General features: G+C 41.4%; 2 protein-coding genes, 2 long non-coding RNA genes and 1 pseudogene across 8 annotated transcripts; 3 read left to right on the forward strand and 2 right to left on the reverse strand.

Moving 5' to 3' along the window:
* The first annotated feature begins 11,874 nt into the window (after window positions 1-11,874).
* On the forward strand, window positions 11,875-80,531 carry ATL2 (atlastin GTPase 2). 4 transcript variants are annotated; one of them, XM_082356085.1, is made up of 14 exons: window positions 11,875-12,060; window positions 47,171-47,415; window positions 63,471-63,605; window positions 63,852-63,956; window positions 67,316-67,366; window positions 67,666-67,722; window positions 69,200-69,292; window positions 71,412-71,550; window positions 72,332-72,459; window positions 73,588-73,644; window positions 74,570-74,641; window positions 76,134-76,565; window positions 78,110-78,124; window positions 78,222-78,704. In XM_082356085.1, exons 1-14 carry the CDS (start codon window positions 11,943-11,945, stop codon window positions 78,327-78,329), a joined length of 1,755 nt encoding a protein of 584 aa, XP_082212211.1. In that variant the 5' UTR covers window positions 11,875-11,942; the 3' UTR covers window positions 78,330-78,704. The 4 variants fall into 4 exon arrangements, with proteins under 4 accessions (XP_082212211.1, XP_082212208.1, XP_082212210.1 ...); XM_082356082.1 differs by lacking the exons at window positions 78,110-78,124; window positions 78,222-78,704 and adding an exon at window positions 78,711-80,531 and having other exon boundaries at window positions 11,880-12,060; XM_082356083.1 differs by lacking the exons at window positions 11,875-12,060; window positions 78,110-78,124; window positions 78,222-78,704 and adding exons at window positions 12,067-12,594; window positions 78,711-80,531.
* LOC309611538 lies at window positions 34,987-141,365 on the reverse strand. Its single transcript, XR_014234581.1, has 2 exons — window positions 135,539-141,365; window positions 34,987-38,124 (listed from the first exon to the last, which is right to left on the reverse strand). It is a non-coding gene; the product is annotated as an uncharacterized lncRNA (long non-coding RNA).
* On the forward strand, window positions 38,112-43,017 carry LOC309611537. Its single transcript, XR_014234580.1, has 2 exons — window positions 38,112-38,347; window positions 39,288-43,017. It is a non-coding gene; the product is annotated as an uncharacterized lncRNA (long non-coding RNA).
* Window positions 82,423-234,361, reverse strand: LOC309611518 (DNA polymerase subunit gamma-1 pseudogene; annotated as a pseudogene). Its single transcript, XR_014249772.1, has 2 exons — window positions 231,070-234,361; window positions 82,423-97,644 (listed from the first exon to the last, which is right to left on the reverse strand). The product of XR_014249772.1 is annotated as a DNA polymerase subunit gamma-1 pseudogene (transcript).
* Window positions 234,362-243,260: 8,899 nt separating this feature from the next.
* On the forward strand, window positions 243,261-252,629 carry CYP1B1 (cytochrome P450 family 1 subfamily B member 1). The gene is made up of 3 exons (XM_082356091.1): window positions 243,261-244,482; window positions 244,907-245,950; window positions 248,821-252,629. The coding sequence occupies exons 2-3, from the start codon at window positions 244,908-244,910 to the stop codon at window positions 249,407-249,409; spliced, it is 1,632 nt and encodes a 543-aa protein (XP_082212217.1). The 5' UTR covers window positions 243,261-244,482; window position 244,907; the 3' UTR covers window positions 249,410-252,629.
* The last annotated feature ends 11,081 nt before the right edge of the window (window positions 252,630-263,710 follow it).

Here is a 263,710-nt window from a genome sequence, read left to right on the forward strand (position 1 = left end):
AGGAGGTGGGAGGAAAAAACTGCAAAGTCTCCTTTCAGGAAAGACTTTGGGAATCTTCAGGCACACGCAGAACTGCTTAGAGCAAAGCATGGCAGGGCTGGTTGGAGCCTGATCTCGCTGTGTCTGTATGGAATCTTTCAGCCATGGTACCCAGTAGACCAGAGGCTCTAGGAGCATCAGCAGTCTGCAGGCTTGGCACAGATCCTAGCTCTCTCTGCCAGCAAGGATATGGCTTTGTCCTCAAGAGCTCTGAAGAAAGCAGATGCTGATGGAGTGTTGGAGGAGGTGGCAAGGCTGGGCAGAGAAGAACCCTGAACACGAATACTTGCTCAAGAAAAAACAAATCAAGCAGCCTATAAATGATAGTAGTATGTTGCACCCCCTTCAGTTTGGTGGAAATGAAAGTCCATAAAGGTTAAATATGTTTTCAACTGTTCTTATCACGGAGTCAGAATTGCAATCTAGACCCCTTGCTGCTCCAGTTTCTGGGTTATCCTTAGCAAGTGTGGTTATTTTTAAGGATGAATTTCCATGGATTAAAACATGGTTGTGCTGGAAGTGAGCGTGTCTTTAAAATGCACCATTGGCTTCTGGAATGGAAGGCGTGGTCAGCCACTGCCAGCATGCCCCAGTGTGGTATCCACAGGGTGGTGACAGCTGCTGTGTAGTTCTTCTCCAGCAACAGGGGACCCTCCTCTGAAGCAGTCTGGGCTCTGGATTTGAGAAGCAGACTACACCTGATACATTGGAGCAGCAATCTTATATTCTGAGATCTGCCATTGATGTCACGTGGTGACAAGGAAGGGACATGTAGTGGGGGATAGTCAGGCCAACCCCAAGGAGCTAGTGGTATCATACACCTGGAGTTCGTCAAGTTGCTACAGGAGAACAGAATTTAGTAGTTCCAAGTGTGAACTTCTGAGTTCTACCAGTGGGTTCAAAGCCTAGCTCCACTATTTTATAAGCTGGATAACCTTGGGCAAATTATTTAATTTCTCTTGGCTTCAGGCTTCTTGGTATAAAATGGAAATAGTAATAGTACCTCTGCTTTGGAGTTATTGTGAAACTTAACTGAAAATGAAAAGTAATATAATATAAATATATTTATTATGGTAACATGAATTACCAGACACATACAAGTACCTGATAAATGTTACTTTTTTGTGTGTGCTGTGTACAAGAAATGCACTTTATTTTTTTCCTTCCAATTTTATTGAGATATAATTGACATACAGCGCTGTATAAGTTTAAGGTGTACAGCATAATGATTTGACTTACAGACATCATGAAATGATTGTCACAATAAGTTTAGTGAACATCTATCATCTCATATAGATACAAAATTAAAGAAATTGAAAAAAATTTTTTTTCCTTGTGCTCTTATAAGTCTTAGTAGAGGATTCCAGGGATCTTCCCCTGTGACTTGAAAATCTAATTCTAGTATGTTAGGTTCCATTGTTTCTACTTGCTCCTAAGGCACTAAAGGAACAAACAGGGCTGCAGACAGAGTGGAGAGCTTATTCGGTCGACCACTTGGCAAGGGGAGGGTCCCAGATACACGTCTGGGTCCCAGTGCTCTTGTTCGGGGCCTTGCTGGACTCTGCTGTGAGGTGGCTTGGCTAGTCTGGTCCCTAGGCACCTTGCACTCATCTGCGGAGCTGGAACTGACCTGCCTGTGCTTTGTTCTTTGGTGTGTCCTGGACCCAGTGCTCTTTTTTTGCTGGTTCAGGTCACCTTGGAGTGGCATACCTGTCTGAATCTCGCCTATAACCTCCATCTGATTCCTAGCTTAGGGTGAACCCTCTGTACTCACAACGATGACCTCTGGTTTCCAAATCGGCTACCTTCCTAGTCCTCCGTGGTGTATGTGGTGGCCTCTAGGCCCCAGCCAAGGGGAGCTCAGAAGGGATAAATAAGACCTGTTTCCACTTAACCTCCGTGCACCATCGTTTTTATTTTTATTATTTATTTTTTTGGCCGTACCACTTGGTATGCAGGATCTTCTTCTCTGACCAGGGATCAAACCTGAGCCCCCTGCAATGGAAGTGTGGAGTCTTAATCACTGGACCCCCAGGGAAGTTCCGCACCATCGTTTTTAATCTGCTATGACCATTTCTTGAAGGAGCAAGGACGCTCAGTGGAGCAGTTTGCTCCCTGAGTACTAAATGGGGGAGAGGGCACAAACTCTCTCTGCTTTCTGTTTAACATCGACTTCCTGATATAAGCCCTAACAGGGCAGACAGGATCACATGTCCCCTTTGTCTCTCTTCCTGCTCTCAGACTCAAAGGAGATAGGAACATGTGCAAGGTCAGGAGTAAAAGTGTCGCACATGCCCAGCACCAACAGTGTATATGTGGGGAGTGGAGGGAAAATAATGTTTGAAAAGTAGGGAGCCAGAAACTAGCCTCTGGAAAATTCTTCCAACCGCTAGATGGGTAAAAATGTAAAAAGAGGATTTTGTACTCATCAATGATGATGAAAAATGGAATTTCTCTCCTGTTAAGCCTCTACTGCGAAATGCAGCACATACAATTATAAATGCCCCATGCATTTTCAATTCAAAGAGTATGTGAGATTAGTCACTGAAAAGAAAACTTGATATGCCCTGAAATCTGAAGCTCCTACATGAAAGAGACCTGATAGAGATTTTCCCAAATTTGACAATAATCCTAAAAGTTTACAAATCAATAATAAAATGTTATGAAGCTAAAAGAGACTTTTCTAAGCTATCAATAAATGAAAATTTTATTAACTATGTTGGAGAAAAAACTAAATTGTCTTTATTTTCTCTTCAGAAAATGATATCCCAATTCATATAATATGAAAAGCCAATCAAAGACCATGCAGCCAAAAAAGTCAGAAAAAAAGTATGAGATGTATGCCATGAGGTTAATCAATAAAAATATAAATTTTCTGTACATTTGTGGAATGTTAACTTTATAAAATTTGTGATTTCTTGGGATTTCTTTTCTTATTCTAAATATTTACTTTCAAATCTACTTTTGATTCATAATTTGTTTTCTTAAAGAAGTTCCCCAAATTTGTAGATGCTTTAGACCCCACAAATCCTGGATCTGCTCCTGATGGGAGCTGCACAGCCAGTAGTCTAATTGACAGTGGCCAACAGTGGATATTTGTGCATGCCTACGGGAACACGACCTGTAAGTGAATGCCATTTATTATCTGTATCACTGTCAAATAAAACAAAACAACAACAACAAATTAAGAACCACTGCTCTAACCTAAATGTCCATGGACGGATGAATGGATAAAGAAGATGTGGCACATATATACAATGGAATATTACTCAGCCATAAAAAGAAACGAAATTGAGTTATTTGTAGTGAGGTGGATGGACCTAGAGTCTGTCATACAGAGTGAAGTAAGTTGGAAAGAGAAAAACAAATACCGTATGCTAACACATATATAAGGAATATAAAAAAAAAAATGGTACTGATGAACCTAGTGGCAGGGCAGAAATAAAGACGTAGACATAGAGAATGGACGTGAGGACACCGTGGAGGGGGAGGAAGCTGGGGCAAAGTGAGAGTAGCATCGACATATATACACTACCGAATGTAAAATAGATAGCTAGTGGGAAGCAGCCGCATAGCACAGGGAGATCAGCTCAGTGCTCTGTGACGACCTAGAGGGGTGGGATAGGGAAGGTGGGAGGGAGGCTCAAGATGGAGGGGTTATGGGGATATATGTATGCATATGGCTGATTCACTTTGTTGTACGACAGAAACTAACACAGTATTGTGAAGCAATTATACTCCAATAAAGATCTATTTAAAAAAAAAACCCCAGTGCTCTAGACAGCAAAAGCAAACAAGTAACTATACCAGAGTGATAACCACTATCCTGAGTTCAATGTTTATTATTGTTATGTATTGATATTAGTTTATACTCTTCTATGTATATATGTTCATGTTCACACATCGGTAGTACACTCTGTGCATGTGGTCTGGTTATCTATTGCTGTATAACACATTACCCCAACACTGAATGTTAAAATAACAATCATTTCATTATGTCTTATAATAGCTCACCTTCTTAGAGGGTGATCAGGACAAGCTTGAAAGATAAATATTCGTCAGTCAGATCAGGTGGCAGTGGTACCACCTGCAGATATCTCAGCTTGATCAAGGAACTGTTATGGGAAAAGAAAGAAGGAACTCACTTTCTGAGTGTTTATACCTGAAGACAGACCTCAAGAAGATTGGGGGTGTGGAGAAGTGGCACTGGGCTGCGGGGAAGTGTTTCAGGTGAGGTGCAGCTTTAACAGTCAAAATATGATGATGAAACTACACTGGTAGCAGTGAATCCAAAGATTAAGTAGGTTACAACAGGGACAATTAATTCTAAGGGTATCGTCAAGGTGGAGTGTTTTGCCTGCCAACTAGCCAGCCAGTTTTGGGGAGTTTGGAATTAAGCTTGGGTGTGAGATAGAAAGAAAGATTTCGTTGCTCTCCAGTTACAAATACAATATGTTGATTGTAATAAGGCCAATGTGGATATTGTCTTAATCTTAAGAGGCTAAGTAAGATGTGTAGTTCCTTCTGTGAAGCATGGTTTTCCCACTGACTTCAAAGGCATTCCTGAGGGCGGGAGTGATGCGGGGCGCTGGTTAAGTGTGTCTGGATGGGCTGTCTGGGGTGGATATCATTCACTGCCCTGTTCTCAGAGGAGTTGAAAGCACATGGCAGTGTTTGCTTCAAGCTTCTAGCACACTTTCGGTATCCTGGTGGCTGCATTCACTCCATCATCGTTATTTTTGAAAAGATGTTATTGAATATAGTATAGTTCCTAAAGAGTTCTCGCCAGTGTTCTTTTGTATGCTGATCTTAATTTAAAAACCAGTCACTATCTACTTCTCAAAATGTTCTCAAGCAAGTCCAGTTCACGAATTGGGATTTTTGTTACTCCCACTACTAGACTATTTTAGTGACCACAAGATACCCTTGAATTCCATAGAAGTCAATCACGCAAGTAATGTTTCCATTGTGTCAAGGAGAGTGCTTGTCACGGTGCTCATGGGTGCCCTTGTGTAGGACTTGTCTTAAAATAAATTTATTTATTTACGTTATTTATGTATTTATTTTTGGCTGCGTTGGGTCTTCGTTGCTGTGCGTGGGCTTTCTCTAGTTGCAGACAGTGGGGGCTACTCTTCGTTGCAGTGCACGGGCTTCTCATTGTGGTGGCTTCTCTTGTTGCGGAGCACGGGCTCTAGGTGCACGGGCTTCAGTAGTTGTGGCACACGGGCTCAGTAGTTGTGGCGCGTGGGCTCTAGAGCACAGGCTCAGTAGTTGTGGCGCACGGGCCTAGTTGCTCTGTGGCATGTGGGATCTTCCTGGACCAGGGCTCGAACCCGTGTCCTCTGCATTGGCAGGCAGATTCTTAACCACTGCACCACCAGAGAAGTCCTTTGGGCTGGACTTTGAGTGGTGTTTACCTCCACTCCAGCTACCTGAAACAGTTTCCTGGACATCCAGAAGCTATTTCTAGCTTCTTAGTGGTCGGCATAAATGGTTCTTATGATTATAGCGTTTCCAGCATCTAGCCCCTAGACCATGTGTTATCCGGAGATAGACAGTTAAGAACATAGACTCTGGAGGCAGACAGAGCTGCATTTAGATCTGAACTCCTCAATTTACTAATCATGTGGGCTTGAACAAATTATGCCACCTTTTAAAGCCCCAGTTTCTTGTTCTGTAAAAGGCTGATGGTACCAATAATGCTTGCCTTATAGAGGTATTTTATAGATTAAGTGAAATTATGAATAGGTATTATCATTTTTAATTATGCTCCCGTCCTTCAATTTCTTCTTAGACTTGATTGGAGTAATAATCATGATGGTTATCATTTATTGCCATGTGCCAGCCACTGGGCTAAATACTTTATCTATATTATCTGTGATCATCATGAAAAAATGCTAGGAAGAGACCTTTACTTTACAGGAGAGGAAACTGAGGATCAAAGAGGTTACTTAACTTTCTCAAGGTCATTAAACCAAGTGGCATAGCTGGGGTTTGAACTCCAGAGTTGGTGTTCTTTTCACTAAGTGACACTGATGCTCATGTACCCAGTTCAAATCATTACGTCTGAGGATGAATATGGATTGGAAGGGTCATTATTTCCCTCTCACATTCATGAGGGACAGCTGTCCCTTGCTTCAGAGAACAATGGACACCTAATATTAAGCAGCAAGCTGGATGGAAACCCATCTGCCCACAGTGTTCCATATGGAGCAAGTGCCTTTCAAGATGTCCACAATTCTCAACATGAGTTCAGCACGGCTGTGTCAGAGAGGCGTGCACCCATGTCCAGGGTGCTACTAGTATTAGCCTCAAGGAACCCTTGATGTTCTTGATTTGATCTCCTTTATAAGATGTAAGTCAATGACCCTGGCATATCAGCTTTGTATATAAATAAAATTTCCCTGCCAATCAATAATTCAGAGTCCCTCTTCTTGTTCACAACTACTCCAGCAAGAACTTTGATTTCCCTCCTTCCTTGCAAAAAATTTCCTCTTTGGCCCCTCCCTCAAAATGGTAATCCCAAAGAAAGCCAAAGCCAATGTGGCAAATCGGTTTGTTAGGCACAGTCACTGTACAACTTCTGGGATCAATCAGTGGCCACCGCCCCCGAGGTCAATGAGAGGAGCCTGCAAAGTCCACCAAGAGATGCCAGTGATTGGGTCAAGCTCACTAGTGCTCCCAGCGCTGCCAGGGAATTTCCCAGCCTTGTTCTTCTTTTTGTCTACTGGCCCCTGAAGCAGTCCTGCCTGTGCCCAGATCTGGTCTCACATAGCCTCCGGGAAATGGCTCATTCATCTTCTGTCAACCATTCTTGGACAAAAGAGCACATCTCTTCACACGAAGGAGCAATGGTATGCAAACATGGTGGGTACCTTAAATTATACATCTAGTAAACACATCACTGAAAGGATAAGGTCTACAAAGATGCAGTTTGCCCCTAACACAACCTTTTCTATTCTGAGAGAGCAATTTATCTTTTAGCCGCAGCAATATTCAGCATCTCTTCTATGGTGGACACTGTTTTATAATTGTTCACCTGTTCCCCTACTCTAACCCTGCCCTATCCATCTGATGCCCCTAAATCAAGGTAATAGTTTCCATTAATAGATACCCAAATCTGTACCTCTTACAGGGAGGAAGATTCCTTCTGTCTTACACCATTTCCATGAACGTGAAAAATATCCTAGGGTTGGTTCCAGTCACATCTCATATCCCCAGTACCCTGTGCTTTCCTTCCCTAGAAGACTCAGAAAGAAAGTCTCTCTGAGATAGGCTCCATCATATTTTTGACTACCTCCTTAATTTCTGCTACAAAGATGATGCTCATGGTTCACCTTGTACCCACACTACCCCAGCTCTGGAACCAGCCGTTTCTCCAATGACTCCACTTCTTTTTAGAAGGGAATAGTATTAGAGATCAAGAGTGGGCACTAGGTATGATCATTACTACCCGGGTGTCTCTGCTTAGGCCTTTTCTGTGGACAGAGCTAGGAAATATTTGCATGTATATACACATCTGTACATATGCAACACATATATATGAATGTTTACACTTGCATACACACACATATTCATACACATATTTTAGAAACCTTTGGTTGGTATCAATACCTCCAATTTAATCCATCCCATAGAGTCTATCTTACCTCCACCTTTTGTTATTTGTATGTCCCTTCTTTCCCACCAAGAACCCTGGCTCTCAACAATAAAACACACTTACTCATTTGTTTACTTCTATAAAACGTTGAAAATAGGTTCAGAATTGCTTTGCCCATACCTCTACAAAAACAAGCCTACTAAAAAGAGTTCAGGACTTGTTTGCTGTTCTCCCTCCACCCTGACCAGGACCAAGAAATATTTGTAGTTCAATACTATGTTTGTAGGTTACTTGGATTAGTTGGCTTTCTTTTCCTCCCTCTTCAGTTTGGTTCTGTTATTCATTTAAATACTGTTAACATTTATTTGGTTTGCTTTCAGTTTTAGAACCCCCTTCCCTTTCTTTTTTTTTTTTTTTAAATTTTATTTATTTATTTATATTTATTTATGGCTGTGTTCGGTCTTCGTTTCTGTGCAAGGGCTTTCTCCAGTTGTGGCAAGTGGGGGCCACTCTTCATCGCAGTGCACGGGCCTCTCACTATCGCGGCCTCTCTTGTTGCGGAGCACAGGCTCCAGACGCGCAGGCTCAGTAATTGTGGCTCACCGGCCCAGCTGCTCCGTGGCATGTGGGATCTTCCGGGACCAGGGCTCGAACCCATGTCCCCTGCATTGGGAGGCGGATTCTTAACCACTGCGCCACCAGGGAAGCCCCCCCTTCCCTTTCCTGTTGATTTAATTTTATTTTTTTTATCATGTAGAACATGTTTCCAAAAGTCAACACTAGATAAAAAGGCGTACTGTGTTCTGTGTTACTTCTATCTTATTCCCCCCACTCCCAACTCCTTGGAGGCCACTAACTTTATTATTTAACCTCGCCGAGTTTCTTTTTGGATAGGCAAGTAGATATTGTATGTTTTCTTATTCCTCTCACACAAAAGGTAGGCTCTACATAGGCTCTTTTGCAGTTTGGCTTTTTCACTTAAGAATGTCTCTTGGAAATCGCTCTATATCAGTTCATAGAGATCTTCCTCTTTCTTTACAGTTAAAAAGTGCTCATCATGAGTAATTATCATAGTTTACTAACCAATCACCTACACTTAGATATTTAGATAGTTTCCAATATTTTGCAACTGCAAATAATGCTGCAGTGAATAATCTGCTGCAAAAAAAATTTTTTTTTGATTATTGGAGTTGTATCTTCAGGGTTAATGCCCAGAAGTGAGATTGGCATGTCGAAGTGTAAATGGGAATGAAATTTGTTGGATATTGCCAAGTTCTTCTCCATAGGGGTTATACCATTTTGCATTCCCAGCGAGAATGCAATGTAGGAGAGTGCCTGCATTCCCCCATATCCTTGCCAACAGAGTGTAATCGTAAGCTTTTGAATTTTTGCCAAGCTGACACCTGACGGGTGAGAAATGGTGTCTCAGTGTTGTTTTAATTTGCATTTCTCTTATTATGAGTAAAACGGAACCATTTTTCATATGTTTAAGGTCCACTTCGATAATTCTTTTTGGTGAATTGTCTGTGGATGTCTTTGCCCATTTATTAATAGGATTTTAAAAATTTAAAAGTTGTTTATTTGGTAGAAATAGCTTTTAATACAATTTACATTAACTGAAAGCAGAATCCCAAAGACCTGGCTGTGGATAAGCTATGGATTCTGCCTTCCAGGAATTCACAGTCTATAAGCTGAACACTATTACAGTGGATATGAGCATAATCTCTGGACCCAGATTGCCTGCCTTCAAATGCCAGTCCTGCCACTTAGGCAAGTTTTTCACCACTTGGTGCCTCAGTTTCTCCATCTGTAAAATGAGAATAGCATTAGCATTTACCACTTAGGATTACTGTTAGGATTAAATGACTTACCATATGTAAAGTACTTTGAGCAGTAAACATTCCATAAATGTTGGCTATTTTAGAGTCAAGAAAATGCTCTCAATACGTTGATTTGATCCCATAAGAATCCTGTTATATAGTTAGTTATAAAAATGAGGACCTGGAAGTTTAGAAACATTAGGTGAATCAGTGGTAGAATCAGGTGGTAACCCATTCATTCATTCGTTTATTCATTCATTTATTCCACAACTATTTTTTGAGACCCTGTTATGTACTAGGCACTGGCTTAGGTGCTGGAGCTATAGCCTGAACAAGACAGATCTTTGAGCTCTTGGATGCTCACTTTTTTGTGGTGGGGTGGCCTGTGTGGGTGTGGAAAGAAACAAAAACCAAGGAAACCAATTTTGTCTGTCTTGTTTATCCTTGTCTGTTCAGCACACACAACAGTGTCAAAATTCATTTGTTAAATGAAAGAATAAAGGAATGACAGAGTAGTGAAAAACGAGGCTTGATGCATAGGTAGGGCACAAATCATGAAAAGTCTTGTCAACTATTTTGAAGAGCTTGGACTTTATCCTGAGCAGAGAAATCACATGAATAGATTTGCATCTAAGAAAACTCAAGCCAGTCTGTGTGGAGGACCCACAGGAGAAGGGGGAACAGCAGGGAGGTTGTTATAATAAGTCCAGTGGGAGGTAATGGGGTCTGAATCAAGAGGGAAGCTGAGGGGATGGAGAGGAGAAGAGCTGGAGGGAAATTTAGAAGTCAGAATTGACTTCACTGGGACTTGATAGGTGTAGAGGGAGGGAGAAGTCTGCAGTAACACTGAGGTTTCACTGTGATAAGAAATTGAAGAGGGATGGCTGACGGGGGAAAATGGAGGAAGGCCTTTTAAACATATGGATTTGAGGTGACCATGGGACAACGCTCAATCTCTTGACTGTATTTGCGTTTGGCTTCTTTACACTCCTTGGAGTCAGGAGATTTGGACCTGTCAGGGCACTGTAGTAGCATATGGGATAAACTGCCTAACAGTGGAAAGGACACTGGCTAGGAGGTCACTTGACTAGTAGTGCAGCCTTAACCCTCACCTCCCTAATGGGGTGAGCTCAGGGCTAAGTTAACCGCTAATTTGTAATTGGAAGTTTATTCTTTGATGGCAAAAAATACTCATCTTTGCATCTTGTCTCACACCTTAGATGATACCCTGCATAAAGCAGACTGTGGCAATATTAAATAGATGCCTCATAGGGAGATTATGAAAGGAAATCCATCATCAAGCAGGGCTTATTATGGCTTGGGGCTTAGGTTGTCCCAGGGCATCAAACCAGGATGCAGGGAGTTAGGAAGTCCAGGAGGAGCTCCAAATCCCTTTCCATTAATACAGAAAACAGATGAATAAACAGCCCCCAAAACCCCTCTAGAATGGCACCTTGCAAGCTTTGGTGACACACAGTGCTTTTCTAGAGGTCATGCTGGATGAAAGTCTGTGAGAAGACCTGCACAAGGCAGCGATTTGGACACCTGGACACATGCGTTTACCAGAGAGAAGGAATTTCTAGTGCAGCTGGTGATAATGGAAAAAATCCAAAAGAATAGGGACCAGGTTTCACAGACGCTTCCACAGGCAGATATTTATTTTTAAAAGTGACCTGAACTTTCTATAAGATGTCACTGGATTCCCCACAAGAAGGTTCATCACAGTTAGGAAAGGACCTGCTACAATTCATTTTCTGATTAGAGTGCTTTCTGGTTTGCACCTGTAAGGGGCTAGGAGCAGGAGGGTAAGGGTATGCACCGTTAAGAAGATAGGAGGAGGGCCTCATAAGTAGAAGGAAGCTATGCCAAACAAAGCATAGGATGGTCTCTAGATGGGAAACAATATTAGAGACCTGTGCGAAGAAAGATCAAAAGGAAAAGCAGGGCACCAGCAATAGCTTGGGAGTGCGGGGCGGGGGGAGCGAAGGAGGGAGGGGGGAGAATAGCAGTGGAGGAGGAGATAAAAAGGAGAGAAGGAAAGGAGCATGAAAGCACCCTCACGTGCAGTGCACGAGTCAACGATTATGGAGAAGAGCTGCAAAGAGAATTGGGTTACTCGATTGGGAAGGAGGGACTTGGTTCTCTGGAGAGCCCCTTCGGCTTTTACACAGACCCGCTCAGCGCTAAGGGGGTGTGGTCCTGGGCTTAGGGCGGTGGGAGTGTGAGACGATTGCGGTGGGGGCACCGCCCAATTTCTCCCCAAGGTGGAAGCCTGGGAAAACCGAGCGGCAGGCTGCAAGGCAAGCAGGGCGGAGGCGGAGCGAGGGCGCCGAGGGGCGGGACGAAGGAGGGCGTGGGGAGGACATGGAGGCGCAGTTGAGGGCGGCGCTAGGACCCGCCGGCGCTCCGCCGGCTCCCGGGAGGTTGATAAAGCGGCGGCGGCGTTTGACGTCAGTGGGGAGTTAATTTTAAATCGGTACAAGATGGCGGAGGGGGACGAGGCAGCGCGGAGGCAGCAGTCGCACGAGGGGCTGCGGCGCCGGAGGCGAACCAGCGACCCAAACACCGGCGTTAACCACGTCTCGTCCACAACCCTCCTAGGTACGGGCTGGCGAGGCGTAGGCTGCAGGGCCCGGGTGGGCAGAGGGCGCCGGCCGCTCGGGCTCGCTGGCACCGGCCGCAGGGTGTGGGGTCGTCGTCCGCCGCTGGCTCGGCTCTCCTCCCGCCGCCGCGTCTGGCCGCAGGGCCTAGCCCCCGCCGCGCCCCCGAGCTCCCGCGGCGCGCGGCCTGAAAGGGCGGTCCTCCGGCCGCGGCTCCCGCAGCTGTCGGTTGCACGGGCGGCGCGCGCGTCTGCGCCCGGCCCGGCCCCCTGCCTTCCCGCCCGCCGCGTGGCTGTAGCGGCGTCCTCCCCCCCAGAGGGGGCGGCCTGGAGCAGGGGCCGCAGACCCGGGGCGCTGGGAGGTCGGCGGCGGCGCGGGGAGGTCCTAGGGAGCTCCGGGCGACCTGTCACCCGGCCGGCACTCGCTGTCCTCTGTCCTTCGCGCGGAAAGGGAGGAAGGGTTAACCAGGTCGTGATGGGCCCAGCAGAGGAGGAGGACGCGCAGCTCGCGGGGGGAGCAGACACCTCGCTGCCAGGTTGGAAGGTTCTCCAGACACCTTTCCAGGAGGGAACCGCGGTCCGCAGGCCAGGGCTGTGTCCGGGGGCTCGGGTTCCGGGGACCCTCTGTTCCCGAACCCATTCATGCGGATAGCGCGTGGCTAGGATGCAAGTTCAGATTTAATTGTCAAAACTGGGGTTATGAGCTGTTTACTAATATTGAGGTCACAGTAAGGCCCGATCGGACTGAAAGTGTCGGTGGTGTGAAGTCACCTGATCCTTCGCTCCCCGGTTTTGCTGAATGTGAGCTCCTACTGTACGTGTACAAGGAGCGCCCCTGCCCCCTGGAAGACGCATTTGCCTTGGCGGCGGAGTGTTGTGTGTCCCTCTCACTCATAACGCCCTATTTTTAGGAGTTTAGCATTTGATCTTTCACTGTGGTGTGAATTGAACGCCTGAAATCCTGATTGAGAATTTTGGTGTTACTTAAAGGCATAAAGTTTTTCCAAGGCTTATAAATAGTAAAAGCCTACGGTTAGGTAAGTATGGCCATGGCATAGATAAGAGTTTATTAACTACACTAAGTATGAGCTGTGTTTTTCAAATTTCTCTCCACAATCTGATAAAGGTTTTGTGAGGTAAAATGTAAAACATTTTGATAAAAGACTCACTTTAAAAGAAAAGTTTATGTGAAATATACTTCGTCATTCATGGTAGACCTTGGACGTGTGGAATGTATGTCAGAGGTGATGACAAACTATAAGTTTTGCTAAGGGGAAAAGAACAGGAAATAAAGCTGATTTTATTATTGTTTGCCAACCAAAGCACTTGACAGAACTGTTTACATAGAAGAAAATGCTGCCAGAGGAGAGAGTTTTGCCTTAGACCTATTCTGGTTGGAATTCTCAAGTAATAAGTTGTTCTGGAATGCTGATGGATGATTAATTTAGCTCTTTTGGACCCTGGAGAGGGGGGTGGTGCGTATTTATTTACTTACCTACTATGCCGTTTTAGATGTAGTTTCAAAGCGTTTTATGTGTTTTCCTTACTAGGAGAAGCATTGCTTTATGACTCAGGGTTATGAACATCGTTTTTGGGCTGTGGCACAGTGAGAAGGGATGCTATTCTTTTTTTTTTTTAATTAATTAATTTATTGGCTGAGTTGGGTCTTTGTTGCTGCGTGTGGGCTTTCTCTAGTCGCGGCGAGGGGGGCTACTCTTCACTGTGGTGGTGGGCTTCTCATTGCGGTGGCGTCTCTCGTTGCGGAGCACGGGCTCTAGAGCGCAGGCTCAGTAGTTGTGGCGCACAGGCTTAGTTGCTCCGCGGCATGTGGGATCTTCCCGGACCAGGACTCAAACCCATGTCCCCTGCATTGGCAGGCTAATTCTTAACTACTGCGCCACCAGGGAAGCCCCGAGATGCTATTCTTAAGACTTGATCAATAGGGGTCATCATTTATTAAATGCTCCGTCTGCTACTCACAGGTTTTTGTCTTTGTGTGTGTGTGGAGTCAGTCCTTCACTTGATAGCCATTCCTATCAAATGACTGCCTAAAATAGTCCCTCTCCCTGCTAATTTGCTCTGAGTCACCCATTAATACATTAAAAACCAAGTAAACTTTTTGAGATTTGTGTTTAAAGTAAGAGCAAACAGGCTGTGAATGAGTAGGGACTCATCTGATTTTGGCTGTAGAAACTCTTTGTCTCCCTCTGCTTTCTGGATAAAGTCATAAGAGTTGAGTTGGGGTGAGTCAGGTGCCACTCTAGTAGTTTAGTCTTAGGAAGATGCTTTGTGTCTCTTAAAGAGAAGTGCTTACTCTTTCTAGGGTTATATTGTAAGACCTTTATAAAGCCCTTATGAACTCTTCTATTTTAATGACTTTGTTGGATGCTAAGAATCTGTGGATGTGATTATTTAGTGAAGTGTTTTGAAATCCTTTGAAATTCTTTATTTGGGGAAGAAAGAGCTTCCTTACAGTAAAGAGGTATTTATTATAGGGCAAATAAACCATGAGTTAAAATGAGATTCTGGCCTTAAGTCCAAGGCACCTATTTTCGGTGCCTTCATTTTTAGTTTACCTCTGTGTTTTAACTTTAGGATAAAGTTTTTGAGTATTCACAAGTGAAAGTAAATTTCTTGAAATTGTTAGACTGTTTCCGAAATTGTGTCTTTTCCATTCATCTGCTATTAAGCAGCTGCTAAGAGTATACCTGGAGGACTGTCATGTAGTTTGATGCTGGAGTTCAAGACATATTTAAAATTGTGCGACCTAGTAGTAAGATGCATTTTAAAAAGTTATTTATGCTCAATTGGAAGACCTTTTTGACACACAGGATTGTAAGCAAAGCTGTTTGGCAGGCTGTCAAAGAGCCAGAAATGTAAGGGATGGGAATAGAAGTTAAACTTTTTTGTAATAGTGATTTATAGCGTTACAGAAGGAGTTTTTTCCAGAGTGGGTGCAGGGAAACAGTTTTTTTTTTTTTTTTCTTTCTTTTTTAAAGTGTAATCGTATTCTGATTGCCTAGCCATTTTGGGGTTGTATTGTTTACTCTCTTGGGTATTATTTAACTTAAGGAAGAGAGATGTGAATATAGAATAACTAAACTTGATCCCCCAATTAATTCATTACTCATGTAAGTTTCTTCCTATCCTTTACTCTTTTTCACCACCCATAATACAGAAGAACTATTGAGGGTTTTCTCCATAGCTTTAAAAGTGGATATCCAGAAAAAAAGAGCAACCTGAAAATATGTCAGTAGGATAATACTTGATACTTTATAAAGCACTTTAAATACCTTGCTTTGATTTTATTCTTAAAACCTTCCTGTGAGGGAATTAAGTTGTTCCCATTGGAGGGAGTGATTGTGCCTGGTCTACAGCCACAGAAACTACTCAGAGCTACTCTTAGTGCTCCTCACCAGACTTGGAGGAGGGTAGGGGCCTTTCTTCATTGCAGATTATTACATATCATTAGAGATGACTGGGTAAAACTTTGTTGAATGAAGTCTGAAATCATACTAATGAGAAGATGGGACAGTTAAAAAGTAAAGATAGGGCAGGTCACTAAGTGGAGTGGGAAATTTTAAAGTAGGAAGGCAAAAGATGGATACTGTAGAAAGAAGTAGAAGAATTAATAAAGTAGGCTTTGGAGTTAGTCTTCTGGGCAATACAAGTAGAATCTAGGGGATTCCCTTGCTAAGGTACCAGGTTAATAAAATTATTTGTATAACTTGTATTTCTATGATTGGCATCAAAATAAGCAGTGACTAATAACTTGGGGAAATGTGTAACTGATGATGTTTATCTAGGCTCTGTAGCACATTTTACCTGTTTATTGTGTAATACTCTGATTGTGAGGGCAGTGTTTCTTTAATCACAGGGAATCAAGATCGTGTAGTGGAAAAAGAATGAGGAATCAAAAGCTGAGTGACTTGGTTTAAACTCTTTGAGCTTGAAACCCCTCACATACAGTAGTGATAATAATCCCATAAGGGCTGTAGTGGGAAACAAATGAGGTGATAGGGTACAAGTGTTTTGTAAATTGTAGAGCTGTGTGTAAGACAGTAATATTTATGTAAGAATGTGCCAGTTTGACTACTTGTTCTATTATATATGTGTATACTTGCAATCACAAAGTCTCTTCTAATTTTTTTTCCCTATAATGTGGACAAAGGTTTAATGTGGGTAAGGATGGTGGGTAAATTTTTAACTTTATCTGTAAAATGCTGATAATGTGTTCATGATTAGAGTTATTGTATTAAATGTGATTAAAGTGCTTAACCCAATGGCAAACATTCTATTTGATGGTACTTATTACTATAATATGTGGTTATTTAAGAGATTTTGAACTAAACATTTAATTTTTAAAATAGGTGATTTAAAAGGTCTTTGTTGGGCTTCCCTGGTGGCGCAGTGGTTAAGAATCTGCCTGCCAATGCAGGGGACATGGGTTCGAGCCCTGGTCTGGGAAGATCCCACATGCTGCGGAGCAACTAAGCCTGTGAGCCACAACTACTGAGCCTGCGCGTCTGGAGCCTGTGCTCCGCAACAAGAGAGGCCGCGACAGTGAGAGGCCCGCGCACTGCGATGAAGAGTGGCCCCCGCTAGCCGCAACTGGAGAAAGCCCTCGCACAGAAAGGAAGACACAACACAGCCAAAAATAAATAAATTAAAAAAAAAAAAGGTCTTTGTTCAGTTTTTATAAGATAAAAATAAGCATTCATGCTTCTCAGCTATCTCTATTTTAATAAACTTGCATTTTAGAGAATCATTTAATCATGTGGCAAAATATTCTTCTGAAATTGTTTATTTCAGTTACAGGATTCAATGTGAATTAATTTCGTGGTTAAGATCATGGCAGTTTTCCAGTAGAGTACATTGGGTTTTCAAACAGTAAAGGTACAAAATCTAATTTATGTCTCTTATGCACAAGAATGCCTAAAAAAGTGATTGACTTGAAACCACACTAATCATGAATCCCATGAAAAGCTTTTTTTCCCCTTCATGTAATAGTCATTTATAGAAGAGTCATGGGTAGTGATAAGAACATACTTATTTTAACTAAAGACTTAATTTTGAGTACTGTAAACTTCCTGTGGCCTTCAGAATGGAATAACATTTTTTCCTTCCTGATGGTTAATATCTACCCTAGCAAGGTTGTAGGTCTTTTTTTGGGTTATTAAATAGATAATAATCTATGAAGGCACTTTAGAAACTTTAAAGCCTTCTACAAAGAAACTCTGTAAAGGGGGTGAAATTGGCACATTCAGCGAGCTGCTCTTTTTGTATTTGAATGAATGGGTTTATGAGATATTAAAAGCTGGATTAAGTTCACCTTTATTGGAATGGTGGGGGGAAGTTGAATTTTGAATGATAAGTTGGAGAGAAATTTTGACACGAAAATCACCCTTCTTACTAGTTTTTTTGACAAAAACAGTTATTAATCATGAGAAATTGCTGTTTTACAGCCCTTTAATTTTAAGATAGATTTGACAATATGAGCAGGCTATGTGGAATTTTTGTTTAGAGTCAAGAAGCTTTTTATTGCATACACTTGGGTATTTCTCAAAAAATTCTGAAGTAGGCTAAAAGTCCTTGGGAAGGTTGAGCAATGTACCAGATACCATGTCTTACAACTGGATATTAAGACAGAAATTTACTGCCTTTTAAGTTACAGCTAAACTTGTGATTGAACAGGACTTGTGATCACAGCTCTTAACCTAATTGAGTAATATGGTAATTTATGCTTTGTTATAAAAGTTTAAAATTTAATTCCAAAAACAGTAAATCTTTGTAGACACTTTGGAAAATACAAATAAAGGAAAAAAGAAGAAAGTAGAAATCATACCAACTAGTGGTAACCACTGCTAACATTTTAGTATACATCCTTTTTAAAATGCATAGTTTCATTTTTCCTAGATTAGGATCTTACTGTAATTTTGTAACTTACTTTTTCATTTCATATTGTATTTCTCTATATGATTAAATCTGTACAATGTGATTTTTTAAATGGCATTATTTTACTACTTAACTAATCTTCCTTTTGGTTATGGAGTTGTTTCTTGTGAATAATGCTAACTAAGCATCTTTATAGATAAACCTTGACCTATAGGGTAAGGTCTTAAAAGTAGATTTCTGGGTCAAATGGCCTGTACATTTTCAAAATTGAAGACACGCATCAGCAAATCCATTCAAAAAGGTTGTATCCATTTATTCTGTCTCCATTAAGGTTAGATTTGTGCTTGTTCACAAGTGGGTGTTAATTAAAAATAAATGCCAACACATAGGAAAAATGGGGATCTCACTGTTTGTTTCATTTGCATTTCTTCAATTACAGTTGATGTTGAAATTTTAATATGGTAGTTGAACGTGAATTCTTTTTTTAATTGCATTTTTGTATTCTTTGACCAGCTCTCAGTGTTTCTCTTATCTTTGTGAAAGCTCTTTTGTATACAAATTCTTCTTCATGTCTGTTTTTTAACAAACATATGAATAGTATGTTTTAAAAATGGTATATTTATTATTTATTATTATATTTATTATTTGTATGTTATTATTTATTATTTTAAAAATAGTATACTAGTATATAAAAAATAGAATAGTTTGTTTTAAAAAATATTTAAAATGGTTCCATATGGGTGTTTTTCTTAAATGGCAACTCTCAACTTATTAAGTTAGTGCTAGTCTCTTTTGAATATTTAGGTATGCTGCTGGAGTTTTTTTTTTTTTCTCTTTTTCTGTTTTTATTGTTTTAAATTCTTTGTGAGATATTAGTTGTTTATTCCTGTCTCTTTATAATGCCAGAGTATGGGCATCTGCTTCAGTGCCCAGTAGTGTGGTAGAAGCTTCCAAGCTGAGGAGCTGGGTTCAAATCACCACCACCACCAAGCTTTGGCTTCCTTAACAAAAAAATCTACTTTAGAAATTTAAGGTTAAAAGATAATGTCTTAAAACACCTGACGTGTATTGAATGTACAAAGAAAGTGATTCCTTCTCAAGGGTAAAGGAGAACGTGAAGGGGCTGAGATTAGTTTTCTTTTGGGAGTAAAGAGATGGAGTAGGACAGGCAGATAGAGGACCATACTTGGACAAAGAACTACCTTTTCTGTCCCCTTGATGTTATGTTGCTGTATTGAGCACCTGCCTTATAAAAGGGCTTCTCTGTTGCTTGTAATTAATACTTACATAGAAAAGTGTAGAACAGATCCCAGTTTCTAAGCTTTTATGTAGATGGGAGATCAGATAGACCTTATGCATATTTGTGAATAAAGTTTATCATTAAGTTTATAATTTCAGAAGTAGAAATTAATGTGTGTTAATATTGTTGAGCAAGACTTCATGGGGGAGGTTGGGCTTATCAGTCCTTGAAGAATGGGTGGGTCTTAGAGTTGTAGGATATATCACTTGTTTGAAGATAGAAAGATAGGCAGTATGTTGGAAAGCTTTAGTTAAAGCCCTTTTTCTGCTTTCTAAGAATATTTCTAAAAAGGATGCTTAAAAAGTATTTAAAAGCTATTAGATAGAAGCAATTGAAAGATCAAATGTGTTAGAGCATGTTTACTAAAAAAAGGAATATGAGTTTTCCTGTAGCCAAGTAGAGCAAAGAATTGATTTAAATAACTGAATAATTCCTAGAAAAACTGAATAGTCCCCCAAATGTGACTAAAAACTGTAAAGATGTGTGCTCCCTGCCCCTATTTTTGAGCATGTGTATTTCTCTGCCACAAGGAATCCTGACACATACTCTAAAATTGCCAAACTTAGGGAAAGGACAAAAGGAGAGTATAGGGAGAACCTCTGACTCTTATCCCATTTGTTTTTTTCAAATTAGTCACATTTTATCTAGCTGGACGGATGTTTATTTTTCTCTTTTTGGCACTATTTCTTTTTTACAACGGCTCTCTTAGTAGGAATTTTGCCTGTATTGAGCCAAGGTTGGGATTTGAGTATATACTCTACTTTTCTTTCCTTTTTTTTAAACTGCAACTATAACAAGTCATCTGAGGTTCAGAGCTGGAGCAAAGTGGAACTTAGTGTCTTATTTCCAGAGTCTTGGCAGATACGTATTTGAGATTTGTCATGAAAACACTATTCTAAATTTAAGCTTGTATGTATTTTTTTTAAAATAACTCCTTTGTTAACTGGGTATCCCAAATTTCAATGGCTCTTCTATGAGTTTAATATCTTTTAACTTACTACAAAGTTAATTTGGGGGCTACAAAGAGAATGGTTAAACTATTTGCCTAAATTGAGGCAACGTATGTACTCTGGTTTTGTTGGATTCCTGATTGCTGTGTTACAAAACCTTGGAGTCACTGTACCAACAGTACTTTTGGAAATGGAAATTTAGTACATTGTCGCTTTATAAAGGGCTATAGAAAAGAGAATGTATACGGAATAATTTAGTGTTATCTGTTGCCTACTCCAAAGAAGGATGTTGAAGAACTAACTAGCTCTTGCATGCATCGCTTTCTATTTTTACTGTCACATCTTGACTTTGCGCTTTTCACCTTACATTCAGGCTCTTCCATTTGCCTTATATCTGATTTCCCTGTTTTTAGACTCTCATTATACTTCTTACTCACTCATCACTTTCAGTTTATCTCTGCAGTACAGCTTTGATCCTATCACTCTGCTTCAGAATTTTCCATGGCTCTCCTCAGGATAATGCCTAGCATTCTTAGCCTAAACTTTTACGGTTAGCTTAATCTGAGTCTCATGGGTACAGCCTTCCCCAGGGTGTCTTCACTGATAACCCTAGTTTAAATGATCCAATATAGCTCTTTTTCTTTGTACTGTCCTTTTATACTTGTTTGTGTCAGAACTTTGAGAGTAAGGACTGTTAGTAGCAAATTGCACTTCTTTAGTATCTAGCATAGTGCCTTGCTCTCTCATTACTAGTTTGAAGTAGGTAGGGTGGGAGAACCTTCCTCAATTCATGACACATTGTATAGGTGTGCTGAGCCTTGTTGGAATCAGTGAGTATGAAACAATGAGTTGCACATTTATTTACATATATATGCATATCTTACTAAATATGGGAAAGTATAATTTTATTGCATCTTATGTTTTAAAAGTCTGCAATTTAAAACCTGCCCTTCTACATAGCTTATGAAGAAAAAATTGTTTCCCAAATGTTGGGGGACTGTATAAATGATTTGCTGACTATAAGTCATTAAGTTTTGACAAGGAGATTTTTGGAAAAAATAAAGAGAAAAATAGCTGTTGCCAAGATTTGTTATAAAGATGAGAAATAAACTTCTCTGCTTTTAAACAAACTGTATTTTTGATAACTTTTTAAAGCTTTCTAAAAATCTTGAGCACATAAGAATTCACTTCTGAGTTTGTTTAACGAATGTGCATAGTTGGAAAATGATGGATCTGACGATTAAAAAGACCTGGGTGTACATCGTGATCTGATTACTTACAAAATGTTAAATTTTGTTTAAGCAAACTGCTTAATCTAAACCTCAGTGTCCTCCTTTATACAAACAAGGAAACTCTTAGCTAATCCCGCAAAGTGATTTTGAGGATTATGTAGTCATTAGTATAGAGTAAGCACTCTTAAGTGTTTTTCTCTCTTCTATAGTAAAAGGAACAACACCTAAAATTATTTCGTACAGTAAATTATTTCAAGGAATGAGAAAGTTCCTAATAATGTTTTCACCTCTTCTCCCAGATAGCCACTTGTTTCAGTTCTCTGCTCAAATGTCTCCTCATTAGAGAAGGCTTGCCTGACTGTTCTTTTGTAAAATGGCAACCCCAGCTTTCATTTCCCTTAACCTGTTTTATCTTTCTCTATAGCACTTAACACCAGCTGATGTCATATATTTGTTTTCTATCTCCTCACCTTTTGGATGTAATAAATTCCTAAAGGAAGGATTTTCTTTGTTGTATATTTTGTTTGGTCCTGAATCTGCAGTTCTTAGAACCATGTTGTAGGTGTTCAGAGAATATTGAAGGAATAAAGGCTTATGCATCCCCACTTCTAGTCCTTTCACCCCTGCATCAGAATTGCCTTGGTGGTTGTTAGTGGGGTGCTTGTTACAGATGTAGATTCTTGGACCCCATATCTGAGCTAAATCAACTTTGGAGATGAGAATCAAGAGTCTGTAGTCCAAACAAGCCACCCAGGTGGTTCTTTTAAGCTTTAGTGTGCATGGGACTCACTGTTTTACAGTGTGGCTGGGGCTTATTAAATATTGACAGTATAACTTGGTTTCAGACCCATGTATAATTAAATTTCAGATGAATCGGCTATTCTGTAGCAAACATTTTTTTTTTTTTCCTGTTGCTATGTCAAGGAATAGTTATGTGTTTTTGTAGTTTTGATTATTTTGGTTACTCTAGTTTTTGTCCAGAAATCCAGTTTAATCCAGACCTTAAAATCTCAAATACAGGATGCTTATCAGTCCACCTTTCCCAAATAAAACCAAACCCTTTAAGCCCATACATAATCTGTACTTGTTATTTTTTACTCATAAGAATAGATGAGCTAATATCAGGGATTTACTTTAAGTGATAAGCATCATTTAAAAGTATGGGCTGATTTGAATCTTCTTTCTATGGCTATACCACTGGGGGACAAAGATTGATCTTTATAAGAACTATCCTGTAACGTTGAAAGGCAGTTTGGTATAGAGGAAACAGCATGGGCTTAATAAAAAGACTTAAATAGAAATCTTGATTCCTATACTACTTTTTAGCTGTAGAATCTTGGAAGAATTTTTTTTTTTTTTTAAACTTCTTTGAATGTCCACATTTCTTCTATGAAATGGGGATAATTGCTAAGTCACAGGGTTGTTGAGAGGATTCCTCTCACAGTGCCCAGCATAAAGTTACAGTCATTCAATAAATAAGTTCCTTTCCCTATGGAAGTAAATTCTTAAGCAACTTAAAATACTTCATTAGAAACAATTGTAATGTATTTCAAACTTACAAAAATGACAGAGGAAAATATAATAGATGCCCAAGTGCCCATTGCATAGATCTAATACATAATATTTGCCATATTTGTTTTGAATCCTTTTTTTAAAGAAATAAAATGTTACTGTACAGTTAGTGTTCTCCTGACATCTTTCTTTTTTCCTCTTCCCTCCCTCCCTCCCTCCCTAGATATACACCTATCTTGAAGTTAGTATGTATGTTTCCTGGTTTTTTAATAGTCCTATAATATATATTTTTATTTTTTTCCATAAACAATATATGGTATAGTGCTATATTTAAAAATTTTTAGTAAGTGGCTTGAACTATGTATTTGTGGCTTGATTTGTTTTTTCATTCAACATTGGTTTTGAGTTTTATCTATGTGTACACATTTAATTGTATTCATTAATTTTAATTCTCTATTTCATGGTTTATTTATCCGTGGATATTTAGATTCCAGTTTTTTTTTTCTGCAGTTACAAACAATACTTCAGTGAACAAGGAACCTTGTCTCTTCTGTGCATTTGTGTAAGAATTCCTCTAGCATATAAGTAACTTATCTAAAAATTAAATTCAAAAAGTTTCAGTATTGTGTACTCTTAATTCTTTAAAAATCTGGACCACAGAACAAGAGTGTATCTCCCCACCCTTTGAAAAAAGGTACAAAAGATGCCAGACCCTTTGGGTGACTTGGGTGAGATTTTCTGCAAGACTTTCCTTTAGAAGAAAATAGAGAAGAACCTTACTGAGGATTCTAAGTTGCGGAACCTAAATAGAATTTTTCTGAATTTTTGTCTTGTTGCTTAGCGTCTCCTGAACCATTATTTATTCTATGGAGTATACTTACTTCTTATTTAAATGTATGCTTTAAGAGCTGGTTAATATTTGATGATAAACTTTGGGAAAAATATTTTGTAATCTATTTTACAATTTTCTTCATCTGTTTAGATAAATGCATAAAAGCATTTTTATCTTCAGTATTTTTTAAATGGGAACAGCAAAGATTCTGTGACGTCAGTGCTGGTTACTGTGGAAACAGTAGATTTTAAGTGAAAAATGTTTGAATCTTATAGGAAAACAACTTTTTGTTTATCTCCTGATTTGATAGTAATGAAGGAAGGAAATATGAACTACATTATATGCTCTTTAAAAGTATTTTTAAAGCTTGGTTATTTAGGATGGTCTTGTTGGTCAAGTGGGCAAAGCTGATGGGGGAAAGTATCTGATATCTGACATTATTAGTAGGTCTTCTGGAGTCTTTATAGTTTTTATTTTTGCAGTTTGCATCATAGTTCCAGTTTTATATGAGAGAAATTTAACTTTATAAGTTATTAATAACATTATTTTATAGGAGCAAATAGTTAAACCCTTTCTTGTAGTAGCTGCTTCTCTCCTTAAATTTTTTTGAAGTCCAAGTCTGTGTCTTTGTCAGTATTCTTATTCCAGGCGGCATCTTTTTGGGCAGGGAGAGGGAAGCCTGCTATTAAAAGCTCACCCTGGTGACTGATGATGACTCCAGACCAAATTTGTACATTTATATTCTTAAAGTAGGGATGTCTAAGTACACTGCCTCTTTTCACTTTATACAGAATCCACAGTACTTCGACTGGAGTGTTTAGTTTTATCAGAGTATTAGCAGTCTCCCAGGAAAAATGGAGGATTATAGTTTAGCTTGAAAACTTTTTTTTCCTTCAGTGAAAACAGTAGCATCACTAGAAACTACATGAAGTAAAATAAACTGAACGATCTTTACGTACTAAATACCTCTAAAATATCATGATCCTTGGTACTCTGTTCTGTTCAGAGGAGCATTGATGTTGCCATCACCAAGAAGTTATTTAGAAATGCAGTTTCAGGCTCCATCCCAGATTTCCTGAATCAGAATATTCATTTTAACAAGATCCCCAGGTGATTCATATGCATTTTAAAAGTTTGAGAAGCACTGATATAGAGGAAATAACGTTAAATTAATAAGACCACGCCCAGTTCTCCCTCCAAACAGTGGTCTAGTCTTGTGTTTTCCTTATCTTTAAAAAGAGTGAATTTGGCTGCATAATCTCTGAAGCCCCTGTGAGTGATATATTAGATTTAATTTTAAGTATTGAGGCTAATTTTATTTTTGATAAACACTTTACTATGGAGAATTTCAAACACATACAGAAGTAGAGAGAATAGTGTAATGAACCCATTTCCCACATTCAACAATTACGAACTTCAGCAATTATTAATTTATGGCCTATTGTTTTTTTTTTTTTAATTTATTTTTGGCTGTGTTGGGTCTTCGTTGCTGTGCGCAGGCTTTCTCTAGTTGTGGTGAGCGGGGGCTACTCTTTGTTGTGGTGCACGGGCTTCTCATTCCGGTGGCTTCTCTTGTTGCGGAGCACGGGCTCCAGGCGCGCGGGCTTCAGTAGTTGCGGCACGCATGCTCAGTAGTTGTGGCTCACGGGCTCTAGAGCACAGGCTCAGTAGTTGTGGCTCACGGGCTTAGTTGCTCCGCGGCATGTGGGATCTTCCCGGACCAGGGCTCAAACCCATGGCCCCTGCGTTGGCAGGCGGATTCTTAACCACTGCACCACCAGGGAAGCCCTTTAGAATTCACCTTTTATATTGTTTTGCCTTTTTTTTGTTGTTTATTTTGGTCGCACCGTGTGGCACGTAGGATCTTAGTTCCCGATGAGGGATCAAACCTGCTCCCCGTGCAGTGGAAGTGTGGAGTCTTAACCACTGGACCACCAGGGAAGTCCCTATGGCCTATTGTGTTTCATGTTTACTCCCTTTCTTCCCTGGCACTTCCTTCTTTCCCTTTTTATTTTGAAGCAAATCCTACACATCATGTCTTTTCCTCCACAAAGAGTTCAGTATGTATCTCTAAAAAATAAGTATTGTAAAACTTCATACATTTAGAACTAACATACAGGTATGCACAACGATCAAAGATCATGTTTATTGGTTGAATTTTCTATACTCAGTTCTTTTAAATTAAAAAATAAGAAGAAGGTAGATCTTAGAGTCAGGACATAATGGAGTTGGAAAGCAATTTAGAGATATCATCAAAATGTCCTTAATTAGCCAGTGCAATATCTTAAGTCAAGTTGTTTAAGTGACTTCCTAAAGTTGACATGCTGGTTGGAGGTAAAGTCTAAATTAGTGCCCAGGTTTATCTGGAATCAGTGAGCTTCAAAGAAATATACATTTATGACTGTATGGATTATAGGATTTTGTAACATCTGCTACTTACTATGGTGACTTGGGGTTGTGTGAGATCAGCTGAGCCAGAAACATGTTTCCTTGAATGATTTGAGCTGGAATTGGCTGAAAGAGAAATGTATTCGAGATTTAGAAGGTGGAAAGGGAAGCAGCAGCCGTGTTTACACTGGGAAGATTGGCTGAGACTCAAGTACTATTGTGGCTCACAGCATGCACATTGTCACAGATCTGCTGGGTCACCTTGGCGGCGTGGGGCAATATCCAGGCCTCAGTTCTTCCAGCTCTATTGAAGCTAATTTTCAAGCATCTGTACTAGAACTTGAATGTCCTAAAATTTCTTGACATTCTAGGGAGTGTATGCATAGTCTCTTGATGCTTAAAACTTAAAACACTTGTAGGAGTTAAACAATGTCCGCTTCTCCAATATACAAACATTTGTGTTTGAGTTATTTGTTGTCATATGTTTAATTTCTCTTTTAAGTACCTAGGAGCGTGATTGCTGGTTGTATGGTATGTGCTTAACTTTATATAATGTATTGCCAGAAAGTTTTTTAAAGTGGTTATATCGTTTTATACTCTCACCAGAAATATATATGAGTGCTAGTTGTTTCCCACCAACTCTATTTTTGTCAGTCTTGTAAATTTTAGCTATTTCAGTGAGTATGTAGTGGTATATCATTGTGGTGTTAATTTGTATTTCCTTAGCATCTGATGGTGTGAGTATATTTTCATGTGCTTATTGATCATTCATATATCTTCTTTGAAGCGTCTCTTGCCCATTTAAAAATTGTTCTTATTGAGTTGTAAGAGTTCTTTATGTATTCTGAATACTGGATTTTGATTAAGGGTTTTTATGACTGTTCATGAGGGATGTTGGTCGGTAGTTTTGTTTTCTTGTAATGTCTTTGTCTGGTTTTGATATTGGCATAATTATATTGGCTTCATAAAATGAGTTGGAAAATGTTCCTTTCCTTTTTTTTCTGTAAAAGTCTGTGTAGAATTTGTATAATTTCATTCATAAATGGTTGGTAGTTCACCACATTTCCAGTGAAGCCATCTGGGCCTAAAGTTTTCTTTTTAGGGGTTTAATGCATTTGATTTTAAACCTGATTCTTTACAGTTCTCCCTTCTAAAGACTGAGTATATTCTTTTAGTTAGCCAACTAGTAATACATTTCTTAGAACAGGGTTTTTTCTTCCAGCTTTTAGGAGGCAAGAATTGATATGTGTTTAGAACTGTATTTCTGGAGAAGTGGGGTGAGGGGAGTGATGGGGTAGGTTCAGAATTTTATAGTCACTTTACCTTGTGTATTTTGAAAACATTTTGTTTTGATCCTTCACACCACCCTCCTGCCCCTCCCAATCACTAAAATGCTGTGGAAGCAGAAGAAAGATTGAGAAGTAGTGTTCTAGAATATTTGAGAGACTTTTTCTCGCTTCTAATAGCTGTAGCCTGTATCTCTATCTTTCGTACTTAGATCTACTTCATTTCCTAATAAAGCCTTTGTTAGCTTCACCACTTAAAAAAAAAAACAACTATTATGGAATTTCCAAATATGTACAGAAGTAAAGAGAACAACACAAGGAACCTGTGTATATACATCTCCCAAATTAAACAATTATCAATATAATGGCCACTTTGTTTTATCTATTTTCTATAGCCAGTCTCCCTACCAGACTATTTTGAAGCAAATAACAGATTGTATGAATGTTTTGTGTCTTTAAAAGGTTAAAGATTTTTAAAAAACATAGCTGTGGTACTATTATCATGCTAGAAAAATAATTCCTTAATACCAAATATCCAGACTTCATATTTCCCTGATTGTTTCAAATTTGTTATAGTTGATTTGCTTGAACAAGGCCCACATACTGCATTTGGTTGATACGGCTCTTAAGTCTCTTTCCCCCCTTTTTTCCCCACTTTTCCCCCTTTGCTCTTGCAATTTATTTGTCCAGGTTTGTTTGTCCAGTGGAATTTCCTGTGTTCTAGAGTTTTCTGACTCCATCTCTGTGGTGGTGGTGGTGATGAACGTGTCTCTTATCTTTCCTTTCCCATAGTTAGATCTAGAGGCTTGATCAGTTTCATGTTTTAAAAAATTTTTCCTCAGACATACATCTTTGACGGTGTCTTGTGCTTCCTGATGCTTCGCATCAGAAGCCACAAAACTTTTGATCATCTCTTTGTAATGTTAAGACTGATTCAGGAGGTTAGGCGTTAATCTAGCCATTATAATCTATCCCATCAGCTTTTCGCTCAGTAGTCTTAGTAGTCATTGTGCATTGCTGCCTTTTTGAAGTCCCCATTTCTAGGGAGTGAAGACCACCTGGATTCTCTTTATGCATGACCTTAGACCTTACTACTTAATTGGTTCCTGGGTAAACAGTGTTAAGTCAGATCATTAGTTCTGTAAGTTTGCATTGTTTCTAATTGAGTTTTGTTTTAGGGAATCTATTTCATTCTATATCATGCTTGATCTTGAAAATAGATGAAAAGAAAATTGGACGAGAAAATTTCAGGCATTTATTAAGAGCATAAATTAGATATCTAGCATAAATATAAATATATTATTACTTAGTAATGATTATATACTTAATAGTAACACAACCTTTTAAGGGCTTTTTTTTTTCTTGAACTAGATTGGCTGAATTAATTGATTGACTTTTTTTTTTTTTTTTTTTTTTTGGCCGTGCCACAGGGCTTGTGGGATCTTGGTTCCCTGACCAGGTTGAACCCGTGCCCCCTGCAATGGAAGCTCAGAGTCCTAACCACTGAACCGCCAGGGAATTCCCTAGGGCCTTTTCTTAAGAGCAAGATAAAAATGCAAGTCAGGAGACCCTCTTTCCCTGGTAGAATTTGCTTTAGCAAGTTTAGGAGGTCTGCATTATTCCAAAGACCTTATAATTATATACAAAGTTATTATCATCTGGTTCATATTTTGCTTGGTAATGCTTTAAAACTTTGAATAGCAAATGCTGTCTTCAGTGATTCCTTGCTTTTTCCACTTTGAAAGTGCTTTGTTGCTGAACTATTTTGAGTGAGATTCTAACAATTAGGTCAAGTTTGCCTTGAAACTATGCATTGCTGTCTCTTGCTTGACTTTACTTATGCATTCACTTCCTGAAAAACTTTGTTTTGTTGATAGTGATTTCAAATAGTGAATTCGTTCTTAACTTCTAGGTAACATTACTGGAAAATCCTTCAGTCCATCTGTAATGGCATTTAACAGTTCCCACTGAATTTTCAGTGCTGATCAATTTTCTTTCTAAACATCTCAAATCATCTTTGAAGCTAAAAACCTATTCCTTTGATAGCTCACTTACCCAGTTTTTAAGCATTTTGAAGACTGTACATAGTGCCTTTAAGAAAATGGTCTCTTTGGTTCAAAGTTTTATGAATTTGCTGATACATACATTCTATCAAAGTTTTCCCACATTGTTAATCAGTCTGTCCCTTTTAACAAAAATGACTGGTAATTGTATTGACCTAGAGATTTATGTTTCTTCAGTTATATTTTTTGTCTTTCACAACTGTACTTTGTTGAACATGATAGTTTGAACCTGGAATATAACTCGTACTCTTTTATTCCTCACTTCTGTAGATTTAAAATGCCATGCTTTATTTCTAGAGTGATAATTTTTTTACTTAAAATTTTTTTTGACTTTTGATGATATACTTTTTTTTTTTGAGGTCTTAGTTAAAGGAAAAAAGTTCCAAAATTTGAAGAAAATATAAAAAAAGTAGAGAGCAGAGTACATTTTTTTGTGCTAAGCACTGACTCCAGATTTTTTTGCTGGATTATTAACGTCAGTTCATTAGCCAATGATCCTTAATTTCGAGTTGGTCATAGTGTTTATAGTTATAAATTTGAATTTTGACCTTTATTGTGGGAATCTTAATTGTAATAAAGGTCATGAAAGCCGGGTAGGGTTATTGAAAGTAAAGCCATTTCAATTTGAGGCTTTGCCTGTTTGTGCTTATAAGAGAGGCAGCGATGGGGCTTTAACCAGTTTTGCTATCTGTTGTGTGTTTATAGGCAGTTCCAGCTTTTTACCCCCCTTCAGTTGAGGGAACCACATTATTCCTATGGGAAAAACACAATTTGCTTTATAATGTTAAACTGAAGCAAAATGTTCCTGACTGAGCATTCTGTAAGAAGTAAATCATAGATATATTATGTAAGCAAATATATAGGAACTATAAACCTTTCTGATTAGTTTCCAACATTAATTATGTATTGTATACAAGGTACCCCACTGTACTCTAAAATATGCAAGCAGCACATCATTTTTTTTGAAAACTATCTGCAAAATACACTGTTTAAGCATTTAATAATTTGCTACTATAGAATTAAAGGGACTTCTGGGTTGTAATTTACACTCTTTGTTTTCTTAAAGCTGCCTAGATTATGAATAGACAGTTCATACAAGAGGAAACAAACATTAGGCATGGAAAAATGGTCAGCCTCGGTCAATTATATGCATGTTAAAGCAAAATGGGGACTTCCCTGGTGGCGCAGTGGTTAAGAATCCATCCGCCAATGCAGGGGACACAGGTTCGATCCCTGGTCCAGGAAGATCCCACATGCCACGGAGCAGCTAAGCCCGTGCGCCATAACTACTGAAGCCGGTGTGCCTAGAGCCCGTGCTCCGCAGCAAGAGAAGCCACTGCAGTGAGAAGCCCACGCACCGCAATGAAGAGTAGGCCCCGCTCGCCACAACAAGCCCGTGCGCAGCAACGAAGACCCGATGCAGCCAAAAATAAATAAATAAATAAATAAATAAATTTAAAGGGGAAAAAAAAAGCAAAATGGGTACTGTGATTAAGAAATGAATTTTAAATTTAATTTTAGTTTATATTTTAAAAACAAGTAATTTTGTCAGTATGGATGTACATATCAATGGAAAATGATTTTTAGGTGTTTGATTCAGTTATTGGAAAACTTTAAGTGTGTTGGGAACAACTTGTGTATGTGAATCTACCTCTTCAGTTGTAAATTTTATGAAATCTAAGTGATCATGTGTTTTTGATAAGCATTTAGTGTCTGAATTGAAAGGTGCTGTAAGTGTAAATACACAGTAGATTTCAAAGACAGTATGAAAGAAGAATGTAAATATCTTAATGTTAAAATATTGATTTTGAGTCCAAATAAGAGTATGTTGGGTATATTGGGTTAATAAAGTAATATTAAAATTGTTTTCTTCTTTTTACTTTTTAATATGACTAAAGAAAACTAAAAATTACACGTGGCTCATCTACCATGTGGACAGGGCTATCTGTTCTATAGTCTTTTTTTTTTTAACAACTTTATTTGAGTATAATTGCTTTACAATGGTGTGTTAGTTTCTGCTTTATAACAAAGTGAATCAGTTATACATATACATATGTTCCCATATCTCTTCCCTCTTGCGTCTCCCTCCCTCCCACCCTCCCTATCCCACCCCTCTAGGTGGTCACAAAGCACTGAGCTGATCTCCCTGTGCTATGCGGCTGCTTCCCACTAGCTAGCTGTTTTACGTTTGGTAGTGTATATATGTCCATGCCACTCTCTCACTTTGTCACAGCTTACCCTTCACCCTCCCCATATCCTCAAGTCCATTCTCTAGTAGGTCTGTGTCTTTATTCCCGTCTTGCCCCTAGGTTCTTCATGACCTTTTTAAAATTTTTCTTAGATTCCATATATATGTGTTAGCATACAGTATTTGTTTGTTTTTCTCTTTCTGACTTACTTCACTCGGTATGACAGACTCTAGGTCCATCCACCTCACTACAAATAACTCAATTTCGTTTCTTTTTATGGCTGAGTAATATTCCATTGTGTATATGTGCCACATCTTCTTTATCCGTTCATCTGTTGATGGACACTTAGGTTGCTTCCATGTCCTGGCTACTGTCAATAGAGCTGCAATGAACATTTTGGTACATGACTCTTTTTGAATTATGGTTTTCTCAGGGTATATGCCCAGTAGTGGGATATATGGGTCATATGGTAGTTCTATTTTTAGTTGTTTTTTTTTTTTTTAATGTTACTTTTTTAAAGATTTATTGATTGATTGCTATGTTGGGTCTTAGTTTCTGTGCTAGGGCTTTCTCTAGTTGTGGCAAGCGGGGGCCACTTCTTCATCGCGGTGTGCGGGCCTCTCACTATCGTGACCTCTCTTGTTGGGGAGCACAGGCTCCAGACGTGCAGGCTCAGTAGTTGTGGTTCACGGGCCTAGTTGCTCCGTGGCATGTGGGATCTTCCCAGACCAGGGCTCGAACCCATGTCCCCTGCATTAACAGGCAGATTCTCAACCACTGCGCCACCAGGGAAGCCATATTTGTAGTTTTTTAAGGAACCTCCATACTGTTCTCCATAGTGGCTGTATCAATTTACATTCCCACCAACAGTGCAAGAGTGTTCCCTTTTCTCCACACCCTCTCCAGCATTTATTGTTTCTAGATTTTTTGATGATGGCCATTCTGACCGGTGTGAGTTGATATCTCATTGTAGTTTTGACTTGCATTTCTCTAATGATTAATGATGTTGAGCATTCTTTCATATGTTTCTTGGCCATCTGTATATCTTCTTTGGAGAAATGTCTATTTAGGTCTTCTGCCCATTTTTGGACTAGATTGTTTGTTTTTTTGATATTGAGCTGCATGAGCTGCTTGTAAATTTTGGAGATTAATCATTTGTCAGTTGCTTCATTTGCAAATATTTTCTCCCATTCTGAGGGTTGTCTTTTGGTCTTGTTTATGGTTTCCTTTGCTGTGCAAAAGCTTTTAAGTTTCAATAGGTCCCATTTGTTTATTTTTGTTTTTATTTCCATTTCTCTAGGAGGTGGGTCAAAAAGGATCTTGCTGTGATTTATGTCATAGAGTGTTCTGCCGATGTTTTCCTCTAAGAGTTTGATAGTGTCTGGCCTTACATTTAGGTCTTTAATCCATTTTGAGTTTATTTTTGTGTATGGTGTTAGGGAGTGTTCTAATTTCATACTTTTACATGTACCTGTCCAGTTTTCCCAGCACCACTTATTGAAGAGGCTGTCTTTTCTCCATTGTATATTCTTGCCTCCTTTATCAAAGTTAAGGTGACCATATGTGTGTGGGTTTATCTCTGGGCTTTCTATCCTATTTTATTGATCTATATTTCTGTTTTTGTGCCAGTACCATATTGTCTTGATTACTGTAGCTTTGTAGTATAGTCTGAAGTCTGGGAGCCTGATTCCTCCAGCTCCATTTTTCGTTCTCAAGATTGCTTTGGCTATTCGGGGTCTTTTGTGTTTCCATACAAATTGTGAAACTTTTTGTTCTAGTTCTGTGAAAAATGCCAGTGGTAGTTTGATAGGAATTGCATTGAATCTGTAGATTGCTTTGGGTAGTAGAGTCATTTTCACAGTGTTGATTCTTCCAATCCAAGAACATGGTATATCTCTCCGTCTATTTGTATCATCTTTAATTTCTTTCATCAGTGTCTTATAATTTTTTGCATACAGGTCTTTTGTCTCCTTAGGTAGGTTTATTCCTAGATATTTTATTCTTTTTGTTGCAATGGTAAATGGGAGTGTTTTCTTAATTTCACTTTCAGAGTTTTCATCATTAGTGTATAGGAATGCCAGAGATTTCTGTGTATTAATTTTGTATCCTGCTACTTTACCAAATTCATTGATTAGCTCTAGTAGTTTTCTGGTGGCATCTTTAGGATTCTCTATGTATAGTGTCATGTCATCTGTAAACAGTGACAGCTTTACTTCTTCTTTTCCAATTTGTATTCCTTTTATTTCTTTTTCTTCTCTGATTGCTGTGGCTAAAACTTCCAAAACTATGTTGAATAATAGTGGTGAGAGTGAGCAACCTTGTCTTGTTCCTGATCTTAGTGGAAATGGTTTCAGTTTTTCACCATTGAGGACGATGTTGGCTGTGGGTTTGTCATATATGGCCTTTATTATGTTGAGGAAAGTTCCCTCTATGCCTACTTTCTGCAGGGTTTTTATCATAAATGGGTGTTGAATTTTGTCAAAAGCTTTCTCTGCATCGATTGAGATGATCATATGGTTTTTCTCCTTCAATTTGTTAATGTGGTGTATCATATTGATTGATTTGCATATATTGAAGAATCCTTGCATTCCTGGAATAAACCCCACTTGATCGTGGTGTATGATCCTTTTAATGTGCTGTTGGATTCTGTTTGCTAGTATTTTGTTGAGGATTTTTGCATCTATGTTCATCAGTGATATTGGCCTGTAGTTTTCTTACTTTGTGACATCTTTGTCTGGTTTTGGTATCAGGGTGATGGTGGCCTCGTAGAATGAGTTTGGGAATGTTCCTCCCTCTGCAATATTTTGGAAGAGTTTGAGAAGGATAGGTGTTGGCTCTTCTCTAAATGTTTGATAGAATTCGCCTGTGAAGCCATCTGGTCCTGGGCTTTTGTTTGTTGGAAGATTTTTAATCACAGTTTCAATTTCAGTGCTTGTGATTGTTCATATTTTCTGGTTCAGTCTCGGCAGGTTGTGCATTTCTAAGAATTTGTCCATTTCTTCCAGGTTGTCCAATTTATTGGCATAGAGTTGCTTGTAGTAATCTCTCATGATCCTTTGTATTTCTGCAGTGTGAGTTGTTACTTCTCCTTTTTCATTTCTAATTCTGTTGATTTGAGTCTTCTCCCTTTTTTTCTTGTTGAGTCTGGCTAATGGTTTATCAATTTTGCTTATCTTCTCAAAGAACCAGCTTTTAGTTTTGTTGATCTTTGCTATCGTTTCCTTCATTTCTTTTTCATTTATTTCTGATCTGATCTTTATGATTTCTTTCCTTTTGCTAACTTTGGGGTTTTTTTGTTCTTCTTTCTCTAATTGCTTTAGGTGCAAGGTTAGGTTGTTCATTTGAGATGTTTCCTGTTTCTTAAGGTAGGATTGTATTGCTATAAACTTCCCTCTTAGAACTCCTTTTGCTGCATCCCATAGGTTTTGGGTCGTCATGTCTCCACTGTCATTTGTTTCTAGGTATTTTTTGATTTCCTCTGATTTCTTCAGTGATCACTTGGTTATTAAGTAGTGTATTGTTTAGCCTTCATGTGTTTGTAGTTTTTACAGATCTTTTCCTGTAATTGGTATCTAGTCTCATAGCATTGTGGTCGGAAAAGATACTTGATATGATTTCAATTTTCTTAAATTTACCAAGGCTTGATTTGTGACCCAAGATATGATCTATCCTGGAGAATGTTCCATGAGCACTTGAGAAGAATGTGTATTCTGTTGTTTTTGGATGGAATGTCCTATAAATATCAATTAAGTCCATCTTGTTTAACGTATCATTTAAAGCTTGTGTTTCCTTATTTATTTTCATTTTGGATGATCTGTCCATTGGTGAAAGTGGGGTGTTAAAGTCCCCTACTATGATTGTGTTACTGTCGATTTCCCCTTTTATGGCTGTTAGTATTTGCCTTATGTATTGAGGTGCTCCTATGTTGGGTGCATAAATATTTACAATTGTTATACCTTCCTCTTGGATCGATCCCTTGATCATTATATAGTGTCCTTCTTTGTCTCTTGTAATAGTCTTTATTTTAAAGTCTATTTTGTCTGATATGAGAATTGCTACTCCAGCTTTCTTCTGATTTCCATTTGCATGGAATATCTTTTTCCATCCCCTCACTTTCAGTCTGTATGTGTCCCTAGGTCTGAAATGGGTCTCTTGTAGACAGTGTATATACGGGTCTTGTTTTTGTATCCATTCAGCGAGTCTGTGTCTTTTGGTGGGAGCATTTAATCCATTTACATTTAAGGTAATTATCTATATGTATGTTCCTATTCCCATTTTCTTAATTGTTTTGGGTTTCTTATTGTAGGTCTTTTCCTTCTCTTGTGTTTCCTGCCTAGAGAAGTTCCTTTAGCATTTGTTGTAAAGCTGGTTTGGTGGTGCTGAACTCTCTCAGCTTTTGCTTGTCTGTAAAGGTTTTAATTTCTCCATCAAACCTGAATGAGATCCTTGCTGGGTAGAGTAATCTTGGTTGTAGGTTTTTCTCCTTCATCACTTTAAATATGTCCTGCCACTCCCTTCTGGCTTGCAGAGTTTCTGCTGAAAGATCAGCTGTTAACCTTATGGGGATTCCCTTGTGTGTTATTTATTGTTTTTCCCTTGCTGCTTTTAATATGTTTTCTTTGAATTTAATTTTTGATAGTTTGATTAATATGTGTCTTGGCTCGTTTATCCTTGGATTTATCCTGTATGGGACTCTTTGTGCTTCCTGGACTTGACTGACTATTTCCTTTCCCATATTAGGGAAGTTTTCAACTATAATCTCTTCAAATGTTTTCTCAGTCCCTTTGTTTTTCTCTTCTTCTTCTGGGACCCCTATAATTCGAATGTTGGTGTGTTTAATGTCCCAGAGGTCTCTGAGACTGTCCTCAGTTCTTTTCATTCTTTTTTCTTTATTCTGCTCTGCAGTACTTATTTCCACTATTTTATCTTCCAGGTCACTTATCCGTTCTTCTGCCTCAGTTATTCTGCTATTGATCCTTTCTAGAGAATTTTTAATTTCATTTATTGTGGTGTTCATCATTGTTTGTTTGCTCCTTAGTTCTTCTAGGTCCTTGTTAAACGTTTCTTGTATTTTCTCTATTTCCAAGATTTTGGATCATCTTTACTATCATTATTCTGAATTCTTTTTCAGGTAGACTGCCTATTTCCTCTTCATTTATTAGGTCTGGTGGGTTTTTACCTTGCTCCTTCATCTGCTGTGTGTTTTTCTGTCTTCTCATTTTGCTTAACTTACTGTGTTTGGCTCAGTACAGGCTGCAGGTTCGTAGTTCCCGTTGTTTTTGGTGTCTGTCCCCATGTTCTATAGTCTTAGTGGTAATTTTTTGTCTCCTTATAGCAGTTATTTAGAGAAGGTTGTTAATATCTCCAAGTGTGATTATGCATTTGTCTATTTTTCTCTTTAATTGTCTAAATTTTTGCTTCATGTATTTTAAATCTCTTATTTAGGGTTTTTATGTTTTTCTGATGTTGACCCATTTTCTATCTAAAAATACTTTTACTCTTGAAGTCTACTTTAACATTCATATAGCAGCACCATTTTTCCTATGGTTATTTGCATGTGTATCTTTTTTCCTACCTTTTACTTTCAACCTATCTCTGTCTCTTTATATTAAAAGTGCCCCTACTATACACAGTATATAGTTTTGCTTCTATTATCCAGTCTGACAATCTCTGTCTTTTTTGAATGTTTAGTATATTTACATTTAATTTAGTCATTGATTTAGTTGGGTTTAAGTTTGTCATCTTCCTATTTCTTTTCCATTTGTTCATTTTGTCTTGTTTTTTCTTTGGTTTAATTGGATATTTTTTAATATTTCATTTTGGTTCCTCACTGGCTTATTTAGCTATACCTCTTTATTTTTTTCGTCATTGCTCTATAGCTAACAATATGCATCTTTAATGTATCAAAGTCCATTTAGAATCAGTGTTTTTACCAGTTTCCCCTTCAAAATCATAATAACCTTAGAATGAATTTAATTATTTGTCCCCACAACATTTGTCTTAATTTTTAAAACCCCACCTTACAGTCTATTATTTTTCTTCTAAATGATCAGTTATCTTTTAAGGAAATTACTTGGGGGAAACAACCAGTCTTTTATTTTTGTACCCATTTATTTACTGCTTTGGATACTATAGGAGGGAATGAAGAGGCTTTCCATTTGGTATCATTTCTTTTGAGCCTGAAGAATCATTTAGCATCTCATGTAGTGCACATCTGCTGGTGACAAATTTGCTTAGCTCTTTTGCTCATTGTCTTTATTTGCTTTTATTTTTCAATAATACTTTCACTGAATATACAAGTCTGAGTTGACATTCTTTTTTTTCTTTAAGCACTCTAAGGATATCATTTTATTGTCTTCTGGCTTCCATTGCTTCTGATGAGAAGCAGTCATTTGAATTATTCGCTCCACCACACCACTCTTTTTTTTTTATATAAATTTATTTATTTATTTTTGGCTGCATTGGATCTTTGTTGCTGTGCCTGAGCTTTCTCTAGTTGCAGCGAGTGGGGGCTACTCTTCGTTGTGGTGTGCAGGCTTCTCATTGCGGTGGCTTCTCTTGTTGTGGAGCACAGGCTCTAGGTGCGCGGGCTTCAGTAGTTGCAGCACGTGGGCTCAGTAGTTGTGGCTCGCGGGCTCTAGAGTGCAGCCTCAATAGTTGTGCACGGGCTTAGTTGCTCCGCGGCATGTGGGATCTTCCCAGACCAGGGCTTGAACCCATGTCTCCGCATTGGCAGGCGGATTCTTAACCACTGCGCCACCAGGGAAGTCCCCACCACACCGCTTCTTTAAAAATTTTCCCTTTCCCTTTGGTTTTTAGCAGTCTGACTGATGTGGTTTTCTTTGTGTTTACCCTACTTGAGGTTTGCTGAGCTTCTTGGATCTGTAAGTCTCTGTCACCAAATTTAGTAACATTTTGACTATTATATCTTCAAATATTTTTTCAATGTTTTTTCTCTTTGTTCTCCTTCTGGGACTCTAACTGCATATTGGATGTAGCTCTACAGGTCCCTGAGACTCCGTTAGTTTTTCTTCATTCTTTTTTCTTTTTCTTCTTTGAATTAGAGAACTTTGGTCTGATTTCAAGTTCACTGACCCTTTGTTCTGCTGTTTGCAATCTGCTGTTAAGTCTATTCAGTGAATATTTCATTTTAATTATTGTACTTATCAGTTCTAGAATATTCATTTGTTTTTTAATAGCCTATTTATTGGCTGAGACTCCCTAAGTATTCACTTATTAAGAACTTATTTTCCTTTAAATCCTTGAACATATTTACAATGTCTTCTTGAAAGCTTTTATCTGCTAAGTTGAACATCTGGGCCATTGCAGGATTGCATTTATTTATTTATGTATCTATCTATCTATTTATATATTTATTTATGGCTGTGTTGTGTCTTTGTTGCTGTGCTCGGGCTTTTCTCTAGTTGCGGTGAATGGGGGCAACTCTTTGTTGCAGTGCGCGGGCTTCTCACTGAGGTGGCTTCTCTTGTTGTGGAGCACGAGCTCTAGGCACGCAGGCTCAGTAGTTGTGGCTCACAGGCTCTAGAGCTCGGGCTCAGTAGTTGTGGCTCGCAGGCTCTAGAGCTCAGGCTCAGTAGTTGTGGTGCACGGGCTTAGTTGCTCCGCAGCATGTGGGATCTTCCCAGATCAGGGATTGAACCCTTGTCCCCTGCGTTGGCAGGCGGATTCTTAACGACTGCACCACCAGGGAAGTCCCAGGATTGCTTTCTATCAACTGCTTTTTTTTCTTGACTGTGGGCCACATTTTCTTCTTTCTTTGCATTTCTAATAATTTCTGATCATATACTTTACGTTACACATTGTGGAGATTCTGGATTCTGTTATCTAGTTTTTGTTGTTACTTGCAGTTCAGTTACTAATTGCTCTTGAGCTTTTGGAGGCTTGGCTTTGTACTTTTTAGTGTAGATCTGTGGAAAGCTTAGAGGCAATCCTCCTAACTTGAGGGTGACTAAATCTCCAAACTGTCTCCCCTCTTTTCAAGTCTTAGTATTAGGCTTTGTTTGGGTGTATCTTCAGTAGGCCTTACTCTAGAACAGGGTCTTTGATTCGAAGATGTGGCCTTTCTGGTGTTTCAGCTTGATGCCTGAAGTGTTCATCTGTTCATCATGGCTGGGCCAAAATGCCACAGTGTCCCAGTACTGTTTGACTTCTGGTATCTCTGTTCTTCTTACAACCCTGTAGTTGCTGCTTTTTGGTAAGCCTTGCATAGTGTGTTCCCCTGCACCTGTGAAGCTTATCACCCTTGGCCAAGGACTTCTGGGCTCTACCTCTGCATAGTTCCTTTTTCTCCGTCCTGCTGCACAGCTTCCAACTGCTTTTAGTAGTCCTGAACTCAGATCTTTGCTTGTGCTTTGGTTCCCCACGCTGTGTTTAGGAAATTGTTCTTAGCAGAGTGTGGCAGTGGATGGGAGGGGTGTGTGTGTGTGGCCTTTTCTCGAGGATTACTCTTTTCTGCTTGTTGTCCAGTGCTTGAAAAAAGGTGCCTCATATATTTTGTTTAGATTTATAGTTTGTGGCAGAGGGCCAGTCTGGTAGCAGTTACTCTAATGACTGGAAGAAGAAGCCTCAAATGTTGTTTCTCTCTCCCCTGCAACTCCCAAGTAAGTGTCCCTGTGTTTTTAAAAACAAGGCAAAACAGAATTGGGGAAGATTTGTACTACTTTGTGATTTGCCTTTTCCCCACTTATTTTATACTGATTTGAAGACTATCTTTGATTTTTTTAAAATGTGTGTATGTGGTTTAAAGCTGCATAATATGTCAACATGTAGTTAAGATATTAGGCCGGGACTTCCCTGGTGGTGCAGTGGTTAAGAATCCGCCTGCTAATGCAGGGGACACGGGTTTGAGCCTTGCTCCGGGAAGATCCCTCATGCCGCGGAGCAACTAAGCCCGTGCGCCACAACTACGGAGCCTGCGCTCTAGAGCCCGAGTGTCACAACTACTGAGCCCGTGGACCACAACTACTGAAGCCCGCGCACCTAGAGCCCATGCTCTGCAACGAGAAGCCACCGCAGTGAGAGGCCCATGTGCCACAATGAAGAGTAGCCCCCACTTGCTGCAACTAAGGAAAGCTCAGGCACAGCAACGAAGACCCAACGCAGCCAAAAATAAATAAATTTATTAAAAAAAAAAATAGGCCAATTTCCAGTTTTAAGACGTTTAACATTAGGGACTTCCCAGGTGGTCCAGTGATTAAGACTCCGCACTCCCAATGCAGGGGGCCTGGGTTCTATTCCTGGTCAGGGAACTAGATCCTGCATGCTACAGCTAAAAAAAAAAGATCCCACATGCTGCAATGAAGATCCCACATGCCACAACTGAGACCCGGCGCAGCCAAATAAATAAATAAATAAATAAATAAATAAATAAATAAATATTAAAAAAAACATTTAACGTTAATTTTCACTACCATAAATAACACTGATAAACCAACTTATATATCTGTGTTAGCATCTTTGTTTCTTATAATAAATATCTACAAATAGGTTTACCATGGTATAACCTTTTTAAGGCTTTTTAAAATATGTGCTGGGGGCTTCCCTGGTGGCGCAGTGGTTGAGAATCTGCCTGCCAATGCAGGGGACACGGGTTCGTAGCCCTGGTCTGGGAAGATCCCACATGCCGCGGAGCAACTGGGCCCGTGAGCTATGATTACTGAGCCTGCGCGTCTGGAGCCTGTGCTCCTCAACAAGAGAGGCCGCGATGGTGAGAGGCCCGTGCCCCGCGATGAAGAGTGGCCCCCGCTTGCCACAACTAGAGAAAGCCCTCGCACAGAAACGAAGACCCAACACAGCCATAAATAAATAAAAATAAATAAATTTTAAAAAATGTGCTGGATTAAACTTTTGAATACTTAGATACTATTTTCATTTTGTTATGGAGTATAAATGTTGAGGTCCAAGTACCAGACATCGAAATATCACTTTGCTTTTGTTGAATAGCTAATTTTTATAGATAGACTGAGTGCACTGAGTCCAGGCTACTCTCCATAAAAATTTGTTACAAGTTTTTATTTGGAATGTGAATAATAACTTAAAATATACTTTCACTGCTTTTGAAAAATGAAATACTTTTTACTTGTTTCTCTTCCTACAAGTTTAGTTTTCGGTTGATGTAATCTAATGTTAGGAACATTGTAATGCAGATTTGTAGCACCTTTTTATTGTCGTAGTTTATGATTAAGATTGAAGTTTGCAAATGTACCTAGGTCAGTCCTGAAGTGTAAATTTTCCTATTGGAATATGTGCTGAATGTATGAATTTGGCAAATTTAAGGTAAAGTATGATTAAATAGCAATAAAAAAAGACAGGTGTCTTTTTATTTTAATAGACTTTTATTTTTTAGAGCAGTTTTAGGTTCACAGCAAAATTGAGCACAAAGTAGAGTCTGGCCACACGCATGCGCACCCCCCAACCCCTGACCTCCCACCCCCGGTCCTCACACACGTGCAGCCTCTCGCCCTATCAGCGTCCCTCACCAGAGTGGTACACTTGTCACAATCAGTGAACTTTCATTGACACATGATTATCACCCAAAGTCCGTAGTTTACATTAGGGTTCACTTTGGGGGTTGTATATTCTATGGGTTTTGACAGATGTATGATGATATAGCTCTACCATTAGCTTCGTAGAGAATAGTTTCATGGCCCTAAAAATCCTCTTGTGTTCCACCTAGTCATCTCTCTTTCCCCACTTTTTTACTAAGACAGTGTATTTTTGTAGGCCTTGTGGTAAATAGGTTAGGTATGCTTAGTGTTAAGGTATGGAGAAATATTTGAGAAACAGTTGATTGTCTGTAGGTGTCTTTCAGCTTTGACCCTGAAAGATCTACGTCGGGGAGAACTGACTTGGAACAGTGAATTAGGAAAATCTATTGGAGGGCTGAAATCTTTTCCCAGCAATCTCTTGGCATTAAAGAGTGGAGATAAAATCACTATTCTCTACATAGATTTTAACTTCAGTTTAAAATCTTAAGTAATGCTAAATTTAAGAAGACTTCTAATTGTAGGTGAACACAGAGTATTAATATTTATAGGTATTCTAAAGAAATTTGTATATAATTCTCTTTTATATGGTGGCCTATATCAGTGTTTGAAGAATGAAGTACTTTATCTGTAGTTAGTCCAAATTTAGTAGAGGAATTATGATGGGGGAGTAAATGTAGCTGAATCATGTCGTACTCCATGATACCTGTGAAACATATTCGCTACACTTCCCTTTAGAGGTCTGTTGACTAGAAATAGTGACAAATATGCTGCCTGTATATCTGCAATATCTATCTTTATTCGTGCTAATAAAAGAAAACTGGCCACTGTAGTCAATTAATTTAGGTGAAATTTTAGGGTAACAAAGATTTCCTGCCAAATGGTTTGTTTTTATTTTTATTTTTAAGAAACCAACTAATGCTTTCTTTACATTAAGAATAAGACTACTTGTTGGTTTTAACAAAATCAGCAATCTCCAAATTTGGTCATTACGATACTTTAGCACTTATTAATTTTGAGTTCTTTTTAATTAAAATGTGTTACTTGGTAGAACTTCATACTTTTAATTGTAATTTTGTGATAAATATACTACTCTTGAGTTGCTAGAAGTATTTCCCCAAACTAATTATGTGATTGTCAAATTTGCTTATAAAATAGGTAGGGACATGTGTAAAACTCCTGAGTAAAATATGTAAATTTCATTCATTCAAGAAATATTTATTAAGCACCTGCTAGGTGCCAAGCGTGTTCTAAGAGAGTGGTCAGTAGGGTGATTGGGATCCTTATTTTTGTGGCACATGTTTTCTATGGAGGGGGAGATATAAGGCACACATGTAAACAAATGAAAAAAGTTATTTTAAATACTGAAAAGGGCTGTGGAAAAAACCCTGTTTTGTTAAAGTGATGGAGAGGGGTCTGTAATTTAGACTGAGTGGTTGAGGAAAGCCACACGGAGGAGATAACATTCGCACTGAGACCTAGATGATGGAGAAGCAAGCCACGTAAATTTCTAGGGACAGAGCGTTCCAGACGGGGGAGAACACAGGACAAAGATTCTGGGGTGGGAAACAGGTTTGGCCTGTTCAAGGAATAGCAAGAGGGCCGGATTGCAGGGGCCAGATCACACAGAACTGTGGAGGCTATGGTAAGGAATTTAGAAGATTTTTTTTCCCTCTATTTTCTGGTTATGGTGGGGAACTAAGTGAGGGTTTTAAGCAGAGGATTGGCAATCTAGGAGGGGAGACATGTAATAAGTACTTACATAAATAGTCAAATGATGGGTGGATTAAGATTGGGAGAGTGTAGGAGGACTAAATTTGGTTAGGAACCTTGGGGGAAGATATTCCTGAGAAAATGACATTTAAACTGAAACTTAAGGAATTAATTAGGGTAACAACATGGGAAAGAGTATTCCAGGCAGAGGAATATCATGGGTGAAATAAGAGTCTAGAAAGAGCTTAATAGCATAAGGATCTGAAAAAAGGTTAGTTTGTCTATTTGTAGTTTACACAGGGGAAAATAGCACCAAATGGGGCAGGAGAGATTTGGCAGTGAGTACAGGATTTTATGAGGCACGTGTAGGATTTTAGTTGTTAATGCTCTGTATCAGTGATTTTAAGGAGAGTAACTTAATCACATTTACATTTATATATATATATATATATTTTTTTTAAAGTTTTGGCTATGTTGGGTCTTCGTTTCTGTGCGAGGGCTTCCTCTAGTTGCGTCAAGTGGAGGCCGCTCTTCATCGCGGTGCGCGGGCCTCTCACTGTCGTGGCCTCTCTTGTTGCGGAGCACAGGCTCCAGACGCGCAGGCTCAGTAATTGTGACTCACGGGCCTAGTTGCTCCGCGGCATGTGGGATCTTCCCAGACCAGGGCTGGAACCCGTGTCCCCTGCATTAGCAGGCAGATTATCAACCACTGCGCCACCAGGGAAGCCCAATCACATTTACATTTAACCGTATTATTCAGTTGCTACTCTTGAGGATTGGTTTGGAGGAGGGGGCAAGAAGGGAGACCAGTTCGATACCACTTTAAGTGAGATAAGATGGTGGTGATGAGAATAGGGATGGTATCAGATTTTGAATGAAGACAAATTTAAGACCTTCGTTATTGGTTAAATTTAGGGGAAAGGAAAAAGAGGGATGTATCATGGACAGCCCTCAGGTTTGTGCCTGCAAATGGGTAGATGGTGATGTTGTTACACAGCTACACTGGTCAATTGAAGGTCACTGTAGAGTTTTAGCACTTTAAGGCGTAAATAAAAGCTTTTCTGTAGGATTGATTATTTTAAAATTACTGTTACCCTAATGACAAGCACCTGTAATGCTTACGATGTATCAAGCGTATTTCAAATCATTTAATCCTGATGACAACTTAATGTGGTAGGTGCCATTATTATCCCCATGTTACAGATGAGGAAGCAGGCATAGAGAAGTTAAATGACACACATCTAGGCAGTTTTGCTTCTTGGTTCATTCTTTTTTTTTTTTTAATTTATTTATTTTATTTATTTATTGCTTCTGGCAGCGTTGGGTCTCATTGTTGCACGTGGGCTTTTCTCTGGTTGCGGCGAGCGGGGGCTGCTCTTCGTTGCGGTGCGCAGGCTTCTCATTGTGGTGGCTACTCTTGTTGCGGAGCACGGGCTCTAGGCCCGCGGGCTTCAGTAGTTGTGACACGTGGGCTCAGTAGTTGTGGCTCATGGGCTCTAGAGCACAGGTGGGATTTTCCCGGACCAGGGATCAAACCCATGTCCCCTGCACTGGCAGGCGGATTCTCAACCACTGTGCCACCAGGGAAGTCCCTCCTGGTTCATTCTTAACCACTAATTAGGCTTGGAAGGTTTTAATCACACAATTTGCATACTGTTTGGTAATATATTAAATTGGAATTTAACTATGTTGTACTTTTCCTGGAAGGTTTACTTTTTGTGCATTCAAATAGCATACCCGGCTATATCTGTATAGCACTGAAACAAGCAGTGATAATATCCTTTTTAATTACATACTGATTGCTTTTACTTTCAAAAATTCTCCTTTGAAATTGACTGCTCTTTATATTACATTATATTGTTACTGTTTGCAACACCTTTTGAAATAGTGTTGATTTTGCTTTGTACAGTTAAATGTGCCTTGTGATGTGAAGGTAAAGGCTCTAATAGTCTTTGCAAATCAAATAAGCTAGATGTTTCTTTCTGTAAAGAAATTAAAAATTCATTAATGTAAGCATATAATCTTTGCCCTGAGAATAGTGTTTGTGTGGATAAGGTATTGGTGCACTAATAATGTGCCACTCCTCAGTGGACTGGCTGTCTCCTCGGTGAGGAGGGGCTGTCATTGCATCGAACACAGTAGATACTGTATGTCTCCTTAGATTGGAAACTGGCACTTAGTAGACAATCTCAAGGGGAGAGTCTCTTAAAAATGTTGATGTGGGAGAGGATAAGGTCCCCAGGAGTGTTGCTAGTGGGATCAAGCAATTGATAGGGAAGAAAGGCAGACAAGGTACATAGTCTCTGAAACTAGCTATTATGTGGGTTTAAAAACAAACAAAAAACAGAAAACAAAACAGAAACCTAAACTTTAAAAAACTCTCTCTCCTGTTACATATTCTATAGTTATTTCTTCATCACTATTCAGTAAAGTTCTTCTGCAAAGGTTAACTTCTTTTGGTGTGCTGAGTGAACAAAAGAGTTTGTATAGCTGTTTTTCAAGAGCTGTATAATTTTGAAGGGGTGTCTGTGGTGTTTGGTGAAAAAGGGCCCTAGAGACAGATGAAACTCTGCACCTCATTGACTGTTCTTCTTATGCTTCACTCTGCACCTCATTGACTGTTCTTCTTATGTCTTCCACTAAAACATTAATCCTGTGCTTTGTTTTAATAAGGAATGCTATACTTTTAGGTAACTCTTATTAAATTAGGGAACCATTAGCTTTATTGTGTCATTTTTGGAAATTTCTTAGGACCTTAACCCTTTAAGTTTCAGAATGGAAAATAATGTTTACAATTTATATGTATATTTTAATCTTTGTAACTTGGAGTAATTTCCAGGTGATGCCTATAGGGAAATTGGAATCTGAATTATTAGGTGAAATTGATTTTCCACTCACTATATCTAGTTTCTGTGTGCATACAGTAGCAAAAGTTGTTTACAGAATAATACAGTGTTCAAGAACAGCTGCTGCTCACATTTAGCTGTTAAGACCTGATTGAGATAGAGGTCTTACTTAGTATTCCTGCTTAACTCTATATATAGTAGGAAACTGACTGGTATTCTTGGTCCTATTATAGAGGGAGTGAGAAATCCAGTGTGTGTTTGAGCATCACTTTTTGTAACTATTTCCAAATGACCTATAATGGAGGAGAAGTTATTTGAAATTTTGCTTTAGTTGTGATCCTTTAGGAAAAGTTTAGAATGCAGGAATTAAGGTAACCTGTTTCTCTCTTTTTTAACTCTAGGTGAGAATTATGAAGATGATGACCTAGTAAACTCTGATGAGGTTATGAAGAAACCATGTCCAGTACAGATTGTTCTTGCTCATGAAGATGACCATAACTTTGAGCTTGATGAAGAAGCTTTGGAGCAGATATTGCTACAGGAGCACATACGAGATCTTAACATAGTAGTGGTATCCGTGGCAGGAGCTTTTCGTAAAGGGAAATCATTTCTACTGGACTTCATGCTTAGATATATGTATAACAAGGTGAATAGTGTCTTTTAAATTGAACTGAGTTAAAAACAAAAATTACCAACCAATATTGTTTAAAAATAATAGACAAAAAACAGAGCTGTATCTTTAATTTTACGAAAATACAGTTCTTGATAAGATTTCTCAGTTAAGACAGTAATGTAAGTTTGTTTGAGCTCTTGATTCTTCTTCATCTCCATAATTCCTTTTTGCATGTAGTACATATTGAGGCATATGATTGAGCACCCGTGTTCCAAGCATTGTAGCTTTAACCTAAGATGTCTGAGTATACTCTAAAGTCTCTGAAGCACTGTTCAGTCTCTCGCTTTTTGTTATTTCCTCACACCTTCCCCTTCTCAATCGCCTTTACAGCAGTGGGTGAAGTAGGCTGATAGAGACTTCTGTAAAGGTATACTTATGCTCCTTAAATAAGTCTCCTTCAGAGACTTACTTTTTGAGATAAGGTTCAGTTCCTTAAAGTGACTTCCATGATCTCTGAGCCTCCTCCCTTGTCTCTGTATGTCAGGTATACTATAGTTTTTGCAGTTCCTCGAGTATGTCGTGTTATCTCTCAAATGTTGCTGTACTGTTGGCTAATCTTTTTTCATAGGAAGCCTTCCTTGGTTTCTAAGACTATGTTATGACCATATGGCACAGGTCCTATGTCTCATTGATACTACTTTAGTTATTTATTTTTCCTGGCTAGTTTACTGTCAGGAGTGGGCCTTATCTTGATTACCATATCTCCCATGCCTGGTACAATAATTGGCCCATAGTAAGAACTTATTTTCTATTTTGACTGATGAATCACCCTTTCTCTATACATTTTCACTTTTTGATGGTACCAGACAATTATTTCCCTCCCCGTCCTTGACTTTGACTTTGACTTTCTCCCCTGAACAAAAGCAAAAAAAAAAAAATTTTTTTTTCCGCTTGAGTCAGAGTAGTTTTCTAACAGTTGAAAGTTGGGCTGAGGGAATGAGAGTTTGATAGGAACCAAGAGAGAGGAATTGGAAATTTGTAGTGGAGCACGTAGGGGGAAGGGCTTTATAGGAGGAGGCTTTAGACATTCAGAAGGCCACATGAATGTGCTAGAAATAACACTTTGACAGAATTATGTAATTGTCTAAACATCTGTCAGGATGTTCACCTTTACGAGTTCTGTGTAAATCTGTAACTGGATATGCATCCTACTTGAGATAAGTAATAAAGCAAACATTCCTAGTTGATTTTCAGGAAGCTTTTCAATATTCTTTCCATAGGGAGCTCTTCAGGCATGTTCAAGCATGCCTGAGTATCAAGAATGTAGTTCATGATAAAGAACACTATTTTACACAAGTTGGAAATTGAGAAAGATATAGTATTTTAAGGTTTTTCCACTTAGACTTGATTATTTTCCAGAATTTTACATCTGAAATAGAGAAATGTATAAATAGTGACTTATTCTTTTAAAAAAAGTCTGTACATTTAAAGGTGATAAAGAATTTCTGTATTTTGAGGCTCTAACTCCTTAAGTTAGCTTGTGTATATTGTTTCTATCTGTGTCTGAGCTGTTCACTGCAAATGTATTTGATTCCAAGTAGGTCACAGACAGAATGTTAGAAGGGGAAGGAAGCTTAGATCACTTGTCTAGCAAGTTTCACCTTAGGTGCCATTTCTTATTTGATCTCTGATCGATTAGTAGTGGCTGTTCAGAGGGGGGAGTAGCAGCCCACACGTGTCATATATTTGTAATCTCTGAACTCATAGAATTTCCTCCTTTGTGGGGAAGATACTGAAGCCACAGAATGGTAAGGAGGGCGTGAGGCTACACACCTAGTTAGTGGTTTCTAAGCTAAATGTCTGTTAATTTTCATTCATAAGGTTTCCATATAGGATTGCTGATGTAAATAATCTTATTCTGTCAGTTGAAAATCACATTAAACAGTGTTTGATTTGGAGGAATAACAGGCTTCTACTTATACTGACTTAGTGGTGGGTCATGCTTTTCCTAGGAGATGAAAGTAAAGGAGAAAAAACAGTGGGATAGTTTTGGAATATTTCATTAACCTATATGCCTGCAAAGATGGGATGGTAGTTGAAGAAGGTAGGAGATGAACAGTGGCTTTATACAGTCGTCCCTAGGTATCCCAGAGTGGGGGCGGGATTGGGGGGGGTATTGATTCCAAGACCTCCAGTGGATGCCAAAATCCCTGGATGTTTAGGTTCCTTATATAAAATGGCGTAGTACAGTCAGCCCACTGTATCTGTGGGTTTCACATCTGGAGGACCTACTGTACTGATTTTGTATGTCTTCGGTATTGACCTGAGTCAGTTTATGTAAAGGGGCAGTTCACTAAAGGAGCCAAATGTAAATATTTTACTTCATGATTTAAAAATAGATATGTGTTTTAATTTTGATTAGTTAGTAAAGAAATCATAACAAAGCTGAATGTGAGCTCTTTTCTGTTGGATAAAAACAAAAACTTCAGTAGCTAAGTTCTTAAAACCAAGAATATTCTGAGATTGTTACCAAACATTTCCAAATTACAGGGGAAATTCTGATTTTTAGGTCTCATTTTCTTGCGAAGTAAACAGCTTCCTACACAGTTTTTTTTTTTTTTTAAGCTGCCACTTGTATTATGAAAATAGGTTGTTTTTGCTTGAAATACAGAAGGAAAGAAATCAGTCTTTTTTAAACTTGAGAAGTGAATTAAAAGTTTTTCTAGAATAAAATTCCTTCATGTCATGTTGGAATTAATTGGTTATTTATTTATTTTTAAAATAAATTTATTTATTTTATTTATTTATTTTTGGCTGCGTTGGGTCTTCATTGCTGCGTGCGGGCTTTCTCTAGTTGTGGCGAGCGGGGGCTACTCTTTGTTGTGGTGCATGAGCTTCTCATGGAAGTGGCTCCTCTTGTTGTGGAGCACGGGCTCTAGGCACGTGGGCTTCAGTAGTTGTGGCACATGGGCTCAGTAGTTGTGGCTCACGGGCTCTAGAGCGCAGGCTCAGTAGTTGTGGCGCACGGACTTAGTTGCTCCGTGGCATGTGGGATCTTCCCCGGACCAGGGCTCGAACCTGTGTCCCCTGCATTGGCAGGCGGATTCTTAACCACTGTGCCACCAGGAAGCCCAAGACTGAATAATATTCTATTGTATACATATATCACATTTTATTTATCCATTCATCGTTAGTGGGCATTTGGGTTGTTTCCACCTTTTGGCTTATGAATAATGCTATAATTCTATGAATATGTTAATATAACATATATTCACTAATTATATATAATACATTAATATATAATAATGAATGATAATGGTATGAGGTAAGGGTTCAGCTTCATTTTTTTTGTATGTGCCTATCCAGTTGTCCCAGCACCATTTGTTGGAAAGGCTATTCTTTCCCCATTGAATAGTCTTGGCACCCTTGTTGACAACTAGTTGGCCATAGACATGTGGCTTTATTTCTGAACTCTCAGTTCTGTTGCATTGGTCTGTACGTCTGTTCTCATGCCAGTACTAGACTGTCTTGATTACCTTTGCTTTGTAGTAAGTTTTCAAAACAGGAAATTAGATCTCTTATTTTGTTCTTTTTTCAAGATTGTCTATTCTTGGTCCCTTGCAATTCCATATGATTTTTGGACTTAGTCTATCAGTTTCTATGGGAGGTTAGCTGAGATTCTGTTGGTGATTGGATTGAATCTAAAAGGTCAGTTTGGGTATGTTGCCATCTTAATATTAAGCATTTCAATCTTTGAACGTGGGATGTTTTTCCATTTATGTGGATCTTCTTTAATTTCTTCCAAAAATGTTTTGTAGTTTGCAGAGTATGTTTTACACTTCTTTTGTTAAATTTATTCATTTTTTGTTGATGTTATAAACAGAATTGTTTCTTAATTTCATTTTCAGATTGTTGCAAGTTTACAGAAATACAATTGATTGTTTTATATTGATCTTGTATCCTGCAACCTTGTTCAACTCATTTATTCATTCCAATAGTTTTTTTTTAAATTGTTTTAAGTGGACAATTTATTTTTATTTATTTATTTATTTATTTATTTTTGGCTGCGTTTTGTCTTCGTTGCTGTGCACGGGCTTTCTCTAGTTGCCTCGAGCAGGAGCTTCTCTTTGTTGTGGTGCATGGGTTTCTCATGGGTTTCTCATTGCAGTGGCTTCTCTTGTTGCCGAGCACAAGCTCTAGGCGCGCGGGCTTAGTTGCTCCGCGGCATGTAGGATCTTCCTCGACCAGAGCTCAAACCTGTGTCCCCTGCATTGGCAGGTGGATTCTTAACCACTGCACCACCAGGGAAGTACCCATTCCAATAGTTTTTTAGTGGACTTTTTAATGTTTTCTATATATAAGATCATGTCACCTGTAAATACAGTTTTCCTTTTTCCTTTCCAATCTGAGCACCTCTTATCTGTCTCTTTCTTAGCTAATTGTCCTGGCTAGAATCTCCAGTACAATGTTGAGTACAAAGTGATAAGAGCAAATATCCTTATCTCTTTCCTAATCTTTAGGGAGAAGCATCTAGGTTTTCACACTATGTATGTTGTTAGCTGTAGAATATTTTTGTAGATGTTTTCAAATCAAGTTCAGGAAGTTCCCTATTTCTAGCATGCTGAGAGGGTTTTTGTTTTCTTAATCATGAATGGATGTTGGCTTTTGTCAAATGCTTTTTCTGCATCTATTGATGTGATCATATGATTTTTCTTTAGCCTGTTGATGTGTTAGATCACATTATTAATTTTTTGAATGTTGAGTTAGCCTTGTGTCCCTGGAATAGTTAGTTGTGGTGTATAATTATTTTTATACAATGTTGGATTCAATTTGCTAATATTTTGTTGAGTATTTTTATATCTATGTTCATGAGATATATTGATGTTTAGTTTTCCTTTCTTGTTATGTCTCTATTTGGTTTTGGTATTAAGATAACACTGGCCTCATAGAATGAGTTAGGAAGTGTTCCCTCTGCTTCTATTTCCTGGAAGAGCTTAGAGAGAACTGGTATCATTTCTTCCTTAAATGTTTGGTAGAACTTACCAGTGAAACTGTCTAAATTTGGTTCATTCTTTTTTGAAGGTTATTAATTATTGATTAAATTTCTTTAGTAGATACAGGTCTATTCAGATGATCTATTTTTTTCTCATGTGGGTTTGGTAGGTTGTGTGTTTCAAATAATTGGTCCATTTCAACTAAGCTATCAAAATTGTGGGCATAGAATTGTTCTTAATATTCTTTTACTATCTTTCTAATGTCCATGAAATTAGTACTTTTGACTCCTCTTTGATTTCTGATATTATTTGTCTTTTCTCTCTCAAATTGATTTTATTGATCTTTTCAAAGGACCAGCTTTGGTTCCATTAATTTCTTTTCCCTGTTGTGTTGTTATCCTGTTTTCTTGTGTTCAGCTTTATTGGTGTCTGCGGTATTTTTTATTCTGCTTCTTTAGTTATATTACTCTTCTAGTTTCCTAAGGTGGAAGTTTAGATGATTGATATTAGATCTTTTTTCCTAATATATACACCCAATGCTATAAATTCTCCTCTAACTATTGCTTTCACTGCATTTTACATATTTTCATGGGTTGTATTTTCATTTTCATTTAGTTCAAAATATTTGATCCATGTGTTATTTAGAAATGTGTTGGCCCATGTGTTACTTAGAAGTGTGTTGTGTAAACTCCAAGTATTATGGGGTTTTCCAGCTATGTTTCTATTACTGGTTTCTAGTTTAATTCAATTGTGGTCTGAGAGCATACTTTGTATGATCTTTTCTTTAAAATTTATTTTAAGGTGTGTTTTAAGGCCCAGTATATGTCCTATTTTGGGGAATGTTCTGTATGAGTTTGAGAGGAATGTGTATTCTGTTGTTGTTGGATGAAGGATTCTATTGGGTTGGCCAAAAAGCTCCTTCGGTTTTTAAGTAAAAAATAAAGGACACATTTTTCATTTTCACCAAGAACTTTATTGAACAACGTATTCCCCGTTTTGTTCCACTACCTTCTGCCATTTTTCAGGCAACTTCACAATTCCATCCACTCAAAACTTCTTATCTTTTTGAGCAAAGAACTGTTCCAGGTGCCTTTTACAGTCTTCCAGGGAATTGAAATTTTTTCCATTAAGAGAATTTTGTAAAGACCGAAATAAATGGAAATCCGAAGGTGCAATGTCTGGTGAATACGGCGGATGAATCAGAACCTCCCAGCCAAGCTGTAACAGTTTTTGCCTGGTCATCAAAGAAACATGCGGTCTTGCGTTATCCTGATGGAAGAGTATGCATTTTCTGTTGACTAATTCCGGATGCTTTTCGTTGAGTGCTGCTTTCATTTGGTCTAATTGGGAGCAGTACTTTTTGGAATTTTCGTTTGGTTTTCCGGAAGTAGCTCATAATAGAGGACTCCCTTCCAATCCCACCATATACATAACATCACCTTCTTTGGATGAAGAATGGTGTTTGGTGTGGTTCGTGGTGGTTCATTTCGCTTGCCCCACAATCTCTTCTGTTCCACATTATTGTACAGTATCTACTTTTCATCACCTGTCACAATTTGTTTTAAAAACGGAACATTTTCCTTATGTTTAAGTAGAGAATCACGTCAGAAATATGGTCAAGAAGGTTTTTTTTGCTTAACTTACGTGGAACCTAAACATCAAAGAGGTGAACATAACTAAGGTTGTGCAAATGATTTTCATCGCTTGATTTGGATATTTTGAGTATGTCAGCTATCTCCTGCATGGTATAACGTTGATGGTTCTCAATTAATGTCTCGTTTTGATCACTATCAACTTCAGCTGGTCTACCCGAACGTGGAGCATCGTCCAGAGAGAAATCTCCAGCACGAAACTTCGCAAACCACTTTTGACACGTCGGATCAGTCACAGCACCTTCTCCATACACTGCACATATCTTTTTTTGTGTTTCAGCTGCATTTTTATGTTTCTTGAAATAATAAAGCATAATATGCCAAAAATGTGGCTTTTTTTCTTCCGTCTTCAGGATTAAAATGGGTACACAAAAATTCACCAACTTTGATAAGTTTTTTTTTTTAAAGGCGTGCTGGTATGACAGCTGTCACAATACAGTCTAACAAAATTGTTTCGAATGAAGTTAAAGACAACTAAGCGCTACTAGAGCCATCTTATGGAAGAAACCAAATGAACCTTTTGGCCAACCCAATATAATGTCAATTAGATCCACTTGATTGTTGGTGCTGTTCAGTTCAACTATATCCTTACTGATACTCTGTCTTCTGGGTCTGTCAGTTACTGATTGAAGGGTGTTGAAGTCTCCAAGTATAATAGTGGATTTGTCTTGTTTCTTCTTGCAGTTCAGTTCTTGCCTCATGTATTTTGATGCTTTGTTGTTAAGTGCATACACATTAAAGATAACTGTTAAGTTTTTCTGGAGAATTGACCCCTTTATTATTATGTAATACCACTCTTTATCCTGATAATTTCCTGTTCTTAAGTCAGCTCGGTCGGAAATTAGTATAACTACTCTAGCTTTTGTTTGATCAGTGTCAATATGGTATATCTTCCTCCATTCCTTTTCTTTATGTTTAAACTGGGTTTTTTGTGGACAACAAATATTTGGGTCTTTTTTTTAATCCACAGTGACAGTTTCTGTCATTTAATTGGTTTATTTCAATCATGCACATCTAAATGATTTTTGATAGGATTGGATTGTTATTTCTTATGTTTGTAATTTTCTATTTGTTGTACTTGTTTGTTCTTTTTTAATTTTTTCTGCCTTCTCTAGCTTTAATTGACTATTTTATATGATTCCACATTCTATTCTTTCTTAGTATATCTATTATACTTATTTAAACATTTTTAAAAAAAACTGGTTGCCTGGAGTTTGCAATATACATTTACTACTAGTCTAAGTCTGCTTTAGAATATTACTATACTGCTTCATGGGTAGAGCAGGTACATTATGACAGAGTATTCCCAATGCCTCCCTCCTATGCCTTATGATGTTGTTGTTAATTTCCTCTGTGTTATGTACCATAATCACCCAATACATTGTTGCTATTAGCACTTCATACACATAGTTGTCTATTAGATGAATTAAGAGAAAAAAGAATAAAAGATTTACTTTCTTGTCTTTCTTTGACATTCATTTATATATATGTCTGAGTTTCTGACCTATATTATTTTCTTTCCCTTGGGAGAACTTTTAACATTTCTTTCAAGGCAGGTGTGCTGGTGACAATCTCCCTCAGTTTTTGTCTAAGGAAGACTATTTCTCCTTCACTTTTGTAGGATAACTTTGCTGGATACAGAATTCTAGGTTGGTGGCTTTTTTCTTTCAGCACTTGAAATATTTCACTCCATTCTCTTCCTGTTTGTGTGTGAGAAGTCCAAAGTGATTCTTATCCTTTCTTGTTCCTCTACAGGTAACGTGTTTTTTGTCTCTGTTTTCTTTCAGGATTTCCTTTTTGTCTTTGTTCTTTTGCAGTTAGACTGTGATATGCCTGGTATAGATCTTTTGGTATTTATCCTATTTGGTGTTCTCTGACTTTCTTGGATCTGTTTTTTAGTATCTGTCATTAATTTTATAAAATTCTCAGCCATTATTACTTCTGATGTTTCTTTTACGCTTTTCTGCCTTCTCCTTCTGGTATTTCCATTACACCTATATTACACCTTTTGCAATTGTCCCACAGTCCTTGAGTGGTCTGTTCTGTTATTCTTATCCTTTTTTGTCTATGCATTTCAATTTGTGAGGTTTCTATTGATATATGTTCATGTTCACTGATTCTTTCCTTGGCTGTGTCCAGTCTGTGGATAAGTATATTAAAGGCATTCTTTATTTCTATTACAGTGTTTTTTATATCTAGCATTTTCTTTTAATTCTTTGAGTTTCCATCTCTCTGCTTACGTTACTTGTTTTTGCACATTTTCTACTTTTCTCATTAGAGCCCTTAAGATATTAATCCTAGTTATTTTAAATTTACTATCTCATATTTCAAAATCTGCATCATATCTGAGTTTGGTTCTGATGGTTGCTTTGTCTCGTCAGTCTGTTTTTCCTTACCTTTTGGCATGGCTTGTAATTTTTTTGTTGAAAGTCAGGCATGAAATATCAGAAAATAGGACTGATAGTTAAGTTTTTAGTGTGAGGAGTTATGTTAATCTAGCTCTAGCTCAGAGATGTGTTTAATGTTTTCTGCTGCTTTAGGTCCCAGAGACTTCAGTTTTCTCTCCCTCCCCCATTATCCTTGGGTTTCTCTAAGAACTCCTTAAATAGAATGTGTCTTGCAGCTCTCTCAGTTGTAATCCACTGTCATCGTAGTGGAGCCTGGTTGATGTGGTGATAAGGTGTGGGTGAGGAAAGCTATATCATTTTATGATTAAATCTCAGTTTTGTAAGTGGGCCTGAGTCCCTGGGCTGTGACCTTCAGCAGTGTTTCTTAGCCTTAACAATTTTTTTTCTCCCCTTACTTGAGACAGGAAGGAAAGAGGGGGCTGGAGTTGATGAATTGCCCTCTTTCCCAGGCTTAGATAAAGCTCTGATAAGGTAGTTTGTCTTGGAGGGCAGGCCTTTGTTAATGGGGACTGCTGTCAGTGCTTACTTTCCTGAGTGTATTTGAAAATGGTTGCAGGGAATTCCCTGGCAGTCCAGTGGTTAGGACTCAGTGCTTTCACCGCTGTGGCCCAGGTTCAGTCCCTGGTCAGGGAACTAAGATCCTGCAAGCTGTGCGGCACGGCCAAAAACAAAAAAACAAAAAAAAAACCTCAGGGAGCTCCTTGAGGTAAAACCCAAGAAAGTGGGGGCCTATGAAGCCTGAACCTCCACGAGAGGTCTTAGGTCTCAAGCTAGCCTACTCTTAGCTTCCAGCAGTTTGTCCAAATTACCATTTAAATGTTTCTTCCAGTTGCTCCAGTAGCTTCTGCTCCTTGGTAACTGACCTCAGCTTGTGATTCTTTGTATTTGCCTGTCTCTCAGATTTTGGTTTGCAATTTTCCATGTGACCTCAATTCTCTGGTCTAAGAAAGAAAGTTTGTTGATTTTCGTATTGAGCTTTTTTCTTGTTGTGAGGCTGGTGTGCTTTTTACATTAGCTTTATATATGGGAGCACTGAGGCTGGAAGTCCAGTGGAAGACTGTGAAGTCAAATCTCCATGCCAAACCTTAATTTAATAAATAGAGGTGTTTCGCCTTTCTGTTCTAGTAGCACTCAAGTACACTTAAAAAAAACTGTGGTTAAAAATGCATAGCAAAATTTACCATTTTAATCATTTTTAAGTGTACAGTTTAGTGGCATTAAGTATATTCATATTATTGTGCGATCATCATCACCAGTGCATCTCCAGAACTTTTTCCTTCCCAAACTGAAACTCTGTACACATTAAACTACTCATTCCTCCCCTTCCTCCAGCCCCTGATAACCACTTTTCTACTTTCTGTATGAGTTTGACTACTCTAGGTACCTCATATAAGTAGAATCATACAATTTTGTTATTTTGTATCTGGCTTATTTTACTTAGCATAATGTCTTCCAGGTCAAAGTCAGCTTTTAATCAGAACCTTAAAAAAAAGGTTATTTAAACTTCTTTGGTGTGTACCTAAGTTGATATAGTTGTCCTTGTTTGAGCTAGTGCCTTGGGTCAGTCATAATGTCATCTGTTTGTCCAGCCCCAAAAGGGAGGAGTTGCACATGGGGGTGGTTCAGATGTTAGACAGTTTTAAAACTGTTTTAAGAGTCTAATGTTGCTTAATTTGTTCCAGGACTTGCAGAGTATTCTTACATATTCAAATGAAAACTAAATTATGTTTGGTGGTCAGAATGTTTATATTAACTCATTCTATCCACTGATTTGTGTGTTTAGTGTTAATAACCTACCTCCAGAATTAGGCATTAGTTTTATACAGATTAAGATTTTCATCTGTTATGTTTTTTAAATTTATTTATTTTATTTTTGGCTGTGTTGGGTCTTTGGTGCTGTGCGCGGGCTTTCTCTAGTTGCGTTGAGCAGGGGCTACTCTTCGTTGTGGTGCGTGGACTTCTCATTGCGGTGTCTTCTCTTGTTGTGGAGCACGGGCTCTAGGCACACAGCCTTCAGTAGTTGTGGCTCATGGGCTCTAGAGCGCAGGCTCAATAGTTGTGGCACACGGGCTTAGTTGCTCCGCGGCATGTGGGATCTTCCCAGACCAGGACTTGAATCTGTGTGCCCTGCGTTGGCAGGCGGATTCTTAACCATTGAGCCACCAGGGAAGTCCCATCTGTTATGTTTTTATGGGGAATACTTCATAACTAGGAAGGATCTGCTCTTTTATTGTACAGTTACTTGGGTCTTTAATTTCATCCTTTTTATCCCTTTTCCTCCTCGCTGTGATGAGTTACTGTGGCTTTTGAATGGGCCTTTATTCTTCTGGCCTGCCCATTGTTGGAGTCAGTAAGACTGGGAACAGGGTGTATGGTCTGATACATATAGACCTGGTTGGATCACCAAGTCTGTGTTTCAAGTTTACCAGCTATTGTTTCACTTTGTTGCTAGAGAATGTTATCTTTCCTATGGTGAAGTAAGAATTTGTTTCTTATTATTTAGAGTAGGTAGGGGTTCTTTATTGGTTTTTTTTTTTTTTTTTTTTAAATTTGTTTATTTTATTTTTGGCTGTGTTGGGTCTTCGTTGTCTTCGTTGATGCACGCGGGCTTTCTCTAGTTGCGGCGAGTGGGGACTACTCTTCGTTGCAGTGTGCAGGCTTCTCATTGTGGTGGCTTCCCTTGTTGTGGAGCACGGGCTTTAGGTGCGCAGGCTTCAGTAGTTGCAGCATGCGGGTTCAGTAGTTGTGGCTCACAGGCTTAGTTGCTCCGTGGCATGTGGGATCTTCCCGGACCAGGGCTCGAACCTGTGTCCCCTGCATTGGTAGGTGGATTCTTAACCACTGTGCCACCAGGGAAGCCTGGGTTCTTTATTGTTGATAATTATATTACACTGGTAAGTCTTCTTGGCAAGGGTTTATGTTTATTCACTGTAATATTTGACTACATTTAAAGTTCAGGTGTTTTCATATTGCCTTTTGCAACTGAGATTTATTCAATAAGATTTTTTAATTTTACTGGAGGATTAAAATCATTTTAGAAATTTCGAGTTTTAAGGCCTTTTTTGTCCCTACAGTAGTAAATGGTATCAGATTACTGTTTTTCAAGTTCTTAAGTTTGCTTTTACTAACTTATGACAGCAAATAGTATCTGTTATCAGCAAGACTGCTTCTAGAATTCATTAGAATGCTCCTTGAGGGCAGGAATGTTTGTTCTTTTTCAGTGCTGTGTCCCTAGAACCTAAAACAGTGGCTGGCACATGGTAGGGGTGCAATAAATATTTGTTGAATGAGTATATATGAATATATTAAATTTATCAGTATTCAGTATGTTAGAGAAATAGCAGGACTTCTTAATTTCATGTTTTGAAATATCAAAACTTAGTGGTTTTAATTAGCTAGGTTCTCTGACTTACCTTTTCTTTCGTCCTTTTATTGACTAATCAGTTTAATAAACATTTCCATTACAGGGTAAACTAAGAAGAGATGATATATAGTCAATAGATTTTTTAAATGAGACACCAGTTCTTTTTAAAGTTTCTTTGGAGAGGGTAAGGTTAACAAACATCTTAGCCTATGATATCAGTCATCTTTACTTTTTAAAATTTATTTTTACTCTCTTGTTCGTGTAATTGTTTCTAGGAATAATTAAAAGGATCATATTTCTTTTTTTTTAGTAAACTTATTTATGTATGTATGGCTGCATTGGGTCTTTGTTGCTGCACACGGGCTAGTTGTGGCGCACGGGCTTAGTTGCTCTGAGGCATGTGGGATCTTCCCGGACCAGGGCTCGAACCCGCGTCCCCTGCATTGGCAGGCGGATTCTTAACCACTGCACCACCAGGGAAGTCCCTAAAAGGATCATATTTCTTAGGTATCTCTTACACATGCTCAAAAGGGAACACATTGAAGCTTAATAATTAAAAATTTTAATGTATTTATTTATTGAGCAAATATTTTGAGTGCCTACTGCAAGCCAGGCACTATTCTCTCTTCTGGGAGTACTATTCTATGTTTTGAGAGAAAAAAAAGACAAAACTTTCTTTCTTCATGGAACTTACATTCTCATAGGAGAGATAGGGAAACAAGATGTAGAATAAAAACAGATTTCTCTAATAGGGTAGATTCTTTTAAGTTACTTGTGTAGGTTGGACCTTTTAAAAATAATCAGTTCATTAAATACCTACCACTTTGACATTGTTGGGGAATGAGATGCCACATGTGAGAGCCTAGAATAGGGCAAGGCGCTTTGGTAGGAAGTTTTGTCAACAAAAATGAAGTTTACAGCTCGTGCTCTCAGTATTGACACAAGAACTGCATTGCAAAGCTATTTAAAGATAACCACCTGCAGTGTCGGTAATATGCTTTAAGAGTTCACAAAAGTCAGAGTTTCTTGACAGCTGGCTCAGTCTTGGCAGACAGCAGGTGGAACAAAGGTATAGAGATGCTAAACAACATACGTTTTTGGGAATAGTGACCTTTTTGGAGTGGTAGAAACTGGAAGAGGGGTGTGTGTGTGTGTGTGTGTGTGTGTGTGTGTGTGTGTGTGTGTGTTTGGGGAACTTATGAGTACTATCAGGAGCAGAGATAGAAAAAGTAAATTAAAGGTGGATTGTATGCAACAGGTCTCTAGATGGTCCTGTAAATAAATGGGGAGCCACAGATGACTTTTTAGTAGGACAATGGCAAGATTACGTTTCTTGTTGAGAAAATTAAGTGACTATGGGAAGGATGGGTTGGAGAGTACGACAGGGAGGTTCCAGGCTATTTGGGGCATCTAAAGTATAGCCCAGGGGCAAGACCATTGTTGGGCTTGTCCATAGTATATAATGTGAATAGAATTGTGCCATGTGACAGGCAGCCTTGTGACCAACAGAGGGATGAGGGTCAAAAGTTGAAGATACTGAAAGTGAAGAAGAGAATCCAAGAGAATTTTGTAGTTAATAGGATTGGTAACTTGCTGGGGATGGGAGTTTTGTGGGATAATAATAATTATAGATGGTTTGAAGTTTAAGACGGATCTTCACATTAGGTAGTGATAGTCTGGACAACACTTTTTTTCCCCACCTTGTATCTCATTTTCATAAATTGCTTCATCCCTCATTGAGCCTACCATACCCATCTTTTTTCCACCCCTAATTTGAGCTTTGATATCTGTTTTGGACTATATAGTGAAGCTTATTAGAAGTATTTCTGAAACAAAGGAATTTTTCCTGTGGGGGGAGGTACTTTGAGAAAAGGGTATATGGGCTTTAAGTATACTTAAAGTATAGGGCTCTTTTTAAAAAAAAATTATTTATTTTATTTATTTATTTTTGGCTGTGTTGGGTCTTTGTTGCTGCACGCAGGCTTTCTCTAGTTGTGACGAGCAGGGGCTACTCTTCGTTGTGGTGCACGGGCTTCTCGTTGCGGTGGCTTCTCTTGTTGCGGAACACGGGTTCTAGGCGTGCAGACTTCAGAAGTTGCGGCTCGCTGGCTCTAGAGCACAGGCTCAGTAGTTGTGGCACACGGGCTTAGTTGCTCCGCGGCATGTGGGATCTTCCCAGACCAGGGCTCAAACCCATGTCCCTTGCATTGGCAGGCAGATTCTTAACCACTGTGCCACCAGGGAAATCCCTAGGGCTCTTAATATATGTCAAAGTTAACTCATTTATTATATTCCAGATTTAATTTTCTAGATAAATTACCTTATGGTATAGTAACTTTTATATAATTTTATAATATTTAATTATAACAGTCTAGCCCTGTGAGGTACGTTAAAACATTTTATTATGGAAAAATTTAAATATACCCCAAAATAGTAGAGTATTATGAACCCCAGTATACCTATCGACATTTTGCTGGTCTTGTTTCATCTGTTTTTCCCTCTGCCCTTTTATTCTTTTTTTTTTTTGCTGAAATATTTTAAAGCAAATGCTAGGCCTATTCTTTCACCATAAATACTTGAATATTTAACAGTTAAGGACTTTATTATTATTATTAATACAACCACAAAACCACTATCACACCAAGCAATCATCTTTACCCCAACTTAACACCATCTAATATACCCAGTCTGGATTCAGATTTCCCTTTTGGTTTCAAAAAAGAGTTTTATAGCTGGATTGTTTGAATCAGGTTTCAAACAAGTCTTGTGGTTATTTTTAAAGTTGATATTTTTTTTTAAATAAATTTATTTATTTATTTATTTTTGGTTGCGTTGGGTCTCTGTTGCTGCACACAGGCTTTCTCTAGTTGTGGCGAGCAGGGGCTACTCTTTGCTGTGGTGCGTGGTCTTCTCATTGGGGTGGCTTGTTGCGGAGCGTGGGCTCTAGGCGCGCAGGCTTCAGTAGTTGTGGCACGCGGGCTCAGTAGTTGTGGCTCCTAGGCTCTAGAGCGCAGGCTCAGTAGTTGTGGTGCATGGGCTTAGTTGCTCTGCGGCATGTGGGATCTTCCCGGACCAGGGCTTGAACCCGTGTCCCCTGCATTGCCAGGCGGATTCTTAACCACTGCGCCACCAGGGAAGCCCAAAAGTTGATATTTTTTAAAGAGAAATTAAGGCAGTGTGAAAACATTTTAGTATAAGCTATTCTAAGAGAGCAACGCTGTTTTGACAGCCATTCTGTCTGGAACTTAGTTTTGTACAAGGAGGTATCGAAATAGCTAGTATCTATTTTTTATGATTTTTAAACATAGGAAATCTTTCCAAAATGGAGGAAGTGGGTGTGACCCCACTTATCTAGAAGCCTAGAGTATGAAAATGTGAGCTATTCAAGAAGGTTCAGGTTTAGAGGAAGACCACATCTCTCTTAGTCAAAACACCCTAGATGGGATTTGGGACTGTTTTTGTAACTACTTGTGTAATGTTACGGTATATTTTATCTCCCTGGATGTACCTTCCTCATCTATAAAATGAGTGGACCATTTCTTTTTTTTTTTTTAATTTTTATTGAAGTGTAGTTGATTTACAATGTTGTGAAGAGTGGGTGATTTCTTATATTCCTTTTGAGTTCTTATTTTTGTGTGTTTTATTTTCTATTTATGCTTGACTTTAACAGGATTCTCAAAGTTGGATTGGTGGAAACAATGAACCATTGACTGGCTTTACATGGCGAGGTGGTTGTGAAAGAGAAACAACAGGCATACAAGTCTGGAATGAAGTGTTTGTGATCGACAGACCTAATGGAACAAAAGTAAGATTGTCTTTATAGTTTTTTACTATTTTTTTTCTTCCATATTCTTTCTTGAGCAAAACAACACAGAACTATTAATATCTGATAACTTTAACATATGTGGATTATTATGTCAAAATGTGTGAGATACTTAGAGTACTTTTCTTGACTTAGTTACTGATTTTGATATTAACCATTTTATATTTGACTTTTATAGTCACTATTGGTGAATTTTTTACTTAGTATTTTAAACTTTTAAATTCCTAGGTGGCTGTGCTGCTAATGGATACCCAGGGTGCCTTTGATAGCCAGTCAACTATCAAAGATTGTGCAACAGTGTTTGCTCTGAGCACTATGACTAGCTCTGTCCAGGTGAGATACAGAGATGCTGTGGTATGATCAGGTCGGACAATCCTAATACCTTTGCTCCTCCTCAAAAGGCCTTTTGGTTGAAGAAAAAAAAGGATTAAAATTAGAGAAACTATTTACATTTAGTATTGGTCATTTACATTTCTATGCTTGCTGTTCTGGCTTACAATGTGAAATTTCATACTTTTAGTGCTTACCAGGGAAGCAGTGAACCAATAGCCAATCCCTTTGGTATTTCATCATAGCATCTATGCTTTTTTCTTTTTAAAGGAATATATATTATTGCATGTTATCCTTAATTGAATTCAAGGATATTCAGTTGATATTGAATTCAATTGAATTCAGTCATATACAGTAAAATATAGAGTGTTTCTTTATTTTTTGGCTAAACCACCCAAACAAACAACAAAACCAAGTAATTAAATTTAGTTTTCTACTCGATATGTATGACAACTAGTACATGATTATTTGAACTAATGGAGGTAGAGACATAATAATTAATTCGTATTGAGGAAACCTTAATGATGTTTATATAATAAACTAAGGACTGAAAGTACCTGTTTCATTTAGAAAGGGGTAAAATCCTTTCTGTTTTTTCACTTATGCTGTACCCTAGTTATGTTTGGTGTTCTATCAAGTTCTAGCCTCTTCAAGCTAGGCCATCTCTTTTCTGTATAATTTAGACTAATTGCACTGAATTAAACCACCACAGGTCATTTTTTATTTCTTTACTTTCTGTTTCCTGAGCTCATCTGTGGTTGATACTTCTCTGGCTGAAAAATGAATTATTGAAGTATGGTGGTTAGGTCCAGCTGGTGATATATCAAGATGTATATTTGCAGATATTTTAAAAAGTATGTGCTTCTCCTGAGATAAGAAATATTTCTTATGGATGGTAGATTATAGGTGATACCGTCACAGTGTCTTGGAATTTTTGTGCTTTCCATTAATATCTGGAATGTATGACCAGTTTCTATTAAAGTTCCCATTTCCTTTCTTCTTCAATTCGAAGTATCTAGCTGTCAGAGTGGAAACAAGTTTTGGAATTATTATGAGATAAAAGAGAAGTGGCTTCTTTTTATTATAGGGATGGGGATATCTGTCACTACAAACTAAGTGATGTTATTGGGGACCCTCAGGGTCTCTTTTTCTCAGTTTGTCCTACCTCTTTTTCTCTGATCTTGCAGGGCAGCACAACTGCCATTTTCTTGAGGCAAGCAGGAGCCACATCTTTGTGTTTATATTATCACATTATAGCCCTTCAGATTAGCTGGCTCTGTGGCTTGCATTAAATTATAAGTTCTCTGTCCTAAAACTTATACCATGGTGTTCTCTTGTTTATTCAACTTTATGATAGCAAGAGAACTGGTTTTGGACAACCACATAAAGCCATTCAGCCACTTCCTTATCGTAAAACAAAGATTTTGCCCATCTTACCTATCTCACATGTGGTTTTGTGTGCAGTCAGAAATGAGGTCCAAATGAGATAATGCATAAGAAAGCGGTTTGTAAACTAAATAATCAAGAAGATAATTTTTTTCTCTTTTTTAAGGCCGCACCGTGCGGCATATGGGATCTTAGTTCCCCAACCAGGGATCGAACCCGTGCCCGCATGCATTGGAAGTGCGGAGTCTTTTTTTTTTTTTTTTTTTTTTTAAATAAATAAATGTATGTATGTGGCATCTTCCCGGACCAGGGCTCGAACCTGTGTCCCCTGCGTTGGCAGGCGGATTCTTAACCACTGCGCCACCAGGGAAGCCCCAGGAGTGCAGAGTCTTAACCACTGGACCACCAGGGAAGTCCCTAAAATTAGTTTTTATTATTGCTTCTTTCCTGATTCTTGAGGCTAGATTTCTCTCCTTCCTTATGTAAGTTATCTGGCTGATAGATCAATGACAAATTGATCCCTTTGTCATTTATTCTTTCAAAAAATAATTACTGAGCATCTATTAAGTACAACACAGTATGCTAAGTAGTAATGATCCACAATAAACAAATCTTCTTTTCTGTTTGCTATTTACAACCTGGCCCTGACAATGAAAGGATCTGGTCCTATTTTCTAAAAGCTAAGGCCCATATGGGTGAGAATAGGTTGGTTATGCTTTCAGTTTTTAAGTTTAAATCTAGAGTTTAATCACCTCATCATTAATTACTTTTTAAGAACCTGTTTGGAATTAGTCAACTGAGAATATCATTTTAGGTTTGCTGGGCTATATTGGCTGTTTATATTCTTGACCTCCAAGTGATTAAGTTAGATTATCACTTATTTGCTGTTAGAACAAATTGTTCTATATTTGGAGTAACCCTGTTTTCTTAGATATAAGTTATTTCCTAGCAGAGGCGACAACTGTGGACACCCACTTTTCTCCTTTGGTGGTCTAGGTCATCTTTTAAAGACCTGACTCAGAAGGATTGGACCTAGTGAATCTTTTCTCCAATTGCTGTTTCTTGAGAGTACTTAAGTTTCCGTTATCAGCTCTGGTCTATGGGCCTTGGAAAGTGGAAGAGTGCTACCTATGGGGGATGTGTGTGTGTGTGTGTGTGTGTGTGTGTGTGTGTGTGTGTGTGTGTGTGTGTGTGTGTGTGTGTGTGTTTTAGCTACCACAGTCTGGTAAAATTTTCATGTTAAGTTATCTGGTCTATGGGCCTTGGAAAGTGGAAGAGTGCTACCTACGGGGGATGTGTGTGTGTGTGTGTGTGTGTGTGTGTGTGTGTGTGTGTGTGTGTGTTTTAGCTACCACAGTCTGGTAAAATTTTCATGTTAAGTTATTTAGATTGAGTTTGCTTAAGTAAAACGATAACCATAATATTAGAGTCAAGTTAGTTGAGGCACCCACTGAACAAACCATAAACTATATACTATGAATGCTCCAAGGAGGAATTTATCTTTGTATTGTGTTGGCCAAAAAGTTCGTTTGGGTTTTCTGTAACATCTTAACAGAGAAAAACCCGAACGAACTTTTGGGCCAAACCAATAGAACTATGCCCTTCACATTCATTGACTTAGAAAAACAGTTGGGTAGTTGGGGAAAGTCTTCACTTAAAAAAAAAAATCATGTCATAACATTAAAAAAACTTACTATGTGATATACTTTTTTTTTTTTTAATGTCTGCTGCCTTCTTGGCCCCATATGCGTATGTTCATGATTTTTACATAGTTTACCACCACTGCTTCCCCCTTAATGTTTTATCCTGACTGTTAGGAAAAAAGAAAATTCTTTTCATGGACCACTGGTTAAGATATTGACTGAGTCATTCATTCGTGCTCAGGTGTAAAATAGCCTTCATTTCCACAAGTAAAGTTATACACAGCTGGGTATTCAAAGTAAAACACTAATAAAAACAAAAATTTGTTTTAACAGGTGTATAATTTGTCTCAAAATATTCAAGAAGATGATCTTCAACACTTGCAAGTATGTATGTCTCAAAGAATGTATGCCAAAGTATTGAAAATTTAATTCCCACTTTGTTGTGACTTTACACCAAGAACCTGTAATGTTGTAAGAAGATTGACTATTAGATGGTTTTAAACAGATGTACGACTTCTTAACTAGAAGAAATTTTAAAGTATACGCAGTCTTAAAAAATTAAATGCTTGGCTTTCAAATGATTTTAAAGACTCTGACATTTAGTCGTCTGATACAGAATAGCTTTACAGATGTCTTCTTTCAACCTCTTCGGGGGCATTATTTTAAATAATTTGATTTAATAGTTGTTTACAGAATACGGCAGACTTGCTATGGAAGAAATCTACCAGAAGCCATTTCAGGTAAATAAATATTTTATCATTAAAAAAAAATTTATCTATGAAAAGCTATCATCTTGTATCTCTGGAGATATGAGGACATTATGTGAAACTAATTTTTGACAACAGATCTAGTGGAATTGAAACTAACTTACGGTAATGTCATCACCATCTTATCAGTAGCAGCTTACAGGATAGGAAATAGAGCAAATGAATCTAGACTGGTTCTTAATACTTTTACTTAAAGAGGTTAATAATATTTCTCTTAACTGGATATTACTTCCAAAACTTGAGACAGTCATGTAAATTTCTTTTATATGTGATAAACTACTAGAAAATGTTATTGGTTGTACATGTGCGTGTGTGTGTGTGTGTGTGTGTGTGTGTGTGGTATATTACAAGTTGAGGTTAGACCTGTTATTCTTTATTTTTGTTTCAAATAGAAAAATTTCAGAACTTATTGTATCTCTCCCCCGTGTGTTTTTTCATTACTTTTAAATGCTAGGTACAGAACATGAAGTCAGAAATTAACCTTGATTTGAGAAGCATATGCTCTGCTTCCTTCTGTGGAGTCTTATCATTAGACATTAAAAAAAAAAAAACAGAGCTAATTTCAGATCGATTCTTTTTTGAAATAAGTGTAATTTGTAAGTAGGCATTGTACTATTTGGCTAGTTGTGTTCTAGTAGGTGAGAGTGACTCCACCCCGTCTGCTCATCAGTGTGTGAAGTGCTTCCTGTGTGATAGCATCACTGGTGATTCTGTTAGTGGGTTACATTGATTCTGCCTCCGTCCTGTCTGGCTCAGGTGATCACTTCTGCGAAATATTTGGGCAGGTTATGGTGTCATTTTGTGTATATGATGAAATGTACTCTATTTGGCCTATATCAGTTTTTCTGAACTGGGGTCATTTTGCCACCCAGAGGGCATTTGCCAGTGTCTGGAGACATTTTTGGTTGTCACAGTTTTGGGGAGGAAGTTCATGCCATTGGCATCTAGTTTATAGAGGCCAGACATGCTGTTCAGCATCCTACAAAATGTAGGACAGCCGTGATAATAAGAATTATCTGACCCAAAGTGTTAGTAGTGCTGAGTTGAGGAACTTAAGCGTATGGGAATAAAAAAGTCTGTGAAAAGAACTAATTGGTCTAGAATTAGGTTAGTTGGTCTTCTAGTTACACAATCTTGACTTAAAATTATGATCTGTATACCGTGATATGTCTTTTGTTTCTTTTTTAAATATCCTGTATTATTGCTTGTGGTGACTCCTTATACACAGTGAGGTTCTCAAATGGAGGTAGTTTCTTGGTATAGGAGCTGGGAGTATTGTTGGCTTATGTAGGCTCTTGATATAACTATGAGTAGTATTAAGCCATTTGGTTACTATAACTTTTGATAAGGATTGTTTTTGGGGAGTAAGGGGTGCTTCAGTTATTAAAGTAGTAATTTTTGGTAAAATTTTATAAGAAATGATTTCAATTTGTTTCCCTTCTTTCTGTAGACATTAATGTTTTTGATTCGAGACTGGAGTTATCCTTATGAACATTCATATGGTTTGGAAGGTGGAAAACAATTCCTTGAAAAGAGATTGCAGGTAAGCCCCCATTTCTTAGAGAGGAGAGCATAAGCACCAAGCCCCAGGGGAAGGTGTGGCCTGTCTGGACTGCTGCTTAGACTACCAACCTCTAAGTGTCATTGGAACAAATTGAGTATCCCAGGTTAACCCAGATAACTGCATACATAATTGATGAGAAGTAAATTGGTAGCACTCCTGTGAAAGAGGACAATAGAAATGCCCTCAAGTAGAAGTTAAGGAATGGATATTTCTCTCCAGAGCCAACTGCCCCTTCAGTAAATCAATATTCAAAGGATAAAAGTTTGAAGTAGACTAACTTTTTGATCTGCTCAGGTTGCATGCATGTCTCTTTCTGGCCCAGCTGAGCTTCTGAGCATTTGGGACAGGCTGGATCATCTAGTGTGGATGCATTGAATACAGATGATGTGAGACTCTCTTTCCAAGGAATACTATCTCGTAGAGTGGCAGCATATAGAGAAAAAAGGGATCTTAAACATTATCTAGTATAGCCTTTACACACACACACACCCCAAAACTGGGACCCAGAAAAGTGACTTGCCTTTGGTCACTTAACTAATTATTGATAACTGGGAGTAGGACCCAAATATCCAAACTCCTGGCCTGGCCTATGCAAAATGCCACACCAAGTCATTCCTGGAAAATAACATCACCGACATGATCCTTTATTCCTAAAGGTACCCTCCTATGGAAGTACTTTGGGAAACCCTCAGGTCAGATACTACCTACCTACTGATGTCCACAAAAGATACATAAAAATACCTTTATTCATAAGTAGAAGGTTTAGCTCTTTGGGGTAATAAAATTTTGTTTGTTTCCTATGGAAAAATGCATTTAATTTCGCAGCCACATTCAAAGACTTAGGGTATAATGTAATTTTTCTTAATCCTAAAATGAGATCAAAACCAACTCCTCATTTCTTGGATTATTTGAAAGGCATTTCTAGACTTGTCGGAGATAATTTCATTCATCAGCATTTTCTCTGGTTTGTTCAGAAGAAATTAACCCACAGCACATCAGGCATGCTAACTAAATTCAGAATTATGTACTTCAAAGATAAGGAGGTTTTTAAATATATTATTGAAGCGATACAGAAAAGTGCTCAGATCATAAGTGTGCAGCTTGAGGAGTTTGTACAAATTGAACATAGCCATGTAACCACCCAGAAGCGGCTGCCTGTATCCACTAACTCCCGCCCCCTCCCCCCCCAGATCCTTCATTACTCTTTTGACCTCCAACAGGCTTTGTTTTTGGACTTTTTATGAAAGGAATCATATACAGTATGTATTCTTTTGTGTCCAGCTTCTTTTGCCCAGTATTACGTTTCTGAGATTAATCCATATTGTTGCATGTAGTTTAGTTCACTTATTCTCATTGCTATGCAGTATTCCGTTGTATGAACAGGCAACAGGTTTTCCATTCTACTCTTGATGGAGATTTAAGTAGTTTCCAGATTTTGTTGATTACGAATGGTGCATGTTTTTTAGAATGGTTTTTGAGAAGAGTTTGGGAGAATATGTGAGTTATATTGGGATAAGTAGTTAGTAAAAATCTAACATTAAGATTTCCTTCCAGAAAATGCATAGCAGTTCTCTCTTCTGCAAAACACTGATAAACTAGCATAAATCATAAATAATCATTTGGAGTGAGTGCCGAAATCTAATAAATTTTTAAGGCTCTTTGGACTGCGTTGGAGCTTTTCGCCTTATCTGTTGTTTTGCTCAGGGGCTGACCTTTTTATTTGTAGGCAAATTAGTACTTTGTTTTTCTCTTTGCCATTATAAGTACTTTAAAGGCAAATTCTTAATTTATTTACTGGTTTATAAATCACAACCACACCTGTTGTTCTGGTGTTAGATATTATGATTAATTATTATTTGTATTTATTCATATCCTTGGCAGCTAACATGGGAAGAAAAAATCTTTTTTGGTTTAAGACAGAGTGGGGTCTTATCAAATGGTTAGAAATGGGTCTTTAGTAAAATTTTATTGTCAAGAAACACCCATCTAGACTAGCATCTGAGTTAGTGTGCATGCATGTGAGTACGTATGTGTGTTTTCTTAAAAAAATGTGTTTCTCTCTTGTTTGCACCTTCACCTTGTCTCCTTATGTCCCCAGGTAAAACAAAATCAACATGAAGAGCTACAGAATGTAAGGAAGCACATTCACAATTGTTTCTCAAATCTTGGTTGCTTCCTTTTGCCACATCCTGGTCTTAAAGTTGCAACTAATCCTAGTTTTGATGGGAGATTGAAAGGTGGGAATTCCCATTCTTGCTAAAATCAGAACTTAAGTTTTAGAGGCTGAAAGTTAAAAACAATACATGGTTCATTAAATTTTCTCTTTTATACTGGAGGACATTTTGATGCATTATTACTGGTGTGATTGTAATGTATTGGTTTGTTGCAAACACCTGGCATATTGATTAACATTTTATAATGTGGTCTGTTGCTCAGCACTGATGTCCTAAAAATACTGAAGGCTAAGAACATTTCAGTATTTCATCTGATTGCAGTCTGCTAAAAAGCATTACCAATGTATTATATTGATGTAATTAGATTTAAGTCTGTTTGGGGGTGATGGTGTAATTTTTTGTGTATGTTTTAGGATTATTTTGAGCATGATGGCAAAAGGCATGAGGATTGACAAAACTTTTAACAGTATGGCTGGAGAAACAAAATTTAGTATTAAAATTTAATACAATTTCATGAATTGCTTACCATTTGGAAAGGATAGTTTAGTTAAAATACTTGATGTGGAATTTGTTCTGGTAGGCCACAGTTTCATTTATTATTTGGGCTGAAAGAATTATTGGGAGATGAGGGAAGTGGGGTAGTAGAGTGGAGGGGTGGTTATATTTTTTCCTAGGAGATGTGACAGTGTGATGTGTTTGGATGAGTTTTTTGAAATGAATCTACACTTAAGTAGCGTATTTTTATTTTATGAAATAAAATTTTATTAACTCTTACCAATGGAGACTTTACTTTTTTTTTTTTTTTTTTTTTTACTAACATGTTGACTAATTTCATGTCCACTAGATATTGATGAAGAGTTTAAACGAGAGCTTCGAAATCTGGTTCCATTGCTGCTTGCCCCAGAAAATTTGGTAGAAAAAGAGATAAGTGGATCTAAAGTCACTTGTAGAGATCTTGTAGAATACTTTAAGGTAGGAAAATTCTTACATTAAATGGCTTTGTCTAAGTTAGAAATATAGCTGACTTAAAACTCATCTGTATGTACAAGAAACTTCTTATCTTTATTTTAAAGCAAAAAAGTAAAATTTATATTTTTTTGCCTTGAATTGGATGTATCAGTATTTAAGAATATTTAAGATTGTAGCAGACAACATGTATCTTCTAGACAGTGATTTTATATCTTTGTAGAGTTATCCTACTTTTTCTCCAGCTCTGATATGGAAAGAAGAACCATTCACCGTAATATTATGATACCACTCTATCATTTGAGAATGATAATTAGGTATTGGGAGCATAATTCTGTATCCTGAGTTCTCACAAAAGCCTTCTCTCAGAGTCTGGGACTTGATAAGAGCAGCTGAAAGTATCCAGACTGGGTTTGAGCTCAAGTAAATTATGCATAGATTTTTTTTTCCCCCTCTGCTGTTCTCTAATCTTTATAGCTTGCTTGCCAGAGCAAGGCTATTGTAGAGGTTTGTATTTATTCATTGTAGTTGTAAATAGGCGGAAGGGAAATACAGTTAACGAAGAGTGTATTTTTGTATTATTTAATGGACACTTGATCACTTTCATACTATCTTTGTTCAGTTATGTGTTAATTTAGAGTCAGTAGAAAGTTGAGGTGAAAGGTTCCTACATGGAACTTACTTAAAAACTTTCATCTTTCTTTCTTACTCTTAAACCACAAATTCAGTAATTTCTTTTCCTTTGAACTGAAATATACTTTAAGCTGGTCAAAGTAAAATACTGAGTTAAAATATTTTCTTACATATTTATTTGAAATGTTGGCAGTAGGGGAGAATTATGGATTTCTTTTCATAAAGTAGATGGCATTTTATATATAACTTTTAAATATGAGACATTTATGCCAAGTTGGAGTTATATTTGGAGACATTTCTCTAGGATATTATTTAGCAACATACACACTTAATAATGTTGAGAATAGGGGTAACTGTTGGAATGAGAGTGTATGATTTTTAAAGCCTAGACTTTCCTTATAATAGTGTGAATCATTTTTCTATTTAATGATTTTTCTTTCTTTGGGGATGTGGAGCCAAATTGCATAACCTATGAATATAATGAGTCTTCTGTATTTTTAGGCTTACATTAAAATTTATCAAGGAGAGGAACTTCCACATCCAAAGTCCATGCTTCAGGTAGTGTGTGTGTTGTACATACATTTATTTACGAAGGAGAAAAAAAAATCTTTGCTTTAGAGATAAATGCTGGAAATGGGGTAATGTTTCTTTCCATGCAAATACATTTTAGATACTTAAGGCATGGGTCCTGAAGTTTTAATGAGTTTTTGTGACTACAGGTTGCACACCTTGCACACCAGAAATGAGGGTCCTCGGTGCCTTCTCTTCAGTTGCTCAAAAAGTGTAGGAGAATTTCTGCTTCAGAAGATAGCTTCATATGGGCCTTGCCAAAGCAAGGGCCTTGCTTCTGCTCTCTGAGTCTTTGACAATGAATGTTGTTTGAAATAAGGCTTATTTTCTCTTGATATTAATGATAGACGTCTGGTTCTGGTGAATATAGATTTTGTTTTTCTTTTTTTTTAAAAAGGTGTTCTTTAGGGACAGTGTTATTTTAACCTAATTCATTTTTTTAAAAATTTGCTACTTTGGGCAGTTTCTCAGTTTTATAGTGGATTAAACTTTTTTCATAAAACCCATACAATGAGCAGTTTTGTGGATCCAAAAATGTATCTTGTGTATAATACTGATTATGAGAGAGAGGACCATATGAGTAATTCTTGATTCTTTGCACCTGGGGACTTGACACATTTTAGGGTTGTATCAGTTTAATTCTCTATAATTCCCTGGGCATATGTGGTATTTTCTACAAACCCACTTTAACAAACCTAAGCAAAACAAAATTAAGCAGGTAGTCCTATTAGAAGCAATTATTATATCCTTTATACTGGTGTTTCCTTCCATTAGAAAGGAAAACTGGAAGTTGATAATATTTTCTCTGATTCATTTTCAGACTTGGTCATTGTACATAATTTATTGTCTTAATCAGAATTTATAGTTATCAGGTATTTCACATAAAATTGGCACATTTTATTTTATTTCTTAGGCAACAGCTGAAGCTAATAATCTTGCTGCAGTAGCAGGAGCAAGAGAGATCTATTGCAAAAGTATGGAGCAGGTTTGTAACTAAAATTTAAATTTGACACTGGAGTAAGATAGAAGATTTTTATATTTAAAATAATTGAACCAATTTGTGCTCCTTATACATTGTCAGGTTACATCATTCCCAAATTTCCCTTTATCATCTCTGCTGGAAATAAACTAAGAATATAATTCCCATGGTTAGAGTGCAGGATACGGGTAGTAAGTTATTACATAGACCACACTGAAATATTTCCTGACACATGATTCAGAGTGCTGCTATTAGTAGCTTCTGATGCAAGCAACATCAGCTGAAGGGCAATAGCAATTTCTATGCTAAGCTTGCTAACTCAAACATTAAAGTACCTTTTTTATGTTATCCTTTTTTTTTTTTTGATTTTTTTTTTTAACATCTTTATTGGAGTATAATTGCTTTACAATGGTGTGTTAGTTTCTGCTTTATAACAAAGTGAATCAGTTATACATATACATATGTTCCCATATCTCTTCCCTCTTGCATCTCCCTCCCTCCCACCCTCCCTATCCCACCCCTCTAGAGGTCACAAAGCACAGAGCTGATCTCCCTGTGCTATGCGGTTGCTTCCCACTGGCTATCTATTTTATGTTTGGTAGTGTATATATGTCCATGCCACTCTCTCACCCTGTCACATCTTACCCTTCCCCCTCCCCATATCCTCAAGTCCATTCTCTAGTAGGTCTGTGTCTTTATTCCTGTCTTGCCACTAGGTTCTTCATGACCATTTTTCTTAGATTCCATATATATGTGTTAGCATACTATATTTGTTTTTCTCTTTCTGACTTACTTCACTCTGTATGACAGACTTTAACTCCATCCACCTCACTACAAATAACTCCATTTCGTTTCTTTTTATGGCTGAGTAATATTCCATTGTGTATATGTGCCACATCTTCTTTATCCATTCATCCGATGATGGACACTTAGGTTGCTTCCATGTCCTGACTATTGTAAATAGAGCTGCAATGAACATTGTGGTACATGACTCTTTTTGAATTATGGTTTTCTCAGGGTATATGCCCAGTAGTGGGATTGCTGGGTCGTATGGTAGTTCTATTTTTAGTTTTTTAAGGAACCTCCATACTATTCTCCATAGTGGCTGTATCAATTTACATTTCCACCAACAGTGCAAGAGTGTTCCCTTTTATGTTATCTTTTACCCACTTTCTTGCCAGCAATCTTCTGTACGCTTTTGGTGTATTGCTGGATCAGGTGAAGTCAGGTACAGATTGCAGTATAATTCTTTTTGTCTTTATTGCTATATAATTAATACCAATATAATTAATTTTGGAAAGTTTATTTTGCTTGAGTCAGTTAAACATATAAGAAATAAGTAGGTTATGATAATGTGTGAAGTATTATGAACAGATTTAAAACTAAACCATGTAGGTGGTTTGACTTTTTGAGATTAAAAATTATGATCAGGGAATTTCTTTCAAGTGTGAATTATTTCCAGCATGTAATCTGTCCTAATGTAACCCTGCCTGTACAGGTATGTGGTGGGGACAAGCCTTACATTGCACCTTCAGATCTGGAGCGAAGACACCTGGATCTCAAGGAAGTGGCGATTAAACAGTTTCGTTCAGTAAAAAAAATGGGAGGAGATGAATTCTGCCGTCGTTATCAGGACCAGCTTGAGGCTGAAATAGAAGAAACCTATGCAAATTTTATAAAGCACAATGATGGCAAAAATATCTTCTATGCTGCTCGTACCCCTGCCACACTGTTTGCAGTCATGTTTGCTATGTATATAATCTCAGGACTGACTGGCTTCGTTGGCCTAAACTCTATAGCCGTCTTGTGTAACCTTGTCATGGGGTTAGCACTGACGTCTCTTTGTACTTGGGCGTATGTTAAATACTCTGGGGAGTTCAGAGAAATTGGAACAATGATTGATCAGATTGCTGAAACACTATGGGAACAGGTTGGTATCTGTCTTTTGGTTTTTCAGTGACTAATCTTATCCCTGTGACTCCCCACCCCTCCTTCCAGTGCCCCATTCCCCACCCCCAGTATTTGCATACCTACTTTTCCTTCATATGGAGAATGGTAAAAGTATATTTTCCTTTTTGTTTAGATGCGTAATTTGAATATAAAGTATGAACTGTTTTTTTTCCCCTTTAAAGTTGTAATTATAGTGTGCTTTGGTTGGCTTACATCTGTAATATCCTTTGGATAGATTCTTAGTCATAGGCCTGATTATACCAGACAAGTGGGCAGGGCCAGAGTCTTTAAGGATTTTTTTTTTTTTTTTAAGAAAAGAAAATATAATTAGTGCAAGAGTTATGAAGGTAAGGAAAGAAGTTTAGGAGTGTAATTCTTTTGCTTTAGGAAAGCAAAAGAAGTTTCTAATATTGGCAAGAACCAAGGCATGCTTATATTCCAGGAAAAATATTGGGTCTTCATTGCCTTCCATGAAGTTAGTAGTGATTTACTGATGTACTACAAGGAACGATCTTATAGGGAATTCTTACATCCAAGAAACTTTGTTTGACCTCTATACTATGGAAATACTAATGAACAAAGCAAAGCACCACAAACAGAGAACCCGCTTTTCTTAATCATAATCCGTTATCTCAACCAGAATTCAAATCATGATTTTTTACCTCAAACCAGAATTCAAAGTTGGGCCTGACAAGTATCTACTAAGGAAAGCCTTGTTGTATATCAGCCAACTGTTGTCTGGAATTGCCTGTGTTCAGAAAATTTCATTTAAGGATGTTGTCATTAAAATGATCATCGTGAAATACTTGAGCATCATGTCAAGGACCAGAGTGAAAACTACAGTTATTACTGATGGACAGTTATAAAAGGTGTTTTCAGATACCATTTCTGGGCTGATGAAGTAGTGGGCTTATTTGAAGATCTAAGATATGCAGGTCCGTGTTGGTTTTGGCTTTAAATTCAAAGACTAAAGAAGTTGATTGGATGTTGACTTTTCTATTAATAATGTCATTATTATTTTATACAGTGACCCACTATATTAATTTGGATTTTATATTTCTTTATAGAAATGCTCTATTTATTCAGATCTGATTTGGAAGCTTATGTCTGGATATTTGTAAAATTTAAATTTTTATATCTTAAAAATAATCTCATTCTTTATATTCCTTTGCTATCTTCTGACAGAAGATGGATTAAAAGCTATCACAACCTCAAAAAAAAAAAAGCTATCACAATGTCACTTAAAATATTACCTACTTTAAAAATGTTGGACCATTACTAATTTTCTGCAACATGAATTTCGATAGTTGTACATTGTCTTCTTTTGAAAACCACTCATCTCCCGTACAGCATTGATTCTAGGATTTTAGAGGTGCCATTATTACAAAACAAGTAAATGGAAGAATCTAAAGTGTGTAAAATTATTTTCAGTATAGTTGAGGTAGGATGATCACTAGTCAGAAGATCTGTGCTGTGTCAACACCTGTCTAAATTTTTTTGCATTTCTCTTTTCTTTTGCTTCAGAGGAGTCCCAGGAAGGTGAGAAACCTACAAAGTCTCAAATTCTTGTAGTCTTAAGTTCTTTAACTTCAAGGCACTCTGAGTCATTCTCCTAACGAATCACTCCATGTTTTAGGTGTTTTCCAAACTGTTTGAAGTTACTAGACGTCGAATGGTTCATCGTGCTCTTTCATCAGCACAGCGACAGAGACTGTCATCCAACAATAACAAGAAGAAAAATTAGACAGTATTTTTAACTTTTTTCTCTATCCGAAGTGTTCACACTTATACATGTAGGACAATAAGCAGGACCGTCTGGGCCGGTCTGCATAAATGCTGTATACATACCAGATTTGATGCTGCATATAGGGTATGGAATTGCACATCCATCTCATAGGAATTGTAAATGGTTTGAATAGGAGGAAAGTAATTTTTGTTGCATTATAAAATGTCTAACTGCATTATTTGTAGCATCATAACTTTTTTTGGGAGAAGCACCTTTTTATTTCCCACATTCCTGGTTATTTTCTTCATTGCTTTGAATTGAATTTTTATATCTATTTTTATATGTAACCCTTTTTTTACCTCATGTTTTTATTTGTTTTGCACATTTCTCATACCACAGGTATTGAAGCCCCTGGGTGATAATTTGATGGAGGAAAACATAAGGCAGTCTGTAACAAACTCTATCAAAGCAGGCCTGACTGACCAGGTGTCTCATCATGCCAGATTAAAGACAGACTGACAGTTCATCTACTCATGGACTCCACTCTTTCTTTTTTTCACGCTTGCTGTACAATGAGAACTCAAATAAAAATAAACCAAAGTTTACAATCAACTGTAGAAGTAGTTTAGTATAACTGGCTTCACAGATGGCTGCCACAGAGTGTGAAATTGTTTGTTGGTTTTAAGCATTCTGTTCATGGCTCCTAAGGCATGAAGATGGGCTGAGGAGCATTAGTTTTCATGCACACTTGTACCATGTTTAATTCTTTTTTTTCCCTTTTTACTTAATCTAATGTTAGTGAAATTTGTCTTATGTAAAGGATATTTCAGGGAAATATTTTAAGAAATCTATTTAGAGTCTCTTTAACACAGTGTCCCATTGAAATTTTAATTTTTAGAGAAGTTATGAATCACTGTATCAAGAATCAGTTTGGAATGACAATGAAGCCTTTATTGAGCCACGACATTAAAAGTATATATTGCTTTACTGCCTTCAATACCAGTATTACATAAATGCATGTATCAGAAACTTCACAGAAATTACATGACAACTCTTGTAGCTAAGAAAGTGATTCTGAGGTGTACATTTGTCTTGCCTTTTAAAATTTATAAACCTGCCCTAAAAGGAGATGCATATCTGGGAAACTGAACTGTCTTTATGCAGTTCAGCCTTCATGTACATAAAATATGCCGTTAATTTATTGGGGGAGAAATTCCATCCAAAAATGTTGCCTACAGCTATGAGTTAAGAGTGTCTATACAGTGTGTAGCTTTTATTTTCTAAAATCACAGGTAGGGCATGTATATGAATTATAAATATATAAATACGATTTTGTATTAAAAGTTTTGTAGTTTATGACAAAATCTGGTTCTGTGGTAGGCTAATGAGTACAGTCCCTGTGAAGGAATGTTTGTGGCTCATGTCAGTGTGTGAATGCATAGACAATTTGAAGTTTTTGATATATTTGTGATATTTATCTTCTTGAGCACTGCAATCTCACCACCCTCCCCCCCACCCCCTCCCCCCAAGGGAATTCAATGGGAATGTTTATTGTGACTTTGTCCTCTGTTGCATTTTAAAGTTCCTTCCTGTAATTTATTTTCAGTACATAATTAAAAATTTGTATATATAAAATGGAACTTGTGATTTTTTTTTTTTAAGGAATTCTTCAAATATGTATTCCATTACATAAACCTATTTGTTTATACTGAAAAGAGCATGAGTGGGAAACACCCAAGTGAGAGCTGTAAGGTATCGTACCTCATACCTCGAATCTAAGCTTGTAAAAAGTTATTTTTCTGTGTCTGTCTCTGTTAGGGAAAACTTGTTGTGATTAGCCTAGGGGATTTATTAATTTTGTTTCTCTCTTTTTTGTGGTGTATGTAAGGCTAACATTTTGTAATACTTTTGTAGCCTTCTCTATGAACACCTATTAAAGCGTCTAGTTTGGTTTTTAAGTGAACAGAACTCAGATGTTGAGTTGCATGGCGGAAAGCTCTAAATTTGCTTTGGTTGATCTGTCCGCCTCCTGCTGCAAATCCTGTTTTTATATGGACTGTATTTGTTTCCATCTGTATTAAACTGCTACCGACTCATCTGTTCTTAAACAGAATCCACCTGAAATGTGTCTCTTTTTATTTCTTTTACCACCCTGTTTTATGAATGCCGTGGACTGTTTTTATGAATGGAAAAAATAAAAAGTTCGTTGTATAATAGCAATTCTTCTGAAATGAAAGACAGGTTGGTTATTTATTTATTTATTTTTAAGCAAAAGAGTTGTGAAATCTGAACCATTGGATTTCTTAATAGTTCTTGTTGGAAAGAGCGTTTTCCCCAAAGATACAATTCTATATAAAGGATTCTAAGAAAGTACTTTGGTTTCAGCTGGAAGACTCTGAACATTGCTAAGCAAGAAGCAATAAAAGGGAATAAAGACAAACTCAAAACTGTTTGCTGAAATAAGTTTTGTGTTAGTATATTTTCTGTGGTATAATTTTTTAGTAATTTATATTATAAGGTAGGTGTTTTAAACAGAAACTTAATAACACACAGTCTATCTTCCTAATTAAGACATAAATAATTTACTTTTGTGGAAGGGACAATCATTTGTGCCCCTACTATTGAGTATGCCTTAGATGTCTCTCATGAAGATAGCTAGTCATCCTTGTTTCACTGAACATATTCTACTTGTGAAACTGAAGAGCAGTATTTAATTTTTGAGGGTTTATATTTTCGGTGAACTTTGAGCAGGGCTTCCTTTAGTTGTTTTACTTCCGGAATTGGGCTAGCTAGGGACTTGACCCTTGCTGTAGGTGTGGGTGCTGCCTGTGTTAGTTACATTGTTTCATTATTGTGGGATTAAAAAAATTTTTTTTTTGTCTTAACTTGGTTAAGAACCTATTAAAATATAGCATGAAATTTCAGAAAACACTGACGTTGCTGTTAATGGTCCACTGAGGTCAAAAGACGTTACGGAAAGCTTTCTGACGGGCTGCTTCTCTGCTAGTGCGGGTTGCTTGGGTCTGTTGCACACATTCTTAGGTTTCAGCAGCTTCATTCCTGGCTTGAATTTTCCTGTACTTTGACCATAATTGATCTGTGCGCCTAAATGTTTTTCCCTTTGTGTCCTAGTTGTGGGGTGATGGTGAGAATCAGCTTGGAGAGCTGGCAGCTGTTTCAGGCAGCCATCTTACTTGGCCAGAGTTTACTAATCAAATGACTGTCTTACTTGGATTCAGTCTGGAGCCTCTGTCAGAGAGAATCCTTCCACTTGGCTTTTGGGCAAACAAAGCTACATTAGAGCTTTCCCAAGCAGGACAGAGAAATGCCACCTTCTCTACCTAAGTCTTCTATCAGATCCTAGGAATTTTTCTCTCCAGATTTGCAGTTTGCTGGAATTTAGGCTGAAGAATTGATCTACCCTTGACATACTTGAGTGCGATACAGCTCCTATTATGTTCTCTTTAGGTTTGTGACTTTTTCGATTCTTCAGTGCCAAAGCTAGCAGTTGACCAGGTCAAAAGTGCCTAAAGATGAGTGTAAAAAAGCTTAGGAGAAGAGGGGATCATAGCCTTTGCATAGCTCAATCAAGCACTTAAATAGACATTAGCACTTTTTGTACAACAGTCGTGTGGTGGGAAACCACTTTATCAAAAAAGGTGTCTCGGGTATCTCAGGCTTGCAAACCAGGATTCTGCAACTCCATACCTCCGAGGGTTTGAGTCAGTGGAAGGTTTCAGATACAGATGAATAACGTTCCTTACTCAAAGCTCTGTCTTAGCTGCATTCTGAAAGGTACTAAAGGCGGAGAAAAAAGATTCTGTTAATACTGAAACAAGGTGAAAATTACCCATAATACTACATTAAAAAAACAAGTCACATGAGGCAAGAAGTGAAAATCTTCCGGTGCTTTTGATTATACACCCCAGAGGTAACCATATATTTGGTGTGTGTGCTGTGGAAATCTTTCCCTGTGCTTATTGACATGTCGCTATATTGCATAAAACATACTCAATTTTTATTTTACACAAAAATAGAATTACCCTCTACATGATATATTTTTTTCATATAACTGACATTATTCTAGGCCATTAAGTAATTCTTTTTTAATTAATTAATTAATTAATTAATTAATTTTTGGCTGTGTTGGGTCTTCGTTTCTGTGCGAGGGCTTTCTCTAGTTGTGGCGAGCGGGGGCCACTCTTCATCTCAGTGCGCGGGACTCTCACTATTGCGGCCTCTCGTTGCGGAGCACAGGCTCCAGACGCGCAGGCTCAGTAATTGTGGCTCACGGGCCCAGTTGCTCCGCGGCATGTGGGATCTTCCCAGACCAGGGCTCGAACCCGTGTCCCCTGCATTGGCAGGCAGAGTCTCAACCACTGTGCCACCAGGGAAGCCCCATTAAGTAATTCTTTAATGCTCACATGGTTGCTTTGACCCTTCTGAGGGTAAGTGGGGTTTTGAGGAGAGAGCACTAGACCTTGGATCTCTGCTAACAGTTTCCTTACTTTTTATGGCAATTCCTGCCCTCTCACAGGATTGGTGAATCAAATATGAAGAGAAGCAGGTAGCATAGAAAATTTGTACTCAGTTTTGCTTGTCTTAAGGCTCCATCTGCTGGCTCTATTTGGCCAATAGTCTGTCTGATAACTACTTCCTGAAGCTTGTCCATAACGATTTTTTTTTTTTTTTTTTTTTTTGGTGGGGCATGGGAGTAATTTGGGCTGTTATTTAAATAACAGTTAATTTTAAACTTTCCGACAAATATGTTTACATGGCAAACAACATGGTCATTGTGGAGGAAAATGGGTCTATAGCTACTGACAGAGCAAGCAAGAAAGGTCATCTAAAATGGCATAGTTTAGATTTCCCAAACACAAAATGTGAAGACCCCCTAAACACTTATGTAACCTAGAACTGGAAGAATACTTGAATTTCAACTCCAGGAAAAGGAGATGGACCTTGGAGTTAAAATGGAGCTTTGTTCCCAGCACCACCACTTCCAAGCTTTGGGAACTTGGGCAAACACTTAGGTAACAGCTGAGCCTCACCTTCTTCATCTATAAAATGGAGATAATACCTACCTCTCAGGGTTGTGAGGAGGATGAGATGAGAACATATATCAAAATCCTGGTAGACATTCTTCTGAATCCCTTCTATGGGGATGATATTTGTGAAATGTGCATCTATCTTCCAAACCATACCTACTCTTAATTTTACAGCCTCTGCTTCCTGAAGAGAAAAAACATGATGAATCTTGGAGGGTGGTGGTCATTGTTATTTTGTCTATGGAGAAAAGCAGTATCAGTAAGTTCTTTTTTCCTCAACTGGATTAAGCTCCTTGGAAAGAAGAAACCATACTTCATGCATCTTTTAATCTTTCATATTATCTGGTATTTTTGTATATGGTAAATGCTCAGAGTATTTTAACATGGGCTGGACTGTTCAACTTCATCCGCTTCACCCACCTTCTGTATTTAAACACATACCGTCTGCTATACATGAGCGAGGTGGTTACGTGACAGCTATGGGCCCGAAAGTATCAGTGTTTGCATTCTTTCCCCTTGGCCTCAAAATGCTAAGGAACGTGATTATTAAGTTAAAAATATCTGGTATAATAACTTTGGGGTAGAGTGAGGTTAGGTTACCCTGAAGGATTTGGATTATCTTTAGAAATTTAGTATACTGATTTGATCTAATGCAGCTTCTTAAGTATCTGCTCTTAAGTCCTTAACAGAATTGGGTTTACAGACCTGTGCAGTAAGGAGATAAGGGTTTTTATATACATCGAGTATCTCTAGGAATGCTAGCACTGCTTAGAACAGAGGAGAGAGCAGTTAGTTCTTCCAGGGAGGATTGACGGTTTTACAGGAGGCAAAACCCCCAAACTAACACATTTAGCACCTAAACGAAATATACCGCCAGTGCTGGTGTAATAATAGCCTTGCGGTGGGTATTTTAACCTCTGTTTTGATAGAAGAGTCATCTGAGGCTCACAGAGGTTGGCCACTTTTTTTTTTTTTTTTGGTGAGAAGATAAAGGATCTTTGTTTTTATTTCCACTGCCTCCGAGCAGGCGTATCACATTTAGAGCGTTACTTCTCTCCCCTTCTAGGGCACTGCATCAGAGCATGAGGGACAGAACAAAGAACCAGCCAAGAAGAAAAGGAAAAGGAAGTGAAATGCCTGAGTTAATGTGAACTTTGGCGCTTTCTTTTTACCCAACAAGCAACAATGCTCCCTTGTCCTACAGCCTGCACCAACGTTGGCATCTTGGTTCTGAACTCAATTGCACCGTCAATTAGAGGCAATCATTCTTGGCAGGTCCTGCTACTGAAAAATGGCTGGCCTTAGGCAAGCCTTTTTGCAAAAAGCACAGCCGAAAGCCTGAGTTTAGGAGCCTGCACCGCCCCGATGAAGCTCCAGGGAGCAAATACAGAGCCTCCAGGCAGAGCTACCGTCCAGGCTGGCTTCATTTTTCCAGGGAGCCTTTGGTGAGTTCAATTATCTGGTAACTATCCAGTGCTTCACCCTCGGGAATCCCGTATCTGCTTTCCATCCCAGTTGGGTTGGAAGGGGTTTTACAGTCCATGTTCACTTCCTTCCTGAGGCACCGGTCAATATTGGCTGTACTGAAAAAGGCGACTGACTGGGGCAAGTCATTCAGACCCAGCTTGTAGACAAACGTGCACCTGGTCAAGAGGCTGGCGATCTGCAGGGTGAGGGCAGCACGGTAGCAGTCCTCCCGCAGCAGGTAGCGAACCTCATCGTGGATGCTGATGCAGAAGCGCCCATCAATGGCAAACGCCTCAAACAGCCACTTCATGGCCACAAGCATGAGGTGTAAGTAGTCCGCAGCGGAGCTTTGCACCGCTCAATTCACACGGCGGGTCATAAACTCCCCCTGGACAGCAGAGGGCTCCAGGGCTCGGCTGATGCAGCGGCCCAGCACCGGGGGGTACGTGGTGTGTCAGACATCGCAATGCTCTCCAGCTTATTGAACATTTCTGACTCTGTGTCCCCCATCCAGGCTTGTTCAGCAACCACCTCCCACTTCTTCCATTGTGATTTCCTAGAAGCTTCTCTCTGGATCTTGCGTAGATCCTGCAGGGAAAGCAAGCCATCCTCCATCCTGTCCACAGGGAGGTCCAACTCCGTCACCAGCCACTCGCCCTCATCTAACAGCCGATACCTGCGGAGGCCCTTGGTGACCGCATACATCTGTTGGACCTTCTCAGCTGCCTCCTGCCGCGTGAGCCAGTGGTTGAACTGCATTAGGAGGCGCTCAGCGAAGGGCTGCCCCGCCCCATAGATGCAGCCATCGTTGAAGACCTTGGTGTGCTCACGGGTGATGCCCACTGTGGCAGCTCTCTTACTGTGTAGGTCGGTGCCCCTGCTCTTCCTGCCCTGCAGTGTCATCCACCCGAAGGCCGTGCAGCCAAGCATGCCAGCAAAGTGGGCATCTCCAAGCACAGCCGCAATCCACAGCTCCTGTGTGTCCACGTCAGCACCCACGAGGACGTAGCCGGGTGGGGCCTGCACCAGGGCCTTCAACTCACTGCCTACTCGGTCAGGTCGGGCGTTGCTGGCAATGAGCCACGTGGGCTCTACAGCCCGTTAAGTGATGGTGCCAGCGGTCACCCCCTGGGGCAAGATGGCCCCATAGCGACCTTCCTCATCATAGTTTGGGTGCCTGGTCACAGCACGGGGCAGAGCTGACCTGGACAGCCACACCACCATCTGGGACCTGATAACGTTTATGGGCATTCCTCCAAAAAGAAATCATTTTGTTGATTTCCAAGGCACGGGGCCCACTGGCACCTCCTGGGCCAGCCTGCAGGGTGCCGTCCTCCATCTTGGGCAGGAAGTCTTTGGCAAAGGGGCTGCCAGCATTGCAGCTGTTACCATCCTTGTGAGGCAGCTTGAAGAACCAGCAGCCGGGGAGATCCACATCATTGTAGGGTCCGTTGCCATGGTGATAAGCTGGCTGGCTGGCTGTCTTTTGGGCCACCAGCAGCAGTCAGAGCTAGGGGCCGACCTGGAACCGCCACTCGTAAGTTCTCCATCCTGGCCTCGGCCTCCACTTCTAAGCAGCCCATTTCTTCCACCGTCTGCCACATGGTGCTGCTGTCAGTGAGCAGGAGCTCCTCAGCCAGGTCTGCCGCCTGCGGCTCCAGCTGCTGCTTCCGCTGTTCAAGACAGTGCTTCCTGTACAGGGACTCGATGGGTATGTAGGGGCAGGCCCCCCCAGGGTTGGCCACTTTTACCAAAGGGTACTGGGATTGGAAGCCAGGTCTACTGGCTTTAGAATCCAAATAGCCAGGAACTGTCCACGCTATTGCACTGCTGTGAAAAATCAACAGTCCTGCACAGGCAGGGGAAGGGAGAGGGAAAGAGGTCAACAGCAAGGAGGAATGCAGCAGTGGGCCAGTTGGGCTCCAGGATAGGAGGTGGTTGTAGGGCAGAGATGGATGGAGTGGTGGGAGAGGAAGTTGTGAGACACCAGTCAGATTGTGAAGTGCCTTACGGACCATGTAGACAGACTTGGCATGTAGATGTTAAGGATACACGGTGATTCTTAGAAAAATGGAAGAGATCAGTTCAGCAGGTTTTAATTGTCTAGATAATTTCTCAAAGTGTGGTTTTATGTATTTTTAAATCAATCACCCGGAGTGCTTGTTTTAAGTGCACAGTATTGCCGAACCCCACACTGTACAATGAACTCAAATCTTTATGTCTAATAGGCCTCTCAGATCATTCTGATGCACACTGGAGCTGAAGGATTTGAGAAGTGTTTCCTAATGGGTAGTAGGGTAATCAATTTCTGCTGATTTTATACTGACTAGGAAAGTTTTCTGCAGACAGCTGAAATTATGTTCTTATGTTGTTTACCTGAGAGGGAGGTGGAGCCTGTGTTGGAAAGGACAGCTATTAACAGTAGATTAAAAGTATATTCTTCCAGGGCTTCACTGGTGGCGCAGTGGTTAAGAATCCGCCTGCCAATGCAGGGGACACGGGTTCGAGCCCTGGTCCGGGAAGATCCCACATGCTGCGGAGCAACTAAGCCCGTGGGCCACAACTACTGAGCCTGCGCTCTAGAGCCCATGAGCCACAACTACTGAAGCCCGCCCACCGAGAGCCCGTGCTCCACAACAAGAGAAGCCACTGCAATGAGAAGCCTGTGCACCGCAATGAAGAGTAGCCCCCGCTCACCGCAACTAGAGAAAGCCTGTGTGCAGCAACAAAGACCCAACACAGCCAAAAATAAAATAAATTTTAAAAAAAAGTATATTCCTCCATATTAAAGTGAATATTGTCTCTCCCAAATTACAGACACATTTTTAACCTTAGACATTCTTTTAAAACTGCCACTCTGCTTCCCAAGCTTTGGACTGGTTCTCTCTTAAATACTTTCCTCGAGGAACAAAGTCGTTTTAGGCACAGCTGATCATTGCAGTTGTCTTATTTCATTTCATTAGGGAAATGTTTAAGAACAAGAGATTTTCGTAGTGTTCCTTGCTTCATCCACCTTTGAATGCAAAGAAAAGAACCCCAGGGCTAAATCGTAAATGTCTTTATGAATCAGCAGAGATTACACCTCCTATCAAAGTATAATCTTCAAAAGATCAAACTCGACTGTCATACATATATAATGAGTATTAGTCAAATTTATTCACCTCCTTAATGAGGAAACTGTTAAGATGGCAAAGCTGGTTTGAAGCAGAATCGGAGGAACAGGAATTATGTGGTCTGCCAGGAAGGGTGTTTTGAAATGAGTGTGCTGAGTGATCTGAGCCCTCCAAGGTGAATAGCAAAGTCAAACATGTAGCTCAGCGAGTCTCAAACTTTTGTTCTCAGTATCCCTTAATACTCCTAAAAACTGAGGATCACAATGATCTATCAATATTCACCTTATTAGAAACTAAAACACAAATGTTTAAATGTTAGTTATAGTGGACCCTTGAACAAGGTGAGGGTTAGGGTTACCCACCCGTCCCACAGTCAAAAATCCAGGAATAGCTTTACAGTCCACCCTTCGTCTTGGGTTCTACATCTCTGGGTTCAACCAACCATGGATCATGTAGCACAGCAGTTGGTATCTACGGAAAAATATCCATTTATAAGTTGACCTGCGCAGTTCAAACCCGTGTGTTCAAAGGTCAACTGTATTTTAAAAATAAAAATAACAAGCCCATTATATGTTAACATTTTTTAATGAAAAATAACAAGATATATTTTGAGAAAAAAGGCATTGTTTTACACTTTTGCAAATAGAACACTTAATTGGCTTATCAGAAGACAGCTGAATCCTTATATCAATTTCTGCATTCATATGTTGCAATATGTTGTTTTGGTTGAAGTATATGAGGAAAATTTGGCCTCACACAATTATGTAGTTGGAAAGGGAGGACCTTACAAAATCCCTAAAGTGTCTTGGGAACCCTCAGCGGTCCTTAGATTACACTTTGAGAACCACTGCCCTAGATTAAGAAATACCCTGGCAGGCATGTTAAACAACGCACCAGTATGACCTTGAAAGGACATGCTGTAACTGTCTTTTGGTTATTTCCAAGTTTTGGATGATTTTTCTTAATACTTCAAGGCCTATGTCATGCTCCTGTCACCAGAAACAGACTGGGTCAGACAGACCAAATTCCACTCGTGAACACTGGGAATTGGGACTATATTGTTAACTCATTTCTTTAAACAATCCCCTCAAATAAAAACATCTTTTTTTTCCTTTCATTATAAAATGCAAGAAATTTAGAAAATATAAAAACCAATTACCTTGAATACTTTGAACTTGTTGGAGATAAACACTGATACCTTCTTCCTTTTTTTTTTTTTAACTTTTTATTTTATATTGGAGTATCGCCAATTAACAACGTTGTGATAGTTTCAGGTGCACAGCAAAGGGACTCAGCCATACATACACATGTATCCATTCACCCCCAAACTCCCCTCCCATCCAGGCTGCCACATAACATTGAGAAGAGTTCCCTGTGCTATACAGTAGGTCCTTGTTGGTTATCCATTTTCTAAAAGTTCCCCAGGTGATTCTATTGTGCACTTAGGACTGAGAACCACTACCTAGTCTAACTCCATTTTCTTTTTCTCTTTTTTTAACATCTTTATTGGAGTATAATTGCTTTACAATGTTGTGTTAGTTTCTGCTGTATAACAAAGTGAATCAGCTATACGTATACATATATCCCCATATCCCCTCCCTCTTGCCTGTCCCTCCCACCCTCCCTATCCCACCCCTCTAGGTGGTCACAAAGCACCGAGCTGATCTCCCTGTGCTATGCAGCTGCTACTCTCTCACTGCATCCCAGCTTACCCTTCCCCCTCCCTGTGTCCTCAAGTCCATTCTCTACGTCTGCGTCTTTATTCCTGTCCTGCCCCTAGGTTCTTCAGAACCTTTTTGTTTTTTTTTTTAGATTCCATATATATGTGTCAGCATACGGTATTTGTTTTTCTCTTTCTGACTTACTTCACTCTGTATGACAGTCTCTAGGTCCATCCACCTCACTACAAATAACTCAATTTCGTTTCTTTTTATGGCTGAGTAATATTCCATTGTATACATGTGCCACATCTTCTTTATCCATTCATCTGTTGATGGGCATTTAGGTTGCTTCCATGTCCTGGCTATTGTAAATAGTGCTGCAATGAACATTGGAGTGCATGTGTCTTTTTGAATTAAGCCCGGGAGTGGGATTGCTGGGTCACATGGTAGTTCTATTTTTAGTTTTTTAAGGAACCTCCATACTGTTCTCCATAGAGTTTTTATAGATATAAGACATTTTGTATTATTTCTGGTCTTTACAACAGTGCTTGAAAGTTTTCAAGGATCACAAAGCTGAGGCTGAGAGAGGCAAAGCAAACTGCCCTGGGCATATAGCTACTAACTTTTTCTATTCTAATCAGACGTCTTAGTTCTAACGATAGAATCCTCTCTAGCTAGTCTTTGTGGGAAGGGATTCACAAAGGCTATTAGAAATTTGTGGAATTTCTGGAGAAGCTAGGTTGAGCTTCTAGGAACAACTCTCAGAACCACACCTCAGATTTGACCATGTAACGGAGCCCAGCCAAAACACGTGGACTCTGCTGTGGACGGTGGAGACAGTCCCGTCACCACTTGACTTCAGAACTGGCTGCCTTTGCTGGCCTGGACCTTCTCTGTTTTCTCAGAAAATTCACTTTCAAAACAAAGTCTTACACATGTATATCTGATTGGTAGACTCTAACACACCTGTTGTATTAATTTCAAAATTTCAATGTAGTTTTAAAAAGTTATTCCAGATGAGGGAGGTAGGATTTATACTTGGAGAATTATCCAAGCGAGAAGAAGCTGTTTGAAAGATTCGGGGTAGGGACAGATGTCCACCGCAGTCACCCTCTGGAGGCCCAACATCAGTGCACACCCTCCCTCCATCCTTAAGTCTCCAGCCTGCAGAACACAATGCAACAATCCCTTATACAAAATATGCTACTCTCTCCTCAAAAGGGGAAGCCCCAAATTTCAGTTGATTGCATTCAGCTCCATATTCAGAATTTTGATGTTCATTCTTCTAATTTAAATACACTCTTTACTTAATGCCCTGTTAGCCATGGATAAATTGTAAAATAAATCCACAGAGGCTATATACACTATATATCTGGGGAAGGGAGAGGGGAAAAATTTAACATATATTCTTATATAATGTAACTCACCTGCAAGGGGAAATATAAGGCTACAGTTGATATTTACCCACTCCATGTTACCTTTGCCCTCAGCCACAACTTGGTCTGCCTTTACCTGGTGGAGTGACCCTAACCTTTATTCCTGAGCATCTGAGTTCTTGGTGGCCCTCTACTTCCCTAGGGTTGCTCTAGTCCTGCTAACTTGCAGCATTCCGTGGGGAGGTACAAGGAGGACCCCTCAGTTTGTGTACATTGCTCTGGCATGTCTAAGGAAGCACTCCTATTTTCCCTAACACCCAAGATCAACGGCCTCAGCTGAAATGGTCAGCACTCCCCACTGCACCCCATCTTATTTGCTGGTTTAGTGGCGTCGTGCAAGGAACCTGAAATGGCCAAGTGTCAGTCTCAACTGGTAGAAAGATTCCCCTGGTGGAAACATTTCTCTTTCGACATTTTCTATATCACATCCATTGGCACTTAATTATCTTCCCTTTAGAACTGTTCTGCATACACTGATTTTTTGACTCATCGGAGAAGCCTAACCTTCAGGGTAGGTATGGAGGTATATCAAATGTCTAAATCTTAGCCCTAACGTGACTTCTTTCGTATTCAATAAATCCACCCCCAACTAAGGAAGATGCCTATTATTTTTGTCCTTGCCTTCACTAGTGTTTGAGAGATACACGGATAATGACTAAGAGGGCTGGTAGCAGCAGGAGAAAGGGATGAAAGGGATAACACAGTGAATTTTATGATATCTCAACCAGTTCTCCATCTTGGAAATAATCATATGGTCTTTTAACCTTGTGGCTTTCAGATCCTAAGTTCTCAAAGATTTATTTCTTGGCAGTAAGCAACATTTAGAAAATCTATCTTTATTGTTAAGCTTGAATATTCCAATTTATTATTTTGTTTAGCCCAGTGGAATTATTAGAGGACATCAGTCATGCCCAATTGCCACCAGTTTATTTCAAACACTTATGAACAGAGAATTGCAAAACATTTTCCCCCCCCCCCTTGGGCTTATATGCGCTTGGTATTATGCTTATGCAAACAGAGTATGTAAGCACAGCTTCCTTTCCTGTATGTGCATGCATTCGGCACATATTAATGTCATGCCTGCTACATTCCAGCTACAATTCATGCTGGAGACATAGTGGTGAAGCCCAGGCACCGTCTTTTTGCCATAGCCTTTCTATTCTAGTAAGGGGTGTTAGTACACACCACGTCTGGCTCTGTCTCCTGCTGCTAAATTAGGATGTCCTGTCATTTACCCAGAGTACAGCAGGGGGCAGATAAAGTCCATCTTTCAAAATCATTTGCGGCAGCCCAGCATTTTAGATGGCAGCAGATTAGAATTGTCACTTCAGTTTTTGAAGGAAACTAGAATCTGGTTTTGCATTTTGCTCATTGCTTATCTGACTTTCGGTATCTCTGGTATCAAATCTGGGAAAAAGCCAAACTGCAGGTACATTTTCTCTTTCAGAGTAAATATTTTTGGGAAATAGTTGTGAGGGACGCTTGCTAAGTAAAGGAATTCTACTCCGAATGCTTTCAAAAATAAAGACTGTTCAATGGATTTAACATTAATTCAATTTAATATTTTCTATAAATCTGAATTTTCATTAAAGTATTTGCTTAAATTGAACTGTAGCTGTGTTTTGATTTTTGCTGAGAGGGTGGGTAAAAAGACCATCCTCATTAGCTAATCTTATTCCTATTTCAGAAATAGTAGCCACTCCTACATCCTTTTGGAGTGAATAAGAGGAAATTTTAGAAATGTAGAGAAAGCAAATGCACACACGTGTGTGTGTGTGTGTGTGTGTGTGTGTGTTTGACATACTGTTATGGCCACGAGAATGGCATCAGAGGGGCAGAAGAAAGGAAAGGACCAAGGATGTGGGGTGTTGCATTTTGGGCAAAGACCTCGAGAGAATATCCTAATTTTGGACTTTTTAATGGTATGTTAGGTTTGCTGGGTCCTTTAAAGCAATAAGTATTCAACCGAGCTGTGAAGCTAGACATTAGAATTTCCTATGAAAAGGAAAATCTGAGCTAAAGAGAGGAGAGTTACCTGAGCAGATACCTTTTATCAACCAGCACCTTACTGGATCTTTTATTAATCTATGGTTTCCCTGGGCCTCCTGTTCTATTACTCTCTATGGGGCAAACACAGGAAAACTACACCAACTCCCTCTGGCAAAGGCTCCTTAGAGAGCGAGTGGGTGAGTAGAGGTGGAAGGGGAGAGGGCTAAATCAATTTCTAGTGAATCTGAGAGCCAATCAAATCTTATTATTCTGTTGAATTATTTTTCTTCTCCTGTACATAGTAAGTTCTGTGGGACAGGGTCATGTTTATCTTGTTCACCACTGACTTTCCTGTGACCATGACATTTTTCATACACCAGTGCTTTAGGAGCAAAAATAACAGCCCTCCCACTGACCTCATTAAGAAAAGACTAAAGAGATTAAGAAATGTGGATAATCCCAGCCATGAGTTATTTGGAAATTGTGTGTGTGTGAGATTTCCAATCATCTGTCCCTGTTCACCTATGAATATGATGAAATGCAGAGGTACTGAGTAAGAATAGCTAAGGAGTTCTGAAATGCCTTCAAAGTTGACATAATATTGTAGATTCTTTGAATTAGAAGGGCCTTACCCTGCCCCACCCATCCAATTCAGGAATTCTGCAATGTCCCTAAAGGGAAGTCACCATATTCTGCTGGAACACTCACCAAATCTTGAAGTAGTGATTCCATTACGAGAAAGCTCTTCTTCCTTTTTTTTCTTTCTTTCTTTCCTTGTTTTTTTTTTTTTTTTTTTGGCAAGGGGTGTTTAAAAAAATATAGAAAAAGACAGAAAAGAAGGTAATGGCTTTCATATGCCCACAGTCTAAGAATAAACAAGTCCTAATGTTTTGTCCTTTCGGTCTCAGCTGTCCACTGTTGGGAAATAGTTCTCCATGGGTCTCTCACCTTTTTGTGCATTTGTGAGTGAACTACTGGGCCATCTTTTCCAGGATGTTTGGATAGTGAATGACTGTGGAAGGTAGAGATGGTGGTTCCCTTCAGAATAAAGGGCAGGTTACTTATGACCTTGGAAGACAGAGTGTGTCTCGCAACGGAGCAAATGGCAGGTATACTTAGTGCCCATTATAAAATTATCAGGTTCCTTAAACCCAGGGTTCTTCTCTCCTGTACTCCAACCACTGCATGTGCAGGTGTCATCTTGTCCTCTTCACATTGCCCTTAGGAAATTGGCACCAAAATGCTGATCTGTCACTACTGCTATTGCTGTGGGTAACACACTGCCTTTTGTCTCTGATCCAGGAGTTTTGTGCCAGCATCCATGAAACTGTGGTAGGTTACTATTTAAACTATCATAGGCCAGAGAAACAGGTGGAAATAGCTCCCAGGTAATATTAATATTAAAACTTGATGAGGATAGAAAAAGAAAACTAGAAAATTTCACTTATGAATGTAGAAGCTAAGATACTAAACAAAAATTAGTAAGCACAATCCAGTGGAAAGTTACAAAAAGAATGAAAGGAAATTAAGACCATGTTTATTTCAGGTTTATAAAGATAGTTTAAAATTTGGAAATTCATCAAAAAATTTACTGTGTTAGATTAAAAGAGAAAAAACCTGTGTTATTATAGCAGTAGAAAGTAAAAGCATTTGATAAAATCTAGCAACAATTACTAATAAAAATTCCATGTAAGTTAGGGATAGAATAAAACTTTTTAAACATGCTGATGACTGTATCAAACTATGAAATAGAGAAGCCACTTTAAAATCTGGAACAAATAGCATTGACCACTTGTATCGTTATTTAGTATTGTTTTGGAAGTTTCAAATAAGGCAATAGGACAATAAAATATGTAAAATGTTGGAGAAAAACCAGTCACAAAGAGGCGGTATGAGCCAAGGAAAGATTAGGAACTTGAGACGCACAGACATGGATCAGAATCTCACTCTGGCCCCATTTTATCTGTGGAACTTTGGGCAAGCTATTTAATTTTTTACGATTCAGTTTTCTCTTCAGTGAAATGGGCATAATAATAATTTTTGGAGATCCTGCACAGATTAAATTCCCTGCTGTCTTGCTTTTTTTTTTTTTTTTAGTATTTATTTACTGGGACTTCCCTGGTGGTCCAGTGGGTAAGAATCTGCACTCCCAATGCAGGGGGCCTAGGTTTGATCCCTGGTCGGGGAACTAGATCCCACATGCATGCTGCAACTAAAAGTCCGCATGCTGCAACTAAACATGTCTCAATGAAGATCCCAAGTGCCTAAATATTTATTTATTTAGGCTGTGCCAGGTCTTAGTTGCAGCACTTGGGATCTAGGCCCCTGACCAGGGATCGAACCCAGGCCCCCTGCATTGGGAGTGCGGCTTCTTACCCACTGGGCCACCAGGGAAGTCCTCCTGTGGTCTTGTTAAAGGGCCCAGCTCAGTGCCTGACACATGTTCGGTGTTCCGCAAATGTTAATTCCTTCTGACACTTTCAACCTCTGAGAATTTGAAAAAGAATAAGGATTTGGATGTCTGCGAAGCCTGTCACGGTAGCAACCTCTGTGATTAAGAATAAAACAAGTATAGAGATGCCTAATTCTTTTTGTTCAAGCTTCTTCCAGAAACCTGAGAACTTTCAACAGTGGCAACCCAAATTGATGATTCTGCCCCTTACAGAAGAAAATCAATAAACATTAGCTCCTCTGAAGCAGACAAATTACAGGAACAACAAGTTCCACAGTGTTTCATAATCTTATGACAAACACAATCCGAGTTCCTGGATGAGGAATCTTTTCTTACCAGGATCCCACTGGCCAGTCCCAAAGTGGGCTTTGTCTCCCTCTCTTGGTTTTGTCACTTTGCTCATATGATTTGTTTGCCCTTTTGCCTATTGTGAGCTTGGCCATCTCCTGGTTTGGTAAGTTCCCAGCACTTCAGAGGCAGCCCATGTCCGCGGAGGGTCCTGGGAGGCCTCCTGATCTGACCACTAACAATTGGGCCTCAGCTCCAGCGATAACAATGAAGGTTTATTTTTCTGGAACATTTTTAAAGCCTATGGCTCAGCCTCCTCTGTTCATCTGAGAGAAGTATCTTTGAGTCAGCTTAAGGAGACACCACTCCCACTGTCAACTCTGGGATTTAGGGTCTGTCCTGGGCCACAAAAGAGCCCTCAGACCTACCCCTGCCTCAGGCAAGTCCTCATGTGTAAGCTGGGCCCCATGTTCCAATCTGAGTATGTTGTCTTCAGGGCAGTTCTATTAGGAGTAGGGGTGCAGGGAATGTGAGGTTGGGGCACTGGTGGAGAAAGTTGGGCTGCTCTGGGCATGTAGAGAAGGGTATAACTCGGGCTTGAGAGCGAAGGAAACAAGTCATGAAACTGACTCTGTGGCTCGATCATCTTTATTTATTTGTTTGTTTGTTTGTTTATTTATGTATTTGGCTGCGCCGGGTCTTAGTTGTAGCATGTGGGATCTTTAGTTGCAGCATGCAAGATGTCTTTTAGTTGTGGCATGCGGAATCTTTAGCTGTGGCATGAGGACTCTTAGTTGTGGCATGCAGGATCTAGTTCCCTGGCCAGGGATCGAACCCGGGCCCCCTGCATTGGGAGCACAGAGTCTTAACCACTGGACTACCAGGGAAGTCCCTCGATCATATTTATACATCACAGAAATGTCACTGGACTTGATAGCTGAGATAGCTCAGGCTCAGAGGGGTTAGGTGATTTGCCCAACACTGCACAGCACTGGAATCAAGACTGGATCCAGATCCTCTGACTCCTGGTCCAGTGCTCACTCCTTCCACTCAAGGTCCTGCTCCCCCCAGGTTTGCTTTGGTGATGCAGCAGGTAGGACTCAGCACATTAGTTGGGCGCTTGCAGACTTGGTTTGGTCACCACCTCAACACCTGGTGTGGTCACACTCTTCAGATCCTAAAGCCTTCAAGGCTGGGGTGATGGGGTGGGACAGGAAAGGGGAGGAGGAGAAGCAGGAGGGATTGGGGGACCTGTCAGGGAGTGGTGAAGGCTGGGGCTCAGAATTCTAGCTCATGTGCCAGAGGATGTCTGACTCACAGACAGCAGGGTGGGGTGTAGAGGATAATCAGACAGACACCCTCACTGTGCCTCCAGCAGGTCCGTAGGTTAGGGAGGGTACAACAGATGTGGAAGATCCTCTCTCTGCTAGCAGGACCTCTTCTGAGGTGGAATTGGCAGTGCTGGAAATTCCTGCCCAGGGTAGGCCCAGCTGCGTAGACCCTACTGGATGGCCGTGTCCAGTAGGTGACAGGGCCATCCCTGGGCAGTGACATGAATTTGACCTTGGGGAAGGGAACCCAGGGCAGCATCCTTTCCCTTCATACATCTACTTCCCTTTTGATTGGCTTCCCTCTTGACCCACAACCCCTCTTTTTGCTGCCAAATGAGTGGCGAGGGCTGTGTCATGTGAACGATAGTCACAGAGGATCACAGGCAGTTTTCAGGGTGTGCATTCACACCCTTTCCTGTCATTAGGAAACATGCAGTTTCTTTGAGATTCGACTCACCATGTTTCTTGCTCTTGCTTTCTTTCTCTTGAAGCGTGGGGCCATCTGGGTTCACTTCTGCTGTGATAGAAACATAGACGCCATCTCTTTACTGTAAGAAAGTCAACACCGTGGACATGATGACTAATGGCAGCTGATGCTGAGGCTCAGAGCTGGGGAGGCCACAGGACCGATGGCGCCTGAAGAGGACGCATCCCACGGCGGGCCATAGCTTCCTGGCACCCACCTCTAACCGTCATGGAAGCCTGCAGTCAACAGCTCTTTCTACTTTTTTAAGAGAAGCTGAAAATCTAAATTGAAAAACTTCAGCACAAAATTGGCACAGAATTTCTCAAAGATACAGATAGAACGAACAAAACATGATTTGATTTGAAGGCGGGTTCGTTTGTAACTTCTGAGCTACCTGTTTAAAAAAAATTCCTCCCAGGTATTTCACCTCTGGGTCTTCTTCCTCAAAACCCATAATTTTAGTCTATTATGAGACAACATCAGACAACCTGAATCGAGGGACAGTGTATGACATACCTGACCAGTAATTTTCACAATGCTCAAGGTCATGATAAACAAGGAAACACAGAAAAACGGTCACAGATTGGAAGAGACGAAGGAGACATGATGACTACATGCCATGTGGGATTCTGGAACGTTAATGGAGAAATGGGTGAAATCTGACTGTCCGGAGTATAGCTGATGTCAGGGTACCAATGTTAATTTCTTAACTTGGACAAAGGCAGCGCTGTCAGGAAAGATGTTATCATTAGTGGACACTGGGTGAAGGGTATATGGGAAATGTTGGCACTACATTTGCGACTTTTCTGTAAATCTAAATTTATTCCAAAATCAAAAGCTTATGAAAAAGAAAAAGTCCCTTCCAAGCCCGAGATAACCTCTGGTTGTTATGGTTCAGAAAATGAAGCCAGGTTTCTAATGTCAAAACAAATGCTGTCCCACTGGTGTTCTCCCTCCCACCCTGTGAAGTGTACTTAGTACAGTGTCAAGATCTACTATCATTTTCTTTTAGATCAAATGGGACCAAGGACTCCTAAAATGGGCCTGCGGGTTAGCCCAGAAGCATGCAGGTGGTCAGGCAACTTTACAAAATGGTGTCTCTCTTTCTACTAGAAAGAGAAGCTCTGTTTCATGGCCACCCACACTGCTGTGCTCCCACTCTACCTGCCCTACAGTGACTGGAGTTTGAAATTCAGAGACAGAGTTCTAGGTGTACTCCCAGGACTGACATTTGCCTAAGGATACGGTGGTTGGACCTGCCAGCCATGCTGTACGGCTGCATCACTTTCTAAATGGCTTCTGGCATTGTGCAGTAGGATCCAAGAAGAGCCCCCTCCTTTCTAAGAAAACATTCTCAGCATCAGGAACATTGGGGAGGCAGAGAGGGCTGAAGTGAGCGGTCAGAGTGCGGAAGGGGCCAGCATGGGAGTGAGAAACCTTGACAAATATTTTCATCTCTGTAGAGGAGTCAAGTTTCTCCAAATGAGTGGTTCCTCCAACTCCACAGGAATTGTATAACTCTGCAGTGTTCCCAGGCAATTATTCCTGCTTGCAAATCTGAGCCTCCCCTTTCAGGATCCAATCAAGTGACCACAAATCAAAGAGGGCTTGGACTCATTCCACTAATAGCATGGAAAGCCATTAGCTGAAGTTGTTTGAAAAGGGAAGTGGCTCAGATATCTCTGGTCTCACAAGAAAAGCTTCTGTAATATCAGATTATGGTTACCAAATGGCTTAGGGACTGAGGCATCATGTTTCTCATAACGAGAGGTTATTTATTGCACCACTGAACCAACACTCTCCCTTGCTCACTTGCACAAGATACGATGAAGAGTCCTTTCAAGTTGAATTAAGTTTAAATGGAAAAGTAACACACATGCTCCCAGCTAATGCTTGGGTTTAGCTCTGGTGGTGTGGGCAGGGAGGGTAGAGGGCTCCTTCTGTGGGTGGTCCCGGTGGCTCTGCAAGGCCCTCTTTGCCCCAGTCTCTAATGCTTGAAGTTGAACTCATGGGGATCATTCCTTGGGGTTAGGGCCCTGTTTCCAAGAGAGTCTTTGGCACTAATGTTGAGAATCTGGGCTGTTTATGATCATTAACCTAACAGGGGCCCCCACTTTCTTTGGGGAACTATTTCTCCCAGTCCCGCTTCCCTGTGGTTCTGAGGGGCTGCCAATCCCAGAACTCCACGCTCTTGGCCAGGACTTAGGCATGTACCCATCCCTTGGGCCACAGCGATTGGTTCAGGGATGGGCACATGACAGAACCTGGGCCAATCGGAGGCCCTGTTCTAAGAGCTAGTGGTGAAGTCATCCTAACTCAGGGAGGTTGGAGGGATGTTTGGGAATCTAGAGCCCCCCCAGGCTATGTTTTCAGTCATGCAGAGAAAACCCATCTTCACTGGAGTAATGAAGCCAAGTAGTGGTAAGGAGAGAGGGGAGGCGGAGAGAGAGGGGTCTTCATGGCGTCGAGGCCCAATTCTAGGCATTGAGAGCCCAGACATGTGTTTGTTTGGAGGCTCCAGGATCTTTTTTTTTTAAATTTAATTAATTAATTTATTTAATTTTGGCTGTGTTGGGTCTTCGTTTCTTTGCGAGGGCCCTCTCTAGCTGCGGCAAGTGGGGGCCACTCTTCATCGCGGTGCGTGGGCCTCTCACTATCGCGGCCTCTCTTGTTGCGGAGCACAGGCTCCAGATGCGCAGGCTCAGCAATTGTGGCTCACGGGCCTAGTTGCTCCGCGGCATGTGGGATCTTCCCAGACCAGGGCTCGAACCCGTGTCCCCTGCACTGGCAGGCAGATTCTCAACCACTGCGCCACCAGGGAAGCCCTGCTCCAGGATCTTTACAACGAAGCTGCATCTTAATTAAGCTTGTTTGTACTGGGCTTCTACCACTCTCAAGAGAGAACATTCTAACGCTTTCATCAATGTGCCCATCTTCTACGGCTTTCCATAAACACCATTCCTGCACGGGCAAGAGAAGGCTGCCTGCTGGCCTGGCTTTAGAGTCTCTGAGGGCACACCGTAGGTGGGCTCCAAGATGTCAGGGGCCCCAGCTGGTCAAGATGGAAGGGAGATAAAATCAAAACACCTTGTCTCCATAGATGCGAAAGCGAAGGGCTTTTCTTCCTGGGGTTTCATCCGTTTTGCTCATTGGGTTTTCTGGTAAGATTCTTTTGAAGAAAGGGCTCTGCAGCTAGAATAGTTTTACGTTCACCCTCTTAGAGGATCTTTACCTGCCTCTCCAGGGCTAATGTTCTTTATGGTTTCACTCTCCTAGTCACCTGGCCTGGGCATGATTCACGTTAGAGGCCTAAGAGCTTGCTCTGTTCATGGGCGGGGTAGGCCCAGGCCCAGGGGATGCGGAGGGAGGTGGTCACGTGGGTGGAGACAGGACCGAGCTCCCACCCAGGCCCTCCCAGTGGCGTCCGTTTCTGTCCGGACTCTGCAGGCCCCCGCTGAGATAAGCCTGGAGTAAGTCAGTCTTGTGGAGTTTCCGCCTCAGCTGGCCATTCTCACCCTTGGATGATCCATCCCAGTCGGAAGGGTATGTGTGGGCGTTCAGGGTGGTCTGTGATTCCGGACTCCTGGAACAATCCGGCGGGAAGGTGGCCGCTGGCCAGCGCAGGTGCCCTGAGGCCCCCCGCAAGCCGGAGAGCCTGCTGTGAGTGTGGGAGGATGTCAGGCCGGAGGGGGAGGCGAGAGGACAGAGGGAAGCATGTGGGGTGGCGAATAATAAACTCCTTCATGGCTCCGAAGGCTCGCCGAGACTGATGTTCAATTATAAATAATCCCAGGATTTGTTCAAAGCTCAACAGCAGCCCTGAGTGCCCTACAGCTGGGCAGAGCAGCCCACGTGACTTTTCAGATCTCAGGGGTGTGACAACCTCCCTTATGGCCTTTGCAGTGATGCCGGGGGGAGTGGGTGGGTGCGTTTGAGAACACAACTGAGAGACATTTATCGAACTGAAATCGAAGTTCCCACCACGTATGTTTACTGAGTTTTTGTGCAGGTATGTTAAAGAACTCTGCGCTTTCAGTGGAGAACTTATAATTTGTACAGCTAATCTTTCTACTTTATTTTATTTTATCTTTTTTATATTTATTTTTTTAACATCTTTATTGGAGTATAATTGCTTTACAGTGGTGTGTTAATTTCTGCTGTATAACAAAGTGAATCAGCTATATGTATACATATATCCCCATATCTCCTCCCTCTTGTGTCTCCCTCCCACCCTCCCTATCCCACCCCTCTAGGTGGTCACAAAGCACCGAGCTGATCTCCCCATGCGATGCAGCTGCTTCCCACTAGCTATCTATTTTACATTTGGTAGTGTACAGCTAATCTTTATTGAACACCTACATACATATTCTGAGCTAGGCATTGGGGAGGACGGGGAGCCATAGAAAAATATGTCCTTGTTCCTGAGTGGGAGAAGCAAAGATGAGGCGAAGATAATTGCTAGAATCCTGGCCTTGCTCAGATGCTCTAGGATGTTCTGGAGCAATGAGGGAGGCCTGGAGGGGCCATTGCATTTGAACTGGTTCTTTTTTTTTTTTTTTTGGCCATGCTGGGAGGCTTTTGGGATGTTAGTTCCCCAACCAGGATGGAACCTGGGCCCCCCTTCGGTGAAAGCGCCGAGTCCTAATTACTGGACAGCCAGGGAATTCCCTTGAACTGGTTCTTGCAAGAGCATGAAGAGAACGGGGCGGGAGGACTGAATTCTGAGTCCTGGTGAGGAAGCTCAGGAAGTGAATGAGAATCCTGAAGTCCAGCACACAGGAGTCAGTGGACAGAAAGAGCCCGACCAAAGCGAAGGGTCTGGTGGGAGGGCTGCGTGGGAGAGGTGCGATCCAGGCAGGGCCAGAGGGTCAGGGGTGGAGCCTGAAGCTATCCCCACAGCATGGAAGCCAGAGGCTGTGAGCTTGTTTGTAAACCCTGTGGCTGGTGGTGGCTGGAAAGGATGTTCCCCAAGAAAGTATGAGCAGCCTGAAAGCTGAGAGAGGGTGTGGTGGCCCCTGAGGAGGCCCTTTTCCCTTCTACGCAACCCCGGTCCCAGTCGGCTTTGTCACTGCATGCTAGCTGTGGCCTGGGCCAAAGCGTTTTGAAAGAAATAGTTTTCAGGCAACATCAAGAAATCCCAGAAAACATATCATTCGAAGAAAATGTACTTCTAGAATTTTAATGAAGGTGGAGGGAAGGCCGGGTGGAGTTCAAAATCATGTTTCCACCCAAAGGAATGAAATGGTACATGGTGTCCTTTCAAACATTGTTGTGTTTTGGGAATGACGTGGGCTCTAGGGACGTAGGGGAGGGTAAAAATATCTCACTGTAATTTGAGGAAAAGTGTCCATTTTTTTCTGATTCCCTGTAGAAGTGAAAACAAAATTTGTGTGTGTGTGTGTGTGTGTGTGTGTGTGTGTGGTGCCGGCTTGAATATCATATGACATGACATCTGATAAAAGACTCCTGTTACATGTGTTACTCAATCAGTTGCCAGCAAAGAAATTGTTAAATCTTTCAAAATCAGCATTTCCAAGCCTCACAACAAGGATTTTACCAGAAAAACAGGAAAAGACATCACATCTTTCCCAATTCAGTCCTCCTAGCACTCTCTTCATTCCCCTACTGTTTTTTCTTCATGGAAAAGAAGACATTTGTCCAAGGGAGGAAGATTCAGGACAGTGCATCAGGACTCCCTGTTCCCCCTAAACCCCACCTTGAACAATTCATTTCCCAAACTTTTTTTTAAGTATCCATTTTATTTTTTTTTAAAAATTTATTGATAGCTAGTGGGAAGCAGCCACATAGCACAGGGAGATCAGCTCGGTGCTTTGTGACCACCTAGAGGGGTGGGATAGGGAGGGTGGGAGGGAAACGCAAGCGGGAGGAGATATGGGGATATATGTATACATATAGCTGATTCACTTTGTTATACAGCAGAAACTAACACACCATTGTAAAGCAATTATACTCGAATAAAGATGTTAAAAAAATTTATTGGAGTATAGTTGATTTACAATGTTGTGTTAGTTTCTGCTGTACAGCAAAGTGAAGCAGTTATAAATATACATATATCCACTCTTTTTTAAGCTTCTTTTCCCATATAGGTCATTACAGAGTATTGAGAAGAGTTCCTTGTGCTATACAGCATTTCCCGAACTTTTAAAAGCCTTGTGGACTTACTAGAAGCCTAACATTCCCAAGAACAGAACACATGTCTGTTGAAAGTCCCCAGGTGTCCAGGGCTGGCGGGACACAATTGGTGGTGTAAGATATTGTCTGGCCGTTAAATGTGTGGGAGTGATGTCTAGCGGGGGAATCCAGGATGGTCAGAATGTGGCCAAAATACGCAGAGCTGCAAAGAATGCTGGGAGCTTGGCTCCACTGCCCTTGAACCCTGGAGACAAGGCTGGCTCTGGGAACTCTCGGATCATCATGGGAGCCAGTGGGCTCCAGGAAACCTGGACAAGGACAGATCGGGAGATGGGGGTCCCTCTGGATTTAGCCTGTTTCAGTAAACCCCTAGCTCACTCCTCAAGGTCTGAAGATGGATGAAGTTCCTCCCAAGCTACCCTTCCCTTTTCATTTCCTGAGCAAGATGTCACTTCACTTCTCTGGGCCTCATCTTCCTTGTCCAGTGAAGGGATTGAGCTAGATAATCTGTAGGGTCTTTTCAGCACTAACCTCCTATGCAGGGCTGGCTACCTAATTTGTTGGGCCAAGTGCAAAGTGAAAATGCAAGACCTTTGTTCAAAAATCAGGGGAAAAGTGCCATTAAAGGTCCTAAAATATAAAGCTTTTCCTTTCTCCTGTGTTCTCTCTCTTTCGACTTATGATTTTTTTATTTACTAGTTAATGTTTTTGTAAGTAAAGTTAAAATTTAATATTATTAGCGTGAATTTTACCATTCATCCTTATATTGTGCAATGCCTGTTTTAAGTTATTAAATATAAGAGCATTTAACTTATATGCACAATCACTGAAATTATACAATTCATATTTTATAGCTCACACATGCAGATATATTTGATCTTTACCAGAACAGTAGAAACACTGCACACAATGAGCTCAGCTCTTTTCACTTTACTTCTTCTTTTTTTAAAAATAAATTTATTTATCTATTTATTTATTTTTGGCTGCGTTGGGTCTTAGTTGCTGCACGCAGGCTTTCTCTAGTTGTGGTGAGCAGGGGCTACACTTTGTTGTGGTGTGCGGGCTTCTCATTGCGGTGGCTTCTCTTGTTGTGGAACACGGGCTCTAGGCACGTGGGCTCAGTAGTTGTGGCGCACGGGCTTAGTTGCTCTGTGGCATGTGGGATCTTCCCGGACCAGGGCTCGAACCCGTGTCCCCTGCATTGGCAGGTGAATTCTTAACCATTGTGCCACCAGGGAAGTCCCCCACTTTACTTCTGATATGCACACATTCTACCTACACTCTCAACTTCCTGATGAGTAAGGAAGGACTGAAAGGAAAAGAACTATGGAAGTGCCTTATCTCTCCCCTTCCTTCCACGTCACAATTTTCAGCGTAAATGGTGGACTAACACAGGCAAGTAACATATATAAGAAAGCAAAAATCTAATACAGGAAAATCTCACCTGCTTCTATAAAAAGAAATTAAAAAGGAACCACCATAACATCTTGTAATGTACAAAGATATTATAAGAGGAAAGAAGGAAAGGAACAGGAAAAACAAATATCAAGGAAAGTACAAGCTCCAGAAAAATGTTACAGTCTAGCTGATAAAATTTTGACATTAAAACAACATTACACACTCATTAGAATGGCCAAAATTCGAAACACTGACAGTACAGAATGCTGACCAGGGTGTGGAGCAACAGGAACTCTCATTCACTGCTGATGGGAATGCAAAGTGGTACAGCCATTTTTTTAAAAAATTGAAGTATAGTTGATTTACAATGTTGTGCTAATTTCTGCTGTACAGCAAAGTGACTCAGTTAGGTACAGCCACTTTGGAAGACACTTTGGCAGTTTCACACGATTCAGCAATTGTGCTCCTTGGTATTTACCCAAATGAGTTGAAAACATATGTCTACACAAAAACCTGCACACTGATGTTTATAGAAGATTTTTTCATAATTGCCAAAACTTGGGAGCAATGAAGACATCCTTCAGTAGGTGAATGGATGTGGTGCACCCCAGCAATGGAATGTTATTCATGCTAAAAGGAAATGGACAATTAAGCTATGAAGAGATTTAGAGGAACCTTAAATGCATATTATTACTTAGTGAAAGAAGTCAAACTGAAAAGGCTACATATTGTATGATTCCAACTATGACATTCTGGAAAATGCAGAACTATGGTGAGAGTAAAAAATAGATCTGTGGTTGCCGGGGGCTAGTGAGGAGGGAGGGGTGAATAGATGGAGCACAGTGGATTTCTAGGGTGGTGGAACTATTCTGTATGATGCTCTTATGGTGGATACATGCCATCATTCATTTGTCAAAACACATAGAACGTACAACACCAACAGTGACCCCTAATGTAAACTAAGGACGTTGAGTGATAATGATGTGTCAGGGTGGGTTCATCAACTGTAACAAATGTGCCACTCTGGTTGGGGATGTTGACAGTGGGGAGGCCACGCATGTGTGAGCGCAGGGGGTTATAAGGGAACTCTCTGTACTTTCCACTCGATTTTGCTGTGGACCTAAAACTTCTCTAAAAAATAGAGTCTATTTTAAACAATTATGACAAAACATTTTGGAATTAATTTCAAGAGTAATCAAGAGCCCAAGGTAGAGATACAAAATATCAGGGGAAATATGCTGCAATGACAAAAGTTGCTGAAATGTAAACAGGTATAATATTAGTGACCCAATAAAATTCACGGGAAGTTAGAGCCTTTAAGAGCCTTTGCTGAGTTAGAGAAGGAGGCTGCCAAGTCCCCACAAACGAGGATCCTGGCTCAGCCTTCTGGTGATAGGAAAGGTCTGGAAAAACCAGGGGAGGAAGAATAATGATACTTGAATTAGACTGATTTGCTTTTGGATTCTTGCATCCACAGTGAAAACAAGGCCACGTCAGTCTCCTGGAAGATGGGCGATTCTGTGGAGGAGACCCGAGGGACTCCAGTTACCAGCCAGTCAACCATTCAGCTTCTTGCCTAGCCAACCCAGAGCTGACCACCAATGTACAACATAACTTAGCCAACACTGCAAAGCCATCCTAAATTGTTGATGCACAGAATTTTAAGCTTAACGTGTTTCTATTATCTTAACACTCTGTATTTCGGGGCAGTTTATTCCCCAGCAAGAGTAACCGATTCAACTCTGCAACTGCGGACTTCTTATCAAAACTCACATGGCTTCAGCCTTTTCATCTGTAATGTGTGGATAAAATCAACTTGAGGTTGTAATCATATTAACAAACGAACGTTTAAAACATATAGAACATAGTAGGGTTCCAACAAATATTTTAAGTGAATGAATAAAAGGTGAGTATTCAATAAACCTTTTCCAAAAAAAAAAAATATAATGATGATGATACCTGAGGGGACTTTCACCACACAGACTTCTGGGACTGGGGAAACCCGAGGTTCAGGGAAGCCATCAGTGAAGTAAGATGGAAACCGCTTGCCTTGCCAGGAACGTACATGACTGGGAGCAGCTAGGCTGTTATTGCAGATCTAATGGAAGAGAAAGTGCTTCCACTGCTCATTCCACAGCCAAACCACAGATCCTGGCAACTCCTCGCCTCTGAGGCAACAAAGACACATTCACAGGGCTTGGCTTCTTTCTTCCGAAATCTACACCTCAAGCTACAGAAGTCAGTCACGCGAGGCTGGCCTGCTGGGACCAGCTGGGAAATCCGTCCATGGCTACTGCTGAGATCTCTGGCCTCCCTTCCCTCAGATGCCTCCTCCCGTGTGCCCACCCATGTGAGTTCTGGGAATGCCTGCTAATGACAGGACTGATAGTTTCTTCTGTTTTGCTTCCAGGAATCTTTTTTTTTTGGTTTGAAGCTCTTGAACCAGGAGACAGAATTACCTTTTACCACTTGAGGGACACCTTGTGGACAATCCATCAAGAATTCCATAATATCCAGTGAACAGATATTTTGAGAGCCAACAAATTGTCAGGCCGTGTTTCAGGTCTTAGAGAGGCAAAGATAAAGAAGATTAGAGCTTCCTTTTCTTTTTATTATCCACCAGACCAAAGGAATGGCCTGGGGACTAGGTGCAAGGCAGGAAGTGTCAGAAGACCTGGATGTGGTTCCTGCCTCTGCCAGGTGATCACGAACAGTCGCCTATGGTTGCTGAGCCTCAGTTTCCTCATCTGTAAAGTTAGTGATGGGCCTAGATGACCTCGCTGCCCTGTGCACCTCTAACGTTAGATGTTGGCAAGCCTGTGGGCACCGGCAAAATCATCAGTTACTGGAAGAGTCTTGTTTCCGTGTTCTCAGAAAAGCCTGGCCACCTGATGTTTCCTTTTATAATTATTTTGTCATAGTTGATATTGGCAAAAGAATGTAACTATCACACAGGTAATGATGAACAAGAATAGCAACAGGAAGATCTGTGGGCCTTAGAGATCACAGCCAATACCATTGCTTCAGCTTGTGGGCTCCTTTCCTGTACCACGTCCTGCCTACCCCAAGAAGTGACCAGCATTCTGAATTTTATTTCTATAAACCCCTGGTTTTAAAAAGTAAATAAGCCCATATGTATACAACATCAAATAATATACTATTTAATTTTGCTTGCTTTATAAAAATGGTATTATACTATACCATACCCAGTCTTCTTTTCATTTGCTTTTTTTCACTCAGTATTAATGTTTCTAAGGTTCATCCATGTGGCAAGGAGTTCATTATTTTTGCTATGGTATGTAACATTTTATTGCACAACTATGAATAAATAATTGTTCTCATTCTCCAGCTACTTTGGACAAGGGTTGTCTGGTTGTTATTACAATGTTGCTGTGAATGTTCCTATACATAAATGCTGTGCAAAAGCTTCCCTAGAGTTTATACTGAGAAAGAAGTAGAATCAAATGACCCTTAGGCACATGTGCAAGGGTTTCTCTAGGGTAGAATTACTAGGCTATAAAGTATGTGAACGTTCAATTTATGTTTTCCAAGGGAGTTGGTCTAGTTTAGACTCCTGTCAACAGTGTATAAAAATTCCGATTGACTCACACCCTCTCCAAGATTTTGACAGTGTCCGACTTCTTAATTTTTGCCAATCCAGTGGGCGAAAAGTGGTATCTCACTGGTGTCTTAATTTGTCTCCCTGATTACTAATGAGATTGAGTGTTCTTTGATGTATTTATGGACGACTCAAGTTTACTACTCTGTAAACTGCCTGTTCCTGTCTTTTGCCCATTTTTCTACTGGGCTGTTGGCTTTGTATTTATTCATTTAATTATTGGACTTTTTGAAGATTAAAAGAAATCCTCTTTACATATGTTTTATTGGTTATACATATTGCAGATATCTTCTCCTGGTTTGTGGCTTTTCTGATCACTTTCATCACGGGATCTATTGTGAAACAGAAGTTCTTAATTTGAAAGAGGCCAAATTTATAATATTTTTTCTTTTGTAGTTTGTACTTTCATGTTTTGGTTAAGAAATCTTTGCCACCATGAGGTCCTAAAGATACTCTCCTACATTTTCTTCAAATATTTTAGAGTTTTGCCTTTTACATCTGAGTCTGAAGACCCACCAGGATTTGATTTTTCTGTATAGTATGAAGCAGGATCTGATTACAGTTTTTTGTTTTTTTTTCCCATATAGTTACCAGTGGATCTTGTACCATTTACTGAAGAATTCGTTGTTTCCTTAGTGGTCTGCAGTGCCTTCTCCATCATATCTCAAGCACCCACCCCCATCTCCTCTTTCTGTCGCTGTTTCTGGGTTCTCTAGTCTATTCCAGTGAGCAGTTTGTCTATATCTGTGCCAGCAAACACTGTCTTCATTACTTCAGCTTTGTAATAAGTCTTGATATTCCTCTTCAGGAGTGCCTTGTTTACTCTTAGATCTTGGCTTCTCCACATAAATTTGAGAATTATTGGTCAAATTCCTCAACAATTCTATTTGACTTTTTTATAGGAATTGTATCCAATCATTAGATCAGTTTGGGGAGAAGTGCATATGTATGAGGTTTCCAAAAGATTATATTATGGTCCTTGAATAGCTGATGGTCTAGTGGGGAAGACAGATACAGACACATTGGTATAATACCATGTGGTAAATATTATATAAACATGAAACAGAGGAGGAGCTAGGGAAAGAGTTATAGAGAAGATAACATATGTGAAGGCTCTCAGTGAACAAAGATTCTGTATTCTGGCTTCAGATGTAAAAAGTCTGTCTATCCCATTTTGTCAGACCCCCTCAGGAGATAACCACCAAGGTTACCCTCGTTGAAACCCTAGAAATTTTGTGATGGTTGCACAGCGGGATCAGTTTGCTCTGGACCTAAACCCAAACGAGTATGCCCCATCCATTCTTTTCTCTGTATCCAAACCTGGACATCAGCACATGGTATCTCTTTCAGTATTATGTTCACCCCACAGCCTATACGTTGGTTACCTTCATAGGTCTGACTTGTCTTTCCCAGAGAGACCTGCTTAGGGTCTCTTCAGTCTTTTTATGAAGCCAATTTGTTTTACAACTCAGTTTTACAAGTTCAACTTTCCATAGCTTTGCCTTCTAGACCATGTTTTCCTGGTGGTACTTCAAAAATCAATTAGTGGGCTTCCCTGGTGGCGCAGTGGTTGAGAATCTGCCTGCCAATGCAGGGGGACACGGGTTCGAGCCCTGGTCTGGGAGGATCCCACATGCCGCGGAGCAACTAGGCCCGTGAGCCACAACTACTGAGCCTGCGCGTCTGGAGCCTGTGCTCCGCAACAAGAGAGGCCGCGATAGTGAGAGGCCCGCGCACCGTGATGAAGAGTGGCCCCCGCTTGCTGCAACTAGAGAAAGCCCTCGCACAGAAACGAAGACCCAACACAGCCAAAAATAAATAAATACATAAATAAATTAAAAAAAAAATCAATTAGTACAGAGCACCGAGTGCCTATTGTGGGGCTAGGCAGTTTCAGGGCATGCAGAGCCAAGGGATATGGGGTCAGGCAGACCTGGGTTTGAGTCTTGGGTCTTTATTAGCTGGGTGACCTTGGGCCAACCATTTAATTTTCCTGATTACGTGGTTCTTCGGGTATAACAAAAGATGATAATTCTGGGTTCAGATAATATATTTAAAGGATCTTGTACATATAATATTTTAATCAAAGGAAGAACAAAAAAAAATGTTAGTTTCAAAAAACTAGAGCAGAGCTGCGGTGCCGGGGCGGGGCGGAGGCGCCGACTATCCCCATGGCGGCTGCGCCGGACCCCGGGGAGCCCCGGACGGGGAAGGTAGAGTTAGGTCATGTGACGTTGGAGTAGGAGGATTTATCTTGGTGACTTTAGGACGCTGGTTCCATTGTAGGTATAATTATGCAAACCTAAGAGTCCAGGAAAGACTTGCCAGAGAAGGAATTAAAAACAAGATTTTATATGAAAGTACCCACCTTGATCCTGAAAGAAAAAAAACCAACAGCGGCAGAGCAGCAATTGAGCAGTCTTGAGCACAGAAAACCCAGACACAACTCACTTCCGTGTGAACAAAGCTGAGATCAACTATAGAAAGCATTTTATGTACCATAAGGCTTTCAATCAAGTAAATAAAGTATGTGTAAGTTGTAGTCTTTTTTACACGTGTATGAATATTTACAAACTTATTCCGGCCCTGTATCTATTGTCAGTATAGCACATAGTGGACTCGTACTTAAAATAAACATGCTTAGAAAAAAAACAAAAAAAACAAAAAATCTAGAACAGAAGATGATAACTTGCTTCTGAGATAATTTTTTCCTCAGAGGAGCATATGAAGTAGTGGGAGGTAAGACCCTCCAAGAGGACATGTACTAAGGGAAAAGCACATGCTAATAAGGTCCAAAAAATCACGTTGACACTCCGCTTTGATCCAGAAAAGATTGAAGATACCACATAAAATAGATAAATGAAAGCAAAGTAACAACTTAGAAGTGATGAAGAAGCAAAGCAAAATCAAGGGTGAGGCTTACAGTGAAGGTGGTAAGGAGGAAGTGCAGAAAATGCACACCAGGGAGTCCATTCCACACGCTTGCCTTAAGGGGGCACATATTCCATGCTAAGCTTTCCCGCGGCCCCACCAATAGTCATAGTGACGACTTACGGATAACTACAGGGAATGCCAAATACAGGAGAAGGATCAGCACGGAGAGGGGCTGGATAGGGAAGGCTCCTTGACATTAATGAGGTTTGAGCCAGGTTTTGATGGACATTGGAGCTCTGGATGCCAGAGGGAGCCACCCAAGCAAAGTATATAGGAGGAGAATAAAGAGGTCGTCCTGGGGTGTAGGGATCCTTTTGGCTGGTCTCAAGGTAGGGCAGGCAGACGACTGAGGTCTTTAATACCAGCCTTTAGATTTCACACAAAAGAGAGCCCTAGCTCTCCCTGATGAGAAAATGACCTGATGGGAGTGGTATTTGGAGGAAATTACCCTGGCACCACACAGCTGCAATTTTCCCCTTTGCAAATTATAATTCATCACGGGCATTTAGGAAAACGCTGTCATGCATGTCTCTCCTGATATGGTTCACATCTGGCTCTGCCATTGGCAATACAGAATATTTAGGAAATCTGTGCAGCATTAGTGTCTAATAACCTTTGCTTTAAATACAGTGAAGCCGACCACAAACTTAGAAATGGCACCCATTCCTCCAGAGTAATTTATTCCAGGTTCTCTATGTGACTGAGGAAATCCCTTGCCGTGGCTGCATCTAGTAGTCTGGACACTGGCAAGAGTGTTGAAAACCAGGGAGGTTGAAACTAATCTTAGAAATAAGAGTAAACTGAGTGACTTTCACTTTGTTTGCTTTCCTTGCATGTATAAAGTTTTGAGGGTTTGAAATGGCTCTAGACTGAACAGCATTCTACACAAAATAGTACAATCACCAGGGTTTTCTTTTTAAAAGAAAGTTGTGTTTTGTAGCATGTGGACATCATGATCACTTCAAATATTTGGATTTTAAATTTAGGCTTGAATTTGGGCTGAACAGATCTTTCCTCTGTTGTATTTTGAGGGACTAAGGAGCTCCTTCAGTCCTTAGAAGAAATGAAATTAATAGCTTCTTAGTTGTTCAATGACAGAAATCCGTAGAAGGTAGGAACTAGTACCATAGGGGGTAGGAAAATATCTGAGGGAGCACACACTTTCTCAGCCCAAGAAGAGCTCTGGGCAAAACTGTAGGCAATCTCTTCTTGACCCCAATTAGTTGTAATCCATATGCAATCCATCCTCTGGGACAGCTGTTATCAGGCTATGCAGGCTATGTGGGGAAAGCGTGTCCTTGCTAAACTTTTGAAGGGGAAGGGGAAAGAGCAAGGCTTTATTGCTCTGACAGTCACGCATTCATATAATCCAACTGGTTGTTTTCTTTGGAGGCCATTCCCAGCTGACTGTTGTGAAGCAAGTTGAATTTGTTGAAGGGGGAGCAGTAAGATGAACCACAGACCCATCTTCCTTGATATGTCCCTGACTCTCAGCTGGGAAGAGAATTTCATTTGTCAGTGACAGAAACCCTTGGGAAAGACAGTCCTGGTGAAAGGGTCTAGATTTTTAATTCTTCCACGCCTATGTGGATTGCTTAAGTTGGGATGGTCTCTGTAGGGAAGTGTAAGTAAAATCTGGAAGGGAAACAGAAGGTGTAGAGTGTCATTAAGTCAATTTTTCTTAATGAAGTTCATTCATTCACTTACTTAACAAATATTTGAGAGTCTTCTGTGTACTAGCTGCTGTGCTTGGTGCTGAAGGTACTAGGGGTTATAGTGACAAAGAAGATAAATCATGGCGCATGAATCACTGCTATGACATATGGCAGAGTAACACTTCTCAAAGTGTGTAACAAATGATGACACCCATTCTGTAAAATTCTCTTGCCCCCACCCAAACAAACAAAGTAGAGAGGGTGATTTTTTTCTCAAATAAATTTGGGAAATACTGTATACTCTGTTTTGGAGTTACATATTGTATCATAGAATAAAAAGGGCTTTGATACGTTCTGCTCTCAATAATTGTGCTCTTCTTTGTTCGATTTAGCATTTATCAAAAGCATCTAACCATGGAAATCCACCTACTGATACCTGGGGGACTAGTCTTCTGTGAAACACCCTTTGGAAAACACGGGTAGAGGAAACTCAGTGGAAATTAGCAAGTGTTAAAAACTCTCAGGATCACAAAACTGGCCGTGGTTAGTGGTGGTCAAGGGTTGCTGCCACTGAGTGAAATCCACTGCAGAAGCCACTGGGCGTGTCCTCTGGGGCCACCAAAGACAATTCTGTGCAGTACCCAGGGCTCTCTCTGTGTACTTTCCCTGCAAGAAATGACCTTTCTCCACCCACCCACTCACCCCACTCCAATTCGTATGTTTTCACAGTCCTGGCTCCAAATTCACCTTTGCCTGGGAGTATTCTGCAAAGTGGCATCTTTAGAATAAAAGAAAAATTACTTTTATTATTTTATTTTCTTATTACAATGGCAAAGCATGCGTATCATAGAAACACTATGAAATGATATGAACCAGTAAAAGGAAATAAAGCCCATCCAGAAATAACTACTGTTAATGTCTTCGTGACAATCCTCTCAAAGTTCTCCTCCACCCCTGACACATACACACACACACACGTATCAAAAGTGGGATAATTTGACCTTGTTCACTTCGTACTCTACTGCGATGGGGCTGTCTTGTTCTCATTGTACTTGCCGTGCCTCACACAGAGAGTGACACTCTGTAAGTGTCCAATAAATATGTGATGAACAAATGACCAATCCTAAGGTCTCTTCTAGCTCTGAACCCATTTGATCTTTGTCATTCTTTTACTCTGTGAATCTTCCATGCATCCTCAATTTACCCTGTACTGGTTTTTTAAAAAATTAGGAGATTTCAGTTTTTAGAACAGTTTTCAATTTACACAAAAATTGGGCAGATAATACAGAGAGTCCCCATATGCAGTCCCTCCCCACCAAAACAGTTTGCCTATTATTAACATCTTGCATTAGTGTGGAACGTTTGGTACTGTCAGTTCTTTTTTGTTTTGTTTTGTTTTTAACCATTCTAATAGATGTGTATTAGTAGCTCACTGTTGTTTTAATTTGCAATTCCCTAATGATATATGATGTCATCTTTTCATGTACTTATTTAAAGTCTGTATTTTTATTTAGTGAGGGGTGTGTTCAGATATTTCGCCTATTTTTTAATTGGGTTGTTCATTTCTTATTGTTGAGTTTTTTGTGTTCTTTGTATATCCAGTGATAATTTCACTGGATACAGAACTCTAGGTTGATGGCTTTTCCTTCAATACTTTAAATATTTCACTCCATTCTCTTCTTGCTTGCATGTATTCTGAAGAGAAGTCCAATGTAATTTTTATCTTTTATCGTCTACAGATCAGGTTTCTTTTTTTCTTAAAAATTTTTTTTCTCTTTGTCTTTGGCTTTCTGTAGTTTGATACAGATTTTTTGGGTATTTATTCTCCTTGGTATTCTCTGAGCTTCTCTGCATCTGTGGTTTGGTGTCTGTCATTAATTTTGAGACTTTTTCAGCCATTATTACTTCAAATATATCTTCTGTTCCTTTCTCTCTTTCTTCTTCTTCTAGTATTTCCACTTCACATTTGTTCTACCTTTTGTACTTGTTCCACAGTTCCTTGATATTCTGTTCCATTTAAAAAAATCATTCTTTCTCTTTGCATTTCTTTTTAGAGATGACATATCTTCAAGCTCACTGATTCCTTTTAGAGTTTCCATTGCTCTGTTTACATTACCCATCTGTTCTTGAATGTTGTCTCATTTTCCTTGAGAGCCCTTAACATATTAATCATAGTTGTTTTAAACTCCCTATCTGATAATTCCAAAAGCTATGTTATGCCTGAGTCTCTTATGCTTCTTTTGTCTCTTCAGACTGTGTTTTTCCTTGCTTTCTAGAATGTCATCTCCTTTTTTTGCTGAAAGCTGGACATGATCTATTGGGTAAAGAAACTGAGATAATTAGGCTTTTAGCATGAGCTGTGCTATGTTTAATGTCTTCTGCCGCTGTAGGTGCCAGAGGCTCCATTTTCTTCTGGTTTCCTTGGTTTTTTTTCCTTCTCGTGTTGTTTTTATGTCTCCCTAAACACTTCTTAAATAGAATCTGTGTCTTGCAGCTCTCGGTTGTATGCCACTGTAATTGTAGTGGACTCCTGCTGGTGTAGTGATTGGATGTGGGTGGGAGGAGGTGTTTTATAATTTTGTGATTAAATGTCAGGTTTTTAGTGGGCCTGAGTCCCTGGGCTGTGGCCTTCAGAAATGTTCCTTAGCCTTCTCCCTCCCCTTATATGAGACAAGAAGACTAGAGGGGGTTAGAGGTGGCTAATTTCCCTTTTCTTAGGTCGATTTCTTCTTTTTTTAAAATTAATTTCTTTTTAATTTTTATTTATTTTTGGCTGCATTGGGTCTTCGTTACTGCATGTGGGCTTTCTCTAGTTGTGGTGAGTGGGGCTACTCTTTGTTGCAGTGTGTGGTCTTCTCATTGCGGTGGCTTCTCTTGTTGTGGAGCACGGGCTCTAGGCATGTGGGCTTCAGTAGTTGTGGCACGTGGGCTCAGTAGTTGCGGCTCACGGGCTCTAGAGCGCAGGCTCAGTAGTTGTGGCGCACGGGATTAGTTGCTCCACGGCATGTGGAATCTTCCCAGACCAGGGGTCGAACCCACGTCCCCTGCACTGGCAGACAGATTCTTAACCACTGCGCCACCAGAGAAGTCCCTGAGGTTATTTTCATGGTGTATACTTTGTCTCTCAAACTGGGCCAAGATTCCCCATTCCTGGTCTGTGTGTTTATATTCTGGCTTCCTCAGGCAAGTTTTTCTCAAACAAGTCCATAGGTCCACATTCTCAAGAGTTCGACAGTTCTCCAAGAACACTTTAAAATTTCATGTTACCATTTTAATTACAACATAAAATTTAGGGTAGTTTAAGGATATTCTAGAACAGGGGTTAGCAAATTATGGCTCATGGACTAAATCCAGCCCACTACCTGTTTATTTGTATAACAAGTTTTATTTTTACTTATTTTTAAAAATATTTATTTATTTGGTTGCACCAGGTCTTAGTTGCAGCATGTGGGCTCCTTAGTTGCGGCAGGTGGGTTCCTTAGTTGTGGCATGCGAACTATTAGTTGAGGCACGCATGTGGGATCTAGTTCCCTGACTAGTGATCGAACCCAGGCCCCCTGCATTGGGAGCGCAGAGTCTTATCCACTGTGCCACCAGGGAAGTCCCTGTATAGCAAATTTTATTGAAGCACAGCTATGCTGATTTGTTTATGTAATGTTTATGGCTGTTTTCATGCTACAATGGTGGAGCTGAAAATAGTGGAGAAAGTGTATGGCCCACGATGCGTAAAATATTTACCATCTGGTACTTTACAGAAAGAGTTCACTACCTTTGCTCTAGAAGATCTTTAGTTGATTATGATCACGTGATATCAGCATCAGTGTTTGTGTCTACGCTCATGAGGTCAAATGAAGATTTCAAATTAGGTTTTTTGGGAATTTGAAAGTAAAAAAGTGGAGAGTGAATTGAGTAAGCACATGAGAAATTTGAGAACAAATCATGCAACGTGCAAAAGAACCTGCCCTGAAGTAGGCAGAACCGGATTCATGTTGTGGGCCCATGTGTGTGTCTGTGTATGTGCTGACTTGCTGCAGCTTAATAACAACAACTGTAGTGGTCATGGCAATGACCACATTAAAAAACCCTTTTAATTCCATTTCTAATTTCTGTCCCAGAAATGATGAAGTTGATATCCATTTCATGCTGCTTCCAGTAATATCACAATGCTAATTTGTCTTCAATGGAAGATAATCATCTTTACATAATTAGGAGGTAACACCTTATTAAGATCAGCATTGGAGAATTGCCTGCTGACAGAATTTTCCTTAAGTGTGAGATCTCAGTATCCTAAACCAGAAATACCATATCCTAAGCCAGTCATACCATTTACCATATCCTAAACCAGTCATACCATTTTGTACAATATACTTATGTGTATTCTGGGCAGGAATTCCAGACTCTCCCTCTCAAGGAATTTCAGACTCTCCCTCTACCTTATAGGCCCATGACCCTGGGTGTTCTTTATCGTTCTGCCTGCTCCTGTCTTGGGGCCATGAGGGATACCTGGATGGGCTCTACAAGCACCCCTACCCCTACCCTAACCAAGAGTCTGCCCTTGAGGCAGTCTCTGTTCTAGACTCTCCTTCCTTCTTGTTGAGATTCTTTTTGGTGTCCTTTCTTGCCTGAGAACCTCTGTTAAAACCCATTGTGTTACACAGGTCTAATATCATTGATCTTCTCGAGGGAAAAGGTGTAAGTCTTGGTCAATTTCCTCCTTAGAAGTATCTTGAGCCCATTAACATTTTCCGTCTCCTTCCCCTAGAGTTCTGTACCAAGCAGTGTGTTTTGGAAACAGCAGTCCTTGTTACGCAACAAAAATACCCTGTTACATTTTTCACCCAAGACAACAGGGACTCTCAGGAGTCCACTGCGTATGATGGATAAACCCTGTGTAAGACTCTGAGTATTGAAGTCAGAGATAGTGCAGACATTCTTCTCACCCCTTTTACAGGTACAGAAGCCAGGAGAAGTCAGTTGTGCGCTTCTGTCCTTCTGTGGGATGTAAGGGGTCTAATGTACAATTTAGCTAGATGCGATTAGAAGACATTTTTTAAAAAGAGCATAAAGTGCTCTAAGGCAATGTTCATTTCTGGCTTTTTTTGTTACAGCTTTATTGAGATATAATTCACAGACTCGATTAAAGTGTACAGTTCAATGGTTTTAGTATATTCACAGAGTTGTGCATCACCACAATCAATTTTTGAGCATTTCATCAACTCAAAACTAAATTCCATACCCACTAGCTGTCATACTTCAGTTTCTCCATTTCTCTTGACACTAAGCTAATTTACTTTTGTCTCTCTGTATTTGCTTATTCTGGACAATTCATATAAATGGAATATTATGTGTTTTGTTATGTGTGACTGCTCTCTTTCACTTAGCATATTGTTTTCAAGGTTCATCTATGTTATAGTATGTATCAGTACTTCATTCTTCTGTATGGCCAAATAAAATTCCATTGTATGGATATAACTCATTTTGTTTATCCATTCATCACTTGGTGGACATTTGGGTTGTTTCCACCTTTTGGCTATTGTAAATAATGCCACTATAAACATTTATGTACAAGTTTTTGTGTAGATACATGGGTTTAATTCTGGATGTGTAAAAAATCAGGATGTGTAAGTCCTCCAAATTTGTTCTCTTTTAAGTTTGTCTTGGCTGTTCTGGTTTCCTTTGTTTCCATGTGAATTTTTAGCATTCAGCTGGGATTCTGATAGAGATTGCATTGAATCTGTAGATCATTTTGGGGAGTATTGCTGTCTTAACCATATTCAGTCTTCCAGTCCATAAACATGGATGTTTTCTCATTGATTTAGATCTTATAAATTCTCTCAACAATGTCTTATAGTTTGCAGAATATAAGTTCCCCTGCCGAGTGCTCAACATGCATGAGACACATCAACAGTATAATTCCTCAACCACATTGCCTTTTCTCCCACGTTGTCTAGAGAGTACAGACCATAACTTAATTCCACTTTTCTACTCTACTTTGCACAGAGGAGGTGCTCAATATGGATTTGTTGAAAAAATAACTAAGGAACAAATAAATTCCTCACTTTGCTTCCTGTGCCCTGGAAATAAGAGCAGCGGGATCCTTTTCAGTTCGTTAACAGTCACATTGCACAAAGCAGATGCTGGCTCATAGCAGATGCGCTGCCAATGCAGATGTGCTGATGTGCTGCTTCTGGAGTCCTTCATTTTGACCAAAAAAAAAAAAAAAAAGAGTCCTTGTTTATATCCACAGTCTTTCCCTGGGAGGAGCCACCTCTACAAGCATCTCCAGATAAGGAGGGGAGGTTGCCCCTGAACCCCAGGCTTTTACAATTCCATGCAATTTTGCATGCACAGTCCTGTCTGCTGAGCAGGGCTGGGACAGCACAGAGAAGGTCCCAGGATGCTGTGGCATGCAGACCCACAGATGTGCGATCGTCTCAAACCACGAAGCCTCTCAGAAAATGGGTGTGGGGTTTGCAGGGTTGGTCAGATGCACAACCAGAGCTTTTGTCTTCAGTCTCCTACCAAACCTTTGCCTTCCTCTGGCCAGTCCACCCCATCTTTGGCCTCCAGGCACCCATCCCTGATCTCCAGACTTCAGCCCCATTTCTAACCCGACCCGAACTCTCCTCCCTGAGAAAGGGCCCCAGAAAGGATTTGCTCCACCTCCTTCTAAACATTCAAAATCAGTTAAACAAATGGAACAGATATTAATAAATAACTGAGTGTTTTTGTAATAAAGGATAAAGGGAAAAAATATGTTCTTCCACCCACCCCACAACATGGTTCCTGGTTCCTCATCACCAAACCAGCAGTAGCTGAGTTGAGCCCTGTGGAGTACTGGGAACTAGATCTTAAAGAAGACAGGGAGAATCTTTGTGGGGATAGTGCCGGAAGCACCTACTCTGGATGCCAACCCCAGCCCGGTGCCTGTGGGACCTTAGACAAGTTAAGGTGAGTTAATCAAGTTGATTAAACTCCCATGCCAACCGTTTCTTATCCTTAGAGCAAGGAATACCTGTCTCACCTAGTCTTCTGTTAGGATTATATGAACTAACATAGGGACAGTACTGGCACGTGGTGAACTCAATCACTGTTATTTTCTTTTCCTTTCATGGAGGTACTGAGGATGGCAAAGAGACCATAACTCAGAGCCAGGCACAGGCAGAACTGGACAAATATTTATGAAACTCCCAGCAAGTACAGGAGCCCAGGCTCTGGTGGAGGGTGCAGACAAGCACACAGGCAATTAGAGACAGGCTAATAGTGACCATACTGTGAGTAAGATTGGGTGCTTGTGAGGTCATGGAAGGGGCACCTACTCTTGGTGGTACAGGGAAGGTACCTATAAACCTAGGTCAGAGGATTAACACGAATTACTTGGGCAAAGCGTATGGGACAGTATATTGGACAGAGGAAACCATAAGTGTAAGTAAGTACCTGGAAGTGAGAAATCCTTATGCATTAATGGATGGTTGGTAATAAAAATAACAATAATAGCAACATTTGTTGTGGACCTAGTGTGTCCTAAGCACGCTGCAAAATTCTGTATATACACTGTGTTATTCATTCTCACAGCTCTTTGAGCAATGTATTATTAGTTGTACAGATAAAGAAACTGAGACTCAGAATGATGAAGGAATCTTTGTAAGATCGCAGAGCTGACGGGTGGTGGTAGGTGCTTTCATCAAGACTCGTTGGGTACCAGAGCCAGTGCTCTCTCCTAACCTCTGTACAGAGCTGCCTTTAGTAACTGGCTGTGGCTGAGAAAGAGCTTTCTGAGGATGCTGGGGTGGCCATTGCTCCAAGCAAGGCTGTGAAATCAACAGTTAGATGAACAAAACAGATCTCACTCCGCCCTTCACCTGACTTGGCCATTTTGCAGATGCCCCTTAGGTCAGTGCAAATCACTCCCATGTTTGACTAAAGAGCAACTCTCAAGGACACTTCCTGTTAGAGGTGTGCTGGGAAAGGCTGCCTCACAAGGTGGGCACTGCCCAGCTCCAGGGGGCTCCAGGCACATAGCTGACATTGTGAATGGCACTCTAGGGCTTTGCAGAGTGTCAGCCTTGTGAAATTCAGGTCACCTGGCATGCTAGGATTTATTGAGAAAGTGAATTATTGGCACGATTTTGGAGTTCATCTGTTTTTCAGAGTTTTGTAGAAATACATGTTTTGCAATAGAGTTTGGTTCAGTTCAGGGCATAGTAATGAAGTTAGGTGAATTGCGGGGAGCGCTGGGGGAGATAGATAGTTCCCATAACTTAAGTAAAAATATTTTCAGGTCTTCAAAACTCTGAGAAGTATACTTGACAGACATAGCAAACAATTGATGCTTACAGAGTTTCATCTATCTTGACATCTTACACTATTAAATTTCCTGCCACTATCTTAAAAAATAAAGACTAATTGTGAGCACATGAAAAGATGTTCAACATTACTAGCCATCAGGGAAAGGCAAATCAAAATCACAATGAGGTACTACTTTGTATCCATTAGGACTGCTATGATCAAAAAGACAAATAATAACAAGTGTTGGCAAAAATGTGGAGAGATTGGAACCCTCATATACTGCTGGTGGGAATGTGAAATGGTGTAGCTGTTTTGGAAAAGTCTGGCAGCTCCTCAAAAGGTTAAATATAGAGTTACCATAGGTTAAACATAGAACTACTCCCAGGTACATATCCAGAAGAAATGAAAATACATGTCCACAAAAAAAACAAAAAACAAAAAACTTGTACATGTTTTTAATGTTCAATTATGTTCGGAGCAGCATTATTCAAAATAGCTGAAACATGGGCACAATCTAAGTGTCCTTCAACTGATGAATGGCTAAACAAAACATGGTATATCTATACAATGGAATATTATTCTACAATAAAAAGAAATGAACTAATGATGAACCCCGAAAACATGTTAAGTGGAAAAAGCTAGTCACAAAGGATTCTATATTATGTGATTCCATTTATATGAAATGTCCAGAATAGGTAAATCTGTGCAGACAGAAATTAGATTGGTGGTTGCCTGAGGCTGCATGTGAGGTGGGGAGAAATGGTGAGTGACTGCTAATGAGAACAGGGTTTCTTTTCGGGGTGATGAAAATGTCTTATTTTTTTAAATTTATTTATTTTTTCCTTTAAAAATATTTTCTTTTTTTTAACGTCTTTATTGGAGTATAATTGGTTTACAATGTTGTGTTAGTTTCTGCTGTATAACACAGTGAATCAGCTATATGTATACATATATCCCTATATCCCCTGCCTCTTGTATCTCCCTCCCACCCTCCCTATCCCACCCCTGTAGGTGGTCACAAAGCACTGAGCTGATATCCCTGTGCTATGCAGCTGCTTTCCACTAGCTATCTATTTTACATTTGGTAGTGTATATATGTCAATGCTACTCTCTCACTTCGTCCCAGCTTACCCTTCCCCCTCCCCGTGTCCTCAAGTCCATTCTCTATGTCTGCGTCTTTATTCCTGTCCTGACCCTAGATTCTTCAGAACCGTTTATTTTTTTTTTTAGATTCCAAGGAGGCAAGAATATACAATGGAGAAAAGACAGCCTCTTCAGTAAGTGGTGTTGGGAAAACTGGACAGCTACATGTAAAAGAATGAAATTAGAACACTCCCTAACACCATACACAAAAATAAACTCAAAATGGATTAGAGACCTAAATGTAAGGCCAGACACTATAAATCTCTTAGGGGAAAACATAGGCAGAACACTCTATGACATAAATCGCAGCAAGATCCTTTTTGACCCACGTCCTAGAGAAATGGAAATAAAACCAAAAATAAACAAATGGGACCTAATGAAACTTAAAAGCTTTTGCACAGCAAAGATGAAAATGTTTTAATATTGACTGTGGTGATAGTCGTAAACCTCTGTGAATATATTAAAACCATTGAGCTGTATTCTTTCAATGGGTGACTTATATAAAGTTATTTTAAGAAACAACCATTAGGGGACCTCCCTGGCGGTCCAGTGGTTGGGACTCCGTGCTTCCACTGCAGGGGGCATGGGTTCAATTGCTGTGGCCAAAAAAAAATTAAAAGAAAAAGAGGAAACAACCCTATGGGCAGTGGTGGGATGCCACGGGCTTATGGGCAGATTTTCCTCACTATTCCGAATCCACTCCAGCCCCATTGGGCAGGTGGAATAAGGGATCCATATTTACCAGATGAGAAAGCCAGACACAGTGAGACCATGGAGCTTCCCCAAGCTCACATGGCTTTGCAGGTCTATTAGGCATCAAGGTCTTCTAGCAACCAGTGCAGGCACATTTGACAGACCTGTGGTTTTCAAGCCATACTCTACAGAGCCTCTTCGGGGGACCCCATTGGTGGGGGCAGTGGGTTAGGGTGGGCATGAGGAGTAGGGTTGCTGGTCAGGTGAGCTCGAGTCTCCTACTTGGTTTGAATCAAAGCACTTCTGGGTTTAAGTCGACATATTGGGCTTGCACATATGCCTTCTTTGAAAAAAAAAAGTTTCTCTGCCAAAATCCATTGCCCTTAACGCCATGGTTCTCAGATTGCAAAGACAGTAAACTGAACACTTTCCTCGACCTCAGCACCCAAAGTGCTGATTTATCTTTAGAAAAATGTCCATAATTCAAACAAAAAGTGATAACTCAGGCTGCCAAGCTCTTGTTGCTTTGGTGTTGTTTCTCTGCTGAGGAATGCACCCACAAGGTATCTGTTTCAACAATAATTGCCAATGAACGAGTGAGAAATATTGCTCTTGGCCAAAATATAGTCTGTTGCTAGAAAACAATACAGCTAAAGTGTTTATGAAATTATCATAGAACACTGTCACTTAAGAATAATATTGTACAGGATGTCCTTGTCCCCAGAAACACTCCCATCATCATCCAAGACTGCCTTTAGAAGCAAAAGTTGTTTCCCAACAAAATCTAGGTTTGTTCGCAATTTGTCTTAACAAGGAATGACGTAAGTTTACCAGACAAAAGAGTTCCATTTTTCGTTCCCTATGTTTAATCTGCACGGACAGAAAGCTGTAAATATCATAAGTGGTTGTTACCGGCTGGCTTTGGAGGGGCCCCGTTCGTTAAAGACCATGGTTCGCTGGTTTCTTGTGTGTCTTCCAAGGACCAAGATGCTTGCTTATCATCACTATGAGGTCTGGCAAACAAAAGCCGGAGGCCCAGGAGCCTGTGTGGAAGGATGATGTGACCTTTGACCTCCACTAGCAAGGCCCGGAAGGAAAGAGGCGAAGTCAGGCTCCGGTAACGTTTAATGACAGATCTTGTTAGGGTTAAAAAAACAGCTCTGGCGTCCAGCTGGGACTTCAGCTGGGGAGGTGCTCAGAGGGCCTTCAGAAACAGCCATGGGGCCCTGTGAACAGCTGCCCTGGGTGCCCGCTAAGCAGTCTTTCTGAGCTGCTCCTGCTGAGAACCCCACCCCCAGTCAGTGTGAGTCAGGAGGGAGAATCATTCATTTTCTTCCCTATTGCCACCAGCAAGTATCACCCCTCTGGATGCTATGGTGAGGTTCTGACAGCAGCAAGGCGCAGATCCTGGTTTTTCTCGTATAAAAATAAATATCTAGAAAGCAGCTGAGATTAGTGCCCTTATAAAAGAGACCCCAGAGAGCTCTCTAGCCGCTTCTACCACGTGAAGCTACAGTGAGAAGACAGCTGTTTATAACCCAGGAAATGGGCTCTCACCAGAACCAAACCATGCTGGCACCGTGATCTTGGAATTCCTGTCTCTAGAACTGTGAGAAATAAATTTCTCTTGTGGATAAGATTGCAAGTCTATGGTATTTTTGTTCTAGCAACCCGAGCTGACTAAGACAACACCTTACATAAATGTAAGGAGCTTTCAGCGGGGTGTGATTAATGTTTAACTTGCAGGTTGAATGGTGTGAGATGAAGGTCTAGGATGTAGCTCTACCCTGAAATATTCAAACTTCAGATTGAGAGAATCATGCCATAAACAGAAGGCCTTCATTATCTTCACTTTTGAATAATTGCTCTCTGCCATCATATATGTTTTTGGCACTTCTGAATAGATATTAATGACCCCTCCTTTTCATGCAGAAAAGAGAAAGTGGCGTGGCATGCCCTAGACATCTCCAGATTTGGCACTATGGTCCTCACTAATGCTTGCAGCAATCTGGCATTTTTCTGCCAAGATTTGAGCATCCCAAGACCTGGCATCTGCTGCCCCCTGAAGCAGATCCATGGCTCTTGATTCGTCCTTGGGTGCAGTGACTCTGGGAAATAAGGATGGCTCTGTGGAAATAAACATAAAGGGAAGGGTAAAACTCCAGCAAAAGTTGAAAATGTAGTGAGGTGAACTGAAGATGTTCCAGTGGAGCTGTGATTCCAGAGGAAGCGTGATGTGGGAGCAGGCCTGTAGGTGCACATCCATTTTCTGATATTTGGGGATTCTTGAAGGTTTGGATATGTTATTCTCAGTATCAAGTGTTTGTTACAAAAAAGAGTGTGACATAAGAAACGCTTTTTAAGACAATTATTGATTCACATGCTCTTGTAAGAAATAATACTGAGAGATCCCATGTGCCCTTTCCTCAGTTTCTCCCAAAGGTAACATCTTGAAAACTATAATGCAATCCTATTACCAGGACACTGACAGTGATACAGTCAAGATGCAGAACATTTCCATCACCACGAGGATCCCTCTTGTTGCCCCTTTATAGCCACACACACTTCCCTCTCACCCTCACCCCCACCTTAGTCCCAGGCAACCACTAATTTGTTCACCATTTCTATAATTTTGTAGTTTCAGAATGGTGTATAAATGGAATCACACAGAATGTAACTTTTAGGGATTGGCTTTTCCCACTCAACATGATTCTCTGGAGATTCATCCGGGTTGTTGTGGGTATCAGTAGTGTATTATTTTTTTATTGCTGAGTAGTATTCCATCATATGAATGTACCACAGTTGTTGTTTTTTTTAAAGCAGTCATCCATTGAAGGATATCTGAGTTGTTTCCAGTTTGGGGCTATTATGAATAAAGCTACTATAAACACTTGTATACAGGCCTTTGTGTGAACATAAGCCTTCATTTCTTTGGGATAAATGCCCAAGAGTGCGATTGCTGAGGTGTATGATAGATTAGTTTTACAAGAAAACTAAGTGTTTAGTTTCTTAGAAACTGTCCAGTTGTTTTCCAGAGTCGCTGTACCATTTTACGTTCCCACCACGAGTGTCTGAGTCATCTAGTTTCTCCACGTGCTTGCCAGCATTTGGCATCATTACTGTTTTTTATGTTAGCCATTCTGATAGGCGTGTAGTGACACCCCATGTGTGATTTACTTTCAACCTGCCTATAGGATGTTTGAAGTGAGTTTCTTGTAGACAGATTACAGTTGGGTCATGTTTTTTAATCTACTCTGCCAATCTCTTTTAATCGGTGTATTTAAACCATTTACATTTCATGGAATTATTGATGTTTTAGGGCTTAAATGTGCCATTTTGTTTTCTGCTTATTCTGTTTTTCATGTCTTTGTTTTCATTTTCCTGCCTTATTATGAAATGCTTGAATATTCTAAAGAATTCTATATTGATTTATATGTAGTATTTTAAAGTATATCTCTTTTAAAGTGGCTTGTTCTAGGTGTTCCATTATGTATATATAACGCATCACAGGCTACTAGTGTCATCTTACCAGTATGAGTGAAGTATTGAAACTTTACTTCCATTTATGTCCCTTTACCTTCTTATAATTGTCTTAAATATTTTCTGTATGTACATCTAGAACCTCATCAGACAGTGTTATAATTTTTCTCCAAATATCAAACAATTTAGAAAACTCAAAAGAAGGAAAATCTATTATATTTACCCACATTTTTACTTACTGAGTTCTTCCTGCCTTCCTGATGTTCCAAGTTTCCTTTTTTTCCCCATTTCCCTTTTGTTTAGAAGACTTCCTTTATCTATCCATTAGTATAGGTCTTTCAGCAACAAATTCTGTTTTCCTTCATCTGAGAGTGTCTTATTTTTCCCTTCATTCCTGAAAGACATCTTCATTGGATATAGGATTCTGTGTCAACAATTCTTTTCTTTCTACACTTGAAATATATTGTAACACTTTCTTCTGGCCTCCATGATTTTTGAAGAGAGAAATGTGTGCTGTCATCCTAATTATTTCCTCCCTATAGATAAAGTGTCAGTTTTCTCTGGCTGCTTTTAAGGTTGTTTTTTTTTTTTTTGTCTTTATTTTTCAGAAGTGGGTTTGTGTCTTTTGCCAAATCATATGCATTTTATCCCTTGGGCAGCCAATCAGTGGCCCACTGGAAAAGAAACTTGAGATGGAACCGTTGAGTTGGTGCTTTGTGGACAATCGTCTAGGGCTCTTCTCTCCTTCCTGGGTGGGTTTTGCTGGGGAGGCTTCTTAATTTGAGAAACAGGAACTCCTCCCAAGCATTATTTCTGTAGGATAGTTATGGCTGCTTTCAAACTTCTAGGCAACTGAGAAAACCAGTGATTCTTTCTGGGCCACATGCCTGGAGGTCTCTGCCTAATGCGGAACCTGGCCAACCTCTGGCCTCCACCCTCCTGGCTGGAATGTGAGTGAATGAATACTTGGGAACTGGAGAGGTTGACAGTAGTGTCGCGCTAGAAAGCTGGAGGACCCACTTGTGGCCTTTTGGGCACTGGTTGCTCATCACTGGTTCACTCTTTCTGAAATCTATTTTCTCACCATACTTTGGAATCTTGCTTCTGCCCTCCCCCTGCCATTACTCTGCTAACAGCTCAAGTCCTAACTATTAAATCAAGCAGCCTTTTCTCACACTTTTCTCATCCTCCTGAAGCTCTCCAGATCACTGGCCGTTAGCCACTGTTCAGATGCATTAACCCGATGAGGTAATGTCCATTTGTAGCCCCATTTTACAGACAAGGAAATGGAGGATTAGAACCCAGAAACTCTGGCTCCAAAGCCCATGTTCTTTTTTTTTTTTTTAAATAATGTATTTTATTTTATTATTTATTTATTTATTTTTGGCTGTGTTGGGTCTTCGTTTCTGTGCGAGGGCTTTCTCTAGTTGTGGCAAGCGGGGGCCACTCTTCATCGCGGTGCGCGGGCCTCTCACTATCGCGGCCTCTCTTGTTGCGGAGCACAGGCTCCAGACACACAGGCTCAGCAGTTGTGGTTCACGGGCCCAGTCGCTCTGCGGCATGTGGGATCCTCCCAGACTAGGGCTCGAACCCGTGTCCCCTGCATTGGCAGGCAGACTCCCAACCACTGCACCACCAGGGAAGCCCCAAAGCCCATGCTCTTAACCACTGTGCTGCATTTGTTTTTTTTTAAATTTTATTTTATTAAAAAAATTTTTTTGGCCGTGCCACGTGGCTTGTGGGATCTTAGTTTCCTGACCAGGGATCGAACCTGGGCCCACAGCAGTGAATGCACCAAGTCCTAACCCCTGGACTGCCAGGGAATTCCCTGTCCTGCATCTGCAGTTGCTGATCAGCTGCCCCTCTTCTCTCTATGAAGCATTCTTCTGGGTTGGCTTATGTGCATTCATTTCTTGATCCTTTTCTATCTGTTTTCTTCTCTATTTTTATTTTTCCAACACCTATGGGTAAACATTGCCCAAGATTATTTCTTTAGTTTTCTCTCTCCTTTCTCTTTATCGTTATCTATGACTATTGTAATGAATGACAAACGCACTTATCTACAGTAACATCCTGTCAACTCCTAACATAGACCCACATTTCCTCCTTGTTTAATATCTGTATTTCCACAAAACTTATCATTTCTAATTCTGACTGCATCATCTAACCCCCAAACTTGCTTTTTTTAGGAATACATTTTTTATTAATGTATAACAGAAGTTTATTCACATTCAAGGAATTTTCACAGAGGGAACACACCATTGTAACCAGCACCAAGATCAGGAAACAGAACATTACCAGCACCCCCAGATATGCCCCTCCTGCCCCCTTCTAGTCACTACCCCAAATAAACACCCCCAAATAACCACTATCCTGATTTTTAACACAATAGATTAGTTTTTTCTGTTTTTGAACCTAAATGGAATCATATTTATGTATTTTGTGACTGTCTTTTTTCATTCAGCATCATGTTTATAATATCATTCCAAGTTGTTACATGTAGAGATAGTTTATTCATTCTCATTAATAAATAATATTCCATTATGCAAATATACCGTATTTCTTAAAATCCATTCTGTTGTTAAAAGGCATTTGGGTAGTTTCCAGTTTTAGGCTGTTATATGAATAATGCTGCTTTAAACATTCTTGTAAGTTTTTTTGGTGGACATATGCTTTTCTCTTCTGTTCTGCTTAGGAATGGAATTGCTGGGTCTCTGGATACGTGTTCATTTTTAGTAGATATTGCTGAACAGTTTTCCAAAGTGGCTATACCAATACCAACTGACCTTTCTACCAGCAATGTATGAAAATCCAATTGGTCCACACTTTTGCCAATATTTGGTATTGCCTGTTTTTTTTTAAAATTTTAGTTATTTCTGGTAGGTGTGCAATGTTATCTCATTAAGGCTTTAATTTATATCTCGCCAGTGACTAATGAAGTTAAGCAACTTTTCATATGCTTATTGCCCATTTGCAGAGCATCCTGTGAAGTACCTATTCATGTCTTTCTGTCCATTTTTCTATTGGGTTGTTTGTTTTTTTCATGTTGATTTGTACCAGTTCTTTATATATCCTGGAGATGATTCCTTTGTTAGATATTTCAACCACTCTGTGGTTTGCTTTCCCTTCTCTTAATGGTGTTTTTTGGATGAAAAGAACTGTTAGTTTTAATGTAATCTAAATATTCATTTTCCCCCTTTCTTGTTAGCACTCCTTTTATCCTGTTCAAATGTCCTTTTATTCTTGACTTCTGTATTTCTAATAATGGTCTTTCCATTTTTCCAGTCAAGCAAGTTTGCCACTTTGGAGTCCCTTTGATTTGTTTCTCTCCTCTGGTCCAATGTAATTAGTCACTATATCAATTTGATGCTACCTTAAAATAAATTCTTACATACCTGTCATTCTTTCAGCCACCATCTCTGTTCAGGCCCCACTTAGCTCATCACAAAAGCTTCTAAGTCACTCTTCCCATCTCTCAGCTCTCCTTTGGCCATATCGCTGCCATAGTAATCCTGCTTACACACAACACGATATCACTCCTTGGCTCAAGACACACCAAAGTACCCTAATGTATTCAGAATGAAGTCCAAACTCCTTGCCTGCTATCCAAGATCTTCCAGGATCTGACCTTCCTTGCTCACACATGCTTTCACACAGCCTGTGCTCCACTAATGATGCACTATTTGCTGTTGTTCTCAATGCTCCTGCTTTCTTTCTCTGTGCTGTTATGTCCAGAGTTTCTTTATCCGCAGCAGCTTTTCCTGGTGAGGTGCCACCATCCTTCTAGGCTCAGCTTAAGCACTATTTTCTCTATGAGATTTTTCCACGACCCTCTCTTATAATACATATTTGCTTCTAGTTATTGCTATCTTGTGCTATAGTTATCTGTGTATATGTTTTGTTTCCAATTCTAGATTATAAGAATCTGGAGGATAGGGCCTCTGTCTTATTCATCTTTTTATCTCTCTACAGGGCATTCCACTGGGTCTTTCACATAATGAATGAAAAAAGGCAGTCACAAAATACATAAATATGATTCCATTTACGTTCAAAAACAGAAAAAACTAATCTATTGTGTTAAACATATATCAACATATATTGATTCATTTATTTCTTATTAATAAGAAATTAGTAAGAAAGTAATAATAATGACTACAATTTATTGCATATAATGGTAAGTACTAAACGTGCATTATCTCAAATATGATGGAGTTTAGAGGATTAAATGAGATATTGAAAGTAAAGACCTTGAAACATAGTAAGAGCTCAGTAAGTGGTAGCAATTATTATTATTCTTATTCCTATTTAATGGGTGAGAAAACTAAAGCAGGTAGATATTAAGTCACTTGCTCAATGTTGCATAGCCAAGTGGAGTTGGGACTTGAGCCCAGGTGTCTATTTTTGCCTAGTTTGTTTTATTCAGCATAGTGATTTTGAGATTCAGCCATGTTGTTGTATGTATTGATAATTCATCCCTTTAATTGATGAGTAGTACTCCACTGTATGGATAGACTATAATTTACTAACCCATTCACCTGTTGATAGATATTTGGATTGTTTCCAATTTTTCGCTTTTACAAATAAACCTGCTAAGAACATTCATGCATAATCTTTGTGTAAATATGTTTTTATTTCTTTTGGTTAAATACCTAGGAGTGAAATGGCTTTGTCACATGATAGGTGTATATTAATCTTTTAAGAAACTGCCAAATTGTTTTGGCAGTGCTTGTATCATTTTATATTCCTATCATCAGGGTATAAGAGTTTCAATTCCTCAACATATTCACTCATTTCATATTCATTCATTTGGTGATACATTCAGTCTTTTTAATCTTAGTCAAACTAATGGGTGTGTAGTGGTATCACACTGTGGTTTTAATTTGCATTGTTATACATATGTCACAACTGATGACTAACGATGTTGAACATCTTTTCATGTATTTATTGGCTATTTACATCTATTCTTTGGTGAGGAGTCAGTTCATATCATTTTTTAAAAAATAAATTTATTTATTTATTTATCTTTGGCCGCATTGGGTCTTCGTTGCTGTGCGCAGGCTTTCTCTAGTTGCGGCGAGGGGGGGCTACTCTTCGTTGCGGTGTGCAGGCTTCTCATTGCGGTGGCTTCTCTTGTTGCAGAGCGTGGGCTGTAGGCGCGCAGGCTCAGTAGTTGCGGCGCATGGGCTCAATATTTGTGGCTCATGGGGTTGTCAATTTTGGCAAAAATTTCTATAGGAATTTTGATGGGGATTATGTTGAATCTTGGGGAGAATTTGGGCAGCATTGTCATTCTAATACTATAGAGTTTTCTAATCCACGAACATGCTATGTTTCTCCATTTATTTAAGTCAGAGAAGTTGGGGTAGGAGACAAAATATTTTGCCATTAACGTTAAACCATCATGAATCTCACAGTTATTGTTTAACTGTTGGTGTGAAAAGTTGGAAAAAATTCTCTTCTTTCTCTTTCTCCTCCTCCTCCTTCTTCCTTTTCTTCTTCCACATCTTTTTCACTGAAAGCAAATTTATCACATGCTCAGGTTTTAATTCATATCCTATCTTTGTCCTCCTCAATTGTTCAATTTTTTACGTTGTTGTAGTTTCTAAATATCCATTATATTTAGAAACATGTTGACAAATGAAGCATGATAACACATTGTCCAATACAGGAACATAAAACTGGAACTAGCATAGTGGACAATAGCCATTTTGGGGGTCTGATATAACACCTTTTTCATTGGATTGCCATGAGAACCACATGAGCTAAAGTATGTGAGAAGCCATTCTATGACTGCAAAGTGCTGTAACTAATATTTTTATTTAAAAGAGGTGCCCAAGGGGAGTTCCCTGGCGGTCCAGTGTTTAGGACTTGGTACTTTCACTGCTGTGACCCCAGGTTCAATCCCTGGTCAGGGAACTAAGATCTCACAAGCCGCGCAACGCGGCCAAGAAAATTAAAAAAATAAATTAAAAAAAAACAGTGCTCAAATAACCTTTTTGTTTTATTTAATTAATGCAAATCATTCTTTGATGTGAAAAGCAGACGAAAAATCAAACAAACTGTGGCAGAGACAGCTAGCTGATAATAGTTCATGCTTCCTTTCCACAGGGCAGAATACTGTTGGGAGGTGGCTGCCCAGCTAGAAATGACATTTACTCATCTCCGTTCATCCAGGTGGGGCTGTGCAACTAGTTCCGGTCAGTAGAACGTGAGCGTCCAGGCTGAGGTGGCTGAGTATGCATATGCCTTCCCCATGCTTTATTACCTTTTATGGTGACCTTGAAAGTCTCATGTCGAAAGGTGACAACCCAAGAATGAAAGGAGCTTGGATCTCCAAGTCACCACTTGGAGAATAGGAGAGCTACTCCACCAGGGGTGTTCACATTGAACTTTGTGTGAGCAGAATTAAATTTTAATATGTAAATCACTGAGATTTTGGAGCTCTTTGTTATAGCAGGTAGTGTATTTTCATAAATAACCATTTTTGTTTTTTATGATAAGGCCTTAGAGCCAAAGAAACAGTAATAGCTTAGGCTTGTTTACCTCATAAGCAAAGAGAAATAGCCTAAAATTTAAATGCTTGGCCTATGACCTTGAAACTGACTCATTCCTGTGAGCTATACAAACTTTCTTGGATTTTATTCCAAAGAGTGAAAAAATATACACTTTTTTATTTAATAGATCTGGGCTTGGATTCTGGCTCTTCAAAATTCTTGCTGGATTTACCAGTGACTTTTATTCTAGTCTTTCTACTATCCTCCCTCCCAGCATAGGATTATTTTCATTCTCAGCCCATCAGCTGAGCTAGTCCAGGTCCATATTGATACCTTCTTGTTGGACCTCTTTACATTTTCATGTACAAGTACCTCAAACCTAAATGACCAATACTAACCTTATTACCTTACCTAAATGTGCCTTTTTCTTGACTTCATGATTTCCATTAATTGTGCTGAGAACATTCTATTACTATTACAACTACATCACTAATTAGATAATATTTACTTCAAATATTTCAATGAAAGGAGAGACTAATATGTGTTGATGGTTGTTTGGACCTAAGTTTTAGCTCTGTATAATATATGTGGATCTATTAAATGAACAATGTTAATAGTGTTTGAATTGTTACTTATAAATAAATAGCTCTTTTATTACTTTAAAAGATATACAGTAGACTCTTGGTATGTGTGAATTTAACATTTGTGACTTTGATTCTTCACGTGTGATCCTGAAAACACACAACATAGAGTAGTTTTCCAGGAATTTGAGTCTTGAAGTTGTGGGTGAGGCCAGCTAACTACCTAGAATTCACCTATTAAATCTGTCCTAGGGTTCTCTACTCATTAATGTGCATTTAATAACTCCTATGAGGTAATGAAAATTCTATTTTTTTCCTTCTTTTTAAAAAAATTTATTTTATTGAAGTATAGTTGATTTACAGTGTTGTGTTAGTTTCTGGTATACAGCAAAGTGATTCAGTTATACATACATATGTATATTCTTTCCATGTTCTTTTCCATTATTGTTGATTACAGGATATTATATATAGTTCCCTGGGCTATACTGTAGGACCTTGTATATTCATTCTATATATCAACATAATAGTTTGCATTTGCTAATCCCAAACTCCCAATCCATCCCTCCCCCACCTCCCCTCACCCTTGGCAACCACAAGACTGTTCTCTACGTCTGTGAGTCTGTTTCTGTTTCGTAGGTAAGTTCATCTGTGTTATAGAAAATTCTAATTTTTTGATGAAAAATCACCTAGAAAAGAAAACCAACTTCTAGTGTTGATGCTGGAAGTGAAATGAAACAAAAGCAGTCTAAGAAAATTCTGATTCTTATTCAGAAAATGGAATTAAATATAAATGAAAGGATGGAACATCTAATTTTGTGATAATACCAAACCAGATGAACAAGTCTACCACATATTTTTTTTTTTTAGAGAGAGATAAGAAAAGTTGATTCTTTTAAACTGGTTCATCAAGTGTTTGAATAAGAATTTATTTTATGAAATAAAATATTGATAAATTTTATAAATCAGTTTAGTTCTAATAAATATAGAACATATATAAACCTTGGCCACATTCGTACTCACAGGGACTCACTTTTCCTAAAAAGGTTTATCAAGTCTATTTTCCTAAAGAGGTGGGTTTCTCCCTAAAATGGATTCTAGAATTAGCCACTTTAGATTTTCTCCATCTTGTTACTCTTGAATTCTCCATACCTGGCGCATTGGTGAATGATTGTAGACTAGTCCATAGATATCTACTGAAAAAGGGCAACTCTGAAATTTTCTAGATGCTTTAGGTCAAAAATCCTGCTCTTGAGTCAAAAGATAGTAAGTTGTTTTACAAAAAAACCTTGTTTTTTAAGAATCTACCAAGATCAGCCTCTTTTGAATAATCTCTTAATTCATCTCTTCATTTTGGCCTTACAGGCATAATATATAAACATATATTAGTTAGTATAAGAAAAAAATGTTTTTTGTCAAATGGAGTATATTTTCCTCAGAAAATTTACTGTGGGTTTCTTTGCTTTTGTCTCTTTTGTAGAATTCCAATTGATTAGATCAACAACCATATTCTTCGTATCTTTTAATCAGGCTGGTAAACTTTTATTTTTTATTTTATAAATTTATTTATTTATTTTTGGCTGTGTTGGGTCTTCATTGCTGTGAGCAGGCTTTCTCTAGTTGTGGCGAGCGGGGGCTACTCTTGGTTGCGGTGCGCGGGCTTCTCATTGCGGTGGCTTCTCTTGTTGCGGAGTGTGGGCTTTAGGTGTGCAGGCTCAGTAGTTGTGGCTCACGGGCTCTAGAGCGCAGGCTCAGTAGTTGTGGTGCACGGGTTTAGTTGCTCCGTGGCATGTGGGATCTTCCCGGACCAGGGCTCGAACCCTTGTTCCCTGCATTGGCAAGCAGATTCTCAACCACTGTGCCACCAGGGAAGCCCCAGGCTGGTATACTTTTAATATTTTAAATATCGAGGCAAGATGGTACCCAAAGATTCTTGCCTCCTGAGAGTCATACCCATAGGTAGTCCCCTCCCACATTGAATTGGGCTGACCTGTGTAATCACTAGGATATTGTGGATATAATGGTACATGACTTCTGAGGCTATGACATGAAAGTTCCATCTTTCTCTCTCTTGGATTATTGCTCTGGGGGAAGCTAGCTGCCATGTCCTAAAGGCACTCACTCAGCTCTACGGAGAGGCTGAGTGGCAAGGAAATGTGGCCTCTGTAATACAGCAGGCACTAATTTGCCAGACATGTGAGTGAGCCAGCTTGAAAGTGAATCCTCCAGCCCCAGACAAGCCTTCACATGATATCACAGCCCTGGTCGTCATCTTGACTGCAACCTTATGAGGTTGCCCACTATGTGGGATAATAAAAGTTAATTGTTGTTTGAGCCACTGTGCTTTGTGATAATTTGTTATGAGGCAATTGATAACTAGTACAACTAGTTAGGAAAGCTTGAGAAATTTTTTCCTAAATGTTCTTATAAAAACCCTTGTATAATTTTATTTAACCCAGTGATAAGTTCTTTTTATGAGGCGATGTGACTATTTTTGCAAGACATGAGTGATTCTTGTCATTTTAAATGAGGTGGCAAATGAGCAGGTATTACTTCTGGTTTTGCTGGAGAAACAGTTGAGATGAACAGTCTGAGATGCGTCCTCATCCTCATCTCTAGTAGGAGATAGGGGCAGGGCATCCATAAAAGTGGTCTCTTTTCAAAGTCCCAGGCATTAAATGAAGACCCAGAGAACTTCAGGGTTTCTTCTGTGAAATGTCTCTGTGAATGTTTCTTCTGTGAAATGCTTTGTTGGACAAAGCAAACAAAAATCTGATTCCATTTCTCCATTGTTCCATGGAGGCGTTCTGATGTGGCAAAAAATCCTTCCTTTGTGCCACATGTAAGCATTGAGAATGATTAAGGTGTAGACCCTTGTGAGACTTTCATTTAATTACACATGAAGCTCCATAGAATTTCACCCACAGAACAGTGGGGTTGTTTTGTCGAGTGTTCAAGACCTAAATTTGCCGTTGGCTCACCCCCAGCGCAGTCATGCGATTAGTCACGCAAGGAGTCACAAAACCCCTTGGCCATAAAGAAATCCTAGCTGACGGCCCCACCAGTGCTCTTTTCCCAAAACATATCTCTGGAAACTAAACTCAAACATGCGTGTCAATTTGGACTTATTTTTCGTGTTTGTTTTGCCCAAAGCATGGACCATGTCGGAGAAGATGGAGACACCTTCACGGCCTGTTAGTCACATCTCACCAAAGCTTCTCAATGGGCTGTCAGACAAGAAAGGAGCCTCATGTAGCCACCTTAATCAGCATCCCCCATCTGTGAGGTCATTGGGATATTTCAAACAATTTTCAGCTCTCATTAGTTGAGCGTGTTCCACAGGCAAGTCCTTATCTTTTGTAACTTTTGCTGTCACATCCTGAGAAAGCCTCTCTGCTGAATGACACTTTCCCCATGGGTCAAACCCCAGTAATGAGTCACCAATTGATGTGCCCTTTGCACTCACTAGCAGTATATGTTGATATTAACCTTTTGTGTTGTGAGATGTCGCTTTTACCCTTGGCTTCTGCCATGTAAGTCTCATTATTTCTAATAGGCTGTGGCAATTAGGGTCTTGGGGCTGTTGATCGCAGCCATTTGGAGCAGGGAATGGGCACTCGGGGAGAACAGTTGCTTTTTCTTTACGTGAACAATGTGATGCATAGCTCAGCCCAAATCTGCACACAGCGAGGCAGTGGTGGACCTCCGGCCATGGATGGGAAACTCCTCATCGAGTCCCTTCACATGTTCTCTCCTCGAACTAGCTTCTGGCTATTTTCAAACCCCTTTTGTGCAGAATGACATGCTTGGCAGAAATTTCAGCGCATTAGATTTGGTCTAATAGGGAATTCATTAAACAGAATTATTTGGGAAATAAATGGGTGTGTTCAAAGAGGTCTGTTTTTTTTTTCCTTTCTTTCAAAGATAGTTGTCTGGAAAAGGAAAAGGGTGACACTGACAACCAGCCATCTTGGGTGGTTCATGGGGCCTCTGAGGAGGCAGCATGGAGCCCAAGTTACCCAGGAAGGCCCCTCGGACTTGTGACTGGAAAATCTTGACTCCTGATAGAATTCCATGGTAGTGAGAATCTGGTGGGCCTCTCATGGCTGTAGGTAGGTTAAGAAGCTGTTCCTTCAAGGTCAGAATGATACCCAGGGGGTAAGGGGATGAATGGGGAAAAAGTCCACAGTAAAGTAAGGACAGAAGGAAACCAAAAATAACTAAAGACATAATATAGAGTCAGCATTCACATTCTCTCCAGTTCTTTGACCTGAAGTGCTTTCTACATTTTAAGGAAAACAAAACAAAATTAAGCCTGCATTTTATGCTTCAGACAAGATGAGACTGAAGTCTCAGGGGCAACAACTCAGAAGAAAGATTTTAGCTTCTTTGTAGGCAGTGGAGCTTGAATGTTCTACATCAGGATAAGATTTTTCCAAATGAATGCAAGAAAAAGCCCCTATATTAATCTGACTGTTTACGAAAATAACACTTGGGAAAGCCCCTCCAATAAATTAAGGCCATGCAATGTCAGAGACCCTAGGGCCTGCTGCTGAAATAATCACTCTTGGTGATGCAGCAGTATGGTCTGTTTCTGAGAGCCCCTTGCTGATTTATTCTTTGCTCTGAAAAATGACACATTTAAAATGTAAGTTTGTTTCATTTGGATTGGTCCACAGTATAAACCTATGGCAGTTGTGAGGTGAAGAGTTCAAAATGTATGACCAATAATAACTGAAACTTAATTCTTCCTTGAATAAGTATAATAAGAAGTCTCCAGAAGAAAGCCAGAAGAAGCTCTCTTCCTCTTTTTTTCCTTTCTTCCTTCTTTCCTTCCACAAACATGTAACCTGCTTGTTCTATGAGTAGGTGTTGGGCTGGGAGCTGTTGACAATCACTAGTGAATGAAGCATAGCCTTATTCCCAGAGGGCTTCAAATGGGAAAGATGGACAGAGGGTGCCAACCTAAGGCAGGATGATACAAAGAATGGACAGGACAATAAGATACCAGAAGAGAGGTAAGAGTACGAGTTATTGCCAGGCTCTGAGGTCCTGGGACCTACCTTATTATCACACTCTTTACCAGAGCTAGAATGTAACTCCAACAGAAGGAGCGCCTCGAATAGTGCCTGGCACAGAGAAGCTCGCAATATTTGTTAATGAAAAACCATTGACATCTTGGTACTGAAGCCTATGACTTCTTTTATTGCCCATTTTTAAAGTCTTTATTGAATTTGTTACAATATTGCTTCTGTTTTATGCTTTGGTTCCTTGGCTGCGAGGCATGTGGGATCCTAGCTCCCAGACCAGGGATTAAACCCGCACCCCCTGCGCTGGAAGGTGAAGTCCTGACCACTGGACCGCCAGGGAAGTCCCTGAAGCCTATGCCTTCTTATTTGCATTCATAAAGTGCTTTTTCCAGACTACTTTCTCTGTTCCCCATCCCCCCATCACAACTCCATTGTTGGGAAATTGGCGTGTGACCCACATCCAGGGACAGGATACAATTGGGGAGATTTTAGGGGAGTTTAAAGGCGCTTATATATTTATGTTGTTGACTCTTTGGTTTTTCTTTCTTGCATCGTTTCCCTCCCACTTGGAATCCTACTCCCCAGGCCTCTGGAGCAGTACAAAGGGCATGGAGCTGCCTCACATGGGGGAGCGTCTTGTTCTCGGAAGGCCAGGCAGGAATAGGATAGGGCACAGGGAATGATGATTTGGAGCAGCTACTGTCAGCCTCAGGGAGAAGAGCTCTCGTTCCTCTCGTTTCCTGGGTTCATCCTTCCTTCCTTTTCTAAGTTGTTAAGACCATAGCACACTGCCCCACCCCCGCCAAGGTGAGAGTGTGGGCCATAGGGAAGAGGCCAAGTTGGCTACTATGCTGCTGTTGGTCTGGGCTGTTCAAGCCTTCTGGGCAACAGAAGTCCTCCCTGTTTACATGTCTGGCCCACATCAGCACGGCTAGGGCTCAGGCCCTAGGTCCAGTTGGCAACAAGGAATTTACATCATTTTGGAGCCACCTGTTTTCATAATTCCCCCATGAGCCTTTGGAAGCAGTTGATGGATTGAAAAAAATGGGGATTTGGAGTTCTCCTCTGACTCTCTAGCTCTTTACATTTTGAAAATGCAACCCAAGTCTTTGTAATTTATCGCACATCCACACAGAGACTATTGACTCTGTCAGAACAGCATTACAAAAAGGGATGCTCCTTACTTGGGTTTGCTCACTTTGAACACCAGAACCTTAATTACGATCGTTCTATCTGGTCCAGATTATCTACCTACCTATCTATCTATCTATCTATCTATCTATCTATCTATCTATCTATCTATCTATACAGTCATCTCTCTCTCTATCACAATAGCTAAAGGGGACTTGAGAAGATAATAAAAATGATTGCGAATGACTGAACCTATTGAACAATTAACAGATGAGAAAACTGAAGCTCAAAGAAGGCAAGTGACTTTCCCAGGGTAACACACCCAGTATCTGATGGAAGCTGCACTCAATCCTATATTTTTAGTTTTAAATCCAGCATTTGTTCCCTACAATGTTGTAAGTCTTGGAATAGCTATTGAAATTTTCCCCTCTTATATCTCCCATTAGGATCCCATAAGTGACACTTATTAAGAAAAGTTTTCTAAGTTCAAGAAGAGAGGACATGTGGGAGTGGGTGAATTACGGAGCTGGAGCTGGGAAGAATTCAGTGGCGTGACTGTGCTACTCATACTGCTGTCAGCTATAATTCAACAAGAGCTCTTATAGAGAAATTTCTTAATTTATGACGTAGAGAATTTAAAGTTTCCCCCCAGGTACTATGTCCATAAATGGCCAGATTATATGGGACTTTTTCTTTGGTATGTTTATAGTTAGCTTGGGTCAATATACAAGGTTGAAGTATTTTTTCAGAAAATAAAATTATGTATGTTATGGTAAACTACTATTTGGGAATAAACTCAGTGGTGAATGAGCTCTTCCCAGCCACACGGGGACCATGGATGGCAGCAAAGAGGTGATCAGCCCTCTGATCTTGGAAGAACTCTAAGGAAGAATGCTGGCACCTTACAGGAGGACATCATTTTCTCTGTAGCTCTTCCCACAATTAACATCTGTTCCTTAGAGACCATAAGACGTTTTTCAGTTTAATTTCAAACTACTACTGACAACTGAGAGAATTTCACAGTTTTACAACCTGTTCAGCGGTCTAGGCTTTCAATTATTTGATGACTTGAGTATTTCATGAAGAAGTATTTTATTTTATTTTACTTTTTATTTTTTTTAAACCTACCCACTTAAAAAAATTTATTTATTTATTTGGCTGCATTGGGTCTTTGTTGCTGTGCGTGGCTTTTCTCTAGCTGCGGTGCGCGGGCTTCTCATTGCGGTGGCTTCTCTTGTTACAGAGCACGGGCTCTAGGTGCCCAGGCTTCAGTAGTTGTGGCACGCGGGCACCAGAGTGCAGGCTCACTAGTTGTGGCACACGGGCTTAGTTGCTCCGCGGCATGTGGGATCTTCCCGGACGAGGGCTCGAACCCCTGTTGCCTGCATTGGCAGGCGGATTCTTAACCACTGCGCCACCAGGGAAGCCCTGAAGAAGTATTTTAGATAGAACATTCACATTCACTTGTATTTCAACCAGATGGTTGCATGGGCAAAATTCAGTGGTGCAGCATCTCACAGTGAACAGATTCAACCTGACAGTGGGTAAACATTTGATCCCTGGCTTTCAAGTTTTAAAGTTTCAAAGTGAAAAATAAGCCTTGTATTGAAATGACTGATTGTGGAATCTAAAGGGCCTGTGAGCATGCAAAGGTGAGAGAAAAGAGGGTGTTTGGGGCAAGGAGGGAGGTTGTTTGGGGGTAAAGAAGATAACTTCTAAGGGACGGGCAGAGGAATGCAGGACACTAAGGCGTCTGGGCTAGATTTCTTTCTGAGTCAGCACTTGTTGGCTTCGTCTGAGTCCTGGGGCAGAGGTGCAGCTCACAGAACTGAATTCGTGGTTCTGCAAAATCTCTGAGACTTTGGGAGGACAGCGCAGCCCTGCTTAGGATTATTGGTTCAGAGAATGATCTAGGTGTTTGTGTGTGTGTAGAAGGTGTATGCTCTCTGTCTGCAGAGGTAGGTCAGTGACATGTGGTTTGGGTTCCCTGTGACTCCAGGCAGCCAACAGCAGGAAGCAAGTCCTGGAGTGACGGTGGCAGTAGTGGGGACCCCAAAGTAAGGCAGCATATTCTTCTGACTCTCCTCACTTGATTGTGTGGGACAATCCAAATGTTTCCCCAGTTGTTTCTGGGAGTCCCAAAGAGGTATTTCCTGAGTCTTCTCAAATTATCTCAGTCCTACCTGGACCCACCTTCTGCCCTTTTCTCTACCTCTGAATCCATTTGGTAATGTTGTCCAAGAAGCCACATGAAGACTGCATTCCAGTGGGTGGTGGCTGAGAGGACTTGTGTAAGAACACACCTAAGTTCCAGGGGAGACTCCTACGGAGACTTGGGGAGGCTTTAGGGTCATAGCCAGCAGAGAATCATGCTGTGTATTTGTTTGTGTAACACAGGCAATCTGTCACTTATTTCACATATTGTCACTTATTCTATACATCATTCAAGGCCCTGGAAGGATAAATCGGAAAACGACACTAACAACAAAACTAAAACAAAGAGACAAACAAAACAACAACTTTGATTTTGTAATAACCTATAAGGGAAAAGAATCTGAAAAAGAATATATATATATATATATATATGTATATATACACACGCATATATGACTGAATCACTGTGCTGTACACCTGAAACTAACATGACATTGTAAATCAACTATATGTCAATAAAATAAAAAAAACAAACAAACCAGGGAGACCATCACTCCAGTCTCTGCCTCCATCTTTACATGGCCTTCTCTCTGTGTCTCTGTGTGTACTTTTCTGTCTCCTACAAGGATACGCTCATTGGATTTAAGGCTCATCCTAGTCAGTATGATCTTACCTCAATAGTTACTGTAATTACATCTGTTCCAAACAAGGTCACATTCTGAGATTCTGGTTAGACATGAATTCTGTGGGGATACTTCCAACCTACTACAGATGATGCGTGACTGGGGCTGAGCATAGAACTGCTTTTTTAAAAAAAATTAATTAATTAATTAATTTACTTTTGGCTGTGTTGGGTCTTTGTTTCTGTGCGAGGGCTTACTCTAGTTGCGGCAAGGGGGGGCCACTCTTCATCGCGGTGCACGGGCCTCTCACTGTCGTGGCCTCTCTTGTTGCGGAGCACAGGCTCCAGACGCGCAGGCTCAGTAGTTGTGGCTCACGGGCCCAGTTGCTCCGTGGCATGTAGGATCTTCTCAGACCAGGGCTCGAACCCGTGTCCCCTGCATTGGCAGGCAGATTCTCAACCACTGCGCCACCAGGGAAGCCCTAGAACTGCTTTAATTGAGGCAACAAGAGAAGGCTTATTGGAGAAAGAGTATTTGAGTTGAGACCCAAAGATGAGGAGGAAGCCATCTGAAGCTCTGGGATAAACAAGCAGAAGGGACAGCAAGAGCAAAGATCCTAAGATGAGAATACGTGCAGTGTTTAGAAAGAATGGCAGCTTTTGTTTCTCTGTGATGTGAATTTCCTCACTAGGAATGGTGGTAAAGCAATTTCCTTTCATTTACGCCTAAAGAGCCCAAAGAGGAGATAATTGTGTAACTGAATCCACTCAATTTGCCTGATGTGTTTGCTAAGGTCAAGGCTGTACTGTTGATTAGCAAGAATTCAGCTGAAATTATTTGAATCTTATTGAAGCCCCATGTAATAGACCAAATGATTTCACAATTCTCTTCCTTTGGTAAAATGTGTTCTTCGGAGATTAGAAGTCCAGAAGAGTAGCTCTCTCTCAGTATTCAAACTCTCTTTGGTTCCTTTATCGGAATTCTCTGACAGACGAGACACACATTTGGAGCAGCAGGAAGGCAGTGGGATTTATTTAGTGGAAAGAGTCAGGAAATTTGGATTCTAAATTCCAGCTTTAATAGTGTCCAGCTATGTCTTTTGGGTAAGTCTCTTTACCTCTCTAGGCTTCAGTTTACTCATCTGTAAGGGGAAGTTGGACCAGGTTATCCCAGGGGTGGGAGAGGGTGGGGCTCTTCCAACTCAAGCTACCTGTGCTTCATACAAGGCCCCAGGAGCTGTCCTCTGGCCCTCTTAGGAGTTGCTCAGAGTTAATTAACACACTCAGCTCTTGGACAGGCCAAGGCTCTGAGCGCAGAGTTGTTTGTAAGACCAATATTCATGAGAGTACAGTGGAATATACCTTCACTTAAACTCTTGACCACTGATATGGGGTCCAATTTCAGAGTATGGACTTACAAAGGCTTTACTCTCTACACCTTTCCCCCCTTGAGAATCTGCTCTGTCCCACTGGTTTTTCACGCCTACCTTCTATAGGGCCCTCTGAGATAGGGAAGGAAAACCAGGCTCTGCAGCCCGAAGACTGGGGCTTTTTGAATAAGAAGATTGTTCACAGCTGTGTGTTTACTAGCTTAACCAGCTCAGCTTCTTCCAGTTTTTCATGTAATTATTTTGGCTGTATGTGCTGAAGAATACTGCAGCCTGACTCTTAAATTCGCATGAATATTGCCTTACATGTAAATCCTAAGCATGTTTTTATTCCATCCTTTAAGATTCTACTGAGCAGAGTTTGAAGCATCTTTTTCTCACTCTGTACAGAAGTAATGAGGTCCTTTGCCCACGGGCGATGGGAAGACCAACTCATCCTGGTTGGCCCCGGACTATCCTGGTTTGAAAACGGAAAGTCCTGCCTCCTGGAAACCCTCTCAGTCTTGAGCAAACCGGGCAGTTGGCACCGTATAGTGGTGCAGTGGGGCTGCTTGGAGTCAAAGAAAGAACTTGGAGGAGTAAAGAAGCAAATTGGAGATGAAGCGTTAATCCTGATAGAAAGAAACGCAGCTCTGGGAAGGAACCAGGTGGCCAGGCGGTGCCATCAAGGAAGCTGTGAGCCCCACGGCTCTCCTCTCCTGAGGACAAAGCTGTGTAACCTTGTCCTGAGGAGCCAGTGTCTCTGGGGGGGCCTCCGTCTCACTGCCCGGCTGGGAAACGACCTACCTTTAGGCTTTCCAGGAATATTCACTCTATTTTTCTAGAACAAGGAATAGCAACATAACACATTGTATCAGGAAAATCAGTTTGAATTCCTACCCTAACAAACATCTTATTTGGCTCTGTCACAAAACAGGCCCCGAGCAGCAATGGCCAAGGGCCTAGTACTTCTCCCCTCCACAATGCACCAGCGAGAAGCTTGGATTGTCATTTCTAATACTATTCTTTTCTGACTGCTCAAAGCAATCAGAATTTCTTGGAAGTTAGTTGATTCCAGTTTTGGGACAGGAAAAACAGTCAGGCTTGAAACATCTCATTGCTGTGGTTAAAATCAAGGATCTTTCAAGACTATCAGAGCAATGCTTGAGGAGTGTCTATTAGCCCAGATGTGCAGATGTGAACATCAACTAATAAAACCAGTTATGGCAAATTGGTACAGGGTGAGTCTGTGAAAGGCTATGAGTTCATAATAATACTCCAAAATAATACATGCATAAAAATATAGTTATAAAAGAAAGGTGAATAGAAGAGTATATTAGAATATGTAGGTATTCTTTTTAAAAATATTAAATACATGTCTGTTTTAAAGTATTGACTTGTATTTGTTCCTGTCTGCCCAAGCAGGAGAGAATAAACACAGGGACCTGGGAGTCAGCAAGGTGTCCCTGAAAAAGTAGAACCTGTTTCAAGAACAGAAAGGACTCATCAGCCTCTGTGATCATGTTTAATGATGAGGTGGGAAGGGGTTTGTGAACAGAAGGAGGGCTCCAGGATGTGTTCCACACTGATGAATTATCCAATATCCTAGAGAGGGGAGGTGATCTTTCATTTTTTCAGAGATGGAATCTCAAGATGGGCCCACCAATGAGAATAAACTACTAATAAAGAAGACATTCATTTTTAATAAAGCTAACAGACAAGGGCAATATATCAAAGTCATAGAGGGACCCACTAATATATCCAGTCTTGCAAATTTAATGACTACCTTATTCCTGAGAAACAAGTCACACAAAAATGAAAATCTATCTGAAAGTGAGGGTCATAACAGTGCCATGTTGTGATAAGAGGAGTATGATAGTTATCTACAGGCACACCTCGTTTTATTGCACTTTGCTCTGCACTTTGCAAATGTTGCATTTTTTAATGAATTGAAAGTTTCTGGCAACCGGCATTGAGCAAGTCTATGGGCGCTATTTTTCTAACAGCATTTGCTCACTTCGTGTCTCTGTGTCACATTTTGGTAATTCTTGTAATATTTCAAACCCTTCACCAGCAAAAGGATTATGACCCACTGAAGGCTCAGACAGTGGTCAGCATTTTTTAGCAATAAATCAAGGCGTGCACAATGTTGTTTTAGACATAATGCTATTGCATACTTAATAGACTACAGTATAAAGTAAACATAACTTTTCTATGCACTGGGAAACCAAAAACCCCGTGAGATTCATTTGATTGCGATTGTCTGGAACCGAACCCACAATATCTCCGAGGTATGCTTCTATTGCTGTGTAACAAATTTCCCCAAAGCTTAGTGGAAAGGGAAGAATGAGAGGAGCTGGAGGGAGAAAACCACATGTCTGGTGTGGCAGCAGAAATATTACCTAACAAGAAATAAGAAGGTCCAACGCTTCGGATTTTTAAAGGTGGGACAGGAGAGTGGCTCCCAGACACAAGTACTTTTAAAGCTCCCCAGGTGATTGCATTGTGCACCAGGGCTTGAGAAGCACTGTTGTAGAGTGTGACTTGCCAATCTGAATCTACCTTAGTCACAGTAAATGTGGTTAGTGGTGGCGGGGGAGTGTTATTAACATTTATTGAACCCCGGTTATGAATCAGTTTCCAAGTGAGGAATTTCACATGTAATTTCTCTTACTCCTCACAACAGCTCCAGGAAGCAGACAGTGAGTCAGTATTATCACTATTTCACAGAGGAGAAAATAGAAGAAGATTTGGTAAATCAGACTGTCATAAACAAGGCTGGTCTCTTATACCATATCAAGCAGTATTAACAAAGGCCCCAAAGAGAAAAGGATCTTAACGATAAAGCAGATAAAAGATAAAAGAAGAGCTGGTTTGATAGATTTAAACCTAAGCTTGAAGTGGATTGAAAAAGATGAAGCACTACTCTTGATATTTCTAAACTGTGTAGAGTCTGTGTCGTGAAATTTGGCCAAGAGGAGAAATGGCACATGCTGGACTACAGAGAGCCGGCCAGCAAGGGTTGGTGCGAGGCAGGGGAGGGGGGAAGGTCTGCTTCCCAAGGCTGGGGATGTAAATGTGGAGCCCTTTCCCCTTCTTTGCCGCGTAATGGCAGTGCAGAGGGACCCATACGCACAAAGGGAACATGGTGGGAACAGCCACTATTGGGCGTTGAGTAACTTTGCATGACAGGAGCAGGGAGGCTGGGAAGGAAGGCTCAGGACACGCAGACTTCAGAGACTGGGGAGGCCAGGCCAGTGAGGACAGTGATGAACCTATGCAACACCTCAGCCGCTGCTCCAGGAGGCAAACAGGCCATTTCCAAGTGGGGAGAAACAGGGGGTCTGGTTTTTTGGGATTGCTGTTGTCAGCAGTTAACAGAAAATATTTTAATTTAATATTAATAATTTATTTTAATTTTAAAATAATTTAATACTAATAATTTAAATATTTAATATTTTAAAGCAAATAAACTTATGGTTAACAAAGGGGAAGGCAGGGGAGGGATAAATTAGGAGTTTGGAATTAGCAGTTACCAACTACTATATATAAAATAGATAAACAACAAGGTCCTACTGTACAGCACAGGGAGCTACATTAAATACCCTGTAATAAACCATAATGGAAAAGAATAATATATATTATTTTAGATATTCAATATATGTGTATATACATATATATCTGAATCACTTTGCTGTACACCAGAAACTAACACAGCATTGCAAATCAACTATACTTCAATAAAAAAATAAATAAAGCAAATATGCATGTGCCCACACATCCATGCACACACGTTCATTCCTAAATACACACTGAACTTCTTTCCTGCAAAAGTGAACTTTATTCACTCAGAGAGTAACATGGTAGGATTCCCTTCTTGCAAGAGCTGCGTGTTCGCCTTGGAATACAAAGCAGTTGATCATGCTAGACCCATGCTAGCTTTCCCTTTTCTGAACATATGGCCTCATTCACACTTCATTTACAGGGAATCATATGGCTGTGCCTCTCCTCATGGGGTTTCAAGACCATGTCCCTTGGGGCCATTTCTTCATTCTGCTAATTCACAAGGCAGTTTGAGCCATACTGGGAAATGACATGAGAAAGACTTCAGAAACCACTGGTGCCCGAAGAATTGGTTGGAGTCAGGAGCCAAGACAAACATGGAATGATGGCCATGGTGCCAGGTACCAGATGAAAATAAATGAAAGCAAACCAACCATAAAATCAACCTCCCATTCTTGAATGGTGCCTCAGAGGCCACGGAATAGTGGCTCTGGCTTCCCGAAAAAGAAACCCTTCACCAAGTAAGAACTGCCCGTGTCAGAGGCTGCAAGATGCTCTTCCCCACGTGGGGTCATTATCAGGAGTCTAAGCCTAGGACCAGAGCACCTCCTACCTCTATGATACTGGGCTTGGGAACCAAACGTAATACATAACATACATATTAATGTGTTTTGAATCTAAGACACTTGTGGTCAAATGTTTCTCAGAAGCATGTACCAGTGGTTGCTAAAGACTTCCTTAGGCAATGGTGTAGGAAAAAAAACAACAACTGTGTAGTTTAGAGTCATTTTTAAGTAATTATCAAAGCTATACCAAGCCTTGCCATACCACCCATCATTGACGTCAGAGTGACAAGAGGCTTCATATTGTAGGGTCACCAATCAATAAGCCAGCCCACAACTGAAGTGAGGGGAAAAGGCCCCGGCACACAGCAGCCTCAGACTTTACTTGGCTTTAGAGAATGCTGCCTAAAATATATCTCAGGGGAAAGACTTGGTTGCATTTGCCTAGAGTTTGAGCCTAATCACTCTGATTACTTTTCTTTCCCTTTAACATATTTGTTAAACCCCTGCTCCCTTTTCTCAATACTATGGTGAGTATGGAGATTCTGATTTCTGTATAATATATTTTTGAAACTTTGAGCAAACCACTTAATCATTGTATCTAACACAAAAGCTATAAACTTGATATGGAGAAAAAGAGAGCGATTTAGACAACCAATGTGTAATAGACATTTTTGGTTGGTCCTATATCTTCTATCATTTTCTTCTTTATAGCCCTCATTTCAGTTTGGGGATCCATTTGGCTCTATGAAAGCTGATTCCAGGGGTGAAGCATGTGACCCAGATCAGCATAGTTGACTCCCTGGTCATTGTGATTGGTTCTGGGTGGACATGTGAGTAAGCAGATCCAATTGGAGTAAGTCTCAAGACTTTTACTTGGAATTCCAGAACAAATATCTTCTCTCCTTCCTGCTGGATATGAATGAGTAAGCCCACAGCCCAGGGACCTGTTCACACCCATCTTGGAACCACCTAGGATGTTGAGCAGAGACCAGACAAAAAGAAACTAGGTACTTAGTGACATTGTTGAGTTGCTGAACCAAGCATCACATGAAGCTTTTGGACTTTAAAGCTATATGAGCCTATAGATTTCTTTATTTGTGCAAGTCAAATTGGGTTGGGTTTTCTATCACTTGCAACTGAAAGATTTCTAGCTTTTGCACAGGACAATTGAACGATCACAGGGCAGAAAGAACCAAGAGACCAAAGAGTCGGTATTAGTGTGTATTTCATGCCAACTGGCTGTGAAACCTTCAATGAGTCTTTATGCTCTCCACTCTGGGCCTCAGTTTTGTCTCTGAAATATTGGTACATAGAGGAAGTAGAAAGTTGGACTTGGTGTCTTCTTTAAGATCTGTCCCAGCTTTAAGATTCTTTGAGTTCAACCCTCTTCTTAATTCATTGCCAACTGGCTCCTACTCCTGGTTTGCTGTTTCTGTCAATGATTGCATCACACTCCCAGCTCTCTGGATAGAAACCTTGACATCATCCCTGTATCCCATCCACCTCTCTTCTTTTTTATTTTTTTAAAAATATTTATTTATTTATTTGGTTGCACTGGGTCTTAGTTGCGGCAGGAGGGTTCCTTAGTTGCAGCTCACGGGCTCCTTGGTTGTGGCTTGAGGGCTCCTTAGTTGTGGCACATGGACTCCTTAGTTGTGACATGCGAACTCTTAGTTGTGGCATGCATGTGGGATCTAGTTCCCCGGCCAGGGATCGAACCTGGGCCCCCTGCATTGGGAGCGCAAAGTCTTAACCACTGAGCCACCAGGGAAGTCCTTCCACCTCTCTTCTTTATCCTCTATATCTGCTCAGTTATCAGCGCTTCTCAATTCTTCTTCCTGAGCATCCCTTCTGCCTTGATCTGCTCCCTGCATCTCCCCAGAGCGTGTACTCCCTTGAATCCATCTTCCTACTCTGGCTGGATTAATAGCCTCAAACAGACTTTTAGAAATTTACTGGATGCCCCATTACTGGAAATACGAAGTCTATATCGCTCAGCATGGCGTTCCATGTGGTCCATTCACTGCAGCCATTTTAGCTCTTTAACTTGGATTACCTACAGGTTCAATTGAAACACAAGAATAGAAAGTCTTTTTGAGGGTGAAAACTTTATGCATGAACTGTGTTGATAGTCCCTTCCAAGGACTTTTTCAAGAAGTGTTGGCATCTGAGAGTAAATCTGTGGCTGGACCCAAGCTGTGGGGCGTATATGCTGGTGACTACCAGACCTATCACCCTTAGAGCTAACAACTCCGGGCCTTTATAAACTAGCTCAGAACTGTGTGTCCAAGGAAAATGTGAATCCCTTTCAGCTGTTAAATGTATTTATTAAGGCAATATGTATCTTGCATGTGGTCCACTCTGAAATGGTGGCTTTTTAAAACATGTGTGACTTTAGCATAACCAAAACAGATATTAGTTAATGTCTAACTGCTCTACTCTTTAAAACGTATATTAATATATTAATATACTAAGTATGTACTTTGTTGAGACACTCTGTAGTAGGAAGCCATGGGAAAAGTGACTGTTGACTTATTGTAACCTTGGAATTAGTGCCGGATTGAGAGAAGAGAGTCTCTATTTGACTTTTTTCTTTTTTTAATAACAGAAACCCTGGCCCATGAAGGCCTGGGAATGTGCTGAGGTGGCCTTGTTTTTCTCCTATTTCCCGTGACAGGGCACTCCTCCCCACGAGTCCTTGCCAAGCCCTTATGAATGTTGAGTCAAAACATTTTGAATATGAGCTCATCACATATGAAAAGGTTTTAAACAACAGCTCAACATGTAAATGTACTATGGGCTTTTTTAGTCCATGTTTCAGTTCAAATTTCCTGAAGCTTGGAAAACTGCATGTAGTTTGTACAATATCTCAGCATACCCCCTCTGAACTGAAGTGAGGCAGTTGGCTTTCTGCTATAGACTAAACAAATGAATAAAGGTTCATTTGAAGGAGTCATGTAGATAGTGTATCTATAGCTCTAGGCATTGTCTATTTAGCTGACTGACTTTGGGTGGATTTATATATACAATGGCCTGTTGTGCTGATTTGGTGGTCAAAATAAGAATTACCATTTCCTTAAAACCACCTCATCTGGCCAGTTTTAATTTCAGCTGGAAATCAAGTCAGTTTGAACATCTTAAAGAAGAACTAGATACAGTTATTGTCTCGTCCTTTATTTTCATGGAGGGAAGCAGGATCTGGAAGTGAATTAGGCTTCTTTTAGGACTTAGGGTCAGGGGAAACCAGGTGAGGGTGTATGAAGAAGACAAGAATGGCTTGGGAAGGGAGGATGGGGAGCTGAATTGTGAGTGGGTGAAAATGGAACTTAACTGCTTTGTCATGTCATAGACTGGATATCAGCACCTACTTGGCATTCTCTGCTATTGTTTTCTCTGAGGGGTGTTTAGTCCAGAAACTAATGACCATCCCAGTCAGAAGGTCATCTTGTTGTCATGTACTTGGTACTCAAATAACTGAATTTGATTTTCTTTTGAGCTGCCCTAACTGCAATCCCTGAAATATTGATGGTGGGATTGTGAAGTATCCCTGGAGGTGACACTTACTTCCAAGAGTAGTGAAAAGGAAAGGAAGAGGATGGTTAAAGATCGGAGCAAGTGATTCAATGACCAAGGACGTATAAACCATATTAATTTTTTTCAACTAAATTCAATTTAATTTGGTGACTATTCTACATGTATTCTGTGAAAAAGCATGTAAATCACTTAGTACATCTACTGGCACATAGTACATATGCAGGAAATATTTGTCATCATTAGTTTCCTAGCACAGAAAATTAAGAGAGAGACAGGAATGAGAGGTCAGGAGGAGAGAGAGATTTAGAGAGAGGGAAAAAAAATTCTGGCCTTAGGAACACTTAAAAAATAATTGGGGGGAAAAGGAGAGCCATATATACTAAAACAAAACTTACTGTATGATCTAGTATTAAAGAAGGCGTTATAGTAATTAGTGATACTAAGAAAGAGAAAAAGGGGAGAGGCTTGTGGGCAAGAGTTTGTGGGAAGGATTCACGAAGGAATTGAACTTGTAGTGGGACCTTAAATGAGAAACAGGGTGGAAATTCCAGGCAAAGAAATCAGCATGAACAGAGGCGCAGGGATAGGAATGAACATAAGATAATCTAGTAGGTTCTCATAACCTCTCCACTCTCCAAGAGCCAAGAACAGGCTGACACACTCAACACAGCCTGCAGCCTGTTTATTAAGCCACATTACTTTTAATAGTAGAAAATACACAGAGGCCAATTTCCTCCTCTGAATCAGGCACGTGTATCAGTTTTATGTAGATATTAATTGCCTTTGCCGTATCTAAAATTTTATGCTTTTATGGGACTTCTCTTAAAAATGTCTCTCAGTCAAAGTTGAACAAGTTACTGAGTTGAATTTAGGATATAGAGTGATAAGCCTTTCAGAAGGCAGACGTGACCTCAGTGGAATGTAGAGTCACAGATGAAGAGGCTCTAAAAATGTGAGACCCCTGGAATATACTATATGTCTTTCTTTTTATCTTTGCCTTCTCTTTCAGCTGTCCAGTTTGCAAAGCAGAGAAGAAAAAAAAAGCGTATCTTTCTTTTGATGACTCTGAAACAATGCTTACCACCAAGGGTAGAGACAAGAGGTCTATCTCTCCTTGATAACTTGGGGTTCTCCCCCAAACCCTAAAGTGTAGGGCTCTTTGGGAGCCTGATGTGGCTGGTGCCTTTCCAAATACATGTTGGTGGGTTGAGTTTCTCCCCAGGTCATGGGGAATGCTTGGCCTGGAAGGGACTTTAGCTTCCCTGATGATTATCCCCAGCTTGGTAGGATGAAATTGGAATCTGAGTTCTAATAGAAGACACTTTCTACACTGAGCTGGGCTTTCTGACTTCTTGGATCTCTTCTCTTTTTTCAAATCGCATTTGCAATCCTTACGGACCTCAGAGACACTTGTCTTTTTATCCAGCCCTAACTCATTTTGCTGGACAGATTTTTGCTTTTTTCCCCCTCCTTTCCAGATTAAACAAGGAGAAAGAAACACCCAATATTAGATAAACATACTTCTTCCTGCCTTGTTATACAGTTTTGTAAATGATAATAAAACCTCACTTATTCAGACTTAAAACGATTGAAGGGCAGACCAGGTTAGTGAGTGACCTGAAATATTGAAAATTACAAAAAGGATGCATTGTTATAACTAATATGTATATGTAATGACATGAATTAGTGGCTAAGAAAGTGTCCTCAGCATTCCCAGGTTAAGGTCTTTGCTGATTTGCTTTAATGCACTGAGAAATCCCATTTGCATTTAGCATGTTTCTTGTTGGTATCAAATATTTACTGCTGAACTATTTGAAAATAGCTTATCCTCCTGAGTAGTTTAGAATTCCTCTTTTTTACATTGTTGCTGACATTAAAGAACATGTTATAAAATCTTTTGATGGTATAAACTTTAGACCACTTTTTATCCAACTAATGGTTAGCACATTATTGAGGACTGGATTAATTAGCCTTTAGCATGGATATTGTTCTGGGAAGTTGCTAAGACTCTGCTGAGGAATGATTAAGAGAAGGAGCAAAGCAGAGTCAAGGCATTCAACAAATGTTTGTGGAGTCTTTCTCTTTCCTGCCCCAACAGGACTTATGTGGTAAGTTGGGCTAATATGGGTACAGTGGTTAAAAACAAAAATAAACAACACCCACACATTCTACAAACCACAATTTAGCCACAAGCACCTCTTCACTCCTCATATCTCTTAGCCAAAAGGCCAATGGATAAAATATAGTGATTTGAATTTCACTTCCTCTCCCTTATTCAGCCCAAACTCTGGGAATCAGGAATACACAGTAGGAGGTAGTAAGAAGAGAAACAAAATCTGAATAACCACAAAAGCAAATGGCTTGTGGGTGAATTCTAAAGTAGACCACAGGAAAGGGAAATCATTAAAATATTTTGTTTTATCTGTGTGTGAGTGTGTGTGTACCTTTGAGTCCCACTTCTTTTTCAAATAACATCTAGTCTCTTTTTGCAGGTATTTCCCTGCTCATCACTCCTCCACATCTTGAATGGGCCCTATGTTCATCTCTGAACATTATTTTCACTTGAAGTTCAATGTTTTTTCCTCAACTTAGCTAAAAAGCAACTACTTGTGACTTTCTTTACATTCTCTACTCCAGCTTCAATTTTTTTGCCAGCTTTTGAGAAATTGGTCATAATAAAAATTCTGAACTCCATTTTCCCTATCTCCCCAATTTCTCTTTCTCATAGTTCAAATTTTGGTCTACTGCTCTGACCCATTCTGTATACACAGAGGCTTTATTTTTTATTTTTCCTCTTTAATAAGTCCTCTGACCCAAAGGCTACACTACGCTCACCTGAAACCAATGAAGAGAGCCAGCAGAGAGCAAAGCACCATTCAACATGGTGACATTTTGGGTGAGGACAAGAGATCCTGACTCATCCACAGAACATCAACACTATACCTGTGGACGAAAAATTGTCACACGCCATCTTGCCTCTATAAGGATGAAGTCACTAGGCACTGCAGTCACTGATCTTCAACACACTCTGAAAGGACTTCAGGGCGGAGATCAGGAAAGAGGCACTCTGTGCTCTGGGAAAAACTGGAAGAATGGGGCTATAGATAGTTATTTTCAGAAGATTTTATGAGCCCAAATTCTTGCATCTTCTCATACCTAGAAAAGCACTAAAATCATTAACAGAGACATCTGCCCCTTATGACTAGCAGTAATCTTCTGCCAAAAATGTGTGCTTGACTGCACGTATCCGCCTTCACCCAAATCATATACATACTGACCTCCCCCCTTATCTCTTTGGAATAGTTCCTCAGAATTATGTGAGAAGCTGTCTCTTGGGCTATAGTCCTCATTTTGCCCCAAATAAAACTTAACTCGCTACTCTCACGTTGTGCATTTTTTTCAGTCGACATACCAAGCCCAAATTCAGAGAATCCAGCTGGCATAAATAGCTTTCAGCATAAAGGATTCATGGATAGGGAAAGTCAGGGAGGTAAGATCTTCCGGTCATGCCTTCCTAGACCTCCTCATTGCTCCCCCTCTCCCGCTTTTCAGCATCTCTGAGGATTCTGAGGGGCACACCTGTCATTTCTGTTGTTGAGAATGCAACACGAGCAGCAGATTCCCTTGTTAACTTTGGTATTAGGATCAATAATATTGCCCCAATGGCCCCTATCTTCCTAGGAACTACCTCTTTGAAGCTGGGAGGTTGTGCTGATACCAACGGATGATTTGGTGGGCAGATGGTAGGGTCCCAGTCTTTAACAGCTTTTAAAAAACCACTCACAGCAAGCGTGTAGCAAAGCATGTGGTCCAAATCATCATATGAACAAACACATAAAACAATTGGCTAAGCATGTGACTAAGACGCATCCCACTGTAATTTGTAGAAGGAAGACACTAAGAAAGTGCTGTACTTTGCTGTTGGAAACATTGATTGTTTAAAAGGGGGGAATATCCTAGATTTTGATCCTATCAAGTGCATTTAAGAAACCCTCTAGGTGGATTAGTAGCTGGTGGTGTTGGCTGGCAAGTGGGCCAGCTAGTGATCACATCCACCGGGTAAGTTCAGCTGTACCTTGATTCTCTCAGCAGTTGGCTACACCTCCCCCACGCCAGTCTCATTGCCTCCCCAAGTGTCCACCAAAAAAGTAATGCAGGAGGCTGCAAGTAAGAAAATAATTTATTTGGGGTCCTAAGAATTGCAATTTGGGAGACACAGATTCGGGTAATCCCGAAAGGGTGTTCCAGGGAAGAGAAAGAGTCAGGGGCTTATTAAGACAAAAAGCCACAGGTTTTAAAAAGTTGCCTGGTAAGAATTGTGAACAACTCTGACGCAAGTCAGAAAATATTTGTCCTTAAGGAATCATGAGTTTTTTTTAGGATAAGGTCCAATTAGTAGATAAACTGTCATGAGTTATTTTAGGGTAAGAGTCCGATAAATAGATAGGCTGTCATGAGTTTCTGGCAGATGTTCTGGATAACTTCATCAGGTCCAAAGGTCAGATTCCATCCAGGCTGAGATGTGCATAAGTCACATTTCCTTAATGGCCCCCTGGCTCCATTTTAGAGTGCTCTTAGCAATACCGACTCCATTTTGCTTTTCCTGTCACACAAGCTTCAACAATGCTAGAGCTTCCACTGGCTGCGGGCGAGGAGCACAGGTGTGTGGACCAGGACTGTGGGACACTTAGGGCAGAGAAGGACTCTGTGATGAGCAGAGTCTGAGAACTTGGGAGTCAGCTTTCATTTATACTCCTGCTGCTGCTACTGACTGACATTTGTTCCATATCTCCTGTGCGCCAGGAACTTCATATACTTCATCTGTAGTCCTTACAACAACCTTGAATGGGAGGGTTTTTTTTCCTCTCCATTTTCTTGAGCTAAACCCATGGAACAGACAAGTTAAAACACATTGAACGTTGCACAGCTAGTAAGAGACAAAGATCCCACAAAGATGTCTGACTGTAAACCTGACCCTTTTACCTTGTACCCATGTCTCTCCAAGGATCATGGATTGACCTGCAGTATATAGAAACCCCTGCAATTGTGAGATGGCTTATGAAAAAATTTAGCCTGATTTTATGTACAATTCCATCTGATTATTCAGAGATAAACTCTCATTTCCCTTTGCAGGCACAATAGGCCCTCTGTGTAGCCCAAAACAACATTGTAAGCTCCTATCCAATTTCCTGTCCATATATCTTTTTGGAGTAATTACGGCTCATTTCTCTAGGTTTTCCATTGATATCTATGTTTTGTTGATTCTTCTCCAGATGCATTGGAGGCACATGTCCAAATTAAATATCATTTATTTCCTGCCTCTTATTTTTAAGTTTCCTTTATCCTTTACTCTCTATGGGTTTTATGTTATATTCCAATTAGTATCTTACAAATCTGGGCTGCAGGTTATTAATTATACATTCATATTACTAGACAATAAACTGAAAGGATTCAATTCTACCTGTTATTTAATCTTGGACTCCTCACGATTAGACCCTGACCGTAGGTAATGCTTGGAAGACCACATCTGACCTTTAACTTGAACACCCAGTTCACAGCTCTCATCCTCCTCAGCCCTCCAGGCCACTAGGCAGGGCATGATTATCTATAGCTCATAAATAAAAGTCAAGGCCAGCAAAATTTTAAGGCTTGCCCAGGCTCATGCAATGATACAACCAGGAGCAGGACTAAAAACTCTTGTGTCATGACTATAAAAGATCAAAACCATTCATGCTTCCCATGCGTTTTATATAAGAGTGGTTGACAATTATTTATTAAATTGCATTTTGTTGGCATAAAAAACAGCGTTCAGGTTTTGATTTTAAGTGAGTTATGCTCACCTTGGAGTGACTCTAGGCAAAGTTCCGACATCAATGAAGCATGTTTTCAACCTCTGTAGCTTCCACTTTTAGTTCCTATCTCATGTTCAGTTCCTACTACCTCACTTCTCTGGTGGGTTATCCTCCGCCTGCCAACTCCACCTTCTAGGTCCCCACTTTGAAGCTCTGGCCTCTTGATGCTCTTCAAATCTCAATCTGATCATGAGGGTCCTTTGCCTCTCAAGTCAGAGGTCCAGCTTTTGGTGGATTCTCCGTTTGCGATATTTAAGCTCAAAGTTCCTTTAACAGAGAACAAAGCTTTTCATTCCTAAAGCCTAGCTGAGATGCAGCCATGGGAGAGAGGTGATACTTTGATTTACAGCCACATGAAGAATTGACTGACTCATGTCATATCTGCTCTTATGCCGGTTTTAATGAGCACAGAGAACGGAGGGCAAGGTCATGAATATCTGAGGGGGCTGGTGCCAAAGGGATGGCCCTGAGAGAATGGATGAGGGACATAGCAGGGAGCCTGGGAATGTTCACTTCAGAACGAGTGGCAATGGGTGGGTTTAAAAATGTTGCTGACTTCACCTTGGCACTGAGGGTGGGCCACCACTTCTCACACTGATCATTCTTCCCAAGAATTCTTGGTTGTGAGCAAAAAAAAAAAAAAAAAAAATCAAGTTTATTATTCATCACTGGAGAGGGTGTGGCAAAATAGATGGTAGAAATTAGTGCATCCTTTAGAAAAAAATTGTACTTTTGGCCAAGAGTCATAAAAATGTTCATTCCCTTTAATTAGTAATTCCTTTTCTGGGAATATAGCCTAAGGAAAGGGTCCCATATGTAACCTGCAAGTCTGCTCCACACTGTGGGGTACAACTACACATTTCCTAGTTGTTGCTTGAACTTCTGATGCTCTATTAGCAGGAAGTTAAGTGTTGATTTTTTGAGACTCCTCCTACCCCTCATCTTTATTGGTCAAGAATACTGGGAGCTTATTCAGTCCCAAGAGGAACAGAGAAGAAGAAAATTGGACTGGTCCACAGCAGATCCTCCAGTGTCAGTTACTGTTGGTTCTGTCACTACCATCTGCTTCACTATTGGAAACAGACTAGGGCATCCATGTTCAGTGTTGTACTGGAGTCCCTGTTAGCTCCGGCACAGACCACAGGAGTTCTTTGAAGCATGATAATCTCATGCCTCAGGGCTGAGCTTATTAATCGTCTCCAAAGTTTGGCTCCCAAGGTTCCAGCTCGGAGGCCTTCATTGCCAAGTTCAGTCATCCTTCCCAGAACAAGACACTGCAACAGGGCAGCTGGGTCCAGAGGAGTTTCTAACCTCAGCTGAACACTGAGTCCAAGCATCCACCATGTTACATCTTCAGTGATCAGCTTTGTGCTCTGATAGCTCTCAGAGAGTAACTGTTTTAAAAGAGTTCTATGATACCTGAACACCAGAATAATGCATATGTGTTTCCCCATTATTGCACAACTAAGGCAACCACTCAGTGATCTTTTATTGAACAAAAAATGTCAGCTTTTCTATTTTAAAAATAAAAATAAAATACCTCTATGTGCGTGCAGATATTCATTGCACATTTGTTTATAGAAGTCAAATATGAAAAGAATCTGAAGATGCAACATCAGGCAGCTTGTAAAGTAAATTAGGATGTTTCTACTCCATAAGACAAGGTACAGCTATAAATGGTAATTAAGAAGATTATGAGAAAATATGGGTGTTTTCCCTCCAATTTTCCAAACTTTCTTTTAATTCGTCAAGTTAAAAAGAATAAAAGACTCTTCTAATTAACTACTGACATGCAACTGTTGCCAACAGGACTCGACAATGATTCATTTGGTAAAGAGAGGGACACAGGACTTAAAGATGAGTTCTAAATGTTTGCCTTCAACAATAGGGTGAATATTGGGGCTGTTTATTGAGATGGGGGAGGCAAAGTGGGGGCCTGGGAAACCAAGAGCTTTGTTTGTCTATACTAAATTAGAGATGCCTCTTAGATGTCCATGTGGTGATACAGTGGCCTGTAGGGACTTGAGCTCAGGGGAGAGGTCAGCAATATCAAGACTAGAAATTTTAAATTCGAGAGTCATCAGGATGTAGATGGTATTTAAAACATGAGATTAGGTATAGGGTATAGATGGATGATAGTATAAGAAGATCTAAGACAGAGCCTCCAGTCATTGCAACATTTAGAAACAAGACACAGAAGGGGAAACCAGCAAAAAAAGCCCTGAGGCAATGCAGCCAGTTAGGCAGGAGGAAAAGGGAAGAATGTAGCATCCTGGAGGCTGGGATAGAAGAGGATTTTAAGAAGGAAGGAGTGGTCAACTGTGTCAAATTCTATTGGGAAGTTGAGTAAGATGAAGACACTGAAGGGACCTTTGGATTGGCAAAGGAGGTTGTTCATGACCTTGAAATGAGCAGATTCACTAGCATAGAGAGGAGGAAGGCCTGGCTGGAGTCTGCTGAGCTAAGACTAGGAGATGAGGAAGTGGGCACTGACTACAGACAACTTTTCAGGAAGTTGTGCTAGAAAATAGCTAAGAAATGGGATTGTGCCTGGAGGGCGATATGAGATCAAGGGATTTTTATTTTTTAAAGGAAGCACTAGAACATGTCTGACTGCTCGAGGAAATGATTCAGGAGGGAGAGAGAAATTAATCGTGAAGGGGAGAGAGGTTAATGCAGGAGGAAAGTCCTTGGGAAGGAGAAGGATATGGAATCCTGAGCAAAAGTGGAGAGATTGGCCTTTAATGAAGTGGGCACACACACAGAGTCCTTGGCACAGTACCTGGCACATGTAGCAAGAGCTCAGTAAGTACTTGCCACTGTTATTACAAGTGTCTGTCTCCTTGAATAATGAAGGGAAACAACAGTTGGCTGGTCCAACTTATAGCTCAAAATTTAGGCAGCGAATAATTGCATCAGCAGTCTGTATAGTCTGGCCAAAGAGGAAAAGGATGAAAAGATGGAGTGGCCCGGTCTTCTCTTCTACAGCCCTGCTCAGACAGGGTGGACTCCCACAAGAGGGGTGTTCATGTATGCTTGCAAAACGGAAAGATCCTAGTAATTGAAGAGTTGAATAACTGATATGACTGTCTTTTAATTTAGTCTGTCATTTTCTTTTTCACTGGATGGTGTTTGCCGAGTAACGATATTTTTGAGTTCCTGAGAGCGATAACCAGGGCAATGGGAAATGTGGGAAAAACCACAGCCTCAAAACCTCTGTTCTTGTGCAATCAAGATGTAAACCATCCTAATTGCTGAGACACATACCCAGAAGCGTTCATTCATTGGCTCCTGCAGAGAAAACCTAACCAACTTTTGTAGCAACCCAAGAGACCCCAAGTTATAGCTGTTATTCCAGAAAGTGCTGTATTTAAGCCAGGAATTCAGAGCTTTATCTACACGGAATGTTGTTTTTGATCATGTGGGCTCACTGTTGAAATAGAGTGAGTTGATGTTCCTTGCCAAATAGCTGATGAAGAAAATGTCCGTATCTTCCAGAGCATTGTTAAAAAGGAAGAATTTCTACAAAAGAACACAACTCTCTGTTTACTTTACACTCAATAAAAATTTAGAATTAAAACAAAAGGGTATTAGGCAGCATTCATCGGAAACTAGCTAACAAATTTAAACAGAAAAATAACTTATTAAAAGAGGAGTGGAAATTACCCTGATGTCCATTTAAATAGAATGGATAAATGAATAGTGATATAGTCGTACAATGAAATATACAATGAAAAAAGAACAGACCATCAATACACAGAACAGTATGACTGTATCTCACAGACATAATATTGAGAAAAAGAAGCCAGATATTATGTACTGAGTATGTACCATATATTTTCATTTATATAAAGTCCAGAAACAGGCAAAATAAATCTATGGTGTTAGTGTCATGACAGTGGTTAATCTTTTGTTGTGGTGTAACTGTACAGGACCCTATGGGACCTTCCTGGAACAGACTCCCCCCATGTCCTCTGTGTGCCTCTTATTTGTAGAAAATCTTTAGCCTCCTAGACCTTTCCTGGGTTCCAAAGAGCAAATTTAATTAGAAAAGTGAGAATGCAGAAACAAAGGAAAACAGTAAAGCAAGACAAATATAATAGTTTAAGCATTAAACAAAAGTCAAGAACCTTTAGTTCCTCCTCAGGGGCTATAGATAATATTCTGAGCCATATCCTTGAGCTGTTTTGCAGATACTGAAACCCCCACCAGGAGAAGAAGTCAACTGCTTGTTGACCACAAGCACATAGACCCTACCTAGACCAATTAGTAGAACCAGAAAGTTGATGATGTTGACTTCGGATTACCTCACCACCAACCAATCAGAAGAATGTCCACAAGCTGATAACGCATCCTGCAATCCTTTCCCTCACCCTGTCTTCAAAAACCTTTCCCTGAAAGCCACCTGGAAGTTCAGGTCTTTTAAGCATTAGCCACCTGTACTCCTTGCTTGGTGCCCTGAAATAAATGCTGCACTTTCCTTCACAACAGCTGCATGTCAGTAGACTGGCTTTACTGCATGCTGGTGGAGCTGGGGGGAGCAGAGCCAAGTTTGGTTCAGTAACAGTAGAGAGGCTGAACAGGGACATGAGGAGGGATTCAGGGTGCTCATTACACAGGTGTGCACAGTTTGGAAAATTCATTGAGCTGTATACTTTTGATGGGTACTCTTTTCTCTATGTATGTTTTCATGAAAGTTGCACAGGAGAAAATCAAAAGAAGGGCTATTAGCAGGTTAAAATGTCACTAGTAAATGTTGGAGACACAGGTCTGGGCCTGTAGGTCCAAGCATACTTCCTAAATCTGGCACAGAACTTGAAGGAGCACATCTCTGCTGCTGGGGCTGAACACTAGACGCTGTTGTTTGCTCTGAGGACCCTCTCTGTAGGACATGTATGTACCACTGCCTGACATTTGATTATACATGCATTTATTTTCTGTCTCCCCAACTAGAATGTGAGTTGATTGCTGCCACATAATAGGTACTCAGCAAATATTTATTGAATGCAGTTCTCTTGTTGATAACTGAGCAGAGCTCCCCTTCTCATGGATGCATGTTTTTTCTTTAGATACATTAATCTCATCAATCAAGGTCCAGTCAAGTCTTGCTGTTTGAGGGACACATTTGCTCTTTAAAGTGGTTTCTCATATTTCTTCTCTGATTCATCAGCATTGAGTTGAAAGATTTAGTCTCATCAGGCGATCTTATTTCCCGTAGTTCCAAGTTAGTAGCAGGGGAGTCATGTCACTGTGACCCCTACTTACCCCCAGCAGAAACATGCAATATCCTTCTAAACATGCAGTTTGACCCAAAAATTGCTGAGGCAAGTTGTGAGGAAGATGGTAAACTAAGAGATGAGAAGCTGTCCATCAGCAGGAGAGTGATGAGGTGACTTCCTTCACTTATGTGGGACTGCACAAACTCCTATGTTTACTGTTTCACTTTCACCCCATTGACACCAAGTCATTCATTTTTTGGGCCTTCTGGGGAATTCACCAGTGGAATCTTGCCCTTCCTCTGCACTTTCTATTGTTTAGGATGTTTTCAGAAAGAACTGACTCTTTAGATGAAGAATCTCAGGGGATGCAGGGCATATACTACCAGCTTTAAGCCTCATCTTGCCTCCCAAAACAAGGCACATGTGCTGCCTGACCTGTGTTAACCCCTCCAAGCCTGCCCTGTGCAGCAATGCACAGTGACTCCCTGGGACACTGACCAGGACTTCAGGTCTGAAGATGGATGCCCTTGTCTTATCCTGCTGGAAAACAAATTAAAGAGAGAATGGATTGCCCCTTATATTCTTATTTAGAATCCTCACACTTCTACTAAGATGCCTCTATTCTTCCCCAAAATGGAAGGCCAGCGAATTATTCCATATTTTGTCCACGTTTCTCCATTTCATTCCTGAGTGGGGTGGGTGTGGATGGGTAGATAGTTTGGGAGGGAATGGCTGACAAAATTCAAAAGGCATCTCTATTCTCAGCTGAGAGAGTAGAAAAAAACAAAACTAAGAGCAAAACCCTGGGATGATTTCCTTCCACCACCCTCCTTTACCTGTTGACCTCTCCACTGCTTCCTCATGGCATCTCAATTTCTCTTTCTAGCTCCATCTTCTCCCTTTAGCTACCAAACTATGTTTTCAACAGCCCCATAGGCATTTTCACTGGCATTTACTAATGGCATCTCAGATTCAACATAGCTAAAAGCAAATTAATCATCTTTTATCCCATGGCAGATTTTTCTTCTGGTTTCTTTATTTAGGTCAGTGACGGTATTGCCCTCCCCTTCACCCAGACTCAGTATCAAGCACTTCTGAAGGCTATTGTTTACTAAGTCTTGCCAATCCTGCTTCTCAAGAGTTTGATCCCTCCTTTTGGTTACTATCACCACCTTCTTAATTCAGGTCTTCCTTACCTCCCATCCATTCTAGCCTCCGTAAGAAACAGTCACACATAGTGATTAAGAGTAGGTAAGAATACTGCCTCTACTGCTTAGTAACTGCAAGGCTCAGGCAAGTTGCTTAAATACCCTAAGCCTCAATTTCTGCATCTATAAAATGGGATAATAATACCTCTTGCTATGAGTACTCAATTGGAGTATATATGTATATAAAGTGGTACCAGCAAAGTACTCAGTAACAGTAGTGATTATTGCTATCTGTTCTCTCAGTACTCCAATTCATTTTACTCACAACTGTTAGATTTACCCTCAACAAGGCAGTGCTGATCATTTTTAAAAAACTCTCAATGCCCACATTCATTATCTACCTAATACCTAACATTCCCATCCTGACATTCCAGAATTTTCCATAAAGTACTTGTTCCATCTTCTGACCTCTTAGTCCCTTCTGTTTTCCCTGTATTCCAGTCAAATGGACCTCCTTGCCCTTCCCCACACCATCTCTATACTACAGCCTGTGTGTATTTGCTTGTGCTATATCTTCTATTTTATTCCTTCCTTATCCTTCAAGGTCTAACACAAAATAGCTTCTTTCTTATGTTTGAATGTCTTTTCCTCTCCTTTTAAAGTCTCAGCATATAATCACACCTTTCTACAGGATGGTTCACTTTCTTCCTGGTCCTGTAGTTGCCTGTGTGTTCATCTTAACCTCTCCAGCTGGAGGAACCTCCATTCCCCCGACCTCAAGTCTCTACATATCAGGGTGAAAACTGGAACATTCAAGCATTCATTTCCCCCTTCTGCCAACAAGATGCAAAATAACCAATTTGAACAAATTCTCCACCACATCAGTTGGCTAGATAAATGTTTGATGAACAAGGTCTTGCTCAAATAAGAGCCAAGGCTGGGAAAATAATTGAGACTATGAGAAAGGGAAATGATCCGATTGTTCTAGCTTAAGCAAAGTTCTGTTCACCCCATCTCATTCCCTGTTATTCCCCTGCTTCTAAGCTCTCTGCTTTAGTGATTAGGAATGCAAGATTCCATGCAGGATGGGGTAGGTCAATTCCTATTTCTTGAATGTTTTTCAAATGAAACTCATGCTTTTAGCAACAATGGATATAAATGTCAGTTCTCTTTAAACTCTTTTAGGACTCTCAGAAAATATTTGTTTTTCCAGTGGCTGCTTCTTTCAGAATCCATGCTAGTTTCTTTAAAACTCTTAAATTTAAAATAAAATCCTTAAAATTATGAGTAGCAGTACTTTCTTCCAGACACTGGCCACAGACGGGAGGGTGTGGGAGGAAAAGTATGAATCCTGCCAGAAAGCAATGCTTTAAAAATATGAGGTTAAATTTCATTTTGAAAAGTTTTAACACAAATTCCCTTGCCCCCAGAGCCCTACCTCACTTCATACTATTTTTTGCTCAATTCAAGAGTGTTTTTTAAAAATCTATTTAAAAAATTTAAACAAAGAAATCAAGAAGATATTGTCAGTTTTAAGAGGAATATAAATTTAGGAAATATTTTATGAATGAGGCTAGACCATTCAGGCTTAAAAGAATTATAAAAGCTTAAAATGTTTGTGTGTATGATCCTGCTTTTATAATTTTAATTTTTTGCATTGAAATATACCACACTGCACTGTTGACCCACGGTTCCACGAATGGCACTCAGACATGTCAGGTTTGCTTGATGGACTTATCTGTCTACAAAATACTTTTTAAAAATAATTAATTAATTAATTAATTAATTTATTTATTTATTTATTTTTGGCTGCGTTGGGTCTCCATTGCTGCGCGCGGGCTTTCTCTAGTTGCGGCAAGCAGGGGCTAATCTTTGTTGTGGTGCACGGGCGTCTCGTTGCGGTGGCTTTTCTTGTTGTGGAGCACGGGCTCTAGGCACGCGGGCTTCAGTAATTGTGGTATGTGGGCTCAGTAGTTGTGGCTCATGGGCTCTAGAGTGCAGGCTCAGTAGCTGTGACGCATGGGCTTAGTTGTTCCATGACATGTGGGATCTTCCTGGACACGGGATCGAATCTGTGTCCCCTGCATTGGCAGGTGGATTCTTAACCACTGTGCCACCAGGAAAGTCCCAATACTTCCTTTATTATTGTTTTGAAATTCATTTCTCTGATTTATTTTTGCCTTTGCTTATGACGTTCTGAGTATATTTGTATTTGCTTTCCTCTATTTCTTTTTTAAAAATAATTTTCTTAGGAAAAATTTCAAGCATACATAAAAGTAGAGAAAACAGAATAATGAACTTCAAATATCAATCACTCATATTCTAGAATTATCAGTATTTCCCCACTTTTCCTTCATCTATACCTTTATATTTCTTCTCCCTTTCTTTTGGCTGAAGTATGTTAAAGCAAATCCCCAAATCATGTCATTTCACCCCTATGTATTTATATGTGTGTTGCAAAAATATCGGTGGTTTCTTACATACCACCATACTATTATCACACCTATCAAAACCAACAAGAGTTTATTGGTATCGTCTAGCACACAGTCTGAAATCAAATTTCCCTTATTGTCTTTAATGTGTTGCATTACACTTGGTTTGCTCATATCAGGATCTAAGCAAGGTCCATGCATTTTATTGAGTTGTTCGGGACTGGAGAAGAGTTTTAGGGTTTGGTAAGGGAGGGCAGGTGAAGGATAGGAGAGAACTGTGAACTGGAGTAAAGACTTTTGAATCATGATCTTCAAGAGGCACAAGTAAAGGTTGAAACTATTCAGCTGCTAGATAGTAGTTACATTACTTTAAATGTAACTCCCTGCAGAGACTGAAATTTGAGGGAATCCAGGATTTGTTCTGTTCACGGACATGACTTCCAGAAGAACTAGTCTACCTCCTCCATCCCATCTTATTCCAGTTAATATCATAGAATTCCCTTCCCAGACAGAAAAAATATTTAGAGTCTTCCAGAGTAGGCATTGCTAGCCATCCATTACAAAATTAGTTATTTCTGTTTCTGAGACATATTATGTGTAATCTCAATCTCTTTACCTACTACTCCATTCTCGGTAAAATAGACATTGTGTTTGATAAGTCTGAACATGCTCTGTGTTGATTTTAATGACTTCTGAGTCTGCTAACCATAGCAGTATATATGTCAGCACCTCTAGTGTTAATAGTTTAGCCTATAAAAATCAATTCTAATGCAATCTGGGAGTATTGTGCAACCCACCTGTTCGTTAATATTTCACCAGCTGTGGATCCTAGTGAAAAATAGGTCTAATTCAAAGGGTTCACTTCAAATATATTTTCTCTGGCTCTGAAGACAAAAGTAATTGGCAATAAACAGTGGTAGGGGCAGCTTCTGTCAATGCAGAGTGGCAGTCAGGGAAGAACTCTCAACTCCTACAGCTCTTCCCAGCAGACTTCAAACACATATTTTTCATCCAACAGGGAGCCCTCCAGCCTCCTAATCACCAACCCAGTGGGATCCCAAGTTGCTGGGAATTTCATAAAGCGAAATTCCCCAGGGAGTTTCAACAGAGGTGCTCAGGAAGCCAAAACCCCATTAGCTCTTTGGCCCAAATCAAAAGCCCAGCTGCAGAATAGCCTCCCACACTCTAGGCCCCAGTCACTCTCGTTCAGCAGCTGTATTGTTCTCCTCAGTGTCAACTGCTGTCCATAGCAGGGTAACTCTTGAAAGTGAGAGTGGTCTAGATGGGGCAGGGTTGGGGAGAAAACACCATCATACGCACTGTCATTATCATGCCATATGTTTCTATAGTACTCTATGGTTGCAAATTATGTTCACGAACATGGTACTCTTGATCCTCATAGTGACTGTGTAAGGTAGAGAATGTAAGAGCATCTTTAACTTTGTTTTATGCATAAGCCAACTGAGGCACACTGAGGTTAAGGGCAGTGTCCAAGTCCTACACGTGGCAGAGCTAGAACCAAAGTATTGGTCTTTGGCCTTCATTCCAGTGCCTTGTCCTCCTCCCCATGTGGGCTCAGTCTAGGCTTGGCCCAGTCTTTGACTGAGTTTCCTAACTGGTGGACCCAGCTCACTTGTGCCAAAGAGAGGTCTTTCTCAGTCTTTGGGAACTTGAGTGGACCTGGGGTGACACAGGTCAGTAACCTCTGCCTCAAATGACCTAATCTTTTTACCTTAGTACCATAAAATTGTTGTCATTGTCTGTGTGCACAATGACATGGAAAATGTTGTAAACCATTATCTTAAAGGAAAATTTAAATGTTCCCTCTTTCCACTGAATTTTATATCTGACAGCCAATTTGTATGCCTAGCCCAAAAGAGTCAGGTCCATCAATCAGAACTAGAAAATAAAATTTAATTGACTACTTATCAGTGAATTTTTAAAATCTACAATATTTTCCCCAGTGAGCCTCTTGGAACATACATTGTGGGTTGAAGTGTTATTTGAATGTTTCTTTTTGAACACTTTATGGTCAGTTGCCATGGAAAAACTTTTTGTTTCTTTTCTTTCTCTCCTCCAATGGAGTAATTAGTCTCCATCTCCCCCACCTCTGTATATTTAGGCCAGGTTCCTTATCTACCGCCTACTTCCTGGTATTTAGTTCTGACACAAAATGAGTCAGTCCCATTGCATGGAGTAATTTCTTTGTTTATACTTCAAATTGGATTAGCTCATGTCATTACTTTCACTTGGGCTATTGTGAACATTTTTCTTTTCTCCGTGGGTTTTGTTTTTATTAGGTTTTTCAGTTCTGCTCTTGATTTGGGTCGAAAGGCCAATTAATGGAAACATGGCCTCAGGCAAAATTAAGCTGTTCATTTTATTAATTAAAATTTTTTCTTAATTTTTAAATTTATTTTTGTCCAATTTTGAAAGGTTACTTTCCATTTACAGTTATTACAAAATATTGGCTATATTCCCCATCCTTGAGCCTATCTTACCCCCCATAGTTTGTACCTTCCACTCCCCTGTCCTTATACTGTGCCCCCCTGCCCCGTAACCACTAGTTTGTTCTCTATATCTGTGAGTCTGCCTCTTTTTTGTTATATTCACTAGTTTGTTGTAATTTTTAGATTCCACGTATAAGTGATATCATACAGTATATTTGTCTTTCTCTGTCTGACTTATTTCACTTAGCATAATGCTCTCCAGGTCCATCCATGTTGCTGCAGATGGCAAAATTTCATTCTTTTTTATGGATGAGCAGTATTCCATCTTCTTTATCCATTCATCTGTAGATGGACACTTAGGTTGCTTCCATGTCTTGGCAATTGTAAATAATGCTGCTAGGAACATTGGGGTGCATGTATCTTTTTGAATTAGTGTTTTTGGTTTTTTTGATATATACCCAGAAGTGGAATTGCTGGGTTATATGGTAGTTCTATTTTTAGTTTTTTGAGAAACTTCCATACTGTTTTCCACAGTGGCTGCACCAATTTACATTCCCATCAACAGTGTACGAGGGTTCCCTTTTCTCCACATCCTTGCCAACATTTGTTAGTTGTGTCCTTTTTGATCATAGCCCTTCTGACAGGTGTGAGGTGATATCTCGTTGTGATTTTGATTTGCATTTCCCTGATGATTAGTGATGTTCAGCATCTTTTCATGTGCCTGTTGGCCAAGATGTTCATTTTCAATACATATCAATTCCTCTATCTTCTCCTATTCTGGCCTCCTCCCTTAATCATTCTAGTGTACCTCAGGACCCTGTACCCAGAGCCTTACATATTTTCTATCCTCTCGCCATTAACTCTCAGAGTTAATTGAGAAAGTCAATTCACACTGAGGTATATGAATATTACCTCTTAATGGTGCTCATTTTACTATTTACAAAACTGTTTCTCACAGGCTTCTGGGTGTAGGGGTAATTTCTAGTGAAGAAGTGTTTTTGTGTTGATCTGTCCCAGAAGAGCATCCGGGCTATCTTTTGCATGAGGAACTAACCAATGATCCATGGGAAGACTGCTGTACTCGTTGTGAACCTTTTCATCCAAGTGACAGAAATTCAACTCAACTAGCTTAAACAAAAACATAATGTATTTTCTCATGTAACTGAAAAGTCCATGGGTATGTTTCAGTTATGCCTGGATCCACAGTCTCAGACAATATCATAAGGGCCCAGTCTCTTTCTAACTCTTGGTTCTACTTTATCCTCTGTGGACTCTCTTTTCACACAGACTCTCCCTTCCTGATGGACCAGTGGCCATCAGCAACTTCACAATTACATCCTTGTGGCTACAAGTCCAGAAGTAAAGAGTTGGAATCTTATCCAGTTCTTTAAAGACAAGTCTAGAATTAATTCTGATTGGCTCTATTTGGTTCCTGTCTACATCTTTGAGCCAGTCCTTTGGCCCAGGAGAGGGAATGTTCTGAGTGGTAAAGTCTGGGTAACATATCCACCCCTGGAGTCATAGATTGATTGAGTATGGACTAAAAGTGGAGTAAGAATGGTCCCCTAAAGCAGGGTGACAGGAAGGCACAAAACAATTGTCCACTTCAATTGGTAATGAAAACATTTAGATGGCCAGTCTAAGAACAGTGTGGACAGACAAGTAACTCACCTTGAGGTGGGAGAGAATCCAGGTGTGTGGCAGACCTATCATTTTTTAATGTTCTTGGTACCAAAAAAAAAAAATTCTTCTGACCCAACCTCTAGAGAATTTGTTCTAAGTTTGTGGTTGGAGAAACAAGTTCAGAGAAGCAGAGACGGGGAGCAAAAGGGGCACCTGTAAGAGATCTGGAAGCTTAGCTTCTACATGTACAGAATACCAGGGCGCCATAAAAAGACTAGAGCACAAAGACACCATGTTAGGAACCTAGTTAGAGAACCATGAAATTGGTTGGCAAAGACCTCTCTTATCTCAGAGAGAGCTGAACCGAGGCTATAAGAGTGATAAGGTCAACAGATATGAGGATAGAATTAATGAAAGCACAGAAAAATGGTAAGACCAGGTTCCAGTGTTACAGCAAGGTCAGCCAGTACAGCAGCAGCAGCCAATGCATAAAGCACAGCAGTTAATGGCAAGTAGTTCTGGACCCAGACACACCTTGACTCATATCCTCACACTTCCTGACTATGTAAACCTGGGCACATTTCCTCCTCTAAGTGGGAATAATGATATCGTGCCTCCCTCTTTGAGTTGTGTGAGGACTGAATAATATCTCAGATGTAAAAGTGCACAACATTCAGTAAATAGTAGCTGGTGGGAACTAGATGTTAAAATTTTTGAAGTTGTCATTCTAAGTTCTCAGAGGCCATTTTGGGTGAATAATGTCTGGAATTCTGGGAAGAATTACTTGAGTGGTCCCTTTGGGGTTTGCAGTTTTAAGGCAATTATCTACCTCCTGGAGGAATTTTTGATTTGGGGTTTAGATGCTGTCGTCATACGTCGTCAGGCTGTGCTGTTTCCTCTCTACCCCCATATCTATTTGCTGACATAAGTTTAAAGAAGAAGGGATCCTTCGGAGGAAGATGGATTTGCAGTTCAAATTTATTAAACTATCTGATAATCAGAGCTGGACCTAAGGGAGGGCACACAGCAGGGAAGGACTACTGATCAAGAGGGGAGGGTACTGTGGACTAATGACTCCCAACTAACACCAGGGTCCACCAGCCCAATGCAAATGATGTGTCTTAGACAAGTGTGTGTGTGTGTGTGTGTGTGTGTGTGTGTGTGTGTGCGCGCATGCACGTGTGCGTGCACATGCATGTACTGAAGGAATCTAACACTTGGAGTCAGAGCATTCCAGACGTCTACAGTTTTACTCTGAACACCTGGGACCTAGCCTGGCACAGAAAGAACAACCTTCCCTTCCAGCAAGATTGGGCTGGAGCTGTTGGAATTGGGGGTACAGGCAGCCCCCGCTTTGACATGACTGTGAAACACGTCAAAGAAGCAGCAGCTCTGTCTGGAATTTCATCTTCCCCTTCTGCCTTCAGCAGCTGAGGTTAGATTTAACATTTCTTCAAAAGGGGGGGCGCATCTGACCTTCTAACCCACCCAAAGGCAAATTTGGGGGTCATTACCCAATGACACTGAATAGGACAAAAGTCTTTTATGAGCCTTTAACTGCAGTGATGACATATTAACAATCCTTATCAGTTATGAAATCGGACTTGAGGACCAATGACAGTCATTAACATTCCTGGAGCTGTGCTGGGCTGTTACTGGTAAATAATTTCAACCACTGATATGTCTGCTAATTAGAAGAGAATGGCTGCCAACTTTCCATTGCTTCTTTGACCCCACATGCCACATAAATGAAATGTCGGAAAAGAATAAAAGTTGAAATCCCTAACCTGGAATAATATTTAGAAACCTCAGGGAAGGTCAAGATTCAAAGAAAAAAAAAGAGCTTGATGCTGGTCCAAGAATCTTTCTCTTGGAAATATATAACAATAGGTCAAGAGGTTTCTCCATTGCCCTTTAACTACTCCCAGAGTGCTGGTTAAGTGATGGCCAGGAATTAAGTGGCAAAGAGAACCAGGTTGAATCTTGCCCTTTATCCCTTAATTAGTCTCACCCTAAACCCCACCCCACAAGCTCTTTTGAACTAGGAGGTTAGAGGAGAAATAAAAATCAAGAGCAGAGAATTATGGGAGAAGACAGGCAAATATTCTGAATCAGTGATTCTTAAAGCTGGCTGCACATTGGAGTCACCTGGGGAGGCTTAAAGATACTGATGCCTGAATCCTGTCCCCAAAGATTCTGATTTCAATGGTATAGGGTATGACCTAGGCATCAGGATTTTATAAAGCTCCCCAAGGTTGAAAACCATTGTTTTAATGTAACTCAGAAGAGAGAATCAGGAAATGAATTTGTGATCACCTCATAACTGGCAAGACTCCTTAATGGTAGTGTTTCTTAACCCTGGCTGAATATCAGAATCATCTAGGCAGCTTTAAAACATCCAATGCCAGGATCCCACTGCAGTCAAATTAATTCAGAGTCTCTAGCAGTTGGATATGAGCAGTAGCGTTATAAAATATTGATTCTCCTTTGAGCCACGATCAAGAACTACTAAGGCATGGTTCTCAAACTTTTAGCATACCTAGAAATCACCCAGTGAGACTATTAAAAATATATATTGTTGCATTCTATCCCCAGAGGGTGGGCCTATAACAGACCCCGCAGGTGATTTTGAGGAAGGTGATCATTAAGACCACTCTTGTCCATTGTTCTTATTGCTTTCTCATGCTGACCAAGATGTGCTTTGCTCAACAAAAATGCAACTCTGCCACCTGGTCTTTGGTGGTTCTTGATTGAAGGGGTTGGGAGGGGAAGCAGTACCACCTTCCTGGGGGCATTTGGAAGTATCTAGGCTTATCTTCTAACGATCATGGTTGAAGCTGCAGCAGATATTTAGTGAATGAAGGCCATGGATGCCAAACAGCCTCTCCTACAAAAAGAATTGTCCTGGCCAAATATCAATAGTGCTTCCAGTGAGAGACACTAGAAGGTGAAATGGTTTGGACTGTGTGTGACCTGAAGTATCAAGGTAGAGATTTTAGCACCAGGCAGGCATCAAGGTCAGTGGTCATTAGATTTGAGGAAAGGTCTCAAAGTTCAGGAAGCCAAGATATGTGAAAAAGCATATTTCCCAGATATCTACATTTCTCTCTTCTCCTTGTCTCTCCAAGGAGGCAATTCTAACTCCTTCACCCTAATCCTGGCCCCAGTCTCTATTAGGGACTCTCTATTAGGGACTCACATATGGACCCACAGTCCTCTGCTCATTTTTGGTGAAGTCACAACACAGGCGGTACTTCCACTCGCCCCCAGACTGTCTTCCTAGCCAGGTGACCTTGGGCGATTCACATAATCAAGCAGGGCTTGTGTTCTCCATCTGCAAAATCAGTAGGTTGAGCTGTGTGGTTTCTACAGCCCCATTTATTTCCAGCATTTAATGGTTCTATTCCAGGTTAGGAAGTCTTGGTCTCAGTAGAGAACTGTCTCAAAATATCATTCCTATCTGTTCAGTTGATACCTGAAATACCATTACTGGAGCCAAATTTTGAATCCATAATGAGAGATAAGGCTTAAACTAAATTGTCCTGAAAGAAGGATTACATTAACTTGAATTGCATCTCAGGACCTAGTAACTATCACATGGACCTTATCTGAGAGCAGAGTTTGATTCAGTGACATATATTCACTTTTTTTTTTTCCATTAAGCATTAATTATGTACTCTTTGTCCTAGGTCCAGGTTTCTATTGACATTTCGGGGTCTGGTAACGTTTTGTTGTGGGAGGGCTATCCCGTGCATTGGAGGATGTTTATCAGTATCCCTGGCCTCTATTCACTGGGAGTTAGTAGCACTGCCCTCCAGTCATGTCAACCAAAAATGTCTACAGACATTGCCAAATATCCCCTGGGGAAAAAAGCCACTCCCAGTTGGGAAGCACTGTCCTAGATGTTGGGGATGCGATGACTAAGATCCATTCCCTGCTCTCAAGTATCTCATGGTCCAGAAATGAGGAGAGACCCACTGAACAGGTATGATACCTCAAGGGGGTGTTGTGATGAAGTATGCAGGGTATTTAGGGAGCAGAAAGGGCGCTAGGCTAAGGAACAGTCTCCTGGGCTGAGTCTTCATGGATTAGTAGGAGTTGGCCAAGTAAAGGCCAAGGTGAGGTGGTGTAGCACCGGTGACAGCAGAAATACAGACAGAGAAATAGCTTGGGGTGGGTGAGGGATGTCTTGCTCAACCGTAAGGCAGAGGTCAGGTAGAGGTGACATTGAAGAGGCAGGCAAGGCTTTGTAAGCCTTCTCAGATGTTTTTTTCTAGGAAACAGGAGGCAGGGGACAAACATGCTCAGCTTTACATTGTAAATAGGTCCACTACACCTCTCTGAAAAGTCTGGATTGTAGCAGACACGTTCCAAGGATGTTGAAACAGGAAATCCATGCAAGAGAAGGCGAAGTCCTGAGCCCAGGCAAGGGGTGAGGGGCTGGAGAGGAGACAGGAGTAGGGTGCTGAGGAGGCACTATCCCAGGAGCAGCAAGGGAGGCCCCTTTGCACCCAGGGCCAGGGCCCACGTTCCAGGGAAGGTACACAAAGCATCAGTATCGAGCAAAACCATCATCCATCTATCTATCTATCTATCTATCTATCTATCATCTATCTATCTTTGTAACTAACCCATTGGCCAGCCAAGCTTTTGACTAGTTTTAAATATGTCAGGAAAGACAAGCCTTCCTTTGTTTGCAGCTCTGCAGCCAGTGGGTGGTGTTTTGCTGACAGCCAACTGTGCTCTGTAAGAGAGCTTGCCTTTACATTTCCACATGCTCCTCAGCAGATCCAAACCACAGTGGGCCACCCTAGGGAATTTCTGGAGTCAGGAGGGCTTCAACCATTACCAGCTGCTAATGCTGCTGCCATAATTTCGGCCAAATGGACGTTGAGAGCTAGGTTGGCAAAGATTGCAGGGAAGAAGCAAGGGGCACATACTGGGCTGACAGGCAGTTTGGCACAGGTGTGATGGCTAGTTGGGGAGTTGTGTGTTTTCCCAGAGCCCCTGAAATCTTTCCTTGGTGGTAACTAAATTGTGCCACGAGTTACATTCGAGTTCATTTAAGTCAGAGATCAAGCTGGACAAACAGCAGGGACGTAATAAGTACGTGTGAAATCGAATCAACAAGAGAGCAAAAACTTTTCCTCAGCTTGAATAAAGCTCCCAAGAGGGAAGCAGGAGTGACAACTGAAATCTTGGAGTCCGGGTGGAGACAGGACAAGTGTTTGTAACCTGGAGGACAGGGGGTATTTTGACATGCAGAGCTGACATGAGGCAAACCCAAGAATTAGACAAACTCTATTTTTCTACCTTTGTTTTCATGCCATCCCCTGGGTTCCCAGGGCTCCTCACTTAGGCTGTTAGGTAGGACCATGCCAGATGGCACTCTGGTTCTAGATTTTTCCTTCAGTCCTCCACCCCATGCAAACTCATCTCCTCTATGACCTATGCTGACATGCTCTGCTCTCTGATCTTGGGGGATGTCGTTCATGAATGTTAAATAACAGCAGAGGTCCTCCATTTTCCGTAAGTGAAAGGTTTTTTTCTGCTTGGCTCTGTAAGGGTATAGATTTCCAGTTGCAAAATTTGGGTAGGTGAGGAGAGCCTTGATGGGCTTTGAACTGATGACACAATGATGGGCAAGAAGAGACAGGAAGTCTCTTCCTCAAAAATATCTACCTTCTTGGTAGACCATTTAGAGATTTATTGGCGTTGAGCTCTGTGTTTAAAATGAATTGCTTTACATTGGAACATAATATCCTCCACTGATTGAGATAAAATTCTGGGAATAGAAATTTTGCCTGGGCTTGAGAGCAGAAAGGAGGAATGTTGTGTTTTGCAGTAGATTTAAGGGACTAAATCCCTTAGTGAGGCAGGGAGTCTTCTGAAAGCAAGGCAGGGGAGAGTTGGGAAGGGGTTCCAAAACGGAGGTAGCAGTCAACAAGGGAAAGTTTGCCTTACATTGTGATGCCAATTAGTTTGTCTAGAGCTTTGTGGTTGAATTCCAAATGTCACACAAACTCTTTTGTTCCGGAATGCTGAATCAAGGAGAGGCTGTCTCTATAGATCAGCACCTTTGCCATCCTCACCCCTGATCTAGGGCAAGATGGAGAAAGCGGAAAGGAAATTAACAATAAGCAGAGAAAAAATATTTCCTGAAATTCCTTCATGATGTACTTAGAATTCTAAGAAGTTAAAGCTGTGAGGGACCCGAGCGATCCCCTCGTTTAATGCTTCTTTTTTATAGCTGAGGCCCAGAAAGAGTAAGAGTCAACTCTAGAACCCAGGCATGGTAGTTCAAAGACTAGGGTCTGCCTAGCATCCAGTGGGATGGTGCTTAGCATGGGAGAAAAATGGTTTTCCTTATGAAACAAGAATACCCGAGTTGGGACTTCCCTGGTGGTTCAGTGGTTGAGAATCTGCCTGCCAATGCAGGGGACACGGGTTCGATCCCTAGTCCAGGAAGATCCCACATGCAGCGGAGCAACTAAGCCCGTGCACCACAACTACTGAGCCTGAGCGCCAGAGCCCACGAGCCACGACTACTGAGCCCGAGTGCCACAGCTATTGAAGCCTGCATGCCTAGAGCCCAAGCTCTGCAACAAGAGAAGCCACCACAAAAAGAAGCCCGCGCACTGCAACGAAGAGTAGCCCCCGCTCGCCGCAACTAGAGAAAGCCTGCGTGCAGCAACGAAGACCCAATGCAGCCATAAATAAATAAATAAATAAATTTATTAAAAAAAAAAAAAACAAGGGGCTTCCCTGGTGGTGCAGTGGTTGAGAATCTGCCTGCCAATGCAGGGGACACAGGTTTGAGCCCTGGTCTGGGAAGATCCCACATGCCACGGAGCAACTGGGCCCGTGAGCCACAGCTACTGAGCCTGCGCGTCTGGAGCCTGTGCTCCGCAACGAGAGGCCGCGATGGTGAGAGGCCCGCGCACCGCGATGAAGAGTGGTCCCCACTTGCCGCAACTAGAGAAAGCCCTAGCACAGAAACGAAGACCCAACACAGCCAAAAATAAATAAATAAATAAATAAATAAAAGAACGTGAATTTCTAAAAAAAAAAACAAGAATACCTGAGCAGAAAGGATATTCCACAGTGGCTGCATGGCTTTGGTTAAACCTCTTGCAATTACCCACCCCATAGCTGAGATCTGGAATTTCTGCTTCTTGAAGCTGCTTGCCATTAGGCTTATTAAAGGGTCTGTCTCATGTCAAGCTGACGGTGACCTCACGGTCGAGGGAGGCAGAAGCAGCTCAAGCTGCCTGAAGAAGACAGCCTCAGAAGAGCAGCTTTGCCAAACACGAGGCCATCGCCAGGTGAAGCTGTGTGTTCACAGCATATCTGCATTGGCTTCCTTATAGAAATGTGCACCGTGTTTATCCCGTAGCTTTGCGTCCCTGCTGGCTGCAAGACTCCCAGGGTGGCTGTATCTCAGTTTAAGCTGTGAGGCCTTAGACTAAGTACAAGCATGTTCCTCTCCAAGTATCAACCCAGATCCTCAGAGAAACTAAGTAGACAGAATTGTTTTATGAACTACCCCACCTTCCCTTCAAAACTGAAGACGGGCTGCAGGGTTCTTTTTTTTTTTTTTTTATAAATTTATTTATTTATTTAATTTATTTTTGGCTGCGTTGGGTCTTCATTGCTGCGCACACGGGCTTTCTTTAGTTGCGGCGAGCGGGGCTACTCTTCGTTGCGGTGCGCGGGCTTCTCATTGCAGTGGCTTCTCTTGTTGCGGAGCACGGGCTCCAGGCGCGTGGGCTTCAGTAGTTGCGGCACGCGGGCTCAATAGTTGTGGCTCACGGGATCTAGAGCGCAGGCTCAGTCGTTGTGGCACACGGGCTTAGTTGCTCTGCGGCATGTGGGATCTTCCCGGACCAGGGCTTGAACCCGTGTCCCCTGCGTTGGCAGGTGGATTCTTAACCACTGCGCCACCAGGGAAGTCCTGCAATGTTCTTGCCTAGAATTTTTAAAGAATAGACTTCAGTGGATTGTGAGGTATGGTATACCAAACCATAAAGATTATAACCAAATACCTCACGCATGAAAGACTTGTGACCTACAAGTACAAGGACAGGAAGTGTGAAAAATATACTCCGTTTTCTGTATCCTGAATGCCATGAGTGAAAACTAAAATGACTTAAATCCTGTTTCGAAGCAAAAGTTTTAGGAGGATAGCTCAGAGGTGTGTCTCCTAGAATCACTGAGAAGAGACAGAGTCTCAAGCTTGGGCAGGGCAGAGAGAGCAACAGAAACATGCCCAGGAACGAGCATTACACAATGCTGTGCTTTACCAACAAGTCCTCTAACCCCTACTCCCAACTGCAAGGGGTCTTTCTCTACAGCATCTTCCTAATATGAGAAGCCTCCGGGCATTTCCAGTTTACATAGCTGTGTGTATAATTCAGTGGCTCATGGGGAAGTTGAATATAGGCAATTCATATTAAATCGTCATATGAAACTTTCAACAGAAATCCACCCAATTGCATTTCTCTTATTGGGCACAGATGAGAAATTATCCCCCAATGTAAGAGTCATTCTCCACCTTGGTTTTTCAATTTATCAACTTTATCAATGGAGGGACATTTCAGCCCACATCCGTAACTTCCATGCCCCTCCTCTAAGTATCACTCAAGACCACCTCAACTGTCCCAGGATGAGCCCCCGGAAGCCCTGTTGGCTATCTCATCAAATGTGGGTTCAGATAGTTTGTTCTGGCACGTGTGGCCTACTTTAAAAATCTGTGCTTGGATTTAAAACAAAGGGAAAGTATTCAATGAACGCTTCAACTCCATCATACCCCCTTTGTGTCCACAAGAGAATACTTTGGGTTCAAAACCAGGGACCAATGGGGGATCCAATTTACCTTACACCTTATCCCCAAGGCCAATTCAGTTTTAGTATAAATAGCTTAGAGGTGACGGCCTAGTCCAGGTCAGGTTTAGGGAGTGAGATCTCATCTCCCCAAAAAGCCGTGCATTAAATTCCACACTTTCTCCTCTAGTCTGTTTCATTTTCTGCTTCACTCTGAATGCTAGGACTCAGCCCCATCATGAGTTCTGAGACCACCTGCCTTGGCCAAAGTCACAGCTAGAGTTTCTATTTTACAATGTTCTTCAGAGACAGACCACTTAGCAAAACACAGGATGTTTTTTCAACAAGGGTCACGTCTAAGAAAGGGCTAGTCTTCACAGCCGGTATTTGACTTGCTTCACTGCCAATAAAATGGGGTTGGAGTGAGCAGCATTTGGCAGTCTCTTCTTGGCCCTATTAGCTTATTTAAAAAGGCCTTCATTTTCAGCCTTACTGAATCTTTATTTGTTTGGCTTCCCCCCGACCCCAGTGATTTTTCTGGTCTGCCCACCATCCTCTGAGAAGAGTGACCGAAAGCAAAGTTGGAGTGACACCCTGCCCCCCAATCCCAGTTCCTGTTCTCAGCCTCTGTTCCACACACTAGGCCCCCCTGGGGTTTGATCTGCCCTTCAAACAATGAACCTCCAATATCGTGATAGGCATGTTTGTGTTGGGGTTTCTAACCCCTCACTGGAGTTAATACAATATAAAGCATCTCTGGATTTATAGCTTGCATTTGGCTTGGTCAGTGCAATCATTATCTGCCAAGGGAAATATCAGCAGGGGACAGAGGCTAGTGAGAGAATCAAACAAACATAATTTACTCCTTACTAAACCAGAAAGCAAACCTGCCATCTGTGTCCACATATCCTTTTGCAGGAGGCTTGGAAGCAAATTCTCTTTGACTTCAAAGTGGCAATTCCATACACTCGGCAGAGGTTCCTGTAGCTTCCTTTGAGTAAGAAGCTCTCTGAAACCTTTCAGAATTAGAAGTTACCCTCTGAATAACCTATGCATTCTCTCCAACTCTCAGAGTTTTAGGAGGAATTCATTATAATTAATTCCCCATTCCCTCTTTTATTTTCCTGCAAAAGTTCACTGTGTGGCTGGCTCAGCTTCACTCACTAACATCCTCTTCATCTCAGGTTCTTTTGCCCGAAGTTCTCGTTATCAGGCGCTGGTTCCTGGGCCAGCTGCAGTCGCTGAAGCTATTATGTCAACTTTTCTCCCCCTCCTGAACTTTGCTTCACTTGGCTTCATTTTCTGAATGCATTTTTGTCTGAGATGGAATGAGAGGACTGGGAGGGGAAAAGCTGTTCTCTCAAAGCTGTGCCCACTCCTGAAAAATTGACCAGTTAGCTGAGTTCCTTAGGCCTAAAAGCAGTTTTATCCCCAAATAATGAAAAACTGAGCAAAATATATGACTCCAAGGGGTCTGTCTCCAGTTGCCCTTTTCTTCAAAGAAAGTTTCCTCCAATGGGTTCTCCATCCAAATGAACTCTTTTACACACAACTTTTGTTCAGAATGTGAGGGGAGGCCAAGGGGAGGCCGTAGGCATCCCCGCAGTGAAACCCAAGAGGTTTCATGAAGACACTGTGTGATTTTCTGCCTGATAAAGATCCTATAACATCTTGCCACATAAACCAAAAGATTCCACCAATCCTCTGTCCATCAAGCTTCTGTCATTTCTCTAAAAGAGAGAAGCTTCCTTCCCCAGGAAATGGCAAAAGCCTATGTAGGTGGGTCATGGTCTATGTAAAGGTGACACAGTTTTCCCCTTTTGGCAAATCCCTGACCTATGTTTGGATCTCTGAGCAGCCAGATTCCTGTGAATCTTCTTTAGTCTGTTATTGGTGTCCATGGCTTCCTTCTGGTAGAACTTCTTGGAGGTCTCCATGTTAAAAACTCTGCTGCACTCTTCGGAGTGTCACCAACCAGAAGCTGAGGGACATGGTCTCATTTATCTTCCCTTTACTGTCACTCACAACAATGTACGCTCCCTTCCAGCACTGAGAGTCAGCCTTCTTCTTTGATGGACAGATGGATCCATTCATGCTTGTAGCTTTGGTACACAGCTCATAGGTCCTTAGTAGGTCCTCAGTAAGTGGCTCTACGGAATTTAGTAAATGGTCCCTTTTTGTCCCTGAAGGGCCAACACAAAAAGAAATAGACATAGCATGATTTATTCTCATTCCTCATCAACTCCATTATAGTTCTCTCCTCAATTCTTTGCAAGGACCCAGCATTCCCAAATAGTTTCCTTAGACTCTAGAATTTTCTCTCCTTTCTGACTCCACAATTCATCACCAGAGAGGTGCTTCCCTCAGAGCTGATATGTTAATAGCTGGTGATGGTTTAATTCTACTAAAGCAGTTGCATTTTATCTGATGCCTGCATATAAAGACAAAACTAACAGGGAAAGTTTAGGTACCACTAGGAGCCACTGAGGAAGTTCCTTTTGACCAACAGTAGTCATCACCAAAAATATCAGTATTATGTCTTGGAAGCTTATCTCCTCAGCTTGTATACAACTGGATGACTCAATACTCTCTGATATTTGAGGACATGTACTCCAGGAACTCTGTCTACATAGATCAAACCTGCCCAAACAGTTGCTCCCATCAACAAAAACCTGTCAAACCAGGAAGCTGAGGAAACTGAACAGAAGTTAGCAGCTCTGAGGGAAACTTCAGAGTCAATAATGAGCCAGTCAGGATTGGACCAAGATCAGAAGTCCAGGACTTGCCAGAAGCAGCAGAGAGAGCACTATCCCCTTTTCCTGGGAATGCTGTCTTCAGTCAGCTTCAGGGACCATACTTATCAATCTTCTTTTTCTTTCCTCATGTGTCTGTGCAAAATGCTCTTATCTGAAGAGTCTATACTAGCCTCCTAGGGCTGCCATAACAAATTACCACAACCCAGTGGCTTAAGTCAGCAAAAATTTATTTTCTCACAGTTCTGGAGGCCAGAAGTTCACAATCCAGGTGCCAGCAGGGTTGGCTCCTTTCAGAGGCTCTGAGGAAGAATCCGTTTCATACCTCTCTCCTAGCTTCTGGAGGTTGTTGGCAGTTCTTGGTGTTCCTTAGCTTAGAGCTGCATTAATTCCAATCTGCACTTTTTGTGGTTATAGGGTATGTGCCTTTTGCCTTTTCATTGTCGGGATGTGTTCTCTTTAAAAGTTAGCATGAGTCTGGGCTGCAGAGACCATGACATCCTCCTCTGGTCCCAGGTGCTTCCAGCAAGGTGACTGGGCTGCCCCCAATAATGTTGGTCGAGGGCCTCCCTGGTGGCGCAGTGGTTAAGAATCCGCCTGCCAACGCAGAGGACACGGGTTCAAGCCCTGGTCCAGGAAGATCCCACATGCCATGGAGCAACAAAGCCTGTGTGCCACAACTACTGAGCCTGTGGTCTAGAGCCCGTGTCACAACTACTGAGCCCGCATGCCACAACTACTGAAGCCCTCATGCCTAGAGCCCACGAGCCACAACTACTGAGCCCGTGTGCCACAAGTACTGAAGCCCGTGCACGTAGAGCCCATGCTCCACAACAAGAGAAGCCACCGCAATGAGGAGCCCACGCACCGCAACGAAGAGTAGCCCCCGCTCGCTCCAACTAGAGAAAGCCCGCATGCAGCAACAAACACCCAACGCAGCCAAAAATAAATTAAGTAAGTAAATAAATAAATAAAAAATCTGCATTCAGTGGCATCACATTAATAGCTTGAAATCAGTTATGTCATGAGTATTTTCAATATGGAAATTGGCAAACTCTACAAAGCAGGGCTCCCCCCGTCCCCCCAACGCCTCCAGAGAGCCAGCACATCACTGTTATGTTGCTAAATTCAACGGTCAGTTCTCAGTCCTTATCCTACCTGACATCTGGACATGACAACACAGTTGATCACTCTATCTTTTTGAGAGCACTGTCTTCACTCAGCTTCTAGGAGACCCTACTTCTCAATCTGCCTCTCTCATTCCTTCTCTTTTCTCTGATCTCTTAACAGTGGGTGACCCAGGGATTTCAGTCCTGAACCTCTTCTCTTCCCTTCCCTACCTTCACTCATTCTTTGGTGGTCTCGTTCAGTTTCATGTCTCTAAATTCCGTCTGTGTGCTGAGGACTTCAAAATGTATATTATTACCAGTTTGGACTTCTCTGAATTATAGTCCTGCATACCAAGTTGCCTATACTGTATCTCTACTTGGATATTTAATAGACATCTCAATTTGAAATGGACATCTCAGTTCAACTGAAGCCCTGAGATTCCCTCCAAAACCTGCCTCATCTACAGCTTTTTCCCATCTCAGTTAATGGGAGCTTCATCCTTGTAGCTGCTCAGGCCAAAACCCTTGAAGTCATGTTTGACTGCATTATGTCTTTCACAACCTCACATCTAATACACCAGCAAATCCTAATGGCTCTGCTTTCAGAATCTGTATATCTGGAATCTGACCACTTCTCACAACTGACCGTAACCACCCTCCAGGTCTAGATTTCTGCAATATTCTTCTAATTGCTCTCCTGTCTCCACCTTGCCTGCTTACAGTCTCTCAGGGAGAGTGAAAGTTCCATTCATTACAACGGGCTACTGGGCCTTACTGAGCTGACCCTTCCAGCCTCTCTGACCTCATCTCCTACTGACTCACTGCAGGTGCATGGGCCCCTCCTCGTTTCTACCACACGTCAGGGATGCCTCCACTGTAGGCCTGTGCACTGCTATTCTTTCTGCCCTCCCCGTGAAGTTGCTAAGCTTCCTCCCTCACCTCCTTCATGAACATTCTCAAGCATCATTTGATTCTTAGTTAGGACTATATTGATCATTGCATTTTGGAAAAAAAACCCCAGAAAAACAACAGTAACAACAACAAAAAGCTGGGTCTACCCAGGATACTCTCCATCTCCCATTCCCTGCTTTATTTTTTCCATTGTGCTTATCATCTTCTAACATTACTGTATCAGTGACTTTTTAATGTCGCTTATGTTTTCTTCTCACTTCTAGAATGTAAACTCCATGAGGGCAGGAATTTTTGTCCATTTTGTTCACTATTGCATCTCCAGGGCTTACAATAGTCCCGGTACAGTGGATACTCATTATTCATGATAGCTATGCTCTATAAAGCTGCCACAAATACTGAATTAGCAAATCCTAAATGATTGCTTCTAAAAGAAATACAAGCTTAGGTTCCTGTGAACTTCTGGTCACAACATTTTTGCCAACTGATCAAAATATAACCTTGTTTTATGCGTGTGTCTGTTAAAAGACACCTTATTTAACATATATCATTCATTCATTAGCATTGTACTCACACCAACAGCACTATAACTCATGCCCAAACAAAGCTTAAGTAACACAGGTATTTTCTCTGTAAAAGACATCATAGACTTATTTTTCTTAGGAACACCAAGTGCTTCAGCGCTACACTTGGGGGCCATTTTAAAGAGTGAAATCATCAACAAAAAGTACAACAATGTGAAAACATGCTCTAAATGGGCCCTGAAAGGACACTTGTTTACAGTATTAGAGGATGCAAAAAATGAGGAAGGCAAAGCATTGCCTTGTTCGACCTCTGCTGTCAATGTGCAAACCAAGTGACTGAAATTTTTTGCTGCTCTGTGCATGTCTATAAATGACTGTGAAAGCAATGTGAATATTGATTTGGGGGTTACAAATAAATTTTAGTGAGTAGGCAAATTTGCAAATATAGAATTCATGAATTATGAGGTTCGGCTGTATATGCTTAGCATGTATTTTTTTGAGAGTATAAACTTGACCTTCTGACATCATCAGACATGTGGCCTCTAGAAATCTTGGTTAAAGATCTATAGGGCCTCTACCTGGTGTATTTTGGGTAGTTCCTTAGAGCTGCATGTCTTAAAGTCTTTTCCTATTTCTCTTTAGCCTGGTTTGAAAAGTCCACCAGAGGATTCACTCCCTGGGGATTCAAAACATCCTTGTTATATTGAACATATGTTGTAAATGATTAGGACCAGGAACACAGGAAGGCCAGGAGAGCTAAGGAGGAGAGAAGAGCAAACAGCACTTCCTCATTTGAACAATAACATGTGATGGGTAGCAGACTGCATTTCCCAAAGATGGCCAATGTCTCCCATCCCACATACCCTTCCACAGTGTGACCTTGCCCCTTTCTCATCAAGACAGGGAATCTATTTTCTTCTCCCTTGAATCCGAGTGGGTTTGTGATTAGTTAAACAGTAAAGTAGGCGAAAATGACACTGTTTGACTTCTGGATGATAAAAAGTGATGCACTTTCCTCTTTATTTATTAGAATATTAGCTCTTGGAGCCCTGAGTCTGACTACCCTGAGGTCACCATACTGTGAGCAAGCCACCCCACGTGGAGAGGCCATGGAAAAGGGCTTGGTTATCAGTCCTAGTCTTTGAGTTATTTTAGCTTAGGTACCAGACATGTGAGGGAGGGAGCCAAGAGATGATTTTAACTCTCAGCCATTGAGTAATTCCCAGTCTTTAAATCTTTCCAGTTGAAGTTCAAGACATTGTAGAGCAGAGACAGACATTGCTACTGTGTCCTGGTTGAATATACCTAACCCACAGGATCCCTGAGCATGATAAAATGGTTGTTTTAAGCCACTATATGTTTTGGGGGTAATTTGTTTTACAGTAAGTGACCAGAGTAGATGGTTATTAAATTCACTGGTATTGCTAAGCCAGACTTTGAGAGAAGGGAACACAGGACATGCATATTTTGATTTAGGGCATAGTCTGGCATACTATAATCAACTACAGTTTTGCATGCTACAATTAACTACTAGAACTATTCAGGTTGCTGCAAGGTTGCTGCTTCTCTCTAGCTTGTAGCATTCATCAACCCTTGCTTAATGAATTTTTATTGAGCACCTACTATAGGACAATTTTAAGAACAGGACTTACAGTAATAACAAGAAAGTCTGGTGGGCAAGAAAGATGATAAATCCTATAAAAACAAACAAACAAACAAACAAATCTTGTTATGTTTAAGGCCACAGCATCTGGTGGAAGGGAATGTGGGCATGAGATGAGGCTGAAGAGATGAGCAGAAGCAAGATTGTGAAGGGGCTTTAGGCCATGGGAAGAAGATTGAACTCTCCTGAATTCATGGGAAGCCATTGAAAGGATGCTGTGATCATCCACATTTTGATAAAGTACTCTGGATGAACTGGATGAAGCAAGAAAAGCTATAAGGAGACTCATCCAGGCAAAAGATGATAGTGACTTGGAACAGGAAAGTGTCAGAGAGGACAGAAAGAAATGGTCAGTTTTGAGACTATTTTGGAAGAAGAATTGACCAAACTTGAGTCGAATGTCTGGGTTGAGAAATAGGTAAGTGGGCATGCCATTTATTGAGGTGGAGAAGATAAGGAGGGGACAAATATATTTTAGAGGGTAGCACGAGAGAGATTTGTGCATTTCATGTTTACAATGCCCATCAGACATTCAAGTGGAGCTAGACAGTGGTCACTGGGACGAATGATTCTGGAGCTCAGACCTCAAGCCTGAGATTTGAGATGCTATTAAAACCATAGGAATGATCTAGGAGGAAGGACAGAAAGAGAAGAGAAAGAAGAGCAGCGGAGAAGGAGAAGGAGAAAGAGGAGGAGGAGGAGGAGGTAGAAGAGGAGGAAGAGGAAGGTGAAGGAGAGGAGAAGGTGAAGGAGAGGAGAAGGAGAAGGAGAGGAGAAGGAGAAGGAGGAGAAGAAGAGCTCCAAAATTTAGGAGGAGGAGTCTGCCAAGGGCCCTGTTCAGGACAGCCCTGCCAAGACTCGTCTACCCAGCAGAGTACATAGAGGCACCATAGAGGGAGCCACCCTCCATCCTTGGACCAGAGTCCACTGTACCGCTTGTTCAGACCCGCCAATACATGCAAGGATGTCATTCATGCCTCTGGTATGACAGCCACTGCCCACCTGTTCTTTCCTTGTTTATTTGGTTCTTCTGACACCAACCCCAATCTATTTGTTTAGAATTTCCTGATGGTCTGTTGCCTCCAGTTTCGCTTGATTCTTTGGACCCCAACTGTTAAGAAGGCATCCTTCCTGCCAGGCCATACATTTGTCCCCAGAGTAGTATTTTTTAACCCCATCCTTTTGTCTGTACTATGCCTTGAGAACTGCTGAACCCCCTGACCAGTTCAACTCCTGGGCCTCTGCTAAGCGGGCTATAGAAAAGGAAAGTGAGAAATTGAGGGAAACCATTTGCTCACCATAAGGCTTTCTTGGAAGTGGGATTAGTTATCCAATCTGTAACAAAGTAGACAATGTTCTATCATGTTTAATAATGACTCAGGAAACTACTAAAATATGGCCACTCCTCCTCAGTCTGCTTGCCCAGTTTTTAATGATCCAGATAGCTTTTTCCCACTTGCTCTGCATACTGAATGTCAGAAAAGCCCAGATCAAGAGCAAGAATGGGAGATGAAACTGAAATTCACTCAACCACTGTTTCTTGCTCAATTTGTCTATTTTGCACCTTAAAAGTGAATTTTTGTTGTTGCTGTTGTTCTTGAACAAGAAGACCTGATTCAGGGACTTTTGGATGACTAGACCTTTTAGTCATCCATTAGTAACAAGGATGACAAACTGTCTCTTTTCCACTTTCTGTCCTGAATTTCAGTCTGCGTGATTATAGTACCGAGTGATTAGCCTTCAAGAGAAACAGCCTGATTGTAGCTTGTGACATCATCGATCAACTTTTCCTCATAAACAGACTCACTGGACTGGGGGAGGGCTGGGGAAGGACAAAGAGTTTCTCAGGCAAAGACTTTCTGGGAAATTCCCAGAGCAGTCAGTCTAGCTGAGAAAAACTCCAGGCCAAAGCCACCTGGTGCTGGTTCTAGGTCAATGTTGGGAGTTTGTGTCTGGGACAGGGGCCTGCACAGACCAGGGAGGACTTGCTGGTCTTGCTGGGCCTCTAAGAGGCTGAAGCGGGCCACGGCTTACCCAGAGGTGTGAGTCCAGGGGAGCTCTGGTCCTTTCCTGGCGTCTCAGAGGGAAACACCTATTGTTGGCTCAGCTTAGACCCACACACGAGTCCATTGGGTCAGCTCTGGATCTGACACGCTCAAGGTGGGGGGGGGTGGGCATCTTTGGGAGTAAGAAGTGATCAGGAACCTGATCAGGCCAGCTGAGTCCACTTTAGGAAGGTAAGTGGAAAAAAAATTATTTTTGTGGTCATTTTTGCCTTGATGTGACACGTAACTAGGTCAGGCCTTCTGAGATATATACGGGCCAGGTCATTTAAAAATTCTCTTTTCTATAATTTTTAATCATGACTTGGGTACAAGGCAAGATGGTCCATTCTTCAGTAGCAAAGGTGGGCAAGAGAAGAGGTTGGAATCCAGCATGAGGTTGAATCACTCCAGAGGGGCAGCTGGGTTGGCTCTGAAGGGAAAGGCCATTCTGTTTGAGCAGCAGACAGGAGTTGGTGGGGTTCCCATCAGCTGATATTGGGAAAGGGTTTTGGAGCAGCATGGGCTGCTGCTGGGCTGGGTTAGGGGACAAGGGAGGAAGTCCCGAACAGCAAGGAAGAAGGGTCTCTAGACATCAGACTGAGGATCAGGGCAGGGCTGCCATCCTGAAGGGGCTAGGGGATAGTTCGGGTTAATGGGCCAGAACAAAAGAATAGGTACCCAGGCAGAGGATAACATGGGTTTGGGGAATGGGAGAGAATAACATCAATAGCTCATTTAACATGGATTTAATGCAAAATCAAGATATTTGTTTACCATCCAGAGTAAATTATCCCAGGCACAGGGAACAGTGAAGCAGGAATGTTTCTTTTGGTGCCTCCCATGTCTACCTTCATAGACTACATTTAGCTCCCCATTCATCTGTCTTACCCCCTCTTCTTTCTCCCTCTCTTCCAACCCTTTCCCTCTCCCTTCCTCCTTTCCCTCCCTCCCTCCTTCCTTCCTTCCTTCCTTCCTTCCTTCCTTCCTTCCTTCCTTTCTCAAATGTCTATTGAACCCCTACTACGTGCCGAGGGTATAGCAGAAAGGTCTCTTGTGGATCTTTTACTCTATTCAGGTGAGCCATACTACAAACAAATATATAACCATTAAACATATCAAGTGGTAAAAAAGTGCCATGAAAAAAAATAAAGTAGGATAAGGATATGAGCACTGTGGCCAGGAAATACCTGTCTGCCAAGATGACATCTGAGCAAAGCCCCAGATGAAGCGAGGGAGTAAGCCATAGAGATATGTGGGCAAGACCAGGTTGGGCAAAGGCCGTGAGGTAAGACAGCATTTGGCTGATTGATCATCAGTCAGGAGGCTTGTGTGGCCGCAGCCAAGTCAGGCAGGGAGGGGAGTGTAGGAGGTGAAGTCAGAGGTGACTCAAAGTCAGTTCTTGTGGTAATAGCTAGCTGTATGCATTCAAGAATTTGTCTTTCCAGGGTAAAGTCTCTTAGCGGCTTCTTAAATACTGAAGAAACAGCAAAGCGAAAATGAATGAATCTAGAGTGTCCTTTCAAGGTCTGAGGGAAAGTGCTTTAAACCCCACCATGGATATCTGCCTTTCACAGCCTTGCTTCCCTTCTCCTCTCTAAGCGTTGTTTGCAGGCTGAGGATGTGGTGGGTGGCAGGGGAAGGGGGACTTCCTGCAGCAGGAACAGAAAACATCAGGCTGTGTTCTCTGGCAATGGTCCTCCTCCCACCCAGAGGATGTCTCCGGGGAGCGGGGGACGGTCGCGAGGCAGGCGGGAGACCGGCCAAATGTGGCTTGGGCCCAGCTGCCCCTGCCCTCCTCATGGTGGGCCTCGTCTTCTAGGGGCTCAAAACCTCGCAGGTGTCAACTGGTTATTCTTCCTCAAAAAGGCTAAGCCTTGGGATCCTGCAAGCTTTGAAGAAAGTCACAGACTTCTGGTAAACTCACGGCTTCCACTTGCTCTCTGGAGCCCTTTCGCCTTACATCTGTGGGCTTGAATCACCAAGAGCTTTTCAGCTAAATTTGAATGTTGAAATGAATTACTGACCATTTTGTTTTTCTACTGAGAACAGGGGAACCAAGGGGCCAAATGGCATTTTAAAAAAATATGCATTTAGCATGTGGAAAGAGAGGAAGTTTCTAGTTCCAAACAGCATCAGTTGGCAGTATTTAGTCAAAAAAGGGATAGAGTTCATGCTTTCTTTTCTGTTTTTTTTTTTAAAGGACCAAATCCTTGACTGAAAGTTCCATTTTTGTGAGGAATGAGGTCTTTGTGAAAGGAAAGATCAATTTCTTCCAGTTCTTTGCTTCTTTACTAATAAGCTGTCTAAGAACTTACTTCTATTTGTCTTTCTACTTAAATGTGTCTAAGATGACAAAAATCACATAAGAATCAGGGAAAGAACATCACATGAGGAGAAAGCATTGATTAAAATACCTCAAATCTATCTAGTTTAATAGTCAACAAAACCAACTTACCAACATCTTGTGTTCCAGACTAGCACATCTTGGCCTTACTTGCCCCATGATACCTCTCTGCTCTTTAACATCCACCAGGTCGACTCCATCTAATTCTGCATCATCCCTTGCATCTTCCCTTACCCTTAGTTTTTGTTTTTTTTTTTAAATTTATTTATTTTATTCATTTATTTTTGGCTGCGTTGGGTCTTCGTTGCTGCGCACGGGCTTTCTCTAGTTGCGGTGAGCAGGGGCTACTCTTCGTTGCGGTGCGTGGGTTCTCATTGCGGTGGCTTCTCTTGTTGCGGAGCACGGGCCCTAGGCACATGGGCTTCAGTAGTTGTGGCTCGTGGGCTCAGTAGTTGTGGCTCACAGGCTCTAGAGCGCAGGCTCAGTAGTTGTGGCGCATGGGCTTAGGTGCTCCGCGGCATGTGGGATCTTCCCGGACCAGGGCTGGAACCCGTGTCCCCTGCATTGGCAGGTGGATTCTTAACCACTGCGCCACCAAGGAAGCCCCTCACCTTTAGTTTTTATACCTGGACCATGTACTGGATTCCCAACTTTAGAAGCTACCACCATCTCTGTAGTAATCATTGACATCAACTCATTCCTGGCCATCAGTCATGGTTCCATACTTGGCTTAACAATCACCTTTACTTCCCCAGGATTACCCTCTTCAGTATAATCCCAAACCATATCCTGCTCTTAGAAACACTGATCCTGTTCCACCAAGACAACTACAGCCCAGCCCAGCCAGAGGCTTGACAATATAGGGAGCAATGCCTTGAAACGGAAACTTCTCATGCTTTAAGTAAGACAGTAAAGAGCAGGTGAAGACCCGGGGCTTGTGATTCCCTGGATGATAGAGCCGTTTTGATGGCTCCTCATGGCTTAGAGGTAGGAAGGTCAAAGTGAGTCACCAGGCTCAACAATAGACATTTTTCTTTTGGCCCTGCCACAGGGCTTGTGGGATCTTAGTTCCCTGACCAGGGATTGAATCTGAGGCCACAGCAGTGAAAGTGCTGAGTCCTAACCACTGGACCACCAGGGAACTTCCAACAATAGACATTTTCGATGATGGTTTATAGTTTATCTTTCTGGGACCAAAATATCAATTTTAATATTCCAGTTTCATCTTCAAGGAAGAAGCAAAGAATTCTTCTTAGAAGCCTAATTGCAATGAACCAATTTACTTTGTTTCCGTGGGACTTGATTTTCTTGCTGCCTTACCATTCCCTTCAGCATCCTCCTCTGCTTAGATAATTTGTTAGACAGGTAGAGATAGACCTAAGCATGATTAGAAAAGAGAAGCATGGAAGAGTAATTTTTATTCATTTATTCACTTTAATAAATATTTATTAAACACCTACACTATGCTTGATGCTAGAGATGTAAGAGTGAGCAAAAACAGACACAATTTTTTATTTCATGGAGCTTAAAATTTGGCAGAGGTATCATACATGAATGAAATAATCATGGAAACTACTGTAAAATTACAACTGCTATAAGCACTACAAATGAGAGATACATAGTGCCAATGTGAACATAGCAGAGTGACACTTACTTGGTCAAGGGGTTCAGGGAAGGTTTCCTCCAGAAAAGGACAATTGATTTCAGATCTGGAGGAAGAGAAGGAGTTAACCAGGTGATGAGGAGAGAGAAGAGCATTTCATACAGATGGAAGAGCACAGGCAAAGACCAGAGGCAGGATGAAAGCTAAAGGGCTGAGACAGGACCAGGATGGCAGAAAAGCAGGGAGCAAGGAAAGCATGGTAAGATAAGTCAAGAGAGGGCCAGTCCACGTTGATAATTTTTGTTTACATCCTAAGCCTTCTTTTAAGCTGTGTGTGTGTGTGTGTGTGTGTGTGTGTGTGAGAGAGAGAGAGAGAGAGAGCAAGGAAAGCATGGTAAGATAAGTCAAGAGAGGGCCAGTCCATGTTGATAATTTTTGTTTACATCCTAAGCCTTCTTTTAAGCTGTGTGTGTGTGTGTGTGTGTGTGTGTGTGTGTGTGTGTGTGTGAGAGAGAGAGAGAGAGAGAGCAAGGAAAGCATGGTAAGATAAGTCAAGAGAGGGCCAGTCCATGTTGATAATTTTTGTTTACATCCTAAGCCTTCTTTTAAGCTGTGTGTGTGTGTGTGTGTGTGAGAGAGAGAGAGAGAGAGAGAGAGAGAGAGAGAGAGAATGAGAGGGAGAGAATTAAATTTGCATGATTAGATTTGCAGATTCACATTTCAAAAATATCATCCTGGCCATGGTGTGAATGGACTCTTGCAGGGACAGACTAGATGGGCACAGACGAGTTTTGAGCTATTTCAGTAATGCAGCTAAGAGGAGATGGGAGCTAAAAACTGGGTGTAGTGGAAGGAATGGCAATGGAGGGAAGTGGGAGGATAATATCAACAAAATTTGGAGATGGGGTGTATATACGAGGTGAGAAGCAAAGAGGTGTTGAGTTGCCTATATTTCAAATATGCATAATTGAATTGATGGTGGTATCAGTCATTAAAATTTATATGAGGTTCATTCTGGACATATTGAGTTTGCCATTGAAAGAGGTAGTAATTACTATGGAGCTCAGAGAAGAGGTCTCAACTAAATTTGCATGGTTTTAAATCAGCAGTGTTTAGATGCTGATTGAAGAGAGAGTGTAGATGAGATTGCCTAGGGAGAACATGAAATGTGATAAAAGACACGGAATAGGATTGAGCCATGAAGATTTCTAACATTTAAGGGTCAGGTAGAGGATAATGAGTGTTAAAGAAGATGGACAGGGTACCAGAGAAGTAGGAGAAAACCCCAGAAATGATTGAGTCACAGAGGCCAAGAGAAGAAAGCTTTTTTTCTTCCAGTTTTATTGAGATATAATTGACATGTAGCACTGTATAAGTTTGTGTACAGCATAATGATCTGACTTACATATGTCATGAAATGATTATCACAGGAAGTTTAGTGAACATCCAACATCTCATATAGATCCAAAATTAAAGAAATAGGAAAAATTTTTTTCCCTTGTGATGAGAATTCTTAGGTTTTACTCTTTTAACAACTTTCATATGTAACATACAGCAGCATTAATTATATTTACCATGTTGTACATTATATCCCTAGTACGTATTTATTTTATAACTGGAAGTTTGTACCTTTTGACTACCTTCATCCAATTATCCCCCCACACCCTGCCTCTGGTAACTACAAATCTGGTCTCTTTTTCTACGACTTTGTTTGTTTTTTAACATCTTTACTGGAGTATAATTGCTTTACAATGTTGTGTTAGTTTCTGCTGTATAACAAAGTGAATCAGCTATACGTATACATATATCCTCATATCCCCTCCCTCTTGCGTCTCCCTCCCACCCTCCCTATCCCACCCCTCTAGGTGGTCACAAAGCACCGAGCTGATCTCCCTGTGCTATGCAGCTGCTACTCTCTCACTTCATCCCAGCTTACCCTTCCCCCTCCCCGTGTCCTCAAGTCCGTTCTCTACGTCTGTGTCTTTACTCCTGTCCTGCCTCTAGGTTCATCAGAAGCATTTTTTTTTTTTTTAGATTCCATATATATGTGTTAGCATACGGTATTTGTTTTTCTCTTTCTGATTTACTTCACTCTGTATGACAGACTCTAGGTCCTTCCACCTCACTACAAATAGCTCAGTTTCATTTCTATTTATGGCTGAGTAATTGTTTGTTTGTTTTTGAAGTATATTGACCTACAACACTATGGTAGTTCCTGGTGCACAACAGTGATTGGATATTTCTATACATTTCAAAATGATCACCACAATGAGTCTAGTTACCACCTGTCACCATACAAAGATATTACACAATTATTGACTATATTCCCCACACTGTACGTTTCATACCTGTGACTCATTTATTTTGTTAACTGCAAGTTTGTACCTCTTAATCTCCCTCACCTATTTCTCTCCTTCCCACACCTCCCTCCCCTCTGGCAACCACCTATGACTCTGTATCTATTTTTTTTTATGTTTGGGTATTTGTTTTAGTTTTTAGATTCCACATGTAAGTAAAATCATACAGTATTTGTCTTTCTCTGTCTGACTTATTTCACTTAGCATGATATCCTCTAGGTCCATCCATGTTGTCGAAAGTGGCAAGATTTCATTCTTTTTTATGGATGAGTAATATATATATTCTCTATCCACTTGTCTATTGATAGGCACTCAGGTTGCTTCCATATCTTGGCTATTGTAAATAATGCTGCAATGAACATAGGGGTGCATATATCTTTTTGAATTAGTGTTTTCATTTTCTTTGGATAAATACCCAGGAGTGAAATTGTTGAATTGTATGGTAGTTTTATTTTTAATTTTTTGAGGAGCCTCCATACTGTTTTCTATAGTGGCTGCACCAATTTACATTCCCACACGCAGTGTACATGTGTTCCCTTTTCTTCACATCTTCGCCAACACTTGTTATTTGTTGTCTTTGTGATAATAGCCATTCTGACAGGTTTTACACTGTAGTTATCTCATTGTGGTTTTGATTTGCATTTTCCTGATGATTAGTGATATTTAGCATTGTTTCATGTGCCTGTTAGCCATCTGTATGTCTTCTTTGGAAAAATGTGTACTCAGGCCCTCTGCCCATTTTCTTTTTTTTATGTTGAGTTGTATGAATTCTTTATATATTTTGGATATTAACCCCTTATTGGATATATCATTTGCAAATGTCTTTTCCGTTCACTAGGTGGCTTTCTTGTTTTGATGATCGTTTCCTTCACTATGCAAAAGCTTTTTAGTTTGATGTAGTCCCATTGGTTTATTTTTGCTTTTGACTCACTTGCAAGGAGACATATCCAAAAAAATATTGCTAAGAACAATGTCAAAGCACATTGCCTATATTTTCTTCTAGAAGTTTTATGGTTTCAGGTCTTACATTTAAGTCTTTAATCCATTTTGAGTTTATTTTTGTATACAGTGTGAAAAAATAGTCCACTTTGATTCTTTTGCATGTAGCTGTCTAGTTTTCCCAACACCATTATTAAAGAGGTATACTCTTGCCTCCTTTGTCATAGATTAGTTGACCATATAAATGTAGGTTCACTTCTTGGCTCTCTATTCTGTTCCATTGATCTGTGTGTCTGTTTTTGTGCAAATACCATACTGTTTTGATTACTGTCTTTGTAGTATAGTTTGAAATCCAGAAGTGTGATAGCTCCAGCTCTGTTCTTTCTCAAGATTGTTTTGGCTATTCAGGGTCTCTCGTATTTCCATACAAATTTTAGAATTATTTGTTCCAGTTGTATGAAAAATGCCACTGGTATTTTGATAAGGATTGCGTTGAATGCGCAGATTGCCTTGGGTAGTATAGTCATTTTAACAATATTAATTCTGATAGCAGCTACTCCTCATCAGTCACTTACTATGTGTGGCTGCCCGCTGGTTACTTTATAGTAAGTCCTCATGGCAACTCGGAAGGAGGCACGATTTTTATAGATGAGCAAATTGAGCCACAGTGCAGTTAACAATTAGCACAAGGTCACTTCAATATAAGCGGAGGAACCAAGCTTTAAGTGTGTTTGACACCAACACAGCGTATCTTTGCTACTCTGTGGTGATACACCATTTTCCTTCATCCTCTCTTTCCTTCATCAGCCTAAGGCCCAGAATAGTGGCCATTTTTGAGCTACTCAACTCCACAAATATTCACCACATTGAGTGAGATTGTGAATTTGCCTGTATCTAACTTTCTGGAAAAGTTTAGTCAATCTACGCTGAGGAAATCAAGATTCCCAAAAGAGGGCTTCCCTGGTGGTGCAGTGGTTAAGAGTCCACCTGCCAATGCAGGGGACACGGGTTCGATCCCTGGTCCGGGAAGATCTCACAGGATCTTCCGGGAAGATCTTAGTTGCCGCGGAGCAACTAAGCCCGTGCGCCACAACTACAGAGCCTGCGCTCTAGAGCCCGCGAGGCACAACTACTGAAGCCCGTATGCCACAACTACTGAAGCCCACGTGCCTAAAGCCCGTGCTCCGCAACAAGAGAAGCCACCACAATGAGAAGCCTGCGCACCACAACAAAGAGTAGCCCCCGCTCTCAGCAACTAGAGGAAAAACCCGCATGCAGCAGCGAAGACCCAATGCAGCCAAAAATTAAATAAATGGATAAAATAAAATAAATTTTAAAAAAAACAACAAAACGATTCCCAAAAGAGCTAAAGCTCTCTTGCCTCCCACTTCCCCAAACACCCATCAAATGAGGGACCTCACTGGAGAATCAGGAAGGACAGAGGTAGAGCTCTCTGAAATCCCTGTCGGCAACTCCAGGCTTCAACATCTGCAGCCAATGAGAGACAGCAAAGGACATCCTGGGCCTCTGACTGCCCTCCTGCTGCAACATCGCACTGTGGTTAATCAGATCCAATTAATTTAGGGTGGGGGCAATTTGAAAGGGGTTCTTCTGCCACAACTTGGGGAGTGGAGGTGGGAAAGAGTGTTGGACCTCTGGTAGGAAGACAACGCAGCCTGAGTTATGGAATCCAGCTCCATTCTGCCTTCCAAATATTTCTGGGGTGTCAGATCTATGGCAGAGTTAAGGGCATATTCTTGGAACCATTTCCCCCTCTCTGTAATCTCTGAGTTGTTCTAGTTTCTTGCTGACATTATACTAAGAGACTATGAGCATCCCCTTGGAGCCAATGCTGCAGTTTTAAAAAAGTGCAGGTATAAAGCCCTGTTCCCTTGAAAACCAAGAGAAGGGAGCAGGGGAAGGCATTAAAAGGCAGGTCTTCAAAAGAGGTTTGACAATTGCACCATTAAAAGGACCTCAGGGAAGTCTCATGCGCACTGGTCCTGGGACAAGGCACCTGACTCATGCTATAGTGAACTGCATTTCTTTGAGCCTCTCTGCCTGAAATCTTGAGAGCCTCGGCCTAGGACAACCTGTCAAATTTTGTAGGAAGAATGGTATTCTTGGCCGCTCTCTGCTGACATCACCCCGCTTCTTGGGAACTCCAGGTCCTTAGCTGGAGAGGACTCTTAGTGCAGACACGCACTGCTCTGCATGCAAAGTTCTGCTGAATGAACTCCAAAACCCCTGTGGAGTTTTGTCTTGTTCCCCTGAACCCAGGCCTCTGTGTCCTGCCCTGGCCTCCGCCTATCCCTGATGGAGGCCCCAACATGTGTGCCACAGACCAGACAGGTCCCCAGAGATTAGCAGAGCGTCCGCACACACCACCTTCTGCGTCAGTGGCGCCTGCCCACGCCCAGCATCTGCAGTGTCTGGGAACTTACTAACGAACTAATGCATCTTACATATTCAGGATCCTGGCACACTCACGGTCTCAAGGAAGCTTATTTTTTGTCTTTTCCAATTCGTGTTTCCACCAGGCGGTTTACCAGTACTCCAGGCGTTTACATTTACCATCAGCAGGAGGGCAGCCGGCCAGAGGAAGGATGGGTCAGTACGTTCCTGTCCTTGGGTTCTGCACAAACAGTACTTTAAGAGTAAATAATGAGCTTTAAAAAATGAACTTAGAGGGTAATTTCCACCCTCTCTCGTCTCTGCTCTGATACTCTAGAGGTTTGCTGTTTTTCTTTTTTGCATCTCTGGGCATGTTCCCATACTACCTGCCTGGACTTTGTTTCTTCAACCTGTTTGGAGAAGGAAACACATTAAACGAGACCTCTGTCTGAGTTCCTTTGTAACCCCAGCCTTAGTTTCAGGGCCTTCCCTGCAGCAATAGTTAAAACAATTCAATGAAAACTTGCTGAAAATGTTTTGAAACATGGAAGCTTCAAGGACATTCTTTAAATGGATATCTGCCAAGCTGGCCTATATACTGGCTTTTGTTCCTTTTCTGAACTGAGTGGGAATGTGAGCCCCTGGAAGAGAGGTCCCAAAGAGGGGGTGCTCCCTCAGTCCTCGGAGGAAGGATGGGGGCAGCCTGGGTGTGGGTCGTGGGCAGAGCCAAGTGGACAGGCCATAGGTCTCCTGGAGATAAGTGGTCAGGGGAGCACAGGTTATGTCAGGGCAGGGCCAGGGTCAGGAAGGTTGAAGGAGAGATACCAAAAGGACAGCTGCTAGTGTGCCATAATGCCAAGATCACGCGTCTGAAGATTTCTGTCTTCCTGTGTCAGGAAGAGGCTCATATTGTTTCTTTTTAAGAGAGGACGATAATACACATCTGGTGACACAGTTAAGAGACACAACATTTGAAAGTTGCTGATTGAGTGCCACCTAGCACTCCTTCCTTGTACTAGACCCAAGTTAGCATCCACAGAGCATACCCACCACTCACTGCTACTACAGCCCCACCCCAGAGCTGGGCCCAGCCTGGCTGGGTATCTGTGGTTCCCATGCTTCGAGCCAGAGAACTTAGGAGACTGTGATCTGTTGTGCCAGTCTGGAGGGTGAGGGCTCTGGAGCGCTAGGTACCCATCCTCTGACCGTCACTCCAAAGCCCTTTTATTCTTGGGCCAATATGTAGCTTGTGTCCAAGATCTTCCTGGGGACCAAGAGTGACACAAGTCATTTAGGAGGCATTCGATATCAGCTATATGGAGCTAGCCTTCCCTTACTCTCTGGACCAATTTTCTAGCATAGAACTCTCTAGTTCATAAAGGGCTTGACTCTTGCAGGGGCCAGCAAACTATGTCCTGTGGGTTGCAGGTGAACTCTGACCACGCCCATTCATATAAATATATTGTCTAATGACTGTTTGTAAATGGCACAGTTGAGTAACAAAGACGGAAAAGTCCACAGAGGCAAAAATATGTAGTATCTGGCCCTTTCCAGAAGCAGTTTGCTGGCCCTGAGTCAGAATAAGACCAATCTTTCTGGAGGCAAGGAGTTATCCTTGCTCTTGGTCAATGTCCCTAGTAAAGGTAGGAGAGGGAGTCCCTTTTATCCAGTTGATTCCGATGAGAATACCAGGGTGGTCCAAGTGGGGTGTCGTAGCCTTTAATGTTTGGGGCAAGTGTCTCCATCTTGCCCACCCAGTCAGTCATTCCATGGAGCTGGAATAGACAGTCCTCACAGTAGGGAATCTTAACTATTTGGGGACCACACACACAAAAAAGTAAAAAGAACAAGGGATTCACGTTTGTGTTTCATGTAAAATGAATCCGGTTACCAGTACTGCTAAGTGATTGATTACCAGTCCCTCTGAGGTAGATACAGCTATGATCACATTTGGGCAAGTGTGATTTAGAACTTCCCTGAAACAGGTCTGTGCCTTCAATCAGGGGTATAGCCCAAACGACAACACTGCAAATCCTTTCCATCTACAGTGGCTCAGGAGACGTCAAATAACCTTAAACGTTGTTAAGCTCCTGCATATTTACCATGCCCGAACCTTGAGGCAAAAATCTAAATCCAAATCGTTGCAAGTAATTGCAATTTGTTGTGTCATACTTTTCCAAAACAATCATGTGTTAGAAGAGGATGACTGATTTCTCAAAAGCCATCAGTGCTTATTCCTGTGTCAGCAACAGCAGTCTGGGACAATGCTTAAAACTTGCATGGGAAGATGTTTTCAAACCCAACTCTGTGCCTTTGTGGTGGTTCTATAACAGCCTCCATATGGAGAATCATTACAAACGGACGCATTTCTCTCATGCTGAGGCGGCATTTTATACTCTGGGGGACTATTCTGGAGGAAGGTGGTTGGTTAAAGACAGGCAAAGTGAAGAAGAGAGGTATTTTAACAACATTTTAATATTGATTTGGTCTCAACATGTAGCCGTCATGATTTTTTGTCCACAGAGCATTTTAGCAATGAATATTTTTTTGGTGTGCTAAAAAGTGGTATGCTGATTAAATTATTTGTACGTTATAAATCACTCTAATATAATATAATGACATTATTTTGGAGTTTAGTGGGACCTCAAAAGATCCTCCATCACCAGGCAAATTGTTTCCTCGTTTACAGATAAGGAAATAGAGCATCACGGAGGCTGTGTAACCAGTCAAGGCCCCTCCATATCCTCTCTTTCTAGCTACTCCCAAATCCTTAGTCTGCTTGCAGAAATGAAAAAGATTTCTTTTCTCAGGAGTCAGCTTCTTTAGACTATATTGACTCTCTGAAGAGAATTCCAGAAGCCACTCCTGGATTCAACTTTTTCTGTGCATTGCCACCACCACACTCCACCAGCCACGTGACAAGAGTCATGTGCAGTAGGAAGAAAAACCAGACATGGACAACAGCCTTTCCATACCTTCCTCCGCTCACCCTCAGTGGTGGCCTGCACGGTGGGCAGTGGCCACACTAAACCGTTGCCCTGTGGCCAGGGCTGCTGGCATTACTTATCCCGCTCCATCTGCAGCCCAGGTTTTTTTTTTCCCTTTTCCCTAACATCCACAAGAATGCAATTGTAGATCAGAACTTCCCCTAATGGACAGGACCACAGCCCATCCCCAAAGGGTCCTGGATCTGGTATAAATCCTGCCATGGGCAAAACCCAAATCCACTTAGAGACAATTAAGGGCAAACGTGAAGGGGAACAGAAGTCCCAGAGCAACATGGGGATGGTAACTGGATTAGTTGCACCAGTCATTTCCTCCCTGCCACATTCCCTTCTTCAAGAGCCTAACCTTGCGCACTGTCTCTGAGGGGCAACTACATGACCGATGCTCCCGGCCATCAGTAATTGAACCAGGAGTGGACATCTGACCCACTTGGAGTCAATCAGATCTTTTTATGTAGAGCTTGGAGTTGGGACACTGAGAACCTGAGGCTGTTAGTTTTCTGTGGGTGCTGGACCCATATGATCCTGTGGCAGGACCCTGTGAGGCATGTAGTAGTCTTAATTCATGTGCAAGTGAAGGACACTGGATTACAGGGAGGGGATGGAGCAGATGCTCAGAGACAAAGAAAACTGAGAGAAAGGGAAGAGGAAGGGTAGCTGCCTGGGACTCTTCAGTGCCCCAGGAGTAATTCTCAACATTGGGTTTCATAATATTCCCTTATAAATGTGCAAGCAATCTCCATTTCCTTAAGTTAGTCTGAATGGGTTTCTGGTTCTAGCAACTGAATGCTCCCCCCACCCTAAGATGAAATGGCTGGGGTGTAGGTGAGGGGTTGGGGCAAGGGGAGAGGAGGTAAGAGAAGGAACCAGGAGGAAAGATAACTCTCGGCACTTTTCTGGGGAGAATAAATTTTAGAGTCCAAGTACATGCATAATATCTACACGTTCCAAATTTTATGAGACAGCCCTATTTCCAATGTGTCGGCTTGCCAGAATTTCTGTTGAGAGAAATATGATGTATCTGGTTAAATATATAATCTTAGCATTGGGCAGGTCTTCCTACATAAGACAAAACCAGGAAACCATAAAGAAAAGACTAACAGGTGAGACTACGCATCCTCAAATTTTAAATGGCCTTTGACAAAAGACACCAGCAACAAAATTCAAAGTGAAGGGTCTACCTGAAAGCTGGAGACCCCCTGTGCTGTTACAGACTCCCTCCCGCTGAAGACCAGACGCTCCCTCAAGGTCGCTAGACGGGGTCCAACCCTGGCTTCATGGCTGCCGTGACTACTGAGGGTGTCGCAACTGTTGGCAGCAAGACCGTGACCTCTCACTGTCCAAAAATGAGGAAATGAAAGGGAAAAAAGAGGAAATGGGATGGAATGAAAAATGGATGACAACAACAGAGAGGGAGCAAGAAACAGTGAGAAGGATAAAAGAAATAAGCTGTTTATGTCTCCTCTGCTTCTGGGCCCTCTCCTTGGTGATACCCCAGTGGTACATCAACTCATCGAACTGTTGTTATCTCAGTCACGGGCTTCTGCAGAAAGGGAGATGTGGGAACCGACACTGACCGTGTGGTCATAGCTGTGGCTTAGGAATGCAACCCACTCCATCTGACCCCCAGCCCGTGGTTGGATAAATTAAATCCATGGATTATCCAAAAGGCTTCTAAATAAAAGTTTTCCTCCCTGTTCTTATCATTTCCTCTTCCCCTAAACTAAATTCCCTTTATTCTTACCACCCACCAGAATGGAGACTTGAAATTAGGTTCTTTTACTTAATAGCGTGCCAAACTATAAACAACTCTCTCCAACTAAGCTGCATCTCATCTAGGGAGAGGGCAATAAAAATAATGATCTATGTGGTCAGGAGTCCGGTGAAACATTTTCGTAGAATCACAGATGGCTTTCCAAATTGCAGAGTGGCTTTGTTTCTTTCTGTGTATCTCAATTTCTCAGTCCATAATTTGAAAATAGTAATAGCTGTCCACTACGTACATTTTGGGTGAATTGGTTAGATCACTAGGGCCTCTATATAAAAGCACTTTGAATCTTAGAGAGGAGGTGGAAAAGCCATACGGGAACCTCACATAATGAGAAGGCTAGACGTATTGCTATGTCTGGGGGGAAATGGTTTGGGCAGAGAACACTTGACTCCATGCAGCTTCAAGCTGCTTAAGAGGACTCAAATCTAAACAGTGAACTGTTATTTCAGATACGTCTCTGGTAGCTCTAAAGCTATCGAAGCTACTGAAAGTGTCTATGGGGTGGGAAGGTGAGAGAAATGAGATTTGCATTTACACCCTACTCCTCCTAGCAATTTTAAAGACAAAACTGCCCGACTTTGGTTTTTGTCATGGTCCCTTTACAGCTTTGGCTTCACCCCTGGCTCTGCACACAGACCCTGTTCCAACTTCAGCCCTAGGTATGCATTAGGTTTTTCTCTCAGCACACCACCTTTTCCTTCTACCCAAGCCAGGGGTGCTGGGTCCCTGAGATTTGACAACCCAGATCAGAGGCGGCACCTGCAGTGATGAGAACACTGGTCCTGGAGCAAGGCTGATTGAGTGTGAATTCCAATGGCCCTCTCTGACCTGGACCACCTCCTCATCTGTAAAATGGGCACAACACTAATATACCTACTTGTAGGGCTACTGAGATAATTACATGAGACAGGGCTCAAAAAGCACTTAGCACACTGCTTGCTGTATATATGGTGACTCTACTTTTTATAGGCATGTTGTGAAAAACATAATGGGGCTGGGCAGGATAAAAACAATTGGATTGGCTACTTTAGAAAACAGTATGGTGGTTCCTCAAAAAATTAAAAATAGAATTGTAAAATGATTCCAGCAATTCTCCTTCTGTTTATATACTCAAAAGAATCGAAAGCAGGGTCTTCAATAGATATTTGTACATACATGTTCATGGCAGCATGATTCACGATAGCGTAGAAGCAACCCAAATGTCCATTGATGGATGAATGAATAAGCAAAATGTGGTATATAAATACAGTGGGATACTATTCAGCCTTAAAAAAGGAAAGAAATCCTGATACATGCTACAATATGGATGAACCTTAAGGACATTATGTTAAGTGAAATAAACCAATCACAAAAATAGAAACCACTATGGAGAATAGTATGGAGGTTTCTTAAAAAACTAAAAATAGAACTACCATATGACCCAGCAATCCCACTACTGGGCATATACCCTGAGAAAACCATAATTCAAAAAGAGACATGTACCACAATGTTCATTGCAGCACTATTTACAATAGCCAGGACATGGAAGCAACCTCAATGTCCACTGACAGATGAATGGATAAAGAAGATGTGGTACATGTATACAATGGAATATTACCCAGCCATAAAAAGAAATGAAACTGAGTTATTTGTAGTGAGGTGGATGGACCTAGAGTCTGTCATGCAGAGTGAAGTAAGTCGGAAAGAGAAAAACAAATACCGTATGCTAACATATCTATGGAATCTAAAAAAAAAAAAAAATGGTACTGATGAACCTAGTGGCAGGACAGGAATAAAGTTGTAGACATAGAGAATGGACTTGAGGACACGGGGTGAGGGGAGGGGGAAGCTGGGGCGAAGTGAGAGTGGCATCGACATATATACACTACCGAATGTAAAACAGTTAGCTAGTGGGAAGCAGCCGCATAGCACAGGGAGATCAGCTCCGTGCTTTGCGATGACCTAGAGACGTGGGATAGGGATGGTGGGAGGGAGGCTCAAGATAGAGGGGATATAGGGATATATGTATGCATATGGCTGATTCACTTTGTTGTACAACAGAAAATAACACAGTATTGTGAAACAATTATACTCCAATAAAGATCTATTTTTTAAAAAAACAGAGAGCTTCCCTAGTGGCGCAGTGGTTAAGAATCCGCCTGCCAATGCAGGAGACATGGGTTCGATCCCTGGTCCGGGAAGACCCCACATGACGTGGAGCAGCTAAGTCCGTGCGCCACAACTACTGAACTTGAGCTTTAGAGCCCACAAGCCACAACTACTGAACCCGCGTGTCACAACTGCTGAAGCCCGTGCACCTAGAGCCCATGCTCCACAACAAGAGAAGCCACCACAATGAGAAGCCCACGCACCGCAACAAAGAGTAGCCCCCGCTCGCCACAACTAGAGAAAGCCCGCGTGCAGCAACAAAGACCCAACGCAGCCAAAAATAAATAAATTAAATAAATAAAATTTTTAAAAAAAGCAGAAATACTGTTTGATTCCACTTAGTTCCTTAGTGTAGTCAAAATCTGAGAGAAAGCAGATAGGTGGTTGTCCCGGGGGCTGGGAGCGGAGTGGGTGGGGGCAGATAGGGAGTTATTGTTTAACGGGTACAAAGTTTTAGTTTTGTGAGGTGAAAAGAGTTCTGAAGTTGGATGGTGGTGATGGTTGTGTAACAATATGAATGTATTTAATACCACTGAACTGTACACATAAAAAATGGTTAAGATGGTAAATTTTAGGTTATGTGTATTTTACCACAATAAGAAAATTTTGAAAAAATACAGAATTAGTGGTTCTTCCAGAGATGGCATTCACTGTTTTTTTTTAAAAATGAATTTTATGTTATTTATTTCTTTTTATTTTTGGCTGTATTGGGTCTTCGTTGCTGTGCACGGGCTTTCTCTAGTTGCGGCGAGCAGGGGCTACTCTTTGTTCCTGTGTGCAGGCTTCTCATTGCGGTGGCTTCTCTTGTTGTGGAGCACGGGCTCTAGGTGCGTGGGCTTCAGTAGTTGTGGCACACGGGCTCTGTAGTTGTGGCTTGTGGGCTCTAGAGCTCAGGCTCAGTAGTTGTGGTGCATGGGCTTAGTTGCTCTGTGGCATGTGGGATTCTTCCGGACCAGGGCTCGAACCCGTGTCCCCTGCATTGGCAGGCAGATTCTTAACCACTGCACCACCAGGGAAGTCCCGGCATTCAATGTTTTTCTTTGCTTTTATTTATTTTTTCTTGCAGGAAATTTATTTTTTTTAAATGAGGCCAAATAAATAAAGCTATTACTTATGTTTTTATAATTTACATGGCTCAATGAAAATAATTTTGATGTTTCTGTCATGCTTCTGATTGTAACCAAAAATTCTCTTCTTTGTCTTCTGAGATTCAGTGTGTTACACTGGAAAATAGGTACTAAGTTGATATGGGGCAGGGGCCATGGTGCAGATCCTCTAAAATCCATCTCCTCCACACTCTAAGATTATATTTACATTAACCCATATCCTTGAACTTGGGACCAATTGTAAGATCCTACATCCCACGGTTCCCAGAGAAAGAACATAAGAATTTAATATGTATTGACCATTGCCTGTGGGTATATATTGGGGTAAGCGCTTTCCATGCACTAGCTCATTCAATCCTCCACCCTTTGAAGCAAGTACATTCCCCATTTTACAGATGTAGAAACTGAGCCTTTGAGAGGGAATTGCCATAGGTCACACATCTAGGAAATGATGGAGTCAAAATCTGAACCCAGGGCCTCTGGATCCAGAGCTCTTGTTTTTGCAACTTGCTGTGGCTTTAATGCATCAGAATGTAGCAGCTGCAGGCCTGCATAGACTAGCCTTAGATTCAGAGTTGCTCTGCCATCCCACAGTGGTTAACAGGTTCACACGAGGCCACTGGCAGCTGGTGCCAAACTACCAGGTGCAGTATCTGCTCTGAATCTGAAGTTGGTAAGAAAATCAATGACACATGGAAGAGATGAAAAAAGATTATATCAGATGGAGTGTGTGTGTCCAAATATATCTATATATTTAAAAACACGCAATGCCTAAGTTTTAGACATACACACAGAAAATGCACATGCATTTCTTTATGTGGAAATATAAGTTAGCTAAATTACATTCCTTCTTCTTGATAAAATGGTCAAATTTTGTTTAAAAATGCCTTTTATCACAAAATAGAAATAACCTTCTCATTCACTACCTACTGTTTCTTCTCTTGTTCCTTAAATTCTCCCCCATCCCCTCTCTTTCTTTGCCTCTTCTCTCATTCTACTCCTTCGTAAGAATTTAAGCAATTCATTTAAATAATGTTGAGTCACATGTTCTTCCTCTTGGAAATCACTTTCCTCTTTTCCATGACTGGCTGGGTGGGCTGTTACCTTTCGGTAACAATTTTGCCAGAGGTGTTGGAGAAAAGAAGGATGGCATTTCTTCTTAGACATTAACCATCTCATGATGGTTTTATAAGGCTGTACTGGTACCCCAGAATAGAGGCCAACACGGTTAACCTTTATTGAGTGCTCACTGGGTACCAGGCATGGTGAATTTGTTTGCCCAGAGTCATTGGTATATGGCAGATTCAGGATTCGACCCAGGTCTGTCTGTCTCTGGAGTCTATGCTCTTAACCGCTATACTATACTGCCTTTCTTGCCAAGGTCAGGCCTAATATGTCCATCCATGGTAACTTTCCCTAGCAGTGTAGACAGTCACGGTACAGTCACTAGGTGTCACCTGCTATTGGTAGCTCTTGGAGGTGGTACCAGACTATGGCTGGGCTTTCTGTTCTAGGGCAAAGAGAAATGAGGGTGACATGGAAGGTTCCATTTCTGGAAGAGACAGAAATACCCAAGATTCAGGGAGAAGAATGTGGTGAAGTATATGATATCTGGTCATGGTAGTTTAGAGCTGAGCTGGACTTTAAAGATGATCTCCTCTAACTCCTTATTTGTAGTGAGGAAGTTGAAGATCTGAGACGTTAAGTGAATTGTCTAAGGACACACAGCCAGTAGGTAGATGCAGTGCCAAGATCTAATTTTTTTGACTCAGGAAAAATTGCTTTTTCCACTCCACCTTCACTCTACTTGAGGTTTACTTGTTATTAAGAAGTCTCAAAGATCAGAAAATTAAATTGTTTTTAGCAATATAATTTCATGTTATCCAGTCCTGCTGAAAGTCATTATAACAATAACACAAACAGATCTCCCAGATCCAGGGGTTCCAAAACGTTTCTGCCTTTTGCTAAGCTAATATATATAATTTCAAGGCCATATTTATACCACATGAAATTTCCAAAGAACTGGGCAATTTCCTATAAAAACTCAGTGGTGTACTGATTGCCAAGTTGGAAAACTCAGGGTTTCCTGGCAACTCCTACTTTCCTTATGCTCTAGGGAATGCACACTCCTCAGCAAACAACCTCTCCTGACTTACCTCCTCCACGGTGGCCATGGCCCAGCTCTGACCCACCGGCCCTTTCTGATGTTCCTGCCTCCCGTGCTTACCTTTTGCAAGAACCTACAATCTTGCCTTAAACCCTTATCAGCTGAATAAACTTAAATGGTAAATTCCTGGCACGGAGTGTCCACATTTCTTTCACATTAGAAAGAATACTGGACTAGAACTCAGGCGAACTCACTTCTGGCCCTGGTTCAAACACTAAGAAGTCCTTTAAATTCCCTGGTCTTTAGTTTCTTTGTGGGTGAAATAGGGACAGTAATCACTGTCTACTTATGTTTCGGGGCTGTTTTGGAGATTTTGCAAGTTAGAAATTCACAGAATCATGGAGACAAACTGGCCCTATTGAGTCTAACCCCCTTATCTTAGAGTTGAGAAAACAGAGACCCAGAGGTTCTGTGACCTCCCCAATCCCCTTCGCCCTTGAGGTCACAGATGTTTTGGTTAATGGCAAAATTGGTACCAAGCTTCAGGTCTTCCCCAGATGCTCTTTCCCCACTCAGTGCTGCCTGTGATGATAAATATGAAAGCCTGCTTAACATTATAAATCACGAAACTGGCAACATGGAATTATGTAGGTATTAATTAATAGACTGTGTATGGAGGCAGCACTAATCACATTTTTTTCATGCCTTCACAGGGCTCTCAATTGCTGGGAATGTCTAAAGATGGCAAAGATATTCTGTCTAAAGACAAATCCTTCCCCTTCCAATAAATACAAGGAAAGCAGGAAGTTTAACCAGAGATATTTAAGCTCAGCCTCCCCCAGCAACCATCTCTTGTTGCTTTAAAAAAATTATTATTGAGATACAAGTCACACAGCATAGAATTCACCATTTTAAGGTGTACATGTCACTGGTTTTTAATGTATTCACAAGGCTGGGTAACCATCGCCACTATCTACTTCCAGAACATTTCTTTTATGCTGCTGCTTTTGGAGTGTCATTCTGGTCAGGCTGTGTGTAGCATCACAGAGTCTTGGCTGTTGATTCAGGCACACGGCGTCTGGCCCCTGTGTTCACGTTGACAGAGACAACCAGATACCCTAAGATCACCCTCTATTTGGAGAGCTCTGCATCTACTAAAGGCCTGACTCCCTCAGAGATGGGCCAGGAGGAGGAATGATATAGGCACTGAACCTCAAATTAAGCCCTAACAATGAAAATCAGAACCTGAAAAACAAAACTCAGTCACCAAGGCTAAAATAGGAGGAAATGTCCCAGGCCAAGAGTGAGGAGAACTACAAGTGGGAAGTGTGGCTGGTTTAAAGACACAGGGTTGAAAACCATCGGAGAGTTTGAGTTTTTGAGCACGAGCCACCCGTTCTCTTTGCTTGGTCCTGCAATAAACCTTTCTCTGTCTCCCCACCCCCAAAAAAGTAAAATAAAATAAGATATAAGATAAAATAAAAAATAAAGACACAGTGTTCAGGTGGTGGAGGACTCTCCCAAGGTCATTCTCCTATGCCTCGGACTTTTTTTTTTTTTTTTCTGAATTTTATTTATGTTTTCAGCTGTGTTGGGTCTTCGTTGCTGCCAGCGGGTTTTTCTCTAGTTGCGGAGAGCAGGGGCTACTCTTCACTGCAGTGTGCGGGCTTCTTATTGCAGTGGCTTCTCTTATTGCGGAGCATGGGATCTAGGCACATGGGCTTCAGTAGTTGTGGTGCGCAGCCTCAGTAGTTGTGGCTCACAGGCTTAGTTGCTCTGTGGCATGTGGGATCTTCCCAGACCAGGGATCGAACCCATGTCCCCTGCATTGGCAGGCACATTCTTAACCACTGCACTGCCAGGGAAGTCTCCACCTCGGACTTTTTATGCATGCTGAATCACACCCCATCCCCTCACTATCACTTGATCTAAGCCTCCTGGGGTCCCTGGGGACCCACTGCTGTAGGTACCTAACCTTCTTCCCCTATGGTAGGCTTTCTCACTTTGTGGTACTTTGATGACCTGCTTACTTGTCTGAATTCCTGAATAGACCATAAGCTTCTAAAGGGAAGAAGTCCTTAATTTTTAACCTACCCACCCTGCCCTCAGCATCATCTGGCACCACGCACAATAAAGATTTCACGATCAAGTTATTAAGTTGGCCACAAGCCCAAATTTCTCTATGTCCCTACAATGCTCAAATTAAAATCAAGTGCCGGGAATGTACCCAAGCATCCTGTAGTTCTTCAAGGTAGCTACACAAATCAACAATGATCCTGGGTCAAAGCTGCCTTCCTGTAGTTTTCACTAAGTAGCCCTAGTTCTGGTCCAAAGAACAAGAGAGAATACATCTCTGCCCTCTTCTCTATGATAACCTTCAAGTATCTGAAATGAGCTGTCATGTCTTTATAGCTTTTATTTTCCAGGTTAAACATATGTACTTCCTTCAAAAATTATGCATAAAATATGGCTTCATTTACTCATTCATTCATCCAACACATATGTTTGAGCATGTCCAATATATGACACTGTGTCAGGGACAGTGGGTACAAGAGAGGGCATGACCCAGACTCTGCCCTAAAGAAGCCTAAAGACTATGTTGGTTGTGCTGTTCTCGCTCTCCAGAGTTTCTCTAATTGGTCAATACCCTTTTCCAAATGTGGTTTCTAGAACTTGACACTCTATTCCCCAGTGGCCTGACCAGTGCAGAGTTCAGAAGAACTATTACTTCATGATATGGATCCTGTGCTTCCCAGAACTTTTGATTGTTCATATTATTCTTAGGAAGTGCTCAGGGTATACCAATGTAGTGTGTGTATGTAATTTAATACACGCAATATTATGTAATACATGCATGCACTTGTGTATGTAATATAAGAAGACATTTGGTTAAAATTTTTGTAAGACTGTCTGTTCTTTGTGATTAAACCAAATATGTGGTAGTATTTCTGGTGATAAAAGTTCAGGTCAAAGAGATCCTTATCCTGCCCCCCCTCCAAAAAAACAACAAACAAACAAAAACACCCGACCCTTAGGAATAAGCAGATTGCAATCTTCATATCAAACTGAACTCATAAGGTTGGACAGATTTTTTTACAAAAGAACATTTCACACTGTCACTAATGGTTCTTTATGATGTTTCTGAAAATAACTGGAAGGGAAGCATGGACATCTGGCACGTGACTAAAGCTGTTTCTAATTATGGGGGCTGTTGTCTTCAAAGCAGAGTGGACAGTGGGGTACCCTTAGATGGGCTCTTCTATAATGATACTTGCTCAGGACATGGGAGCCTCCAAACTTCACCTATTTAAAGAATGTGGGGTGGGCCACCTCATTTTAGCTTCTGACCTGAATAATTTTGGTCCTTAAAATCCGGCAGGGTTGGGGAGGGCTCACGCCAAGGAGTACTTCCCAGAACTTCTGCTGCCAGTGTCCTTGTCCCCGCGGTGAGCCACAGCCAACGCTTACCTCTGCAGGAGACCCTCCAACACTAGCAGCCGTGTGGCTGACAGGGTCTTGGCGCTCTGGCTGGGTGTCAGGCCTGTGCCTCTGAGGTGGGAGAGCCGAGTTCAGGACATTGGTCCACCAGAGACCTCCCGGCTCCACGTAATATCAAACGGCAAAAGCTCTCCCAGAGATCTCCATCTCAACGCTAAGACCCAGCTCCACTCAATGACCAGCAAGCTACAGTGCTGGACACCCTATGCCAAACAACTAGCAAGAGAGGAACACAGCCCCACCCATTAGCAGAGAGGCTGCCTAAAATCATAATAAGGTCACAGACACCCCAAAACACACCACTGGATGTGGTCCTGCCCACCAGAAAGACAAGATCCAGCCTCATCCACCGGAATACAGGCACTAGTCCCCTCCACCAGGAAGCCTACACAACCCACTGAACCAACCTTAGCCACTGGGAGCAGACACCAAAAACAACGGGAACTACGAATCTGCAGGCTGCAAAAAGGAGACCCCAAACACAGTAAGTTAAGCAAAATGAGAAGACAGAAACACACAGCAGATGAAGGAGCACGGCAAAAACCCACCAGACCAAACAAACGAAGAGGAAATAGGCAGTCTACATGAAAAGAATTCAGAGTAATGATAGTAAAGATGATCCAAAATCTTGGAAATAGAATGGAGAAAATACAAGAAACGTTTAACAAGGACCTAGAAGAACTAAAGTGCAAATAAACAATGATGAACAACACAATAAATGAAATTAAAAATTCTCTAGAAGGAATCAATAGCAGAATAACTGAGGCAGAAGAATGGATAAGTGACCTGGAATATAAAATAGTGGAAATAACTACTGCAGAGCAGAATAAAGAAAAAAAGAATGAAAAGAATTGAGGACAGTCTCAGAGACCTCTGGGACAACATTAAACACCCCAACATTCGAATTATAGGGGTCCCAGAAGAAAAAGAGAAAAAGAAAGGGACTGAGAAAATATACGAAGAGATTATAGTTGAAAACTTCCCTAATATGGGAAAGGAAATAGTCAGTCAAGTCCAGGAAGCACAAAGAGTCCCATACAGGATAAATCCAAGGATAAACGAGCCAAGACACATATTAATCAAACTATCAAAAATTAAATACAAAGAAAAAATATTAAAAGCAGTAAGGGAAAAACAACAAATAACATACAAGGGAATCCCCATAAGGTTAACAGCTGATCTTTCAGCAGAAACTCTGCAAGCCAGAAGGGAGTGGCAGGACATATTTAAAGTGATGAAAGGGAAAAACCTACAACCAAGATTACTCTACCCAGCAAGGATCTCATTCAGATTAGATGGAGAAATTAAAACCTTTACAGACAAGCAAAAGCTAAGAGAATTCAGCACCACCAAACCAGCTTTACAACAAGTGCTAAAGGAACTTCTCTTGATTGCTTATGTAACTTCATTTGGGGTACCTTTTCCAAAAAACACAGTCAAGTGTAAAAAAAAAAAAAAAAAATCCAGCAGGCTTTGGGCTTGTTTTGGGGGGGGGGTTTTGCTTTGAGACTGAAAATGTGAATTTTTTGGTCATGCTGTTTCCTGGGTACTTTCCATATGTGCAGGAGACAGACTCACCAGAGGCTGGAAGGTCAACAGAAGAGAAAGTGCGTCTCCTCTGTGATAACAGGGATAAATGTGGGAGAGCTCCACAAGACTTGGGTGGTCAGGAAACCCAGGAATGATTCCAGAAAAAGCAGAATGTACGAGAGTCATTCTGTCCTCTACCATAAAATAAATTTTAGAAGGCATTGTGCTGAGTATTCACAAATTGGTAATTTCACTTGTTAATATTTTCCAATCATTTTTCTTGGCCTAACATCTCTTTACTTACCCAATATTTATTAGGCACTATGTGCCAGGAACTTCAAACTTCAGAAATAAATATTATCCTAAGTATTGTTTAAGAAGGATCTGTAGCTTTTTGTTCTCCCCATGAGTCCCAAAGCACGTATTGTGCTTCACTTATTGGCCATGGATACAGTGACCACTCTTTGAAGGCAGCTGAGGGTAGAAATTTTAGAATCCTTCCAAGCGATGCTTTTTATCCTAAGATTTCATCAGCACTGAGGATAGGTCTGAGAAGACTGTTGCAGGGGCCACTGTGATGGCTGTTGCCATTACTCCCTGACTCTACTTCCCTCGTGGAATCCTCTGATACCTGGCATCTATGTCTGAAAACCAGTGTTCTGGTGAAAAGAAAATTATTTAATTAAGTGAAAATATTTTTAAAACTAACAGACATTTTTTACTGATTATAATGTTCTCACCAAAGAAATCCTTTGCTATACAATCTCACCAAAGAAATTTAGCAAATAGAGGTAAGTGCAAAGTAGGAAATGAAAATCACCCTTTCTCCACTATGCAAAGATAAGCACTGATAAAATGTGGGTGTCTACATCTCTTCATTTTTCTAGATCTGATTTTCTTTTACAACAGTTTTATAGCCTGCTTTTTAATGTAACAATATATTGTGAACATTTCAGCAGGGCACTGCTTTTTCTTCTACCATAAAATTGTAATAGCTGCATATTCCATATGTAGATATTCCATTGTATCTATGTACCAAAATTGATCTAACTAACTGCATATTATTGGGCTCTCAGATTGTTTCCACTTTTTCAAGCACACACACAGGATAAACATTCTTGTCTCTAACTCTTTATTCCTATTTTTTTCATTCATTATTTTATTAAAATAATCCCCGGAAAAAGACTATCTGGGTAAAAAGATAAGCCCCAAATTTAAACCTTTCAGAACATACATAGAGAAGCCTTGGATTTTGATGAGTAAGGTCTTTGGTCCGAGCTCTAACCCAGCTGTGTGACCTTGAGCTTAACTACTCCATCTGTAAAATGGGGAACACGGTCCCACACCCCCATTGTATTTCAAAAGATGATTCTGAAAAGAATGTGGTAAGACTTTTGAAATATAGCATGTGGGAGACACTAATGGTTATCCGCTCAGCAGCCATTCTTCACCATCCCTGACTACCTCGATTGGTGTCAGGTAGTCACCCCGGGGTCCTTGTACATTTCGGGTTAGCCTAAATTTTTTTTTTTTTAATTAATTATTTATTTATTTATTTCTGGCTGTGGTGTTGGGTGTTCGTTTCTGTGAGAGGGCCCTCCCCAGCTGCGGCAAGCGGGGGCCACCCCCCACCGCGGTGCGCGGGCCTCCCACCATCGCGGCCCCCCCCCCCCCCCGCTGCGGAGCACAGGCTCCAGACGCGCAGGCCCAGCAGTTGTGGCCCACGGGCCCAGTCGCTCCGCGGCACGTGGGATCCTCCCAGACCAAGGCCCGAACCCGCGTCCCCCGCATCGGCAGGCAGACTCTCAACCACTGCGCCACCAGGGAAGCCCAAATTTTTTTTTTTTTTAATATTTATTTATTTATTTGGCTATGCTCAGATCTTCGTCGTGGCATGCGGGATCTTTTAGTTGCGGCATGCAGGCTTCTAGTTGCGGCATGTGGGATCTAGTTCCCTGACCAGGGATCGAACGAACCCAGGCCCTCTGCATTGGGAGCGCAGAGCCTTAACCCCTGGACCACCACGGAAGTCCCGGCCTAAACTGCTTACATGTAATCGCATCACCCCTGCCAGCAACAGGTTCAGGAATAGGCATTTGAACCAATTCAATTTCATGAGATTCAAGGGGAAGTTTGCTGGGGCTTCTGGAAAATACCCCATCCTTAGGAGAGCCAGAGGAAGGGAGAGTCCGTCTCCCTGGACATTGTCACCTGCAAAAGTAAAGCTTGGCCATGTTGCTACAATAACCATATTACCCCCAGCCTGAGAATAAAACTGAACACAGACGAGGCAAACCTGTGCATCGTGGGGAAGAGGGATTGCAGCTCCTGGATGAGTTAACCTTAAAGGTCACCCTGCTCTACTCTGCTGAGACCCAGTTTCAGTGGTGTGCCCTCTTGGAATCAGTCAATTTGAAATATAACTCCAATTCTGATTGTTGTCTTTTTCACTTTCTTTCTTAATTATAGAAAATGTTATTTATAGTCTCTTATAGGTTTCCTTTCCCAATTTTCTAAAAAAAATTATTTATGTCTCAAGGGAATATTTGACTGAAGAGGACAGTGCCTAGGCCAGCAATTCAGAAACAACTCATTAAATCTGCTGAGCTGAACGAGCCCAACCCTGGCTTTCCGATTTGGTCACAGAATCAGATTTTTTTTTTTTCCCATTGGAAGGAAACTTAGGGCTCAATAGATCCTGATCCCCTGATTCTGTTTCGTAGTTGAGAAAACTGAGGCTCAGAAAGACTTATAATGATTTGCTACGAAGTCCACGACAGTTGGGTGCTCCCCAGGGAGCAGCTGCAAAAGCCTTACTTGGAGTATCAGTTTGACTCCTGCCGCGTTTCAGTGGGGAATTTAAGCAAGAGCATACCATAATTGATTCTTCACACCCTTTGTGTCCTGGCAAATCAAACCATCCCAATTGTATCCATAGTGAGAACCCAAAGAGCAGTGCTCCTACCCACCACACTGGAAGTCCAGTCTCCTTTTAGTCCCCCTTAGTGATGTTTCCTAGAAGCCCCTGGGGAGGGATCTCACAAATAACCCAGACTTCTTCCTGCAGCTCTATAGTGCCTCTGCTCTTGGTCTGCACCTCTTGTTGCCCATCTGCTACTCTGACTATTATTCCTCTGTATTCCTGGGCCACAGTCCATGCTGCTGCCAAACGCCCACCAGCATCATCTCCATTCAGCCCATGGGTCATGCCCATGCTCTCTGACTGTCCCTGGACTGCCAACTACTCGTGTTCTTCCCCACCAGCCAATAAGACGACGCTTGCTTCTCATGGCTGCTGATTCTGACTGGGTTCCCCCAACGGAGCTGGAGCTCTGAGCGTGGCTGCTGGTCCTCTTACGCAGCCTGGCCCCGCATAGAGAACACGTGCACGCCAGGAGTGGGTTTTGCCGGGGCTAGTCTGACGCAGCATCCTGCTGTGTGTGGGACCACATCTCCCTCTAGCATTCAGCTCGGCTAGGCGGCTTCTTCACTTGCGGTGTTTCTCAGAAACCTCATTTCCAAATTATGGGGTGGGACCAGAGCAGGAATTCTCAATGTACGAAGAACTTTAGGGGTGGAGGTTGGGCATCCATGAACCCTTTAAAATTGTATTCAAACTTTTGTGTAAAATAACATTTTATGGGATCAAAACCCTCTAATTTTTATCAGAGTGTCAAAGAGGTCTATGACCCTGTAATGGTTGAGAGCCACTGGTCTCTAGAAAGTCTCTAAACCAGCTGGTCTCTAAAGCTGTTTAAGTTCTAGTGTTCTCTGTGATTTACCCAAAGCAAAATCATTCAGTGACTCTCACATACTGCTCTATTACATTTCTAAGTGGGTACATGAATTTATGCAAGAATTGTTAGCCTTAATTGCACTGTTGATGTCATATTTTTTAAGAGAATAACAAAGGATTAGGAGTTGAAGCTTTTATTAGCAAGATATTAGTGCTCTATCTCATAAAAAGATTATTTATTTTAGCCTCAAGTATTGTAAATATTGCGAGATCTTTCTTTACGTAGCAACAAGGTCTTGGAAACTATGCTGACTGGAAAAATGATAGGAAAAGGATGGTACTTAGAACTGTCTGCCTTTCCAGATGTCCTTCCAAGGAGTGGAAGGCCTGGGGAAGAGGTCTTCCTCCTTCTTCTGGGTGTAGCCTGTCTTTCCGGGATTGACCCCTAGACGGTGTTCTCGTGTTAGCAAGGGGTGTGGTCAGCACTTACATGGGAACTTGTGACCAATGGCTGAAATTGTCAATTGGTCAAATGATAAGAAGTGAAATATAGACGATTGTTTAACCACAAGTGGAAGACAGAATTGGAAAAGGGACACAAAAATCTTCCTATACTACTTATAGTAAAAATTGGAAACATTTAGCATTAGCCCAGCCATTGAAAACATGATTTAAGTGTGACATTTAGAGGAACCTGTCAGTATTTCTTCAATTGTGGTAAAATACACATAACATAAATTCTACCATCTTAAACATTTTCAAGTGTATGGTTCAGGAGGTTTAAGTACATTCACAACGTTGTGCAACCAATCTCCAGAATTCTTTTCTTCTTGCAAAACTGAAACTGTATATGACATCCCCATGACTTATTTATTTTATAACTGGAAATTTGTACCTTTTGACCCCCTTCACTCATATGACTGGACTACTGACTCATGCAGACAGCTTCACAGGCAAATGCTCTTGGTTCACTACAAGTCAAACCATACCCCCTGCAATGCCCACCAGGAGGTCTTCTTCTAAGGCTCTACTAAACACACGGACCCACAAGACTGCCATGCCACACAGGGCACATTTGACTCAGAAGGAAGCACAGGCCAGGATGCAGAGTGTGCCAGCAGGAAAGGTCTGGCATTCCTCTCCTGCAGCTGGCCACCAAACCATCCACACTACATCCACAAGCTATTCTCCTGAGCCCCAGGTGATGACACAGATGTGAAGCAGTGACACTCACATCAGGAGGGTATGGAAGCCAGCCTGGATTGGAAGCCCCCTGCTCCACAGCAACTAATATCCTTTGGAAGGACCCCACAGGTAGGTTCTATGGTCCCCACAGGGTCATGCCAGTTACAAGAGTGACTGCACTCAGGGAAACCCAGAAATAGAGCTTTCAAGCTGGTATTTATAGTTGCCCCAGTCCAGATAGAGTTTACCAATCAGGGCCATTTTTACTTTCTTTTATCAGGTCTTCAGGGAAACAGTGCTAGGAAGTTTACCAAAAGTCAAATGCTCAGGCCAAAGGGGAAAGGGTTTTGTTAGGCCGTTATTCACAGTCCTTCAAATGGTTAAATTATAATTTCTGGCAAAACATCTGGTTAAATAGAAAGGAGTCAGAATGACACACTGATATGAAGAACTAAATTACACAATGAAATTTGTCATCTCTTATTGGTTACAGCTCTGTTCCCCAACTCACACAGATTGATAGTGATGGAGCTATAATTAGAAACTCAGATGCCTGACAACATGCCCATCAAATATCACGTTCTTTCCTAAGAGAAGGAAGAGGAAGCATGCGGAAAGGGAAGAAAAGGGGTGCTGATCTAGGAAGAAGGCAATAGGGAAAGGGAAAGGCACAAGGCATTTTTTTCATGGCAATGGCTGCTCCCCTGGCAGCAGAATACTAGCTCTTTGAGTTCCTGGATGGGACCCCACATGGGTAGGAAGGGGAATTAGGGCAGTAATTTGTGAATTCTCCCATCTTGCTAAAGAAGAGTCTCTTTTTGTCTTCAAAAGAGGAAAGTAATTTACTACACCAGTCACTCTGCAGGTGCTTTGAATTTCAAATAGAAAAACTGTGACAGCCTATGAGGTAGTGGTTCTGGGCTAGGACCTTCCCCAACCTGTTCCTACCCCCCAAGTCGTTTGAAAGGTCAGCATTTGTGGGCAAAGTGGACTAGATACCTTGTCCCTGTACCTCTTTCTCTTTCACTGAAGACAGGAATTCCTCTCTCTGTATTATGTACTTAATATACAAAAAGACATTCCTGGATCTTCATTTATGATAAGGAGGTCATGACAAGAAGAAACCTGAAAGATGGTTGCAAAGTCACTGTCACACTGGGAACAATTAGAAAATGAAGAAGCAGCCGGTCCATGAGTGAGTGAAGAGCCAGTTTGAGGGATGGAAGAGGGAGGCTTGGCCTGACTTGAGGAAGGTCCTATGTGAACATTGAAGCCAGGAGAGGTTTCCCGTTGGGCTGAACTCAAGAGTAGGGTCTGGAGCTTAGAGAATGAACTTAACGGTTACAGGGTGGGAGGGAAGGGATAGTTAGGGAGTTTGGGACTGACATGTACACACTGCTATATTTAGAAAGGATAACCAAGAAGGACCTACTGTACAGCACAGGGAACTCTGCTCAATATTATGTAACAACCTAAATAAGAAAGGAATTCAAAAAAAGAATAGATACATGAATATGTATAACTGAATCGCTTTGCTGTACACCTGAAACTATCACAACATTGTTAATCAACTATATACTCCAATATAAAATAAAAAGTTAAAAAAAAGAGTAGGGTCTGGGGAAAGCAAGCAAAGGACTTCCTTCTCTGGCAGAAGGAACTCAGAGCAAGAACTCCAGTCCCTACTGAGATAAGGAAAAAGAAGAAGAGATGTCTGTGCTGGGAAGGGATTGAGTAGGGGAGGCATCAGTTTGGACAATAGCTAAGAGAGGTCAAACATCTACTTGTAATTTGTACGAGCCAGAAGGGAGTTCCCATCCAGAGCACCTTCACACAGGAGTGAAGCTTCACAAGGACAGAGAGTTTTCTTCTTTGTAACTCCAGTCTCTGGAATTACTTAGCATCGAGTAGGTTATTCAATATGGCTGAACAAATATGGCCAGTGGGGAATGTTGCTGGATGCCTCCCCATTGGGAAACCCATTTCCCCAACTCTTCCAGACTGTTCTTAATTTCTGACTCATGGCCAACCAATGAACACTGATTTTTAGTTCAGAAAATGTGCTTGCTCTAGAGATGGGAAGAGCTATAATCCATGAGATGGACCCACAGGATCTCAGGAGGTAACAACAGATGAGACATTGAAAAGAGCAGGAATCTCTTGCTCTGTGTGTGTGTGTGTATCTCTGTGTGTGTGTGTATCTGTGTGTGTGTGTGTGTGTGTATCTGTGTGTGTGTGTGCATCCTCCAGGGTTCTCTCTCAGGACCCAGATATGTTTTTTTTTGTTTTTTTGTTTTTTAAGCTTTGTGCCATCTGACAGCATTCAGTCTCTCCTCCAAGCTAATGTTCAAAAAAACTAAGGTGACCCTGTGTCACTAAATCATCACCAGCTGTGTCTTGCTTGAAAAAAATCTGTTATTAATATCAGAGCTGAATGTTATTTATTAACCAAACACTGCTTATTAATCATTTACTGGTATGTGGTGATGCTTAGAGTTAAGCCCCCAAAGACAACTCCCTGGCAGCTCAGAATTTAAGGGTTTTTACAAAGTGAATAATGACAGAGTGGGAGCACTGCCACCAGGACACAGAGGAAAAGGGTGCAGGAGAACACAAACATACAAGCCTTGGCCTAGTACACTGTTCCATTTAAGCCTTTTAAAATGCTTAGACAAAAGGGATGGCAGTAACCTTTGAGGAAAGGAAGCAGTTAATGTCAGAAGAAATCCAGACCTCTGAAAGTGAGGATGAAACCTAATTCTGCGGGATCAGGGAGTTAGTCCCTGTTGCCACCCTCAGCTGGATGCCAACAGCCTGGGGGAGCTTGGCTGCCAGAGTTTCTCCTCTCTCGTATCCCTGGAGCTCACCAGTGTTAGGGTCAAGCTCTCTGGAGGTGTCCTCTCTAAATGCTACAGAATGTGACGTCACCTGTGAACCCTTCTGCCAAAAGGCATTTGAGCAAAGCTGCAGGTCAACAAATTATCCTGCTCCTCCCTTTCCCCCTTCTCTCCCCATCCCCAGAGAGTGACAGTGGAGACCGAAGGCAGGGTCCCTGGTGGCCTTATTTGAGGGAGAGGGACCGGGAGTGGCCACCTGCCGGAAACCTTCGTGGAAGATACTGGCTACCTTGGTAGCAGTACTAGGAGATTGTCTCTCCAGAAACGTGGTCTGAGGTTACACAGGACTCAAGAACTCACCAGAGACAAAAAGGATCCTGGTTGGAATAGGAGGAGGAGCCCAGATCTTTGGAACACACGCATGCGTGCATACGTGTATTCACACCACGTGTGCGTGTGAATGTACATTTGTGGACAAGTGCTGACAATCACGGAACTGGCGCATCTCACCACACTCTTCTTGTGTTTTATTTCTCAAATTTCGGTTTTATTTCAGAAACAGTTGATCAGGGTAGGAAAAGAATATCAGAAAACACAGAAAAGTTTAACGAAGAAAATAATCCCATCACCGAGAGAAACATTTAATATTTTGTATCTGGCACTCTGGTCTTGGCAGACTGGGATTTCTTTATGTTGTTTTGAAAAACTGGGATTGTACCCAATATACTGTTTTCTTTATGTTAACAATGTACTGTGAACCTATTTTAAGTTAAGGATATATTGTGAACGGGCCGCCACGTTCCCACGATTTTCAGCGCTGGTCTAGCGTTCCGTGTCTGCGTGGACCCAGCCAGACGCTGTAGCTACAATCGGGATAAACTCATTTATTCATAACCTTGGCTCAAGGCGTAAGTAAAACTGATTAGATCTTGACTTGGGCCCTGCAACCCCCAAAGTCCCAGGATATCAGTATTTTACTGAGCGCTGGGGGCACAAAGCAGGGCTGCCTTTTTTTTTTTTTAAAATTTTTATTGGAATATAGTTGCTTTACAGTGTTTTGTCTGTTTCTACTGTACAGCAAAGTGAATCAGCTATACGTATACAGGGCTGCCTATCTTTCTTGTGAGTGTTTCTGGGAGGAGAGACCATTTTCTTCTCTCCTGTGACTGGATTTCTTTTCTCTCTCTCTGCTCACTTGTTTGCCAGGAACCCGCATGTGTGTTGTTTTAGCATTTCTGAGTGGTTCAGAGCAGTAACAGGGAAGTGCGGAGGAAGGGGTAGCTTCAGCATTCAGGGAAACTACAAACCTCTCCTTCTTGAGTGTCAGCCTGCAGGCATTCCCTGGTCTGAAAAGCCACCCTCACTCTTCCAGAACTAGTGACAGAGGAAGCGCAGCTGTCGGGTGGGTGCTGAGCTGTGACTTGCCCCTCCTATCTGCTACCATTTAAAACCATCTGGGGGCAGGGAGGCAATCTGCTCAGCCCTTCAACTTTGTGACCACACACATTCTCTAAAGAGATGTTTACTAGCTGCACAGGGGAAAAAATTTTCTTAGAAAAGTTGCAAAGACATTCTCAGTTTTCTCTGCTTTCCCTTGTCTGATTCTCCATAAGAAGGTATTTGTAGCCTCTGTAAACCGTGCCTCAGTTTCTCCCTTGGGCTTCAACATTTTCCTCACAACCTCCTCTTGCTACTGTGAAATGCAGTTGCCTGAGGTGGCTTTTCTTTTCTGCCCTGGTTCTAATTCCCCCCCCAAAATCCACGGGCCCATGTCTTAGTGAGGGAAGAAGGGAGGAAGAGATGGCTCGAGTCCTTCACGGGGTCATTCTTCTGACCCACACAATCCAGCCTACTCAACCCTGGCCCCGGGGGCGGTCGGTGGGGGGAGCCCACCTCTGGGTCGGGGAGACCCAAGCTCTTAACATGACCCCCTGAGGATCGTACATACACTGGACAGAAAAACATGGGACCTTTTCTTTTTCAGAATTTTACCCCCCACCCCCTTTTTTTTTTCTCTTCTCATTTCTTTCTCTGGGTCAATAACCCTAGGGAGAAAGAGAAAATGTGATTGTGTAAGCCTAGGGAAGGTGAGGAAAAGCAGGATGGGAACCAATACCAGATAATAATGACCAAGAACACATCACAGTTGATAGCGCTTTACAGTTTACAGAGCAGTTTCATCTCCTTTACCTCAGATCCTCACAACAGCCTGAAGAGGAAGACTGAACAGGTATTCTGGTGATCTGGATAACTACAGACTAGGAACTGCAGGCCTGCAACGGATGCTGTGGTCCACCGCTCAGATGCGCCCTCAGGAGAGAGGAACTCATTCCTCTGGCTGTGGGGAGTGCTGGCTGCTGCTGGCCGCAACTGAGTCCCTCACTGGGAACTGTCCTCTATGCAAGGGATCTGCCTCACCCTTCCTGGGCCCTTGCTTTGATTCTGGACAGTTTTAAAGGGCCATCCCAGCTCCAGAACACCCTGTAGGATCAGCTGCATCAGAATTCAACAAACGGGGTTTTACTTTTTGCGCTGCTTTGAAAACTGCATTTCTCTTCACTCAGTAACTCATTACAGTTATCTGTCTATGACTCTATCAATGAATACACACTTATAGTCTTTAACAGCTACAAAATATCCCATTGTATGGATATATCATTATTTATTTATCCAACCCCTTATTGTTGAATACTTAGATATTTTCCAGTAATTTGCTATCAATTATAAGTACTTTGTTGAACATCTTGGTATATACATCTTTGTATATACATCTTCTCCAAAGGTGTCCAACTATCTTTAGGATGAATTCCTAATGGCTGGGTCAAAGGACACTGCCCTCCAGAAAAGTGGTAACAATCTACATTCCCACTCCAAGTGTTGGGAAAATCCCCAAATCCAGCTGTCTCAGTTCAAATTCATGCTGGTAAAACTCAGACACGCAGCACTACAATCTTTCTACACATCCCTACATAGTTTGCTATCCTACTTTTTAAGATAATTCTTTTAAATCTTTTCATTTCTTCTTAACCCTTCCACATCCCTTCCCTCTCTCACATGCCCAGCTGTTGTCCTGGTTTCACACCTAAAAAAATAGAAGCCATCTAGGGCAACACTTTTTTTTTTTTTTGGCCGCCCCATGCAGCTTGTGACATCTTAGTTTCACTACCAGGGATTGAACCCGGGCCCATGGCAGTGAAAGTGCAGAGTCCTAACCACTGGACCGCCATGGAATTTCCAAGGGCAACACTCTTATCTGTCTACCCCCAATCAATACACACATACACACACACACCCCTTCCTCCTTCACCGTGGCAAAGAGTCTAGCAGTGGTCAACACTTTCCTTGAACCACATTGGCCCAACTACTCAAGGACTTCTCTTCTGCAAGGTTCTCTTTCTCTCCTATATCCTCATCATCATCTCTTTCTTTCTCTCTCCTGGATCATTCTCAAGAGCATAAAAAATCTGTCAACTCCCATCTTAAAATACAAACAAATCAAAAATGAAAGAAAACCCTCTCTTGAGCCCGTGTTTCCTCCAGCCTTCACTCCATTCTCTCGGGTTCCCTTCCCAGCAAAACTTCTTGAACAAGGTGTCTACACTCCCTGCCTCCAATTCCTCATTGCCATCCACTCTCTACCCACCCCCAGTGAGTCCCCACCACTCACCCGCACTGTTCTCGTCTAGATCACTGGTTCCTTTAATGTTGCCAAATCTAGTGGACACATCTTGGTTCTCACTTAATTGATTCTCAGTGGCAGCAGCATTGTCTACAACTGACCACTCTTTCCTGAAACCCTCTCCGCTCTTCCCTTTTAACTTACAGGCTTCTCCTACCCAGACTTTTTTGCTGGCTCCTCCCACTTCACGTGAATGCTGAAGGTTGGAGCGCCCCAGGGCTCAGTCCTTGGCCCTCTAAGCCCATCCCCTCTTCTCCTTCTTAGTATCGGACACGTAAAATCAATACCGAAACTTGACAAAGACAACCCAGAAAGAAAAATAGATACAGATCAATGTCGTATCTTTCATCCACTCATTCAATACACATTTACTGAACAACTACTATTTGCCAGGCAGTGCGAGAAGAGAATGGTGAATGAGATAGACAAGGTCTCTGTTCTCAAGAGACTTAAAATCCAATGGCAGATATGTTGGGTTGGCCAAAAAGTTCATTAAGATGTTACAGAAAAACTGACAGAACTTTTTGGCCAACCAACAGATATAACCAAGAGACAAGATAAGCAGATTGAGATGGATGCAAGCTAGAACACAGAGAGGATTATAGGCTTGAGAGCAATGGGGTGGGGATGGGGCACTGCTCTAGAGACGAGGGTCAAGGAATGATGCTCTAAGACAACATATCTGATGAAGCCAGCCGTGCCAAGATCAGGGAAGAATTTTCCAGGCAGAAAAGAACAGCAAGCCCAGAAAGTCCAAGGCAAGAAAGAACTCTGACACTTGAGGCACTGCAAGGGGACCACAGAGTGGCTGGAGAGCAGTGCGTGAAGAAAGGTAGGAAGGGCCCAGATGGGGTAGGTCACAGTTAGGGGGTGGAGATGTATTGTAAATTCATTGGGAACGTGTTAAAGAGTTTCAAGCAGCATGCTTAGAACTTAATATTTAAAAATCCTCTTGAGCTAACCTGTGGAAATTGAGTTTTATGGGAATTCAAATGACTAGCTGGAAAATTATCTCTTTTTTTTAACTGAGTCATATGAAACTCCAATAATACAATGATGTATTCATTTTAAAAAAAAGAGCCATCTCAAAGGTACATACCATAAAGTGCAAAAATCCCACACTCAAAGCAGAGGTGAGTTCATTGTCAAGGTTCTTAAATGGGTTATTGCATGCAAAGCCCTCTTTTGTTTTTTTTAAACATTTAGCTTTATCAGAGGTTTTTTTTTTTGTGCCTCTGAAAAAAAAATTTGGCATGGATTCTAAACAAACACACAAAAGATTCTCTAACCTCCTTAGATTCATAAATGAGCTATTTCCTTACTTAAGCACAATTAGGAATGGCTTATTTTCTCAATTTTAGGTGAGTTTCTGAAATATATCATGTGACTCAGAGGATAAATGGAAATTAGAAGCTGTTGCTGCTTCTTTCTAGGTTATGAATCATACCAGCCTGCTTCTCCTCTACAATTTGCCGCAACTAATGTCTGAAATCTAAGACCACTGCCATGAATTAACTTATAATTCTTAGTGAAAAGGAGATTACCCAACTCGGTACTGTAGGTGATTATTTATGTCAGGCATGTGGTGATCAGCTGGGAAATCCTCTGTGTATTTAAGAGCCTCCTCTCAGAACTTTTGGGTATCCGTGTAACACTGCCTTCAGGATAAAAGTAAGATGGGGCCAGGGGTTGCTCTGGAGTTGTTTTCAGATATCTTAACACACATTTGTACTTAATATGTAGAAGGATATCATGTATACACACGCATAAATTATTGCATCCCCAAACAACCACAGGTGAGGAACGTTTTTCGTGTACACACACTTATTCTACTGGCTTTCTGGCTTCGTCTCCCCCTCCCCTTCAGATTTTGTGGGGCTGTTTTGACTCATGAATTTTCTAGGCTAATTATTCAGAGGATTTAAGCCTTTTGGGCATTGAGGCTGTGGTTGGTGCTATTGTGACTCTAAGATAAACGTTCTCCCCCATTTCACGATGCTCAAGACCTTTAAGGAAAGGTTTTAAATCCAAAGAAGTGTCTCCAGGGCCCTGGGGACTCAGGGAAGGCTCTGCTTCTCCCTGTGTCACAGACACCCTGCAAGTCGTGGAATTCTGCAACCAAAGCCAACTTCGCCTAGTGTTGATAAACAGTTATCTCATGGCATCTTTAGGGCAGAGGTGAAGCGACACCTACACCTATGCGCTCGGTGTCGCGATCGTTGCGGAAATTGTTGGGGGACATTATAAGGTCAGATATTGCACAGCTCCCCTGCATTCCTGGCTCTTTCCTCTCCTTCCCCCCGTGCCCTGCCTGGGCTCGAAATGTTCCTTCTCAGATTCAGAAAGGAAAACGACCAGCTGCCTTTTCCCCAAAGTTCTTCTTCTTACACTTTCATTTTTCTGCTCTGGTCTATCGACCTAAATGCTGGAGACACTTTCTTCCCCCACCTACCAGCTACCAACGCCACTACCTTCCTCACTCCCCTGCTTATCTCTGAGAGTCAACTTCGCCACGTTCGTGATCATTTCTGAGACGTCCTAGTAAAAAAAGTAAAAATCCCCCCCAACCCTTCCTTTTTCTCTAAGCCGGCATTCCAGCCAGGCTGGGAGGGGAAAGGTCAGCGTTTAGCTGCCTCTCCCCTCTGGGACTTGAGATTTTATTCATTTCCCCTCCTTTTCAGGAATGCTGCTCCCCCATTGCACTTGGGGCAGCAAACAGGTTTTATCTGCTTCATTTCTCCGGCATTTATTTAACTTGTCTCAGCCTTCTCTGTCTTCTCGCTCTGTGAGACTGTTTTGTAAATTTGCATTTGTCATGCTTATCCCAATTATTAAAGAATAAAGGACGTTAACTACCATCCAGTGAATTCCCAACCTAGTGCCCTCCTGGTCACCAGAAATGACCTCTTCTCCTCCTTTGGCTCTTAGCGAGCTGCGGACTAATTAATGACTACATGCGGCAACAATGCAGATTCCTCTTCAGATATCTTTGGTGAGATAATTCACATATTTTAAGAAAAAGGCACCTCCGAGGACACAGTTATCTTAGCCCTTGGTTCTTTCAATAGTTATAATATTTTTAGCAAGATGATCAGCTTTTCAATGAACTTGATCCTTTTCTGAAGAAATTGCTCAAAATGTGCAGCGTCCTCAACGCCATCTTCCACGGGAGGGCAACAACGAAAGATGGACTTCACAACCTGTTTTTTTGTGGGGTTTTTTTGGCCACTCTTCATGACAAATTTTTTCTGTTTGTTTCTGTCGTAAAAGCTCTGCTGAATCTAAAATCACCTTTGCGATAACATAGCTCTTCCTCATCTCTCTACCACTGTGTTTAAAAGCACTGCACCTAAACTTTTCTTAATTAGGCTAACGTTTCGAATCCTCATTCATTTTAAAATGAGAATCAGGTTTTCTGCAAAATCTCTACTTAGTAAAAACCAAGGAATTCGCTTTAAATTAGAATTTACATTCAGTAAGGAAAGACAAACCCACACAGAACCTGATGCCTCCAAACAGGACTTTACACCAAAGGCAACAAAGGCAAAGGTGCATTCAAGGGTCCACCGTGGAGAAAGAGTAGGGCAGATGGAGATGTTCAAAAGAAAGTCACCATGCACTGGAAGAAGGAGGGGTCTGGGCAAGTACAACTAAAGAGCAATTTTTTTTAAGGTTTCAGAAAAGCTCCCAAGTAATCTGAGATGGGTGCTATTTACAAAACACGCTGACAGGAGGGTCACCCGGTTGGTTCTAAGCCTGGCTAAAGAGAAGGGAGTATGCAGCCCCTCTTAGCAAGTGAGGCGAGACCAACTTTGCCCACCAGCAAAAAGCCAGCTTTCTCCTGGGACCCCCAAGCATTCCCCGAGCCCTCAGCTTCCCTCTGGTCATCAGCCTAACTGGGCTTCCTTGGGGGATGGGGATCTGCGCTGCTCGGCTCTGCCTGTGAACTTCTAACCCAAGGAGCATTCTTATCCCATTATGATGAAATCCACAGGGTTCCACAATTTAATTCCTCTATGACCACTGAATGTATACCAGGTGCTGGGGGAGGGGAGGAGGAGGGCAGGGAGACTGGGCTGTACACGTGACCAAGTCCCCACTTTCCAGGTCCTGAGGGTCTAGCTGAGCAGAGATATATTGGATATGAAACCAAAAATAACACCAGATAGAATAAAGTCAATGGAATAATAGTGCAAATTGCTCAAGGGATCCAGAGGGGAAAGGAATTCGTTCCATGTTGGGGAGAGGAGGAAAAGGGAATGAGAATTTTCACAGCAGAGAAAGGGAGAGGGCATTTCTGGCTGAGAGAACAGCCTTGAAATGGAGTCTGTATTTAGAGACCACTTTTTAATAGTCTGGCATGGCTGTGGGGGGAATTCGATAACTCGATGGGGGGTGAGACAGACACAGAACCTCCATATCAAATCCTATGGGGGGTGGGGTGGAAGGCGGTGAGAATCCTCCATGGGACTTAGGCAAATAAAAGTTTTTGTTTTTTTTTTTTAATTTAAAAGAATATTTGCCTGGCTAAGGAAATCTTTGGAATTAGAGAAGGGAATCTATAGATAATAATAATAATAATAGTAATAGTTATAATAATAATAATGGCGGTTATTTGGTCAAACTGGAAGTGATTTAGGACACACATAGTCTTTTAGAGCTGAAGGAACTTTGAAGCCCATCTCCTCCAGCTCACTTATTTTAAAAACAGCTGAGGAAATTGATGCCCAGAGAAAAGTCCCTTGTCTCAAATCCACAGCTAGTTCGGGGCAAAGCAGGGTTGGAGCACAGATCTCTTTCTTCCTAAACCAGATCACTTTGCACTAAAATGTGTCAATCTGCACCCTGCCAGCTATTTTTCAGAGAAGAAAAAGCAGTGAAGCAGGCGTTGGAGTTTAAGAGGGCTGCCTGAAGTCCCACAGCCACTGGTGGCTCAGATGGAACTCAAACCAAGGACATTAGAGTCATCAAGCCAACACTCTCCTGTAAACATTCTTACTAAAATTAAACCCATTCACGAGGGATGAAGCACGAGACAGAAGAGTGAGTGTGGTGATTAAAGCCCAAGAATGCACGTTTCTCCAATCACGACCTGGGTGAGAAAGACAGGGGCTGCAGGAGTCTGCTTTGCCTCAGCTGCCATCCCGCTCCACTACGCACAAGCCAAGCTGCAGGGAGCTCTCTTTCTCCATCAAAGGCTTAGCTGCAATATGGTTTAAATTAGACATTTCTTGCCTGAGTAGAACAAATCACTTAGGTTATACGCTGACAAAAAAGGAACAGTCTGCATGCTTGGAAAGCTTAGGGGGAATTAAATTACGTGCTGTCACTTCAGAGTTGTTCCTCTGTCCTCTCCACCACCACCTCTCAATTGCCTGCAGGAGTCCTGGAGCCTTGCGTGCAAGCTGAGCCATAACCCAGGGGCTTAACATAAACTTCGGGCTCTCAGGTCATTGGGAAATAACAGGTATATCCGGTTGGGTCTTTTGTGCTTGTCTGCACGCAAATTAAAAGCTCGTGCAAAGCTGAACTCCTTGGAGCCCCTGGTTAGGGAGAAGGTATGATGCCCTGGAAGAGAATTCTCACACAATCTCTGTGTTTACTTTTTCAGGAATGGGGGTGGAGGGTTGAGCTTCTTATGGGAAGTTCGCACCTCTGGGCAGCTGAGCTCAGAAGGGGCAGGATGTGGAGGTGGCCTTGTGCCAGATGATCTGCTGGGAGCAGGGCTCTGCAGGACTCCAGGTCGGAGCTTTGAAGGGGTGTAGTTCTCGTAGACCTTCAGGGAGGGGAGTAGAGGTGGGCATGCCAATGCCTGCACTTCCTGGCTGGTGGCAACAATGGCAAGAAGGCTTGCGGGGGCAGATTGGATGGGGAGCGGCATGGGATGGGGCCTGAAACTAAGGGGAGGGGCCGTGCACCAAGTGCTGTCACCTTGGCTCCCCACCTCCTTCACTCTTTTGAAGACCCCACTACAATTCAGCTTTGAACCCTCCAGAAGGCTGGTTGGAGTGGGAAAGGGTGTCCACTCTGTCCCCATGCTTCCTCTAATGGGAAGCAGTAATGTTCATGTCTCCTGCCCTTAGGATTTTGCTTACCTGGTCTGACTGGGAAGTAGCACAGTGTTTCTGGAATCCGGTAGACCTGAATTCAAATTTTAGCTCAGCTACCACAGGAGCTGTGTGACCTTGGTTGATAATGCCAACTCCTCCTGTCTTGCTTTGTCTGTAGAAAAGGGATTATGGTTAATAGTTACCTTAAAGGTTTGGTTGTGAGGGATTAATGAAATGATTCATGTCAAGTGCTTGGCACACTGCCTGGCTCAAAGTGTTCAATAAATGGTAGTTCTTCCATTATTAGCTGTATATTATTACTGTCACGCTTGTTATTATTGGCAGAGCTGCTAACAAAAGAGCTGCTGCAATTTCAGGATGTGTCTCAGATGCACTCCTGGCCCTACGCCTGAGCAGGATCTCTCCAACCTCTTCCCCTGAGCCATGCTCTCCCAGCCACTGACTCAGACGTTGCCTGGGCTCCGGGCAGCAGAGATGTGGGTACCACTCTGCTTGCCTCTTCTTCTTGGCCCTGCTTGGGGGTTAAGGTGCATCATCCCCACCAGACCCACCATCTGGGGGTGGTACCTCTGTGACAGTCCAGCAGGGTTGCAGCACTGTTTGAATGTGCCCACATGTGTCTAAGGGGCTTTCCTCCTAAAATCAGTCGCTGGGGCATGACTGCCTCTGAAATCTGCCCTCACTCCCACCAACTTCCTACATCAAGACCATAGCTCTTTAAATACTTCTGGAAGGATTTTTCTCAAAAAATGGTTCTCAAAATGTGGTCCAGGGACTTCTTGGGAGGGTGGGTGGTCCCTGAGACCCTCTCAGGGAATCCACAAGGTTAACACCATGGTCATAAGATATTCTTTGCCTTTCTCCCTGTTCTTCTCTCACAAGTTTACCAGGGGTCTCACAGTAAGAGATTAACAAGAATAATTAATAATAAAAATAGAACAATTATAACAATATACTGTAATGAAAGTTATGTGAATGTGAAAAAAAAACAAAACAAAACCAAGTTTACCAGGGGTCTTTCAGGGGCTACACAACATTTGATATCATTACAGATTGGATGCAGCATCGGATATGAGTATTCATCTGTCTTGTGTTAAATCAGAAATTAAAGAGATTTGTAAAAATGTAAAACAATGTCACTCCTACCAAATATTTTTCGTTTTGGAAAATTTAGATATTTTTCAATATGCTATTTCTGTTAACATGTATTAGGTTTATTATTTTTTAATGAATAAATATTTAAAACTTTGTTCCATTTTCATTTCTAAAATTGTAAATACTGTTAGATATAACTTGGACTAAGCAATAGCTCTTTGGGTTCTGTAATAATTTTTACGAGTATAAAGAGGTCCTGAAAACAAAACGTTTGAGAAGCACTGAGCTAAGATTTTGGCACTGGTCCTGTGAAGTCATCTCTTTGCTCACTTACTTCTAAATAAAACTATCATTTCTGGGAGTTTGGAATAGTGTGAATTTTATAGTAAGATCAATATAATGTATTTGAATGTAGCAGGTCTAGTTATGAAGCCCATGTGGAGGCTGCATTCCAGTTCTCTGCATGTTCCAGCCACTGTTTTAAAGGAAATTTTTCGAAACCCTCTCAAGACTGGATCGTAAATTACAGAGATTGAACTGTGCAGGACAGATACCAGAGGTACTCTCCACCGGGAGGAGAGAGGGCAGGTTTGAATCGCATCTCTCACTGAAACCAAGATGGCTTTGCCTGTTGGGGTCCTGGCCTCCTGGGGGAGTGGGGGAGAGGGGGAGAGGCTTGGGATCACCCAGGTCCTTAACAGGCATGCTAGTGCCAGAGAAGAGTACACTTAGTGTAGTTAGAAGGGAGGGGCTTCTGTACAATTCATGACGATAGGCAATCAGTTAAGGAGTGTTTACCGCTGTGGTCTGGATAGGCTTTGGAGCCTGCTGACTTGAGTTCAAATCTTGACCCCTTCACTTGCAACCCGTGAGACTTTTGGCAAATAGTTCCCTGTCCCTGAACCTTAATCCTCTTATACATGAGGTAGGCTAACAATAGCAATACTTTTAGGATGATCAGAAGTAAATGAAGTAGTAGATGTAAAGCACAGAATACAGCGCCTGGCGCTTGGAGGGAATATTAACTCCTTTCCTCTCTCTGTCCCAACTTGCTTTGTGGCGTTCGGTGCTTTAAGAGGGTAGAGGAGTATGGGCCACGGGCCCAGCCTTATGACTGTAACATCCGAGGGGAGGATCGTCCTCACGTTTCGCTGGGCATGGCGCCCTGCACGTGGCACTCAAAATCGTTGGAGTGGTTATTCCTTGTTAAATGAAATGATACGTGTAACCTGATTTTCACCTCTCTGATCTGCCTCAGGGAGCCTCAGGTATCGTACTCAGAGCCCAGCGGTAGGAGAGCCCAGAAACGAGGATTCCCGCTAGTCCAAAGCCTCTCATGCGTTCTTGCTGGGGAAGTAGATTTCCGTTTTACCCCAGAGCCCCAGGTATTCCACTGGGTAACCCGGCAACCTGGGAGCTCAGGTGACTGCATCAGATGCTCCCTGAAACAGTGGATAGAGAGCAAGGGGTCTGGTAAGAGGCCCCAGTGCGTGCTTCCAGAGCTCAGAACCTGATAAGCCCCTCCTTTCTTCTGCAATCAAACCCTTAAAATAAATAAGCCACCAGGGACTGAGCACAACGTGTAAAGGAAATAGGAACGTTAGTCACCTCCAAAAGTACACACGATTGAATTTGACTTTCCACAGCGGATAGGGGAGCATTTCCTCCCTGGCAGTTAAGAAAGAAGAGCCGAGAGGCTCCTTGCCCTGCCTTCTGGTCCAGGCTCCCCAGATGGCCTGAGCTTCTTCGGTTATTAGATGTTCCGGATGCCCCTGGTCTGACCCACAGTCCACTTTCACCCAGACTTGTACTGGGAGGAAAGAAGGCGGTATCTTCTGGGAAGCGAGGGAGCATTTCTTCATTTGTAGGAATCCCCGGGAGGTCCCACGACAGCACTCCCTTGGGTCCTCTCCCATTTGCGCTCTGTAGGGCGCTGTTTTCTCAACTCTCCTTGGCAGGGAGTTGCATGAGTGCTGTCCCGGAGCCTCATTCCTGCAGGAGGGACTGGCTCAGAGCCTGGCTTGGAGGAAGGAACCCAGCATGGCCTCACTCAGGATCTTTTGGGCACATGGCATCTTCCTGCCTAAAGAGCTGCCTCTGTACTGAGGGTCCTAAAGTGGAGCTTGTCCAGGTGAGGTGAAACGAGGTGAAGAAGAAGTACTGTGTGCCTGCCATCTGGGAGCTGGAGGAAACGCACACTGGCTGTTGGTGCTGAGGTCGACCTTTTTTTTTTTAAATTTTTATTTATTATTTATTTATTATGTTTATTTTTGGCTGTGTTGGGTCTTCGTTTCTGTGTGGGGGCTTTCTCCAGTTGCGGCGAGTGGGGGCCACTCTTCATCGCGGTGCACGGGCCTCTCACTATCGTGGCCTCTCTTGTTGCGGAGCAGAGGCTCCAGACGCTCAGGCTCAGTAGTTGTGGCTCACGGGATCAGTTGCTCCGCGGCATGTGGGATCTTCCCAGACCAGGGCTCGAACCCGTGTCCCCTGCATTGGCACGCAGATTCTCAACCACTGCGCCACCAGGGAAGCCCTGAGGTCGACCTTTTAAAGGCAGTAGCAAATGGCCTCCCCCAGAATAATGATCATAGCTGACACTGTCTGAGCCCCTCCCGGGTGCCAGGCACTGTTCTGAAATCTTTACATGTATTAGCTCGTTTAGTCCTCAAATAGGTCCCAGTATGGTCTCCGTTTTACCTAAGTGCAAACTGGACCCAGAGATTTGAAGCGCTGGAGTCACTCAGTTGTGGGTGGTAGAGGCGGATTCAGACCCCGGCAGGCTCTGGAGTGGCGCCGCTAACCACTCAGGTGCTGCCTCAGAAACACAATGAGTAGGTGGTTCATGTCACCTCAGGCTTCCAGGAGCTGGCAGGTGGGTGAGGGCGTGTCAGCCCAGGGGCCTCACACGGAACCAAGCAAACTATGTTTATTCCTGTGAGGTCCAAGTCCTTGTGTGACTAATTTTATTGGACAGGAATAAGGGTGCAATAGCAGTACTAGCCCTAATAGTCCTAGTAGTACCAATAATCATAATGGCTAACATTTTTCTTTTAACTTTTCATTTTATATTGGAGTATAGCCGATTAACAATGTTGTGCTAGTTTCAGGTGCACAGCAAAGGGACTCAGCCATACACGTACCTGTATCCAATATAATAGCTAACTTTTATTGAGAGCTCAATCTTTGCCGTCAACTATGCTGATTGGTATCCTCACAACATCTCATTTAATTCTCACAACGACGCTCTGTAGCCTTATGCCTCTTGTACAAATGAGGAAGCTTGGGCTCAGAAGAGTTAACTAACATGGCCAAGGTCACTGCTGATAAGTCAGAAAGCTGGGCCTCACACCCAAGAGCACCTGGCTCCAGAAGCCAAACTCCTAATGGTGTGTTACGCTGGCTTTACTGCTTTTAATCTCCTCTGGAGGATTAGACAAGCCCAGAAGGCATTTGGGCCTGGGCCCAGGGGCCTGTAAAGGACTGTCATCCTCTCAGAGAGGATATCAAGGCAGGCTGAGGTCACTCTCCCACCCTGGTTTCTGTGATGTCTTCCACAAGGATGTGAAAATCCGGGATGTTCCCCCCTAATGTCTTCCTGGCTTTAATCTGGGGATTTCCCTCATCTGTCAAGAGGAGGAGATGATCTGAATACAAGCATAGATATTCTTTAAAGTAAGGTACAGGTCTGAAAGACAAGTAATATTTTTGTTTTGTTTTCATTCTCCATTTGCAAAGCTAAATTACAGCAACAGTTTTTTATAGAAGGAAAAGTATTTTGGCACGTGCTACTTGGTACAATACCCCAGGTTCAAGATGCAAACTGGCCACCTTCTTGGAAGGCAATGAGGTGGTAGCAAGACACTTTAAAACGCACATCCCCTTGGTTCAAGCATCTCCACTGGGGAAACACTTGCAAATGTATAGAGAATTTGCAATGCATGGAAAAGTGAAGTCACTGCAAAGGAGTCTACAATAAGTTGGAAACAACACAAAAGGCCATCGAAGAGAAATGGTTAAATAAATTATGTTACAGTCACATTACGCAGTGGTTTAAAAGCATGCAGTAGATCTATCCCTTCTGTTGAGGTCACCAAGACAATTGTTAAGTTGAAAAAAAAAATCACTGAACAGTAATTTTGGTATGATCTCACTCGTATTAAAAATACATACATATGTACAAACATATGCTGTACATAAATGGAAGACACATGGTTCCTGTGGCTGCATCTGAGAAGGGGTGGGAGTATGGGCTTTCCTATTTTTCTGTATGTTCTTATATACTGATTGAATCTTTTGCAACAAGAGTCTGTTTATATACTACATGTGTGTGTTTTAAGAATTTACAAAAGAGAAAAATAATATATACAAATTGTATCATATATAACATTATATATTAACTATTTAAATATATGTAATACTGTGGATGTATAATAATGTGGATATATAATATAAACCATAGTCCAAAGATTTTTGGCCTAGAAGTAGTCCAGAGTGGGCCAGTGGTCACCTGGCCACTAGACTTGCTTTCCCCATATTGTTTTCCTGCTCCTGTTCTGGTCTGTGGCCCTCAGAGCCCATGACAGTAACAACATGGTCTCCATGGGCTGGAAGCTTTAAGATATGTTTAATAGGAATAAATGTAAAATCTCATATTTAGTTTTTTTAAATCAATTGCATACATGCAATTAAAGACTCAGAATGGTATTGTCTTAAAATAAAAGATAAAGACTTTAGTTCATCACAAGTTTGGTACAACAGTGGATGCAGATACCTTAAAATAGTCCCCAAACTTAGTTTGCATTAAAAGAAACACTGTGGGAAGTAACCACATCTCTCTGGGCTGGACAGGATGTCACCTTTGGGGTATTGTGTTTAGTTTCAGGTACACACTTAGGCATATTGAAGGACTGCTTTGTCTAGAAGGCACAGATAAGCTGGGTTAAGTACTAGAAATCAAGTTATTCAAAGAATGATTGAAAGAACTGGGGCATTTCTTAGTTGATGGGAGGATGGCTCAGTGGCAGCACAAGAGCCATCTTCAAACACATGAAGGGCTGTTGCGTGAAAGAGAAACTAGTCTTGGTTTATGTTACTTCAAATGGAAGCTTTAAGTTCAGCAGAAGACAAGAACATTCACTCCAGATTCTTTCTTAATGTTGGAAAGAACCTCCTAACATCCAGAGCTTTCTAACCAGAGCAGTCCAACAACATGACAGGACAGTGTTGAGAAATCCACACTTCAATAGGAGGATGGAAAATTCCTGCTGGGGGTTGATGGTCAAAAAGCCAATGTATAATTATCCAGCCCTCATGTTCTCTTTTGGGAATGTGTAGGGTAGGAATAACTGCTTTCGCTATTTAACTACCAATTATTTTCTCAAGCCCTGGATGCGACTACAGTTTTTGACCCGAATTTTTGTCCCTTTGTGGAAAGAGAAGAAAACCTGTAAGGGAATAAAGATCTAACCCTAAAAAATAAGAGTTAATGGAGAGAAAGAAGACTGGAATCTGGATCCTCAACCAAGAATCCATCCCAGATCTGGAAGCTGTACCAGTCAACATATCCTGGCTAGATACTGTGATTTAGCTGAACCCAAATGTATATTGTTTATTTTTTTTTTCTGGTACTTATTGTTGCTTTATGCATTTTCTTGGTAACCTGGTACATATTTATTTTTGTGAAATAAAATGAAAAACAACATCCTTTATCTGCGTAAAGATTTTCTTTGCTTGATCAAAGAATTAGGAAAGTCAAGTTTTTCTCTGTTGACCAAAGTAGAGGACAGCAGCCCCTCAGTTCCACTGTTACAAAGGTGAATTTCAGGAAGTGAATGGGGGTGGTAGTTGGAGCCTGTGGAACAGATTTGCAAAAGCAACCACAGACTTGGCATCCCCTCCCTTCCTCTAGAAACAGTGCTGTCTATTATTATTATTTTTGAGTGTCATTGATGCCTTATTTACATGTGTCACCATCTTTTTACAAACTAGATTGGGGTTTTAAAGGGAATACATATGGCAATATCTACAAACACCAAGAATATTAAGTACTGCATCTATTTCATTTGGAAAGGAAAAGATTCCCAAATCAAACCGGTTTTGATTCTTGAAAGGAAAGGTGGGAGAGTTAATTCATGGCAGCATATGGTTAGACAAAATCCTCTGTAAGAATGCAATATGATGGTGTTCGCTTTGAAAGAAGGGATGAAGTGCTTCAAAGCAAAGCATCAACTGAGTTAGTGAATGCTTCATCCACAAATATGGAGCAGGAGGGACTCAGATGGTGGCTGAGAGACTAGACTAAATGGTCACTGAGGTTGTCTTTCAGCCTTGGTGTTTGATATTTTGCCCCCTTTTCTTTCCTTAGTTGTTCTGGCTCCCTGACCCCTGTTCTTCCTTTCTTCACTCCCACTTCTCTTGTCTACTTTGCCCCTACTCTTTACTCTTCTGTGAGAGAGAGAAGGTCGGCAGGAGGATGGAGAGAGAAAGGGAGACAATGGAAAGCAGAGAAAAGAGTGGGGGCTCTCCCAGCCAGTGCAGGTGAGGAAGAGGTAGAAGTGGACTCAAGGAAAGGGAGAACGAAAGAGAATGGGAGACAAGAAAGAGGGAAGAAGGAAGAGCCAGGGGAAGACAAAAGGCAGGGAAGGAAGGAAACTAAAGGAAGCAGGGAAGAAGCCATTAGAGAACAGAACCATTTGCTACATTGATGAAGCACCTCAAACTGGAAGTGGATTATCTCCTTAAAACAAGGACACAATGAAGCTAAAGGGCAGGTACTGTTTGCATCTTATATTCCTCCTCTTCTCAAAAGCAATTGAAGGAGGCTTACAGTAAAAGACAGATACACTTGAACCATTCCAAGAGCAAAGGCAACAAAGAAGGTAAAGGTGCTACCAGGTAGTGCTGAGGAAAACTACTGTTAACTGAGCACAGACTTTTTCTTAGCCTTGAACTCTAACAGCAACATATCGTGGAGCCACTGAACGACATAGCAATCCAGATTCTTTTCATGGTCCTTTCTTCTAAGAGACTCTCAGTAAAAGGATAATGAAAGATCATCATGTTATGAAGATATTTCTTTCTTATGCTCTTATTTTTTTATTTTTAGTAACTTTAATTTTGATATAGTTTCAAACTTACAGACAAGTTGCAAGAACATCACAAAGAACTTTCATTTACCCAAATTCTCCAATTATGAACATTTTACCACATTTGCTGTATCATTTTCTTCTCTCTCTCCCTACCCCCACTTTGTCTTTTTTCCTTGAACCATTTGAAAGTACGTTGCAGACACTGATGCCCCTTTACTTCTAATAAATACATATGAGAGTATTTTGGTGGGAAACTACAATAATACAATATAGCTTTGTGGCTTTCACTAATACCAGACTATATGGAAAGAGCTTCATGGGGCAATCAGGTTGGAAGGGGAGGAGGGCTAAGAAACTTGTCTTAAGCTACACTGAATTAGCAAGAGACTATCTTCTTCTTAGATTTATTGGGTTGGCCAAAAAGTTTGGGTTTTTCCCATAAGATTATGGAAAAACCGGAAAGAACTTTTTGGCCAACCCAATATTTAGGTTGATAAAATTAGCAAAATCTTCCAAAGCTACTTCTACCCACACTTTACATAGGATTCAGAAAACATCAATTATCCATATCAAATACTATAAAAGGCAGGGGAGATGGCTTTCGAAGGTCACGCTCCTGGGACTACCCCATCTGAGAAACCTCAGGACCACCACGCTTAATACAAAGGCAGAGAATCCAGAGGATCATTGCTCGCACGCATTGTGCTTTGTTGACTCTAAAACACACTTTAAAAAAACCCATTTTAACATGTCTGAAATCAAAATACGTCTTACAATCAATGGTGTGATTACAATTGGCAGTCCTGTAGCCTTTATGTTAGTACAGAAAATAATGGTGCATTCTATAAATGATGGCTCCTTAGATTAGATGAAATAAGATGTATTTTTAGCTCTGTGGTTCTCAGCCTGTATATTACCAGGAAGAAGGATGCAGAAGCAAGTCAGCTGGAGCACAGAGTTTTGGTATCAACTCTTCTATCCTCTCAATTCCCCTTCACATATTTAAGCTGTAGGATATTGTAGCTGTGCAGTATCCTACAGCTCTCCCTCTGCCATGTTCTTAGTCACTGCAGCCACTTGGTGTGTCTCCTTATTCCTGTTTCTCTGCCTACTAGCATGTGTCTGATTACTGATTCTTGCCCATCCCACATGTCAGACTTGCCAGAGATTGCTGCTTCTACTCCACTGTAGAGCACATTGCTTAGCCATAAAATCGACACAGGGATTATGCTAGAGAGAAATCCCATGAAGAAAACCCATAAGGCTGAGCTTTCTTGGCTATTGGTTCCAGGCACAAGGTACCTGTCTCATATGCTAATTTATTATTATTTTGGGTTATCCTTCAATCCAAAAGGGACTGATGGACAGAAGTGGGATGCATGAGAACTGAGGGTACTCTTATCTTTGGTTTCCTAGCATGTTCCCCCCACCCCCATCTCTCCTTTTCTGAAAACAGAACTAGCCCTTTGGCCACAAGGGAGGCCTGATGCCAACCTGGCACAACAGAGTTCTTCCAGGGGCCTGGGTCATGACCTTGAAAGAGACATATTCTCTTTCTCTTGGGGTGGTTAATTTGAGGCTGCCCATGGCCAGCTTTCCCGCTACATGAAGAGAGTATCTGGAATGAAGCCCAAGCAGAGACCAGCATACTAGACAGTGGGGCGAGCAGCCCCAGGTCCTTCCATCCTGTGAGGTACCACCATTATCCTTTCCTGCACATGAGCCAGTGCATTCCTGTCCTGCTTAAACAAGCTTCAGCTGGATTTCTGTTCTATGGAATCAATACAATACAAGGTATTTTAAACCTCTGCTTTGAACTATCTTTCTAGCTTAGCTGTTCTTTTGAAAGTTATTTGTACCAAACAATTCAAATTTGAGTTTTGGGAAGGCAAAATCCCCGTATTGTGTGTTGTTGACTGAAAGGAGATCCCTAGGCCTTAGACACTGGCTTTGGTTGAGGAACTGAGATAACTTAAAAGCCTGGTGTGGATTTTCACTAGAGTGAGGGCTCCACCATGAGCTGGATCAGGGGTACCCACAGGCCGCTTTGGATTTACCCTGCGTTTTCATCAGGTACCAGATGGACCCTCCAACAGAAGTCTACACCGCAAAGCCTGGGAGAACCTGAGGCCCGGCGTTACCATAGCCAGTCATTTTGGCTTCGGCTTGTCATAATTGATAAGGTCTATCTTTCTGACAGCATTTGCCCAACTGGTTCCTCTGTCTTTTGAAGGCATGTCCTGCAAGAGCTGAGCCCAAGGCATTACGGCTTGGAGGAGGGTTTGCTTGAACTATTTGCTGTGGCAGGAAGGTATGTATCTAGTTTACTAAAAACTATATGACATTACTCAGGAATTAAACAGGAGATCTTAGGAACAGCTTTGTTTGTACTTTTTAAGATAGAAATTTACTTGGTTTAAAAGCACCTCCATCCGTCTGATTCTGGCGGAGATACTGTGATAAAAGCTTTCAGGAATGTTGATAGCTCAAAATTGGCATTAGCCCGTACACAGTTCTTGTCTACTAAAGTCTAGTAAGAGACTGATACATTGCGGCAGTCTTGAATGATTAGACAAAGGTCATACTAAAGCTGGATATTGTAAGGTTGCTACAAAATTCATTTCAAAGGATATATATGCCAGCACAGCCCTGGGAAACCAATGCTTATTTACTCAGTTGCTCAAAAACTAACTTCCTTACGGAACTGAGTACCCCATCATGAAGTGTAAAATCATTTCCAGAGAACCTCTCAAAAGCTACTGAATGGAGAATTTTACAAAAGTCATTTTCTTATCAGATAAGATATTTTAATGTTGGTTTCAACCTTTCAATAAGTCAGACTCTTAAGATGTCCCTTTATTTTTCTTTAAAATTTAACCAGTTATTCCAAAGTCAGCTATGAAGCACAGGCCGTAGGCCTCCCTTATTCAAAACCAATTTACCTGCAGAAGGTTAGCATACTATTTCTTTAGGATCCTCAGAACCCTCAATTCTGTAAAACAAAACAAAACAAAAACCCCCAAAAACTATTTAAAAAAAATCTGCCCAGCTGATTTTTTTTTTTTTTTTTTTTAAGGTGGGTAGGAAAGAAGGCATTTGTGCCTTTTATCTGAGGATTTCCTTCCGCGTAAACTTGTATGATCGATCTGGAGTGCGACTTCGTGGGTTCAAATTCTGGCTCCACTTCTTACCAGTTAGCAGGAGGGAGCGTGGGAGGGTAGAAAACCGCCCCACTTTGCCCATGCAAGCATTTCAATCATTTACTTGGAAAGAGAAATCATTTAAGATTATATCGTTTGATTGTAAATGTATTACTATAGTGCGTGTGATCTTGGGTAAGTCATATAATCTCTCTGAACCCGTTTCCTCAGCTGTAAACCGGGAAACAATAGAGATTCGCAGCGCCGGTAAAGCTCAAAAAGCACAGGGCTGTCACGTGGTAAACGCCCAACTTCTTTACTTACACTTGATAACCCCGGAGGATCGGAAGTACACTTCCTACTTGGGTAACTACTATACATCCCACCCTTTCTCCGGGCTCGTCCTTTCCCCAACCTTGGGGAAAAGACCATTTCTCTCCAGGGTCTTTAAAATACTTTGTACTAGCCGACTGAAAAGGGCGCCGCGGCCGGGGAAGCTACCGCGGCCCAAGCGCCTTGGGCTTCCCCTTTGACAAGAGAGTCCCCACTCCGAGAGCAACGCGAGCCCAGATCCGGCCTTCGGGTGGCGGCCCGGGCGGGCGCGGCTGTGCGTGCGCCGCGGAGGGTGGTGGCGGTCCGCGCCCCGCCCTCGGCCACCGCCCCCGCCGCTGCCTAGGCGTGTGAGGTGCCGTGAGAAGCGCCGAGGGATATGAGTGGAGCCGACTTTCCAGAAGCGGCGCACGCAAGGCACAGCTCCGCACGCAAGGGGGAGGCGACAGCAGAAGAGATTTTTCAACCCAATAAAGTTCGCAGGCGCGCGGAGATTGGCCTCCTCTTCTACCACCACCCCCCTCGCCTCCTCCCTCCAGGAATCTTCAGAGCGCCCTCCCTCCCCTCCTCTCTCCAGTGTTCGTCCCAGCTTGGCTCCTGGGCCGGGCGCCAGGGCCTCCGACGCAGCCAGCGTTGCCCCGCGCTCTCCAGTGGGCGGCGCCACCTGGAGGAGTTTCTACGCGGGAAACCTCGGGGCCAGCTGCGGTGCGCCAGCTCTGGCTGGCCTTTGTGTGCCAAGGACACTCTGGGCCCCGGGGCGGGGGAGCGGCGTCCTTCAGGGATTCTCGATCTCGCCGCGCAAGGTGGAAGGAGAACTTTGCTCGCCAAAGGGCCTGACATGACCGGCCGATTTGCTTGCGAGAACGTTAAAATAAAAATAAAACAATTCGGGATGCAGTAAGGCAAACCGCTACCACAACCGAACTTTCTTTTCCAAACTGACAGGTTTCCTTTCCCGGTTCTGGGCCCAAGGATCTCGAGCGGTTTTCTCTCGGGGAAGGACGCTCAAGCCACCGAGAGGGAAGGGAGGTCGTACGCTCAGGGCGTGGAGGCACTCCAACTGAGAGCGCAGGGAGGTACTCAGGTTGTGTCCCGGGGAAACTGTGCGGCCTCGATCGGGGGTGACTGCGAGGAAGAGTGGTTTTTGGGCAAACGAAAAGTTCACACCGCTGCTTCCAGGAAAGCCGCCAGCTACTGCGCCAAGGCCGTCGGGGCGCTCCGGGGCCGCCTCGCGTGACCACCCGCGCGCGGCGACCCAAGCTGGAGTCCGACAGGCTTGGACTGTCCCGGCGCGCCCCGCCCCCCGCAAGCCCCGCCCCCGTCAGGTCCCGCTGCCTCCTCCCCCACACAGACCTTAAAAAAGAGAAGCGGGATGGCGCGTTTTGACTCTCCCGAGTGACTGTGCAAACGGGCCACGCCTGTGCGACGCCAGCTGTCAGAGCCGTGCGGGGGGCGTGGGGGCTGGGAATTGACTCTATTCATCGACCCGCAGTCGCAATCCCCACGCACTGAGAAAACCCTGACTTTGCCGAGGCCCAGGTGCAGCGGGGCTCTGCAAAGAAGGCACCTTTCTCCGCCCCCATCCCAATCCAAGCGCCTCTGGCTCTGACGACGCCTAGAGACTCCAGAGTGGGCGCTAAAGTTCCCAGACCTGGCAACAGGTGTCCAGGGCGGGCCTCCGACTTCCTGGAGACACTTAGGTTGCGGTCTTGAATCCCACAAAGGCCCCAATCCGTCCTCGGAGCCGGCCGTCTGGCGCTGCTGGAAACCGCGCCGCCTTGCAGGTCAGTCTGTCGGCGGAGCCGCCTTCCTGCGGCCTCTTGTGATGGGTTCTCGCAGATCAGGGGTGACGGGGGGCGCAGGGGCCGGGGTGGTAGGCACTTAGAGGGAACTGAGCGCCACAGCCTTGATGCCCGCCGTGTTGCCCTTGAATTGTAGGAACCGTTACGCGGCTGGGGCGGGGTCGGGGGGAGTCTGGGTCACAGAGAGGTAGAAACACGACCCTTCCCTTCGCTTTTGGGGAATGGGTTTGGGATGGCAAGAGGCGTCTTCAGCGGCTTCTCCAGTGAGCTAGCCCTGACCTGACCTACGCACGACCGCCTCCCTACCCAACAGTGCACGGTAGCCCGAGGCCGGGGGTAGGAGCGTAGGGCGCCCGCTCCTTTCTCTGCCTACCTGAGTGTCACGCCTTCGCCCTTCTCTCCCCAGCATGGCCACCAGCCTCAGCCCGGACGAGCATCTGCCGCCTATCCCTCTGTCGGCCCAGCAGACCACGCTCCTGTTGCTGCTCTCGGTGCTGGCCGCGGTGCACGTGGGCCAGTGGCTGTTGAGGCAGCGGCGGCGGCAGCCGGGGTCCGCGCCCCCGGGTCCCTTCGCTTGGCCGCTGATCGGAAATGCGGCGTCGATGGGCCCGGCGCCTCACGTCTCGTTCGCACGCCTGGCGCGGCGCTACGGCGACGTCTTCCAGATCCGCCTGGGCAACTGCCGGGTGGTGGTGCTGAACGGCGAGCGCGCCATCCGCCAGGCCCTGGTGCAGCAGGGCGCCGCGTTCGCCGACCGGCCGCCCTTCGCCTCTTTCCGCGTGGTGTCTGGTGGCCGCAGCCTGGCTTTCGGCCAGTATTCGGAGAGCTGGAAGGCGCAGCGGCGCGCGGCGCACAGCACGATGCGAGCCTTCTCCACGCGCCAGCCGCGCGGCCGCCGGGTGCTCGAGGGCCACGTGCTGGGCGAGGCGCGGGAGTTGGTGGAGCTGCTGGTGCGCGGCAGCGCGGGCGGCGCCTTTCTCGACCCGCGGCCGCTGACCGTGGTGGCCGTGGCCAACGTCATGAGCGCCGTCTGCTTCGGCTGCCGCTACAGCCACGACGACGCCGAGTTCCGAGAGCTGCTCAGCCACAACGAGGAGTTCGGGCGCACGGTGGGCGCGGGCAGCCTGGTGGACGTGCTGCCCTGGCTGCAGCGCTTCCCCAACCCCGTGCGCACTGCCTTCCGTGAATTCGAGACGCTCAATCGCAACTTCAGCAACTTCGTCCTAGACAAGTTCCTGAGGCACCGTGAAAGCCTTCGGCCCGGGGCCGCCCCCCGCGACATGATGGACGCCTTCATCCTCTCGGCGGCAAAGGAAGCTGCCCCGGGCTCTGGCGACGGCGGCGCGCGGCTGGACGAAGAGTACGTGCCGGCCACCGTCACAGACATCTTCGGCGCCAGCCAGGATACTCTCTCCACCGCGCTGCAGTGGCTGCTCGTCCTCTTCACCAGGTAAAGCCTCCAGGAGGCTTGGGATGGCCTTCCTCCCCTCCTCTGTAAAAGGCAGAGTGGAATTAGAATATGCTGAGGTCGCGCGACTAGCGCGCAGGGAGGGTTTGGGGTTTCGCTCAAGGTCCCAACCTCCCAAATCTGAGACCGCGTCCGGAAAGCGCGACTCAGGAAGGCACGGTGCTGGCCGAGATGGGCGCGCACGCACGCCCCACCCAGCGGCGCCCGGATGGCTCCGCATCCCTGATCTTGTCGCTACCCGCTCCGAGTGGGGACAAATTTGTGTGAAACCCCTTGGAAAAGCAAGATTTTTTTTTAAGTGCCCGCTGATCATCCCCGATCTCCCGCGATGGCACAGGAGAAGCAAATTTGGAACGGTTCCGAAGGAAAGGGCAGCGCAGTAAAAAAAAAAAAATATGTTAAATAAACACAGCAGCCTAATCGGCTCGGCCAGTCTTCAGCGCGGATCGGAAGCCGCCCGGCCCTGGAGCCAAAAGCCAACCGCTCGTCAGGGCTTTGTACCCCGGCAAAGGTAGCGATTGGCGGTCGGGCCTCACGGACCGCTAATCCGAAACTTCAGGAAAGCGGCCAGAAACCAGCGGATTGTGCTAGGTTTCTAAAACCGCCGCGCTAGAAGTGTCAGTGTAAAGAATGGGAGAAGCAGTAACTTTACCGAACGCAGAGCGGCATCCAGAAAGGCAAACTGGGTGTGCGGGAGGCACCTGCAGCCCTCTAGGATCCTTGGGCTCGGCTCGGTTAGTTGGACCCCAGTCGCGGACCTCTGCTAAATTTGTACACGCACGAATCAAACAGGTCCCCGGTATCCCCAAGATTGAGCAAATAAAAAATAAATTTTACATAGAACATAGTTATATTAAAAGATTCGCTGTTGTTTATCTGAAATTCACGTCTAACTGGGCAGCCTGTATTTTATCTGGCAACCTTACCCCAGGGGCAAATGTCTCATTCAAGGCAACTCTTGATTGCCTTGAGAGACCAGAAATCCTGGTTGTGCAATTTCTTGGCGCACAGGTAGGCGATAGGAGAAGCTGAATTTGCTGGCCCCCTAGAAACGGGAAGGTTAAAAACAACTTCTTTTGTTGTTAGAATCCACTGCATTAGAATCCTATATTTCCTTATGGAATGTACAACTGCTTTTCACAAATCCTTTTTCTTTCTTTTTAATTTTTGTTATGTTTAAAATCACTCTTCAGTATTAATATCATGGAAACACATATGGGGGAGGGGCAGAAATTGAATAAAGAGAAGTCAATAATAACAGGTCAGGAAGAAGACAATTCCAGAATGGGATCAATAAGTCCTTTGCATCCCCAGAAAAACATGTTATCTTTTGAAACAGCCTTTCTTTTTTTCTTTTCTTGTTTTCACTAGAAACCGAATTGTAAATCGTTCTCCAGGTACTCCAATTGGGCAGCAAAAAGAAGTAAAACAATTTTGGGATCACTTTCAATTCGGTATAGCTGATGAGTCCTTTTTTCTTCTTTTTAGTGAAAAAAATATGACAGGGGTTGACAAAGTACATTACCTGTTTTTGTATGTAAGTCTTATGGAAATACAGTTATGCCCATTCATTCATGTATGGTCTATGGCCGCTTTCACACTACAGCACAAGGCAGAGTTGGATAATTGGGAGGCAGTGGGTTTGATCCACAAATCCTAAAATATATACTATCTGGCCCTTTATGAAAAAGTTTGCAGACCCCTGAAGTATGAAGCTAAAGAAGCAATTTTTAAAATCACCCATAATTTCACCACATGTGTGCTTAATTATTTTTTCAGATTCACAAGAATTATTTACAAATTTTTTGACTTCTGACATTTCTACTTACTGTAGTGGACATTTCCCTGTCTTTTAAACTTTATTTTAGTAATTTTTTATGGCTACATAACATTTTGCCATAGTAATGGGTTGTTATATACAATCATTTCTTGTGTTTTAATGTTGATTGCATTTTTAATATTTCAGCTATTGTAGTTATGTTTTTGTACCTGCTAAGTTATTTCCTGAAAATACATTTCTAGATCACTGGGTTTTAAAAGGGTGGGGAGGAGTTACCCGTATTGATCTTGCTTTGTTTTCCAAAAGGATTGTACTAGTTTTATCGGCAACAGTGAATAAGTATTACAATCTGTACGGTAATCTCATGAACATTGGGGATTTGCTTTTAAATTTAGAAGATGTGCAGCTTTATCTCTCAGGATACCAATTATCTTTGTATAAAATGAGAACAGTGTGTCTGCTGGAACTGTCTAGGGAGATGAGGAGAAAAGAAGAACTCACTTTGAGGGTTACATTTTAATTTTTGTGGACCCTGGTGCTTTTGCCTTTGTAGACATCTTACTCAATAAAAATTTTTTAAGTTAAATTTTATGACATTGGTATAAAGCTTAATATATTAAAATTATATATTGAAACATTTTCATTGACCTAAAAGTTTATTTTCTTCTGATTTTAAAAGAAATGAATTTTCATGAGTCCCTCAAAAGTACTGTGGGTCCTAGGCACTGTCCCTGCTGTGCCCAATGGAGAAGTCGACCTTATCCATTGTTGTGCTTTTTCAGGCTGAGGAAACTTAGACCTTTTTTTGACTTATGATGGGAAAAAGAGCTTGAGCCATAGGAGACTTATTACAGGAAATATAACTGTTAAACTCCATCTTGTCATGCAGTGATAAATTAGGAAACCATTTTAGATTTTTTTTTTTTTTTGCTGGAAATCTTAATTCAGTTTCTGATTCAGATAGCCAGTTTAAAGAACAGTGGTATTAAAATAAATTGTAATGGGCTTTCTAGATGAAAGAAGAATTAGTGTTCCTGACTTATTTTCTCTCTCTGCATTAAAAACCAAACAGGTATCCGGAAGTGCAGGCTCGGGTACAGGCAGAACTGGATCAAGTGGTGGGTAGGGACCGGCTGCCCTGCCTGGACGACCAACCCCACCTGCCCTACGTCATGGCCTTTCTTTATGAAGCCATGCGCTTCTCCAGCTTTGTGCCCGTCACCATTCCTCACGCCACCACGGCCAACGCTTCTGTCTTGGGCTACCACATCCCCAAGGACACGGTGGTTTTTGTTAACCAGTGGTCCGTGAATCATGACCCAGTGAAATGGTCTAACCCAGAAGACTTTGATCCAGCCCGATTCTTGGACAAGGATGGCTTCATCAACAAGGACCTAGCCAGCAGTGTGATGATTTTTTCAGTGGGCAAACGGCGGTGCATCGGGGAAGAGCTTTCCAAGATGCAGCTGTTTCTCTTCATCTCCATCCTGGCTCATGAGTGCAATTTCAGGGCCAATCCAGACGAGCCTTCGAAAATGGATTTTAATTACGGCCTGACCATTAAACCCAAGTCATTTAAAATCAATGTCACTCTCAGAGAGTCCATGGAGCTCCTTGATAGTGCTGTCCAAAAGTTACAAGCTGAGGAAGACTGCCAGTGAGAAGCCAGAGGCAAGCAGAAATTTTATAAGTACACAAGTTTTGGGGGATGGAGTGTAAAATTAAGGTTTTGTTTTTTTTTCCTAGCTCCTCCATGCCACTTTCTCAATTAGCCTCTAAAGTGAGCATAAACCAACTGACCCGCAGATGATGTGCTTTGCACACATGTCCTCAGAGCAGTGGGCTGTGTAGGAGCTCCAGGAGATATTTTGAGTCAAAGAATTAAAGGACCCAAAGAATTTTTATACATATATTGAATGTTGGTAATAATAATTTCTTGAGGGAGCATTCTTTGGAGTTAAAACACACATGTGCATATATACAGAACTACCTAATAAAGAAGCATTTTAGTAACCATGCCTTGTCGGGTGGGATCCAAGATTGATGTTCTGTGTGCTGAAGTCTGCTCCATAGAAAACCGTATTAAGCAAAGTGTCAGGAAATATTGTTGAATATGCAAAGGCAAATAATTTCAGTGTAAGACATGTGATTTGGGGTGATAAGGGAAAAAGTAAAGACCAGAAATTCCCTTCTCACCTTTTCAATAAAATAGCTTAGTTAGGCTCTAATATCTGTGGATGGATTTATCTTTTTGCCAACTGATGTGCTTCCTGTTACTTTTCTGGATGAGTCATAAAGTTATTTGCTTGGAAAGAAATTAATAGCAGTTGATTTAGTGGGTTTCAGTGATTTCATGAATTTTAAAATGTAAATTGTTAAATTGTAAAAAATTCCAAGCTGAAGTCATACCGCTCTTGGTTGCTGAAGTACAGAATTTCAATCATGAGAAAAAAAATTTACCAGCTTAGCTAAGCTTTAAGTTGTGTGATTGTAATGTACTGACTTCAGTAGATCTCATAGGTTAAAAAGTCACCAAGTAGTGTTCAATATGGGTACATATATTACATAATTATTCAGAAGCAATATGTATTAGTTATTTTATTATTAAACAGTTAGTATTAATTATTTTGGTCAAGAAAGGGTTGAAAAGTGTCTTTTATAACGTCATAGCAAATAGAAAAGTACAACTAATTTAACCAATTTTGGTTCAAATACATGGTATGACCTTGATTAAATCAACTGTTTTTGACATCATGGAAACCAAGTTGAAGCAAAGTCTCTTCTCTCATCCAAAATTTGAATGAAAAATCTCAAAATTAGATCTGCAAGATGTGTTCCTCATCACTTTACAACATGCTTATTAAAATTACATTCACAATACAGAATCTTTTTTTGAAATTGATCTAGTTAATATGTTTTAATTCCAAACTCTTGACATGCTTAAATTTTAATTATATTTTAAAGCCATTCTGATTACTGAGTTCTAGGAAGTTAGTGGAAATCTGACCATTAGCCTGTGGAAGGCAGAGAGATCGAAGCTGTGTCTGCCTGGGGAATAATGAAAAAATGCAATGAATTATCTGGATGTTCTTTATTAAATAACAAGGGGGAAAATTCCCATTATAGTGGACCTAGTTTCTCTTTTAAATGATTTTTTTCAAAAAATAGCATTGGTGTTTGTGTTTTGGAAAGTCAGAATCAGTCTTGGGAAGTTGTTTGGAGGATTGCATTGAATTTCAGTGGAGCCAGTCGGATCAGTTGTGCTATTTAAGATGGCCAACCCAGCGAGCAGTCACTTTGGTAACTGTGAAAACATAAAGCTTGAACAAAATATATATGTTCAGTTTATGTAAATAACCTGAAAACCTTTTTTAAAAAGTGATGGAAGATTGACAATGTACAAAGTGAAGTTTGGAGTTTTAAGTTTTTTGCTCGCAGACGTCCAAAAGAAGTTGTGCAGTGTCCTAAAAGCTTACTGCTTGTTACATTTCATTAAGCTTTTAGGAAACTTTTTATCAAAATTATAAAGGGAGGAGTGTATGATGGTTGTGGGGTCTGGTAAGAGAAAGGAGTGGAAAAAAAAAGAAAAGGAAGAAAGATGGTTAGACATTCTCCTACTCCTTCAAAATTAATTAGTTTGAAGTATGAATATTTAGAAGAAAGATGTTCCACGTGCCAGTGTTGAATCCCAAATAGATTTTTAAAAATCTACAACATAGCAACTCTATTTTATAATTTGGAATTTTTATTAATAAAAATTTTATATAATTTTAATTAATAAAATCTCACAGCTGTACCTCTTGAATATGAAAACACTGTGCCAGTATTTTTAAAGGCACTAAAGTCAACTGTAGAAATCAGGCTTACCCAATACATTTCAATTTGGGGGGTACTGGCCATTCCAAAACATTGTTACCCACCCTTCCCTGCACCCCACCCCCTGTAGGGCTGAGACAGTAATTTGGGGCTGCCCTAGCCTGCTTACTCTGAGAGATGTGTGGCAGCAAAAGCGATCATGTACCAATCTGGATGCCTGCTTAAGTCAACCGGGTCCAGATGTGCTGTAGCCGGTTTTTATGTCCGTAGGCTCGGTTCATCTGGCACTTTCGGCAGTGGGCTGAGGTAGAAGAAAGTAAGGTGGGAGATTTCCTGGTTTATTTAATATGTTTGTAACCCAGTTAAAGGAAGGAAAGCAAAACCAAAAACAAACAAATAAAAATAACCAAATTTGGGGACTACCGTAATCAGGTTACTAGCTTGATCAGAAAATCTAATTTTATTTCTGCCAGAGAAAGAATGTATTTGCTGGTCACCATTTTAGTCAGAACATCTACTCCAGGTTATTACAATAGTTAAAGTATATTGTTTATTAAATGCTTCATTTATATGTTAAAGCTTTGACTTTGTAAGGAAACTGCTTTTTTTCCAAAACAAGAGGAAGATGTCTCAGGTTTGTTTTGTGGATTATCTAAAAGCTTTCATGTCTCAGAACTTAGCCTTTACCTGTGAAATGCTATTATGGCCTTAATATTTTCATATCACATCTATATTAGATCAAATAGTTGCACAACATTATGTATTAATTTGTATGTTTTTTAGCTATGACACATCTGTGTAATACAAAGGTATACTTTAGTAGATGTTTATAATTCAAGGATAACTTCTTATTTAACCTTTTCTTGTTTTTGTAGTTTATCATGTATGCTTTCCATCTGTACATAGCAACTGTAATACATAGTTGTAACCGAAATAGATTTGGGGGACACAGCATTAATATGTGGCTTTTACTGTTTGATATACCAAATTTAAAAAATTCTATACTTGTAATTACCTGTAATAGGACACCATTACCAAAATAATAAAAATCACTTTCATAATCTTGTGAGGAAGTTTTACTTTATGTTATAGCAAATACAGTCTAATGTACTTATTTATTTCTACTACTATTTATAAGTGCTTGACTTAAAATGTTGCATTGTAAATATTTTCTTTGGCCATTCTACATTTTAGGCAGCTTGCCTTTTTCTTTTAAATAGGCTTTCAACATCCAGTCTCCTACCAAATTCTTGATCTCTCCTTATTTTTTTAAATTGAAATACAGTTGACTTGCAATATTAACTTAGTTTTAGGTGTACAGCATAGTACATAGATTCCATATTTTTATAGATTATGCTCCATTTAAAGTTACTACAAAATAATAGCTATATTCCCTGTGTTGTACAATATATCCTGTACCTTATTTATTTTATACATAGTAGTTTGTATCTCTTAATCCCCAACCCCTATGTTGCCCTTCACCCCCTTCCTTCTCCCCACTGGTAACCACTAGTTTGTTCTCTATGTCTGTGAGTCTGTTTCTGTTTTGTTATATACATTCACTTGTTTTATTTTTTAGATTCCACATATAAGTGGTAACATTTTTGAACTTATAAGAACCAACTCAGAAGTTAAATTTCAATGGCAAACACCTGGCAAAGTGGCAATTAATTTCTAATTTTGAGACATTGAATAGATTGAGATGTTAAGATTCTGACCTTATATTTCTGCTTCATCCAAAAAATGCAGGACATATTTTTCCCCCTCAGCAGCACACCAGTCCTTTTCCTTGAGTATTTCATTCATTCGTTTATTTTTTCTTTTGACAGGAAAGCTTTTGTTTTTAATTTGGTTGGTAAACATTCATTCATTCATTTTGTAAGGGACATGTGCCTTAATTAATAAGTGCCATTAATGTCCAATAAAATAGAATGGATGAGAGTATTCTTTAATATACTATGTGGAAATATTTTTCTGCTGACTTTTTTAACCTGGTAAAAGACTTGACTTCCCAGAGCCCCTGCTGGCACTCCCAAGCTTTCACTGCCCCACGCTCACAGATGGCAGGGCCGTGCAGTAATTTGGGGCTGCCCCTTATTTCTTCCAGAGTTTAGCTCCCATTATGGTGAAATCAGGAAAAGTAATTGTAAAGTATAATTGCACACAATGTCATTGATCCTTTGACTTGAGAACATCATTTTGGAAGCCGAAAGGTAAAGTTAGGAATTGGTTTAAGAGAATATTCACTTGTTTTCCAGATGTACTAACTTAGGATCTTGGAAATGGTCATAAAGGTTCAGGATGAGTGAAATAAATATTTTCGTAGGAAAAATATTTTTTAACAAAATTGTAATTGGGGTCAGGTGTTTGCAAAAATGTCAAGCAGAGTTGAATTCCACCCAATCAATTCTGGTAGAATATAAGACTAGAATGCAGCGGGGGGAATGAAAGCAGCTTTGGACATAAAACAGGCGTGACTGTTGCAAACTCAGAGAGATTGTTTCTATAACCTCAAAATCAGTCAGTTTTCCTGCACAAGTGCTACAGAGGTTTTGGCTGTTAACTTGCCCTTATTTTGGTTTAGTGACACATACTGTCTGCTCTCGTTTTGATTTATTAGTTATAATTCTTGGAGAAGGGAGGAGAAAGAAAAGAAATTAATATATTCAAATATATTTGGAAGCAATTATTTTTAATGGGAAAGATTGGAGGAAAATAATCTAGTTTAAAAAGGTAGGAGCGGGGCTTCCCTGGTGGCGCAGTGGTTGAGAGTCTGCCTGCTAATGCAGGGGACACGGGTTCGAGCCCTGGTCTGGGAAGATCCCACATACCGCGGAGCAACTGGCCCCGTGAGCCACAACTACTGAGCCTGCGCGTCTGGAGCCTGTGCTCCACAACAAGAGAGGCCGCGATAGTGAGAGGCCCGCGCACCGCGATGAAGAGCGGCCTCCGCTTGACGCAACTAGAGGAAGACCTCGCACAGAAACAAAGACCCAACACAGCCAAAAATAAATAAATAAATTAAAAAAAAAAAAAAAAAAGGTAGGAGCAAGCTATGGGTAAACAACAGATTTGTTTGTAGCTCCTTTATTCACTCACACACAGGCTATGTGGTCTTCAGTAACACTTTTCAACAGGGGCCAAGTATGAGGGGAAGAAATGAAACTCAGATATGATTTAAACTAATACTGTGTTTCATCACCCTGCTAAGCACGTGAATGCATCATCACACAACAGTCCTGTGAGGGAGGCAGTAATGTCACGGGCCAAAATTCTACGTTGAAAAGTGTCAGTGTCTGGATGTCCCATGGAGATGAACTGACTGCAAAGCCTGCTGTTTTGGACTAGAGAGCTTGTCACTTACCAACCTGCCCATGTTTGGGTATACAGGCTAGTCCGTCTGTTTTTCAGTCCCTGTGATCCCTGGAGTTTCCCCAGCAGTGCCCCTGCTTTGTCTCGGCCACATGCCACAATGACAGTGTGAAGTGCCAGGAAGACTCACAATACCCCTTCCTTCTGAGAGAAGCATCCTCAAGCAAGAAAAAAAGAAGGGGGTGTGTGTCATGCTTTGTTTTATAATATTAAAACTTCTCTCCCATAATCTGTGCACCAGGAATTTTTGCCTGAAGGCCATCCATAGGTTGGACCAGATGCCCGATTGGAGAACTCTCTCTGATGGGAGTGGAGGAGTGCACCACACTGGATATTGGCTCATGTGACTAATCAGAGCCTTTCCTGCTCTCAGAGACCTTGAATAGGATTAAATAGGATACTCTCTGGCCAGAGAGAGAGAGTGCGCAAAACCAAGGCGTGAATGAGACAGGTGTGTTGACGGGAAGCCTACCTTTGAAAACAGTGTGACTGGAGCTGCTGGAACTGGTTTCGGACCGCTTGAGATCCCTTTAGGTGATAGAAAGGCTACATAAGCTAACTAACTAAATATATTGTGTTAGATAAACAACACACTACTACACAAATTATGCAACATTCCAGCACACACCTAACAGCCCCTGAGAGCCCTGCAGGTCAGGGGATCGGAGTCGCTCCACCAGCCTGAAAAATCTTCCAGCTTCTTTAAAAGATTTTTAATTCTGCTTTTATTACTATTTGCCTACTTTTGTTTCTTTCCCTCTCCATCTCAATACTGCCTAATGTGTACTTTTATCTGTATGCGTTCCAACGAAATGTGTATGATTGTTTTGTATACATTTTTTTTAAATTTTATTTATTTTTGGCTGCGTTGGGTCTTTGCTGCTGCGCACGTGCTTTCTCTCGTTGTGGCGAGCGGGCGCTACCCTTTGTTGTGGTCTCCCCGCCCCCCGTTCACATTTCACTGCTGCTCACCTTCAGTAGGCACCTTGGGTCTTCCACTGCCCTTCCCAGCAATCACCCTTTCAATTTAAGCCTCTGCAGTTCCCACAGCCCCCAAGCAGATCCAGTTGGCACTTCGCTTTCCTAGCACTTGGCATGGACGTTGAGGGAGAAAGCGGGGAAACACAGGCTGGATAAAGAGGTGAGAGAATAAGGCTGAATTTTCACTGTCGTGTTTTCCAATATGGTTTCCAGAAACTTATTGCAGTAAAAAGCAGGGTGAGCCTGTCTGCCACTTAGTTTTAATTCCTAACTTCAAGAGATGGTTCTGGAAACTGCTATGGAAGCTTGGTTAATATAAACCAACAACAACAAAAAACCGTTCTCCTTCCTCATTGCCCCACCAGGCTCATTTTCTTTGTGACAGCGTGTCAGGCAGTTCAGTTCATGATATAGACTTGCCGTTTGGCTCTGCAGAGTTTAGTACCTTTTTCACTTTCTTTGCCCAAACTTCCCATCACCTCCCTGTAGTCAGAGCTCAGGTTTCATCTTAATAAAGACTGTCTGGAACTCTCTGTTTAATACTCAGCCTGGCCCCTTCCCCAGGCACTCTCAACTCCCTTACGTTGCTCTACTTCTTCTGTTTTTCTTTTTCATAGGACTTATCTCCTGTTAATATAACATAAAATTAATCTTTTAATTTCATTCATGGTTCATGGTTTATTGTCTCTCTTCACGAGATCCCACTTCCCAGGGTGTCAGGTGGCAGGGGTGGGCATCTTTATGTTGCTTGGCAAGTGGAATATCCAATCATCCTGCTGCATTTCCTACCCAATAGCCCCAACAAATGATTTGCACTATATTTTAAATTCAGATGGTGTGATCACTGCCTAAATAATCCACTCAGAAAAAGAAATTACTTATTGTCCTATAGACCTGTGCTACCCAATAAGGTAGCCATTAGTCACGTGTGGCAATTTAAATTTAAATTAAATAAGATTAAATAAAATTGAAAGTTCAGTTCCTCACTTACACCAGCCGTATTTCTGGAGCTCAGTAGCCACATGTGGCTAGTGGCTACTGTTGTGGACAGTGCAGATGAAAAACACTTTCATCAGAGCAGAAAGTTCTATTGGACAGCACTGCTATAGGTGAATCAATTTGTCAACTTAATGGATTTTTTACTTTTACTCAATATTTAGTATCTATGCTGAGTAAGGCACCATGATAGCTGTGCAGGGAAGATTCAGAAACCTTGCTTCCTTCAGCAAGTGTGTCTGAAGATAAATATAATATGAAGATACATATCAAGAGCCTTGAGAAGAGATGGATAAAGTGCTGCAGAAATTCAAAGGAGGGAGAGATTTGTATTTTCCAGTTCAAGGGAGAAAATCAAGGAAAGCTTCTTGGAGGAGGTGAGTCTGAAACAGGAAAGTGCCTATAACCTCAGTCTGAAGCACAACACACTCAACACCTCAAGATGGCTATAGGAGAGAACCTGTACCAAGTAATATTCTGGTGGAAAAGTTAACTCCAAACAAGGAGATTAACGGCTATGGTTCCATGGCTTTGGAGTTCTGCTTTTACTTCGCACTCACCTTCACTTTGGGACAACTAGTCCCCACATCTGCAGAAATACAGACTTCTGGTCCTGACATCCTCTGCTTGTGCAGAGCTGAGAAAAGCTGGTGGGGCTACCAAAATTTGGATGGTTGCTTCTCTAATCCTTCCCTTCTGTCTGGAAATTCCAATCCAAAGAGAATCTTCTCCTAAAGCTGCTTATCCTTGTAGGACAAAGCTTGACATCTTCACCTAAAGAGTTATACTAAGGGATGATGAATGATTGAATGTGAATTTCAGACACCTGAGATTCTCCACCTGGGCTCATGTATCCCTTCCCCTGAGCCCACAGGGGCCGACTCATATTAACCTGACCTTCACCCATAGCTGGAGAACCCAGTACTCTCAGTGCAAAATAAACTCAGGTCGAAGAAACAACGCACGTGAGGAGCACAGTTATTTTCATAGAAAGACATTAAATTGCTGAGAGCTAGTGTGGCTTTCCAATGCCACCATTACAAGTTCAGTATCTCTTAAGTGTTTGTTCTGATGCTGTTCAGATAGTCTCAGTGGGCTCTGTTGGCCACTGGTCATCTTGGTAGATGACTCTTCCATGGTTCACAGCAGAGATCAGCGAACTATGGCCCATGGGCCAAATCTGGCCCACTGCCTGTTTTTGCGCAGCTATGTGAGCTATGAATGGTTTCTACATTTTTTTTAATGGTTGGCAAAAATCAGAAGACTGATATTTTGTGATACGTGAACATTTTATGATATTCAGATTTCAGTATCCAGAAATAAAGTTATGTAGGAGCACAACCACATTTATTTATTTATTTAATGTCTATGGGGCTTTCCTGTTACAATGGCAGAGCTGAGCAGTTGTGACAGAGACCACATGGCCTGCAAAATGGAAAATATTTACTCTCTGGCCCTTTACAAGAAAGGTTTGCTAACCCTGGTCTATACCCTCAGCTTCTCAAGGCACTGACTAATAATGACAATAACCTTCTCATGCTTCTCCAGCACTCGTGGTTGACAAAGCCCTTCCCCATGTCCCTTCCACCTCTGCCTTGAGTCCTCCTGGGCTGTGCCAGGGCCCTGGCAGGCTGACGCTGCCTCACAGAGGGACGCGAACCCACAAAACCAAAACCCTAAGTGAGGTCATTAGGAAGCAGAAACAGGTCAGAGGCATTTTTCACAAAGGCATTATTCCCGATTGTTTGAAAAATGGAGTCGTTTTCTCATAGACTGGAGAACACAGCAGTTAAATTCAGGCAAAATTCAGACCCACACAGTGTAATAACGTCACTAAAACAAAATTGAAAAACAGATTGTGGCTTCAGAAGCTGAAGTCTTTGCTGAATTATTTTCTCCTTCCTGAACCATTGGGTCTCTGTAATTCTATATTGTTTGAGGGTGTGCCATAGTTTCACAATTCTTATACATAGCCTAAGAAAATGCAACAATCAAATAAACAAATTCATCCTCTTATATAGTCACAGGAGATATCCTGAAATGTGTTTTTGAAGAGTTCTTATATGTTCTTAAATGCAGAGCACAGTAAATCAAGTATAATTTCACATACATTCAGGTCAGCCAAATCATTTATTCAGCAACTGATTTATGTTTCTTAAACATTGTTAAGCACCGTTAGACTGTTAAAAAATAAAACTGTTATAAAAACAAACACATTTCCTGATTCAGAGGCATTCATTTTCTCTTTGAGGAGAAACACTCAACTCTCCTAACACAGCATGTTGGATGCTGTAACAGACATACGTGTCAAGCACCATGGGAGTAAAGATTAGGACATACCTGATTCTTCTAGAGAACGTGGGGAGATGAGGATCACGAAAGGCTCCACAGAAGAGGTGCCATGTGAGCTGGGCCTAGGCGGGTGCTTAGGGGTTGAGCAGAGAGACACAGAACTGGGGAGAAGGGATGAGAAGATCCTCGACAAGGCACTGAGGTACAGAAGGGCGTGGCCATCTGCCTTGTTCCTGCTGGAACCGCGTGCACAGTCCAGCGCTGGCATCTCATAGCTGCTCAGTAGCTATCAGTTGAATGAATGAATATGATGTGCTTGGGGGTGGCGATAATCCAGGAAAAGCAGGGGAATATGTGTATGGACACTCAATAACATGCTACTGGGATACCATTTTAGGGACTAGACGAGATTGACTTTTAGTTTAATATTTCCAGTGTCTGTGGGTATATAAACGGCATTTCTTGGAGTCCTTGGAAATAGCTTGTACTCTTTCTTTAGCAGCATTGCTGAAGCTCTCTCCTGCTCTGATAGACAACGTGCACGTGTTTGACATTCCTGTGAAACCTCCAAAACTTCCCAGGACACTTAAGCTAACTGTACTGAAATACCCAACGGTTAATGATACGTCATAGTGGCCACTTGTCGTTGAATGTTTGGTCTTAGGTAAGACAGGCTGTGGGTCTTTGGCAATTGTATTTGGAAGGCACGATTTCTTCTCTCACTAAAAAAAGCATATCTCAATTCATGGGATAACCTTAAATCAATCACTCTCATTTATTTTTAAGGGGCATTATTTGTAATTGCTGGCTCTTTATTTTTGGTAACAAATGACTTGCAGTCTCACAATGAATTAAGATCCAAGAACTGGGATTAAGAAGCACTGCTTTGAGCCACAACAGTGCCTTCACATTTGCAGATTTGGCAAGCATGGAGTTAGTGACTTGGGATCCATCCGATTTTACTGAGGCACAAATTCGAATCCCGTGGATAACAAAGCCAGAGTATGGGCGTGAATCCAAAGTAGCATTAATGTTTTCTACTTGACTTCAGAGACCCTGTAATTCTTAAGGACTGATTTTTTTTTTTTAAGTCTGTAGAAAATGGATCCAGAAAAACCAGCAACTTTTGACTATGGCAGTAAAAAGAGAAAGAAGTAGTTTGACAAAGACGGATCTTTAGGCAGGTATGTAAATGCCTATGGAGAATCATTAAGAATATGAAGCTTACTGAAAATTTTCATATCCACTTGACTGCCTTGTAAGGAGGGAATTCAAAGTCCCACCACCATTCACAAACGCCCCCGGACATATCCCTGTTGTATATGAAGGGTTGACTATATCTTGAGCACTCCCCCTGCAAATTTGATTTTGCATGAAAGGACTGGCAAATCAAAGATAAACATCAAACCAGACTCAGTCTAATGGCATAAATTCCGGGTTAATGAAGCCTGAGCTAATGAGGTTTCATGCCCTCAAGTAAGTCTTAATCCTTGTCACCGGTGTTGGTGATGTCTTTCCTGAAGAGGCTGGTTCCCGGGGCCAAGCCAGCCTCACGAGGTCACATTACAACGTGTTCTCCCCTCTCCACAACTCCGATTCTGGCATTTAGAAATCATGTGCCGTTCACAATACTTTCCAGGTAATTTTTCCAGGTGGAAGGTTCTCAAAAGCAAAGGATTACCCAAGAGCCTTCTTTGTATGCTGCTTCGCTCTCTCATTTCCTTCTGATTCTCAGGCATCAACCACAGGGGGTGGCACAACTTGAGTTCCAAAGTTCAGTGAATCTCTCTTGTAGCCAGGAAGCTAGGCGCAGGTTAAGAATTACTATTCGGGCTTCCCTGGTTGCGCAGTGGTTGAGAATCTGCCTGCCAATGCAGGGGACACGGGTTCGAGCCCTGGTCTGGGAAGATCCCACATGCCGCGGAGCAACTGGGCCCGTGAGCCGCAGCTACTGAGCCTGCGCATCTGGAGCCTGTGCTCCGCAACAAGAGAGGCCGCGACAGTGAGAGGCCCGCGCACCGCGATGAAGAGTGGCCCCCACTTGCCGCAACTAGAGAAAACCCTCGCACAGAAACGAAGACCCAACACAGCAAAAATAAATAAATTTATTAAAAAAAAAAAAAAGAATTACTATTCAATTTTGAATTGTGATGTTTCTGTTAGAGCACATCAGGAGGAAACCATAAGTAAAAACCATAGGAAAAATCACCCCACATTATGTAAGAACTCATTTCAATTTCTTAAGCTCATGTCTTGTAAGTAATACCTTGCCTTCACAGAGTGCTCTCAACTTTTTAAGGTCTTTTTATTTTTATTGCCTGATTTTCGATTTATATAGATCCTACAGATAATAACATAAATCATCATAATTCAATAAAATGGAATGTAATTATGCCAATTCAGTCGATGAGGAGGTTAAAGTAATCCGTCAGAGCCATACTCTGAAATGGTCCTTTGTTCTTACATTAAGAAATATATGTGGAGTTCATGCAAAATCATGTTTTCTCTCAATTCCAAGTTCTTAATGACATGACCAGGAGCGCTGTTAGAAATTGAGCCATGATAGGATATCCAGGCCAGCTCTTCTGCCCAACTAAAGACTAGATTGCATCCCAGGCAGGCAGGGCATAAGTACAATGGACTTTTTAAGGCTCCACAAAAACATCTGAGATCTGAAAATAATGTGCTGGGCTGGTTATGTTGCTGGCTTTTTCAGGAATATTCGAGGAGAATCAGAAAGGTTGAGGTTATATGAGGGGTTGCACATTAGGAGGTATATGGTAGAGGGAGGTATTTTTTCAAAGTAGGCGATACTTAGGCATGTGTGTTTGCTGGACATGATGGTCCAACAGGGAGTGAGGAAAGGGTGAGGCGGGGCAGAAAGGAGCTGACCGTCGGGGTCACTCCCCGACAAGGCACCGGGGGTGGGATGCACGGCCATGTATTAAAATCAATTGTTGTCTTTTGATTTTTGCCAACCATTGAGCGACCTCAGGCTGCCAACTCATAGCTTTGTACTTCCCCCTGAATCTTAAGTTGCAATGGGTTTGGTGCTAATAAAGCCCCCTTTCCCTATCACCTATGTGGGTTGACCAGGGTGTAATCTAGATGTTTCTACTACTTGCTTTGTATGAAGATCAGCCCCAGAGGTAGCAACTTTTACTTGGAAGGATTTATAGCTACCCAGCGGTTCTATCATTTGTTAGAGATTTTTCCCATATGTGTAGACTCCAAACTTGAGTCATCAGTTTTGTTTTCACAGCTGGAGCTCAGTTTCAGGCTTTTATAAATCAGTTCTGAGCCTTCTCAGTACTTCATTCCTTCTTAGTGCTGAATAGTATTCCATTGTATGGATATACCACATTTTGTTTATTCATTCACCAGTTGATGGACATCTGGATTGTTTCCACTGTTAACCTCTTATAGATACTGCTGCTATGAACATTCCCATAGAAGTTGATGTGTGGACACCTTTATATAAACCTATTTTTAAATAGGCATTTGCTTTTCTAGAGCACTTTATTTATTCATGTGGACTTAAGTTACCATCTGATGTCATTTCCTTTCAGTCTGAAGGACTTCTTTTAATATTTCTTGCAAGAAAGATCAGATAGCAATAAATTCTCTCTGTCTTTGTTTAACTGGGAATGTATTTCACCTTCATTTCTGAAGAATAGTTTTCTGGATATAGAATTGTTGGTTAACAGTTTTTCCATCTAGGACTTTGTCTATGCCATCCCACTTCCTTCTGGTATTCTTTCATATGAGGAATCTGATATTCATCGTTGTTACCCTGTATGTAATGAGTCTTTTTCTTCATGCTGCTTTCAAGATTTTTCTCTTTGTTTTTGGTTTTTAATGGTTCGACCAGGATGTGCTTAGGTGTGGATTTCTTTGTGTTTACCTTGAGCTTTTTAAAAAAATATTTATTTATTTATTTATTTTTGGCTGCTTTGGGTCTTCGTTGCTGCATGCAGGCTTTCTCTAGTTGTGGCGAGCAGGGGCTACTCTTTGTTGCGGTGTGCAGGCTTCTCATTGCCGTGGCTTCTCTTGTTGCAGAGCATGGGCTCTAGGCATGCGGGCTTCAGTAGTTGTGGCTCGCAGGTTCTAGAGCACAGGCTCAGTAGTTGTGGCGCACGGGCTTAGTTGCTCCGCGGCATGTGGGATCTTCCCGGACCAGGGCTTGAACCCCTGTCCCCTGCATTGGCTTGTGGATTCTTAACCACTGCGCCACCAGGGAAGTCCCTATCTTGAGCTTTTTAGATGTGTAGATTAATGTTTTTCATCAAATTGTGAACATTTCTGGCCATTATTTCTTCAAATAATTTCCCCTTTTTTCTGTTGCTGATATTTCTGCTTAATTAAAAAAATATATTATTCTTATTCTTATTTTTATACTTAAGCGTGGCTTCCTTGGGGTTTTCCCTGTGACAACATAACGTAGTGGTAAGACAATGATGCATTAGATGTTGTGCTCAAATACTTTGGGTCAGACTATCTTATAT

Source organism: Balaenoptera borealis (genome assembly GCF_965194805.1).
Source record: "Balaenoptera borealis genome assembly, chromosome: 15".
Classification (NCBI taxonomy): Eukaryota; Metazoa; Chordata; class Mammalia; order Artiodactyla; family Balaenopteridae; genus Balaenoptera; species Balaenoptera borealis.

Excerpts from the sequence above, each read along its gene's own strand:
- CYP1B1 (XM_082356091.1), top strand. The coding sequence starts at position 244,908 with ATGGCCACCAGCCTCAGCCCGGACGAGCATCTGCCGCCTATCCCTCTG. Across the intron at positions 245,951-248,820 it reads CTGCTCGTCCTCTTCACCAG|GTATCCGGAAGTGCAGGCTC; the intron begins GTAAAGCCTCCA and ends AAAACCAAACAG.
- ATL2 (XM_082356085.1), top strand. The coding sequence starts at position 11,943 with ATGGCGGAGGGGGACGAGGCAGCGCGGAGGCAGCAGTCGCACGAGGGG. Across the intron at positions 63,957-67,315 it reads CTATGACTAGCTCTGTCCAG|GTGTATAATTTGTCTCAAAA; the intron begins GTGAGATACAGA and ends TTGTTTTAACAG. Across the intron at positions 71,551-72,331 it reads TTTTGATGGGAGATTGAAAG|ATATTGATGAAGAGTTTAAA; the intron begins GTGGGAATTCCC and ends CATGTCCACTAG.